At 45.7% G+C, this 223,469-nt stretch overlaps 4 protein-coding genes and 1 non-coding gene across 15 annotated transcripts; 1 reads left to right on the forward strand and 4 right to left on the reverse strand.

Annotated features, from left to right (window-relative positions):
* Positions 1-14,770: 14,770 nt before the first annotated feature.
* On the forward strand, positions 14,771-202,282 carry LOC102517729 (olfactory receptor 2A12). 11 transcript variants are annotated; one of them, XM_032494010.1, is made up of 12 exons: positions 53,480-53,585; positions 54,555-54,726; positions 56,737-56,853; positions 56,939-57,073; positions 57,876-60,174; positions 64,476-64,628; positions 76,770-76,852; positions 141,077-141,254; positions 141,424-141,596; positions 193,731-193,763; positions 196,179-196,302; positions 201,299-202,282. In XM_032494010.1, exons 11-12 carry the CDS (start codon positions 196,190-196,192, stop codon positions 202,251-202,253), a joined length of 1,068 nt encoding a protein of 355 aa, XP_032349901.1. In that variant the 5' UTR covers positions 53,480-53,585; positions 54,555-54,726; positions 56,737-56,853; positions 56,939-57,073; positions 57,876-60,174; positions 64,476-64,628; positions 76,770-76,852; positions 141,077-141,254; positions 141,424-141,596; positions 193,731-193,763; positions 196,179-196,189; the 3' UTR covers positions 202,254-202,282. The 11 variants fall into 11 exon arrangements, with proteins under 11 accessions (XP_032349907.1, XP_032349901.1, XP_032349902.1 ...); XM_032494011.1 differs by having other exon boundaries at positions 56,742-56,853; XM_032494014.1 differs by lacking the exon at positions 56,737-56,853.
* Positions 28,424-56,173, reverse strand: SLC2A1 (solute carrier family 2 member 1). The gene is made up of 10 exons (XM_032494005.1): positions 55,944-56,173; positions 44,555-44,650; positions 33,514-33,674; positions 33,141-33,381; positions 32,528-32,690; positions 32,253-32,440; positions 31,891-31,995; positions 31,263-31,364; positions 29,913-30,116; positions 28,424-29,514 (listed from the first exon to the last, which is right to left on the reverse strand). The coding sequence occupies exons 1-10, from the start codon at positions 55,959-55,961 to the stop codon at positions 29,314-29,316; spliced, it is 1,479 nt and encodes a 492-aa protein (XP_032349896.1). The 5' UTR covers positions 55,962-56,173; the 3' UTR covers positions 28,424-29,313.
* Positions 97,434-97,505, reverse strand: TRNAG-ACC. The gene has a single exon. It is a non-coding gene; the product is annotated as a tRNA-Gly (tRNA).
* Positions 180,162-186,734, reverse strand: LOC102517966 (L-amino-acid oxidase). The gene is made up of 7 exons (XM_006173082.3): positions 186,662-186,734; positions 184,781-184,995; positions 184,213-184,325; positions 182,561-182,762; positions 181,969-182,037; positions 181,620-181,753; positions 180,162-181,055 (listed from the first exon to the last, which is right to left on the reverse strand). Exons 1-7 carry the CDS (start codon positions 186,666-186,668, stop codon positions 180,230-180,232), a joined length of 1,566 nt encoding a protein of 521 aa, XP_006173144.1. The 5' UTR covers positions 186,669-186,734; the 3' UTR covers positions 180,162-180,229.
* Positions 202,283-210,334: 8,052 nt separating the features above from the next.
* On the reverse strand, positions 210,335-221,369 carry LOC102520892 (protein FAM183A). Its single transcript, XM_032494811.1, has 4 exons — positions 221,360-221,369; positions 217,773-217,832; positions 215,723-215,826; positions 210,335-211,202 (listed from the first exon to the last, which is right to left on the reverse strand). Exons 1-4 carry the CDS (start codon positions 221,367-221,369, stop codon positions 211,092-211,094), a joined length of 285 nt encoding a protein of 94 aa, XP_032350702.1. The 3' UTR covers positions 210,335-211,091.
* Between the last annotated feature and the right edge of the window lie 2,100 nt (positions 221,370-223,469).

Below are 223,469 nucleotides of genomic sequence, written 5' to 3' on the forward strand. Positions count from 1 at the left end.
TAGATGTGGACAAGGACAGAGAGATGAGCAGGAGCCCTGTGAGGCTCCTTCTTGTTCCTGCACCCTACCCCACCCCAAGGGTGTCTCCTGGGCAGTGCAATGTCCTGTGAAACCCCAGGACTCCAGGGACTTGCTATTCCTCCTCCTAGTTTGACTCTGGGAAGCCACAGGGCTTCCTCTTTCCCCTGCTCTGGGACACTGTCCAGGGCCTCAGCCTACTGGCCTGTGGCTCCCACGCTGGGTTTAATTTCCACCAACCCTAATGCTCCCAAGTCCTGGGCTGAGATGCCAGCCCAGGGTGCAGCCCACATAGCTCATTTACCTGCAGTGGGTGTCCAGGGACTGGTGGGAGGGGGAGGAGCCTCCAGGCCCCTGGCAGCCGCACCCCCTGTTGGGGAGGAAAAAGAACTTTCCCTTTACCCTTTAGAGTTCTTGGCTGAGACCTCTGTAACAAATGACAGATTAACAAGAGGAAAACAGAAATTTATTCACATGTATACCTCATGTATACCTGGGAGATACCCAGGAAAAATGAGTTAACCCTCTGTCGACTGAAATAAATGCTCAGCCTAAAAGTTGAGAGTTATGTTTTATTTGGTGGGAGGACTCGAGCCGGGATGACAGCCTCTCCGTTTGCTCTGAGGGACTGCCCCGAAGAGGTAGAGGAGGAGCTAGGATATACAGGACCTTTACAACAAAGACCAGGTAGTTGAAACAATGAAAGATAGCTTGTTATCCAAAGAAAACTAGGCATCTGAAGTTAAAGAATTTAGTGCTTTTCTGTGTATGGGAGGAAGCAAACATTTGGGCTCATTGAATTCATTCCTTTGACAAGCACCTAGCTGTCTAGGGCCAGTATCCTGTCCTTTATTATTCTGAGTCCCCTCAGGGTGCACCATTGTGAGTGGCTGCAGAGGCGGGCTGCAGGCTTGTCTTCCCTGGAGGGATGGCTGATGACTTGATGACTTCAGTATTCTTTGTTTACTGATATGGTTTGCAGTGTTTTTCCGTTCACACCTCCCAGGTGGCCTAAACCAGCAGTTTAAATATATCTTCGGCCAAAGACGAAATAATGAAAGGTGGGAGCAGAGGAGGAAGCCGGTCATGGGAGGTTACCAGTAAAGCATGGTAAACAAGGGTAAGGTGTGTTATGTGGGTTTATGCCTCTCCATTGGTGAGCTTCCCTTATGATTTAGAATCATCTTCCCCTGATGCAGTGGGTTACAAATGGAGTGTTCCTTTATAAGTATAAATTTTTCTTTCAAAAAAAAGTAATTTCTACCCTGCTTTTCCCAGTTTCTCCTCTTGAGTGTGGGGGATTGGCACATAAACCCAGAGTTCCAGTGCCGGATGCTAGGTGTCATTACAGTTGTACCCAGGGTGCTGTAGGAGCCCAAAGAGGCCCTTAACCTGCCTGCACTGGACATTGGGTCCCCAGTGAATAAGACACAGTCCTGAGATAGGAAGGAAGGGGGCAGGACACAGGCGTTAAAGGAATGACACAGCAATTAGCACCAAGATGGCAGAAAAGTCAACTCCCAATAGACCTGGAGGCCAAAGATGGCAGGGATTCAATGCCCAGTGGACACTGAGCTTCATTACACACACTGTAATGTACTAGCATGGTGAATGACACACCCTTAAGTGCTGTGGCATTTCCGAAGCTAACCATGAAAGGTCAAAGAGAGGGCAGTGGCCCAATTCCTAGGAATCCCCACCCCTTCCCCAAAGCAGTGGGAGTAATCCTCTCACTTGTTAGCATATAAAAACTAGCAACACTGCACCTTGAGATTGCACACTGTCTGTCTGTCTGTCTGTCTGTCTGTCTGTCTGTCTCTCTCTCTCTCTCTCTCTCTTGCCTTCTGAGGTGGTCTGCACTCTGTCTATGGAATGTACACCTCTCTGAGTAAATCTACCTTTACTCAACTATGGCTCGCTCTTGAATTCTTTCCTGTGCGAAGCCAAGGACCCTCGCTTGGTGGGGCACGTCCCAGGGACTCGTCTGGGACCTGGAATGTGGCCATCCTCTCACCGCCCCCGCCATGTTTTTTCCTGTATCACTTCCTGCAAGGAACTCAGAGGAAGAGAAACTCCCCTCTGAATGAAGTGTTGTTGGGGGAACACGGATGGGATGGCTAACTTCACAGAGGAGGAGAAGGCTGAGAGAATGATTGAATTTGCTCTTGAAGAGTGAGTACTCAGTAAAGAAGAGGAAGGTTCTTTCAGATAGAAGGGAAGCCTTAGTGTTTTAGGGAGCAGTGAAACATTTGATGGAGTTAACAGTGTCCTGTGTGAGGAGGAGATGAAGCTGGTAAGGTAGTTGGGAGCTGGATCATGAAGGATGTTGGATGTGAGGATAAAGAGTTTGAGGTTGTGGACAACAGAGAATTTTAAAGCTGAGGAATGGCATGATCACATTCATCCTTTAGGAAGAACATTCAGGCTAGTGTGGCATATGAACTAAAAGGGTCAGGTGAGTTGGGAACGTGCATGTATAAGCCAGGTGCCAGGTAGGGCCTCCCAACACACAGAGATGCACTCTATGGTTGCCTCAGAGGCTTGCCAGAGCCACAGCATTGAAGAGTCCAAACCCACCACACAGTTTCTGCAGATTTCCGGGACTTATGCTCTCATGGTCTTTTGCCCGAGGCTCCAGTGGTCTATGTAAGCCTTCTCATTGTTGGCAAAAAGTTAATCAGCCAATCTAAGAAGGAAATGGAAAATTTTATTTGAGCCAAACTGAGGATTAACCTTGGAACAGCCTCTGAGAAAGCTCCCAGAACTGCTCGGCCCTTTAGAAGTTGAAGCTCAGTTATATAAATTTTTGAGATGGAGGGCTGTACATTGAATGACATGTTATTGACAGTTTACACAATCCAGGTCTCTGTGTACAAAGCAAGGAGTAGGTCATGGGCCATCCTGGCCCCTTTCAAGATTAAGTAGGAAGATTATCTTCTAAGGAGGTCTGGTGAATGCAGATGCACAGCCCACACCAAGGGGGAGGGAGGATGCCCAAAGAAGCAAGAGAAAATTCTGTTTAAATTTTTCTTGATTCTTGCCATAAAATATGAATTTTATTTCATCATCTGTTTTGTCCCCATTTGCCCCATCACAGAACTAAGCACCTTCATGGGTTCCCTGAGAAGTTCTGTTCCACCAAGGATTTTGTACGTTTAAATTAGGAGTCTTGGGGAGGGGTCACATCATGGCATGTGACTAACATGCACTCCTTTCCTCCCATCACTGCCCTTATTTCTCTCTCAGATTGCTCTGGGAACTCGAGGTGGTTTTACTCTATTATGAAAAGCTGTTTAGCCTTCCTCAGTCTCTGATACTAATTTATATACACAAACACATCAAGCTCAGCAGAACAAAGGCCTCATTGCTTAACAGTGTATACCCACCCCCAAAAGCAGTGTTAAAATAAACAAACAAATAAATACCCTTGGAGGTTTGCAAAGCATGTGAACATATTAAAGATTCAAGACAGTAGTGTGAGCACAAGTGGTTGTTTCCCTTTCCTTTTGAGGCCCCTTTAAGATGACAGAAAAGGGATTTAAACACATAACAGCAAAGGGAACAGCAGGGAAGAGGGGTGGCAGGTGTAGCGACTTCAGCACATCTCTAGAAATAGATAACCTTCATTGGTGGCTCAGCAGATTGGAAGAAGCCATCACTCAGAACATAGGTAATGGAAGTAAGAGCCAATCTTCCTGGCAAAATCCCAGAGAGGCTCTGAGTTCATAATTGGCAAGTACTGAGGACAGACGTGAAAAGTGGACCTAAAAACTAGGGAGTTTATACATGTTTGTCTATGCAGAAGCTTGTACCAGTCCCCTCTACCCCTTTACCTTCAGAATAGGGGGTGGCTACTATAAATAATGCTGCTATGAACGTTGGGGTGTATGTATCCCCCTTTCAAATTAGTGTTTTCATTTTCTTCATATATATACCCAAGAATGAGATTGTTAGATTTTATGGTAGTTCTGTTTCTTGGCTTTTGAGGAACCTCCATATTGTTTTCCACAATTTATATTCTCACCAAAGGTGTATAAGGGTATGCTTCCCTTTTTCTCTACATCCTTGACAATAATTCTTCTTTGTAATCTTTTTGATGATAGCCATTCTGACAGCTGTGAGGTGATATCTTGTGATATTAATTTGCATTTCTCTGATAAGTAGCGATGTTAGGTTGTTTGTTTATTTGATGTTGAGGTATAGGAGCTGTTTGTATATTTTGGATATTAACCCCCTGTTGGTCATATCATTTGCAGAAATTTTTCTCCCATTCAGTAGGTTGTCTTTTTGTTTTGTCAGCAGTTTCCTTTGCTGCGTAAAAGATTTTACATTTAATTAGGTCCCATTTGTTTATTTTTGCTTTTGTTTCCTTTGCCTTAGGAGATAGATCCAAAAAATATTGCTACAATTTATATCAAAGAGTATTCTGCTTATATTTTCTTCTAGGAGTTTAATGGTTTCTGGTCTTACATTTAGATCTTTAATCCATTTTGAGTTTATTTTTTTGTACATGGTGTGAAAAAATGTTCCAATTTCATTCTTTTATATGTGACTGTCCAGTTTTCTGAGTACTGCTTATTGAAGAGACTGTCTTTTCCTCATTGTATATTCTTGCCTCCTTTGTCATAGATTAATTGACCATAAAGGCCTGGGTTTATTTCTAGGCTCTCTGGCACAGCAGAATCTTTAAAAATTCTAATGATATTCTTAGGAAACTCTGGGAAGATACTACCTGCTAGAATAAGAAAGGTTGCTAGTGGAAAGAGAGCAATTGGAAAATAAGAAACGGCTTTTGGATATTAAGCATAAGGTAGCTAAAATAACATATTCAAGAAACTACTTGGAAGATAACATCTAGAAAAGCCCCCAAAATGTAGAGCCAAAGTACAGAGATAGAAAAAGAAGAAATAAAGCATGTAGAAGACCACCTTCTTATGATGAAGACTGCTGGTTGTCCTTCAATATCTGTTCACCCATTCTACTGGGGGCACTTAACTAACATTTCCCAGTCCCCTTTGCAATTAGATATAATCATATAATTTAAGTTCTTGCCAATGGAAAATGAGCAGAAATGGTATATGACGTTCCTGGCCTAGACCCTCAGGAAAGCAGGCATGCCTTCACCTCATTTTCTTTCTCTTTTTCATCAGCTGTAACCTGTAGGAACCCAGCTTTGATGGTTGCAGACTATACAATATCCTAGTGTAGACTTGCCAGATAAAACACCGGATACCTAGTTAGATTTGAGTTTCAGGTAAACAATGAATCATTTTTACTATAAGTATGTCCCAGATATTGCATCTGAGTGGATGGCAGAGCAACAGGATAAAAGGAACTGGGTTCTTGAATTTAGCATGTAGCAACGCTGCCCCATTCACTTGGATGCACATATCACAACTGTTAGTGAGGGAGAAACACACTTTTTTGTACTCCAAACCACTGTATTGTTTGTCTCTCTTTTACAGCACCCTAACCTTTTACCCTAAAACTTAGAGATGAGTTTCTACCATAACAAGACTGTGGCTCATCTTCCTGTGTATAATGTCTTACTATTGCTACTGGTCTTTTCTCCTCCACATTTTAACATCTCCAGAATTGAAATATGTCCAATAATTGATGCTGTTTTAGAGAAAATTAAATATTATATTACAAGAAAGAGATAAGGCAGTGATCTCAGAAACATGGTGGGATAGGAAGTCCCAGCCTTCAGTCTGCAGCAGGGACATTGATTTAACAACAATGTATGGCCCAAAACGCCTTTTTGAGAATTCCAGGAACACACAAGCCAGCACAGCTTAAGTTGGGTTGTTCTATTAGGTGTGGGTGTTGTAGTGGGAAGGAGAGTGGAATGTACATTCAACATCCTGGCATTTTAGAGGGCTTCCTGATGGATGGGTTTATGTCTCACTTAATTTGGGGTACCGATGGGAACCCAAAATACTTCGGATGCCACTGAGCATAACATACTTTGGGATGTTGCTGAGTGAGATGGCTTGATGCTGCAGCACCAGAGAACTTGCAGTACCACAGAAAGACACCAGAGGGAGCAAGAGATTATGAAGAAGGAAACCAGCAAACCTCTCTCATTGCAAAATTTGCATGAGCTTAGAGAAATAACATGTTTTTAGAGGTCCCCAGAATCTCTAGTCAGGCTAATTATTGAAGGTCTTCCCCTCCCTGAAGCCATTCCATTAAAAAAATAGAAATCAGGAAAATGATGCATGAACAAAATGAGGATATCAACAAAGAGATAGAAACTCTGAAAAGAAGCAAAGAAGTTCTGGAACTACAGAATACAGTAACTGAATTTAAGTCATGAGAGGGGTTCAACAGCACACTTGATCAAACAGGAGAAAAAACCAAATGAACTCAAAGAAGGTCATTTGAAGTTACTGAGTCAGAGGAACAAAAACTAAACAACAACAACAACAACAACAAAAGAAGAAAGAAGAAAGGAGGAGGAGGAGGAGGGGGAGGAGGAGGAGGAGGAGAAGGAGGAGAAGGAGAATGAAGAAAGCCTAGGAGACTTATGGAATACCATAAAGGAGACCAATATATGCATTATGGGACTTCCAGAAAGAGAACAGAGGGGGAAAAGGACAGATAACTTATTTGAAGAAATAATAGCCAAAAACTCCCAAAACTCAGGAAGGAAATGGGCATTCAAATTCAAGATGCTCATTCCAAGTAGGATGAATCCAAAGGATTCATCAAGACTCATTATAATCAAAGCGTCAAAAGTCAAAGATCTTGAAAATGGCAAGAGAAAAGTAACTCATTACATACAAGGTAGCTCCCATAAGATTATCAATGTAGTCTCAGCAGAAACCATACAAACCAGAAGTGGGTGGAATGATACATCCAAGGTGCTGAAAGGAAAAAGAGCCTGCCAACCAATAATACTGTATCTGGAAAAACTGTCTTTCAAAATGAAAGAGAAATAAAAACTTTACTAGATAAACAAAAGCTGTGGAAATTCAGCACTAGGTCTACCTTAAAAGAAATGCTAAGAGGAGCTTTCAAGTTGAAACAAAAGGATGCTAGACAGAAACATAAAAGCATATAAAAATATACAGCTTGTTAGTAATGGTAAATATAGACAAATAGAAAATACTTTAATGCTGCAATGGTGTTGTGAAAAGCGCTTTTAATTCGGAATAGAATTTAAAAGACAAAAGCATAAAAATAACTATAAGACTATGTTATTGGATACAGTTTATATAAAGATGTAATTTGTGACATCAATATAAAGTAGGGGCGGAGAGGTGCAAAAGCCTTCAGTCCTTACACACAACTGAAGTTAAGTTGTTATCAGCTTAAAATAGATTATTACAACTATAAGATGTTCTGTGTAAGCTCTATGATAGCCACACACACACAAAATACCTAGAGAAGATAAACAAAAGAAAATGAGAAAGGAATCAAAGTATATCAATTCAAAAAATCAACAACATATAAGGAAGGAGGAGAGGAAAAGGACAAAATAGCCACAAGACAGGCAGAAAACAATGAATAAAATGGCAATAGTAAATCCTTCCTTTTTAGTAATTATTTTAAATATAAATGGATAGACTCTCCAATAAAAAGACATAGACTTGCTGAATGGATTAAAGAAAACCCTTAAATCCAGTATATACTGTCTGCAAGAAAGTCATCTTACATGTAAAGATAGACATAGGCTGAAAGTGAAAAGAAGAAAAAATATTTCATGCAAATGAAAACCCAAGGAGAGTAGAAGTATTATATAAGACAAAATAGATTTTAGTTAAAAACTGTCACAAGAAGCAAGGAAGGACATTAGGAAGGACACCAGGAAGATATAACAATTACAAATATACACGCAGTTAACATTAAAGCACTAAAATATATGAACTGAACATTGTCAGAACTGAAGAGAAAATCAGACAGTCACACAATAATAGTAGGATACTTCAGTGCCCCACTTTCAGTAATGGATGAACAATCAGACCAAAGGTCAATAAGGAAACAGAGGACCTGAAAAACACAATAAACCAAATAGACCTAACAAGTATAAACAAAACATTCCTCCAACATCAGCAGAATACACGTTCTTCTCAAGTACACAGGGAACATTCCCCAGGATAGACCACAAACTAGGCCACGAGACAAGTCTTAACAAATTAAAGAAGTCTGAAACCATACCAAGTATCTTTTCTGACTACAATAAAATAAAACTAGACATCAGTAACAGAGGGAAAAATTGGAAAATTCACAAAGATGTGGAAGTTAAACAAAATAGCTTTGAACAACCAGTGGGTCAAGGAAGAAATCACAAGGGAAATCAGAAAATACCTTGAGACAAATGAAAATGAAAACACAACCAAAATCTACAGGATGCAGAAAAGCAGCACTAAGAGGGAAGTTACAGTAGAACATGCCTATACTATAGAAGGAGAAAGATCTCAAATCAGCAACCTAACCTTATGCCCTAAGGAACTAAAAACAGAAGAATGAACTAAACTCAAACTTACCAGAAGGAAGGAGCTAATAAAGATTACAGCAGAAATAAATAAAATAGAGATTAGAAAAATAATAGAAAAATCAACAAAACTAGTAGTTGTTTTCTTTGGAAAAGATCAACAAAATTGACAAACCCTTATCTATACTAAGTAAAAAAAGGAAGAAAGAAAAGGACTCAAATAAAAATCATAAATGACAGAGGAGACATTGCAACTTATGCCACAGGGAAAAAAAGGATTATAAGAGACTACTATGAACAATTATATGCCAAAAAATTGGGTAACCTAAAAGAAATGGATAGATTATTGGAAACATACAACATACCAGGACTGAATCATGAAGAAACAGAAAATCTGATCAGACCAGTAACTACCAAGGAGATTGAATCTGTTATCAAAATGCTCCCAACAAAAAAATTCTAGGAACAGATAGCTTCACAGGAGAATTCTACCAAATATTTAAAGAAGAATTAATACCAATCCTTCTCAAATTCTTCAAAAACTTGAAAAGGATACATCCAAACTCATTTTATGAGGCCAGCATTACACTGTCACTGAAGCCAGACAGATGCTACAGGAAAAGAAAACTACAGACCAATATCCTTCATGAATTTGACCCAAAAATACTCAACAAAATACTAGCAAACCAAATTCAGCAACACATTAAAAGTATTATACATCATGACTAAGGGAACTTTATCCCCAGGATACAGAATGGTTCAATATATGAAAATCAATAAATGTAATATACCACTAACAGACAAAAGACAAGAATCACATGAGCATCTCAACTGACACAGAGAAAAAGCATTTGACAAAATTCTACATCCTATCATGATAAAAACACTCAACAAACCAGGTATAGAAGAAATGTACCTCAACATAATAAAGGCCATATATGAAAAGCCCACAAGGAACATCATACTCCATGGTGAAAAAAACCTGAAAGCTTTTCCTCTAAGATTAGGAACAAGGCAAGGATGCCCACTCTCAACACTTTTATTCAACGTATTACTTGAAGTCCTAGCCAGAGAAATTAGATAGATAGATAGATAGATAGATAGATAGATAGATAGATAGATAGATAAAAGGCATCTATTGGAGTGGAAGAAGTAAATTTATCTCTGTTTACAAGTGAACTAATCTTATACATAGAAAATCCTGAAGACAACACACACACACACACACACACACACACACACACACACACAAACTGTTAGAACTAATAAGCAAATCAGTACAGTTGCAGAATAGAAAATCAACATACAAAAATCAGTTGCATTTATATACACTAAAAACGACCTAACTAAAAAGAAAGTTAAGAAAACGATCTCATGTATAATAGCATCAAAAATAATGAAATGCAAATCAAAACCACAATGAGGTGTTACCTCACACCTGTTAGAATGGCCACTATCAAAAAGGAAAACAAGTGTTGGTGAGGATGTGGAGAACTTGGAACCGTTGTACAGTGTTGGAGGAAATACACGTTGGTGCAGCCACTATGGAAAATACTGTGGAGATTCCTATAAAAAATTAAAAATTGAACAGCTGTATGATCTGGCAATCCTATTTCTCGGCATATATCTAAAATAATTGAAGGAAGGATATCAAAGAGATATCTACACTCCCAGGTTCACTGAAGCATTATCCACAATAACCAAGATATGGAAATTTCCTAAATGTCCATTAATGTAAAATAGAGAAAGTGCAGTATATGATACAATGGAATATTAATCAGCCTTTCAAAAGAAGGAAATCCTGCCATGTACAATAATACGGATGAACCTTGAGGACATTATGCTAAGTGAAATAAACCAGTCACAGTAGGACAAATATTGAATGATTCCACTTAGCTAAAATAGTCAAGCTCAAGAAACAGAGAGGAGCACAGTGGTTGCCAGGAGCAAGGGAAGTAGGAAGTGTTGTTCAGAGGGTGTGAAGTTTGTCATGCAAGGTGAATATGTTCTGAAGACAACATAGTGCCTGTAGTAACGAAAGTACAACATAGTGCCTATGGCAGCAGTACTGCTTGTACACTTAAAATTTGTTAAGAGGGTTAAGCCTCATGTTAAATGTTCTTAACACAGTAAAAATAAATAAATAAGATGTATGGACAAAGAAAGATTGAAAGTAAAGGAATTTCAAAGGCTGTCCTAGGCAATTATTTACCAAAAGAAAGCCAGTGTGTAGCTACATTAATTAATAGGAGAAATCACAGACTATAAGGGAAAAAGTATTACTAGGGTTAAAAAGGGCCACATAATGATGAATTACAAGGCATCAGGAATATATAATGATCCTGAAGCTATAAGCGCCTAATAAAGACTCAGAAGTTAGGAGTGCCCTTGCTGCTGCTGGGTGGCAGCTCTAAGAATTAGCATGTGATGTGCTACAAACTCTCATTCCCCTCTACCATGGCAACCAAAACTGTCTGGATGGTGCCTTCTCCGTCAGCCTGGCTCCCAGAGTGAGGATAATGAAAATGCCATTAGCAACTCATGACGCACATGGAGCATGAGTAAGAAATAAATCTTTAATGGGTTGTTTTTGACAGCCTTATTGAGGGAAAATTGGCATACAATGAAGCACACATATTTAAAGTGTACAATTTGATAAGATTTGACACAGGTATGCACCTGTACAGCCAGCCCTCCAGTCAAGATGATGAGCACACCCAGCATCCCCCAAACTGCTTCATGTCCTTTGTGATCCTCCCTCGCGTCTTCACCCTCCACTTGGTTCCAGGTGGCCACTGAATCTGCTTTGGTCATTGGGAGATTTGTTTGCATTTTCTAGAATTTTATGCACATGGAATCATACAATATGTACTCTTGTTTTGTTTGTCTTTCAGCATAATTATTTTGAGATTCATGCATGCTGCAGGGTTCATAAAGAGTTCATCCATTTTTAATGTTGAGTTGTAGTCTATCACATGGCCATACATTCACCTATTTATCTATTCACCCATTTGTGGACAGTTTGATTTGTTGCCAGTCTTTGGCTATTACAAATAAAGCCACTGTGAACATTCCTGTAGAAGTCTTTGTGTGGACATATGCTTTCATTTCTCTTGAGTAAATACCTAGGAATGACTGGGTCAGATCGTAGGTGTATATTTACCTTTTATCTTTTTAAAAAATATATATATTTACTTTTTAAAGAAACTGCTGAACTGTTTTTACAAAGATGTACAGTTGTGATTTTAATTTTTATTTCCAAAATGACTAATAATATTGCAAATCTTTTTATGAGCTCATTTGTCACCCATGTCATTCATCTTTGGTGAAGTGTCTGTTAACAACCCATTTTTTATTGGATTGTTTATTTTCTTTTTAACTTAAAACTTCTGGTCTTTAGAAGACACTGTTGAGAGAAAAAAATACCAGTGGGGGTGAGAGGTGTGTGTGATTATAAACAGTAACACAAGGGAGAACGTTGTGGTGATAAAACAGTTTTGTATCTTCATGGTGGTGGTGGTTATCCAAGTATGCACATGTGGTAAATAACACATTCATAGTATCAATGTCATATTCCTGGTTTTGATAGTATATCATAAGATATAACTATGAGATAATAGCAGTGTGTATTACTCTCTGCCCCTGGTTCCTGGGCTCCTAAAACCCTTGTCATTTCCTAAGTGGTAGGAGCACTAGGAGCATCTTTTGTTCTAATGTTTGGTCTTTGACCCCATCCCCAATACAGGGTACTAAGTCCCTTGGAATTTTCTGGGTGATTGAAGTGTCTTTTGTTCTGTTGAGGTGACTCTGGGTGGGCTCCTGGGTGGCTCTTGGATGGAGGATGTTCACCAGAAAGACCAAGGCATGATTGAAAGTTTGGAATTTTCAGCTCCCTGCATCCTTCCCCCGTGAGGGATGAGGGGCTGAAAATGGAGTTAGTAATTGATCATGCCTACATGAGGAAGCCTCCATAAAAATCTCAACAGTATAGGGCTCGTGGGCTTCCCTGTTGGTGAACACATCCACATTCTGGGAGGGTGATAAAACCCAACTCCCTGAGGACAGAAGCACTGTGTATTTATCTGTTCATCTGGCTATTCATTTGTATCCTTTATCATTTCTTTTATAAACTGGTAAACATCATTAAGTGTTTCCCTGAGTTCTGCAAGCTGTTCTTGCAAGTAATTAAACCCAAGGTGGGAGGGGTTAGAGAACCTCCGATTTGTAACCAAATTGGACAGAAGTTGTGGTTAACTTGGGTTCCTACTACTTGGGATTGGCCTCTAAAGTGTGTGGGGGTGGGGAGGTGGGGGGAAGACTCATGAGACTGAGCCCTTAACCTGTGGGATCTGATGCTATCTCCAGGTAGACTGTGTCATAATGGAGTTAAACTGTAGGACACCCACCTGGTGTTACAGAGACTTGCTTGTGTGGACGCCCCCCGCCCTCCACCCCACCCTGTACACCTGGTGTCAGAAATGTTGTGAGTGCGGTAGTGGTGTGAGAGTAAAGGAGAGACCCAGGAGCAAGACTGAATGTTTCTAACTCAGTAATCATTGGAGAAAACTGGGTGAAGAGTCTACAGGGCCCCTCTGTACTATCTTTGCAACTACTTATGAATCTAAAGTTATTTCAGAATTAAAAATTGAAAAGAAGAAAAATAAACAACAGACTTTCTAAAATAATGGTGTTTGGACGATTATATATTAGGGAGAAAATAAAACTGGACCCCTATCTTACAATATATGTAAAAGTCAATTTCTAGAGTATTAAAGACCTTAATATGAATAGAAAATTATTAGCAAAGACAATATGGAAACTGTCTTTGTGACTGCAAGACAGCAAAATATTTTTAATCTGTTCAGAAAAGAACAAACCAAAAGGAAGAAAATTAATAAATTTGACTACATTTATATTTCAGCATTTCGATTCACATAAAGAGAATGAAAAGATAAGCTACAAACTGAGAGTAATTGCAACACATAAAACTGAGTAAGGTCTAATATCTAGACTATATAAATAATTTCTGTAAATCAATAAGAAATGACAATTCAATTAGCAAAATTGACAAAGAAGCAAGCAGTATTTTCACTCAGGAGAAAGCATACATAATCCATAAACATATGAAAAATTTTTCCAGTGCATTTGAAATCAGGGAAATATAAGTTGAAACCATAATAAAATCCAATTCACAACCACCAAATGAAAAACTTAGATAACACCTTATGTTTGCTAGAATATGGAGTAACATGAACTTCCATGTATTGTTGATGTTGGTGTAAATTGTAAGAGTTGCCGAGGAAGATAGTACGGCATCACCTTAATAAGGTGAACATGCATGTCCCCTACAAGCTAGAAATTCTACTACAAGGTCTGTTTCCTAAAAGAACTCTTGCATATGGGCACCATGAGACATGTAGAAGAATGTTTATAGCATTGCTCATAATAGCAAAACATACAAAAAACCAAAAATAATAAAAATGGTTTCATGGTTTCAAGATTTATCTATGTTACTGCATAAAACTGTATTCTTTGATTTTTACTGCTCTATTGTAGGAATACTATTTTATTGGGGAAATGCCCCAACTTATTTATCTATTCTCTTCATTAAGAGCACTAAAGCCAGACTGTTTTACTGGTGAATTTTTACTAAACTTTCAAAGGAACAGATAATGCTTATCTTAACACATGTTATTCCAAAGGGGAAAAATTATCCAACTCATTTTTAAGAGGTTAATATAACACTGATACCAAGACGTCATTTGTGAACATAGATGTGAAAGTTCTAAATAAAATATTAAAATTTAAATCCAATAGTAAATTTAAAAATAATGTATTATAACCAGAGTATAGCTTATTCTAGGAATTTAAGGATTTTAGAAAACTAGAAACTCCATCACTGCTTTTGGCTTCCTAACCTATTCCCATGACTTCTTCGTAGGCAAAAGCACAAAGAGAACAACCCAGGCAGTACGCCACCACAGTTACTCTGATGCAGGCCAAACTGTATGGAGGACCAGGGAATGAACATCTGGGGTTCGTTCATACACACAAGGCTAATGATTTCAACCTACAGATAGAACAGATGTGCAACTGCATGTTATCTTGACAATTAAATTGAAGTTGACAGGAGAAACAACTGTTTTATGGATCTAGAACCCAGAAGCTTTCTTGGGTGTAAAGGCTCAAGATAATCTTTTCTTTCATGACATCAGGTCTTTTGTCTTCTGCATAAGTCCCTTGTAAGTGCCTCTCCAGATCTTCTCCCAAGGTAGAGTTAACATCTCTAACTTTCACTTATTTCATTTGCAGGTGGTGTTATCGCCTTAGAAGATCCCTATTTTACAGCCATCATGTAATGCATAGATTCAGGTAAGGATCATCAATGGATGCTAACACCACTGGGTGAAAGATTGTTGTGGGAAAAGGATATTTATACAGTTTCAAAGTATCATTCTACAGGTTACTTGATTAACTACAAAGAGGAAAAGCTACCTTTAAAACGGAATTCTGATGTGGGGAGGGTATAGCTTAAGTGGTAGGGTGCATGCTTAGCATGCATGAGGTCCTGGGTTCAATCCCCAGTACCTCCTCGAAGAATAAATAAACCTAATTACCTCACCCCACCAAATAAATAAGTAAAATATATGAATTCATTCAAAATGGAATTCTGATGGACACCACTTGAAACAAATGGTCAAACTTAACCATCACCAATAGTAAGACAAACTGACATGTGCCTCCTGATGTGATGTAATGAGAAGTATACAACATCACACGTGTAGTACTTTTACCAAAAATGATTAACCTGAATCTAATTGTGGGGATGGGGGAGTGACCAAATCTAAATCATGGGACATTCTAAAAGACAACTTCCCTGGACTCTTCCAAACAGTAGAGCCATGGAAGACCATCCCTATGTGTGTGTGCCTGTGCACATGCATGTGTGTGCACTCTTCTAGAGTAAAGATAAAGATTAAAGGACACTATAGAGGTTTGACAACCAAATGCAACATGGGATCCTTAATTGGGTCCTAGATCAAATAAGAAAAAAGTTATAAAGGAAACTTTGGTGATACTTGATGAAATTTTCTATGTTATTGTATATTAGCTATATTAATGTTAAATTTCTTGGATGTGGTAATGGTATTGCAAGTATGTAGGAGAATGTTCATGCTGTTAGAGAGCTACATGCTGAAGTCCTCAGGCATCAAGTATTGTCATGTCTGGAACTTCCAAACGGTTCAGCAAAAAGAGAAAAAAGTATACAGATGGATACTTAGATAAATAAAATGTGGCCAAATGTTAACAACTGGTGAATCTAGGTGATGGATAAACTGTTAATTCGTTATACCAGAATTGCAACTTTTCTGGGGATTATTTTTCAAAATAAAAAGTTGAGGGGAGAAAAAGTAAAAAAGAATAAAAAAATAAAAAGCACCCACTGCAATTGGAAAAAGGCGGGGCACCAAGGGAGAAAGCCTATGCAGTGCAGCATTTCAAGAACCAACTATGTTCTTGGAACCCTCACTTCTGGGGTCGCAAAAATGTGAACATTCCATACTTTGTGCTTGTTTTTCTCCCCTCTCTTCATAAGGTCTGAGTCATCTGAATAGCTTCTCCTGAATTTACTGACTTAGTTAATTTATTTCTTCATAGTTAACCTTGGTGCCTTTTCCTCCTCCTACATAGTAAACTCCTCTTCTCAGTTTTCCCCCTTTAATCAATGTGGAATTCACCTTAATAATTTTCCCCCTTTCAACAAGTGGAATTCACCTTAATAAATTAAAGGAGTAAAACAATATGATCGTCTCCCTCAGTGCTAGGAAAGCATGCAATAAAATTCAGTCCCTCTTTAAAAATAAGAAAAGAACTTCCTTGATATGAAAAAGAGCTGCTATTGTAAAACCTCCATCATACTTCATATGTCAAAGTGCAAGTATGCTTATGAACCTTAGAAGCATTTCCTTTAACATGGATAAAGAAGAGGGCCAATAAGATGGGGGATACTTCTGTCACCACTAATGCTCAAGAGGTATTAAAGGTCCTGACCAATACAGGAAGAACAGAAAAGGAAAGAGGAAGTATAAGATTGGAAAGAAAGAGATTTATTATATGATCATTTGCATTAAAATAATGATAATAAGAATAGCTAACATTTATTGAGCACTTAATATGTGCAGGTGCTCTTCAATAAGCATTATATGTATAATGCCACTTAATCCTACTCTAATAAAACCCTACGAGAGAGGTATAATTATGTTCCCTGTCTTACAGATAGTGACACTAAGGCACAGAGAAGGTAAGAAATTCACTCAAGATCAACTTAAGCAGTCTAACTACTCTAGGGTTTTAAGTTTAACCACTATTCTATAAGTTTATTGTCATCAACACAGCTTGCAACAGACAAAGAGAGGTACTCAAGATCCAATGTAATAAAATTAATATGTCTTAAGAGTTAGAGAAGAAGGTATAACGGTTCCCAACATTGGCTACATATTAGAACCACTCAGAGAGCCTTGAAAAATCCCAATGCCTAGGCTGAACCCAGATAAATTACATCACAATCTTGGAAGAAGGGTGGAAAGGCCTCAGTAGTTTTTAAAGAACAATTGCATTAAAATATCTTCAGAGAATTCAAGAATTCCCTCAAATTGTGATAGAAGTTTCCTTTCTTGCAACCTGAGTGAGGCTGCAAATTCTGATCAGATAAATTACAGAAGGGTGGAATTTGAACCCAGGAGAAAGACAGGGAGTAGAAGTCCCCTGTTGAGGTGGAGACTATAAAAAGGGCTCACTCTATCCACATGTGGCTCAGGCGGAGTCATCCTGGAAGCCTGCAAAGCTCAGGTCCTCCTCCCCAGTGTCAAATCTCTGACTGATAATGACCTTATTGTGCTAATAAGTAGTCGAACAGTAACCTCAACTTACTTAAGATGTCAACCTCAGCCGTCTTAGGAAGGTAACTATATCACAATCATGAATTGTTGAGCCAGTCACCTCAGTGTGGCCCCTCTAGATGGTAACTCTGTCATCGTTGTGAATGGTTGACCTAGTAATCTGAACTCCCTGGAGAGGCTAGAACTTCTTTCTCGGTGAGTAAGTGGCTTTTCAAACCTGAAAAGGCTTAGAGTTAAATATAGAGATGATAAATAAATCAAACCTATCATATCAATACTTTTGTGTTTAAAATAATTGTGTGTGTGGTACTTAAAATGTAGTTTTGTAATAATATGGCATATTGAAGAATCCGAAAGATCAGCCTAATTTGATAGATTAGACCTATGAAATGTATGGAAATTTAATTAAGTTTATAAATACTATTGGAATACTAGCTCTACTAGATCTATATGCTCTTTATATATATATGTGTGTGTGTGTAGAAAAATTTAAAGTACTTCAAAAGAATTTGCTCATTAGGGATGAAACTTGATTGAGCAGGCATGTGATGGACGTGAAATGAAAAGAGAACATGTGAAATTTACAAATACAGTTTACAATGCTAAATGGAACTACATTTTATGAGTTTAAAAATGGGATTAATTGTTTAACAGAGTTTAGATTGTTCTGCCTGAGTTACCTGAACAATAAATAATAAAAGATCCCCTTAAAAAAAAATCCTCTTAAACCATCATTATTTTTATATAAATACAATCAACTTATAAATAGAATAACATATTTGTAAATTAAACTTTTTAAGTCTTAATAAAACCAAGGTTTTGAGTTTATAGATGAAAAAACTTAATATTAATTTAAAACCCAAGATGCTATAAATAGTCTTTTGTGCTCACAAAATCTGCCCTCAGACATGAAAAAAAAATCACATTGACACTATTACTATCTGCATTTAACTGATGAGGAAATGGAAGCTCAGAAAGTTTGAGAAACCAGGAATCAAATCCATGCATATCTGGCTTTAAAGCCTGTGTTCTTAACAAGTATGCATGCAGTTTCCCTGATGAACCAATCACCTGAAAAGTCAAGTGACTTCAAAACAACTAAATAAAATGTTTTGAAGTGACTTAATCAATGTCTCCTTATATGCATAATAGTCTGACTTTACAGCTAAGCAGTCAATTTCAGCTCAAGGAAAGAGAATTTACTGGCTCTTAAAACAGTCAGGGTTGCTACAGACTCAAACCCTGCTTCTCTCTGTCCATCTGTCTGTATCGACTCCATTCAGAGATAGGCTCTATTTTCCTTCATGTAAGATGATTTGAGCTATCTCCCTGGGCTCAAGAATAGCTGAAAAATGTGGCTACCTCTCTCCCAGTGCTCCCACGAAAGAACCATTGCATCTCATTGACTCTGATTAGCTGATGGGTCTATTCTGGAACTAATCACTGCGACTGAAGGAATGTGACGTTTTAACTGGCCACGCCTGGTGTTACAGGTTGACGCCTAGAACTGGAGGTGGAGTCAGATCCACCACAAATATATGGGCTGAGAGTAGGGAAGGGGCAGTTCTCTTTGAGAAGGGTGTTTGGATGATAGGCAGCCAAAACAGATGTCCACTACAGTGGGCAAACTTCTCTCTTACTTCAAGTTCTTGAGAGTACCTCACTATATCACTCACATTTACTGCTGACATATACTCTTTCTTTTGGCCAAGATTCGTGATGCAACACTCTAACTTAACTGTATATTCTTTATTCTTCCTATTACTGCATTTTGAGGGCAAGAATATCTGCCTTGCCTTTCTTCAGTGACCAGGCATAAAAGCTGTTCAGGGACTTGTCTAAGTGAAAGAAACCCAGATTACAGGAGCCTGTGTTACCTTAGAAAAGAAATAAGGAAGATGGGAAAGTGCTTTTATGGTATTGGCGGGGGGGCGTAATTATGCAGTGTAAGGAGGGTAAATCAAATTCACAAACGCTTATTGATAACTTCTTTGTGTTAGGCCGATCCCTTTTGGAGACAGTGTTCTAGTGGCCTTCAAAGAGCAGCCAGTCTAGAATAAGAGATAGACATTAGCTGTTGGTTACTGTGATTTGGTTTTGGCCCAGATCCAGGTTAGAGTGAGCCATCATAGAGCCCTTGATAATGGGTTGAGTCCTAGAGAGGGCTGGGGTTATTATGTGTAATTTTGGTTGGGTTTAAGGTTTTTAGTTTCCATTTATTGTTATTATTATATCAGGTTCCCGATCCTCAAGGCCTGGGGGATGGGGATAGGCAGGTCAGAAGTCTCCTACAGGCCCAGGTCCTGGTTCAGGGTTCAACCCACCACTTCAGTGGGTGAATAACCTAGCTGCAAATAGACCCAGATGTTCATAAAATGATGGACATGGGGGAAAATTGGGACAAAGCAGAGACCATGCTTCCATACATCTAAAGGAATGGAACATTGTCCCAGGAACTGCATGGCTACAGACATGGAAATGGTACTTCTCAGTTCCAGGGGGAGGGTATGTAAGGTATCTGAGCTTGAGACTCTGTGAAATAAAGTTGATTGCACTTTTCACTGGCTGTTCAGAGGAAGGACATTTAACACACTGCACCCATTCTGAAAACCTGACTGTGGTCATTCAGAAGCTTAGGAAGTGCAGAAACAGGAGCAGAGCTAGAGAAGGAGCCATTCAGGCTCTATGAGAAAATAGCTCATTCCTTTTCCCTCCTACCTTCCTGGAGGGAGAGGCTAGTGACAGAAGTCAGCCCACCATGGCACATCTTTCTCAGCATATGTGGGTCTGAGATAAAAATGGAGAACTTCTTGAGGGTGAAGAGGGTGCAGCCTACACTCCTGGTTAAATGCACACCCTGCTGCTGTTCTATGTGGGTCCAGGACATAAAAAGAAAACCTAAAAAGAAACCAAAAAGAAATTCTGGAGCCAGAAAGTACAATAACTGAAGTGAAAAATTCACTAGTGGGGTTCAAAGGCACATTTGAGCAGGTAGAAGAAAGAATCAGTGAACTTGAAGATAGGATAATAGAAATGATTGAGTCTGAGGAACACAAAGAAAAAAGAGTAAAGGAAAGTGAACAGAGCTTAAGTGACCTGTGGGACAACATCAAACACACCATCATATGCATTATGGGGGTCCCAGAATGAAAAGAGAGAGGCAGAGAGAATACTTGAAGAAACGATGGCTCAAAACTTCCTAAATTTGATGAAAAAATATGAATATAAGCATCTAAGAAGCTCAATGAATTCCAGGTAAGATGAACTCAAAGGGACTCAGACTGAGATACAAAAGTAGCAGGACAGAAACAGATCATCATACACTGGGGCCTCAGTAAGATTTTTGGTGGATTTCTCATGAGAAACTTTGGAAGCCAGAAAGCAATGGGTCAATATGTTTGAAGTGTTCAAGGAAAAAAATTGTGAACCAGAATCCTATATTCAGCAAAATAATTCTTCAAAAGTGAGGGAGAAATTAAGACATCCTCCAATAAACGAAAGCTGAAGGAATTTGTGATCTCTAGGCTTGAACTGTAAGAAATGCTCAAGGGGGTCCTGTGACGTGAAATGAAAGGACATGAGACAGTAACTTGAAGCTGTGTGGAGAAACAGAAATCTCAGTAGAAGTAAACAAATCAGTAAGTACAAAAGCTAGTATTGTAACTATGGTTTGTAACTGACATGATTTAAGAGACTAATATATTTAAAGAAAAAAATTACTAGTCTAAAAGCTAGTACTGTTGTACCTTTGGTTTGTAACTCCAAATTTTGTTTTTAATAATAATTTAAGAGACTAACAAATTTAAAAGAATTATTCGTTTATGTTTGGGGGCACATAATGTATAAAGATATAATTTTGTGGCATCAGCAACCAAAAGTGGTAGGGATGGAGATGTAAAGGAGCAAAACTTTTGTATCTTATTGAAGTTAAGCTATTATTAATTCAAATTAGAATGTTATGACTTTAGGGTGTTAAATGTAGTTCTCATGGTACCCAGAAAGAAAAGAGCTATGGAATAGAAACAAAAGGAGAGGAGAAAGGAATGTAAATGTTGTACTATAAAAGTCAACCAAACACAAAAGAAGACTGTAACGCAGGAACTGAGGGCCAAAAAAGCCGTGAGGCGTAAAGAAAACAAATAGCAAAATGACAGAATTAAGTCCTTCCTTATCAGGAATTACTTTAAATGTAAACAGATTAAGTTCTTTAATCAAAAAAGACAGACTGGCAGAATGGATAGAAAATACATAATCCAACTCTATGCTGTCTACAAAAGACTCACTTTAGATCCAAAGACACAAATAGATTGAAAGTGAAAGGATGGGGAAAAAAAATGCTCCATGGAAATAGTAACCAAAAGAGAGCACAGGTAGCTATCCTGGTATCCAATAAAACAGACCTTAAATCCAAGAACTTTACAGATCACTAGGGGTAGGTACTAGCAGGAGGGAATGGTGTAAGAAAAGGCAGGCCAGAGAGTACAGAGCCTTAGATGGCAGGCTGGGTGTTCTTTCCACAGTGCGCAGTCACCAAGGCCTTCCGGTGGGGAGGAGCCATAACCCCAAACCTGAGTGAGAACTGAAACGGGAAGAGTGTGGAGAAAGTGAACTTTGTTAAGGAGGTATTTCAGTTTACTCAGAGAACAATACATCTTTTTCCATAAATGTCCTGATACAAAATAACCCTAATAGGGTCTGCCTCTGAAGATATGCCTTAAAGGGTGAGACATGATTTTTGAAAGTATAAAATGAAAGGCTAGAGCTTGCCCAAGCTCCAGGACCTATTGCCCTCCCCCCCACCAAAAAAAAGAACAAACAAATATACAGATTTTGACACAGTTGCTTTTGATCTAATTGGTTTTTAAGAGAGCCAGCATAGGTTGGCTGTATAGTAATACAATAATAATTATAGTAGTCATTGAATGAGCACTTGCTCTGACCCGGGTCTTATAAGTCTTTCCTCATTCAGTATTCACAACAACCCTGAGATACAGACTCAGTTATTATCCTCATTTCATAGGTAAAGAAACTCAGTCTCAGAGAGGTCAGAGTCAATATGCAGCATTATTTAGATTAAAACTGTACTTCTCTATTTCAAATTTGTGGCCTTACCCTCTGCACTCCCTGGACCTAAGCAGTTGTGCTTGGCAGACAGCATATAGCTTGGCCCCTGGGGACGATGATCTGACAAGAAAAGAACTGCTTGATTTCTTTAGGTGTCAATTTGTTCAGCAGTAAGTGGAAATGGCAACTGCCTCTTTATCAGGCAGAGTAATGGAAGATGAGGCTGGTTTCCCCTCTTGGTTTCATTGCAAAGGAGGCAGCTAGGTCATGTCAGGCCATAGGTGTGGATGGAAGTAAGAGGCCATGTACAGAGTGTGGTTTATGCTGGTGGCCTAGGTGCAGTTGCCTCATCTACACAATGGGCATAATAAGAATAGTATCGACCTCCTAGAGAGTTTGGAGGATCCAATGTATTCATACATGTCATAGACTTAGGACAGTGCTTGACAAATAGCACTCACTATCTAAATACTAGCCATTCCTGGTGTTAAAGATAGAAACTTGGCTACCAGGGACCACTGTGGCCGTGAATATATGTAACCTCCAAGCAGAGAGACGGGGAGAAGCCCGCACTCACCCTGGCTTCCTCTTACTCGGCCTTTAGTTAGGAAGATTAGCTAGCTGTAATCTTGGCCAATGACGGGGATAGAGAAATAAGGTATCAGAAAATAATCATGCCTCCTAATTTTTACCATTTCTATGATCAAGCACTACATTAAGAGTATACTAACTTGGTCTTGCCCGATCCTCACAGTTCTGTGGGGTAGGTGTTATTAACTATGTCCCACGTCAGCCTCCACTCCCACTTCCGTAAAAAGACAAATAGAAGGTGACGGGGATTCCTGCCTGGGCAGGATGGTCCCACACTTCTGACTCTATCAGATTCTCAAGGGTATCACTGAGAACCAGATGTCAAGGTGGGGTGTCAACAGGCTGTGGTGGGGGTGGGGGAGGCTAAGACACCCTATAATTACATCACATTCTGCAGTAGGGTTTGTGGAAATAAACTATAAGCCCCAAAATATTTTGATTTGCCTCGTTTAACATTAGATTTAAACCCTAGTATCGATGGTATCAATGGCATTTCCTGAGAAACTCTGAGTGAAGTCTGTTGACACAAGTGTTTTGAAAGTACAAGATACCAAGAGATCAGGTACTCTCTGCATAGAAAGGAGGGAGGAGAGAGAATATCTACCTCCCAGCTTTTAAAAAGTTTAGGTTAAATTTATGCTTCTTATTTATACTTACTTCTATCTTGGAGAGCAACTGAAATTTCTGACTCCTTACTGGGAAAGGCAATGAAATTTCTATAAGAGTCAGAGGTTTTTTTTCGTAATTCTCTTCCATGGGTTGTTGTCACCTTCCAACTATATTTTCATTCTAGAAAACTACATGTGTTGCAATGTTGGAATTGCACTGGTCCCCTCCAAGTTGTAAAGTACGTCATAGGAGGCTGGATTTGCTCACTAATCCTATAATAACTAACCTGCTGAGCATCACTGTGTATTATAATTAACCCAAACAAAATATCAAAACTGTGAAATCTCTTCTTATATTAAAACAAAAACAAAAACAAAACCTGAAGATCTTATATGATGCATAAGGCCCTACGTGATCTAGCATCCTTCCACCTCTTCTGACCTTATCTCCCTGTCGCCCTGGTCCAGCCATCCTGGCCTCCTTGCTGGTCCTCCAACACACCAGATGTGGTCCTTCCTTTGTACCTTTGGACTCGCTATTCTCTTGGTTTAGAAAAGCCTTTCCCCCAGATTATGTGTATGATTTTGTCCCTCATTTTAGTCAAGTTTGTTCAAATATCACTCCCTGAGGAAGACCTTTAAAGTATCTCATCTAAAATTGACCCACCTGCCCCACCCTCACACCCGTCATCTTCTGTCCTTTGGTTTGTCTTTTTCCCCTGTAACACAAATCACCATCTGATGCTTTATTATACATTTGTTGGTTGTTGATTGCTGCTTCCCCCACCAGAATGTAAGCTCCATGAAGGCAAATCTTTGTTTTGTTAACTGTTGTATCCCTAGCTCTGGAACAATGCCTGGCGCCCAGTAGGTGAATGAAGTAAAAATGATGAAAAGATATGAGTTCTATAACAGGAAAGAGCTTGCACTGGGAACCTGTACCAGGTGGTTTAGGAGATGCCGACCATCAGAGCTAGAGATGAGTTTGAGAATGGAAGAGATCCCTGGGAATTCACAGAAACCTTGGGGGTGAGTACCAGACTTTATGAAAGGGGCTGGAAGGGGGAATATAGAGTAACTCTAAATGACACCTGCATTGCACACACATCTTATATCATCTTAATATCACAACAGATGAGGAAACTGAAGATGAGAAAGGTAAACTGACTTACCCATGGTTATTCAGCTAAGTCACGGAGCCAGAATCTGAAATCAGCTCTGACTCTAGAAACAATGCTCTTTCCAAGATACCACACAGCTTAGGAGAAGGTTTGGTAAAGAGTATTTACTCAGTAAGTGGCAGTGGAAGGAATCAATATATATGACTTATAGAGAAAGTGAAGTTAATTTGGTCTTTCTGATATCAAACAGCCTTTGGAAAGACCAGTTGCAGCCCCAGAGAAGGTAGAAGCTTGAACACAAAGTCTTAAGATTAGACAGTTAGGTGAGGAGCTGTCCAGGGGACACTGAGTACATCAGCTTAGCTGGATCTTAGGGTGTTGAAGGAGGTTTTTGGGAGATAAGGTCTCCAAGGAACAGAATGTGAAAGTTCTTGACTGCTTGGTGAAGGAATTTGGGCTTTACCATGAGACAGTGGGGAGCATTAAGCTGTAGAGAAATGTGGTCAGACACTGCTTTAGGAGGGTCATTCCGAGGTGCTGGAGACAGGGTCACCAAATGGATTTGTTGTAATAGTCCCAGTGAAAGGTTTTCTCCAAAGCAATCAATGCTCTCTGAATGCATGAGAGGTTGAGGTTAACAGCCGGGTCCTACGTGTTCACACAACAGCCACTAGTTGGCAGAAGTGTCCCAAGAAACTGGTGAGCCAGCCAGCAAGTACGCGCTTCCTCAGGCAACTCCTTGGGTTGTGATGGGATGTGATCACCTGGTGGAACACAAGAGTAGGTGGGAGGGCAGTCTGTGTGGAGGGAACCCCAAAGACCCATAGGGGAAGGGTTATGTGGAGGTCAAAGGACAGAAAGATCAATGCTTGGAGGATGGTTGAGGTGGTGAGGTTGGGGGTCAGTAATCAGAAACCAGGCTGCATCTGAGAGCTAGAAACTGATCATGAATGGCCTTACATTTACAGGCTAAGAAAGCTGAGACATTTTTCCTGAGGGAAATAGGGACCCAGGGAAGGTTTTAAGTAGAAGAGACATGACTAGATTTGCATTTTAGAAAGATCACCAAGATTGCGGTGTGAAGAATGAGGGGAAAGAGCCAAGAAGCAGAGAACAGTGAGGAGGCGCTGCAGTGATCTGGGGAGAGATGAGTGGTCTGAATAAGTGCCAGCAATTGCAATGGACAGAAGGGTTCAGATTTGTAGGAGACATAAGAAATAAAAATTATAGAATGAGAAAGGGGGCATTAACAGAAGAGAATGAATATTCTTACTCTGTTATTAAGAACACATTCTGAATTGTTAGATTTTCTCCCTAAGAAACTCACTGGAAGAACTCTCCCTTAAACTCTCCCTTAAACACTCACTGGAAGAACTCAGTCATGGACCTTCTTTGAGTCTAATTCTAATTCATTCATTCAACAATCCTGATCAGCCTGTGGTGGGAACTGGGGACAAAGGAATGACTTAGTTGTCCGTCCGTCCGTCCCCCCCCCCCCCCCCCCCCAGTCTGGTGGAAGGAGAGTCAACTCCTGTACAGTGTGGAGAGGGCTTGGGTGGAGGAAATAAAGGAAGCTGTGGGGTCCAGTGGGGGAACCTGATACAGGTTTCCAGGGAGAGGAGACTTTTGAGCCCAAGATACCAGATAAAGGATCTCACAAAACTCACAGTGAGCTAAGCACTGGTAAATAAGGGTGTCTGAGAGTAGCCCCGTTCTGTATTTACCCCTTTTCGTCAGCACCGTAGACGTCACTTTATGCGTGAGCTACATTCCCCAGGAGGCCGGCGCTAAACTGTCGCCTGCTGGCTCCTGGAGCAAACGCACCCCCAAGAAGACAGATGTCCACAGTGTCCCTGAGAGGCTCCTGGACCGCCGCCCAGAGCTGCCAGGCTGTGATTGGTGGGGGCCTGAGGCCCGCCCCTCACCAGCCAATACTGCAGTTCCGACTGGTGGAGATAATCACACAGCCCCGCCCCTCCCGCGAGGTGACAAAAAGCTAACCTAGTGTGCGCGCGACAGCGGGGGCCCTAGAGCACTGCTGTTAAGAGTCTGGGGAGGATGGACAGTCGACTCGGCCCCAAATCTTCTGCGGTTGGCTGCGCTCCCCAGAGAAAAGACATCAGGGGACCGGAAGAGGTGCCTCCCGGAGCATTGTGGGCATTGTGGGCTGAGGCTGGGGCGGGCGGGGACTCCCGGCGCCTGCGCGCACCTCGCAGTTCGGGAAAGGTTGACGCCCCGCACGTTGGTGCAAACCCTGCACGGGACGGGAACTCCGGGGTCAGTTCTTAGGCCTTTTCTGACCAGGGTCTAGAGCCCTGGGCCGGGGGGCTGCCGGGCTCTGCCCCTCTTCGGGGTCTCGGGCGCCATCTGCTTTGCATCCTTAAGCTCCGGCCTCTACCCTGCCCCTTCCGCCCAATCCCACCCTTTCCGTTTCCTTCCAGGTGGTTGGGAACAGCCGCCAGAGCGCCACACTGGACTTTAAGAGCCTGGAGTGCACACCTGGCAGCCTGGGCCGCTAACTACTCTTTGCACTGCCCCTCCGGGGGTGGTGCCCTGTAAAACTTAAAGAGCCAACTGCTTTCGACAGCAGCTTTCTGGGTTCACGTGATAAGGCCTCCTCCGTGGCACCTGGCCCCAGCCCTTCACCCATTCACCACCCTGCCCCTGGGCTCAGGCAAGTAACAACCTTCCCTGAACCTCACTCCTTATCTGTGAGATGGAGGTGACTACTCAAGTTCTTTATACCTAATGATAATACTCGTAGACACTTAAATTACCAAGTACTCGTTTTCCCTTCTCACTCTCCTTACAACCTCTCTTCATGCCAAGCAAATTTTACAGTTTTGCCTGTGTGCGGTAACAAAGGCTTCCACGGGAGGCAAATTCTCCCCAGGTGTTGTCAGCTGAGCCTCTAGGGACAGATATCCTTGGTGCTTTTATTTCATCAACTATTTTCCGAGTGCCTGCTCTGTGCCAAGCACTGTACTTAGTACTGAAGACCCAGACGAACCAAATTGGCTTTTTCCCATAAAACTGAGACTGGTGGGAGAAACAGGAACTTGTGATAAAGGTGGAAGGGAGTATAGTGTCACAGGAAAGGAACCAATGAAGTGCTCCTGGAATTTAGGGATGGGAGAAGAGCGTTAGAAATCTTTTGAGTGTGCAGTAACGTATCAACTGGATTAGAGGGGGCATTCCTAATGAAATAGATGGGAGGAGGCAGCTTGACAGCTCACTGGTTCATTTTGCTTTGGAGTAGGGGGGAGGAGTGAAGTGTGGAGTAAGGATTGTGTAGTAAAATTGTTGAAAGCAGGAGTTTCAGCATATTTGTTGTGAGACGCCAGGCACATAACTTCTGGAGCCTGTTAAACGCAGAGATAGTACCTACCTCATACTCAAGATAATGCGTATCAAGGCCTGAGCATCAAGGTCAGCACATGACTATCATGTTTTGAATACCAGCTACCATATATAAAGGAAAATGGGAATGCCTCGAATGCCAAGATTTTTAGATTTTCTCCAGGTAATGGAGATCAAGCAGATTTTTAAGCAATAGAAGGCGATGATCAAAGGTGCCTGGAAGTGACTGGATCTTGGAGCCAAAAAGTCTGAAGCCACTCTAGTAGTTGCTTCTCTCCCATTCCCAACCAAATCTCAACCTACAAGCATTTCAAAACCATGTTTCTAAAAACCAGCCATTTATATCTGCTTAGGTAAGTTACAGAGGGAGTATGGTGGTGTATTTACAAGTTGGTTTGTCCAGATATACTATAACTTAGTGTCTGTATTTAATATTGACAACCAAAAAATATATATAAATATCTTCCATCTATACACAGCAGGGCAGGAGTGTCCATGTCTTCGTGAATAGTGAGTTCTCAGCCTCCCACGGCTCTCTCATGGCGATCGTCTGTCCCTCAGTGTGAAGGAGACTAGAACCTGGCAGCCCAGTCTGGCCCTTCCCCTCTCCTCCCTGCACTCCAGTGCTCCCAACTGGTTTCAGGCAAGGGAAGATTAATTTGAGCAGTTGGGTAGGAAGAGATGGGAATGGCCGAATCCTAATGGAGCCCGGCGCCCTAGGTGGGGAGACCCAGGCCCACAGAAGGGAGTGGTCACAGCCACCTCTTGGGATAGAAGACTCATAGTTCGCAGTTCGATTAGTGTGTGTCCTTGGTCATAGGTCCAGCCCTACAGATTAGCTTGGCGAAGAAGGCAAGTGTCTAGGCAGGGCTTGGTCCCCCCCCTCAGGCACTGAGCCATTCAGGGTGAAGCCTGGGATGTGGGTAAAGGAGACTCTGGCTGATAAAAAAATAATAACAAAATCAGTAATAAAAAAAAATTATAAAACCTGTTGCTTGTCTGAATAGATCTGAGCAACAGTCTTGCTTTTGTTAAAATCCTGGAGCCATGAAAGTCCTGAATGTTCTTTTGGACTTCATTACTGGCTGAAGGAGGGAGCCTCAGGTCCAGCTCCGCTAAGATCTGTCACTTTGGAAGTCTCATCCAGCTGCCTATGCTCCGAGAGATCCTGGGGTTGCTGGGAGCAGGCTAGGCTGGTGGTGTGGGGCACCTCACACTTGGGAATCAGCCCCCAGGGGGTGAAACAGCTCCTCAGGTGTCTTGTCACTTTGGCTCGCTCCCCCCTGCCGGAAGCCAGAAGCAATCTCATCAAAGGTCCGGCCTTTTGTCTCAGGAACTTTGAAGTAGGTGAAGATGAAGAAGAGAACCAGGAGCACGGTGAAGATGATGAAGACATAGGGACCACACAGTTGCTGAAAGACACACGGAAACACTCGGTTGGAGACTGACCCTCATCCTGGCTGTAGGACCTTGGATAAATCACTTTACCTCAGGGCCATTGATCTGAAAAAGGGAACACCCACTTACAACCCAGCTGGGTGAGTACTGGGAAGGTTAAATGAGACTCTGCCTGCACGTGGCATGTAATAGGAGCAGGTTCCCACGGCAGAGCAGAACAGGCGACAATTCAAAGCTAGGAAAGAACCCTGGAGTTGAGGTCAGGGTGCTTAACTGTATGACCTGAGCTTCAGTTTCCTCCCCAGCATGATTCCAGTGACAACGGCAGGAAGTGAATTTTGCACAGCACTCTGGGCGAGGCCCTGCACACAGGAGAGAAACGCTGAGTACGGGGGACTCTGGGGATTCTTACCTCCACATACTGGAAGCACATGCCCACAATGAAATTTGAGGTCCAGTTGGAGAAGCCAGCGACGGCAATGGCAGCTGGGCGGGGGCCCTGGCTGAAGAGTTCAGCCACAATGAACCATGGGATGGGGCCAGGGCCTACTTCAAAAAAGGCCACAAAGCCAAAGATGGCCACGATGCTCAGGTAGGACATCCAGGGCAGCTGTTCCTGTGAGGACAAGAGAGAGAAGGAAAGTTAGACTGAGCTGTGACAGATCCTCTGAGGAAATGAACTGCAGAGGCAGCCCAGGGCAGGGCTAAGAGCTCTGGACTGGAAGGCAAGAGGCCTGGGGCTGATCCTGGATTTGCCATATGACTTAGGTACCCTGGGCTGGGTTTTGGTTGCATTATCTGAACAAAACATGGTGGCTGTGAGCTTGGGCCCACCCCCTGGGAACGGTCGTGTTGTATGCACGTGGGAGGTGCTAAGAAGAGGTCCCTGGGCTGGGGCAGGGAGTGGGGGGTGGTGGTTAGAAGACTTGTAAGGTGCCCAGCTCAGGGCCGGCACAGAGCAGGCTATAGGCATGTGGTTCTATATATAATCATTCTCGAGGAGGCTACAGTAGAAAAGTTATATGGGCTTTGTTCCAGATCCCAGATTGCTGCTTATCGCCTACAGCATGCCAGATCTCTCTGCCATCACGGCACTTTCTAAGCCTTGGTTCAGCTGCGAAATGAGTGTACTGGTGCATTCCTTGCCCAGACGTTGGACCAGTGAGTGTTTGTATGTGAAGTGCCTGGGACAGGGTTATCACAGAGGTTACATTCACAGGCTCGGGGCCAGGAGACCTGAGGTTGATTCCTGGCTTCGCCCTTTATCTGTGGCATTACTAACGTCGCTGGGACTAGGTCTTCTCACGTGAGATACGTGGGAGACTGACTGAGCCACACCTGCGAGTCCTGAGGACTTAGTGACATAAAGCGTGTTTCCGCCCCTCTGTGGGGAGGAGGGCATTATTTTCTAGGGCTGTTCTAAAGATGAATTAAGCCTGAGGGGAAGACTGAAAAATTTAGTATTGGGCAAAGCAACTCCTGGGGAGAGGGCCCTTGCATTCTGGGGCTGGAGGTGCTGTGGTGAGAAAACACCAAGCAGGTAGGAGCCAGCTCAAGACAGGAAATGAGTGGGATGGAAAGAGGCAGCTTAAGGAGACAGAAGGTCAGGCCCGGGGGTGGGGGGGTGGGCAGAACCAGGGAGAGAGCAGCCCCCACCTGGCCTCCAGGTGCTGCTGAGACAGGCACTGTGGGATCTGAGGCCCGAGGCCCATGTGAGCTTCCTCCCACCCTGCCACCTTGCCCCCAGGGCGCAGCAACTCACCAGCAGTGCCAGCGCGATGGTCATAAGCACCGCACAGCCGGCCATGCCAGCCAGGCCTATGAGGTGCAGGGTCCGCCGGCCAGCTCGTTCCACCACAAACAGCTGTGGGCAGAGAGAGTGTCAGTGCCACCCCCACCTGGTGCCCCTCGGAACACACTCCTTCTTCCAGGAGGGTGGCCCCAAGTGTGGGGAAGGCCACATGGCACTGAAGACACACAAGGGAAGACGAGACCGCCTCCTGCCTGGGGCTCGGCTTGGGGACTACATAGGAACAAGGGGGAACATGCTGACCCTAGGGCCTGACCGCAGTACAGGGGTGAGGGCTGCCTGGAGAGCCAGACAGCTAAACATTCTGGCTGTGGCCTTGGGCCAGCCATTGCACTTCTCTGAGCATAAATGTCATCAGCTGTTTGATATGAGTAATGAACTTGACAAGTTGCTGAAGATGAAACGAGATAGCACTTATGGAACACATGATGCACGCCTGGCTCGCAGTAAAGGCTGTTCTTCAGTCATTAGGCCATGTGGCCATGAGGTCCTGAAGCAACCCCCCCCCAACCCCGAGCTCCCCTAAGGCCGGGAGCTAGACCCAGGCTGTAACAGGCAGTGGGTAATGATGCAGACTCACCGACACGACAGTGAAGGCTGTGTTGACAATGCCAGAACCGATGGTGGCATACACAGGCTGCTGGACCCCCGCCTTCTCGAAGATGCTTGTGGAGTAATAGAAAACCTAGGGGACACAGAAGTCATGGGGGCTCAGCTGGGTGCTGTGGCCCTTCCCCGCCTCTGTCCTGGCAGGTGTAGGATGCACAGTGAATGGAAACGAAGGGGACACTGTACCGCCCCCTACCGGGTTTTGGTTCTAAACGGGAGCTGCTCCTCTGGCAGGGGCTCGTTCGTTGTTTAAGTGTGGGATCTGTTCACAGCACGCACTTGACTGCAGGGTTTGGCGGGGGGCACAGGAAAGGGTGGGTGAGGGGCACTCACAGCGTTGATGCCGGACAGCTGCTGGGACAGCTGCAGCACCACGGCAATGAGGATGGGCTGGCGGTAGGCGGGCGAGCGGAACAGCTCCAGGATGGTGACCTTCTTCTCCCGCATCATCTGCCGGCTCTCCTCCTTCATCTCCTGCAGGTCGCGGGTCACGTCCGCGGTCCCGCGCAGCTTCTTCAGCACTGAGGGGGCCGGAGGGAAGGTGGGGTAGTCTCAGAGCGGGAAGGCAGCAGGGGCCGGGGGGCGGGGAGGGGCGGAGCCCGCCGTACCGCTCTTGGCCCGGTTCTCCTCGTTGCGGTTGATGAGCAGGAAGCGGGGGCTCTCGGGGCAGAAGGGGAGCAGGACACACTGCAGCAGGGCTGGGATGAAGATGACGCTCAGCAGCAGGGGCCACAGCTCCTCATTGCCCATGATGGAGTCCAGGCCGAACACCTAGGGAGGCCAGGCGGAGCACCACCTGAGCCTGGGGCCCACTCCCAGCCCACTCTGCCCAGGGACTTTCGCCTGCTTTGTTTCAGCTGCTGCTTCAGAGAAAAGGCTCCTGTTCTGAGCCGGCCACTAATGTGAGGCTGAACTTCTCTAAACCTGTTTCCTCGTGTGACAAGGGGGAAGTAGGAACTGCCTCAGGGCATGAGGGCGAGGACAGACGGCTGGGCCACTGGCATGGGGGCTGCTACTCTGCCAAAGGACGATTTAGGGATGGGGCAGGGAAAGCCTTTGGAGAGAGGGGGATGCATATATCTGTACCTAGAGTATGTCCTAGGAGGCTGTCCTCTGCAGGGCTGGAAGGCCGGGTGAGAGGTAGAATCTGGATGCACACCCGAGATGCACTGAAGCTATGGTTGGGGGCTGTGCTGGGAGAGCAGGACCGTCCTGGCTTACCTGGGCAATGAGGATGCCGACGACGATGCCCAGCTGGTGCAGGGTGCCCAGGGCCCCTCGAAGGGCTGTGGGGGACACCTCCCCCACGTACATGGGCACAAAGCCGGTGGTCAGGCCACAGTACACACCGATGATAAAGCGACCCAGGATCAGCATCTCAAAGGACTTGCCCAGTTTTGAGAAGCCCATGAGCACCGCGGACACGAAGGCCAGCAGGTTCATCATCAGCATGGAATTCCGCCTGGGTAGGGGATGGGCATCACAGGTCAGACAGGTCAGACCCAGGGGCTGAGTCATGAGTACATACCCTAAAACAGCCAGGGAAGGACCCCACCACCACCTCCCACTCCTGCCCAGGACCCCTTCTGCTCACCGGCCAAATCGGTTCACAAAAAGGCCCACAGAGAAGGAGCCAATCATGCCCCCTACGGAGAAGATGGCCACAGAGAGGGACCAGAGCGTGGTCAGCGTGGAGGGCGAGATGCGCTCCCCATAGCGGTGGATCCACGTCTGGTTGTAGAACTCCTCAATCACCTGCAGGCGGAGAAGCAGCCTGGTGGGCGAGGCCAGGACCTGGCCGTCCTTTTCCCTTGCTCCCCGCTCAGAGAGGGCCATGGGATGCCAGAGGGAGCACGGTGCCAGGCCCGGCCCCAGACTTACTGGGTGTTCTTGAGCCAGGTCACTCCCCTTTTGTGGGCCTCAGTTTCCCCCAGTGAGAAACACGGGTCTGGGCACTACCTCCAAGGGAGAGCAGCACCAGCTTCCATACCTCCCCCAGGCCTGGTTTCCAGTGCCCTGTGGTTTCATGTGCTCAAGGCGACTTGGTGGGGATGGTGGCAAGTGACTGCTGGTGGAACGTCAGGCACAGCAGAGAAAGGCTCAGAGAGAAAATGCTCCTTCCTACGTGCCCCCTTTTTCCTGAGGTGCCTAAGGCCCCAGCTCCTGCCACGTGGGTGCTCTCCCCACCTCCATGCTGGGGAGGAAATCCAGCTGGACAGGAGGCCTGGGAGGAAGGGAAGGGCAGGCTCACTGACTTTGCACTTAGGGCCTGGTGTGAGCAACTTGCACACAAGATGGGCTCGCGAGACCCACGCCGCTGCTTTCCATCCGGCAGGCCAGCTCCTTGTGGCTGGCCTGATGGGACCCATGACCTCGTCCCCTCTCCCAGGTGCCCAGCTGGGAGGTACGAGGAAAGCTACAGACAAGGAAGCAGTTCCAGGAACTGGAGACACCTGTCCCAAAACAGGCCTGCCTGCTTGCCCTGCCCCCACCAAGGGGAGGGCCTGGCCAGCCCAGGAATGTGGCAGGCGGAGAGCACTGGTTCTGTCCGAACACGCTCACCCTCCTCTCAGGCAATGCAGATACACGCCCAGTGCCATGGGACCGGCCAGACCCAGCCAGCCACATGCATAGCTGGGAACTGGCCCAACATACCCAGAAACAGCTTCCTGTGTACACACACCATTAAACACACATACTCATGCTCACATAATCTGAATATTCCAGGCTTCAGCCAGTCAGAAACCTGCATGCCCCTCCTCCCCTCACCACCTGCAGCTCAAACTCAATTCCATGTGATCCCAACCCATCGGCACCCCTCCCCACTGTGAGTTCATGGGCACATGGCAGTATGCGGTCTCTCATACAGTGCAGTCTCCTTCGGTACTGCTCTCCACCTGCCACCCCTCCCAACCCCAGGCGCCTACCAGAAAAGGAGGCTGTGGGTAAAGGGTGAATGGAACCAAGGCCCACAGTCCCAGGAATGCCCACTGAGATGCTGGTCCATGGTTGCAGTGGGTCCTTGGCCTCTAACCATCCTCTTCCTGCCCTGCTGCCATGTGTCCTAGGTCTGGAGACACCTGATAGAGATGGAGCTCCAGGGAGTTGGGATAGATTGATATGGTAGGGTGGGGGGAGTTGGTGAGAGGCAGCCATAGTGATCTACTTGTCTGTCCCAGGGAAACCGGACAGTGCAGGGGTTGGGAACCTGGATGCAGCCCTGTTCAGATCCCAGCTCTACCACTTATCTCCAGTGAGACGGAGGACAAATGATTTCATCTCAAATGACTACGTTAGCAATGCCTACGTCACACTGCTGCAGGGAATTAATGAAACTTACTTGCAGTGCTTGCTTGGTCCCTGGCACCACCACTGGGCAGAGACCCACCATGTTCTGGAACTGACCAAAGCATCTAACAGAGCCTTCATCCCACAATCCAAAATTAAGGCTCCTGCCAGGTATCAGTTTCACCTCCTCCCCTCCCACCGTCCCTCCCATTGTCCTACCACCCTTTCCCCACCTGCCATGGTTACTCCTCCCTCCCGGAGGGCTCACCCTGCCTTACCACACTGAGACTTTTTAAGATGCAGCTCAAAGGGTCCCAGGAGTCTGCCCTTCCTAAGGTCGGGGATCCCAGTGGATTCACACCAGGGCCTGTCCCAGAGCTGGTGCAGGGACACCTAGTGAGTGGATGGAGCAGTCATTGGAGAAAGGGCCCTAGGCTCCTGGAAGCCCTCACTTCTGCTGGTGGCAGAGAAGGCAGATTTCAACAAAACAAATACAAAGTGCTTGTGTTCCTCAAGGGACAAAACCAACCCCAGAGGAGGATGGTTCGGAACAGTAATGCTCCGCTTATCAGGCTCTGCAGAGAGCAAGCTGTCCTGGATAAGGGAACTGCCCAGATAAATGACCCTCACCCCTCAGTGGGCCCATCATTTGGGTGGAAATCTTTCTCCCTCCTGGCCCTCTCACGTGCTACCCTGAGCAACCAGACCTACAGGCAGGGCTCCAGGACACTGATGTCCTTGGGGCTCTCTGCAGGAACAAGGAGAGGTGTTGACCCCAGACAGTGTTTAATTTTTGCATCCTGTAGTTCTCAGGGTCTCCCCCTGCCCCCTGTGGTTCAGATGCCTCTATGACATCGTTTTAAAATCTGCCAAGAAGTCAGCTAATGGAACTTGTTTGAATTGTGTGCGAAAAAAGAGTTAACAAGTGCATGCTTCTGACCTAAATGAGTTTAACGGTGTGAGGCTGAGATCTTTAACCCTCTCACTGGGGTCTGGCTGGAGATGTTGAGGACCATGTATAAGTGAGGTGTTACCGGAGCCTTTCCAGTGGAGTCTCCTGCATGTGGTAACGAGTCAGAGGGCCAAACCCTGTCCAGAGCTGGCTCTTCTACACCCCTTGCAGCACAGAGCACTTTATGGGGTTGCGGGAGGGTGAGCAAGAGCAGCTAGACTCCACCTTGGCCCCGGGCTCAACCTCTCCACCTCCAGCAGCACTTCCTGGCCAAGCTGAGGCTGCGCAGGAGTTTCCTGCCACTTGAGATTTCTGGGAAGAAGCTAAGTGTGGCTTTCCTTTCCTGCTGCTGGTGGGGGAGCTCTCTGTCCTCTCCCACTGGGGGTCCATGCCCCATGTGGGGGTGCAAAGTTGGCCCTTGGCCCAGTAAAAGCAGAGGATCTGGGAGAATCAGAAGAACCCTACATGGGGAGAAGTTCTGGGTCACCTCTTCCACCCAGTGGCTGCCTTTAACATCATCCCAGCAGTGGCTGGGTGCCCCTTAGTCCTCCCTTAACAGGATCCCGCAGACCGAGTCTCCATAGCGAGGTTCCTGGCAGCATCCTGAGCCCCTGCTCACGTGTGAGGCGAGGCATCTCGCATGCCTCTTCTGAATGCTTGCACCTCATGCTCTCGTCACAAACCTGGGAGATGCCCTTGATCCTGCCACCGCTCCCCATCCAGTCACTCTCCAGGGCCTGTCCACTCTCCCTCCAAATTTGTCCTCTCTGCTCATGCGTGCAGCGCCTGCCCCAGGTCTCACCTGGGTCCTGCTCCCGACTCCTCCCATCCCCTGAAGCCAGATTCCGCTTCCCACAATTACCCCTCAACTTGGCAGTCGAGCCCTGCACGTCAAGTGGACCAGGCTCAGCTGCCCGTTTGTCTCTGCTCCCTTTCCATTCCCAACCCCTCCACCTGCCGAGGCTCTGTGTGAGTGCTTGCCTGCTGGGGACAAAGGGAGGGCCCTGGTCAGCCTCGGGATCAGGCTGTCAGGAGTTGAACGGCTATAAGAGCTCTCTGTCCAATCAGCCCCTCATTGAACCAGGGGGCAGAGGCCCCCTCGGCGACACTGTAGGGGCCAGCAGGGAGAAGCAGGAGGACATCTCTGGGAAGCTGCGATCCCGTAGACTGAACAGTTTCCAGTAAAAAGCTATGCCTCATTCCAGCAGTTCTTGGGGTTGGGGGCAGGCGGGTTGTATCATGTCTGACACGCCCCTCCCATCCGTGCCCGGGCCACTGTGCATGAAGGACATGTCTGCCGGTCTAGAGTGGAAGTTCTGACTTCCTCTGGGTTGACACAGTGTCTGTAGTGAGGCTCTGGGCATAGCCCACTGCCTGGCACATGGAATAAGCTGTTCCTTGTGTCACTGTTGTTCTCTCAAGGAGAGAAGCTGCCTCCTTCAGAGGAGCATTAGGGTCAGAGTTTGCCATTTTTAAATTGCCGAAAAACAAAGTATTACCCTAAGAAATTCATAATACAATAAAGAACCTGCAGGAACGAGGGGCTTGCCTCGGGGGCAGAGCTCTATCTTCAGGTCTTGCTGGCTGCCCTGGACAGAGGGACCCAGGAGGTCTGCAGATCCCCAGGCACAGACCTCAGCTCAGGGGAAAGAAGAGCTTTCTAGGCTTCAGAAGATGAAATTATCCATGTTACAGATAGTGAGTCCCCCATCAGCAGGGAGCATTCAAGTCAAAGTCTGGAGCAGGGATTGGTATAAACATTTTATGTAAAAGGCCAGATACAAAATATTAAGGTCTGCTGACCACATCTGCCCTCTGTTGCTTATTTTTCTTTTTTCCCCCCACAACTTTTTAAAAATGTGAAAAACCATTCTTAGCTCATAAGCCATACAAAAACAGGCTGCTGGCTGGATTTGGTCCCCTTGCCAACCCATGATCTAGAATTCAAGACTACTGCCAAGAGAAAGGGTTTATGTTTTGGAACTTCTGGCTGGTCTCACCATCCTTCCCTGGAGACATTGCTCTACTCCAGAAGGCCTGGCCTTCTAGATCATCCTGAGAAGGACACAGAGCCCTCTCTCAACCCTCTCTTCTCTGTCCTAGATGTATTGTGGGGATGAAGGAGTTAAACAGCCACCCAAGCTTTGAGCACCAGTCAGGACGACAAAAGGGCCAGCTTGTCTCTCATACTGGCTTTGACCACTATCCCCTGTTCCCCACCTACCCCTCCCCGAGCTGGGGCTGGCTGTGCTCCTCAGCCCAGACCTTCTGCCTCCATGGCAATTCTTAGTCACACCCCAGCGTCAGCTGGGAGGAGTTCAGAGCCAGATGCTACAGGTGGGGCTGGACAGATAGCTCCTGGGCCCTGCAGGGCTCTCCTCGGGGCTTGGGGAAGAGGCCCAGGCAGCCAGATGGAGCTAAAGCTGGGGCCCAACCCCCCAGCAGAGGACTGGACCACCCAGGCTGCTTCTCTGGAAGAGCCCTGATACGGCTTCTCCCCAAACCCAGGCCAGACCTTCGCTCTGGCCCTTCACTGGTCTCCAGCCTCCTCAGTCTCCCCTGCTCAATACCTTTCTTGGCTCCCAACCGCCCTCATTGAAGTGGCTCCTCCCATCCACACACGGGGATGCCCCCCTGCTCCCTGGGCACCCCACGCCTCTGCACCTTCACTTTGCTGCGTCTTTGCCTTCTGCCAGGTGAGCTACTGGTCACCTTCCAGAGAATGCACAATCACTGCTCTGGAGAGCCTTCCTGATAGCCACCCTCCTTTACTGCAACAGTTCTCAAACAGGGGCAGTTTGGCCCCCAAGAGGGCATCTGGCTATTTCTGGAGACATTTTTCGTTGTCACACTGGTGGGACAGAGGCTACGGATGCTGCTAAACAATGCATGGGACAGCCCCCGTAATACCAAAGAGCTATCTGGCCCCAAACGTCCACCATGTTGACAAAAACCCCTGCTGTATGGGCCAGGTACCTTCTCCCTCCCTGTCTCTGTTCATCCATGTTTCCATCACAGCCTCTAGACTAAATTCCAACGTGGGGATGGTTTGATTGATCTGTGTCGCTGGGCCCCAGCACAGGGCTGGAGGCAGAAAGCGTTGTCATTGATTGATAAACAAGCTATGAATCTGAGGGGTTTAAGAGATGATGGAGCTGTGACAGGGTGTCATGGTGTAAGAGGTTGTGCAACTGTGTGTGGGAAACTGAGATGTCTGTGCGTGACTGAGCTTGACTCAGCTTGAAGTCACAGCAGGAGGGAGCAGCTGGGTAGAAGTTGTTGGCGTGTGAAAGGGTATTTCAGTGCCTGTAAGTGTAACTGCCCTTCCGTCTCCAGTGATCAAGGACACAGACTAGAGCCAGACTCCCTGGATTTATATCCCAGCTCTGCCACTTACTACCTGTGTGTCCTTGGTTTAATTGCTTAACATCTCTGTGCCCCAGTTTCTTATAAAATGGCGATAACAGTGCCTACCTAACAGGTTATTATAAGGAACAACTGAATGACTATTTCTAATGCATATGGAATGATGCCTGGCACGTAGTAGGTGAGAGTCTGTGTGAGCAGAGATGGGTGAAGGGTCCCAGAACTCTTTGGATCTAGGCAGAGGTAAGGAGGGGCTGCGTGGAGCCTGGGCTGGGAAACAGTCTTGCCTCCAGTACTTTCGCTCATCAAGCAGGTCATTCTGGGCAGAGCCCGCCTGGTCTCCAGACCAAGTTCCTCCCTTGGCAAACAAGGAACGTTGGGCCAACGGACCGTCAGGCCCCTTCCAGCCCAAACAGTCCGGTTTCTTAGGCGGCCTCGTTCTCAGACTTGCCTGACACTGTCCTTCGGCCAGGAACTCATGGCTCCTAAATGGCCTTTTAGTCATCTCTGTTGGCAGCTAAGCCATTTGGGGAGGGGAGAGGCGGCTCTCTCCACCCAGAATGGGGGTCAGGGTGCCCTTGCTCATCTATTTGCTCTCTCTGTGGCTGGGCTCCCCTCCTCCCCCGGAGAGACAGGAAGCCTGGCAGAGATGTCGTCATCCGGTGTGAGGCCTGGCATCCACCTGTGGCTCAGCCTTTCACTGTCCAGGTGGCCTCACCCAGCCTGGGTTCCTCTTTATGAGGGGGAAGATAACTTCCGCTCTACCCACCTTGCCGGGCTGCTGTAAGGAGATAATTTATGGGGCGGTGCTTTGTAAACATTTAAGATAATGTTATGATTAACTAACCACTTCCAGGAGGAAGCCCTTTCGGGCCTGTTTTATGGAGGAGACGTAGCTTCTGCTAATTAACAGCAGTACTGGCATCCTTACCACTAGTGGGGCAAGGTTTCCTCGGAGAGCGGGCCAACCCAGCCAGCCCAGTCCAGTTTCCCAAGAGAAGTGCTTTTAAACAGACAAGGGCTGTTGGCCTGGTTGGTGCGGCCATCAGTGGAACACTTCATGCCATCGCATCTCTGCACAAGCCGTTCCCATTGCCTGGGATACCTGCCCTCCTTCCCCCTGGGGCCGACTTGCCCTCCAAGGTCAAAGCACAGCTGCCAACTCCTTCTTGAAGCCCTTCCTGTCTCTCCCATCAGCCCCACCCCAGAAATAGTCATTCCTTTCTCTTTGCTCCCGTTGCACCTAGAAACCCTCCATTCATAACTCTCTGGCTTTTCCCAAGGGGTCTCCAGGGTCCTCTCCCACCACCGTCCACACACTGAGTCTTTGGAGGGCAGGGACAGGGTCCAGCTCCAACCCTGTGCCAGGCAGCTCCCTGAGCGCCCGGATGTGCCTGCTGTGTTCACAGCTCTATCCCCCCGCCTTCATCAAGGACAGTACCTGGCACAGTCCACGTTTTGTGAAGGAAAAATGCAGAACCGAATCACTGTGCCATCCCAGGACAATGGCTTTGGTGCCTCCTGAGGCCTGACAGGCGGCGCTGTGCCCGGCTTTCATCTCCTACTCTGGTGTCCTCCCACCGCCTCTCCACATGTTAAGTCTAACACCTTTGCCCCTGGTTGGAAAGCCTAGGGCCAGGCTGTGAGAAGTGTTTGTAAAGTGCAAGAGTCAACAGACAGAGAGTCTGAGTGCGCACCCCCGGAAACGCCACTCAGGCCTCCTGCTCTGGTCCTCAGGGGCCGTTTTCCCCAGTGACCTGTGGATAGGTGCCCACAAATGCTCCTACAGATGTTTACAGTTGGGCCCTCTGGGCTGCCCAATAGCCTTCCAGACACTTCTGGACACCATGGCCCGCCACCCCGCACATCTCCCACTGCAGGTCTCACCTTTCTCCTGTTTCTGATTAGATGGAGGCCCCAAGAATTGGAGGAGGTCACTCTGGGTTTGTCCATGTCTGCAACCTCAGAGTCTCTTAGTCTCTTTCGGCCAAATGCAAAACCTTTGTTTCTGCTCCACCACCACCTGCCTCCTGGAGGCCCACTCCCCTTCCTTGTCTTCACCCTCCCCTCCTCTGCTGATTCCTTACAACATGTTTAAAAGTGAAGCCTTTGCATTAAAAAAAAAAATTCTAGCCAGGCAACCCTCTGGCTACCACTGCTCTTTTCCCCCCTCTCCAAGTCCTTTGGAAGGGCTGACTCTACTCTCTCCCATCTCCCTTCTCCCTCCTCCATGCACTGCAGGGAGGTTTATACCCACACCCTCACGGCTCCACTTGTTCAGCCTTTGCAGGGTCCCCATCGGGTCTTTCGGATTTGGTGATACTGGGCTGACCTATCCGGGTCAGCTTCCAGGAACCTGGCAGCATCCCTTCACTCCTTCATATCCAAGTGCCTATTCCTATTCCACTCTAGGTGCCAAGGTCACGGCCATGAGCCCTCGCCTAGGGGCTCTTCCGTTCTTCCTCTGTCTTGTAAGGTTCTCGTCTCCTGGCTTAGAGGTGCCAGTTCTCCTCCTCCTTCCTAGGATCTTTCTCCATCAAGGCGGAAGCTTTCTCCATCAAAGGGGACTTGACCCTTACTTACTTCTCTTTTTATCCACAGTGTCTCTGGGAGATCTTCCTCTACTGCTATTTGGATACCGGGGACCAACCTGTCAGTTTCCTCCCACTGATCACCCTCCCAAGAAACAGACCCTGTGTCCAAGTGTTCCCTGTCTGTGTCCACTGTGTCACACCAAACCTCAGTTCCTGCGTATCCCACGGCACCCAAAGAACTAAACCAGCCCTAGCCAGTTTTAAACCCCACTCTCTCATCTTCACCCTGAACTGATGATCAGATCCTGTCCATTTTTCCTACTCACTGTTTGTTTTTCTACCCCTATTACAACAGCAGCCTTCTCACTATTTCCTTGTCTCTAGTCTTGCATTCTTAGACCCACCCCACCGCACCAGACGCCTGAATCATTTCCCTAAAATGCAAATCTGATCCTATCTGTCCTCTTCAATGGGGCTCTATTGTCCTCATTCTGAAGTCCATGCTCCCCAGCTCAGCCTACGTGTCGGTGACCACGTGCCCATTCTTGCTGTGCTACGCCCTGCCAGTGGCTGGATAGTCTGTAGATGAAGATATCCACCACAAGGGCCCTTCGTGGTCAGTGTCTGGCTTACCTTGTTGGCCTCCCATCCTTCTCTCCCCTCCCATTCACCCTAGTGACACACTAGGCTTTCTCTCCTCTGGTCATTTTATTCCCAACTTTGTGGGCCCCTGCTTATCACAACCCTGTTTTGTTTCTGGAAAGCACCTCTATCCTGTTCTCAGAGTCCTAGCTCTGTCACTAGGTGTAACTCACCACGTGATCACAGTCACGTGATTACAGTCACGTGATTACCCCTGACTAAGTGTGATCACTTAATCCATTATTTCTCATCGTTGACTGCAGCACATTACAATCAGTTGAGGAGCTTTAAAAATTTGATGCCCAGACAGCATCCCAGACCAATGAGGTCAGACTCTGTGAGTGTCAGGGGGCCCCAATGTGCAGTCAAGTGAGAACTTAACTTCCTTCTAAGACTGTGCAGACTTTGCATCTGTGAGGATTCCCAGAGGGAGCCAGCTCCAAGGCACACACCTCAGCAAGAGCAGCTCAGAGCACTTAGCAAAAGCAGGGCTTGGGGCTGTTCCAAGCATGGGCCCACAGTCACCATTTCTGATGCGCTCGGAAAAGCCCGGTCACCTCCGCTGCAGCTGAGCATGACTCAGCAGGCCCGGCCTTCCTGGTGACCTGCTCCCCAGCATCGGGCGTGGCACCCACAGCCACCCTCCGCCTATTTGGAGGAGGCCCAGCTATGACTCCCAGGACGCCGCCCAGCTCCCCTAGAGAGGCCCCTGATCCTTGGGAGCCAGCCACACTCACTTTTCTGGCCTTACCCGTCTGGACCACGAATGTGGCCTTGACAGGACTGTCCACTCTCATTTTGTCCTGCCCTGGGAAGGTATGGACTTTTGAACTGACAAGGTGGTTGGTCAGGGAGACAGCATGAGGTCGTGGAAACAACAGTTTGATTTCTGACTCCACCATCCACTGCTATGTGACCCTGTGCCCACAGGTCATTTCATCCACCCGGGGCCTCGGTTTTCAGGTCTATAAAAGGGAAATCACCACCTGACCTCATGAACATACACAACAGGCCTGGTATAGAGGAGGGACGCGTTACAGTTCCCTCCAACCCCGCCACCCGCGCCTCTTCTCTTTTCCCTTAAGCAGTGGGCTGGGCTGAAGGCGCTCGTTGGGGTCCCTCCCAGTCCTGACATTCAGGTGAACAAGTGAAGGCAGATCTGGGCTGCATTGTGGGGCAAAGGGAATAAGCACAGACCTGCACCCCCCGTGGCTCCCTAGGGCAAGACGCCATTTTTGCTTTGCCTGGCACAGGGCCTCCGGGAAGACAGGCAGTTTCAGCCTAGAACAGGCTCCTTATAGGGGAGTGTGGATGGGTGAGCATGGGCTCAGGGACCACCTGGTGACAAGGGCGCCAAGGCAGACTAGTGTTGCAGGCTGGCTCCATACCTGACCAGCTGGTGATGCTGGGCAGGTTCCTCCTTTCTGGCCACTGCCCCGCCTCCCCTGCAGGGTGGGAGCGGGGATGGCTGCTGCCTGCCTGCCTTAGAGCACGGCCCGAGCAGCAGGTGAGACCAGCACCACGGAAGCGCTCTGCATACCGCAGGGACGTGGCCCCCCTACACCAAGCATGGCTCCGACTTTTATCAAAGTCTGTGTTGGGTGGCAGGTTGGTCGAGATGACCTATGAAGACCCTGTGATTGTGGGGGCTCCTAGAATTCTGCAGCCCCAAGATTCCCAGGCCAGAGCCAAGAGTCTCTAACCCATTCAGGGCCAGAATATAGGCTGGTGAGGCAGACGGTGAGTTGAGGTAAATGACCCCAACACCCAAGGGCAGGGTGAGTGTGTAGGGGATGCGTGGTGTGCAGCAGAGCCAGCTGGTATCGTGAAGCTGAGGAAGGCACAGCACTCACCTTCTGGGGGGCATTGATGACGCCAGTGTTGTAGCCAAACTGCAGGGAACCAAGCACTGCCCCTCCCACGGCCAGCATGAGGCGGCCCGTCAGCTTCTGCAGAGAAAAAAAAAAGCACACTGTTTCAGGCATGTCAGGCCCAGGTTACTAGAGGGCAGGCAGGGGCTGGGCTGGCGGGTTCCCTTGTTCAGATATCTTGCCTGACTCCTGGCACCATACCAGCCCTTCTCCCAAGAAACTTGGCTACTTCCTGACCTCAGGTGCCCAAACCAGCCCTGCTAAAGTCTAGACATAGGGCTGGCCAGTCTCACTTGTGGGGAGAGGGGACTAAGGGTCTTCTCTCTCATTTTGTTGCCAGGTCTTGGCTCGAGAGAAACAGGCCTTGGCATTCTCTGGGGTCTCATTCCCCTGAAGCCATGCCTGGGGTTCAGGTGGCTCTGGACTCTGACTGGAAGGCCCAGGAGCCAATGCAAAGGGTCGGGGGCACATTACATAGGAGGAGCAGCATAGAGCAGGGCGTGTCCTGGATTTGGAGCCGAAGATGCTGGCTTCAAATTCTAGCCCCTCTTCCTCCTTGCTCTGTAAATTCCAGCAGGTAAATCACCCTTCCTCACTCCTCCCAGACCGCAGTTTGCTTGTCTGCAAAATGGGACTGGTCCAACTTATCAGCATCGAAGATATGGGCCTGCCCCCCACCCCTCTTCAATTCACAAGGTGGGAAACTGAGGCAGAGACAAATTCCAGCTCACTTGGGGGTCTGCAGAGAGCTGGGCTGAAGCTTGGGGCAGCCAGCCCCAGACCACGAGCTTCCCAGGGTTGTTTAGACACAGGTGACATACAGCCAGGAATGTGCTTTGGAAAAGTATGTGACACAAGGCGAGGAAGACTGCTGGGCCAAGGTGTTTCCAAGGGACAAAGGGCTGGGGGAGAAAAGGGCGGTGGGTTTCCGTCTCCTGGAAGCCAAGGGCAGGAAGGCAGCAGGCAGGGAGGAGGCCAGCAGGCAGCAGGGCCCAGGTGAGCAAGGTGCCTAGCTAGAGAAAGGGAGAGGACTCTTTTTTTCTTTTAAACTGACACTAGGCGTAAGTGTGATATTAGGCAGGTCCTTAACAGACTGAGGGAACGGAGCAGGGTAGGTGGGGGTTGTCAAAGAAATGACAGGCATGCACTACTGGGTGCCCCACCCAGGGCTGGGCACTGGAGGGGCAGGCTGGAGGCACAGACCCCGAGCCCAGCCACCTGTGGAGGGGAGAGTCTCAGCTTGGCCATGGCCTTGCAATGGGCCTCACTCAGGTTTCCCCCAGAAGAAGCAGCCTTGACGACAAGATCCTCACGGATAGAGCCAGGCTTAGCTGTTTATCAGACTCATTCTTTGTGTGGTCTTCTCATTCTAGAAGCCGTAAGGACAACGAATGCAAAAGCCAAGGTTCTCACGCCAGAGGCTGAGAAAGAGGAAGGAGGTTTTGGCCGGCATGAGTTCAGAGCCCATTTCTTGTCAGGGGAGTGCTGGGTCCTCCCTTCCCATGGCCCCTTCCTGGCCGGACTCAACATGCATCCTAGAGGCTGGGGCTTTCCTCCTGGTGGGCTGCACTCCCTTAAATCCTGTCCTTCACAGCCCACCTCCAAAAACGCCCCCTGCCCAGCGCACCCCAGCCCCCTCCAGGGCCTCCCTTCTCTCAACTCCCTGGGAGCCGTCAGATCCAGGTGCTGTCAGTTCTGAGTGGGTGCTGAGCACCTGACAGAGCTCCTCTGGTGGGCCCTGGCCAAGCCCAACTCCCAGGGTGACCAGTGGGATTAAGTAAGAGGATATCACAAGGACAGAAGGGCCCGATAGAGGCTGTGCCCCACACATCAGGGTTTTCTGCCTGGTGAGTCACATGTGTCAACTCTAGGTTGTCCACTGAGGTTGGCCATCGACTGATATTAACTGTATGCAAGATACGTATTTTCCTAGTACACGCTAGAATAAACATAAAACTAGCAAAGCAAACCTATGATTGATAAAATGTGGCATAGCTATATACTGGAATACTTGGGAAAAAAAAGCTCTTTAGTATTGATCTGGCACAGTCCCCAAGTCCCCAAGCTATATTAAGTAAAAAGCAAAGCTTCAGAACAGTGTATTTATAAGCTACCTTTTGTGTGGAAAAAACAAAAGGCTGGGGGTCAAGGGTGAGTGCAGTGGGAGAGGAAAAAATGTCTACTTAAAAGAAGGCACAGAAAAGGGTAGTAGTGTACTTTGGGGGATCTGAGTGGCAGAGACAGGGTAGAAGGGAGAATTTTCATTTTATACCCTTTTGTATTTTTTTGAATTTTGAACCATGTGAACACATCACTCATTCAAAAGAAAATTTTTCATAAGCCCCGTGGTTTTTTGTTACTTAGAACAAAGCAATCTGAATAAAAATATAAGTGAAAAATGATACAGATGATAGGACATCTGGTAAAAGGATCATGCCAGTAGCACAGGCATGAATGACACTGTTGCAGGGACTCGAGGTGGGAGGTGGTTAGTACTATTACTACGGTCCTGTCTGGCTCTGATATGCCAGGGGTCTCTGGGCCTCTGAAGTCACCCTTGGGGCCCCGCTGAATGGCCATGTCTCTGGGAGTAGGGGTTGCTGGGAGCCAAGGACAAAACCCTCTGCTGGACTTTGCCAAGTGGCAGGTCAAGGTCAAACTCAGCTTTAGAAACCCTACCCACCCACGTCCACCCAGGCAGGCTGCTGCATCAGGACCAACTAAAATGCTCAGTGACCTGTGCTGCAGGCCCTGGTCCTGGCATCAAGGAACAGGCATCAGGTCCATTGGGAAGCGGAGCCTAGTGTGGCCTGAGCTTCAACCAGGGCACTGTGAGAGCCCTGCAGGGACAGACTTGTAATTTTGCTTGAGGACAATCAAAGGTGGATTCCCAGGAGGTGACACTGGAGTTGGGCTGTGAGGGACATGCAGGGAGTCTGCCAAGTGGGGAAGCGGTGGCAAGACTGCATTCCAGGTAGACAGAACAGTCTGTGTTGCTTGATTAAACTGGGGGGTGATCAGTGTGCCTGGATGCTCGACGCGGGGGGAGGAGTGTGGCCCCTGCTCCCGGGCAGGCACGCAGCACTGAGTCCAGTCACATATCCACGCCTCTACCTCTGGCCCCCACCACACCCACCACATCCAGCACTCTCTCAGCTGGACTTGGGAGTCAGGAGGCCCAGGCTGGAAGGCAGTGAGCTGCTTCCCTTCACCTTGGAGTTGGGATATGTGGTGGCCCTGAATCTAGGTCTCAGTTTCTTCACATAGAGAATGGGAGTAAGAGTTCCTTCCCTAAAGGCTTGCTGTCAGGTTCCACATCAGTGTCCACCATGGAGCCGGCAGAGTTCACTTGACAAGCAGGGAGGGATGGGAAGCCACCACGTGCCCCCATTGCCCTGTGGCTGGAACTGAAACGGAGTGATGAAGTCCATTCATTCAATGTGCATTTATTTAGGTGCCAAGCTGATGGACTAGTTGGTGATGCCTTACAGAAGGGGTACAAACCCTGCAGCTCACGGCTTTCTGTTTTAGGGGTGGAGGAGCGATGTAGAGCCCAGAATCTGGGACCCCCAGCTGCCCATCACAACCCCCTGGGGATGGGGCTACTTTCTAGAACATCCCTTGCTCTTCTAGGCCTTTGCCTTTGCTGTGTCCTCTACCATCTCCAGCTTTTGCTCCAAGCAGTTGGGAATACCCATCTGCTGTTCACCCACCAGCCTGGGATATCCTTAAGAATGGGACCCAGAGTGCCCAGGGTAGGGTACAGCACTGAGCGTTTGTAAAACAAAACCCACCACCCCTGAAATGAGCTTTTTGGGTAAAACTGGCTCTGTGTGTATCTGTTCTGCCAGACTCGTGGTAGTCTTAACAGATTTTAACTTGGCCATGTATCAAACCCCTGATAAGTACTGAACATCAGCTCTGAGAGGTGGAAACAGCCTAACAGTAACTCTCCAACCCCGAACCCCAACCCACAGGGCTGTAGAGGAAAGACCTCTGACCCGAGCTCAAATCCTGACTCTCTGAGGGGTGCCCCAGGCCCCTCAGTGCTATGAATGCCAGGGCCCGGGGCCCCGCACAGAGAGGCTCTCACACCCCCATGACTACTCCAATTCTGGGGATCCTGCAGCCCACTGAGAGCTCTCCCTTTTCCAAGAAGCTACCGATGAGGTGTCGGCCTCAGGACCTCTCCTCCCAATCATGGGGATGCCAGGTGGCCTGGCCAGGTCACATAACTTGCCAGAGGACCATGCGTGGACTTTTGACCTGTGCCCACGGGCCTTTCCTTTTTTGCACACGCTCAGCCCTGGGCGCTCTGGGTCAGTATAGGCGGAGGGAGGGCAAGTGGCCACTGCTATTCAGAGGTAGGGAGCTCCCAATGGGGGGAGGGTCCCAGAGCTGTGAGGAGCCAGATGTGGCTCCCATCCCCCACCACCCCCCAACAGCTCTGCACGGCCCCCGAGGTGGAACACGGGATGCAGACCTTTGTAACTGCTTGGCCCCCAGTTCCAAGGAGGGTGAGGCAAGGGGTTTACAGGATCCATGATGGCTCCCTTTTTATTTATTTTGTATACATTTCTTTTCTAAGATTTTATCTGAACAAAATTCTGGGCATTAAAAAAGAAAGAAGCCCAAGAAATTGCAGACTTGCTGTAGCCCTCTCACACGACAGATGAGGACCCTGAAGTCAGAGGGTAGAGGCCCAGGATACTCAGCAAACAAAAGCCAGGGCCGGGACTTGAGTTCTTTGGATTCCTCGACAGGCCTGAGGCTTTACCCTTTGACCTCTTCCAGCGGCCAGGTCTTTTCAACTAGAAGCGTGATAACCCTCCAAAGCCTGACCTTCAGGTGACCTCAGGCTTTCACTCCTCTGGAAGCCGTTTCCTTCAAGCCCTCCAGTGATGTCAGGGCTCCTGTGTGGCAGAGCCTCCCCTGCACCCCACAGGGGTGGCCCCAGAGGCAGAAGGTGCTCATCAATCTTTAAAGCAGAGAGGGGAGGAGGGAGCAGCCACTTTTATCAGCACCAGCAGCACCGGCCAGACGCTAGGCTGTGTGCCAGGGGCTGCTTCCTCATCCTGATTTAACCACCACCACCAGGCTCTGGGGGAGAGATTGCTCCTACTCCATGGATGAGAAAACAGGAGCTCAGAGAGGAACAAGCGGATAACCAGGAGGCCCCAGCTTCTGTGAAGTTCAAGTTGGGGGGGGGTCTCTGAGGCCAAACCCTTCCTGCTCCTGTCCTCCCCCTGCTTCCAGGTACTAGTCCCCGAAGGAAACAAGGTATCTACCTGGTGCTTCCTTCCTATGTAGGTCAAATTCCATCCAGTCTGAGCCCGGACAGCCCAGGCCCGAGCTCAGAACCTCTCGATCACTTGGGGGGATTCTGCTGTAAGGAAAGGTTGGTTAACTATGGCCCGTGGCCAGATCCAGCCTGCCAGCTGATAATGGGCTTTACATTGTTAAGTGGCTGGGGAAAAAGAAAAAGAAGGCTAATATTTTGTGATACATGAAAATTATATTAAACTCAAATTTCAGCTACCATTAACAACATGTGATTAGAATACAGCCATGCTTGTTTGCAGATAACTATATTGTTTATAGCGGCTTTTGTGTTGCAATGGCAGACCATATGGCCACAGGGCCAACGATATTCACTTACTATTTGGCTCATTCTGGAAAAAGTTTGCCAGTCTCTGATTTAAGCCCCAGGATCCCAGAATTGCTATGTGAAAACCCAACACATGAACTGCACAGGATTTTTCAAAGTCTTCCAGGCCAAACCAAATCTTCCGAAAAGCTGTCTGTCCTAAAACGGGATGTTAAATGCAAACAACTGACAGCCTGAGTCAGGACCTGGACATTTGGAGAAGCTGACACCCTGGAGAGGTTCCCATTCACTGGTGAGGTGGGCACCAATTCAATTGAAGTTAATCTCAGCCGACAAGCTGCAGTCCCAGCTCCCATGTGTGTGACTTTGAAAAAGCCCCTTGCCCTAAGACCTCCTGTTCTCTGTAAGGCAGATTTCCTAAGAATAAGAAATTAGATTACTAAGGAAAGACAAAACCTAAAGGCATATTCCCAACACTATTCTAGTCAGTGGGGATTCAGCAATAAACGAAACCAAATCCCTGCTTCGGGGAACTTGATATTTTCAGCTGGGGGCCAGCAGAGGAGGGGGTTGGGTGGGAAGGCAGAAAATAAATACCAAAAATACATCAGGTGGCGAGTGGTATGAAAGAAAGTGATGGGGACAGTCACTTAATTCTTAATCATGGTGGGACTTCCTGTAATGGAATATCCTGCAGCTGTTGGAAAGACTGCAACACATCTGTATGTACTTGATGTGAAGAGTACCAGGGTCGTTTGTTAAAGAAGCAGGGTACTGAACAATGTATAGGATGTACATTTTGTATAAGGAGCGAGGAGATAACTTGCATAACGGCACTTGATTATATATATGTGCAGAGAGAAGCACTTCAAGCATTTACCTCTACAGGACTGTGGGTGAACAGGATGGGTGGTGCAGGGCTGCACAGAGCTGTGTAGAAACTGTGATCCAATTACATAAAATTTCATTTATAGGCACACATGTACACATGCACAAAAAGAAGTCTGTGAGGGTAAACACCAAACCACTGCAACCAGGAGAAGATGTTTACTCTTTTGCTTTGCCTGCTTCTCCGTGATTGGCTTCCTTACTTCTGTAATTTAAAAAATCCACAGCCTGACCTAGAGAGGTAGGCATTGTTTCTATTGCAGCTGAGGAAATAAGCTCCAACTAATTGTGTGTGGTGTGGCTGGCCTGAGGCCAAATGGTAGAACTGTTTCTGGTGCAGCCCTTTCCTCCCCACTTAGATGCCAACAGTGCAGGGGTGAGCGTCTGGCTAGGCAGTTTGGGCAAACATCCCGTCCGGCAGAGGCCTTAGTAGCCAAAGTCCCTATAAGCTGGGGTCCAAGAGCTCCCTCCCCTTCCAAGGCTGCCTAGGCCCCAAGGAGGCAAAAGCCTTTAAGGTGGTAGTGCTGAGGTCCTAGAGGGGGTGAACACCGTCCTCATTCAAGGTCTGGAAGACCTGCTCAGTTACTGCAAAACCCTAATGTTTGTGCATTAGCTACAGCCTCCCTGGCCTGGAGGCCGGATGGCAGAGCCTCAGGCTCCACTCCACCCCTCCTACAGAGGCGGGTAACAATTGGAGGTTTGTTTTGGTGGTCAGGCCTGGACCTGCTGGCCTGCACACAGCCTCTCTGAGCCCGTGAGTCCAACCAGGAGCCTTCTCGGCCTCCACCATCCTGGGGATGCAGGTTAACAAACTGAGGGGCTTTGTCACCTCTCTGCCAGGAGTGAGGTGGGGGAGGGGTGAGGTTGCAGGTCCCAAGCCAATGATGCACACTTCCCCTTTGTCCCAGGCCTCCCAGCTCTGCCAGCTGGAGGAGAGATGGGATGCCTGTACCCTTGGAGCTGGAGTAGAGCTCTGGGCCCTGACACCCCATGACCAGGAGGCACAGGTAAAGCTGAGCTCCTTGAAGTCACAAGCTGATTATGGGGGATTTGGGGTTGACCCAGCTCCAGGCCAAGTAGAGGCTGGTCTTGGAATGGCTCAGCATGGGACAAGGATCATTATGGACACATTTACATTGTCTGGACACTCAGACTAGCTGTGCAAAGGGTCTTTCCATTTAAAACAGCCACCACCCTGATTTAGGGCACTAGGCCAATCTCACCACATCCACCATGGGGAGTGAGTTTCTATTTCACAGGGAAGAAAACCAAGGCCCCGAGGAAAGCCACTTCTCCAAGGTCATAGTTTCGTGAGGACGTGTTTTGTTTCCATTCACAGAAGGCCTTCAGCTGTCAAATTATATCTAATCCAACTTCTAGACTGTACCCAGAAAGAGCTTGGGAAGTCTGGGAATTCCTGCTCATTTGGGGTGAGTGAAGGGTGGCACAAAGGACAGGGGTGTAGAGGAAAAAGCATGTTTTTAAAAAGATACTGAAGAACATCTCAACTTTTTTGTGACAGCGTTATCTTGGAGAAGTCGCTTTCCTTCTCTGGCCTCAGTTTCCCCATCTGTAAACGGAGGGCTGGGCTATGCACTGGAAGGTCCCTTCCTGCTCAGGACTTTCCTTTATTCTCTTACATCACCCTAGAAAGGCTGGCAGTGTGTTTTGTGGTGAGAGGCTAATATGTGACCTTGGAAGAGCCATTTTCCACTGGACCGAGATGTCATCGTGATTCATTCACCCTCAGGGAGGAGGCAGGGCAGCCCCGTTAGTTGACCCGTCTCTGGGCAGGGCACTCTCACCCGTGTGCTACTCTAGCAACCAGCTTCCTTACAAACCCCTGCAGGAGAATTGGCGAGCAAGAATTTTAATGACTTACCTGACCGAGTGATATGGTCCCCAACATAGTGGCGCCCCCTAAAGCTCACACTGCCAGAAGGCCAGACTTCTGGACAGAGGCTCCAACCCAGGGAACAGGTCACCAGGGGCCCAGGTAGGTACAACACATCAAGGGAGTCCAAAAAAGCAAGGGATATTTATGGAGTATTGATGGGGACAGACGGACACATTTATTTCGGAATTCTTACAAACACTCTAGTGATGAAAATGACATCATTCTGCAGATGAGGCAACCGAGCTAAACTGGAATTTGAAACCACAAATGCAGGACTTCAGAAGCTTCTGCTCTCTGTGCCACTGAGGGACTGAGGACCCCTGCAGATTTCTGATTTCTCCTTTGGAGGGCAGGGTCAGCAGAGGTCCTGGGGCACAACTGGGGCACCAGGAGGGACTAGTTAGGAGTTCTTCACAAAAGGCTGTGTCAGACATCCTGGGCCAGGGCTTACCCTTGTCTGCTGCCCTGGCTGGGATGGGAGGGTCTTCAACCTGTCCCCTCCCTGCTTCCTACTCAGTTAAACTCATCACAATGCTGCAAAAGTGCATGAAAGGACACAGGGAAGTCAGGTGAGTCCGAGGAGATGAAGAGGAACATGGCAAAAAGAACTTCGGAACCAGGTACACCCGGTTTTAAGACCTTGGGCAAATGATATAACCTCTCTAGGCCTCAGTCTAACCTCTTGCACAGAAGGGGTGGGCTTGCTGATCAAATCAGAAGTCTCCAAAGGGAAGGGCTTTATTGTAGAGTGTACACAGGATGATCTGTAGAGGGTTTAGCAAAAAAAATAAGACAAATGTTTTTACTATAATTGCTATCTGTATTTGTCTTTTGAAATTTCTGTTTTATGTAGGTGTATAATCTATTACTATAACAGTGCATGTACATGAATTTATAAATACAGATAAACCACTGGAAAGGAGGTACTTCAAAATTAATGATGGGGCAGGCAATCAAAAGTTTGGAGGTTATTTAATGAAAAATCCCCACGTGCTACAGCATTTGGAACCAGCTGGCACATGGGGAGCTCTTGAAATTAGGCAAACTCTCCTCTCAGCCCAAAATTCAAGAAAGGCTATGGTGCAAAGGGACAGTGGAGACTGAAATCCCTTTCTGATTGGCCTGGGTTCAAAGTCAGCACAGCCACTTACTAGCTGTGTGAGTTCAGGAAAATTACTTCCCTTCTCTGAGCTCTAGGCCCATGATCCATGTGGAGGATCAGTGACATTGAAAACATTTGAGCCAAGAGCCTAGTGAACTGTAAGTGGCTGTTGATTTTCTTCTCCACTGTTCTGTCTCCACTCAGAATATTCACTTATTTACTCAACAAATAAATACCCAAGTTCAATATCACCTGCTGAACAGACAGTTCTTACCCTTCAAGGGGTGAAAGTTATCCCTCTCTTACAGACAGTGAAACTGAGGGCGAGAGGTTAAATGATTTGCCGGAGTACTGCGCTAACACAGCCAAGTGTTTAAAATTTACAGTGAACCCCCTACCACTAGCTAAAATACCTTTTCGTTTTATTTTTATTTTGTTACACCCCAGCATAATGGCTCATTTATGACTGTCAGGGAATGTGTTCTAGGTCCAAGGTCTTCCTTCAGCCCCGAGGGCCAGGGCGGGGTGAAGCAAATTGTCTGAATTCAACAGGCATAAAGGAGACTTTTCTCTTTGAGGTATAGCCTGGCGTCACTATCACGCACGTCTCTGCCCAGCCAAGACACCGCTCAGTCCCACCAGACACCTCTACACCCCAGGTAAGGCTGTGCAGAGTTCAGTGCTACCTGCATTCCAGGTGTAAAAATGGGCATCCCCGTGCCTTCCCAGCCGAGGAGACGGGAAAATTCAAGAGGATAAGAGGCAGGGTTTCAAATAAAAGAGGGACTTGAAAATATTCTATAGAAGGGGGAAGATAGTAAAGAAACAACGCCCTACACACAAGGAGGGGACCAATAAGTATTTGTTGAAAAGGAACCGTTCTGGGGAAGTCAAAGAGACCCCCCCCCCCCCGCGTGACAAGCCCGTTTACAGATGAAAAAAGAGATCGTATCTAGGTAGTTGTTTTCTCCCAGAATAAGAGTCGTCATCTATTCAGAGTCCCCTGTCCCGCAGCCCCCGGGCGCGCGCTCCACCCACTTCACCCCAGCCCGGGAACCCTTCCCGGCCCCGGGCCCCCGGGATCGCGGCGGTGGCCTCCAGGGTGCTCTCTCCGCCTGGCCCTCACCAGCCCCGCCCGAGCAGGAAAACGTGCCACCTCGGAGCACATCTCCCTGGGGCTTGGCAAAAGCTCTGGGGCCTCCACTACTAGGAAAAAAGGGCCTCGGAGACGGACTTTTCGCTTCAACCCTGAAGCCAGGCACCCCGGGGTTGGAGGCCCAGCCTTAAGAAAGAGCCCTCCGCCTCGGAACCCCGGAGGGCTGGCGCCGGGACGGGAAACGCCACACACCAGGCCGCGCGCCCCGTGTGGCACCCGGGAAATGGGAGCCGGCCGAACGGGGGCGGGTCCCGCCTCCTCCGCGCGCCAGGGCCGGGGCCGGGCTGGGGGCTCGGCCGGCTCAGCCAATGGGCGCCGCGCTCGGGCCCCCTCCCCCGCACCGGGAGGTGCCGGCGCGGGGCCGCCGCCTGGGAGATCGTGAGCGACGTGCCGCGCCCGGGCCCTGAGTCCCCTGGCTCCGCCGGGCCGCGTGGACGGCTTGGGGCCCCAGGAAAGAAGCCAATGACTCAGTGCGGGCGCCAACTACACACGCGGCGCCCTCGCGCCCGCCAGATCCCGAACCTATCGGCTCCTGCGTCCCCCGCCCCCGCAGGGCGCTGCGCTCCAGGCTGGTGCCGAGAGAGGCTCGGAGAGGCGCGCTGCTCGTCCCAGGCGCACAGCGCGGCCGGGCCTCTGGGGAGGCCCAGGCCGGTAGAGCGGGGTCGGCGAGGGTCCGCGCCTTTGTTCCGGGAGGGGAACGCCCGCGGGCGCGCGACTCACCTTGCTGCTGGGCTCCATGGCCGCGCTGCGCCGGAGGCACTGGAGGCGCCGGGTGCGCGGGCGGCGAAGGGCGGGCGGGCTCCGCTCTCGGGCTCAGGCTCCTGCTCCGGTCCCGAGACTCCGACTGCAACTCAGACTCCGGTCGCTTGGCCTCCCGCTTTCTGGCGAACTAGCAACTGAGACCGGGGGCACACGATCTGAACGCTGGCTGGGTTACTCTGAGAGCACTGAGACATCCTATAGCGTTTATAGGACCCCAGCCATTGGCTGGCTGGGGGTGGGGTGGGCGGGGTCTGGGGCACGTCCGGGGCGGAGCTCTGCCGGGATGGGGCCAGGGGACGGGGAGCCGAATGGCGCCCTGCTGGGACCTGGACCTGGCACTGGCTGCGAGTCTCTCCGGCTTTCTGGGTCCCGGTAGCTTGCTCGCTGTGTGACCCTCCGCAAGTGTGCACACTTCTCTGAGCCTCAGCGGCCTCTGGCAAAATGGTAGAGAACATAAGAGCTGTAAGACAAACTAGGAGCGGCACAGAGTACCGCTTAAGAGCGAGGACTCGAGTCCTCACTCTGCCACCAGATAACATCGGTAATCTAGCGATAATGATAGTACCACCTCATAGGTTTGTTATGAAGATTAAGTGAGTTAATATTTGTAAAGTGTTTAGAACAGCGTCTGTTATGTGGTAAGTGGTATTTAAGTATTTGTTAGACAGACTACGGGAGGTCTTGCTCAGGGATTTTCTCCCGTCCCCTCTCCACCCCCACATTCCTGTTTCTAAGCCAGGCCTTGCTTTAGCACAGGCTGGGCCCTTTGCCTGCAAAACCATACCCATCTCTTCTCTGGACTTTAATATCAACTCCTCTGTGACGCCTTCCTCTACGCCTGACAGTACAAGTGAATCTATGATAACAGGTAAGTGTGAAAAATATGAATGGTAACACAGGAGACTTTGGGTTTGAACGAGCTCAATTGTATACCAGACCTCGTGTGATCCTAGGCAAGATGCTGGCCCAAGAGATTCTGTTTTCTTCTGGGTAAAACGGGATGAAAACCACCACCAACTTCATGTGTAATCATGAGAGTTACAACATGCAGATAAGCTCGTGAAGTTCTTGGCACATGCTGACTTGAGGTAAGTCGCCCTTTAGTGGTAGTATTATTTCACCTTATTTCATCTGATTTCACCTCGTTTTCTCTTCTAGACCTGTGTCTCACTTGAGACACAGTGAAGGGAAAGACCCCTAGTCCAAAGATCTGGACAAAATCCAGACTTTAGACTGAGGGCCCCTTTCCCTATGGAGAGTGCCTGGGAGAGGCTACTTTCTGTTGGGAGGGAGGAGCCTGAGCTGACCACATGACCCCTGGAGTCCTCCATCTGGGCTGTGGGTCCAGTGCTGGCCAAGAGGCCACCCTGGTTGGGCAAGGAGCCCTGGAAGGGGAGCCCTTCTGGGCACACCTCTGCCCATAAGCTCCTATTTCAATGGTCTCCCAGCTGCTCAGCCTAGAAAGCTTGGGGCCACCTCTCCTCGTCTGATGCCAAGGGCCCCTAGTCCTGTTGATTTCATCTTCTGTACCACCCTAGCCTCCTTCCCTTCCTGCTGTCTGTAGCGCCTCCAACACATCTGGTCTCACCTCCTCTAGTGCTGACCTCACTCTCCTGTTGGTATGTCCAAGAGGAAACAGGGTCCAGCCTGGCCAGCCAGGTCCCTGGGGCACCAGTTTACAGGCTCAGCCTCACCCCTCACACCAGCACTTTCTACATCTGTACCCTTGCTCAGATTGTTTTCTCTGCCTAACTCCCTCCACCCCCACCTCACCAAGCCAAAATGCTTCTGGTGACACAAAGCACCCCTGGAACAGGGCCCCCTCCAGCAAGTGTCCCTGAGTCCTCCAGGAGGGAACTCTTCTCTCCTTTACCTTTTGGTGCTTCTTAGTGTGCTGCTCTTCCCATCCGTCTCCTCGCAGACTGATCACCTTGAAGATGGCTTCTGTAGCTGAGACACACAGGTGAAGCAGTGAAGGAAGAAGGCAGGAATGAGTGAGCAGATGAGCTGCTAGTCTGCCAGTTTCCTGCCAACACCAGCGTCTCCTTAAGGCCCTGTTCAGTTTCGTCACTTCCCTGCTCAAAGTCTCTCCATAGCTCCCTGTCTCCTAGCACATCCAGTCTGCTGTGTATGTCTCTTCCCAGCTCTGGGTATGCCCCACTCAGCCCATGGGTCACACTCATCATCACCCTTTCCTTCTCTAAGCTGGCCCTGTGCTGGCTATTTCCCCCAGGGACATAGGCAGGCTCCTGGAGCTCTCAAACTGGAGAGGATGCAAGAGGGGTGATGCACAGCACCAATAGCAAGTTGGGTGGACGGGGATAAGAATGGGTATGAGAGCAGAACTCGTACCACAGAGAAAGGTGAGGAAGTAAAGGGAGCTTTAAGGAAGGGAGAGGGCGTGCTGAGCAGGGTATAGCAGGCTGAATATAGGTTCACCAGGTGGGTCAGAGGGAAGGCCGTTCTTGGCAGAGGGAAGAACATGTGCAAAGACAGTAGACAAGCAGAGTAATTGCTGAAGAGGAGAAAGAATCTCTAGAGTCTAGACACTCAGAGACAGATGGGGAGCCCTGAATTCAGACTCCTGAGTCCCAGCTCTGCTATTTACATGCCAAATATCACTGAGTAAATCCCTTCTTTCTGAGCCTCAAGACCCACATCAGTAAAATAGGTGTAACAACCCCTTCCTTGGTTGACCAGAGGAAAAACGGATGTGTATAAAAGTTTATCCAAATAAACGGTACTAATGCATGATGTCAGAAATTCAATCAAAGCCCCTTACTACGGTCAGGGTGGGACTTGAAGATGGAACAGAGTGGCCAGAAAAACAGCTTTACCTTCGCCCCACCGCACCATACTTGCCCAAATAGACTCCCATTATCTGCTTGAAATTTCCGATTCTAGATGTTCTGTCTCGGTGAAAGTTTTATGATCCCTAGAGGGTACTGTATCAAGGTAAATTCAACAGAAGCTATTGACACTGATGAAATATTAGATTCTCAGGTGGGATAGTTTGGTTTTTGGGTGGCTGAGTCCTGGGAAATAGGATTTAACTCCAGCCAGGGAGCGGTCACCAGAGAAAGCCAAGGAAGAGAGCCTGGAAGGTTGGAATGCCTGGGAAGACAGGAGCAAATGCCCCAGGGGAGTCCTGAAAGTGCAGTTTAAGCCAGAAAGCCAGGCTAAATAGCGCCTGGGGCTGGAGCAGAAGGGGTTGGAAGGGAGAGGAGAGGAAGATGAGGGAATTCAAATGAGAGAAGTTAAGGAGGTGGGGTCAAACGCCAGGTATAAGGCTTTATTCAGTGGGCAGTGGGGAGCCATGGAGGGTTTTTGAGCAGGAAAGGACCTGAGGAAAGCTCAGCCTCCCTTCAAGCCTACCCTATCCTGGGGCTTTAAAGTGGAGTGTAAGGATGCCCCCCTCCCCAAGCTGCGCTCACACTGGAAGCTTTGTTCCCTGGATGCTACCTTTAGCCCAGGAAGGAACTCGGACTTTTTGATTCCAAGCACTTCTAGCCCTAGCCAGTCAGGAAAAGAGCTCCCTGGAGCTGGCGGGGCGGTGCCAGGTGGCCAGGCGGATGCTGGCGGTCTGGTGCGTGCCTGCATGCACACTCCTGGTCTCCAGCGGCGCTGTGCGCTGTGCGGGGGCAGTCCCAGCAGCCCCGGAGTCTGCAGTGAGTAAGACTACCCGGGAAAGAGTTTTTTTTGTTTGTTTGTTTGGTTGATTGGTTTTTTTCGCCTTTAAAGGCAAGCGTTCCTGGCAGCCAGAAGAAAAAAAATGCTTTGTTGAGTCAGCTGTAGCTGATTCAAGTTGGTGCTGGCGGGGCTGGGGCTGGGACGGGAGAGCCCCGATCCATAGGAGGTTCTGCCCCACACAGTCTCCCAGGCTGTGGGTAAACACGGCGGTGGACTCCTGGAAGGCCTGACAGGCCAGGCGGGACAGTTCTGTGTGCTTAATATTTTCCTTCTGACTTGCTCACCTGTTCCAACCACCTGCTCTCAGAGAAGTTTTCAGCTTCCTTTCTTTATTGTTTCACCTACCCCTCTCCGGCCCTCTGCGCGCTGTCTCATTAGGGCCACCACCTGCTCACCGCTGCTGATGGGGAATATTGAAGGAACACTTCCCCCATTCTCTTCTGGGCGCCAGGCTTGTCTGTCCAGCTGCCTCCAGAACAGCCCTCTGAATGTTGCACAGGTACCTGGTCCTCACCATGTTTAAACTCCTCCTGCTCTCACACCCTTCCTGGTCCCCACTCCAGAGATGGCTCCTCTAGCCACCAAATTGCCCAAGCCAGAGATCTGACATCTTCTTTGACTCGCCTCCCTCCTTCATTCCCAATATTGAGTCAATCCTGTGGACTTTGTCCTTCCAAAACATCCCTGGACTCCATCCCCTCCTCTTCATCCCACTGGCCTTGCACTAGTTCTCCCCATTCACGCTCGCACCTGCCACCTCACTGGTCTCTCTCAAACACCCAGCCATCGCATCATTCCCTTTTTTAAATATCTTTACGTGGCTGGCAACAATGTGGCTACATCCCACAGAGATAATGTTGAGTGAAAGAAGCCACATGCAAAATGAGTGTGATTTCACGTATACAAAGTTCAAAAACAGGCAAACTTATCTATGGAATTAGAAGTCTGGATAATAGTTACCCTTGGAAGGAGGATAGTGATGGCGAGGAGGGCTGATAATCAGGGCTGGTACTAGGATGAGGCAGGCTCCACATTACTGAGATCTCCCTTTTGCCCTGAGCTTTAATATGGCTTAACATGGCCCTGTTACTAATCCTGTCTTTATGTCAAGTTTTGGTATTTTGTCATCATGGATTTTTTTGGCATTAATTTTGACTTTTAAAAAATATTGCATTAAAAGCATTAATTATCTTGATGCCTGAGCTGTGCGGCATCCCCTTGCATTTTACTCAGGAGGTGAGTTCCTCACTTGTCACATCCTAGTCCTGACCTGCTGGTGATGTTTTCTGATCAGGGTGCTGGTTACATGCGTGTGCTCAGTTGGTGAAAACTCATGAGCTGGACAATTTCAGTGTTTGCACTTTTCTGTATGCATATGATGCTTCAATTAAAAAAATTTTTTTTCACCTTAAAAAATTCTTCTGTAGTTTCAAGGAAAGGACTGTTGTCTGCTTCATGTAGCAGCCCCAGCACCAAAAAAACGGTACCTGGCACACATTGGGATGCAGTACATATTTGCTGAGTGAATGAATACAATCATATTCCAGTTAATTTAATCCCCACAGGGACTCAATGAGATAAATATTTTCCTCTCCATTTTCTAAATGAGAAAACTGAGATTCAGGGTTGTGAATTAGTTTGCCCAAGATCTCATGGATAGTAGGTGTGAGTTCTAATACTTCGATTAAAAAAATAAACAGAAACTGACCTGCAGGACTTGCTCAGGCACCTGACCCAGCACCAGCACAAGCAGTGCACTGGGGCCTGGCTCTTATCACTGAGATGAAGTTATTTGAGCCATATCTTTCCCCAGATAATGACCTCCGTGGGATAGGGGCTCAGGCATCCTTACCTTCTCTGTGTCCAGCCAGTTACTTTGCACAGGGAAGACACTCTACATGTTTAATAAATGAATGAAGCAAAGAGTGAATAAATGAGAAGGCTGGCAGTGCTATGTGGTGCGTAGAGGACAGGTTTGCTGTGTGTCTTTAGGCTTATTACTCAGCCTTCCTAAGTCTCAATTTCCCCAGCTGTAAAATGGGAATAATATCAGTACTCCCCTCAAAGATTTGGTGATAACAAGAAGTGAGAAGTTAACTGTCAGGTGACTGGCATATAACAAATATTTGAAAAACGGGAACTATTTTTTTTTGTCATTTCCAGTGTTTCACATTCTCGAACCCTGATTTACTCGGGGTGGTAGGGATCTATCTCTTTCGATTTCCATATGTTGCCTTCTAGGGGTCTCCGGAGTTGGAAGGAGGGGACCTGATGCTGCCCCCAGGAGCTTTCTTCCTCTGGCCCACAGAGAGGATGAGAGCTGGAACAGTCTGCAAGTCTGGCTTTCGGGCCCAGCTCCACCCTGCCGGTGGTGCCATCTTTGAGGATTTGCTTCTTCTTTGTGGGCCTCAGTATTCTCTCTGTAAAATGGGGCTCAGAATAACCTTGACCTCGCAGGTCTCTGTGGAGGTTCAGTGGCCTATCTCAAGGCCTAGCGCACGGTTGGCCTTCCATGAAGTTTGTGCCCCAGGGTGCGAGGGAAAAGCAAGGAGGCCAGAGGCTCTCAGAGACCCTGAGAAGTCCAAGGACTGATGGGAAAAGCAAATAAATAGCCTGGGTAGGCTCCATTTTGTTCATAGAACCTTATTTCTCCTGAGAAGTGACATAATAAGGCCATTTATGCTGATGCACCTGTTTGTACAAAACACCTTCCCACATGTCATTCCTTGGGTCCTTCCTACACTTTGTGCTGAGGGCAAGACCATATTTATTCACATACCCATTGCACAGATGAGGAGACTGAGGCACACAGAGGTTAAAGCCACTTGCTTGAGATCATGCCAAAGGAGGAATTAAGTAGCAAATCGAAGGTCTGAGAGCTGGACCTCTTAACCTCTAAGTACCACCATACAGCAACTTGGAGCCAAAAGAAAGCACAGAGCTCACCTCCTGAGTGAGCTGCTATGGCCCAGTGGGCATCCGGCTATGCCCGCTCCCCCCGCCCAGCCCACACCTGGATGCCACCTGGAGTCACATGAACATTTGTCACAGAGGAGCTGGTTGACTCACTCCCTTATACTGGCGCTGACTCACACTCTAGAAGGTGAGAGAGAGCACTGGTTGAAAGCCTGGAGAAGCCCTCCCTTCCTCACCGAGGCTGGATATGAATACCCCCAAATCCACGGCGGTTTAGCTCTTAAGAAAAGGAAAGCACTGTGGGCTGGCTGGAGGCAGACATCGCTGGGCAGTGGTTTGACTCCACTCTGGGCAGTTACAGATTTGCTGGGTGACTTCAGGCAAGTCATCATCCCTTTCTAAGCCTCAATCTCTTTGGTTTCATAATGAAGGGGTTGCAACAGATGATTTCCAAGGCCCTTTACAGCATCTCCAAGGCCCTTTCAGCTCCGGATTGAGAAGACTTTTTATGTGTGTCGACAGTTTGCTATGTGCAGGTGCAGGGCTCAGTGACCAGTGTGGAATTACCCCCTTAACTCTCATAACAAATCCTAGACATACTCTTGCTATCTCGCTTCATAAAGGAGGAAACTGAGGCACAGTTTCAGAGTAATCTGCACGCAAGCAAGAGGCAAATCTGAGAAATTAAACCTCTTCTGCCCCCAGGGCTCTCATAAACTGGTCTATTCTTACCCCCTTTATCCTCTCCGACCTCAGTTTCCTCACTAAAACAATTGTTGTAAGATATACACAACATGAAATGTACCATTTTAATCATTTTTAAGTGACATTTAGTATATTCACACTGTTGTGCAACCATCACCACTATCCATCCCTGGAACTTTAACTCCCCTCTCCCCCTTCTCCCCAGCCCCTGCCACCGTTCTACTTTCTGTCTCTACAAATCTGACTCTAAGTACCTCATATAAACGTCCCTCATCTTTAAAAACATGATAATGATGGTCAAGGGTTATTTGATCCTTCTCGCAGTGGGCCCGGTGGCTCGACTTGGATTTAAGTTTTTATTTAGCAGCTGTGTATCCTCAGGCAGGTTGCTTCACCTCTCTGCCTCTCCCATTTCCACACCCCTAAAATTGGCCTAACGAGTCCAGTCCTGTGGGACTGTTGGGAGGATCACAGGAGACAGCGGGGAGGAAGGTGTTTGGAAAGTCCACTGCCACTTCCAGACTTGTTACAAATACCTTCTTCCTGAGTGCTAGGACTGGGACCCTGGCTTAGATTTGTAGGTGTGAGACCTTAGAATTGTACTCTTCAAACATTAGCAGATGAGATGACTGAGGCCTAGAGAGGTAGATATGACTTGCTTCAAGTCACACATGGAACCTTTTACAGCCGTGAGCATCTATGCCCTGAGCACAGTGCCCTGAATATGGTGGGCACCCAACGGATGTTTGCGGCTGAGGCTGGAAGGTGGAGGTCATGGTGTCGAGGAGCGGGCCTTGACTGCTTGGCCACGGAGCCCTCCCCTCAAGCAGCTTGCATTCCAGCCTGTGCACCCAGAATCGTCAAGTGGCTCATGGATGGTGCAGGGCAATATTCTATCTTGGGTTTTCTTTTTATTGGTTCCCAGAGCCCTGGCCTTGTGGCTGAGAGTCCCATCTTTCATACTTCCTCAGGGTAATGATTGCTAGGATTTTTTGATGGCAAGTATCAATACACTTAAGCCAACTTCGGCCAATAAAGGAGACTTTTTTAAGGGATACAGAGGTCTCACAAGCAGTGGCAGGGGTGCAGTCGGATGCTGAGCTTTGGACTCAGCGAGTAGACTGCCGCCAGGATGGTCTGCATCCCTCATCCTTCCTTTATTTCTCTTTTTCTTCCCAGACAGGCATGTTCTGTGCCCCATGGCAGAATATGACCACCACACAATGCCAGAATTTACCTGGGACCATTTCAACAACCCTCAAGGCTGACTTGACTGTCTTCTGGTCTTGATTCTAAGTTTCTAGATGAGACAAGCAGATCGGCTAAGTTTGGGTGAGATGTCTGTCCTGGGTTCTATTGGCTGTGATCTGGTGATGGGTCATAGAAAATAAACAAGGCTGGCAGTCCTCACCTCTGTGTGAGCGTGGGGTGGAGGAAGGATGTTTGACTCCTGGTCACATAGGCAAACATGTGCATCTGTTAAAAAGGTTATTGAATGGAGAGTTACGTTCATTGACATGGAAGGTCCAGATATTTTTAAATAGAAACAAAAAGGGTTATAGAACAGTATGTTTATCACATTTAAAAAAGTAAATATACATATGGAATATAATTGACTTTCCATATATACATGCTAAATGTTCATTGAAATGATGGGTAGTATAATTAGGGGTACTTTTATTTTCTTCTTTTGTAATAGCTGCATTTTTCTGATTTTTCTGTAATGAATGAGTATTAATTGAGTAATAATAAAATAATCACTCTTACCACACAGGGCTGCAGTGTGTGTTAACTAAGACATTTATTCAGTTATTCAATATTTATTAAGCACGTCGTATGTGATGGTGCTTGTGGAAGCTGCATAGGGGCCAGTGGTAGAGGTTCAATAGTGGGGGTCACCCAAGGCTCCGCCTTCAAAGTGCACACAACGGGACTGGGTGCTCAGACACAGGTGCTTCTGCTTTAATGATCTCTGTGCACTCTGAAAATCTAGGAAATGAAAAACAGGGTGTCTAGTGCTATAGAATAACCCCTTCAAAACTTTGTGGCTTTAAACAGTAATGATCTACTGTTTCTCATGACTTTGTGGATTGGGCACATCTGCTCCGCACGATGCAGCTGAGGTTATTCATGTAGTTACATTCAGTGGGCTACTTGGCTGGGACCACTCGCATCCCCCTCTGTCTCCAGCAGGCCAACCTAGACTTCCCTCCAACATGATGGCTGGGGCCAAGAGGGAGCATTTCAAGAGAACAAGCCCCAGTGTGAAAAAAAACTGACCAAACCCGCTTATGTCAATCAATGCAAATCATTCTGGATCTGATTTGCTTTGTCTCTTGATCTATCATGAGCATTTTCTCTGTGAGTGAATATTCTTCCCAGCCTGATTTTTAATGGTTGACTGATAGCCAATCTTTGATTTAATCAGCCCATGTTGATGAATATTTATGTGGCTTTCATTTGTGGGCGGTTGTAAACAACTCTGTAAAGACCAACTTTGTACCAAAAACTAGGTACAAATCCTTGCAGGAGAGGGATTACAGGGTCAAAGAAGAGGGGAATTTTTAAAGCAATTGCCTTTCAAAAAATAGTACTCGTTGCACTTCTACCAGCTGTAAAGGGACCTGCCCTTTTCATGGCCCTCTGGCCAATACTGGGTATGGATTTTTAGCCCTTGTCAATTGGAGGGGTGAGAAATGGGATCTCATCTTCATCTTCAAAGTGTGAAAATTAAAAGCAGGTTGCCCAGAGCCAGATGCTTAAGAGGAATTCTTATCTTTTGCTGGAAAGCGAGACTGATAAGGCAGCACAAGGCTGTGTGGCTCTGCCCACTGACTCAGGCTGTGAGAAGGAACACAGGGCTGACAGCTGAGCTCCTGGCTGTGGAGATGAGGTCACTGTGCCCTCATAGTGCAGATCGATTGGGGCAAGCCCGCTGCTTTCCTGTCTTCTGTCTGTGGGTCTTCCGGTGGGCACAGGGCACATGACCTTGCCTGCCATGCCCGCCATCTTGACTCTGACCCTGTCCCCTCTGACCCACTCTGGAGAGCCTGGGGCTGAGGTCTGGAAGCTGGCCAGCTATGACTAATGAGAGTTGTAAGAAAGGTGTGTAAAGTGGGTCCCTGAGAGCCATCCTTGGCCTTGAGCAGGCAGAGCCCTACCTCCTGGCCTCAAAAAATTCATGAGCTAGGGGACACCTTCCCATGTGGAAGCAGGGATCCTGGACTCAGAGCCAGCCCTGCTTCTTACTGACTGTGGAACAAGCAACAGAGCTTTTCTGAGCCTTGGTTTCTTTGTCTAGAACATGGGATAGTAGAGCTTTAAGGATTATGTACCTCCTTTATGCCTGATCCTTGTAACTCTCATGGGACCCTCCAAGGTTGGGAGTATCCGGCTTACTTCGCAGATGAGGCAAAGTGAGACTCAGAAGAGAGAAATAACTTGCCTAAGGTCACGCGGTAGATAAGCAGCAGAGCTGGAAGTGAGCTCAGGCCGGCCTGGAACCAGAGCCCACGTGGGCTCCGTTTACAGGCTTTGTAAAGGGTCGGTTGAGAAAAGGGCACATGAGAGAGTTCTGCAGTGTGTGCCCAGAGTAGCTGCAGTTAAACGGGCCGTCCCCCCGCTGGACGGTTAGAGTCCTTCTCAGTGTGGGGGATGGCTGGGCTGGGGACCACCTGGAGAGCTCGGTTTCCCACTGGAGTTCTCGGAAGAGGTGCCTAATTGCTCGGCTGTGCTCGGGCTTTCGTCCGCTCTCTCCATGGGGGGAGGCAAAGCCCTTGACTTGATGACGGCCGCCATCCACTTACAGAGTTGTTACTCTGTGTGAGGTACCCTTTCCGAGCTTCGGTTCTGATCCTGTTCTTTGGCGGACGTGGGGGCACAGGGACATTAGGTGGGTAGGTAACCACCAGGGCGGCAGAGCTGGGTTCCAGTCTGACTGGGGATCCCACCCCTCTAATCAGGACTTGGGAGTGAGGCGCCCAGGGCTGGACCACCAGCGTTTACACAGCCTTTTGTCCCGTGATCATCGGAGCCTCCTCTCGGCCCTGCCCAACAGATGGAGAAACTGAGGCCTGGGGAGAGGAGGGGGCTGCTCTCCCCACTGCCTCAGCCTGCTCAGTCTGGAATGCAAATGGGGAAGTGACAGGCAAAGCTTGCTGGCCGGGCTGGGCTTGTGCCTGCCAGCTGAGCTGTGGCTGTCACAAGGGCTGGGTGTTCCTTCCAGGGAACTCGAGGTGGGGCAGGAGGGATAGAAGTGAGATCAGAGGGCAGGCCAGGCCAGGAGGAGGAGAGGGCAGGTCTCTGAGGAGTGTGGAAAGAGGAAAGGTGCCTGGAATGGGTCAGGAATGGGGCTTGGCCAGGGGATTGCTTAGCAGAAGGTTGAAACCGGGGCCACATGGGAGTGTGGAGCTCTGGGTCAGCGGCTCCTGGGTGCCAGTTATGACTGTGCTGCTTGTGAGAATGGGGAGTTTGGGCAAATGTTTCCCTGAGTCTCAGCGTCCTCATCCGTAAAGAGGCTGAAGGGCAGTGGGTTAGACTGTAGTAACGGGAACATCTCCTGGGTTAGATCCTGGCTTTACCAATTCTCAGAGTGACCTGAGGTGAGTGACTTCACCTCTCTGGGCCTCAGTTCCCTCGTCTGTAAGATGGGCCTGATAATAATGGTAACTATTTATTACCAGTTGTGAGGATTTAAGGGTCTAGCAGTATATGTCAAAGGCCTCCAAACTTTCCACCTCATCAGTCTTTGCTGTCATCATCATCATCTACTTCAAAAGATTCCTGGGAGGCTTAACAAGGCCCCTTAAGCAGTGCAAACTGTTTTACACAGGATTAGATACAGTTGTCCCTTTAGGTACAGATTAGATACAGAACCACAGTGAGCTGGTTCCAGGACCCCTGCAGATACCAAAGTTGGAGGATGCTCAAGTCTCTTATATAAAATGGCACAGTATTTGCATGTGACCTACACACACCTCCCTAGATGTTGTAAATCCCTCTAGATTATGTGTAATACCTAACAATGTAAATGCTCTGTACATAATTGCCAGCATGTGGCAAATTTAAGTTTTGCCTTTTGGAAATTTCTGGAATTTTAATTTTCCAATATTTTTGATCTGCTGTTGGCTGAGCCTGAGGCTGCCGTGGATGCGGAGCCCGCGGATTGGAGGGCTGACTAATTATGGGCCAGGTGCTCTGATATAGATGGTGGGAGGTGCTGTGAGACTCACAGGAAGAAGACAAAAGTTCTGCCTGTCTGGAAGATGGGTGTGGAAGGCTTCCTGGTGGAAGTGGCCTTTTCTGGGCCTTGAAGGAAGGAGGTGTAGAAGTTCTCCAGGTAGAGGAGGGGAAAGGTAGAGATGAACTTGAGCAAAAGCTTGGCAGTGAGAGCATCTGAGCATGTCTGGGAACATGGAGCTGGTTCATCAGGCTGTGTGTCTTGCAGGAGGGACAAGGCATGAGACTGCCCAGGGGCGCTGGGTCCAGAATACATTGCCTAGGGGTCAAACTCACTCCAGTAGGTGGGGAGCCCCTGTGCCAGTCTACATGGCAGAATCACCTGAGTCATTAAACAAAACCCATAGATACCTGGCCCCGCCTGGCAGTATTCTGAGTAGTAGATCTCAGGTGGGAGCCAGGAATCTATACTGTATAAAGCTCCCAGGAGATTCTGACGCCCACCGAGGTATGGGAACCTCTGCCATGGGGAGGAGTGTCTCTAAGCAGGGAAAGGCCCTATTGGAATAGCAGATTTGAGTATAGAGCTTGAGAAGGTGGGGAGGGGGTGTAGGAGACCCCTGACTCTGGCCCCCAGCCTCCCACCCCTCCCCAAGGAAGTCCACACCCAAATGGCCACATTTTCCCCAGGGATGGATCCTGGAGGTGCTACGGCCCTATAGCCCTGTGGCTCCAGGAAGGACAACCTTCCCTCCATCCATCCATCCATCCATCTATCCATCTATCCATTTGACATTGTCTTTGAGCTCCCCCGCCCCTCTCATGGGCCAGGCATGGTGTTGGGTCCTGGAGGTACAGGGTGAATAAAGCAGACACTCCGTACCTTACCCCCCATGAAACTGTCCTTTAGTCCTGACTCCCTCAGCTGGCTGAGCAGGGAGTGCTTTGTCACTGGGAATGTGGCCAAGTACATGAGAGCCGGGACAGGAAACCCACCTGGGGGCTCAGACGGCAGCAGCAGTAGGGTTCAGTGGGCCCTCCTCCCAACCCCATGGCTTCCTGGTTCCCCTGTCCCACCAGCCCAATCTCCTCTACCACATGGCTCAAGCCTTGCCTTCCCAACTCCCAGGCTGTCCCCAGGGTGCCCCCTGCCAGGAGGGTCCTGGTGCCCTGGAGGGGGGTGATCTGTGCAGCCCCCTCCTCACCCCCCAGCCCACAAAGAAGGCAATAGCCTTGGGTAAGGCTTGAGCAACTGGAGGAGTATTTCCTCACAGGGGCAGTAGAAATAACAAACACGAGGAAATGACAGGGATTCCCGGGATTTCAGAGCACGCAGCTCGCAGCTCCGGTTCAGGAAGGACCCATGCAGGACCCATGCAGAGAGATGGAGTTGTTGCAGCAACTTCCTTGCCTCCCTCTCGGAGCTGTCTCCTCGTGCCTTCATGCCTTGGTTCTGTTCTTTGGTTTCATCATGATCCCTGGCCCACTCGAACCCCGCCTGCACCATCACCAGAGTGCAGGCAATGGGTGTCACCATCACCCTCACTCACTCATTGCCATCTACTCATTTCTTCCCTTATTCACTCAACACATAGGTACCACGGGCCAGACACTGAAGATGAAGCTGTAGGCAAAATATAGCCTCAGGCAGAACTCCCAAGGGCTGGGGAAACAAACTCAGACAGCTTTAGTAGAGTGTGATTATGGCCCCGAGGAGTTGAGCGTAGGGTGTCATAAAGGGAGGAACCAAGGGAAGGCTGATTCTTGATAAATGAGTAGGAATTAAGGACAGCGTTCCATGCAGTGAGAACAGCAAGTGCAAAGGAGGAGTGAGAAGTTATTTGCAGTAGCTACAGCACAGGGAAGTTTCAAAGGCTAGAGAGGGTGGAGGCTGGAGAGCTCAGAGGGGCTGTCCATGAGGGGCCTTGAATGCTGGGCTAAGGCCCTAGAACTCTCTGCCGTAGGCAACGGGGAGCCATTAGAAGACTGTGAGCCCGGGAAGGACACGGTCAGATCTGCACCTCAGAACGTGCTATGGAGGCTGTTTGAGGGGAATGGCGGTGGCGGGGGGCGGGGGGAGGAGAGGCCAAGCAGAGTGGCCAGTGAAGAGCACCAGTCCCAGTCCAGGAGGAGCAGCCAAGACCTAACCGAGGGCAAGGGCTCAGCAGATGTGAGCACCTCTGGGTGGAAGAACCAAGGTGGGCACGGGGCAGATGGGCCACAGAGCTGGCCCCGCTCAGGGCAGCTGGGCATTTCTGGGGCGCGAGGTCAAACAGAGGCTGAGGCCAGTAGGAACTCCAGATGCTGCTGGGCTTTGGGCTTGAACAAGCTCAAGGTCAGCAGATGCAGCTGGGCTGTGTCTAGAGATTTCGGAGGTCCATGGCAGGGCCCCAGCCCACACGTAGGAATTGGGGCAAGGACTGGCGCTGGAGAGGAGTTCCCATGAGCCAGGCTGGGTATCAGATGGTGGTCCTGAAGGGAGAAGAAGCTACAAGGAGCAGGGGACAGCGGGCTCCAGCACCTTTATGTCCTGGACCACCTCCCTTCTACCTCTGAAGATGGATTGGGGGCTCCTGGGGCTATTTTCTTGACTCCAGTTACCATTGACTTCTGACTTGGGGACTTGAAGCTTCATGGGTCTGCCCTGACCCTGGTTCCAAGGTCCTGTGAGGGTGAATTCTGGCTTGGCTCCACCTGCTCAGGTGCCTTTGGGAGTGTGCCCACCTTGCCAGCCTCCATCAGGATACAGTCACCGGATAATGATCTATGAATACATAGGCAGAAGAGCGCACTGCCTAGAGCCCACTTAGCCAGTTAGTCACTCATACTACAGACATTTATTTAAGCACCCACAGTGTGCCAGTCCCTGGACTAAGAGTCCCTGGGCTGGATCAGATTCAGTCCTTGTCCTGGAGGGTTCGGAGTACAACAGAGACAAACACACGCAACACACACACAACCGATCACAACACGACAACACAACTCAACAGAACTCAGCTCAACACATCTCAGATCTCAGGTCTGTTTTCCAGATCTCTGGAGCCTGAGCTGGAAGAAAGTGCAGCTCATAGGCAAAACGGTTGTGAGGGCTTATTAAGGAGGAACAGGAGATGCTTGTAGGAATGCCAGCAGTAGAGGGTGGAGGTAAAGCAGCTCCACAGTCAGAATACCTGGCTCGAATCCTGTCAGGATTTCTGGCTAGTGATTTAACTCTCTATGCCTCAGTTTCCACATCTGCAAAATGGAGAGAATGATGTGAATCTCATCAGGCTTGGGGATTAATTGAGATAAAGTACCTGGCACAGTGCCTGGCTTGTGGTCACACAGCTGTATTGGCTGCGGTGGGAGTTTTTGTTGCTTCAGAATTATAAAACTGTATTATACGCTTAGATTCTTGGAGTCATAGAACCCTAGGATCTTAAAACCTTAAAAATAGAACCTAAAGAAAACATAGGGCCTGAATATTAGTTGGGCAGTTCTTGTTCCTTCAGTTGGAGGTGAAATTTCCTCTAATGCCTCAGGGCCAGGGCTGTCACGTTCAGTTGCTCAGGTCGTGCACTATATATCTCTAAAGACAGCTATTCACATAGACTTTGTTATGAATGGAGTCCCCCAGATGCTAAATGACCCCTTGATGGCTGCACCACCACACAGGGAGACCCATTTTCTCTAGAGAAGTCTGCTAAATCCCAGGCTTACCTCACCCCTACAATCTCTGCCCCCAGCAAAACATTCTGGCCTTGTCCTGAACCACACTGACTCGGCGAATGTGATGAAACTCAAGACGCTTATTTAGATTTCATATAAAAAATAAACTCACTCCTCCCAAGCATTCCTGAGAATAGACGGTACAGGGTTTTGGGAATGTTCCAGAGAAGGAGCACATCATATGGAGCTCAGCCTCCTGGCATCCAGAGAGAACAATGGGTCATGAGCTCTCCCTTTCCACCTGACGTCCTCCCCGCCCCTCTCTTCCTCCTCCTAGTTCTCTCCTCAGGTGCCCAGGCTGTGTGTGGGGTCTCCACTCAAAGCCCTTATCAAATGTTTCGCCCACAAAGATCATTCCTTCTCTTTCCAAGGGGAATTCTGGGCCACGTGTTTAGGTAGTAATTTTTGTATACCTCAGTGTCACATTTAGTACCACTTAGAAAACCTGAGACTTACAGAACATTCAAATCAAACCATCTTAGAACAAGAATCTTGGAATAATCTAGCCTAAGGATGGTAAATTCTAAGGATCGTGGAGAATTTTAGAATCCCCCATATCTTACGACTGGAAGGGCCCCAAAGGTCATGGAGTCCACACCTCATTCACTGCAGGCATCTCCTCTATAACAGGACGGCTGCAGCTGCTCTGACTGCACCTCTCTGCTAAAACACAGCTCACACTGTCTCACCAGGTGGCCCATTCCATTGTCAGGTGACGACATCAGCTGCCTGTAGAAATGCTTGAGATGAGGAGGCCCTTAACTAACTTTCCTCTGTGCCTGTGATAACACAGGTGGACTCCAGCCCAAGGTGTGCTGTGCTTTTAGAGCAATGGCAGTTGAAAAGACCAGGATGCAGTGAACTAGCTAGACCCACGAGCTGGGACCTGAGTGATCCAATGCGTGATGATCATGGTGAGCTCAGCGACGTTTGGGGCAGGGCTGCAGTCAGAGGATGAGGATAATGGTGATGGCTCCCCTGTATTGATAAATTGTATTTTCATCTACTTCAAAATAGTTTTACATTTCTCTTAAGATTTCTTCTTTGGCCCGTGTGTTATTTAGAAGTGTGTTGATGACTCACTGAAAGTAATTTGGGATTTCCCAGCTACCTTTTTCTTACTGATTTGTTACTGATTTCTAGTTTAATTCCATTGTGGTGTGAGAGCAGCTATTGTCTGACTTCTGTTCTTTTACATCTGTGAAGGGAGGTTTTATGGAGCAGAATGTGGTCTCTCTTGGTAAATGTTCCATGTGAGTTTGGGAAGGATGTGTGTTCTGCTGTTGTTGGACAAGGTAGTTGATAGAGGTCAATCGTATCCAGTTGATTGATGGTGCTCCTGAGTTCAACTGTGTCCTTGCCGATTCTCTGCCTGTTGGATCTGTTCATTTCTGATGGAGGGTGGTTAAGTCTCCACATGCAATAGTGGATTCATCTATTTCTCTCTGCAGTTCTATCAGTTTTTGCCTCATGTATTTTGATTCTCTGTTGTAAGGGGCATACCCATTAAAGATTATTATGTCTTCTTGAAGAACTGACTTCTTTATCTTGATGTAATGTCCGTCTTTATCCCTGATAACTCTCTTTGCTCTAAAGTCAGCTCTGGCTGAAATTAACATAGCTACTCGAACTTGATTCTGATTAGTGTGAGCATGGTGTATCTTTCTCTATCCGTCTACTTTTAATCTACATGTATCTTTATATTTAAAGTGGGTTTCTTGAAGACATCTAGTTGGGTCTTATTTTTTAGTCTACACTCACAATCTCTGTCTTTTAATTGGTATGTTTAGACTATTGATGTTAAAGTGATTATTGATATAATTGGATTCATATATATCATATTTGTTACTGTTTTTTATTTGTTGCCCTGTTCTTATTTCTGTCTTCCACTCTTTTCCTGACTTTTGTGGTTTCAGTGGACCATTTTATGTGATTCCATTTTCTCTATTTTCTTAGTGTATCAATTATAATTTTTTTTTTTTACTGTTCTTAGTGGTTGCCCTAGAGTTTACAATATACATTTACAACTAATCCATGTCCACTTTTAGATAACACTATTCTGCTTTACAGTAGGGCAAGTATCTAATGATAACAAATTTTATTCCTAATTCTTCCTTCCCTTGTGTCATTGCTGTCATTCATTTCACTTATACATCAGTTATAATCATCAAATGCATCATTGCTGTTATTATTTTGAAACTGTTAGCTGTTAAGATCAATGAAGAAAAATGTAAAAATTTATTTTACCATCACTTATTTCTTCTCTGCTGCTCTTCCTTTTTAAATGTAGATCCAAGTTTCTGACCCGTATCAATTTTCTTTTGTCTAAAGTTCTTTTCATATTTCTTGCAAGGCAAGTCTACTGGCAACAGATTCTCTTAGTTTGTGTTTGTCTGAGGAAAGTATTTTTCCTTCACTTTGAAGACAGTTTCACAGGATACAGATTGCAGTTTGAGGTTTTTTTTCCCCCTTTCTCAACACTGTTTCATCTCATTCTCTTCTCGCTTTTCTGATTTCTGAGAAGTTGGATGTAATTCTTATGTTTCCTGCCCTAAGATGTTTTTTCCTCTGGCTTCTTTCAAGATTTTTTCTTTATCTTTGATTTTCTGTAGTTTGAATATAATAAATGTAGTTATTTGGGGGGTGGGAGGGACAGTTATTCTGCTTGGTGTTGTCTGCGCTTCCTGGATCTGTGGTTTGGTGTCTGACACTAATTTGGGAAAATTCTCAGTTTTTATTGCTTCAAATATTGCTTCTGCTTCTCTTCTTCCTCTCCTTCAGGTATTCCCAGTATGTGTATGCTACACCTTTAGTAGTTGTCTAACAGTTGTTGGCTATTCTGTCCCATTTCCCCCCAGTCTCTTTTCTTTTTGCTTTTCAGTTTTGAAAGTTTCTACTGAAACATACTCAAGCTCAGAGATTCTTTCCTCAGCCATGTCCAGTCTACTAATGAGCCCATCAAAGGCATTCTTATTTTTGTTGTAGTGATTTTGATCTCTAGCATTGCTTTTTGGTTCTTGGGAATTCCAGCTTGCTGCTTACATTGCCCATCTGTTCTTGCAATGATGTCTACTTTTTTCATTAGCACTCTTAGTGTATTGATCATAGTTGTTTTAAGCTCCCAGTCTGATAATTCCAACATTCCTGCCGTGTCTAAGTGTGGTTTTGATGCTTACTCTATCTCTTCTTTTTTTGTTGTTGAAAGCCAGACATGATGTACTGGATAGAAGAAACCCCAGTAAATAGACCTTTAGTGATGTGTTGGTAAAAGTGTAGGGGGTGAGAAGCATTCTGTAGTCCTGCGGTTAGCACTCTGTCTTTTAGTGAACCTGTGCCCCTGGTCTGTGAACTTTATAAGGGCTTCTCAGTTTCCACCCCTCTCCTTAGGTGGGACACGATGGTTGGAAGGGGCTGGAGTTGGATATTTCCCTTCTCGGTAGGTTAGGCTCTGATAAAACTCCAGTAGGATAGGCTTGGGTAAAACAGTTTCTCCTGAGAGCAAGTCTTGTTAAGAAGAACAGAATGCTCTGGTGTATTCCAGCATGTTCCTTTTCCCTTGCCCCTGCTGGATGTGGAGGTCACTTCTTAGATATTCACTGTGAGGACCTGGTAGAGCTCCTGGAAGTAAAATTCACCAACATGTGGAATCCCCCTATGATTGGGCCCCCCCTAGGCTTTTAAACTTTTAGATTTGTCCCCATGGGACCTCTAGCAATTCCCTATCTTTTTGAAAATTTTTTTATTGAAGTGTAGTTGATTTACAATGTTAGTTTCAGGTGTACAACAAAGTGATTTAGTTATACATATATATGCAAATATATATGTTCTTTTCAGATTCTTTTCCATTATGTTTATTACAAGAAATTGAATACAGTTTCCTGTGCTATACAGTAGGTCTTTGTTGTTTATCTATTTTATATATAATAATGTGTCTGTTAATCCCCAACCCCTAATTTATCCCTCCCTGCCCTTTACCCTTTGGTAACCATAGTTTGTTTTCTGTCTGTGAGTCTTTTTTTGGTCTGTAAATAGACTTTGTATCTTTTTTTTTTAGATTCCACATATAAGTGATATCATATGATGTTTGTCTTTCTCTGTCTGACTTACTTCATTCAAAATGATCATCCCTAGGTCCATCCATGTTGCTGCAAATGGCATTATTTCATTCTTTTTTATGGCTGAGTAGTACTCCATTGTGTGTGTGTGTGTGTGTGTGTGTGTGTGTGTGTGTGTGTGTATATATATATATATATATATATATATATATATATATATATATATATATATACCACATCTTCTTTATCCAGTCATCTGTTGATGGACATTTAGGTTGTTTCTATGCTTTGGCTATTGTAAATAGTGCTCCAGCAATTCTTTAATTACAGCTTAGGTTTTCCCACCCAGTACTGGCGCCTGTGGAGGTGTCTACTCATAGATTTCTGTGTTGTAAAGTTATGATTCTCTGCACTCACTTGTCTGTCTCTCCAATTTTTGGTGCAATAGTTTGCCCTGTGACCTCACTTCTCTGACAGATCTAAGAAGAGTTGTGGATTTTTCAGTTTACTCAGCTTTTTAATTTGTTTTTAGTATGGAATGATGACTTCCAGGCTCCTTACATGCCAGACTGGAAACTGGGGGTCTTGCTACCACGTATGGATCCCTCACATGAAGTAAGTACTTTTTAGAGTACTTTTAATCCTCACCCCAGTCCTCTGAAGTGATGCTGTTTCCCCACTTTGTAGAAGCGATTCCTGTGGCTTAGCAAAAGTAAGTGACTCCCTTAAGTTCACACCATTAGAAAGTAGGATTTGAACCTGGGTCTGTCTGATTACAAAGCCTGTGTATATCCTGCACAGCCCCTGCCCAACCTCCCATGCTACCTCCCATGCCACCTCCCACAATTAAACAGATTCCAGATAGGACTTCAGTCCCAAAGGCAGACACAAGTCAGAACTAGAGACAGGAGCCCAGGCCAAAACAGAGGATGCGACCCAGAGGCTAAGAAAGTTCCCAGGGCTCCTTCCTGGCAGACAAGACCCCAGGTTTCTGGAGGTAAGTGCTAAATCCTGATTCTGCCCCTTCCAGCCATGTGACCTTAAGGGCGTCACCTTATCTCCTCCAGCATCAGGTTCTAAGGAAGTAGCCCAGAGTCTGGAAAATGGCAGCTGTTTCAGAAAAGGAAGTTGTTACTGTTGGTGCTAAATACTTGTTAATGTTGCCAGCTGGGAGGCTACAGGTGCCAATTCCCTCCAGCCCTGGCCTGGTGAGGCCAATAACTGGAGAAGAGGTCAGAGCTGTCAGAAGCTCCAGCTGGGGTGGTGGAGGAGGGGAGGGCATTGGAACCTCAGTGAAGAATCATTTTGTTGACAAAGTTATAATGAGCTATCCCAATGCGACCTCCCATAGGGCATACTGGTTACCTCCTCTTCCTGGCTGCTGTCCTGGTTGGCACCCAGTGCCTGCGAGCTAGAGAGCACAATAGGATCAGTCCTTCCCTGGGACCAGGTGTGCCACCTGGTGTAAGGGATGAAAAACCTCCTAGATCTAGCTCAGAGCCAACCGTGACCAACTCCAGTGCCAACTCTGATGACAGGAATTTTTGCTTCTGATTAAGATGGGGTAACAGAGACTAGATTTACCCTCTCATTTGAAATAACAACAAAAGACAAAAAAAAAAGTGGCATTCAAGACATTGCACATCAGGCAATGACAAATAGCGATCACTGAGGAAGGGAAGAATAAGATGACAATAAGGTGAGTCCTATTACTGAATCAACATATCACCTGGAGAAAGTTCCCAGGCCATGGCACGGATGTAGGGGAATTCAGACAGAACCTAGCAGTCTCTTGAATTAAGGAGGCATAGCGGGGAGTCTGGGGGAAGCCAAAGAGGCTAGAGTTTGTAGGAAAGAAAGCTGCAGGGTGTGAGCTCTGGAAATCTGCTGGGGGTACCTCTCCACAGTTCAGCTGAGTTTTAATCAACTAGAAATTACCGGAGGCTGGGGAGAGAACCACCCAAAAGGATAAGATGGAATAGTGCTTAGAGCTCATGCAAGCCTGGGAAATAAAGCCTATTTCTGATAGCCTGATAGCCAGAGTGGAAAGTCTCATAATTCAGGGGATGTCAATTACAGTACTAAGAAGGGTCTTGGCTGAGTCCTGGGAAAAAAGGAACCCTATGCTCAACACAGCTCTGGTCCCACCTAACAAAAAAAATCAAATTGTTCTAAGTAATATGATTACTTCCCAGAATGAAACTCAAGATTATTTGTGGAAAAAAAGTATATATACAGAACCCCCAAAAGATAAAATTCACAATGTCTGGCACCCAATCAATAATTAGTAGGCATGCAAAGAAGTGGGAGAACACCACCCATAATGAGCAGGTGGGGAATCAGTGGGCACTGAACCTGTAAGTGACATTGCTAGCAGAGTTATTAGACAATCACATTAAAACAGTTATTGCAGATGTATTTCATATGCTTAGCCAGAAAAAAGCTTACTATGTAGCAACGTGAAACAAACAAAAAAAGACAAAAAAGTGGCACTTTTAAATTAAATTTTTTTAATTTAACAAAAGATTCAGAAAAACTTCTAGAGATGGAAACTACGATGTCTGAGATGCAAAATACAGTGGATGGAAATAATGGCAGATTAGACATTGAAGAAGAGAAGATAGGTGAACTTGAAGACAGTTACAGAAACTATGCAACATGAAACACAGAGAGGAAAAAGACTTAAAAACCTAACATTTTAGTGAACTGTGGGACAGTGTCAAACAGCTATATAGCTAGTGCGATAAAATTAATAAAAAAGAGAAAAAGAAAAGGCAACTAAGACTGGAAAGGAAGAAGTGACACTATCTTTATTTACAGACAACATGGTTGCCTATGTAGAAAAGCCTATGAAATCTATAAAAAAAAGCCACTAGAACTAACGAGTGAGTTTGGCAAAAATGTAGGCTACGCGATCGGTGTACAAAACTCAATTATATTTCTACACACCAGCAATAAACAATGTGAAACTGAAATTTTAAAAAATTTCAGTTGCATCAAAAATATGAAGTATTTAGGGGTAAATCTGACAAAATATATGTAAGATCTATATACTGAAAATGATAAAATATTGTTGAGATAAATGAGCATCATCCATAAAAGAAACTGATAAATTTGACTTTATCAAAATTAAAATTTACCACTCCTAGAAAGACATTGTGAAGAAAATGAGAAGACAAACCACAGACTGGGGGAGAAAAGATTACATATCTGGCAAGGGACTTGTTTGCAGAATATATATAAAGAACTCTTATAAGTCAGCAGTAAGAAACAAAAGAACCCATTAAAATATGGGCAAAGATTTTAACAGACATTTCATCACAGAAAATATACGGATGTTAATAAAGACATGAAAAGAAACTCAATGTCATAGTCATTAGGAAAATGCAAATTAAAACCACAGCATGATACCACGACAGATCTTTTAAAATGGCTAGAATTAAAAAGACTAACCATACCTAGTATTTGTGAAAATGTGGAGCAACTGGAACTCTGAGATGTAGCTGGTGGGAGTGTAGAATGGTTTAACCACTTTGGAGGAACAGTTTGGCAGTTTCTTACAAAGTTAAACATGTACCTACCATATGATCTAGCCATTCTTCTTCTAATTATTTACCCAAAAGAAATGAAAGCACTACAAAAACTTATACATGAATATTCATAACAACCCTATTTTAATAGCCCCAGACTGGAAATAATCCATGTCCCAGGGCCAAGGAAAAGGAATAAGGGTTTGACCTAGGGATTACTTAGCAGAAGATTTAAGCCGGAGCCATGTGGGAGTATGGAGCTCTGGAATCAGAGGCTCCTGAGTGCAAACTATGACTGTGCTACTTAGGAAAATGGTGAGTTTGGGCAAATTATTTCCCTGAGCCTCAGCATCCTCATCTGTCAAAGAGCTGGAACATTTTTTTTCCCTGGGCTAATCCTGGCTCTATGCTTACCAGTGTGACCTTGGGCAAGTGAATTCACCTCTCTAAGCCTCAGCTTCCTCACTTGTAACATGGACCTGCTAATCATGGGACCTCTCTCACCTGGCCATTGTGAGGATGTAAGGGGTCTATTAGCACATGCGGAAGGACTGTAGCAGACTTTTCACCCATTCAGTCTTTGCTACTATCGTCATCATCATCACCATGACTCCCCTCAAAGGCTGCCGAACGCAAACTGCTTGGCACAGGCATTATTAGATACAGTTGTCCCTTGGTATCCGTGGGGTTTGGTTCCAAGACCCCTGTGGATACCCAAACTGGAGGATGGTCAAGCCCCTTATATAAAATGGCAACATATTTTTGCATATATTTGTATGTGACCTACATACATCTTCCCACGTGATGTAAATCCCTCTAGATTACGTGTAATACCTAACAATGTAAATGCTCTGTACATAATTGCCAGCATGTGGCAAATTTAAGTTTTGCCTTTTGGAAATTTCTGGAATTTTAATTTTCCACTATTTTTGATCTGCTGTTGGCTGAGCCTGAGGCTGCCATGGATGCAGAGCCTGTGGATTGGAAGGATGACTGTAATTATGAGGCAGGTGCTGTGATGTAGATGGTGGGAGGTGCTGTGAGACTCACAGGAAGAAGACAAAAGTTCTGCCTGTCTGGAAGATGGGTGTGGAAGGCTTCCTGGTGGAAGTGGCCTTTTCTGAGCCTCGAAGGAAGGAGGTGTAGAAGTTCTTAAGGTGGAGGAGGGGAAAGGTAGAGATGAACTTGAGCAAAAGCTTGGCAGTGAGAGCATCTGAGCATGTCTGGGAACATGGAGCTGGTTCATCAGGCTGTGTGTCTTGCAGGAGGGACAAGGCATGAGACTGCCCAGGGGCGCTGGGTCCAGAATGCATTGCCTAGGGGTCAAACTCACTCCAGTAGGTGGGGAGCCCCTGTGCCAGTCTACATGGCAGAATCACTTGAGACATTAAACAAAACATAGAATCCATGGACCTGAGACATTAAATAAAACATAGAATCCATGGCCCTGCCTGGCAGTATTCTGAGTAGTAGATCTCAGGTGGGAGCCAGGAATCTATACTGTATAAAGCTCCCAGGAGATTCTGACACCCACTGAGGTATGGGAACCCCTGCCATGGGGAGGAAGTGTCTCTAAGCAGGGAAGGACCCTATTGGAATAGCAGATTTGAGTATAGAGCTTGAGAAGGTGGGGAGGGGGTGTAGGAGACCCCTGACTCTGGCCCCCAGCCTCCCACCCATCTCCAGGGGAAGCCCACACTTGAAATGCCACATTTACTGCTGGAAAGTTTCTTATAAAGATATATACTGACATGACAACCCAGCAATCCAACTTGTAGGTACTTACCCAAGACATCTGAAAGAAAATATCCACCAAAAGACTAGTAAGTGAAAGCTCTATTTGTAATAACCAAAACTTGAAAACAATCCACAGGCTCACCAACAGATGACTGGGTAAACAGATTGTGATGTAGCTATACAATGGAGTACTACTCAGCAGTGAAAAAGAATGAGCTATTCACACATGCAGCAACATGGATGGATCTCAAAGCAAGATGAATGAAAGAAGGCAGACCAAAACAAAAGGAGAGTGCATAATGTGTATGATTCCATTTATATGAACTTCTCGGAAATGCAGACTAATCTACAGTGACGTGGGGTGGAGGGATGTAGAGGTATGAGAGGGAACTTCTGGGGTGATAGATATGTTCATTATCTTGGTGGTAGTGATGGTTTCAAGTGTGTATACATGTGTTAAAACTTATCAAATTATATAAGTTAAACATGTGTTGTTAATTGTATGTCAATTATACCTTAGTGAAACTGTTGAAAAAATATGAGGCCAGTTCTGAGCAGTTATAGCCAGTCTGGTCTTTACACAGCGTCCCTCCCGCCGTGTCCTCTTCCTGACTGCCAGTGACGTTGAATGGCTACTACGCACAAGGTACTGTGTGCTAAATACTATATGGAATTTTTAATCTAACTTTCACAATAGTCTTGTGAGGTGATGCTTTACATATGAGGAAACAAGCTCAGAGTGGTTAAGTTACTTCTCCAAGGAAATGTTAGCATTTACCCCTAACATAATTCAAACTCTGTTCTGATTTGTTCTTGTGATTATACAACCATTGTGATATTTGTGGAAAACAAGATTTTTAATTTTAAATTGCTTTCAGTCAACCCCAGTACATTTATTGACTATCCTAACACATCTAATGATTTTTATTTTTCCATGATTTTTAAATCCATATAGGGAAAGTATTATTACCATCATAATTCAATAATGTACATAAAAAATTATTTTCCTCTTCCCTGATCCCAACCTCAAATCTCTACATGTGGCCTTACACTCTTCTACATGAAAAACACCACTAAGAACAGCTTCTAGGTAGGGGATTTATTTGTTTTTAGGCAAAGTCTGAGGAGTAGGATGCAGGGTGCAAAGTGTTATATATATATATTTCCCACTTCTTATCTTGATAAAAAAAAAAAAACATAGTCTTTTAAATGCTTTAGTATAAGCCAGGGCCTTCCTGGAACCCCGGCCCAGACCCTGAAATTCCTTATGAGATCTGTCATTTTTGACCAGCAAACACCCATTCTCCCTGCATCTCTAGAAGTAGTTCACTCCCCAACACCAAGAATAGGTTCTGATTGGTTTTAGCCAATCCACAAATCCACAACCATTTTCTTGGGTGGCCCCAAACCAAGTCAGAGTCAATGAAAAACAAGGAGACTTTTGCTGGCATTCCTGAGAAAGTGGCCTCTCTGTCCCATGTGTGCTACCAGGGAGACTCCCTTTTCTAGAGCAGTACAGGGAGGGACAAGGAGGCGTTAGTAGAATGATGGTGGGAGGGCTTTGACTGACTGCAGAGTCAGAGCAGAGAGGTGGAGACCACATCCCCATTCTTGATAACATTATTTGAGCCACCTGAAGCCAATTAACAGATTGCTTTTGTTTAAAACAGTTTTAATTCACTTAAATGTACTGACACTGTGTTAGACACAGTTCTAGGAGCAATATCTGTTAGGCTTTCCATGAGCATAGTCCTAAATTTAGTCTTAACTTAATCCTTAGTCGTAAACCAGAACTCTGACCCTTTTCTAGTGAAAAGCTTTTAGTGTCAAGAACAAAGGACATGTTTGTCTAAGAGTATATGTGGTGCACTGAGAGAAATCCCATGACTATTACAAGGACCCTACAGCGTGGGCCCCGGGAGGTCTGCCTAGAGGTGGACCCCTAAATATGAGGAATGCAGCTCTCTCTAACCAGCAGAACTCCATGTCAGGTGCTAAATGTCAAAAATCTCAACGAACAAAGAGACTCAAATGATTTCTTTCCTGGACAAGCTCTGTGATTCCTGTATAGATCTTTAGCAGGTAATCTCCACTGGACAAATATTATAACCCATGTATATTTTACTGGGAAAAAACCCCAGTAAACTCTTTCAAATGTATGGTATATTAGAACTCCTGTCAAATTTAAATAATTTTGATAAAGTACTAAGTGTGCTTTCTTCTCGGCTAAACTTCTTAAGGGAAACTAAACTTCTTAGTGTTGTAGGGCCCCTCCTCCACTGCTGACCACAAGACCAGTCTTGGAGGTGGCCTTAGGTACAAAAAGAAGCCTATATATTTTTTTTAATGTGCTTTATTTAGGTACAACTTATACAAATAAAATTTCACCAGTTTTAAGTATGAGATATGATGAGTCTTGACAAAGGTGTGTCACTGTGTAACCCCCACCAAGATCGAGATAGAGAACATTTCTATCACCCCAAAAATCTGCACCCCTTTGAAGTCAATCCCCTGGCAACTACTAATCTGCTTTCTATCGCTGTAACTTTGAATTTCCTGGAATTTCTTATAAATGGAATCCTACCATATGCGTTCTTCTGTGTCTGGTTTCTCTCACCCAGCATAACGAATTTGAGATGCATCTGTATTCTTGTGTCTATCAGTAGTTTGTTTCTTTTCATTGCTGAGTAAATTCCAGTCTGTGGATATACCACAGAGTGTTAACCCACTTACCAGTTAATTGGCATTTGGGTTATTTTCAGTTTTTGGCTATTATGAAGTCACTCTGAACATTCATTTTTAAATCTTTAGGTAAATACCTCTCTTGGTAAGTATCTCTTGGGTAAATACCTAGGAACAGGATTACTGGGTTGTAATGTAAGCATATGTTTATCTTTACAAGCAACTGCCGAACTGTTTTCCAAAATTGTACCATTTTACATTCCCACCAGCAGTGTAGACTTGCAGTTGCTCTACATCCTTACCAACATTGGTATGATCAATTTTTTTCATTTTTAGTCATTCTAATGGATGTGTAATGGCATTTCATTGTGATCTAAGTTTGCATTTCTCTAATGACTAATGACGTTGAGTATCTTTTTGTGGGCTTCTTGGCCACTCATAAATTTTCTTTGGTGAAGTATCTATTCAAATCTTTTGCCCACTAAAAAAATTGGGTCATTTTCTTGCTTTGAGCTGTAAGAGTTCTTTATATAGTCTGGATCAAAGTCCTTTATCAGAAATATGTTTTGCAAATGCTTTCACCCATCTGTGGCTTGCTTTTTGCTTTTTTATGGTGTCTTTCAAAGAGCAGAAGATTTTTTTGGTAAAGTCTAATTTATCCATTTAAAAAATTCTGTGATTTCTGACTTTTGTGCTCTATCTAAGAAATCTCAGCTTAGCCGGGGGGTTCTCAATTTCAGTACTATTATTTTGGGCCAGAAAATTTTTGTTGTGGGAGGCTGTCTTGTGTATTGTAGAATGTTTAGCAGCATTCCTGGCCCCTGCTAACTAACTCAGTAGCATCACCCCTCCAGTTGTGACAATTAAAAATATCTCCAGACATTGCCAAATGTCCCTTGGGGGAATATTGCCCCAAGTTAAGAAGTCCTGGCCAAAACTAAAATGTAATGTGAAGTAATTTTCTAAAAGCTTTATAGTGTTAACTCTTACGATTTCTATGACATATTTTGAGTTAATTTTTGCATTTGATGTGATGGTTGAGATTCATTTTGTTGAATACAGATACCTAATTGTTTCAGCCCTGTTTGTTGGAAAGACTATCTTTTCCCCATTGAATTCCTTCAGCTGCTCTATCAAAAATTAATTGACTACATATGTGTGGGTTTATTTTTGGACTCGGTTCTATTCCACTGAGTAATATGTCTATCCTGACATCAGTACTGCACTGTCTCGATTGCTGTAACTTTATAGCAAGTCTTGAAATCAGGTAGTGTAATCCTCAAACTTGGTTCTTCCCTTACAAAATTGTTTTGGTTCTGCTGGGACCTTCACATTTTCATAAAAAATTCACAATTAACTTGTTAATTTCTATAAAAATATCCTGCTGGTGTTTTGATTGCAATTGTATTGAATCTACACATCAATCCGAGATGTCTTGATTGCAACTGTATTCAATCCTCACATCAGTCCAAGAAGTGACATCTTAACGATGTAGTCTTCCCATCTGTGAACATACTTTATCTTTCCATTTAAACATTTCTCTCTGCAATGTTTTATTGTTTCCAGTATACCGGTTATAGTGATTTTTAAAAATATGTTCACAGATTATTTGATATACCCCCTTTTCAGTGGTGGAGACAAATTCCCCACCCCAAAAGTGTGGGCTGGACTTAGTGATTTGACTTGCTCTAACAGATAGAATAAAGCAGAAGTGACCATGTGGGACTTCGATGGATAGGTCATAAAAAGCACTGTGGCTTTCTGATTGGATTGCCCTTTCTCTACTGGCTCATTTATTCTGGAGAAGCCAGCTGTCATGTTGTGAGCAGTCCTGCAGAGTGTTCCATATGATGAGAAACTGAAGCCTCCTGCTAAAAGCCATATCAAGCTTCAGATGACTGCAGCTCTGTCCAACATCTGGGTTGCAACCTCATGAGAGACCCTGACCCAGAACCATCCAGCAGCCAAGTTACTCCTAAATTCCTGATCCACAGAAACTGAGATAGGAATATCTGTTGTTTTAAACCACTAAGTTTGGGATAATTTGTTATGCAGCAAGAGATAACTAATATACCCATCTATTCTTGATAAATACATCACTCGGTATTAGAAATTTTTTAATGTGATTTAAAAAGATGTTGTTAAAATGTCAGCTTCCAGTTGCTTATTGCTAGTAGATAGAAATAGAATTGAATTTAGAATATAGACATTGTATCCTGTGACCTTGCTGAACTCAGTCCTAGTAGCTTAGAAATCTGTGTTAAGAAATTAGTGTTAGTCCTCAATTCCTAGTTGGTGAGCATATGCTTCCACCTTTCCTGCAGTAAACTTAAATTTTTTTTAAAAATCTTTATTTATTTTTTAATGCAGGTACTGGGGACTGAACTTACAACCTTGCGCATGCTAGGCACATATTCTACCCCTGAGCTACAACCTCCCCCCACACTGTAGTGCACTTCTATTAACCAGGTTCTTACTCACTCTAAGTCTGAGGCCTTTCCTCTTCAATCCCAGGAACCTTTAGGGCTGCCAGCAGCAGGAGTGCATGGACTTCTATTTCACCGCTCAACAGTTACACAACAACTTAACTCCCATCCCAGTTTGCTTCATCTCATTCTGCTGGCTACTAACTTACTACTTTTAATTTCTCTTTTCAGTCACTGGCTTGAACAGGCTCGGCTCTCTGGACTTCTCCACATTGTGACTTCTTTGTCTCCTTCTTGTTTCCCACATTTCCGAGTTCAAGTTCCCAAGTGTGACGATCTGGTGGCCCATCCGCCCTTTTCCCTCCAGGTCACTCATTGCCAGGCAGCCGTTTGGTCAGGTCTCCCCTTCTTCCCATAGGTTTTGTCCACAGGGGACAGGTTCCATGGACCAGATGTACCCACTTGGGCTGCAGGGGTTGGAGACAGAGCAGTCTCCCTCTCAGGGGTGTGACAGGGTGGGCCTGGGATGGACACCTCTCATGCAGTCCCCATTTCTCCCAAGCCTTGAATCAGTGTGTGACACTGTTCCTCTTCCAATCCTTGAGAGAAACCCAGACCCCACCTATAGAATTGAACCTGTTTGTGCTTGGCATTGGGTATCTTCCTCCTCCCTCCCAAGCCTTCCCACCCCTTTCTCTGCTCATTCACAGTCAACACTGAAAGTGCCAGAAAAATTATGCACTTCAATCCAGGCATCTGGCAGATGAGAAAACCATGGCCCGGAGAGCTCAAGTGACTTACTCAAGTTCACAGACAAAATTTAAATATATGCCTCCTGATCTTCCCAAGTTAGTGTTTTCCCCCACTGACCAGTACTGGGCCCTAGCAGGCACATGACGTCCCACTCCGAGTGGGGTCTGACGGAGCAGAGAAAGTGGACCTGTGGTCCAGCAGAGGTAGACGGCAGCTATGACTCAGCCTAGGCTGTGGGTAGCTGCTGTCCCATCCCTCTCAGGACTGGGCTTGAGGGCTTCGAGGCTGAGTGCCTCGGGGGTCGAGGTCCAGGTGTGGCTAGTAGATGAGAGGTACAGAGGCAGGGGACTGGCTGAGTTGGATCCAGAATGAATAAGCCTGTATAAGTTACCTGTGGCTGCTGGAACCAATGATCATACATTGGGTAGCTTAAAACAAGAGAGATGTACTCTCACACTTCTGGAGACCAGAAGTCTGAAAGCAAGTAGTGGGCAGGGCTCCACTGCCTCCCAGACCCCGGAAGGATCTGTTCCTCCTCTGGTGGCCACAGATGTTCCTTGACTTGTGGCCACATTGCTCCCGTCTCTACCACTGTGTTCATGCTTCCTTCTCCTCTGGGAGTGTATGTCTTCTCCTCTCTCTGTCCCTCTGCCTCTCTCTGATAAGGACACCTAGGATGACATTTAGGGGCCACCTGGACAATTCAGAATAACTGCCTCTTCTCAAGATCCTTAATTTAATCACATCTTTTGCCACATAAGGTGAAACTCCCACATTCCAGGGATTTGATGTAGATATCTTTTTTTGGGCCAGTTTCAGCCTACCACAGATCTCACCATCTCACACCACTACCTCCCGTCCAATGGCCTCTGAGCTGTGGCAGAAGGAGCAGCAGGCTAGAGTTCCTTCCTTATCCCCATCCCGAGAGGTGAGGGGAAACTGGAGATAGCCAAGGGGCAGATCAGTGATGGCCTCCTGCTTATTAAGTCATTGTATTAGCTTGGGCTGCCATCAAAGCACCATAGACTCAGTGGCTTAAACAATAGAAATTAATTTTCTCACAGTTCCAAAAGCTGCAACTCTGAGGTCAGCGTGCCAGTGTAGTTAGTTTCTGGTGAGAGTTCTCTCTCTGGCTTGTAGACAACTGTCTTGTTGCTATGTTGCCGCATAACCTTTCTTGTGTTTGCACATGGTGGTGGGGGCGGGGGGGGGGGGGCGGGGCAGAAGGAGAGAGAGACAGAGAGAGGGAGGGAGAAAGGGGCTCTCTAGTGTCTATCCTATCAGACCAGGGCCACTTTATGACCTCATTTAACCTTCATTACTCCCTTAGAGCCCATCTCTAAATACAGCCCCCTCCTAAGTAGGGGCTAGGCCTTCAACATAGGAATTTTAGGGACACAAACATTCAGTCCATCACGGACACTTTTGCTTCTTACTGAGTCATCTCAACTCTTTTGTCAGGTAGAGATGAGTATCTATGTATGACAGGTGGGGAATTTGAGGCTCATGAGTAACTTGCCAAATAACTCACCCAGTTGAGTGTCAGAATTGGGATTCAAAGCCAGGTTGGTCTGGCTCTGAAGTCCATGCTGATTCCACTGCCCGGAGCTCCACTGGGAACCCCAGAGCTGCAGCTCCAGCTCTGCCCTGCACCTGCTGCTTTCACTGCCACCGCCTTCCACTGAAATGCAAACTCAGAGTTCAGCACCCGGTCTTCAGCCCTCAAGAACCCCAGATACACTCATGGCTCTCAGGTGTCTTGAGGAAGGCAGTCACTGGAGGAAGGAAGACCGGGTCGATGTGCTGGGCTCCCCTGTGCCCGGACTGGCTGGAGCTGAGCGGGGGGAGGGGGCGTGGTCTGATGAGAATGACCCGGCGATGGGTCATGGAGGAATCCCTTCTCCTTGGGGAGTTAGGAGACTTCAACCGAGGTCCAAGCAGGCCATCCTCCATGAGTGATCTCTGGCAGTCTCTCCTGGGCCTCAGTTTCTTCATATGTCCAGTGGGGGATTCAGTTTATCTATAAGATATGTTCCAAGTCCTGATCCTTTAAGATTTAAATGACTATCATAAAGATGGAAGTCTTCATGCTTGCACAGCCCTGTCTGCGTAACAAGATGCTTTCCCTCATCACTTACATCAAGGAGCCTTTAATTCCACTCAGGGTCATGTGCTTTACCACGTGTTGGGCAATGCTGGGCAACAGAGGGCCCAGAGAGATGAGGGAGACCCAATTCCTGCCCTCAGGGAACCGCTAGTGCAGGTACAGTGCAGATGTAAAGGGAGGGGTGGGTAAGACGTGGAGGTGAACATAGAACCCTGGGTGCAGACGGGCGGGGCTGCGGGGTTTCGTGCTTCGTGTGACCTCACAATCTGTAAAGCAAAGCAAAGGCTTTTTTTTTCTTTTCCCCAAAGAAGGCATCTTGTCTCCATTTTACACATAAGGAAATTGAGGCTCACAGACAGAAATGACTCCCTAAGGCTACGCAGCCAGGAAGTGGCCAGGCCTGTCTTCATTCCATGACCTTGTCCTCGTCTTTCAGCAGGTTTGCCCTTCACTGTAGGGGACCCTGGGGTGGAGGATGGGAAGGAATTTGAACCAGATGCTGAAGATTTGTGAAGAGTTCTCAGTCTGGTGGGGAGGTAGACTCACCAACACCCATTCGTGATTTGCAGTGAGCACAGCTTGGCCACCTTGTGACTGTCAGGCCTTGGGTTAGGGCTCAAGCAGAGGGTTTCCTGGCCCCTGGGGAGCTGCAGCCCTGCTGGGGTGATGACACATACTAGAGCAGTGACAGTTCACAAGACGTCCCAGCCTGGGCATGCCAAGTGTTTTCGACCCAAACGAAGTCATAGCCTGGGACATTCATTCATTCATCCACTAAACTCATCCAGTCGTTTGTTCTTTCATCCAGTCACCAAATAGTTTTACTGGGAACACCTGCGTACCCAGTCCTGTGTCTGTGTTTTTTTTTGGGGGGGGGGGTCTTCCTTCCCTCTCTGAACACTGGTGGGAGCCCTCAGCACCTGGGCTGCAGCGCCGTGCCTGCATGTGTGTACGTGACTCTTACTCATGGTCTAGATGCCCGCAGGGCAGGGGCCTGGTCTCACTCGTTTCTAGCTGACAAAGGGGATACTGTACCAGGATATTTGGCGCCTTGCCTCAGAGTTTCTGTCTGCTGCTCCCAGGGTTCCCCCTCCAGGAATGGGGGCTGTAGGCCAGATTGAGGGTGGAGGAGTGGGTGTGTAAGCACAGGGGCCCCACTCCCCCAGCCTGCTGATCAGCTCCAAGCAGAAGGGCAGAACCAGAGGGGCCCAGATCACAGGGAACAGCTCTGCTCCCCACTGTACTGATTAGAAAATTGAGGCAGTCACTCCCTCCCCTCCTCACAACTGGCAGGGCCCCTAGTCTCTTAGCTCCCAGATCTTCTGTGGACAGTATACCTATCCTGGGTGGTCCTCTGGCCAGCTTTGATGGGAGATGGGAGGTCCCTCTGCGCTGGGCTGGTCATGGGTGTGATGGGGAGGGCAGCCGCTCCCCGTCCAGAGGACATTCCCTACCAAAGTGCTTTTGATCTCCAACTAGCCTGGCCCAATTCTCCTCCCCCATCTGACCCTGGATGGCCCTGCACTGAAGACAAAGTGCTGGGGGGCGTCAGAGGGGAGTGGGGGAGAGGTTGAATTGGAGGGTTAATCCAAAGGATCTTTCTAGGGTTCATTCTCCAGCCCTCTCTGACTGTCAGGATCTCTTGAGTGGCTCCTTGGGGTCCTGAACCGACGCGTGCGTGTGTGAAACTAGGGTCTGTGGGTCTACACACAAGTGTATGCTCATGCATGGGTACCCCTGTGTTTGCGGGAATGTGAGCACCCACGAGGGCATCCTCTGGGCATGGGTACCTTCAGAGGTGGGGCCACAGATGGCTTGAGAAAATTTGGGTCTCCTTCTATCAGCGCCTCTCCCTTTCTTTGATGTGGACAGGACAATCTTGCGTAAAAAGCAAAGAGCCTCTCGGAGACAGGTCCATCTAGGCTGACTCCTAGATAAGACATTCCGGGGCATAGACTTGAATACCTGAGTGTTCTTGCACATCGAATTCCGCTCAGAGGCCCGGGGCAGAGTCTCCGTCCTCACACTGAGGGCTGGGGGTGCTATCGGGGCACGGGGGGACCCCGGCCTCGCCTTTCTCATATAAAACACTGTACCCTGCCTTTCACGAACCCCCTTGCCGCCGACCCTGGCAGTGAGGCTCGTCCCTGCGGGACCCGGGGCAGCCCCTTTCTTTGTCTGGGCCTCGGACATCCCGTTGGCCACACAGGGTCCTCCACCACGTTCCTGGGCCGTGCGGGCCGCTGGGGAAACGGCGGGAGGAGGAGACCGCCTTGGCCTGGACAGTGTGCCCTAGGGCTCCTGGCCCAGCCCCCGCCGCCCTTTCGCTCCGCGGGGCAGCATCCACCCAGGCGACGATGGAGGTAGGGGCGGGAGCGGCGGCAGGTAGCGGGCAGGCCCCTCCCCGCCGCCCTCCTCCTTGCTACCTGCCGGAGCACGCGGACGACGAGCGCTACGTGCGGCAGCCCGCGCGGGCGGGGCTGGGGGCGCGCCAGAGCCCCCTCCACTGCCCCTCCCCTCCGCCGCCGCCGCCGCCGCGCCGGGCCCCGGGCCTCCTGAGGCGGCTCTGGGCATCCAGCTGCATCCCGCCCTCCGTCGCACGCCACCCTCATGACGCTCGCCGACCCTCGCTGGTTTAGGGCGACCTTTCTGCACACCGGCCCCGCCTTGGCCGCCCACCCCCACGACCCCCGCGCCTGACCAACTCGCACCCCGGGCCCGGCTCCCTGACTCTCGGTTTTAATCACTCTCCTCCGGGTGCCCTCTGGGCCCTGATCACTCGGTTGGAGCTCTTCTCCCCTCAAGATCCAGGGCGGGGCCCCGCTCGCTGCCCCGCACAGGCCCCAACGCCGTACGTACAAGTGTCTTCACGGGGCAGTGGAGTGAAGTTGGAGACGGGAGTGAAGGTGGAGACGGCGCGGGCCCGGTCCACGGCCGGAGCTGTCTGAGCTTCCCTGTCGGCCCCGACCACTGGCCCTGGGGCCTTCTCGGTGCCCTGGAGACCCTGCGTGTACCTGACCTACTCCGTCAAACCTCTGGCCTCCCTGCCTGTGCTCAAGCCATTCCTTCTGCCTGATAGGCTCCCTCTCCAGCCACAAGTGCAAACCAGACCCTTCCAAGGCCCATCTCTCATGGAGAAGCCCTGCCTGCTCCTTGGGGCTTCGTCATCTGTGCGGCTGACTTTTGTGTCTGGTGCTGTACACAGCAGGCTGCATTCTCACCCCCGTGGTAACCCTGCAGATAGTGGGGTGACAGTCTGCCTGTGGCCGACCTGGGGTTTGAGCTCTGTGTTAGAAAGACATCAAATACCTAGAAACGTCAAAAACATGCTCTTCCTCCCGTCCGCCTGCTGTTGTCTTGTCCTCCCAGGACTTCCCCCTAGGACATCTGTTTCTCTGAACTGTTCCCCATCTCCCTGAGTCTTCCCCCTTTCAGGCCAGAGCAGGGCAGGGCTGAGATTCTTGCACTAGGGCTAGGTGCATCTGGGTCCCCTGTGGCTTGGGGCCTCCTTGAGGAATTTCAGGGGTGAATGTGCAGGGTGCGGTGAGAAATGAGGTGGGAGCCGCAGGAATGTGGGGCTGGGGGATGGGTAAAGTCAGCAAAAAGAAGGTGGAGATGGCTTTCCCAGGGCCCTGGGAAAGCAAGGGCTAGTTTGAATGACAAAGGTTCCCTGGGGAGCGGAAGAAAGCTCTGAGGATGGGAATGTGGGAAGAGGAGGGTCAGAAGGGCGGGGAGGAAGCTGCTTATGGGGCCCCATCTGCAACCGCCCTTTCAAGTCCTGCTAAACCCGTAACAATGAAAGGAACTGACCTGGGACACCACCAGCAAAGGATGATTAACGTAATTTACTGAGAAATACAAAAACTTTCTTGAAAGTGTTAGAAATCGCGAAGTACAAATGAAAAGAAGATTCCGGCTCTTCTTGCGTATAGAATTGGTCAAGATAAAAATAATGAAAACATCAGATGTTGGTAGACTGTGGAAGTCAGTGCCTTTTTCTCTGTCGAGGAGGTAAATTGTGCAGCGTTTCTGACGACCATTGGTACATTTTTTTAATGTCCAAAAGCTTTGAAAAGAGTTATGCTTTGATTTAGCAATTCTCCTTCCAGGATATACCCTAAAATCAAAGATTATTTATCCTGGTCTTCTTCATAACTGGGGAAAATTGGAAATTCCCTAAACGTTCAACAGCAGGAATTGGGTAAATAGATGATGCCGTGTTCAGAGGTGGCAGGCTGGGCAGAAATTAAATCTCACGCTCTTGAAGGCTATTAAAGATATGAGGAAGCACTCAAGACATGCTGGTAAGTGAAAAGGGGAAGTTATAAAACAGCATGACTCCAATTTTATTCAATGTCTGTATAAATATGCACAATATCTACCGTTTATAGCACTGGACTGGGTGCTCTACCCTGTGCTTAGAACCACGCAGTCTCAGTCAAGCATCACAGCAGCCTTGCAAGTGAGATTCCAGTAACTGCAAGGGAAAAAAACAGAAACAGACGAGGGGGTTAACAGTGCAATAAAAGGGCATGTGGTTACCCCTGCCACCCCCCCACACCCAAGAATTCTCCAAAGAGGACATGTGTTTTTAATTTTTCTTCTTTATAGTGTCTAATCCTCTCGAAGTTTTCTCTAATAAAAATATGTAATAATAATAAAAACATGAGAATGTTTAAAAATCACAAAGATCATGAGTTCAAAAAACAAAAAAACCCATAAACTGAGTTGCTTAAAAAGAAAAAAAAACCCTAAAACTTGTTGTTTCACAGTTCTGGAGGCTAGAAGTCTGAAATTAAGGTGTTGGCAGGGTTGAGTCCTTCTCAGGGTTGTAGGAAGGCTCTGTTCCAGGCCTGTTTCTTAGCTCCTGGTAGCCTTTGGTGTTCCTTGTCTAGTTGCTCCTGATGTGTCTTCACATCATCTTCTCTCTGTGAGTGTCTGTCTCTGTGTCCAGATTTCCCCTTTTTATAGGGACACCAGTCATATTGAATTAAGGCCCACACCATTGACTTCATTAAACTTGATTACCTCTGTAAAGACCTTATCTCCAAATAAGGTCACATTCTAAGGTATGGAGGGAGGAACATATGAACATATGAATCTGGGGAGATACACAATTCAACCCATAACACTGTTGAACTGGTGTGTTCCCTTTGAGATGAGTGTGGCAGGAAGGTTGGGGTTGGGGGGAAGCCCTCCATCGAGGGGAAGAGTCTATGTTCCTGGACGTTCAGGGCCCCCCTGTGCTTGTTCCACTGTGTAACCTTGGAAAGGTCATCTAGACTCTTTGGGTTTCACTTTCCTCCTTTGTAGACTGAGCTGGTATTTCTTACCTTGCCGGGTTGTTGTGAATGGAGTGGTAGATGAACAGTGGCTTCTGTTGGGGCATGGCATCTAGTCTTCCCAGGAAATGTCTTTTTACTTCCTTCTCAGTGCGAGTAGCTGGTAGAGCACTGGCCCGGGGACAGTCACATAGGGCTTGGTTCAAGTTCCAGTACCACCCCTCACTAGCCGTGTAGTCCCTGTGAGCCTCGGTTTTCTCATTTGTGAGATGGAAAAAACATCTACTCCCCTTGAGCTGTTGTATTTACTGCCTCTGGGACTTGGGAGCCTCACGGCAGGAGATGGATGAAGACTGGTGGAGGTAAGACTGGGAAGCCCAGTGCAGGCCAGGATGTTATGGAAGCAAGGCAAGAGGGAACATCAGCTGGTTGTGTCCAAGTTAGGTGTCAGCTCCTTTAGGAAGTTCTCCTTGAACCCCGCAGCCTGGACTAGACCCCACCTCCACTCCACAGTCCCTACCCTCTGTCATGGCAAATATGAATGAAAACCACAAATCCCAGCGCTGGGGGTGGTGCAGGGATTCATGCACACACACAGCAGTGATGTGAAACAACACAGTCTTTCTAGAGAACCATCTGGCAATGCCTATTAAAAGCCACGCACTTAAGTATAAACTTGGGCCAAGTAACAGTAGTTTGTGGACTCTATTCCATGTAAATAATGGAAAGGGGGAAAAAAGCTTATTTGTCTAAAGATGTTTTGAGCTGACTCTGTGTCATGGAGAAGAGTGGCAATAACGGAGCAGCGAGGAAGTGAAGTACAAACTATGGTAGATTGGTGCGCACTGGACAACTCAGCACAGTCCCGCAGACAGGAACTGCATGCAGACTGTGTGTCCGTTCCTGAACTCCACCCTGGCAACCTGGGAATTTCTGTCCCCTCTGGTGGGTAGACAGGCAGGGAAACAGTCACTGTATAGCGTGAGAAGTGGGGAAAAGTGCGTGTGGAGGGTTTAACTCCACAGAGAGCTTCTTACAGGAGCAGATAACTGAGCTGGCTTTAGGCAGACGGTGGTGGGAAGGAGAAAGACCTTCCAGGCAGTAGGAATAACCTAGACAAACATGGGGAGCATTTGAGAAATGGCAAATCGTAGGTGTGGCTGGAGGGTGGGAATATGCTCAGGGTTAATGAGGCTGGAGAACCTGGCAGGGGCTCGATCATGAAGGGCTTTGAATGCTAGTCAGTGCTTGACCCAACTGAGAGTTGAAGCCAGCAGAGATCTTTAAACGTGTGGGCAAGAACATCATCTTTATGATTCAGGAAGATCAGGGTATAGCAGCTTGGAGGATGGGCTGGGGAGGCCAAGAGTCAGGGAGATCTGGTGGGAACCTGTTGCAGGGTTCAGGTAAGACAGGGCTCGCAGGCTGGGGGAAGGAGAGAGTGAGCAGGCTCATGAGGTATTTAGAGGGAAGAAGACACAACGCCTGGTGATTGGCAGGATGTTGGGGAGAGGCAGAGTTTGATTTGTGGCTGGTGGTGCCAGCCACCAAGGAGGACACACAAAAGGAGGAGACAGTTTTGCGGGGAGCAAGGTGAATCCAGTTTGGGATTTGTAAAGGGTTGGGGGAAGAAGAGGTACTCGGGAAAGGCTCTTGAGGAAAATTCAAAAGGTAGAAAACCAGAAAGAAGCAGCCCAAGGTGGAGAGTGCAAAAAGGGGAGCGTGAGCAACTGTATAAAAGAGTGCCCGCTTCTGGGCCTCAGCGAGGTCTCCTCCTGTGTTCAGACGGAGGATGCCCCAGCCCTTCCTGGGCTCCCTGGCCCCTCCCTGGGGGCTCTGTGTGTCCTTCGGTAGTCCCAACTACGTGTGTGTCCTTCAGTAACCCCCAGGCCTTCTGGGCCTCAGTTTCTTTCTCCACCCATGGGGCACCATAATTCCGCCTGCCCTCCAGCAGTAGTCAGAGCTTCAGATGGAAAACTGGAGAAAGTGCTTTGTCAACTGCCTAGCAGATGATCTGTGACTCAGCCCTTTTAAGTCTCCGGCTCTTCCAGAGGGCTCTTTGGTTATGTTTTCTCTTGTCTTTGGTGGCTCCTTGGCTTGGCCTTTTCTCTTCCAATGCTATGTCTGTTCCAACTTGTTCTGTGGTCACTGTCAGTCTGTGGCTGACCCATCCCCAGTTTTACTGGGTCATCCCCTTCGCCCTGAGTTTTTTGAAGGTGTCTGCTCTGGGGCCTGCACCTTGCTCCACTGCTCCTCTTCTCTCTTTCCTATATCTTCAAGGATATCTTTCAAGGTATCTTTCTCTATTATCCTTTCCCCCTCAAGAGAATCCATTTTCTACCATATTTAAAAATGTGCACAACACTTTCTCTCCTACTTAGTTCCCGTCCAGCTCTCTCTCTCTATTTGCATTTCTTCTTAACCAAATCTCTTGTCAGTAATTATCCACATTTCTTTATCTTCCCTTTGTCTTTTTTGAAATAATCTTTTTTCTCTTCTTTCCCTCCCCATCCCTTAATTCTTTGCAATCTGGCTTCCCCTCCCCTGAAACTCTTTGTTATGATCACTGTAGAATTCTGAGAGCTGGCCCCTGAGATGATGTGTCCAAGTCCTAAACTTTGGAGTCTGTGAATGTAAACATGAACACAATGACAGGTATCTTTTAAAATTTTTTTTTAATGGAGGCACTGGGGATTGAAACCGGGACCTCATGCATGGTAAGCATGCGCTCTACCACTGAGCTATACCCACCCCGCAAGGACAAGTATCTTTAAAAGAGAAAGTCAGAGAGAGATATGAGACTGAGACCCAGAAAGGAAGGCCATATGAATGCAGAGGCAGAGAGTGAAGTTATATATCCCCAAACCAAGAAACACCGAGGACTGCTGGCAGCCACCAGCAGCAAGGAGCGAGGCAGGAATGGATCCTCTGGCAGAGACTCAGAAACAGCCAACCCTGAAGGCACCTTACACTCAGACTTCTGCCCTCCAGTGCTATGAGACTATACATTGCTGCTGTCTGAAGCCACCCAGTTGTGGTGATTTATAATGGTAGTCCAAGAAACCAATTCAGTAATAATAATAGCAGCCAACATTATGGAGTGCCTGCCCTGTGCCCGACATGGTTCTAAGTGCCTTCCATGTGTTACATCATTTAATTCCCCAACCCGATGAAGCTGATGTGGGTGCTAAAAGCAATGCAAACATTTAACCAGTTAGTGAGGGTTTGCCGTGTCCCTGGCATTTTAAAATTGAACCTTTCACCTGAGTGGTATGTCTTATTATTTTTCTCTTTTATGGATGAGGAGCCTGCAGACCAAGAACTTACGTAATTTGCCCAAGGTTACACAATAAGCATGTAGTGGAGCCAAGATTCCAGTCCTGGTCATTCCTGTGGGTGCCCTTAAACACTTCGTACTTCTCAGGCCGCTGGTGGAGAGGGAGCCAAAAAAGGCTAATGAGTGAACTGACCCAGAGCTGGGTTTGGTACAATTCGAGGATTGGAAGGGGCCAAGGGACTGGCGGGTTTGGGGAAAGACCCAAGGGATTGGTAGGGTAGGTGTGGCTTGGAGGGGCCGAGAGACACAGAAGAGGAGATTGGAGATCTTGATAACCTCATAGAGCAGATGCCTCTGAAGCAAGAGAGTGAGAAGTGTCTGGTCACTCTGGGGACTCTGGAGTTTAAGATCCCAGAGCCTGGGCAGTTCTGGGTGATGATAAGGTCTAGTTGTGGCCGTGGGAGTAAGCCATTGAACAAAAGTGGGCGGTGGGGGGCCAGGGGGGAGGGGCTGGGAGATTGTCAGTAGACTCTACTAGGTCAAGAAACCTAGAGGACAAAGAGCATACCAAGGGGACTGAGGGACTGCTTGAGAGTTCAAAGGGTTGAGCAATCACTCTTTGTGCTTATCATGAGATCAGTGAAACCTGAGCTGGTTCTTGAAAAATAGATAGGAGATGACAGATGTGAAAGCAAGAAGGGCTTCTAGGTAACAGGGACAGAAAGAAGAGAAACACGGGAGGGCGAATGTTTGGGGCATCTAGTTTATAGTTTAAGTTGGCTAAAGTTAAGGGTGCATGAAAGGGTGTGGTGGGACTTGAGCTTTGAAAGCGTCCATATTTGGGTACCCTCCAAAGCTGATGCTGAATCAACAATTTAGGTGTAAGTACTTTGAGAGGATGTCCCCAGAAAGCCTAGGACATGAAGGATTGGGGAAAGAGAGACAGAGAGAAAAACCAGTAAAAGATGAACAAGTTACCCTTTAGGTAACTGGGGCTCAGTCCCACTGGGGACCCTTTGAGAGACTGTGTAGAACACACCTTGTCCAACCGAGGGACGAGGAATCTGGGGTATTTGTCCACCAAATCTGATCAGTCCCACACTCCTGTCCAGGTGGGTGAGCCCGCTCTTGCTGCCACAGAAGGCTTCTGGGCAAAGAAGTGTGGGTGTGCTTGAGGTAGGAACCACCAGTGTGGACAGGAACCCTTCACCAAATCTGTAGGTGACTTTGAGTTTGGGCTAAGGGGATACGGATGGGGTACCAATAGCACCTGTTGTAGAAAGGATAGCTGAGAAGAGTTTGTGGGGGACCCACAGTCCCTTCTAGAGACTCCTGCTTTTTATTTGTTAAGCAATGGGAAGTCATGGGGTTTTTCTGAACTTAGGGGGTGGCTCCTGAAAGCTCCTGCCAGTCCCCACAATGTGCTACAGGGGAGAGGTGGTGAATGAGACATAAGGGATACAGGGTGGAGGCTGTGCAGCAGGGCAGAGGGAAGGGGAAGATGGACAGGAGGAGATGACCTGGTTGCAGAGTTTGAATGGACAGGATTTAGTACCTGATTGGATCAGAGCAGAGCAGGGGAAAGAGAGGTTATCAAGAGGATGCTGTGTCTCAGGTAGGACTTAATAACATCTCTAGGACATGTCTTGTTCAGGAAGCATCAAAAGAGGAACACTACCCCGAACACACCAGAACCTTTCCTGAGCATTATTAGTCAGCTAGGTTTCACCTACATTTGGCGTCCTTAAAAAACTTTGGGCAGGGGGGAGGGTATAGCTCAAGTGGTAGAGTGCATGCTTAGCATGCACAAGGTCTTGGGTTCTATCCCCAGTACCTCCTCTAAAAATAAATAAACCTAATTGCTTCCCATTCAAAAAAATTTATAAAGTCCACTTTTAAAGCACCTTCTATGTGCCGTGTGCTTCGCCTACATTATCACTCTTCTCTCACAGTCAGACTGTGAGAGTAGGTACTGTTATTATCCCATTTTATAAATGGGGGAAACAAGGTCTTAGGCTGAACCACAGACATGCACAGTGTCACACAGCTAATAAGCAGAGATCAGATCTTTTTGACAAAGCCCTGTATCTACACTCTATCCACCTGCACATGGCACATGGCCTCCAGGAAATGAGTAAAACGCCAGCGGGAGTCCTGGGTAAATGCTCAGCACTTTAAGCTTCTAGATCACATTGGCTCACGAGTATGCCAAGTCCTTGAGAGAACTTTGAGAGTCTGAGACAGTCAGCCTCCCCATTTGACAGATGAGAGGACCAAGGTCCAGAGACATGAAGTGGCTTATCCGAAGTCACATAGCTGGCCCCTGCCTCTTGACCCAAATGCATTCTCTGACCTTTCCTGTCCTGTATGCATGTCAGCAGGGAGGTCAGAGAAGGGAAGGAAAGTCAATGAAGTCTGACCAAGGACAGTGACCAGGAGAAGGAGAGGAGGAGATGATGGAAACTCACCTGAATCCAGGCATTATGACACTATGGCTTCTCTCTAGCTTTTGCTCAGCTTTCTTCTGCATTGGCTTCATTTTTAGAAAGGCTTTCCCTGTGCTTAGCAACCAAGCATGAAAAGAGCATTTCTTCCCGAACACAGCCAGCAAGGGATCCAAGATAGATTTTCAGTGGCTCAGTTTGGGGATGTGCCCATCTCTGGACCAATCATGTGGTCAGGGCATTGAACCTGCTAACTAACTGGTCACACTTAAGTTATGCACCCAGCCCTGAAGCCAAGGTTATGTACTCAGCCCACCCAAACCTGAAGGGAAGTCAGATGCCAGACACTGGGCAGAAAGAAACAACAGATATTTTCTATACTAGGTACCCTCCTCCCCCACCATTTTCCAGATAAAGAAACCGAGCTTCAGCAAACAGAAATGTGTTGCCAAAGGTTATACTAGTATCTGGTATGGAAGAACGTGAACCCAGGTGTCCTTCTCTGTAGCCTGTGCGCCTCCAGGGCAGCAGACAGGGTCTTTCTCATTCTTAGGTCTCCCCTCTACCCTCCTCCAGATCTTAGCCTGTAACAGGTTCTCTGTTCCAGTGCTACTCAAAGTGTGGTCCATGGACTGTGCTGGTCTGCAAACTCTTTTTGTTACCAGTCCATTGTGAGTTAAGTACCAACGTTCTGAGTAAGCATTTAGAAACATTTTGCAGCAATTTGCTTTTGTGTGTGTGTGTTTTAAATTGAAGTATAGTTGATTTACAATGTTGTGTTAGTTTCTGGTGTACAGTATAGTGATTCAGTTATACATATATATTAATTCTTTTCCACTATAGGTTATTACAAACTATTGAATATAGTTTCCTGAGAGGGAGACCTTGTTTTCTGTCTTGACACTGCTTTGACCTCCAAGTGTGGTAATACAAAAAGATCTGAGATATGTTGTAAGTAATTTGAGAAGCATTGGTCTGTTTGGTTCCCTCTTGAATTAAGGCGTGAGCAAAGGAAACCATGGTGGCACTCGTGGGTCCTCCATGGACAGAGACCCCGGTGGGTGGAATGTTCATCCCACCACTCACATGATGGTTTTGTCACTCTGCGGGCAAGGGCAGACTTCCTAGGAGCCCCACCCTAAGCACAAGCTGCTGCAGCTGACTCCCGCCTACAAGAGGGCGGGCAGGGAGGCTCAGGCTCCAGCAGCTCCAGTGCCCGGGGGCTCTTGGTTGTCCTCCAGCTGGAAACTGGCTGATTCTGTCCACAGTCTGTGGGCACCTAGCACTGTCAGCGAGGGCTCCACCCACCTTGTGCTTCCACACAGTGCCCTGGAGGGAGGCTGATGACTGACACAGGCTGTCCTTGAAAAGCTACCTGAGACTGCAGTTAATTTTTCAGTGGAGGTGGGAGGTCAGTTCCAGGATTATACTGCCACCTCCCATCTTGATTGACACCGGCTTCCTTGAGTGGGCACTAGGGATATGGCTTGGCTCCTACCCTTGCTTCCTGCCTTGGTTGGAGACTCTTTGATGCTGGGGCCTTGGGTCAACAGAGCAGTTCTAGGCATGTGTATTTTTCAAAGCCCAGATGACTCAAGTCGGCAAGTGTGAACCAAAGAAGAGGCCCAGAAGCCAGCTGAGTCTTCAGTGGGCGGTTGAAGGATATCCCCTCTGGCTGTGCTTTCACTTATCTGTTCTGTCGTGTCTGGTGTGGCAAAAAGGGCCCTGATACCCTGGGTTACAAGCCCAGGTTTGCTATTTTGCTGAGTAACTGGGGCTCTGCACATAACCTTTCTGTACCTCAATTACTGCCTTTGGAAAAGGATAGAACACCCACTGCATGTACTGATTCTGAAGATAAGCTGAGATCGGGCTGCAGAGCACCTGGTATGCACAGGCGAGTGTGGGATGAGACATGAGAGTGTTTCCTCACCTCCCAGGCAGCTGGGGAAACTGACGAGAACTCTGGCTTAGAGTCAGACCAACCTGGTTCCTGCTCAGGCTCAGTCACTTCCCACTGTGGGACCACGGCTCAGTTTCTTAGCTTCTTTGAGCCTCGATGACCTCATCTATAAAGAGTAAAATACCCACTTGCAAGACTGTTGTGAGGCTTAAAGAAATGTACAGAAGAGTGTGGCATGCAGTAGATACTCACTCTACGCTCATTAATTTAACACCTATTTATGCTGAAGACTAGGTCCGCCAGGTCAAGCATTGAGGAAACCATGGTGAGCACAGACAGACCCACTCCCCTTGCCTAGGAACTTAGTAAGGGAAATCATATTGTAAGGGAAACAGATAGCCATACAGTTAATCAAGTACATGGCACATACTACACAGAGATGTACAGAGTGCTAAGTGAAGATGTGACAAGATCATTCAACCATTTTGGGGAAGTCAAGGAGGGCTTCTCTGAGCAAATGATGCTTGAGCCAAGGTCAGAAGCATGAGCAGGAAGAGCATTCTGGTCAAGAAACAACATGTGCAAAACCCTGTGATAGGGGAATCCCAGTAAATTAAAGGAACTAAAAAGAGGCCAGCGTGGTGAGAGCTCAGGGACTGAGTGAGTATGGGGTAAGGTGGGGCTGGAGACAAGAGGGAAGGCCAGACCTTGCAGGCCTTGTAGATCGTGTTGGTGGTTTTAGTCTTTGTCTATATCATCCTTGCTCTCCAAAAAGATACCTCAGGCTGCAGCTAGGAGGTGAAGTGTGTTCACCAACATAGATTCGGTTGGGAGACCCTGCAATGATGCAGGACTCATGAAGGGGTTTGGGGCTAAGGTGGTGATGATAAAGATGGAGAGGAGGGGACAGAGATAATTGAAGATATGAAATGGGTGGTACTTGGTGCATCATTGCTCATGTGTACCAAGAATACACCTAGACTCTTGGCTCCCACTAGCACTTGAATATTGCTACCAGAAGAGGAGCCAGTTTTGGAGGGGAGGGGAGAAGCCCATGAGTCCGGTTTTGGATGAGTTGTATTTGAGGTATTTCTGAGATGTCTAAGGAACAGTTACCATTTTTCATTGGATATGGTGAGATGCGGCTCACTAATACCTTTATCAAGAGCATTTTCAGGGAGTGATAGAGCAGGAAGGTTGTAAAGGACACAAAGAGACTAGGGGTGGTGGTGATGGTGATGGAGATGTTCATTATCTTCATTCTAGTAGTGGTTACATGGGTGTAGAAATATGGTGAAATTTATCAAATTGTATACTTTCTACATGTGCAGTTTATTGTACATCAGTTGTACCTCACTAAAGCTGTCAGAAAAGATGGGTGGAGCTGAGGTTGTGGAGACAGAGTGCAGATAGCTCCTTCGAGGAGATCAGCAGTGGAGGTAAGAAAGGCAGAGGGTGGTTGCCGGAGAAGAAGTGAGATTGAGGGAGCTGGCTTTTGTTTTTGTTTAACAAGGTGATTTGACTGTGTTTAAAGGCTAACAGGAAAGGTGTGATGGAGAAGTAGAGTTAGAAAATCCAGGAAAAAGAAAGCATAATAAAAAATACAAGGTTTCCAAGAAAGGTGGAAGGCAGGGCACCAAAATCCAGGTGGAGAACTGGCCTTTGATAAGAATATCAGCTCCTGTGTTGATATAGAAGGGGAAGGGAAGAGTGTGGGTGGAGGGTTGCATGTGTGTCTGTGTGTGTGTGTAGATAAGGGATAGTGTTTTCTATCTCTGTCAAGTAGAAGGGTGGAGTTACCACTGAGAATGAAGAAGCAGGTTTGAGGAGGATGGTGAAGGTGTGAAGTGGCCATTGGTGGGTGGCTTGTTATGGGCAGTGCCCAAGGTCCATTTGAGGTGAGTGTTCTGGAGTTATGGGGAAGCCCTCTGCCCTGTGGTGTGCAGTTCTCAGCAGTGTTTGGTGCTGGACATAGGAAACCATAGGAGGCAAATAGGGGAAGGTTTGCTCAACCAGTGAGATCTAAAGATAGAGAAGCAAGAGAATTCATGGCATTTGCAAGACTGTTATTGAAATGTTAGACCTCAACTCTGAGCTGTAATAAAGGACATGAATCACACCTGTTAGAATGTCCATCACCAAATAAATGAGATAACAAGTGCTGGCGAGGAAGTGGAGAAAAGGGACCTCTTGTTTACTGTTGATGGGAATGTAAGTTGGTGCAGCCACTATGAAAAATAATCTGGAGGTTCCTCAAAAAATTAAAAATAGAACTACCATATGATTCAGCAATCCCACTTCTGGGTATATATCTGAAGGAAATGGAAACAGCATCTCAAAGAGATATCTGCACTCCCATGTTCACTGCAGTACCCTTCACAATAACCAAGATATGGAAACAACTTAAGTGTCCATCAATGGATGAATGGAAAAAGAAGATGGAATAAATGGAATATTATTCAGCTGTGAAAAAGGGACCTCCTGCCATTTGTGACAACATGGATGGTCCTTGAGGGTATTATACTAAATGAAGTAAGTCAGAGAAAGACACATGCTGCAGATATCCCTTATATGTGGAATCTAAACATGGAATAAAACAAAACAAAATAGTCGAGCTCATAGAAACAGTAGAAAAGTGGTTGCCACTTGGGCAGGCAGTGGGGAGAAGAAAGACAAGAGGAAGAACAGGGGTGATGGGCTGGAAGAAAGTAGAGGACCAGTGGCTGGAGATGCCAGTGTGATGAAGAACAATTGGAGGGGACCTGTGCAGTACATGTGGTGCAAGAGTGCAGGCTGTGGTCAGATGGTGGGATGTTTGAGTTGTGACTTTGGAGCTGAAGCCATTATGACTGTGTTGTGGGAAATGGTGAATGACTGAGCAGGTTACTGAGTGAACGTATGTATATGGTCACCTGAGCCATTTTCTTTTTCCGGTTAACCCAACAGCCTGTGTTTTGTTGTTGTTGTTGTTGTTGTTGTTGTTGTTGTTGTTGTTGTTGTTGTTGTTTTTTATCCTTTGGTTCATAATAACCTGGCCCAAAACTCCTCAAGTTCTTCAGTCTTTCTTCCTGTTTCAGCTCAAAATATCCTTTCCACCAAGAAGCCTTCCCTGACTCCTACTCCAGGAGAGGACACCTCTGAGGTAGAGAGACTCCTATACTATAATCTCCCCATCTGTGTTCCTGTATGTTCCCCACCCTGGCTGAAACCCCATGGCAGGTGCTTGCTATAGTTATTATTAGTAATCATCAATGGCAGCTCACATCCACTGGGTGCTGATGTGTCAAGCTCTGTGCTGAGCATTAACACACATCTTCTTACTTCATCCCCATTTCCCAATAACTTTGTGAGTGTGTGGTGCCATCACACCCTCTTTTTCAGATGAAGAAGTTGAGACTACAAGAAGGCAAGTGCCTTGTCCAGGGTTGTCTTATCAAGTAGTGGTTTTGCTCATCTTTGCATCTCTACTCCTAGGGCAGAGAGGAGTGATGAGTGAACCACCCAGGTGTTCTGTCTGGTTCCCAACTCCTTGCCCTGCCCAAGTTCAGCTGCCTGAGTTACACCTGGCCCTCAGCACAGGGTCTGCATGGCCATCAACTTCCACAGAAGCACAGAACTAAGTATAGAAGGGCTTTCTGCAATGAGCTAGGGCAGCTGCCCTGTTCATGCTGAGACCCCTGTTATGGTCTGAAAGTTGGTGCCCCCCCCAAATTCATGTGTTGAAGCCCCAATCCCCAGTGTGATGGTGTTTGGAGATGGGGCCTTTGGGAGGTAATTAGGGTTAGATGAGGTCATGAGGATGGGTCCCTTGTGATGGGATTAGTGCCCTCATGAGAAGAAACACAAGAGCGAGTTTTCTCTTCCTCTCTCTCTCTCTCTCTCTCCATGTACATGCACTAAGGAAAGGCTGTCAGAGAATACAGTGAGAACAAGGCCATTCTCTCTTCCCTGGCACCTGTTCAGATATTTGCAGGCAGAGACCATGACCATCCCCTACCCATTTCATGTTTCTAAGGGAACAGAGGCCACGTCTTGTCCTGTTGGTTTCTGTGTCCTCAGCACCTTGTACAAAGCTTGCCCGAGAGGAGAAGCTGTACACATATTTGTTAGTTGAATGATCAAAACCACTTTCCTCCAGGTCAAGCATTTTCATCCTTCAATTCTACCTCCAGGAACTTGATTTCATGCTTTTTCTCCATTCTCTTTCCCTGCCAGGCTTCCGTGCTCATTTTTCAGAAACTGAATTATAGTTACTATAGAAGAACAAGGTGTTGATTCTGACAGCTTGACAAACTGTCAAATGTTCCTCCTACATCTTCCATTTTCCTGTACTCCTCTACTTTCTTTATCGTTCCACATTACACAGGCTCCCTGAGTGTTGTAAAAAGCAAGGGAAAAGAAAAGCTAACACTTGTTTGTGTTCACTAATGCCACCCCAAGGTGCTCCATGTTGTTCAGAGGAGTCTAACCTAGGATAGGATGAGGGGCTGTTGAGGACCACAGCTCTGGAACCCAGCAGGACAGACTGAATCTCATCTCCACCATTCCAGAGCTGTGTGACTAACCTGTCTGAGCCTGGGATTCCCCATTGGTTAATGCCACCTGCCTCCTGCCTCCACCTCAGGGGAAGAGTGAATGAGACCATGAATATCTTGAGACAGCGCCCTTAGCAGGGTGCCCAGCATGTGATGCTCCAGATCACTGATGATGGTGAAGGAGATGGCAGGACACAGTGGGTCCTTCAGTAGAAGGGTGATGGAGTCTCAGTTCGAAGGTGCTGGATTCAAATCCCAGCTCACTCCCTGACTAGCTGGGTCACCGGGAGAAGCAATTTGACTTCTCTGAGCCTCAGCGTCCTCATCTGCAAGGTAGTTGGGAGGATTCATTGACTGGGTGACATGGAGTTCCCTAGCATGGTGACAGATCCTCAACAGATGTTTGTTCTCGGTCATTTCACATGTGGTATGAGCTCTTGTATCTCCCTCTCAGTGAGTCATTCAGGAGGGAGGTTTGAGTCCCTTGAATACACATGTAGCTACATCACCATGGAGGGAAAAGCGCAGGCTTGCTGGGCTGTCAAAAGGAAGGCATGTGTCCTTTAAAGCATGAGGCTGGTCTCCATGTGTGTTCCGTGCCCCTTTTCCAAGTGCCTCCCACCATCCTCTCCTTCATAGCAAATTTGTTCTGGACTGACTTGCTACTGAACAGAACTTAGATTGGTGCTTAGTACCTGACACATAGTAAATACTTGAATATTTATTGAGTGAATAAATGAATGTTATAGCACAAAACTCAATCTTTTAAAAACTGGTAGACCTAAGTCACTATTCTTACATTTGTGAATATTTTTTGTTTTGTTTTGTTTGTTGGTTTTTTTTGTTTTTTGTTTTTGTTTTTGTTTTGTTTTGTTTTTTTGGTGGAGGGAGGTAGTTAGGTTTTTTTATTTTAATTTTTTTTAGAGGAGGTACTGGGGATTGAGCCCAGGACCTCATGCATGCTAAGCATGCTCTCTACTGCTTGAGCTATACCCTCCCCACTACATTTGTGAATATTTTTAAATTACCAAAGAAATACTTGTTGATGCTAGAAAAATAATTAGAAAATATGGTTGATCAAAAAGAAAAAAATAACAACTCCACGCCATCCTGCCGGCCAGCCATAAGCACTGGTGTTAATAACCTGCCATATAGATCATTCCAGGCATTCTTCTAAGCAATCGCATGTCAGTATCAGTCAAGGTACATTGTTTGGGAACTGGCTTTGTTTTTCTTGTCACATAGTATCATGGATGTCTCTCCATGTCATTGCAAATTCTTCTAAGACATCTTTAGATTTTACTATTTGTGTGGTATTGCATTGTATGAATATTCCACTTGCCAATCTTCTATAATGTAAAAAGCAAATGTTAAAAAATCCTTCGTGATACTTGTATCTCCAGCTCTGTCCCCCAGTACTTGATCTGGTTCTTAGCAAGGCTGGAAGAGCACTAGCGTTGGTAGATGCCATGTGTTACTTTGTACACAAGCCCCTCTTTGACCCCTCCTGTGGGTGCTGAGTGGTAGGCGGTGTGTGTGTGTGTGTGTGTGTGTGGCGGTGAAAAGCAGGGCTCTGATGTCGGGCTGAATGCCCAGCTGTGCCCATCCTTAGTTTCCCCATCTGTAGAATGGGGATCAGCATACCTCTTTATGGACTCGTTGCAAACATGACAAGTTAATACACGAAAATTACCTAGCACAGAGAATGTCTGGCACGTCGTATGTAATCAACAAATAGCAGCTGTTATTATTAATATTGTAAGGAAGTTATGTTTAGTTCCAGTTTATAGATGAGGAATCACCTAACAAATAGCTGAAATGACTTGCCCATTGACACAACTTCTAAAGAATCTAAACTCTGCTCATTCCAAAGGGGAGTTAGAATTTGTTTAGCATCCATCAGAAGCCACACACTACGGTGGGCATTTTGTATAATTTTGGGTAATGTCACCTTGCACCATTTAGGGTCCAGGAAATACGGCACCTAGAGTATCCTAAATCATACTTTGCTAAGATATTTTTATCCTTGCGCCATAGAAGAACACTTGAGCCCCACAGAGGTTGAGAGACTTGCCCAAGCTCATCACAGGATTAGCAAATGATAGGGCTGGGACTGGAGCTCTTAACTGCCATTCTTGCCAGTCTCTCAAGCAAGTCTCAGAAGTTAAGTGGCTGCTTGCTCAAGGTGTCACCACAGTTTCTACTCTGCCACACTGCTGCCCCAAACAGTCTGGTGGAATTTTCCAGGAATCTGGGGCTGGAAGTGACCTCTATGGTCGTTAGATACTTAATGAAGATGACCAGGACAGCAATATCCTGCCTGTCAAAAGATCATGCTCAGGGCTCAGAAGGCCAAGTAGGTGAAATGCGAGAATCCCAGGCTGGAGCTCAGAAGTCTCTGTAACACTCACCCCCCTCTTCCCTGCCTGGCCCTTCCCTTTCGCTTTAGCCTGGCAGGAAGAGGCTGTTGCTGTTTGCTTCAGGAAGAGCTCACACAAAGAGACAGTGCCACACCTTACCCTGGCCCCCTCTTTCCCCGCTGCTCCAAAGAGTGAAGGTAGGAGTAATAATAATTATCCTGATAACAGTTATTGAGTGTTTATTATTTATTGTTCACTAAGGACTTTTTATCCTTTGCCCCCAATTTAATCTTCACAATAGCCTCTCAGGTTGTGGGCTGCCATCAGTCCTATTTGACAGAGGAGGAAACTGACGTTCAGAGTGGGCCGCAAGTCTGTCTGATTGCAGAGCCCTTGATCTTGGTCAGTATCTTGGACCACACAATAAATGTTGGTGCTGGGGATGTTGTGGCAAAGGGACCTGGGATGCCACAGCTTTAAGAGTGCAGTTGGAGGAAAACAGAGTATGGAAATAGCCCCTGGGATGGGGTTCTGAGTTGTGGCTTGCTCCTAGTTTCCTGTATGACCTTGGGTAGATGACAACCTCTCTATGCCTTGAGAGACCTCAGTACAACAGGAGTAAGGCTAAGAGGCCCCAAGGCCACCTCTGGGCTGTGTGATGATGGCAGGAGAAGGAAAGCAGGGGCAGGAGAGTGACTCCAAGGGCTGAGTGAGTGACCAGGACACTTCTAGGCCCCACTGCTAGCTCTGTGGCCTCCACTCTCTGTTAAGATTTATCTAAAGTAAAGTTTACTTTTACCTGAAGTTAAGTTGCAATGAAAACAACATGGGGGGAATAAAAAGTGTATACGAAATATTTCTTTTAAAAGAGAACAGTGGGCTTTGGGTCAGAAGGCCCGTGATTTGGCCTGGACCTCTCATTACCAAGGGTGTGAAGTCCAGTCTTGCCCCAGCTCGAGCTGGGCTCCAGGTCCAGTTCCTTCTCCTCTCTGGCCTCGATCTCGCAATCTGTGAAACGAAGGCATCTTTCACACAGTCTCTGACACGCTCGCCTTGGCACACTCCTGGCACCTCAGTTCTTGTCCTGATGCCCCTTCGGCCCACGTTGTCATCTGGACAGGTGGAAGGGCCTGGGCCAACTGGTCCTGGCCTCAGTGAGGACACAAGGGACAGGGGCTCAGGTGGGCAGAGGGCGGGAGGGGGCATGGTGCCATGAGACAGACCACGCCTGGCTTGGCCCCTGCATCCCCCCTGAGTGGTGTGGGGGGCCTGGCCTGAGATCAGAGGTCCACCCGCGTCAGCCCCAGCCCTGCCCTCACGTCAGGAGGCGCCTTCTCAGCGCAGAACAATGCGAGCTCTTTGAAGGGTTGGGCAGCAGGGGATGGGTGTTTCTCCAAACACAGGGCCTCCTTTGCAAAACAGGCTTTGATTCCCAGGCCCGGAGGCCCCAGGTGCCTGTTGGGCGGCAGGCGGGGGCTGGGGGCTTTGTTTGGCAGGAAGAGGGGCCTTGGAGACTCAGGAACAAAGCCCGGGACAGAGCTGGCTGGGGCTGCTGGCCGCCTGGGCAGGCAGGTCAGGGCTGGGATGCCAGTGGGGGAAGGGGTCTGTGTGTCTCGGACCAGCCCCTTCTCAGCCTGGCCCACCCAGGGTATTTCTGGCCTCCTTCCAGGATGGGTCTTGGCTCTCTCACGTATCCGTCAGCTGCTGGTGGACTTCCAGGCTGTCATGGTGGTCCACTGGCTCCCCAAATCCCTGTTTAGGAACGAAGTGGGTAAAACTGGAGTCCAGGACACAGAATCCAAGAGGTGGGGAGGAGAGTGGTGGGGAGGCCCCGGAGTTCACTGGCCTGCACCCAAGGACCCACGTCACCTATCTTCTGCCAGACTCCATCCAGCCTGGGCACATGACATGTATATGTCTCTGATTTAACCCTGGTTTTCTCACTTGACAATGACCTACGAGGCCCACCAGGACCTCTCTGAACTCCCTCCCTGTCAGTCTCCCCCTCGCTCACTCCGCTCCTGCTGCACTGGCCTCCTCTCAGTTCCAGAACACACCAGGCACGATCCGGCCTTCACATCTCCACGCCGACCGGTCCCTCTGCCCAGAGCGCTCTGGCGTGGCTGGCCCCTCGTGCCTTCCCGCCGTGGCCCTCAGGGAGGCCTGCCTCCCCTGACCGCTCTGTGGGGCGTGCCTACCAGCCCCCGGGACGCGCATCCGCCTTCGCCTGCTTTTTTCCCTCTTCACATCAATGCAGTTATTTATGTATTGTGCTGGTGATTGCCCTTCTGTCTCTCAACTAGAATGTAAGCTCCCTGCGCCAGGCTCCTTGGTCAGTTTTATTCACTCACGTACCCCACGCACCTACAGCAGAGCCTCGTACCTAGCTGGCACTTGCAAAGTTAATTTTATCTCAGCCTGGCTAGGCCATGGTGTCTGGCTATTTGGTCAAACACTAGTCTAGATGTTGCTGTGAAGGGACGTGTAGCTATGATTCATATTTACAGTTGATTGACTCTAAGTAAAGTGGGTGACCCTCCATAATGTGTAGGTGGGCCTCATCCCATCAGGGAATGGCCTTAAGAGCAAAGACTGAGGTTTCCTGAAGAAAGAGTTCTCCTTAAGACTGTCACAGTGAAACCCTGCCTGACTTCCTTCCACCTGCTGTCCTGCAAAATTCAGACAAGTCTGCAGTGTCAGTTCTCACCTGAATTTCCAGTCTTCTGGCCTGCCCTACAGATTTCAGATTTGCCAGCCCCTTAAAATATGGGGAATTTACCAGTTCCTTAAAAGCACACACACGCCCTCTCTCTAATTCTCTCTTAAACCTGTTGGTTCTGCTTCTCTGTTTCTCTGTAGAACTCTGACTAATGTAGCACTCAAGAAATACTAGAGTTGAACCACATGAAATGGCTGTTTTGGGGAGTTAAAAAAAAAAGGTTAAAAATCAACAAGTTCATATGTTTCAACCTAATATTCGTTGGATGAATAAATGATGATTTGCAATGCATTATCGTACTGATAGGGAAACCAGGGCTCCCGGAGATAAAGCGGTTTGGACAGAAAGGCACAGTGAATAAGTGGCAGGGCTGGGATTTAAATCTCAGACTGATTTCGAGGCCAGTGCTTCTGACAAACACAGCGGCTTCTGCCATATCTCACCCACCAGCCAACCACGGGAGTTCCCAAGGGGGCGGATCGCCTCTGTGGGCCTTAGTCTGAGAGGTCGATGAAACAGTGTCCGGGAGTCTGGGTGAGTTTAGATGCCACCCTCCCCGCCGCTGCAAGCTTGGAAGCGGCTGTGAACGTGGATGTGCCAGCCGTGGGGCTGCTGGGGCCTTCCCTGGTCCTAGGGGCTTTCCACAGCTGCTGGTGGCCCACTTGGCCCCCCTCTCCCTCCCTAAGGGAGAGTCTGAACTGACAGACGGCATCATCCCTGGCTCACCAAAGATGGAGGCGCCCGGGGAGGCAGGCTGCATGGCGTGCTGGGGCGCCATGGTGGAGGTGGCCTTGGGGTCAGAGGACCTGGCTCTGAGACTTGGCAGCCAGGTGACTCTGGTCAACTTACTGAGTGTCTCTTAGTCTCGGGCTCCCCATCTGTCAAGTGGGACAATCATGCTTTACCCCTGGTGTCAGTTCAAAAACGAGCACATGTAAGGCACTTAGGAATCCTGAGTGCTAGGTAAGTAGTAGTTCCTGTGATTACTTTTAGCAAATACTGTCACTGTGAAGTTTTAGCTCTCTTTGGAGGCAAAGAAGGGAAGTCAGCAACATTTACTTTGGGGCCCTGATTACATCGCTTTGCCCCTCCAGGATTCCCTCCCTCTTGGAAGAGGATCTGATGGCGGTAATTTAGTGTGGCTTTGCCCTGGCGAGTTTATACTGTCCAGGTGTTACCCTCAGGGGGTAATTCCTTGTTTAGACCTGAACTTTCATTCCGGCTGAAAGGCTTTGTCTACTGTTAAAAAAACAAAAACAAAAAGCGCCAGCATTTCAGGCTCCTGGAAATGACACCTCACAGCAGATAATTATAGGACTTCGAATTTTTCACACAAGCTGGTGTTTATGTTAAGACTGTAAGGGAGGCATGACAGTGACAGGTCCTATAATCTTGATTTTGAACAGATGGAGGAACTCAGGTCAGAGAGGAGATGCAGCTTGTCTGAAGTCATCAGTGGTAGAGCCAGGCTCTAAGCGCCTTATGAGTTCTACTCTCTCCTGTGCTGTGAAGACTGACACACTCCGGGATGGGGTGGACTCGAAGTCAGGGTGCAAGACAATCTCTGGGCTGCAGGAAGAACTTCTCTTTATAGGCATTTTTTTTTATAACAAAAAAGTCATTAAGCTTTATTGCTATTTAATATAGAGATAAACAAATATAATATTTAGAAATAAAGTGCACACATATTTGAAACAGCATGCTTAGATTATTTTTAACCAATAATGGTATGAGATCAAAGAGCTTTGGAGACGACAGCTGTGGGGAACCATCCTGAACGTTGCCTTTCAGGATGACTTCCTTCCTGCTCTGGGGCTCGGCTCAGGCTGGGTCTCTGCAGGGGACAAATAGGGACCAACGGCATCATCTTTCAGACGCTGGTGGATCCTCAGCCTGGTCAGAGCTGCCTGCTCCCCGCCAGCTCCCAGCCTGTCTGGCTCATGCTGGCCCAGGAGGTTATCAGTACTGGAGCCTCCAACAGCCTTTCCTGTTATCAGAGCCCAAGTGTGTAAGAAAGAGCCTGAACCTCCTGCCCCTTCCCATCCTGCTGGGTTACAGTCTGTCCTTGGAGTGAGAGTAAACAGAGAGGTGACAGTGTCAATAAATGTCTCCCGTGTGGCCTTGGCGAGCACACATGCTTTTCCACTAAAGGACAGGTAGATTTGTACTCAGGGCTCTTCTTATGATCCACACAAGGATAAATATCAAGAAGACAGGAAATAGTAATAAAAATAAAGAGAAGAACAACAACAAGAAAGAGTGTCTCTGTATGAACTCTGGAAGAGATGTGAAATAGCTAGTTCAACACAAAGCCCAGCCTCGTGCAACTTCTCACGCTTTAGGTGATGAGTAGCAGATTTGCATTAAGAGCCAAAGTCACCCAGTAAGTATGAATTTCCCAGCCACTTACAAATATGTAGTGAACATGCGTCAGTTAACCCATTAATTCATGAGGGAACCAGGAAAATGGCACAACTGGTTCAAAGGAGAACTAAGAGAACCTCACATATACAGGTTATAAGAGTGCTGATGTATGTAAAAATATTTAGAAAATTGGTCTATCCACGGGGAAATCATCAGTTGCATTCCAACGGATGCAATTCATTTGCATTTCTGGGGAAAAAAGAATTTGCATTATTATCAATTTTCCACTACTTAGAGAGTTGTAGTCTATCTCAAGGATAGTAAAATGAGAGGGTAACCTGGAAGAAGACTCTAGACAAGACACCCAGTAATCTTTAATGCTGGTGTCAAAGTCTTTCTCACAATTTTTGCCGACACCAGAAAAATAAGTCTGGCATGTCCCTCTAAAGAACTGTATGAAAAACGTGATTCTCTTTCAGTCAGGTTGGGAGATGAATCATTGCAGAGTTCCATCCTTTTCTCCATGTGGATGATTTCAGAGAGGGCAGCATGCTGTCAAGCTAGCAAGCAGGAGATCTGGGTCAGGTCCAACCTTACCACTCTGAAACTGGGTGGCCTTGGGCCATTGCCTTCTCTCTAAGCCCATGACGTCTGATGTACAAAATGGAGCCAGTAACAATGTGACCTCAGAAGGCAAAGGACTCACACCAGGTCTGGCACAGGGTGGGAACTCAGGACACGGGTTTCCTCCTCCACTTCTTAAAACTATCCCCAAAGGCAGCTCAAGACTTTTCCAGTTTCAAAGGCTGCCCGTTTCACCCGTTTCAGTTACTTGGCACTTCTGGCCCCCTGAGGTCTCAAGTGGCTGGAGTTTCGTCTGTGGAGACCTCTAGGGGTACCAGGCCAGTCTTCTTTGGAGAAAGATGGAACCTGGCCCCACGGTGTCATCAGAGGGCAGATCTCTGGGGCTGTGGAGAGGGGAGGAAGTCAGTGAGCCCAGTGTAGAGCTGAGAAGAGATGCTGGTCGAGAGGAAGATTTGGAATAAACCAGGGGTTCCTACCTTTGGAGGGTTGGTCAGAGATATATTTGAAAACCTTATGAAAATCCTATACCCCATCCCCCCAAATATACATGTGTGTAGTCTGTCAGAGGCTGTAGCAAGCTCTTCCCTAGAGGTGCTGGGCCTGGAAGGGAGTGCCCTCTGCAGCCCCTGCCCCCCTCCATGAGTGTCTCTAGTTTCAGAAGGACTGGGGGCCAGCCTCACAGGAGAAGGAAGCTCCAAAGTGAGAAGTGGCAGATCAAGCTCCTTCCCTGTCACCTAAATGATGGGGCCACTAAATGATAAGGTCAGATGAGCTGCTGTGGCCTAGAAGGGGCTCAGGCCTCTTAGAGCCTTGCCTCTCTTTTCTGGGTGGGGGGCTGCCCCAAGTCTCCATCACCCCAGTCTTTGAGTGCACACAGCAGAGGACCAGTGTGGAGGGGAGGTGGTGGTGGGAGGCCTTCCAAAGGAAAGTGTGGGGTCTTGAGCCTCTCCAGGCTCTTCCCAGTTCATGGGCCCCCCAAGGAAGGTAAAGAATGTGAGCTCTGGAGCCAGTTTAAGATTTGTGCCAACCATAGAGGTGCACCACTCAGCTCCCTCTTCGAAAGATAACTTGCTATTCAGCTGTGTATGAGTTTCCTAAGGCTGTCATAACAAAGTAATTAATTTTTTCACAGTTCTGGAAGCTAGAAGTCTGAAATCAAGGAATTGGCAGGGCCATGCCCCTCTGAAGGTGCTAGGGAAGGCTCTGCTCCGTGCTTCTCTCCTAGCTTCCGGTAGCCTCAGGCATTCCTTGGCTTGTTGATGCCTGACTCTAACACTCTGTCTTTACAGAGGTATTCTCCCTGTGTGTCTCTGTGTTCACATGGCCTTCTTATAAGAACACTAATCATATTGGACTAGGGGACCGCCTTACTCCAACATGACCTCTTAACTAATTACATCCTCAACAATACTATTTACAGATAAGGTCATATTCAGGGAGTCCCAGGGGTTAGGACTTCAACATGTCTTTCTTTATTGGAGGGGGTGGTTTGGAGACATAGTTCAACCCATAACAAGCTGCCAGGAGTGCAGTTAGCGGACCCCCTCTTGCGGCAGCACTCTTGGGTAGCCACACTTTCCCCAGGCAGCTCTCAGCCAGTGGGACAGAGGCTTTGTCAGGTTTGCATCACAATCAGAAGGCCGAATCCTGTTCTTTTCCCTTCATCTTTCACAGACATTATCTCCCAGTATTTTGTACTCTTTACTCCATGGTGACTGCTTCCTGAAGGACCAAAACTGGCACAGGAGCTACGATGCATTTATTTACTGGATCACTTGCTGCCCAGCTGTCAACGAAGACCCCATCCCCGGGGTATGTGAGGCACGATAGTACCTGGTATAAGGTGGCAGCTCAGTTGCTAAAACTTTGATTGGTAATGACTCGGAAGGGTGTCCTAGTGGAGGGAACCCCCTGGCCATGCAGTGATTCAGGTATTTGAAAAGCACAGGGGACAATGCATACAAAGACAGTGGAATTAACTGGTTGTTTCAAGTTACATAAGTTATACTGACCCTTCAGAGAGATCATAACAAGTTGAGGGCACTTAAAAAACAAAAACTAAATGTGAAGGGGCTTTGGGTGTTTTACAAATAAGCCTTTATTTCCTGCAGAGGGAGAGCAGAAAAAGCTTATGATCAAGGTCAGGATTTAATAGTATGGAGATTCAAAGATGAATAATGCTCAGCTGAGGCAAGTCTGCTATGGTAAGGCCAGGGCCCTGGTTGGGAAAAAGCTGGGACCTGACACAGGATGGGGACACGTGGGATGGGAACATCTATATATTTTGGCTCCCCAGACTCTGCACCATCACAGCATGCAGAGGTGGCCCCCTACTCTCTAATAAGAGACAGTACTCCGTGCATGCAGGAAGACACTGCAGAGGCTTCTCCCCCACCCAGAAATAGGGGTCTTCCCCAGAGTCTACCCCCATCTCCTTTCCAGGCTGCCAAGCTGATAATCAAAGCTAAGGTGCATCATGACCCAGCCAGAGTCTTATAGAAGAAAAGGGACTATACCTCAGAAGAACTGTAAGAATTATGCAGTAAACTGTATTTTAAGGGTGCTGAGTCAAGGAGTCCAGAACAGATGACTGGATAAGGGGAGTTTATTTACTTGAGGGTATGAGAGTTAACCGTCTGACAAGGATCCAAGGGGACAGTGCACACTTGCTGCCCAGGAAGCTCCTAGAAACCTAAGAGAATGATGACGTATGCTGAGAAAAGTTGAAATGCCTGAGTTGCCATGGAAAGTGGTGGAGAAAGGGATTACAAGGCTCGGGGAAGCAGAGATGCTAGAATGAATACACCATGTGAGGTCAGAAGACCCAGCACAGGATGATAGTCTGCAGGAAGGCCCAGAGGAGATTTATCCACCAAGTGCATCGGGAGTGTGTTGGTTCAAGGGCATCAGTGTCCCTGAGCTCAATGGCGGCTCTCCCCTTTGCAAGACGAGGTGATGGTAGAAGATGACAGTGGAAGAGACTGTGACAGAGCTTGGGTCTTTTGGTAGCAGTGACGGTGATGGCTCCTACAAAAGCCAGGAGGTCACAGTGATTGTAAAACCAGTAAAGTTAGGGTGGCAGCCAGTGGAGCTTGACCTGCAGAGAGCTGTGGAGATGGTTAATAGAATAAGATATCCCTCCAGGCAAAGTAGATGGGTAACCAGTGAGGGTATCAGCAGAAGAAAGCTAGGATGTTTAAGCAGCAGGTTTAGGGTGGTTGCCCCAATGAAATGTCACAATCCCTTGCCCAATTCTTGGACCTAACCCAGGTGTTAGATCTTTGTGTTAGTGGAAGGGAGAACCTGTTGACTGAAAAGCTTATGCTATAAGGATCTTCCCAGTCCTTCCCTAAAGGTACTGACGGCCATTTACTCAGTCTCTTTACAGTGGAAATGGGGATACCCAGGTATTTCTAGGGCTGTTGGATGATGAATCTGAGTTGACATCGATACCCAGAAACCTGAATTGCCATTATGGACCTACATTTGAGGGCCAAGTAATAATGGGGTCCTGTCCAGAGTCCAGCTTACAATAGACCCATGGGGGATGTGAGACCACTAAGCACTCATTTCTCTGATCTCTGAATGTATAATTGGGGTTGACATACTTGGCAGATAGAGTCATCATTACATTTGGTCCCCTGACCTGTGAGGTAAGAGCTACCGAAGTGGAGAAGGCCAAGTGAAAGCTTCTGAATCTGTCCTCCTTTTTCTCCTTCCCTTTTCACTCCCTATTCTCCACACTCCCACTCCCCACCAAGATAGTAAATTAAAACCAGTATTGTACCCTACGGAAGATGGCAAATACTAATGCTATCATTAACAACGTCAAGATATAGGAGTGGTCGTCCCTATCATATCTATGTTAAACTTATCGGTCTGGTCCTTGCAGAAACCAGATGGATCCTAGAGGGTGACTGTAGACAACTCAAAATTCTGCCAAAGAGTAGCCCCAAATGCTGCTGCCGTGCAGATCTCGGGACTTTGCTAGGGCAGGTTAATAGGACTTCAGGTACATGGTATTCCACTATTGACTTGGTAAATGTGTTATTTTCTATCCCAGTCAGGAAAGAAGGTCAGAAACTGCTCACATTCACAAAGAATGGACAAGAATATACACTCATAGTTTTATCCCAGGGCCATGTTAATTCTCTTGCTCCTTGTCACAATATAGTCCAAAGAGTTGTGGACCACCTGGATGGACATCCTGCAGAACATCACACAGACCCATGACACTGACAACATCAAACTAACCAGGAGAGTGAGCAAGGGGTGGCTTTGACGAGACATGTGTGCTCTAGAAAGTGGTAAGCTTTACCAAGATTCATAAATGGCTGTATTTTGCTTTTGCCACCATAAAGAAGGAAACACAGTGCCACTCAGACCCTTTTGGGTTCTGGAGGGACTCATTGCATACCTAGGGATACAGCTCCAGTTCAATTATGGGGTGACATAAAAGGCTCCCAGCTTTGAGAGGGGCCCGGAGCAGGAAAAGGCTCCGCAGCAAGGCTAGGCTGCTGTGCGAGCAGTCCTGCTATGGGGGCATACAGTCCAGCAGATGCCCATGTTGCAGGTGCTAGTGTCAAAAAAGATGTGGTGTGAGGTTCATGGCAAGCCCCAGGAGAATCACAGCGTAGTCCCTGGGATGAGGACTGAGGGCTTGGGTCACATCATCTGAACTATCAAGGTGGTAGCTCAGGGGAGGGGAGGGGATTTTGAATGGACAGTGGAGGAAGGAGATGATGGGCACCAGTTGAAGCTCCAAGATCAGCAGGAGTGATGGGAGCTGAAGGTTGTCCCACTAACCTCCCTCTTCCAAGTCTCTCCCTCCAGGAAGAGAGGTCCCCTGGAAGCTTGGAGAAGTGCATCCATGCAGGGAATGGGTGGACGGTGGAAGCCAGGGAGATGTACTACTTGGACCTCCTTTCAGTGAAGAACTTGCCATTCAGTTGTGAGGGGTGCTGTAGGTGGTAGCCAGCTTGTGCTCACTGGGCAGCTCCCAGCCAACGAGAAGCATGTGGGTCCTAGAATCTGCCATTTCTGCCCAACGTGGTACTCTTCTAATGGGCAGTCTTTGCTCGGGAGCTCCCCAGGGTGTTGGCTAGACTCTGTCAGTTTTGCACCACAGTGTGACATCAGCCTGAGTGACTTTCGGGATCTGGGATGACACCAGGTCACCTGATGAATCTGGAAAGTGAGAAGGTCATTCTCAGGCCCCATTGGAAAGCCACGCCTTCCCCTTGGACAGCCTCTGGAAAGTAAAAGGGTGTAGGGTTTAGAGTCAGATACACCTGTGTTCCAATCCCAGCTTCTTCATTGATGGGTCATGGAGCTTTGGTCTCTGTGCTTCTTGGAGAGGCCTCATCTTTATCATTTCTCTGATTCCTCTCTTTCTCTTCCATACCACATGCCCTGTCTTTTCCATCCACACCACAGATGCAGCCAGAACCCCCCAGGGAAAGATGCTCTGTCAGGAACTGCCAGTGAGCTGTTGAGGAAGAGTCTCCGTTTCCAAAACCGCTCACTCTCCCCCCGTCCCCTCATGCCCTCCCCAGGATACCTGCCCCCTATAATTCTCAGAAGAAGGCCAGGCACTCAGACATCTGGGCTGAAATTTAAGCAAACTATCTTGAGTGCCTACTTTGTATCAGATCCTGAGCTGGGCACTTTCCCATAATAACTTTCACAACAATCCAGCGAGGCCGGATCTGTTATTCTGAGCAAACTGAGGCTCAGTAGATAGAGGGGTGGAGTTGGGATTAGACCCCAGCCCACTGTCCTCCAAGCCCAGCGCCCCTCCCCTAATGGCTGGGTGAGGTCACTGCCAAAATCTATAGGGATGAAGATCTGAGAGGCCTGACTCATAACTAGGTAACTGGGGAGCTGGGGGCCACAGTGAATCCAGCCTGATCTGGCTTGTGGTGTTTATGTGCTGGAAGAGGCAGCTGAAGGAGCTCCTGGACTCAGGGAAGTCACAGGTAGACCCTGAAGGCTCACAGGAGAGTTTGGGATTACCAGAGCTCTTGGGATAACAGCATAAGGAATGGTAACAGTATTAGGTGCGATTTGTTAAACCCTTACTATGTGACACAGAGCGTTAACAAACATGAGCTCATTTAATCCTCCCAGTAATTCTGAGAGAGAGGAACTGGTATCCAGTATAATCCATCCAGGCCCTAGTGGCTCCAAATCTTATGCACTTTCCTAGATGTGATCTGTATCTCCCCCTGGTAATGACTGATGGACCCTCGCCCCAGCAAACTATGCCTTGGCCAGATCCCTGCCTTGCCCACCCCTCCTCCCTTGCTCTGGCTCCTCAGAGCAAGCCCCAAGTTTTGGGCTTGGATCATGGAAAGGATAAGCACCTTCTAGGTGTAGCTGAGTCCCATCTCCTGGAACCACTGAGACTAAAAGAATATGGAAGAGACTTTCTGAACCCTGTTCAGAGCAAGAGAGAAAAAATAAGTCCCAGGCTTAATGTTTATAGAACAGAACAGAATGTTATAGAGCAGAATATAGTCCAAAGGACCCTGCCTTCTCTATCAAGGAGAAAGCTCTTCAAGCCAGAGAAGTAGAACAATCCTGGTTAACAGTAAGTTCAAAAACCTAGCTACCCCTCGCTTCCTTTGCTTTGTTTAAGGCCCCTCCAGGGAGAGATGGGTTGTTCCAGGGGCCCTTCTAGGGAGGTGAGAGTTTCCAGGAAGGAATTAAAAAAAAAAATGCTGCCTCAATTTAAGCATGGGCAAAACATGGTGCATTGAGCTTATGATAATCCTAGGCAAAATTCCAGAAGTTCCTTTTCTAAGCTGGGCTTATTGGGAGCCAAGATGAGTTCACTTAGGTCAAGGCATGCCTAACTTTCCAGATTTCCCCTGTAGGAAGGGTGAGCAGAGCATGTTGTGGGCAAAGGACTACAGATTCACAATTTTAAAATAAGACTTTACTGTTATGAGAACTGCATTGAGGAAGAAAGGAGAGAATTCATCGTCCAGGGTCTGAGATCTACCACACCACAGTTGCTTACATGTCAAAATTACAGGCTTCCTTTTATAGCAGAGTAGACTCAAGAGTGCTGCCAGAATTTGTCTCGTGGTCAGCAGTGGAGGAGGAGCCTTGGGAAACACAAGTGAGAAAGATGAGGCATGCTAAGGTGATGGAAGTTGGGATATACATCTGAGAGACAATGACAGTATTTGTCCAATAAAACACTTAGGGTCTAGAAAGTTTTAAGAGTTTGTCCGTAGGACTAAGACATCAAGAATCTCTTAGACTGTGTGACATGGATTAAGGAGGGGCTGATTTCCTTGTCACGCACCACTAGCACCAAGGTCAATTTTGCTGTTAATGAGGCTTTTGAAATGTCACTCACACATGTCTTTGAGGGTTAATGGAGAAATATGGACCAAATCTTAGGGTTGCTCAGCCTTTACATGGCTGATTGAACTTTTCTGCCCAGAGTGAAAGAAATACATTGATTCTGTTGGATGGGATTCTGCCTCTTTTATAACCCAGAGCATCAACAGTATGGTCCTTTCACTAAAGCTCACTAGTGTCTCTCTGGATGTGCCCTGAGTAAAGGAAGGGAATGTGAGTCTAATGTATAAGAGGAAAACCCTGCTGGGTGTCCCCTGGTCCCGCACTGTTTCTGCACTACCCTCCCCCTGCCTGCATGGCACGGCCATTTGTATCCCGGAGGCCATGGAATGGAGAGGATCTAAGTTCTTGGTCTGGAGTCAGACTCCCTCCCAGCCCCACTCTCCCATCTGGTTCCAGTCTCAGCTCTGTCATTTACTAGTTGGGTGACCTTAGGCAAGTTAATAATTTATCTATGTCTCTTTTTTTTTTCTTCATCTGAAAATGGAAATAATTGTGGTGCCTCATTCATAGAGTTAAAACATTGGCTTTCTTTCTTTCCTTTTTTTTTTTTTTGACTTGTGACCCACAGTAAGAAACACATTCTACATCAAGACCCAGTAAACACACACACACACACAAATGTGTATATGTATAAATATATATAAATACACACACACACACACACACACACACACACACACACACGTGAACGTATAAATGGAAAAGTTTTCTTCCAAACAATTCCTAACCTTAGTGCTGGTCGATGAACTTTAATGTTTTCTGTTCTTTTCTATTCTTCGCTTTCATGAAGCAAAATGATCGTTGAGAACCATTAAATTGACTTTTATTACTTACACAGGTCACCACCCATAGTTTGGAAAACACTGGGTTAAAGTCTCTCTGGAGTATCGTGTTCAACTCCAAAAGCTATATTTTTCTTACACGTCCCTTTTTAAGAGAACTTCTTTCCAGCCAGGGGATGTCCAGAAGGGAGTGGGGAGGGTACTCCATTCCCTTGTTCTTTTCCTTCCATCAGTTCCTGCCTTCAGTCTGCTCCCTCATTTGATGATTTCTTCATTTCTTCATTCTTTTACCCATTTATCCTCTGCTTAAGTGCCTGTTTCATCAGGATAAGAGACTCCAGGAGAGCCTGGCCTTGTAAATCAGGTGAACGAGGAACTAGACCTGTCCCTTGCAGCCCCTCAGGCAGATCTGGGACTTTCAGGTGAACGTGACGGGGAAGTGAATTCGGGTATCATGTGGGAAGTGTATTTCAGTCCTGGGTACCGCTGGGCACTGAGTCCGGCTGCCTGTGAGACTTCTCTCCGGAAGTGAGTGATTAGAGGTGGGAAAAGGGAGGCCAGGAAGAGACTCCCGTGTTGGGTGGAGCGTGAGCTGAGGCTGGTTTGTCACCCCACACTCCAGTGAGCCTCGCGCCTGTTGGCGCCACTGCAAGGGCTGCCATGGGGATGGAGAGGAAACCGTCTAGCTGGAGTTCTGTGCCCTTCACCTGATAGCCAAAGCAGCTCCAAGTCTGTTTCATACAGTGGGATTCTCCAAGTGTTTTATTTTGGAAGAAGGGCAAGAGGCACGTTCCACTGATGCAAAAAAAAAAAATTAATCTCTAAACTAGGAACTCATTAAATTCCTGTGAGTCTTAGAGGCAATCATTTCTAGGATTCTGGGACTCATTTTTTTTTCCTATAAAAACAAGTCCATTAAAATTACAGCATAAACCTTTGTTTTGCACTTTTAAATCCAGATATAATTGAGAGCAAGAGTTAAAGAATTACAAGTGTGGCAGGATAATGGATTGAGATGTTAATTTGTGTTGGTGGTTTTTCTTCTCCTCATCCCGCATCCTCCAACCCAGGCAGAGGCTCCTGCCTTTGTGCTCAACGCCTCTAGGGGTGTTGGTGAAGCTGGGCTACAGTCCGAAGTCCCCTGTAGACAACTGGTCTTTCAGGCTTTTGTTGATTGAAAGCCTGAGATTATCGAGGAGGTTGAGATGAAAGAAAGGGAAGGGGGAGGTGGGTGGGTAGGTCCTGGGAAGAATGAGGTCCGGGCAGAATTCTAGAGGGTAGTGTCTGCTGTGTGGCTCCCTTAGGGAGGCTGGACCCCTAGGCATCCATGCTTCTTTGATCCACCAAAACCACAGTGCTCTCAGCAACCCCTGGGAGGTATCTGTGGTTAGTTACCGCGTTTCTCAAACGTTAATGTGCACTGGAATCACCTGGGAATCTCGCTATAATGCGGGTTCTGATTCAGTGGGCCTGGAGTGGATCCTGGGTCTGTGTTTCTAACATGCTCCCCCTGGGACTTCTCAGCAGCAAGGAGCTCAAAGGGTGGTTCTCTGGTTTCCTGGACACCATCTAAGCCTTACGGACTCTTGTGCAGCCTTAGAACAGGGAAGACCTTCCCACTAATAATGGAACTGGAATTTTCCATCAGCACAGCGTTAGGAGATGCACCATCAGTTTTAATTTGATTTGAAAGAATCACAAGTACCCCTGAGACTGGGATTGCAAATGCCACTGCCCAGGTTAAATTGCATCTCTATGGGGAATTCAAGGGTTATTAAACCCACCCTTGCTCCAGGGCTGGAACCTAACTGCTCTCCCTTCCCAGGGTGAGAAATTCACTAGGCATTTGTTTGTTCTTTGGTTTTCTGAGAGGCCCTTGAGCTGGGAGAAGAGGCCTTTTCTCCTCCCATCTCCCCAACTCCCCACCTCCCCATCTCCCCACCGCAGTGGGTTTTAATCCCTTACTAGCTGCTTATCTTAATTTCTGTGGGTGGAATTTTATCTGTCCCCTATCTTGCCCTTGCCTGGAGGCACAAAATCCGTCTGTGGCGTCCCCGCCAGCCCGGGATAGGAGATGCTCAGGAGGGAATGGGATCCACAATGCAAGCTCCCTCCTCTCTTTCTTCATCTCCTCTCTGGGAACTGGTGTTAGTGTCAACTCTGTTCACCTGTTCGTCTTCACGTCCTTCGCTTGCTTAACATCCAGCCTGGGAGTATGCATTATTTTGCAAAGAATAGAAAAAAGCTAACCATTTCTAGCCTAGTCAACCTCAGGGAACAATTCTTAAAAGGGACTTCACCTTCATTCCTAAGAAGGCTTAAACACACGTTTGTAAAAGGAACACTGTAACTACCCCTTGCCTAGAAAGTAGCAGTATCTCGCATTTACACTTAGACTTTCAAAAGGATCTGGCGTTAATCAAGCATCTACTTGTGCTTGAGACAGAGTCTCATTTAATCTTCCCAACAACTCCTGCAAGGAGGTATTAATATTTAAGAATGAGACTTCCTGGTTCAAGTAAAAGCTATAGAGACAAAAGCAGAAATGTTAATTGCAAGAAAGAAAAAAAAAAAAAAAAGAAGTTTAAAGGAATAGAAAGCTGCAACCCTGCTTCTTTGGCCACTGGGGATGCCCCAGAGGGTGATTTCACCCCTCTCTTGCTAAAGGTGATAGGTGGAAAGTGCGGGGGTTATGGTAAGGAGGGAGCGTCTGAGCCCCTTAGCCTAGCAGAGCCACCACAAGAGGGATTTCTTCAGTAAGCCAGTTCTCAGGGAGGTAGGGGGAAAGCAGGTTGGGCAAATTCCAACTGTGGCAGGAGCCCGGGGCTTGTATCTGAAGAGCTGAGAGAATTAGCACCAGGCTGTGCCCAAGCTTGGAAAGTAGGTGATAGGTCCTGTCTGGCAGCTTTGGCATCAGGAGACCTGGAGTCTAGCTTAGCAATTCCACTGACCAACCACTGGCCTCCGGTGAGGACCTTCCAGGCTCTAAGCCTCAGTTTCCCCTCCAGCAAAGTGGAGTGTTTGGACAGGATGTTCTCCAAGATCTAAAAGACTGATTTTCCAGCTTGAGAAGGGAAATGGTTCCCTTGCCTGAGAGGCTGCTGTGTCCTGTTTTCTATATGGGGTTGGGGGTAGGGTGGAGGTGGGGATACACACACATCGGGGTTATCCTGTGCTGGGTGCTGGGGGTGCAGCAATGAGCAAGACAGACACAGCTCTTAGTGCTTGATCTCAGGGAGCAGAGTCAGGAAAGGCAGACACTGAACAAGTAATCAAACAGTTACATCTTCACTGAGGTTAGAACAGTGACCAAGGTGATGAGAATGGGCAAGCATGTGAAGGGCAGGGAGTTCCAGGCAAAGGGAACAGCATGTGCAAAGGCCACAGGTGGAAACAAGATCACTATGTTGATGCAGACAGACGAAAGCCTGAGGGCCATGGGGGTGATGGGAGATGGATGGGTAGTGACACCTCTTTCATAGAGTCTGGCTCCAGCTACAGGGTTCTGTTTGGAGGCGAGACTGGGCTAGGTGCCCTTCTGGTCCTTCTCCTCACCCCATTACACACGTGTGTGTGCCCTCGCTCCCCACCCACACACACACCAGCCTGGAGGAGCCTTGGATATCCCTGGGCATGGGCTTTGTGGTAGATCATTCCAGGCAGGAAAAACTCTGTTCTTCTCCCCCCACTCCTACCGGTGGGGGGACCTCGGGGTCTCGCCCAAGGAAAGGAAGCACTGCTTCCTGGTTTATGTTGAGATGGGAAAGACTTGCCCAAGAACAATGGCGTTTTCATAAAACACCACTTTGTTCTGGTGAGACCAGGAGGGGGTTTCCTTCGGGACCTAGTCTGGTCCCATTGCCCCAGCCTGCCAACCACAACAGCCACATGGCGTTCTCCGGGACCAGCCTTTCATCTGAGATACTTGCTCACGCACAGCCCTGACTGCTTAACCCTTCAAGACCCCACCCTGCCCAGACAGCAGCATCTCATGGCCCAAAGAGGTCTCCCTGGAGATCCCAGGACATGCTGTCCAGGGAAGTCTATTGAGGGAACCAATCGGTGACTTGACCATCTCTGTTTTCTCATTTGAAGGAACTTTCTGGAGAAGGGGCTCCAATCTGTCCTGGGAAGTATCTCAGCTCATGCAAACCTTTCAAGCACCAGAGTCTGAAGGTCATTCTTTTACAGGTCGCGAAACTGAGGCAGAGAAAAGAAAGTCAGTTTGGTAGGGCTACACAGAGTTAGTGGTGGAACCAAGCCTAGGATCTAGGGCTCTGATCCTCAAACCAACCAGCACTCTTCCTACATTCTGTTCTGCTCTAGAGGAGCAGAACAAAAATTTGGGAAGGGAAGGGATTAAGTCTACCTTGGAGAGACAGGCAAATCTTCAGGGCCCCAGAATGTCTGAGGGAGGTGCAGAGGGAAAAGGGTGTGTGATGTTGGGAGCTGGACTTCTTGATGTCACAGACAGTAGGGGGTGACTCCTGTAACCACTCCTGTGTTTTTCATGCATGCATGGCTGTTCCTCTGTGAATTGCTAAACGGACCAATTTAGCGAACAATTAGTCTGTTCAGAGAAGGACATTAATTGGGAGTGAGTGGGCACGTAATTATATAGTTAGAACAATAAGTTAGAAGAACTCTGCTATTGCTTTTCTCCAACTGTTGTTTTTACGTTCTGCCTGACATAGAAACAGACTCAAGACGTTTCTCGTCCAAATAAAGAGGTGTGGTGGTGGTGACAGTGTTGAGGGTGATGGGGTGTTCATGTTGGTGGAGGTATCGCTGACAATTATGTCGTGGTTACAATGATGGTGGTATAGATGTTGGTAGCACCATGTTTAGTGGTGTTGGTTGTAGTTATGGTGACACTGGTGTTATTTATCATTATGGTGGTAGTGATACTGATGGTGATGTTGGTGTTGGTGGTGTCCAGTTCAGTCGTGTTGACTACAGTCATGCTGATGATAGAAGCCATAATGGTGGTGGTGGGTAGTGTGACAGTGATGGTGGTATTGATCATGGAAGTGATAATAGTGATAATGGTGGTGGTGGACATAATTATGTTGGTACTGGTGGTAGTGGTAAAGGCAGTGGTCGTGCTGGTTGGTACTACAAATGATGGCTGCACTTTTGGTGGTAAAATGACAATTATCTTGGATGTTGGTGACAGCAAGAGTGGGGCTGGTAGAAGAATGGTGTGGCTGTTGTTGGTCAAGATGATTTAATGATGCCTTGTGTTGGCCGTGGTGGTGGTGGTATTGGTGTCAGTGCTAGTGGCAGTGCTGTTTTTGATGGTGTTGGTGACACCTGCCTGTCTTCATTGGTGGAGCTAACTGATGGAAGTGGTGGTGGTGTGGGTGCTGGCGTCAGTGGTGAACTTGATCGTAGCCTTGCTACCAGGCTGATGGTAGTGGTGGTAATGGTAGCTGTCACAGTGATAGTGGTAGTAAGACGGAGGGTGTTAGTGGAGAAAGGGACAATGACCAGGACGGTGGTGATTACACTGAGAGTGACCCCTAGATTACATGAGCTGCCCGAAGCTCTCCTCTCTGGAGCTGACGGTGTGCTGGAGGTGGGGAAAAGGCTCACTCCGTTAACCCCAAGCCCTCCTTCCCATTTGCTGCAGTCCTGGTGGGAATTAGTTATCTGTGCCAGAGGAGACGGCTGTCTTTTTGGGTTGGTGGGGACAGCGCTGAGAAAAGGGTCTATTGCTAGAAAAGTGGACGGGGAGGGAGGCTCAGGATTGCTGAGCTGGAGTGTGCTTGAGGGGGCAGGTCAGCAGGAAGCAGGCACATGAGGGCATGCCCATGGTGGGGCCCACGCTAGGCAGGAAGGCAGGCAGGCAGCTGTGGTGGCCGTGCAGGGGCTCACGTAGCTGGCAGAACAAGGGCTGTGCTTCCTGCTGACTCAGCAGAGCAGGCTGGGACTGATTCTCCTGGACTAATGTGTCTCCCCCCGGGATTAGCTCACTCAGCTCTGGCTGGGAAAGGGGGAGGGAGGCGGCCTCTCCCACCTCCCTGGGCTTAGGGGCCCTTGGGGGAGGCTGTGGACCAACTGTGGGGGCCCCCGCAGGGCCAGTGACTGACACCATGTGTCCTTAACTCGTTCCCAGTGGCCCCCATTTGGCTGGCAGGAAGCCAAGGTCCCCAGGAATCCAGCCACCTTACTCCTCCAAACCTGCTCCACGGGGCTGGTTTACCCTGCATTCAAATCCCTGCTCTGCTACACAGCACAGCCTGGGAGTGAGGAGGGTAAACTCTGGAACCAGACCGTCTAACCTCAATGTCTAGGCCTCCCCTGCGTTAACTGTGTGACTGTGGGGCAGTCACCTCCCCTCTCTGCATCTTGACTTGCTGTTTGTGCGATGGGGGCAATGACTGTGCAGCTCATAGGCTGAGAGCAGATGAGGTAAGGCATACAGAGTCCCTGAGGTGCTGGCACAGAGTGGGCCTTCAGAAAGTTCTTGCTCTTATTATGATACTGAAAGTTGAGTCACTTTAAGAGAATCTTAAGCTCTCTGAGTCTGTTTTCTTACCAGCAAAATGGGAATAATCCTTAACGTGCATACTTGATATGAGAATTCAAGGGGGGTGTACAGGTGAAGACATTAGTTGTTACTGTCCTTGTTGCTAGTGCAAGGGCCAGCCCGTGTCCCTCCTGGAGTAGCGGGCTCATGTCACGTGGGATTTTGGATCCCTGGAGCAATGGATGCTATCCTGCGGCTCCGGGATCTTGTGCTAGCACCTGCTGCCTCCTGACACCAGAAGCAACTCCTCCTCATGATGGGAAGATTTGAGGAGATCAGCCAATCCAGTTTCTAGCCCTTCGCCCTCCTCCTGCTGCCCCAGCCCCAGTTATGCCCAGCATAGGGATGGAGAAAGGGAGAGAATGTTCTGGGAGAGTCCTCCCGTGCTGAGGCTTCGAAGGAGTCTGTTTTTCATTCCTTCATCCCTACCTCCCTCTCTCTTTCTCTTCCTTCCCTTCCTCATTCACTCATTCATTCATTCATTCCTCTATCTGACGTGGGGTTGGAGGAGTCTTCCCTTGTCTCAGGGAGAATCTATTCCAGACTTCTATTAGGGCTTCAGGTAATGATTCTGAGAGCAAGACTGAGAGAGTGAGAGGGGGATTGACAGGGAAAGAGAGAAGAAAGGGAGAGAGAGAAATCATCAAATGAAAATTAAACTTGTCTTTGCATTAAGGAAAACTGCCAACAGCAATGCTGTTTAGAGACTATAAAGTCAACATCTAAACAAAAGATCAATGGGCCGGGGGTGGGGGGAGGGTGTAGCTCAAGTGGTAGAGCGCATGCTTAGCATATACAAGGTCCTGGGTTCAATTCCCAGTACTGCCTCTAAAAATAAAATTAATAAGTAGACCTAATTACCTTCCCCCACAAAAAAGAAAAAGTAAAAGATCAACTGTATGACTAGTTTACTTTCTCAACTATAAAAGATATATAAAAATGATACACTGCCATGGATTTGATGTTTTTCCCCGTTTGTCTAGACTTCTAGAGTTGAGGCCTCTCTGCCAGTTTAATTTTTCCCCGTTCCAGATTCCCCTTCCCATTTCTTACTCCCTTCTTCAATCCGGGAACCCTCTCCATGTATTTTAAAATACATACCTTTAAAATGTGTTTGTCTTTATAAAATATGCATGGGGGTTCATTTTTTTTTAAATGGGACTGTGCTGTAAATCTTTCTGGTCCCTACTTTTCTTACTCAACACGGTGATTGTGAGATCTGTCCAAGTTCGTGTGTGTAGATTGATCTGTTTCTTCTTGTTCCTGCAGCCTGTTCCATTATGAGCATCTGCATGCTTCCCTCATTCATTCCCCGAAGCAATAGACACGTCACCACCCCAGCCTCACAGCATTACTGAAGCACTAAGTAGAAAACCCTTAATGCTGAGCTTGCCCGAAGTTCCCGTTGGGTAGAGTCAGCTGTCATTACTGCTGTGTAATTATTGCTTCTATCCGTACTTTCAGCTACATAGTTTCCATAACATTTAATGATCAGTTGCACAAGTGCCTCTTGTTTACTCCTCATTTTATGCAGCACAGTTTTCCCCCTCACATACCACTGACGCTCCCGCTGATGCACATCCAGTGCTGGATATAGGACTGAAGAGACGAACTTCACGAGACCCCGTGTTCTTGAGGGGCTCACAGTCTAGGAAATGGACAGTTCAGGTCGGGGGTGGGATGCAAAGTAGCAAAGATCAGTTCTGCTGGTGGGGGTTGGGGGCAGAGCCCCCTGAGCAGGGTAGGAATTCCCCAGGTGGATGGAGGGAGGGAGAAATGGGGTGGAGATATTTCAGATAGGATGCCCAATGCAAAGGGTCAGAAGCATGTAGCAGCTTGGCATGTTTAGGAAACTTCACGATCTTACGGCTGAGGCGAAGGATATAGAAGGGAAGAGGCAAGAGATAACAGCCATGCGTGTTGAGTTCTTATTACGTGCCAGGCACTGTCTAAGCAGAGCCTCTTCTAAGTCATCCTTGGAAGGTACCATTATCATTTCCACTCAACAGGAAAGGAAATGGGGGCCCAGAGAGGTTAGTAACTCGCCCACAGTCACACAGCTTCTAAATAGGGTCTCCCAAACAGAAGCCCAGCCGTCTGGTTCATAATCGTGATGTGATGACCTCTGAAAGATGAGGATGGTGAGGAAGTAGGTGAGCTTGCAGACGGCCTTACACTCCAGCTGAGGGGCAAGGAAGACGTGGGAGCACCGTGTGAGCGTGTGAGACAATGAGAGTGCACGGGTGTGTGTGTGTGCAAATGTGTGCGTGTGAGCGTGGGCAAAAGGGTGTGCTGGAGCGTGCCTGAGTGCACCCATGTCTGTGCAACGAGGCAGTCCCATGTGGACTAGGCGCCTGTGGGTGTGTGTTTGTGAGAGTGTTGCATGTAAGTGTGGGAATCTCTGGCTGCCCACAGCCTGCGCTTGTGTCCTGTGGGCATGAGAGGGGCCTTGGTGTCCTGCCATCACGAGGCCTCAGGGGATCTGTCAGAGCCCATCAGCCTGGCCTGGTGTGAGGGGTCTGGCCTTGGCCTCAGAAGCTGAGTGGGCACACATCAAAGGCAGTCTGAGCCTGGGTCCAGTGGGGCAGAAGAATTTAATGAGGGTCCAGGAGGGAGGCTGTGGCTGGTGAGGGGAGGCGGGAGCGGGGTACCAGTATGTGCCCAGGGTGGCTCCCAGGCCCCACAGCCAAGCATCTGGGGTCTCCATGTGTGCTGGAGGAGGCTGTGCTTCCCTCCTTCCCTGGGCAGTGGGAGAGTTGCTTCTGAACTCCAGGTTCGGGCTCCCCACTTCTACCCGGATACCAATCTCGTCCCCAGTTTCCTCAAGGAACTTTGAGGAACCTGGACGTCAAGTCAGATATTTTCATCCTTCATGCCATCCTGACATTTCCATGCTGTGGGACATAGAGAATCATTCCTACATCAATTAGTCTAAGCCCCGTACCTGACAGAGGGGTGTGTGTGTGTGTGTGTGTGGTGTCCTTTTGTGAGGGCCTTGGGTGAGAGAGAGAACTGTGGGAGGACCCAGTGCAGTCAGTTTTTCTATGCAAGACGTGGGTAGAAAAAGGAGGATTTGGGGCAGGGGTAGGAAAAGTGGGTGAGGACGGAGATTCCTGTGAGGAGGGAGTGGCCCTTGCTGGGAAACAGCTGTGATGGGGAAAAGCAGAACGTTATCCTTGTCGTCAGGGTCTTGGGCCCCTTTAAGTCCAAAGACACAGTGTGAGACCTTCTCCTGGAGGCTCCTGGGACAAATGGCTTCTCATGGCAAGAAACTCCCATGGGTCTGAAGCCCACCTACAGGGTTAGGCTCAAAGTCCTTCACGCCACATGTAAGGCTTCCTTCAAATTCAGAGTCTACCATTTGAACCCATCCACAATCTGTTTTTGGCTGTCACAGGATTGACACATATTCTTGAACGTAAATGCTTCCGACAGGGCATGAACGCTCTTGTTAGACACAAGCCGCACCACTCCCTACTGCCGATACTCTCCCGTTTCACCCAGCTACACCACCTGCCTGGCACAAGAAAGCACTTGAATTTGGGACCCTTGAGCCTGAGGTCTTTGAGAGACAGGCTTGTATATTTTACTTGTCATAATTTAGCACATAGTAGGAGGGAGGGTATAGCTCAGTGGTAGGGTGCCTGCTTAGCAAGCACAAGGTCCTGGATTCAATCCCCAGTACCTCCATTCAAAATAAATAAATTAAATAAAAAGCTAGTTGCCTCCCCCAACCAAAAAAAAAAAAAAAAAAAGACTGATTAATCTTTTTTTTTTTAATTCTAGCACATAGTAGGTTTCAATGAATATTTGTTGACTAGCTGACACCAGTTGGCCTCATCTTCTGTACCTCCGATCCGCCCTCCACTCCTCTGCTTAAGCCCATGCTTATGCTGGTCTCTGTTCCCTGAAGTGCAATTTTCCATCTGGAAAGCTTCTTGGTGAACTCCTAGTCACCACTCAAGACCCAGATTCAAGTGGCCCCACGTCTGGTCCAAGGTGGCCGCTCCCCACCCCGAGCTCCCACCATGCTGTCTAGTCTGTCTCTGTGTTACCATCCCCAACAACTGCACTGTAATTATTTGTTTCTGTGTCTGGTCTGTCCAGCTTAGAGCATCTGTTAGAGAACTTTGACAGCTGTCCCTGTTCATGGACTAGGCTTTGGGATTAGTCCGTATTAGATATATACATTAGTTGGCTTACCAACTTTGGTAAATCCCATTAGCAGCTCTGGGTGCTTTGCCCCCAAATCCTGGCACCTTGATTCTCACCTTCAGCGGGTGTTGGAAGAAGAGGCCTCATGACTCAAGGTCTGGCCCTTTCGGGGAGGAGCGTCCCCAGTGTGGCTCCAGGCAGAAGACAACTATTAGCTTACAAGCTGGGACCAGCCCTGCCGCCCACCTGGCTCAGTCAGGCCACTCCTGGCCCATGACTCGACACTTTCTGGGGCTACCTGCTGGGTTTGGCCAAGGCGAGTTGCCTGGGCCTGTGAGGATCTGCTGGCAGGGCACACTTCGCAGGGCTGCCCGTGGCAATGCCGGGGTCACCCACTCATCCCCATGCTGGTTCCAGGGCACCTCTTCTTAAAGGCTCAGTGTGGCTCCCACCCTAGGGTCTAGCCTTAGCTGTGCAGGGTCCCCGAACAGGGTCAACTTGTTTCTTCTGCATCAGGAGGGTGGGTACATGTGAGTGTGGGAGTGGGAGGACGTGAGTGTGTGGGTATGTGCATTGAGTGAAAGGATCGTGTGGGAGCGAGTGTAGGTGAACGTGCGTTGTGTGTGACAGTGTATGATTGTGTGTGTGTGAGTGTGTGTGATGAGTGAACATGTGCAATGCGATGTGTGCAGGCATATAAACCAAGTGGGAATGACTGTCTGTGTCAATGCGTCCATTCATGGGTTTGTGTGTAGGAGTCTGGGCGTAAGTTGTGTGGTGTGTGGATGTGTGACTCTATGTGACAACAGAGATGTGAATTTGAGTCCTGGCTCTGCCATTTCCTAAATGTGTTGAAAACTGAAATAAATCCCTTCCCCTTTCTCTGTAAAATGGGATGGCGTAGACGAGATGATCTAAGTTCCCTTCGAGCTTTGATATTCAATGGCCAGGTTAGGAGCTGGGCACAAGTGTGTGAAAGTTGTGTGTGCCCTTGTGTATGTGTGTGTCTGTGTGTGAGCGTGTATCTGTGTGTGCAGCCAAGCGGTGCTGTGCAAAGGGCATCGCTTTGAATTCTGATTCCACGTTAACAGTTGCGGGATCCCCGCTTAGTCCCTTCCCATCTCTGAGCCTCAGTTTCCTCATCTGCAGATGGGCCTAATGACTCTTACAAGGCTTCTGTGAGGACTGAGAAATACTGTGATGGGTCTAGCTCAGAATCTGGCTCAGTTCCCTCTCTGGGAAATGTATGTGTGCATGCGTGTGCATGGGCATGTCTGCATGGGCATGCGTGCGTGCACCTGGAAAGTCAAGCTCATACGCTTGACTGTGTAGGCTGGTCCAGAGAACAGGGTAATTGATCTAGGTGACTCCTGCCCTCTGGGGTTTCTGGTTTCTGTCTGCTTGGTACGCAGCCACCCAGGAGAGGTAGGGCCGGGCAGTCAGTTTCCAGCTACCTGCCCAGGCCCATGTGATTCTGAGGGCTCCTGGTGCCCCAGACTGTCTGTCACATGGGTGCAGTGGCCTGGAAAGGAGGATTGGTGTGGGCAGGAGACAGGCCTCCCAAATCCGCTTAGAGTCCACCCCACCATTATTAGTATTAGTGTATTAGAGACTAAAGAACTTCTTCTCAGAGGGTCAACAGCCAGCCTGGGATGGCGGCTGCGCTGAGCGTGAGACCCTGAGCCCCACTCCCATCTAGAATGAGGCTTCAGAGTAGAGTAGCAGGTAGTGCTGTGCCCTCAGAGAGCGCCCAGCCACAGGAGAGGACCGGGGGTCAGGCTGGAAAGGGGGGCAGGGGTAAAGAAGGTTTTCTAGCAGGAAGGGAGCCTGAGGGACTAGTAAGGCTGGAGAGGGAAAGGGGGACAGTCTGGACAGGAGGACCAGTGTGAACAAACGTGGGGAGACAGGAGTGAGCACTGAAGAGTGAGTGTGTGTGTGTGCGTGTGTGCAAGTAGGGGAGGACAGTAGGAGGGTGGTGTAGAGGACTTTGGAGAATATCAAATCCAATTCTTCCATTTCCTTGGTGAAGAAACAAAAGTAGAGAAGGGAAGGGATGTGCCTTGGGGCAGAGTGAAGCCATGACTGCTTCTCAGCTGGGTCTACCTCCAATTCTCGGGTTCTGGAGAGGGGTGTCAGGCTGAGGTGCCTCAGGCCCTCCTGTAGCTGGTCCCATAGGGATCTTGGTGAACTTGGACAGAGGCTGAGCTGGGATGCCTGCCTTCAGGCCAATGGGAGGCTCTGGGGCTGGACATTATGTCCAAACAAACCTAGAGCAGCTGCTAACACCTGGACCTGACCTGCCTGGGGGCAGGTTCCAAACCCAGACCCTGGACACCCACAGAAGATTCCCAACCCTGGGCCACATGTACTGCATGGGCTTCCAACAGCCACACAAGAGAAAGCCCCAGCAGCCTGACTTAGAGAAGCATACCACATCGGGACCCTGAACCCTGAGAACGACTCCCGTTCCTGGACCACGTATATCTGAATCGGCTTCCACTGCAAACTTAGAACAGCCTGAGTGGACCCGTATAACTCGATCCAGAAACTCAGCAAAGACCCCAACATCCAGAGGATAACACCCAGAGAGGGTCCCAGCACTCCAACTCAGAACACTGGGAAGATCCCAACACGGGACCAGATAACATCTGATTGGCTTCCAACTCAGACCCAGCACACCTTGACTGTAACCGCACAGCTCGACCTAGGGCGCCAGGAGCCGACCCCCACCCCCACCCCGCCCCACCCACAGTCCATCTTCAGCTGAGTTCATCCCAAGTTTCCTAGGTTCCAAAGCTTTTTCCGGGGAAATCTGTGGTCATCCTTTGGGATGCCGGGGATACGGGAGAGGGCAGGAGGCCCGGCCTGCGCCGCCTGCAGGGAGGGGTGGGCTTCGTTTGCTCACTGCTGTTGGGTGGGTGGGAGTAGGCGGGAGACGAGTACGCAGTAGCCCCCTCCAGCCACCCCCCACCCCTGCCCCGAGCTGGGCGGAAACGATGCGCCCCGAGAGGCCCTGCGGATTCCGCGCCGCGCGCCCCCCAAACCGCCGGCGGGGCGCTGGGCGCGGGGCCAGGAAACCCGGCGCCGGCCCTTGAAGCGGCCCCAGGTCGGGAGGGGCGGGCGGCCGCTGGCACCGCGGCCGCCGAGCAACGTGACCGAGCGGCCGGGCTGCGGCCTGGGGTCCCCACCAGGACAAGGCGGCCTCTGTGCCGACGCAGCTGATCCCAAATCCCTTCCGGCTGACAGCCCGCGCCGGCTGGGGCCAGGCGGCGTGGGAACCGGATTGAGTGGGGCCGGGGGCAAGGTGTGCGCGGCGGGGAGCTGGGGCGGGGGCCAAGGGGCCTGGGAGGGGGTGTAGGGGGAGCGGAACCCTTCGGCGGCCACCCCCTCTAGAGGCCGCTGCTCCCGACGGTATTTCACCACGCCAGGGTAGCAAGAGTTACCATCGCGTTTCCCAGGCAGGGAGACTGAGGCTGAGAGGTTGCAAGTCTCACAGCCCATTTCTTGGTTAAAACCAGGCTTCTAAATTGGGCCCCATGATAAACTATATATACTGTTGAGAGCTGGGCGGCATCATGAGTCCCGTTTTATAAATGAGGGAACTGAGGTTCAGAGTTGAAGTCACCTGTCCAAGGTCCCCAGACAGGTGGGGTGAGGTTGGGACCCGAGCCACCTCTGCTGACTGCAGCATGGTGTGTGATGTGCATGCAGTCAGTCCTCCTGCTGGACCCACTGGCCACCAGATAGTCGTGGAGCATCCAACAGGAGGTTCTGGTGCACATATAGGCCACTGGGTCCATCTGGCCAGGGAGCTGTGTTTCTGGGTTCTTGAATGTGGAGGATGCCGTGAAGGTGTGGAGTTAGTCTCTTGGAGGACAGACTGGGGCTGAAGTGTGGAGACAGAGTGAGGGAGACAAGTGTCAGGGTGGAGGAGGAGTCAGGTAGGGAGGAGGGGGTGGTGGTGGAGAGGGATGGGAGGGAAATGAACTGGGGGGTTGGCTGCTGGATGCCCCTCTGCTCTGCTTTTAATAGCCAGGGACAAAGCTGGAATCTGAGAAGCTGGAGAAAGGGTCACGGAAGGGTGGTGCCCCAGAATCAGGCTCACCCTGGCCTCTGGAAACAGGGTGAGGATTGTCTGGTCAATTCTTCAGAACTGAAAAGTAGTGCCTTCCCAGTGCAGAGGGAGCCTGGCCGGCCCTGGGTTTCTCTAGCCCCGGCCCTATCTTCCAGGACTGGGGCAGCCCGGGAATTTTCTCCCTTTCCTTGACTGATGTTGATCAAACGGGCAGTGCGGGGGGGTGGGGGGCGGCTCTCAGGGGGAGGAGGGGGACTGCAGGGCCTGGGGGTCGGGGTGTCTGCTGAGTGTGCACATGAGCCTCCAGGTGTCAATGTGCCTGGGTGTGTCTGCGCCGGGACGCATGTCTCTGTGTGATGGTCTTATTTGTGGGCGCCTCTGAGAATGGGTCTACGTGTCTGGCGAGGTGGGTGTATTGTATCTGCGTGTTGTTTGTGTCTGGTTCCTTTGGCTTCATCTGGATCTGTGTTATCTCTCTGGGTCTGCATGTCTGTGGCTCCACTGGTATCTGTGAGTCTTTGTGTGTGGGCCTCCCTCGCCCTGCCCCATCAGGGCCCTGAATGCCACTTTGCTGCCTGAGAGTGCAGAGGAATTCAGGGGGCAAGGGGAGAGGGGAGCACATGTCCTGGGCTGCAGGCCTGCTGGTTATGGAAAACTACCGAGGCCTCCTGGGGATGGGCGGGCCGCGCCGGATGAGAGCCAGGCTCCTCCCACCCTTTCTCGGCAGGGCTGTGGACCTGCCGAGATGGGTCCTTCATTAAGCAGAGAGCATGGCCTCCCTCCCACCAGTCCCCAGATGGCCAGCCTGGCCTCTGCCCTTCCCTGGGCCTAAGCATTCCTTGGTGGGGGGTAATGTGAGGGGGTGGGATTATGTTTTCTCTGAAGTCCTTCCCAGCCCTGACATTCTCTCCATTCTGTGAATATTAAAGGGATTCAAGAGGGCAACTTCACCTCCATTTCAGGGGTCAGGAAAGCATCGGGTCCTAGACTGTTAGAGCAGGATGGGGACCTAAGGATGGTCTAGTCCTACCCAGTGCCTTCTGGAAGGGCAAGAACCAGCTTTCAGGTCTCCTGTCCCTCAGTCGCTGGCCCTCCCCCATTGTGACTGCTTTGTAGCTAGGCCTGCCTGGCATGGAGGGAGAAGCCTTTGGGATGGCCGTGAAGGGTGGGACGGCTTTGACACTTGGAGATGCAGTTGAGCCAGACAAGTCCCCAGTTGCAAGCAGACAGGGGTTGAGATGTGGAAGCGGGCAGGGGAGGAGTGCAGTCAGGATGGAGGGCTGGGAGGCAGCAGCTGGGCACAGTAGGTAACAGGACTGGAAAGCCATGTCTGAGTGATACAGGAGGGTCCCCAGAAGCCAGGCGGAAGAGCGTGGGCTTTAGCCTATAGGTGCTTCTGGCAGAGGAGGCAAGTTCGCAGTGTGACGGCATGGTTGAAGGCGGATACTCCATGATCAGATCAGACGGTGTGTATTCAAATTGCAGTTCTGAGCCTCTAGTAACTGCATAAGTACCTATTTAATCACAAGTGGGTTCCTTACACTCTGTATAGCTCACTTTCTCATCTTTGAAATGGAGATAATAATAGTACCTTTCTCATGTGGTCATTGTGAACAATAAATGAGTAAATGAGAATGCAGGTGAAGCCCTCCATGCCTGACACAGAGGAAGGGCTCAATGATGGTTATGATGATACTAACGAGGTAACCTCTGTTTCAGGCCAGGCTGGAGGGATGGGGAGTGGAGGCAAGGAGACCAGTGGGGAGTCCATGGAAGTCCTGCAAATGAGAGGTTTTGGGGTCCATGGTGATGTCCCCTGAATGAGTGAGGGACCCAGGCTGAATGCTAAGAAGGTCTGGGCTGTTGCACAAGAGTGGATAGAACTGTCACACTGAGGGCTGTGGAGTGTGAGTGAGACGTTGAGAATGGCTTTGCTAGTTGTGGGAGAGGCGTGGGGACCTCACTAGGGTTTGGAGAGGAGGGTAGCTTAGAGAGGTACTTGAGAGGTGAGTTGACCAAGACCTGGGGACAACTCCATGTGGCCAGGGAGGAGGAGAGGCAGAGGCCAGGCTCAGCACTTGTGGTCTTGGCCCTGGGAAGCTATCTTCAGAGGTGATGCTGGAGGAGGCTGAGTGAGAGGTGGAGGGGATGGAGGTGAGAAGGGCTCAGCTGTGCTGAGTGTGGGGTGGGCCCCTGGGTGGATTTATCAGGCCTGGAGCTCAGGAGCCAGGTGTGTGCTGGAGATGGGTGTGGGGACCATTTGATACGCTCCTGGTGTGGGCGAGGTCATCCCAGGGAGACTGAAGATACAGAAAGGGGCCCCTCTCTGAACCCAAGGAACCCCTGCTGAGAAAGAAGCCCGAGGGATGGCCGAGGGGAGCTGTGGTCAGAGGGGCAGAAGGAAGACTGTGCTCCAAGGAGGAGGGCAGTTCAAGAGAGCTCCGTGCTGGGGAACTGGGGGGGGGATATGGCGGGGGGGGTGGGGAGAAGGAGAGAGAGAAGGAGAGAGAGAGGGAGAGGGAGGGAGGCCCTTGGTTTTGGCAGTGAGGAGGCTGCCAGTGGTGACCTCTGTAGAATGCAGTCTGGAGGATAGGGGACAAAACTCAAGCTGCAAGGAGGCGAGGGATTAATTAATGGCGTGGGGGAAGTGGAGGCAGGAGCTGGAGTCATGACTGCCTGGAACTTGCCCAAGGAGAAGAGGGAGCCATCTGAGGCAGCCCTGCCTGGAAGAGTCTGAGCCTCTGGAGGGGGCCGGGGGTCCTCCCTACGTTTCAGGCAGAGAAACAGACTCACGAGCGTTAAGAGGCTTGTACGAAGTCACAATAAATTAATGTGGAAGACAGCCCAAGATCCCTGACTCTTAATGTAGCATTTAAAAAGAAAAAGGACAATTGAAATAGTATCACCGCCCCACCCCGACACACACTTGTTCTGATCACAGAAATAAAACATGCTTATTGGATAATCCTAGGAACACACAAAAGCACAAGGGGAAAATACAAAAATTATCTGTAATTCTACCGTCCAGGGATAAGCATTTTTCCTCCTGTGTATTATTAAGCCCTTCTACTTTTTTTTCCTTTGCTGATGTACAGAAATACGCACTGGGGTTTTGCACTTACTGTTTTGTAATCCCTGGTTTCATTTAGCAACATGCCATGGAAGCTTTTTTATAGTACTATATATTCCTCAAGACTTCTTTTTTCTCTTTTAGCTCACAGTCTGGTTAAGGAGACAAGACAAGGCTGGGACCCCTGACAGTCGATCAAGAGCAGAACAGCGAGGCTGTGTCTTGTCAGGGTGTCTGGGGCTGTGGCTGGAACACCACACGGAGCCCACTGGACTGGCTCGTTGAGTCCTGAATTGGCCCCTGGCTCACTGTGTAGCCTCAGGTAAGATAAAACTCGCCTTCTCTGGCCCTCAGAATTCCAGAATCCCAAAAAGAGTTCTAAGTGAGTCTTGTAAGGCCAGCTGCCAGCACTGAAATGGTAGAGAGAAAGGCGTAGGAAATAAAATGACTGTGACCATCATGATGCTAACAGCTCGTGTGACTCCTTTCAGCCTCAGTTTCTTCAACTGAAAAATGAGAATCGTGTTCACCCACTCTGCCTGTCAGGACTCTGGTGAGAATCCAGTTAGATGAACTGTTATGATGCCTAAGAACAACGACTATTTGGACAGTGTCTTGCTGTATACCCACATGATCTCACTTGTCCTTCCAGCAACCCCATGAGGTGCGTACTATCTTTGTGCCCTAGTTTTCCAGGCTTGGAGACGTGAGGTCACTTGTTCAAGGTCACAGGTAGAAAGTCTCCCAGTTACCAACGCCCCAGATCTCTACGCTGCACGGGTCTGATGTGTGGTGTGGGCCTGAGCAGGAGGGACCAGAGGGGACCCGGGAGACTGGCTCATTTCGCCCTTAGTTTAGCTGTGGCTTCTCCAGGTACCACCGTCTGTGGGGAGTGGCCGCCCTCTGGTGTTCTAAATGCAACTTGTCCTGGCCGAGAGGAGAGCTAGCAATCTGCCTGTCTCAGGAGTAGGGTGGGGTGAGCTCAGAATAACCCCAACTTGTCCTTTCAGAGTTCGGGGGTCCTGGGAAAATTAGCACACCTCCACATTTCCCTGGATGCGAGGCTGTGCCACAGATGGCACTGGGTAGAAGCTTCTTTGATTTCAACCCCCACCTGCCTCTCATCTGGGTGACGTTTTGCTGGGTAAGTGGCCACATTCTACTTCTGACTGGAGTGCTAGTTAGGAGGCTGTTGTGTTATTGTTATTCCCTGAACACCACATTCGTGTTTCAGATGCTCGTCTGCATCTATGTTACAATTCAATAGAAAAACATAGAATTGTTGCTAATCCTTATGGGGCAATTTTTACTCTGGGCTGACAAAAAGTCTGTCGTTGGACTGGGCATTGGATTGCAAAGTGGTACAGGCAACACCTGAGGATGTGTGCTTCCGAGGGCTTTCTCCCCTGTTAGCTCATTTTATAGTCGCCATAACCTTAGGAAGAAGTCATTTATGGCCACTTTACATATGAGAAAATAGGCTCAAGATCCATCCAAAATTGAGGCCAAAGAACTTCCCAAGACGCCCCGCTGCCCCGCTGTGACAGCCTTATGGGTAAAGAGGCCCTGGCGGCATGCCCAGTGAGATACACGGTGCCTTCCAAATCCAGAGGTGCTGTGTTTCCTTCTCTGTGATTTGAGGTGCCAGTTGCAGTAACTATCCTTCACCTTGGAGGTGATATTCCATGATGTTCTGTTATTACAGTTACTTGATTTTCCAAAGCCTTGCCTCCTATAGACCACTGACTCTTGCCAATTAAGTAACTGCATGTCGTGGACTAATAGTGTCACCTTTCCAATATTAATGAAGTCATTATGGGTAATTAAGTTTATTTATTCATTTATTAATTATTATTATTTTTAATGGAGGTACCAGGGATTGAACCCAGGACCTCGTGCATGCTAAGCACCGCACTCTACCACTGAGCTATGCCCCCCCCCCATTGCTACTTTTGCATCTAAACAGACTGGAAAACAAATTCCAGAACTCTGTGCAGTACTGAAGACTCTCAGAGTTTGGTTAGAAAGACAGAAGCAATTCTACATATTCTAGGAATAAAGGCTTTAATACAGAATTAGGGGCTTATGTAACTGTGGGAAGAGCCAAGCGGAGGGAGGGAAATCAAAGAAACCTTTGCTGAAGGTCAGAGAAGCCGACACACTGTATCTCTTCTTAAAGCAATAAAAGGCATGGTTTTCAAAAGCTTGCCAGGAAACTGCTGCAAGTCTCAGAAATCTCCGAGAGGCTCCAGTCATCTCAATCTGCAGTGGTAAAGGGGACAGTTCTCAAGAACTTGTGTGAAGCTTTTGTGACACTGTTGTCTCTTCATGGGTTTGGCTACAACCCCCACCAGAGAATAATGGTTTTGACTTTGCCTGTACCCTTTAAATCTTGCATGAATTCTCTTATTTGGTAAATTGTAACCTGGAACCATATAGGAAAGGGGATTCTGGGAAACGGAGTTTTCAGTTTTAAAAGGGAGTGGCTGCAGTTGAACACAGATGTGTACTCAGGGCAAAGGTATCGGTTCGCTTTCACTGTTTTGCCTCAGGGCCAAGTTAATTAGCTTCTGTTCTTTGTCTTAATACATAGTCTTACAGGATTTTGCAGAATATCCTGCTGTCCACTATGTTCGTGGCATTATATTCATGGACCCAGGAGTAAGACATGTCAAGAAGTCGGGATGCCCTTTAGATGGGAAATAAACTTCATGAAAGTTCGGGGGTCTGTCACATTGATGAAATTTTTAGGGAACCTCTTTTCCTACAGTAGGACTTGGCAAATTTTATCTTTACAGGGATGGTTAGTAAACAGTTGAGGCTTTGCAAGCCATAAGGTATCTCTTGTAACTGCCCAGTTTTGCCGTTGTAGTACGAAACCAGCCATAGACGATACATAAACGAATGGTTGTGGCTATGTTCCAGGAAGCCTTCATTTACCAAAATAGGAGGGGGACAATATTTGGCCTGTGGACAGTTGTTGGCCAACCTCTACCCTAGAGGAGACATTCCTTCTAAGTTAAGGAGAAGTTATTGCTCCTCACACCTCTTATCACTGAGAAAGGGGCACAACACTTGGTTGTGTTTTGGTGGTAGCATTTATCGCGCTTGGGAACATTATTTGACCCTTAATCGGGTGACTGAGAAGGCTTCCAGTTTTGACTCAGACCCTGAGAAAAGTGGGCCCTGCAGCTGATCCAGGCTGTGATGCCAGCTGTTCTGCTGCTGAAGCAGCGGATACGACCAGCAGATACGACGGTGCCCAAAGTGTCTATGGTGAGTGAGGATGCTCTGGTCAGCTCCAGTAGACAGTCTGCTGCAGATTTCTAGGTTTTGAAGCAGGGCCATGACTTCTGTGGTAGAGAAATACTCTCAATTTGAAAAATATTTCCTGGACTGCTGCTGGGCTTTGGTAGAGACTGAATGTTTAACCACGTGAAGCCAGGAGGCCATGTGACATTAACTGCCGATCATGAGCTGGTTTTACTGGAGGACCGAAGATGCACTAAGCCGTAAGGCTGAGCAGGCACAGCAGCAGTGAACTGTAGGGTAAAAGTGGTCACTCAGGAATCACGAATAAATTATCAGAACAGGTGTCCCAGACTCTCCTGTCACCTACCAGTGCAGCTCACTTACGGCATCAGAAAGGGGTCCCTATGACCAACTGATGGGGGATGAAAAGATGTGGGCTTGGTTCATTGATAGTTCAGTGTGATTTGCTGGTGCAAGGTAGGAAAGGACTACTCCTGATTACAGACCCTATCAGGGGTGGTCATGAAGGACAGGAGTGAAGGGAAACGTTCCTGATGGGTAGAGCTGAAAGCAGTACACCTGGTCATGGATTTCCTATAGAGGGAGATATGGTCCTCGTACCTACACACATTGACTCCTGGACCATGATGAATGACTTGGCTAATTGGACAATGGCCAAGAAAGAACAAGACTGGGAGGTTTGGGGAAGAGATATGTATACGTACTTATGGAGGTGAACACAAAGCATGCGGATCTCTGTGTCTTACATTAATGTCTATCAAAGAGTATCCACTTCAGAAGAGACTTAAAAACCACGACCACCGCCATAGCCTCTCTCTTCTCCTTGGTCATCCTAGAACTTGCTAAGTGAGCCCAAAGATAATGACCACGGTGGCATGGATGAAATTTCTGCATGGACTCAACTACATTGCCGCCCTCTCAACAAGGATGAGTTAATAATGCTTGGTCTTCTAGCATCAGAGAATGATGCAGAGCCCTGGATCTGGCACCATTCTCCAGGCAGACCTGCCAGCTACCCGATGGCCAGCTGACCACACTGGTTATCTTATACCTTGAAGGAGGCAGTGATTTCTTTTTTGCTGGAATTGATAATTTGATAGATTTGCACTCTTTCTGATGGCATCACCTTCACCAGCACTATTATCTGAAGCCATCATCCTTATAGTTCATCATCATGGCGTCTCCGACATAGTGCAGGTCAAGGGGCCCATTTTATGGCAAAGGAAATTAGACAATGGACTCATTACCACATGATTCATTGGTAAATATAACCCCTTACCTAGAAGTAGCCTGCCTAAGGGAACAGTGGGACAACTAAGTAAATGTTCAGCTGAGTCAAAGGTCAGCTGAGCTTAGAGACAGTACCTCATAGGGTGCTGTCCTTTACACGTGGATGTGCTGAACCATCCTTAATAAGTAGAATATGCAAGTCTATGAGGTAGAAGTAGGATTGGCTCTCTCATGATCAATCCTGGTGACCTGATGATGAAGTTTGCCTTTACCATTCCTGCAAATTTAGGCTCTACCTGTTTTCTGGGTATGGGGAAAAACACTTCCGCCAGGGCACACAGTGAAATTTTCCTTGTGTCTGAAGCTGTGGCTCCCACTTAGTAGCTTTAGGTTTCTCATGCCAGTGGACCAGCAGTAAAGAAAGAAGTTACTGAACAGGCAGTGCTAATTGGCCTGATCAGCATTAGGACTTGGGGTTGCTTCTATACTATAAGGGTAGAGAGCAATGTATCTGGAACTCAGGAGATTCATGGAACATCTCTTGGTGATTCAATGCCCAGTGATAACCGTTAATGGTCAACTGCAGCAACCATGGGCTGAAAAAGGCACAGCAACTAAGCATAACTAACTGCAGAGGATAAAGCTCTGGTTCTGCCCTGGAGGCAAGCAACCAAGGCCAGCCAAGCAGGTGCTCGCTGAAAGTGAAGGAAATCCAATGTGAGTAATGGAGGAGAATGATGCTGAATATCAGTTAGCCTCCAAATCAGCCGCAGCTTTTGCTGTGGGGACTGGATCTTTAAGTCATTGCAGGTTATCACACCTAGCTTTTATCTTTTTTTTTCATTGAAGTATAACTGATTTACAATGTTATTTTAATTTCAAGTGTATCACATAGTACACATAGATTCGAGATTTTTACACCTTATGAAATGATCACCACAAGTCTAGTTACCAACTGTCACCATACAGAGCTGTTACAATATTACTGACTATATTCCTATACTGTACATTACATCCCCATGACTTGTTTTATAACTGGAGGTTTTTACCTCTTAATCCTCTTCCCCTATTCCACTCATCCCCTCAGTCCCTCCCCTCTGGCAACCACCAGATTGTTCTCTGTACCTGTGGGTCTTTTTATGTTTTGTTATGCTTTTTTTTTCTTTTTCCTTTTTTAAAAAGATTCTACATATAAATGATATTATTTGTCTTTCTCTGACCTATTTCACTTAGCATAACACCCTCTGGGTCCACCCACGTTGTCGCATATGGCAAGATTTTATTCTCTTTTATGGCTGAGTAGTATTCCATTGTATGCATATACGACATCTTCTTTATCCATTCATCTGTTGATAGACACTTACCTCATCATTGTATTGAAGGATTGGACTCGCACTTCTTCTCATAGGTAAGAAGTCAGGGCTCTTGTTTTTCACATATCATAAGAGCGTGTGAACAGATATGAAAGATGCAAAGGAGCCCTGCACCAAATCCAGTTTATGTGCCTCCCTAGATATGCTCATGTGCTCTGCCCTGGGCCCTGGTTCCTTGTCGGTGGAGACTCCTGTCCCCTACTGCCACTCCTCATCTCCAGCACTGCCAACTCTCACAGGCTCTTTTAGGATGGGATCTGCTTTAGCACAGCTTCCTTTGTGCTTTCCACGTGGGGGCCACAGCAGCTCTGCTGCTCAGGTCCAGCCATACTGCACCCAGGAAGGCTTGGGGTCCTCCTATGGCTTCCGAATGTGGATGAAGCACCGTATTGCAGGATGTGGTATCTGGCTTTCCCAGAAGCTTTTTGGAGAGGCTGAGTTACAAAACCCCAAAAGTGGGGGAGCTAATATTTTATGGGACAAACCTGGAATAATGAGAGACAGCAGTTGGGAAGGAACAAAGAGAGACAGCAGGTCAGTTCCTTTCCCTCCCTTCCCGTGACATGCTGTTTCAGGGTGTGGTGTTCTCTGCAACCTGTTGGCAAGGTATTCTGCATGATCAAGTGGCTGCCTATACCTTCTGGGGAAACTGCGGCTGGTTTGGTAATATAGCACCTTGCATTTGTGTCTTTTCTCTCCTGCTTCACTTTCCTTTCCTTCTCGCTCTTTCTGTTTGGGATTGTACTTCCAAGGTAAGATTTATCAGGTGAACTTGGCCTCAGGCTCTGCTTTATAGGGGACCCAGGCTAAGATAAGTAGAACTTCAGAGTGGAATGACTGAGGGAGAATTAAATTTTTTTTTTCATAATGCTGTCATTGAAAGCAGCAGAAATGGCTTGAATAACTTAAGATAAAAGGGAGAGACTATTTTAAAGGAATGTTATTCAAAGAAATGAGGCAAAGACTGAACACGCCCACAGAATAGGTGGGAGCCAGGGAAGATCTGCTGATGCCTTACAGAGCTGATGGATGGTATTTGTGGTAGTTCTAAAATATGCCCACAAATTTTTTGATATTCCTTCCTTCAGGAGGAGCCTAATCCCCTCTTGTTGAATGTGGGCTGTACTTAGTGACTTACTTCTAATGAAGAAAACATGCCAGAAACGATGGCCTGTGACTTCTGGACCTGGGCTATAGAGCGCACTGGCTTTCCCCCTCCCCCCCCCGCCTCTTTGATCACTTGATCTGGGAGAAGCCTGTGGCTGTCATGTCATGAGGACAGTCAAGCAGCCCCATGGAGAGGCCTGGATGGTGATGACCTGAGTCCTCCTGCCAACAGCCATGTGAGTGCACCGTCTGGGAAGCAACCCTCCAGTCCCCAGTCAGGCTTTCATATGACTGCAGCTTTGGCTGACACCTTAACTGTATCGAGTGACCCTGAGCCAGAACCACCAGCTAAGAAGCTCCAGCATTCAGGACCCACAGAAACTGTGAGGTAACTAATGTTTGTCATGTTAAGCCAGTGAGTTTTGGTGTAATTTGTTTTGCAGCAGCAGATAACTCCTACAGTATCTTTAAGGTATCCCCAATGATTATTGTTCTTGGTGTCAGTATAATTAGCCCCATTTGCAAGATAGACATAGTAATTGCACTTCATTAATAGAGCTATTTACAAGGCTATAAGATGCTTGCAATAGTGCCTGGAACAGAGTGAGAATTCAAGGAGTGTGACTACTAGTAGCCATAGACATCACTGTTGTCTCAAGATTCAGATTCCAGGTCAAAAAATCCAATTGACTTAGCTTGGGTTCTGTGTTTTCCTCTTGATGTAAATACCATGAGGAAGAATTACCTATTCAAAAAGGAAGAGTGTAGAGGAGGATTGTCTCAAATTTTAAGGCTGAAAAAAGATTTCTGACATGTATTACAAGTATTTCCTCATGTATGTTGTTTATTCTCATTTTGTTTTTGAAGGTTTTTGCTCACAATGTTAAATTTTTAATAAGTGAAATTGATCAAGCTTTTCATTTGTTCTATTCTTGCCTCATGTGGTCTTTGGAGGGGCTGATCTTGCCAGCAATCTTGGAAGGTGGGCGGTGCCTAAAAGTTTAGTTGAGAGATGAATATGAGACTTCATTTATACCCAAAAAGGCCAGAAAGCAAAAGAGTGGTCATTATTTATCAGCCCATTTGTTACTGGCCCTCCATAACAAATAGCATAATTTTCATCTTCTGCTGGATTGCCATCGCATAGAAGACCCCAGCTCACACGTGAATTGGAGTCCATTTAAGGGGATAGTATCTTAGAGGAGAGAGAGACAAAGTTGGACAATCACAACAGGTGGGTCCTCTTGAGGTGAAGCCAAAGAGTGATTTAAAAAAAAATCAGAACTGAAATAGAAGTCCAAGAACTGCAAAGGCAATGCAACTAAAAGCCAAAAAAGACTTTCCAAAACTTCAAGACATGATTTCTGAATTTAAAAAAACTGGCAAACTAATTAAGAAGTTATGGTCAGAGCAGAGAACTGAGTTAACATTCCGATTAACATTTTTATTTAAAAACCCTTATAATTTAGAGTAAAAATATGAATAAATTAAAATCATGAAAGAAAAAAAATAGCTGAGTCAAATGATAGGTCAGGGAAGCTACACAAGCTAATAACAGGAATTACAGAGGGTGAAAAAGGGAAACAGATGGAGAAGTAGAAATTAAAGCACAGATAGAAAAACACAGCTTTGTCTAGTTGAATGTGGGCTTATTTGACCATTGAAAAACCCAGACAAATTCCAGTCCTTTGGTCTATATGTGAAAAACACACATGGGTATAAATAATTAAAAGGAAAAAGAGAGATTACAGATGAAAACCTCCTCGACCTAAAGAAAGGTGAACATCCATATTGAAAGAGCTCGGATAATCCCAGGCATGATTTTTTTTTTAAAAAGACCAAAAGACACTTAAACTTTAAGGAGAAAGAGAAAATCTCATGAACTTCTCTTATAAAAGAACAGGTTACCTACAAAAGGAAAGAAGAATCTGACTTACGTTGAATGTTTTCCATTTACAGCAATGAAAGAAACAAGATCGTTGAACCATGTCTACAGGCTATTGAGGGAAACAGGCTGTGAATCAATAATCCTAGATCCAGCACGGGCATCATTCATCTGGCAGCGTAAAAGGAAAACATTTTCAAACATATGAAGAGTCAGAAAAACTACCACACATGGACTCCACCCAACGAAAATATTTTATCAAATTGAGAATGGAATTGGAATAGAGAGCCTCAAGACAGAGAAGTGGGACAGTCCAGGAGACGGTGGTGAGCAGTGACTCTGACCACACACATAATTAAAACTAAAGGGATGCTAATAACATGCCTGGGATCTCTAGTACCAAGTGAGGAGGATTCTTGAAACAGATGAAACACACAATTAGGCAAAACCTAAAAATAGACTGTAGCCTTAGAAATTATCTTGCTCCTTGTGATTCTGTTTGTGATTAGGTAAGAATTGGTATAAAACATTTTGCCAGATGCAAGCATGAATGTGGGCTGGCAAGAGAGGAAATAAAAGCAAACAGTCTTTGTATTAAAGTCAAATACAGAACAACTAGAGAGTAGGTAAGTAACCAACTAGATCTAACAGACATACAGAGCACATTCTACCCAAAGGCAGCAGCGTGCATTCTTCTCAAGTGCATGCGGGATATTTTCCAGGACAGAGCATATGATAGAGCTACAAATGAAGTCCTAATAGATTTTAAATGATAGATACCATACAAAGTATCTTCTGTGACCACAGCAGGGTGAGTTAGAAATCAGCAACAGAAGTAAAACTGGAAAATTCTCAAATTTGTGGAAATTAAACAACACTCTTAAAAAACCAATGGATCAAAGAAGAAATCACAAGGGAAATTAGAAAATACTTAGAGATGAATGAAAAAAATGCAACGTAACAAAACTCATCAATTATACCTCGATTAAAAAAATTAAAATTTAAATAAAATACTTAGATGCAGTGAAAGCAGTGCTAACGGGGACATTTATAGCTATACATGTTTACATGAAAAAAACAAGAAAGACCTCAAATTAAAAGCCTAATTTTAGAGCTTAAGAAATTAGAAAAGGAACAAACTAAACCCAAAGCTCGTAGGAGGAAGGAAACGATAAAGATTAGAGTGAAGATAAATGAAATAGAGAATAGAAAAATAATAAAGGTCAATAAAACCAAAAGTTGGTTCTGTGACAAGATCAACAAAGCTGACAAACCTTTAGCTGCACGGAACAGGGAGCAAAAGAGAGAAGACTCAGAGCACTAAGATCGGAAATGAAAGTGAGGACATCACAACTGGTTTTACAGAAATAAAAGAAATTATGTGTGTGTGTGTGTGTGTGTGTGTGTGTGTGTGTGTGCGAGAGAGAGAGAGAGAGAGAGAGAGGAAATGAAGTATAATATTGATATCTAGAAATGTTTGTATGAGCAGTTCTGACCCCCAAAAGTTAACTGACCTTAGATTACCAGTGTCAGTATTTACTATAAAACGTTTACATATGTCATACTACTTTGGAATTCACCTTCCTCTAGTCATTGGAAATACACCTAAAATAAAGGTATCTGCAAATACCTTGATTCTGGGTATTTTGTTTCCTTCTTGCTACAACTGAAGCTAAAAACGTTTTTCTCTTAACTTTTAATTTTGATATAATTTCAGACTTACAGAAAAGTGGTAACAGAGTTGCAACACTAATACAAAGAGCCAACTGTTAACAGTTTGATATTTCTCTATGTGTACAGTTATTCTGAATTTTCAAGAGTAAGTTGTAGATGCCATGCCCCTTTCGTCGTAAATATTTCAATGTATGTATTCCCCAAACAAGAGCATTCTCCTAGTAACTTCAGTATAGTGATCAAAGCCAACCAGGAGGGTAACACTCACACAATAGTGTTTTCTAATCTACAGACCGTATTCAGAATTGCCAGTTGTTCCAACAGAGTTCTTTATAGCAAAAGAAAATTTTGGTCAGGCAATGATTCCAGTGGTCACATCCTTTTTAGTCTTTAATAAGTAAGAGTTTCTTATTCTTTTTTTTTTTCCTTCATGACATTGACATTTTTGAAGGTACAGGTATAACAGTTTTCTATTGCTGCTGTAATAAATTATCACAGACTTAGTGGCTTGAAATGACACAAATTTGTTATCTTACAGTTCTGGAGATGAGAAGTCCAAAGTGGGTCTCAGAAGCCTCCACCCAGGTGTGAGCAGGGCTGTATTCCATCTGAGGGCTCTAGAGGGTAATCCATTTGCTCGCCTTTTCTAGCTTCTAGAAGCTGCCTGCACTTCTCTGCCCGAGGCTCTGCTTCTCCGCGTTCAAAGCCAGCAACGTTGGCTGAGACCTTCTTATGCTGCCACCTCTCTGGTCCTCTCTCTTCTGCCTTCTTCTCCCACTCATAAGGACCCCTCGTGGTTTAATTAGGTCCACCTTGATAATCCAGGACACTCTCCCCCTCTCAAAGTCAGCTGCTTCGCAACCTTAATTCATCTGCAAACATAATCCTCTTCGTCAGATAACCTAACACATTCACAGGTTCTGGGGGTTAGGATGTGGGCTGTCTGTTGCCGACTACAATAGGCAGTTTGTGTCAAGAGTGTCCCTTAATTTTGGTTTGTCTGATGTTTCTCATGATTGGATTCACTTTTGGAAGAAGTGCCACAAATGTATTTTAGTCGGTCGACCTTCAATCTGGAAAGCTTAATGAACTCTTGTGTTGGTTTTAGTCTCTTGATTATTTTGGATTTTCTGTATATGTTCATATCATCTGTGAATGTTTGCTATAGGTTTTTCATGTATAGACTTTATCAGATTAACAAAAGTCCCTTTCATTTCTAACTTTCTGAAATATTTTTTTCATTAAAAGATGTTGAACTTCGCAGGGTTTATCCCCTACTCTCTGAAGCACGTGTGTCTTACTGAGGCATTCAGAGCTTCTGTCATCTTTTGCTCATTAGATATGATGTTTCATGGGATAGTGAAACAACTTAGGACCTTCTGTAGTCTATTATAACAAAGGGAAGGAGAATCAACATAGCCTTGGGGAAATGTGGATTTTGTGAATGTGAATATGAAACTGTAATTGCATAAGGAAATCTATCCCACGTGAAAGCAAACTGCTGTGCATCTTCCTATACGATGGGGATGGGAAAGAACACTTTCACTAAATCAATAGACACTTGCCATGTAGCTGAGGCTGTGATAATTTGCGTTAGTAAAGACAAAGTTTGCGCTATTCCTCTGTCATTTGCTGTGACCCATGTAGTTTTTTTCAGGGGTCAGGCTGATTAACTAAATGGGGATATGATGTAGGTTTATAGTAACTTCTAGTCTCAAAAGTAGCCCTAATCTCTGCCATTTCCCTCAGGATACAAATAGTTTTTGATTTATTCTGTTGATGGGGAAGGGAGCAGTCCCAGTGGCTTCTACTGGGTCTCTAACTACAAATAGCCCTCACCTTACATGTCACGTCAGTATGAGGGTTCTGCCAAATGCTAAAAACGCTGTTCCCAAGAACCAGGGAAATGACCACGAAGTGGGTCATTGTACTTACTGGGAGATGGACCTGGGCTAAGACTTTCAACCTGACCTCCAGACATGTTTATTTTAACAGGGGGAGCATGCTGGAGCTTTGGGTCCCTAGGGATCAACATCAACTCACCCCCGAATCCTAACAAGTTCTTGAAAGATCTGTGGGTTCCCTTTCCCTAGTATATAGTTACCTGAATAAGTAATCTCTTTGGGGTTGGGGTACTGTGAAAATCCCTAACTGTATTCACTTTGCACAGTGTTTCAGAGTTTTTTCTTATGGGGACCTGGCCTCTCCTTCACTTGATGGTTTTGGCCACGAGAACTGGCTCATGACTGGAAATTGGACAAGGAATTTTGGCTTTCCATGGAGCAGTGACTCAGGCCTTTTGCTCACATTTTCTTCATCTCTTTTGAGTGTATAAATTAAACAGTTCCCTTGTTGGCTGCCCATCTATCTTGCCTTTAGAACCATGTTCCATGAGCATCTCCGTAGATCCCTGAGGTTAGGTCCTCCCGGTTGCCATCCTGATCTTGTTGCCCACGTTATTATGCCTCCCCTTGCTTCTGACAGCAAGATTGCTGCCGCTGGAACTTTGCTATTCTGGGATCCAACCATCCATATTGCTGCTACGGAGCCTGGCTCAGGAACAGCTTCTCCTCTTGTCAGTCCAAGGCTACAGAGGACAGCCATTACTGAGTTTTTCAACGATGCTAGTGCTTTCTCCAGTCATATGCTGAGATTTGAACCTAGTTTGGGGTCTGGTGATGAGGAGGGGTGGTGAGAGCAGATCTTTAGGAGGGCAGGCTTTGTATTATAGGGCACCTGCCTCATTTGAGTCCTCTACATAGTCTTCAGATAAGGGAGTTCTCTATCTTCCGGTAAAGAGTACACTTCTTTAGGACTAGAGATTTCAGGGGAATCCAAGAATTTAAGGTTCTCAAATGCATCTACCCAGATAGCCGCATTCTAATTTTCAGGTCCCATCCCTCTCCTATCAGGGTGTAGGAGACTTGCTTAGGCTAAGAATTCAGCCTGCTCCAAAGTTCTGCTTCTTTTACAGTTAAAAAGGTAGTTTTGTCTGTTCTGTGTCTTCAGGAGATGATTTCTTTAAATGTTCCCAAGGAGGGTCTTTGACTCTTACACTTTGCTTTAAATCTTCAATTAATAGATTTAATCCTGTCATTTTCTCTGTAGAACAAATCGATTTAGCAATAGCCATCCAATTTCATGATCTTTAGACTTGCTCTTTCCCCCAAACCTCTCAAACACCAAAAATATTGGCACAGCTTGTGTATCCCCTTCAACCTACATGCCATCTAGTTCACTGCAAGTGAGCATATTGGCAGTCACCTACCTACAACATGCCTGGGACTATCAGAAGGAACCTGTGATCCCAATTAGAGCAGAAAATCTCGCAATTCACCTCATCTTGTTTCGGCCTCTCTCTCCAAACTTATCTTTCACTCCATTGTCACAGAATAGTCATTGACTATTTGTTGTTTTCTGAAGTTGTGATGGTGTCTTTACTCTGTGCCTGTGCACATACTGTTCCCTGTGTCTGGAATGCCTTTCCACTAGTTGTCTGCTGTTTTGCTCCACATTCAGTGCAAGCATTCTTTCTTTTTTTAAATTGAAGTATAACTGACGTGCAACGTTACATTTGTTTCAGGTGTACAACATTGCGATTCGACATTTACCTACATTACAAGATGATCACCGTGATAAATCTAGTTAACTTCTGTCACCATTTAAAGTTATTACCATATTGTTGACCATATTTCCTATTCTATATAGTATATCTTCATGACTTATAATAAGTGGAAGTTTGTGCTCCTTAATCCCTTTCACCTATTTTGCCCATCCCTCCACCCAGTGCAAGCTTTCTTGACTCTTGAAAGAATATAAACTATCTCCAAATGTGGCCCAAGGTGGATGTTCTTCTGTACTTATAAGGTACTCTGTGCTCACTCTTATTTCAGGAATTATTATATGCATTAAATTTAAGTGTGATGCAGATACTCAGATTCTGTGTAAATCAGAAATCTCCTAGCGTCATTTTACTTTTAAACTTATGTATGTGTGAGAAGAAGAAAATGCCAGTGATCCTCTACCAGCTTAACAAAACAAAGTCACAAGTACTTGTACCTTCCGTAAAACAGAGATGCCAACAATCATTAAGGAAGAGGTCTGAATGGTCAGCCCATTCAAGACGGCTGTTCTCTTGCGCTCTTCATTCCCTGCTTGACAAGTCCCTGCTTCACTCACATGACTATCCAATCCTCTTAATTATGGGGCTTAATCAGTAACTGCCTACTTGCTTGCCCCGCCCCCACCACTGGTTTCCCTGGTAACTAATGAGCCAACCTGCCTTCAATTCCCCCTAGTAAATGGGAGCCTCCCTTGCCCCCGGGTGGTGAGTGTTGCTGCCACGTCTTGCCTGCCCTCGGCGGTGCACGGAGGGGTGTCACTCCAGGACCCTTTGCTTCAGACGTGTAAGACCCCCTACCCAACAAAACTGTTGACGACTCTGTTGCTGTCCCGGGGCTCACTCTTCTGTCTCATGACTGGGCAACTACAAGGTTGGCAGGCCTCTGGGGTGCAGCCCCGTAACATCCAATCATTAAAGGCCCTTTTGAAATTAAAGGTTATTTTCATTGGATATACCAGCAATGGCAGAAGCCCTGATGTTTCAAAGAGCTACTTTGTTAGGAATAACATTTGCAAGAACAATTGTATGAAGCAGACTAGTTTCTGCTTATCTACAGCTGGGAAGAAGGAAGGACAGTTTCTTTTTGTCTAGCGAAGAGTTCTTCCACCAGCAGTGAGAAGAAACTACAGTTTGAAGGGTCACAAAAAGGGACACCTAGGCATGAGAAGATGGTGTGGGAGAAGTGGGACTTGAGCTAGTTCTTGCAAGGTGAGGAGAAGAGACAGAGAACTTCTTTGGGAGAGGGAATAGCAAGAGCAGAGATTTGTTTGCCATGTGGGGGGTTTGCTGAAACCGGCTTGAGGAAAGATCATCTTGGTAATTGGGAAGTGAGTCCTGTTGGGGAGATGGGCTGAGACAGATTAGGACAGACCTTGAAAGCCGAGCAAAGGGAGTTTGGATTTAATGTGATAGTAAATGAGGGGGTCATTTGAAATTTTGAGCAGAGGACTATTTTGACTAAAGCAAAGATTTAGTAAGATTGGTTTGATGACTATAGGACAAGTCAAGCCTCGACATCTCATCCCTTTGGCTTAAACCTCTAGACGGGATGTTTGGATTTCTGTTACCTGCAGCCAAGTTCATCTTGACTGATACAGCCAAGCAGTCAGACAGCTCTGGGTTCTTCATGCCTCCCACTTGGTGACCAACACAATAAAACTTATGACGTGGAAGAGTAGATGGGCCCCAGAAAGAAAAGAGGAGGGAACTGAATCAAGTAGCTCACTTTTGTTTGATGCCCATTCTATAAGTTAGAAGCCACACAGAAGAACAACCAGAAGGAAATGTCCATTCAGTGAAATATTAAACAGAAACTAAAATTTTATTTTAAAAGACTATGCAATGACATGGAAGATGGTTATGACACATTAAATAAAAACGCAAGATTAAAAATTATATTGAGCTGTGACTGCAATCCACTCACTTAAACAACAAACATATGGCCTAATCAATTCAAAACATAGTAGCCATTTCAATTTGCTAAGATCCATTAGCTCTTAAAATTGGAAAGTATCCTAGAACTATGGATGGATTTTAGGGAATCTGTGAAAAATTTGGAGTTGTGAATTTTTTGGAAAAGGGTCCTAAATTTTCATCATACTCTTAAAGGATTCCATGTCCCTGAAATACTTCAGAAGCTCTCATCTAAAAAATTAGGGACAGGTTTGGGAAAGAAGAGGTTTCCAAACTTACCAATTAAGCCACTTGAAGGAGAGAAGAATGAGGAAGCCGAGAGAGGTCAGGAGGGTTTCTCTTTAAAAGTTCCTCCACATAGAAACAATTAGGAATGGGGTTCCCCCTACCCCTCCCTGCCCTGCTGCCTGGATGTCAATGTCAGCTCCTTCATTTCCCTTCAGATGCTATATCTCATCAATCACCAAGCCTTGCTGATGCTTCCTCCTTAATATCTCTTACATTTAGCTACCTCTTTCTATCCCCATTGTTCCTATTATAATTCACATCAGTAGATAATAGTGTAGATAGTAGTAGATAATAGTCAAGACCATTGTCTTAAGACGGAATGTTTCATCAAAGACTAATTAGTGGTGATTTGAATCACTTGGCATGATCATTAGTCTCAGCTTGTCCCTGGCCCCTGAGTCTAGAACCAGAGCTCCTGGAAGACAAGCCACAACCCTTGTCTCTTCCCAGAGGCAAGAATCCCATTTTCAAAAGCTGCACTTCTCTCCAGGTTGGAACAGTGGAGAATGCGGGGTCTCAAGAGAGGTGATGCCCTTAAGGAAAATGTACCCAGGTGAGGGTTTGAAGAACAAACAGCCTGGAGAGTGAACAAACATTTCTGATTTTTTAGATGTAGTAAATTAGGGCCATTTTGCCTTTTATACAGATATTCAGGTTCCCTGAGGTTTTCTGATTGTGATCTGCACCATGTAGGTTGCCTTAGGAAAATAGTATATTTACTGATTGGATATTTTAGAATAAAGCTTTGATGAAATAGGAATAGAGCCTTGAAGCTGAGGGCTTCTTACAAGACTCTGGAGCCAGACTCCTGGCTTTGAATTCCAGCCCAAACGCTGATTAACTCTGTAATCCTGGGCAAGTTACGCAACTTCTCTGTGCTTTAGTTCATATATAAAAGTAATATAATAATGGTACCTATGTCATAGGGTTGTTGTGAGGATTAAATATGTTACCTATTTTACTGATTTTTTTTCAATGCCCATTTTTTCATGGTTTAGACGTCTTTGAAAATGAAATGTTTCTTGAAGTTGGTGAAAGCTTAAATCTTTGTTAGCCAGGTAGCTGTAATGAACTAGTCATTACCTGTGCATTTGCAAACATCAAAAACTTAATCAGACAAGAAAAAGAAATAAAAGGAACCCAAGTTGGAAGGGAAGAAGTAAACCGCTGCTCATTATTTGCAGATGACATGATACTTTATGTAGAAAACCCTAGTCTCCACTCAAAAACTATTAAAACTGATACATGAATTCAGCTAAGTTGTAGGATACAGATTGTTGTATAGAAATCTGTTACATTTCTATACACTAACAATGAATTATCAAAGTGAAAAAGCAATCTCATTTAAAACTGCATAAAAAAGAATAAAATACCGTGTATGAGTGTGTAACAAGCTTCTTATCCCTGTATAGCTGCAGTGTTTGTAGCCTTAGTGGAAAAACTTGGGTTAGTGGTTTCAGCCTCATGTGGCAAAAAGATCTTAAAGGACAAAGTGTATTGGTAGCTGTTAATAGAGCAGTGCTAGTTCTGTCCGTCTATATAAATAGAGAAATTAGCCATAGAAGTTAAAACTATCTGGTTATCTCATATTAACACAAACTGGGTCTCAGATATACAGTTGTATTTAATGTTTTATGATCTCTTAGCACTTTTGGACAAACTTTTGTCCTCATTTAAGGGGTTTTTGTTGTCGGGTTTTTGTGTTTGTTTTGTGGGTATTTGCTTCATTCCATCCCTGAGCTCTGCAGCTGGACAGATATGATTCAAAACTATGTTGTAAGGTGTTTGTTGTAATGGAGTAATCAGTCATGCTTTCCCATTATAGGGGAAGGGGTGGTAATCCAGGAGACAAGCTAAATTGTTAGAAGAATTCCCTGATTGGAAGTCTTAGCTTTGCGTTCCGTTGCTCTATTTCCTGAAAGTATCTTGGAGATGCTCCTGGTTGGTCCACCTACTCCTCTGATTCCTTGGATCCCGCCTACTCTTTCACTTTAAGGGAAAAAAAAATTATTGCAGAGGTCTCTGTATTTTGCAGCTGCCCTTTTGTCAAAAGCACTTTTCCCAAATAAAACAATTTTAACTCCTCCTCCCAAGAGGGTAAAATACCTAGGAGTAAACTTAACCGAGGAGGTCAAAGACTTATACACTGAGACCTATAAAACATCGATAAAGGCAATTGAAGATGATACAGTGAAAAGATATCCTGTGCTCTTTGATTGGAAGAATTAATATTGTTTAAATGGCCATACTACCCAAAGCAGTCTACAGATTTAATGCAATTCCTATCAAAATACCCATGACATTTTTCACAGAACTAGAATAAATAATTCTAAAATTCATATGGAACCACAAAAGACCCCCAATTGCCAAAGCAATCTTGAGAAAAAACTGCAAAGCTGGAAGTGTCACCCTCCCAGATTTCAGACTAGACTACAGATCTACAGTAATCAAAACAGCATGGTACTGGCACAAAAGCAGACACATAGATCAATGGAACAGGATAGAGGGCCAAGAAACAAATCCATGCACCTATGGTTAATTAATCGATGACAAAGGAAGTAAGAATATTCAACGGAGAAAAGACAGGCTTTTCAAAAAGCTGTGCTGGGTAAACTGGACAGCTACATGTATAACAAGGAGATTAGAATATTACCTCACACCTTATGCAAACATAGGCTCAAAATGGATTAAAGACCTACATGTAAGACCTGAAACCACAAACCTCCCAGAGGTTTTGTGTTCCTATACACAGAACACTGTTTGACATAATTCATAGCAATATTTTTTTGAATTTGTCTTTTAAGACAAAAGAAATAGAAGCAAAAATAAACAAATGGGACTTAATTAGACTTAAAAGCTTTTGCAGAGCAAGGTAAACATCAACTAAATGAAAAAACGACCTACAGAATGGGAGAAAATATTTGCAAATAATACGACTGACAAGGGGTTAATAAACATAATATATGAACAGCTCATACAACTCAATATCAAAAAGACAAACAAGCTGATAAAAATGGGCAGAAGACCTGAATAGACATTTTTTTCCCAAAGAAAACATACAGATGGCTAATAGGCACATGAAAAGATGCTCAATGTTGCTAATTATTAGAGAAATGCAAATGCAAACAGTGAATTATCACCTCATACCTGTCAGAATGGCTTTTGTCAAAAAGACCACAAATAACAAATGCTGGAGAGAATGTGGAGAAAAGGAAATACTTGCACACTGTTGATGGAAATGTAAATTGGTGCAGCCATTATGGAAAACAGTATGGAGGTTCCTCAAAAAACTAAAAATAGAACTACCATGTGATCCAGCAGTTCTGAATATCTGGGCATGTATCTGAAAAAAATGAAAACACTAATTCAAAACACCCCATTGTTCATAGCCGCACTATTTACAATAGCCAAGGTATGGAAACACTCATCAACACAAACGGATAAATGAGAGTATATTATATACAGTGGACTATTAGTCATAAAAAGGATGAAGGTCTGCTATTTGCAGCAACGTGGATGGACCTAGAGAATATTATGCTTAATGAAATGTCATGCAGAGAAAGATAAATACTGTATGATATCATTTATATATGGAATCTAAAAAATAATACAAATGCAAAACAGAAAGAGACTCACAGATATAGAAAACAAGCTAGTGGTTACCAAAGGGGAGAGGGAAGGAGGGAGAAGCAAATTAGGGGTATGGGGTTAAGTGACACAAATTACTATGTATAAAATAAGCAACAGGGATGTACTGTATAACACAGGGAATTCTAGCCATTATCTTATAATAACTTTTAATGGAGTATAGTCTGTAAAAATACTGAGTCACTATGCTGAACACATGAAACTAATATAATGTAAATAGACTAAAAAAAGGCTTTATCATCAAAACTTGCAGAATGGGTGTCAGTGGGTTGGAAGAAAATCTTGGAGATAATAGTGGAGCACTGTTCTAACTCCCCAAGAATGATATGGTTTTGGGGAGGGGTGGGAAAGGTAGTCATTAAAGTGTACATAGCAACATTCCTGAAAAGGGAGTCACAGTAAGCTAGTCATTTAGTTTCATAACAGAGCTGTGGCCAAGAGGAAGAATGTGGAGCAAATGGGTATCACGTTCAGTATGGGTCATATGCATTTACCCCTTAGTTCGCTGTATCCAGTACTTAAATTCAGATGTTGTTAGTTGGTGGTGCAACGCATTAACATTCTGGAAAAAATTATGTATGAACCAGTATAACATTTGCATAATAATGATATTATTTCCCCATATGCCGGTCACAGGAGAGCTAGTTTGTGTTACAGAAGCATGCTTTGGAGCAGAACACAGTGAACTTTTTCATTTTCCCCTAGTAACCTTGCCAGGTCAGTGCTCTTCACATTTCACAGATAAGAAATGAATTGAGAAACTTGCTTTGGGTCACGCGGTGGGTAAGTGATGATGATGGTGGAAATTAAGTCTCGGTCTTTGCTCCAGGGCCCGTGCTTTTTGCACTCATATCACAAAGCCCACATTAGTGAGAGTTCCCATATTCCTCACCTCACCTTCTCCATCCCAAAATAATCATACCTTTGGCTGGATGAACTCTTTGCCATGTTTCCTTCCGGCTTAGATTTTAGAATGTAGCAAGTGAGCAGTAACAAAAGACAGCTGGTTTTTCCTTTAAGTATTTTCTAAAGTTGCTGGGTGAGTTTGGCTCTCAAATTTCTGTCTTTAATTAGTAACAGAATCTCCTGACATCGTAAGGTCAGTTGATCTCTGGACAAAAAGTGCCTTGAGACGTACTATAATTCAGAGTGTTAGGTCTGCAGTTTGTATTGTGAAGAGCTTTCAAAACTTGACTGCACTTTTGAAAAGATAAAGTCACCAGATGGCAGCAAAATGCTTTCAGCATGTGATCTGTACTATGTAATGTCTGACTGTTTCTTGCTGTAAATATTCCATTCATTTAGAGAAACAAACTTAAACGAAAAAATAATATCCTCTGTTAACCAAATCTAAACATTATTGCATACTATATATTAATTAATTGTTATTACTATATTTCCAGAGCAAGCTTTCCAATAAATGACTGAATTCTCATAATGATCTATTTATTGAAGGCATACTGTATGACAAGGACTTTGCTAAATAGTCTATTTACATTTATTGTTTTATATTATAATTACAATATCATAGTCTCTGTTTTATTGAGGTGGATTCTGAGGCTCAGATTTTATATGTTGTTTTTGTATTGGGCCATCTCACTACACAGTTTCAACGCTTGCCCTAATTTTTTTTGTTAATTCTAATAATTTTCCCTGCCTCAGATCTTCTGACTATTCGGATTATCTGCAAATAGTCTGCGTGTAAGAGACAGTTTTACCCCTTATTTTCTAATATTTATACCTTTTGTTTCTTGTTCCTGACTTCTTGCATTGGCTAGGACATCCAGAAAATGTGGCCTAAAAACAATGATAATAGATACAAGCACACTTCATTTTACTGTGATTTGTTTTATTGTGCTTTGCAGATATTCCATTTTTTACAAATTGAAGGTTTGCAGCAACCCTGTGTTGGGCAAGTCTAGTGGTGCCATTTTCCCAATGGCATTATTTTTTAGATTAAGGTATGTACACTTTTTAAAGACAATGCTATGCACACTTAATGGAGTACAGTATAGTGTAAACATAAATTTCATATGCATTAGAATTCATATGCATAAAATTCATGTGGACTCACTTTATTGAAATAATCACTTTATTGTGCTCTGGAACCAAATCCTCAATATCTCTGAGGTATCCTTGTATCCTTCAAGAATGATATTTGCTATAGTTTTTTGGTACATGAGAGGCTTACATATATTTCTAGATGGCTTAGTATTTTTAAAAGAAATGGGTCTTGAGTTTTATGAAATGATTTTTTGACAGCAGTTAAGGTGATCATGATTTTTCTCTACCTGAAGTTCAACCATTCTTGCATTCCAGGGGTGGTAGTAGAGATGATGATGCTAATATGATAATTGATATTTATTAAGCATTTACTATACACCAGCCAGTGTTCTTAGTTCTTTATGTTCAACTCAATACTATAACCCTATAAGGTAGCTCCTACTGTATTATTATCATGTTTTACAGATAAGGAAAATGAGACACAAAAAGTTTAAAACTGCTCCCATTTCTTAGCCATTTCTTGGACGTGCTGTCATTCTTGGACATGGTGTTATTCTTTGAGTACTCTGTTGGGGGTTTTTTGCCCTTATTTTATTTGGGAATTTTATATCTATATTCACAAGTGGAAAGCGGTCTAAAGTTCTGTTTTTGCATGCTATCATCCAGTTTTAATACCAGGGTTGTGTTTTTCTTAAAGCATTCATTGGGAAGTGTTCTTTCTTTTTCTGTGCTCTGTTTTTCCTCATTTTCATTTTCCTAATTTAGCTGGTATTTTCAATAATAACAACCATTTACTGAGCACTTCCTTGGGTTAGGCACTACATAAAACCTTTTGTATACATTCGTTTATTTATTCCTCATAGTTAGGAAATACATATTATTACCATTTCTTTAAATTTTAGATTTTTTTTTTTAAAAGTGATTGTCCAAGATTATAGAGCTAATATATGCAGATACGGGTTTGAATCCAGACGATTTGACTTCAGAGCTTGTGTATACTCTTTCACTTTCTACTCTGGTTTCTTCCCTCCATTTCCCCCACACAATAAAGTTTGCCCAAGAAGGACTATACCTTTTCCTGATTTCTCCACTGCAAGGCTCCTATGCTTCAGTCTTTCTCCGTGCTCTGTCTACAAGTTACAGTTCTCCCAGTGTTAGTGAAGCCTTTGGTGGGGGTTAGAAACACTGTGTCATCAATATCCTTTGACCTGGAAATTTCATTTCATGGCTTAAACCTATAAAACCAAATTCCACAAATGGGAAAATTTTTCTACATGTATACAGAGGAATATATTGTGCCACAGTTTTTTAAAGGAAAAATTAGAAATAATCTATGTGTTCACTGATAATTATTTAAAATAAAATATAGTTATTCCAAAAATTGGATCTATCATCTATAAAGCTATTATTATGTCTTAGGTATTCTGAAAATTCTTTTTAGGCATTATTTCATTTTAATTCTCACATTTTTGGTAGATATTGCCATCTCCCTTTCACAGTTAAGGGAACTAAGGCTGAAAGAGATGAAATAATTTGCCCAAGATCCTACTACTAGTAGATGATAGAGTTGGCATTGGAATTCATGACTGTCTGATTCCAAAGGAGATGCTCATAAGCACTTCATTTTAATCCATAGAATAGAATACCAGTATGCAAATAAAAATAATGATGTAGGTCTATATTTTAGGCATGGAAAGATGCCCATTATATGTTGGGGGGAAATACAAATTATCAAGTAGCATATATAGAATGAATCTATTATTGGTACTATCTACACCTTTTACAGTAAGTGTATGTTATTCTTATCAGTAGGAAAAACCCCACTATTTTATTTCTACAAAGAGATGTCTAGGTCTTAAGGGTTCATGTGTGCAGAGACCTAAGGTGAGAAATCCTTTAAAAACCTCAAACTATTGAGGCCCCTTAATCCTAATCCTGATCTTCCTTAGGAAATGAAAATAAGATAACTGCATTTTCTCAGGTTTTGAGATCAGAAGTGAGAAAGAAGACAACACAGAAGAGAACATTTTAGAAGTGTCGCTTGATGGTGCTTTATTTGTTTATTTTTGATTGTCCAGTCAGTTACAATGTGTCAATCTCTGGTGTACAGCACGATGTCCTGATGATGCGTTTTCATCTTCTGTATGGTGTTACCAGAGAAGAGACTTTGAAACTGAATGTGAAATAACATCCCTGGAACATAATCAGGGAAGGTCTACTCCTGAAGAGGATGGTATAAGGTCATTTACAAGTCGCAAGGGGTCCGTGTAGAGGTGTGTATATATATGTTCTAAGTGTGGAAGGAATTTCACTCAGAGCTCAAACCTTATTAAGTATCAGCTGATCCACGCAGGAGAGAAATGCTATCATTGCCCAGACTATGGGAAATGTTTCAGTAACAGCTCAAAAAGAAGTTTTAATTAAAGTATAGTTGCTCTACAGTACTATATGAATTACAGGTGTACAGTATAGTGATTCACAATTTTTAAAGGTTATGCTCCATTTATTGTTATTATAAAATAGTGGCTATATGCCTCGTGTTGTCCAATATATCCTTGTAGCTTGTTTTATACCTAATGGTTTGTACTTCTTACTCCCATCCCTATATTTCACCCCCCTTCCCTCTCCCTACTGGTAACCACTAGTTTGTTCTCTATATGTGTGAGGCTACTTTTTTGTTATTGTTGTTATATTCACTAGTTTGTTGTATTTTTTAATTCCAGGTGTGAGGTGGTATCTCATTGTGTGTTTTGATTTGCATTTCCTTGATTGGCAATGTTGAGCATCTTTTCATGTGCCTGTTGGCCATTTGATGTCCTCTCGGAAAAAATGTCTGTTTAGGCTTTCTGCACATTTAAAAAATTGGGTTGTTTGCTTTTTTGGTGTTGAGTTGCATGAGCTGTTTATGTTGGATATTAATCCCTGATCGGTCATATCATTTGCAGTAACAACTCAAATTTTATTAGATGCCAGTGGACACACACTGGAGAGAAGCCGTAATGGTGCTCTGTGGGTGCCCCTTTGGCCAAGGCTCAGCCCTCATCACCCACCAGAGGGCACACACTGGTAAAAAGCCACCCCAGTGTGGAGAATGTGGCAAGAGCTTCAGCCGGAGCTCCAACCTCACCACCCCACTAGAGGACACACATGGGGGAGAAGCCTTACAACAGCTGTGAATTTGGGAAGACCTTCAGCCAGAGTTCTAGCCTGATTGACCACCAGGACCTTCACACTGGAGAGAAGTCCTATGAGTGTCAGGAGTGTGGGGACAGCTTCAGCTACAGCTCCAACTTGCGCCAGCACCAGAGGACACACACTGGTGAGAGGCCCCATGAGTACCCAGAGTGTGGTCAGAGGTTTAGTTACAGCTCCCAACTTACAGTGCACCACAGGACCCACACAGGTGAGAAAATGTATCATTGCTTTCAGTGTGGGAAGAGCTTCAGCTAAAGTTGATTTCTTTCTCTCTTTTTTTTTTTATTGAGGTATAGTCAGTTTACAATGTTGTGTCAATTTCTGGTGTACAGCAAAATTCTTCAGTCATAGATGAATATATGTATATTCATTTTCATATTCTTTTTCACCATAAGCTACTACAAGATATTGAATATAGTTTCCTGTGCTATACAGTATAAACTTGTTTATCTCAAACTCCCAGTTAATCCCTTCCCACCCACCTCCCTGGCAACCACAAGTCTGTATTCTATGTCTGTGAGTCTGTTTCTGATTTATATATAAATTCATTTGTCTTTTTTTTTTTTTTAGATTCCACATATGAGTGATATCATATGGTATTTTTCTTTCTCTTTCTGGCTTTTTTCACTTTGAATGACATTTTCCAGGGCCATCCATTTTGCTACAAATGGCATTATTTTATCATTTTTTATGGCTGAGTAGTATTCCATTGTATAATTATACAACAATGAAGTTGATTTCTTTTTATGCATCAAAGAGCCCACAAAGGAGAAAGACTATATAAGTGCTCAGTTTATGGGAAAAGCTTTAGTTGAAGCTCATTGCTCATCATTAATCAAAACCCATTCTGGGGAGAGACCTTACAAATATCCCACCTGTGAGAAGGGTTTCAGCAATAGTTCCAACCTGCTCACCCATCAGAGAATTCTCATTCTTGGTAAAAAGCTTTTAATGTGGCCTATAGGGAAAAAGGTCTGTAACCACTATTGCCTTCATGGACCAGGTCTAGGGCAGGAATCCTGATGGCTCTATAGAAAATGTGCCTCTCTCTGATGTGTCTTACTTATGTAAAAAGTCTGCCCTGAATTATAATATTCAATTATTTCTTAAATTTGAATTTGTTTCCTTATTGATTAGATCCAGGTAAGTCAGGAAACTTGGATTTTACCCTTGGTTTGGTTTAAACTGCCATGTTAAATTTCTCACTCTGGGCTACACTTTGGTTGGTCTTCTTGAATTTTTAGAGAATGATTTTTATGTACACCATGTTGTCCATGAAGTCTTTACCTCATTTTTCTTAATGTATTTGTATTGATGTAGGGAAGAGATCTTCAAAGAAAGGCTGATGAGAAACAAGGAAACCAGGATACCAGCCTTGAAGAAAAGGTAGACATACACACACTTTTGGGAGTTGGAGTCCATTGACAAAGTTAATGTGAGAGAAATGATATCTTCACAAAACTGTCTTTTGACCTATGAACATTTACAAACCTCTCCATTTTTTTTAGTCTTTAAAAATGTCTCTCAATATTGTTTTATTCTTTTCTGTGTATGGGTCTTGCAGAATCTTTGTCAGATTTATTCTCAGGTATTTGACATTTTTTATTCAACTGCAAAGTATATCTCTAAAAATTTTTTATCTTATAACTTTTTGCTGATATAGAAATATGATTAATATTTGCATATTGATCTATTTTTGGCAACTTTGCTAATTCTGATAAGTTTTCAGAATTTTATATAAACAGATTCTTATATAAATCTAAGAATATTGATCATTATATTTCTTCCTTGCCAATCTTTGTGTTTTTATTTCTGTTTATTGCTTTACTGCACTGGTGAGGCTTTACAGTACAACGTGTGTAGAAGCAGTGATAGTAGTGGGTAAAATGAATTGGGAAGTTTTATTCTTCTCTGGAAGAGGTGATCTAAGATTGATGTATTTTCCTTAAATATTGGGTAGAATTTTATTTACTGTTGAAAGCATTTGTACCTGGAATTTTCTTTGTGCACAGTTTTTTTGAACTAAAGATTGTTTTCTAAGTATAGACAATTCACATTGTAAAATTTATTTTTATGTTAGTTTTTGGATTTTGTTTTAGGATTTTGTCCATTTGATAAAAATTTTCAGATTTATGCATTTTTAGTATCTATGGTGTTGTCTCTCTTTTCCTAGAGGTCTTATTTTGTCTTGTTTTTTGCCTTCTCTGTTTTCTTTAGTCCTCCAAGGAGTGTGCCATTTCGTCTTTTGGCCTTGTGGATTTTTTCTGTTGTATGCCTGTTTTTTATTTTGTGAATTTCTGTTCTTTACTCTTTACTTTCCTTGAGTTTATATTTTATTCTTTTTCTTATTTCTTGAGATGGATGTTACTTTATGATTTTTCAATCACTATTTTAAAATAGCTGTATTTAAAACCATGAATTTTCTTCTAAGCACTTCTTTAGCTCTTTTTATGGATGAATGCTTGTGTCACCCCCAAAACCCACATGTTGAAACCCTAACCCTCAGTGTGATGATATTTGGAAATGGAGTTTTGGGGAGGTAATTAGGTTTAGATGAGGTTATGGGTGTGGAGCCCCCATGGCGTGATTAGTGCCCTTAAAACCCTTACAAGAAGAGACCAGAGAACTTGCTGTTCTCTCTCTCCCCTCCATGTGAGGATACAGTAAGAAGGCAACTGCAAACCAATAAGAGAGTCCTCACCAGACAGCAAATCTGCTGGCATCTTGATCTTGGACTTCCCAGCTTCCAGAACTATAAGAAATACACGTTTGTTGTGTAAGCCACCCAGTCTATGGTATTTGTTATAACAGCCTGAACTAAGGTACTTCTCCAGCCTTCAAATTTTGATCTATACAATTTTCGTTATCATAAAGTTCAGTGTACGTTCATTGTTGACTGTGATTTTTCTTCTTTGACCAATGGGGAATTTTGATATTTCTTTCTTTCCCCAACATGTATTTTTTGATCTTCAAACATGTGGGGATTTATTAATTATCATTTTAAACTAAGATTTTTTAAAAGAGCATTCTAAGGTTCATAGCAAAATTGATTGGGGGCGCAGCAATTTCCTATATATCCCCTGCCACACAGCCTCCCCCATTATTAACATCCCCACCAGAGTGGCACATTTGTTATGACTGATGAACCTACACTGATACACCATAATCACCCAAAGTTCATAGTTTATATTGTGATTCACTCTTGGTGGTGTACAGTATATGGGTTTGGATAGATGTATAATGACATATATCCATTATTACGGTATCATGCAAAGTATTTTCATGGCCCTAAAAATCCTCCATTCCACCTATTCATGTCCCCCAACCCTCCCCCCTGGCAATGACTGATCTTTGTACTGTCTCCATAGTTTTGCCTTTTCCAGAACGTCACATAGTTGGAATCATACAGAATGTAGCCTTTTCAGGTTGGCTTCTTTCACTTAGTAATATGTATTTAAGATTCCTCCACATCTTTTCATGGCTTGATAGCTCGTTTCTTTATAGTGCTGAATAATATTCTACTTTTTGAATATACCACAGTTTATCCATTCACCTGTGAAGGGCATCTTGGTTGCTTCCAAGTTTTGGCAATTGTGAATGAAGTTGCTATACACATCTGTGTGCAGGCTTTTGTGTGAACATAAGTTTTCAACTCCTTTGAATAAATACCGAGGAGTGTGATTGCCAGATTGCATAATTAAAGTGTATTTAGCTTTGTAAGAAACCTTCCAAACAGTCTTCCAAAGAGGCTGTACCATTTTGCTTTCCCACCAGCAATAAATGAGAATCCCTGTTTCTCCACATCCTTGCCAAAGTTTGATGGTGTCTGTGTTCTGGATTCTGGCCATTCTAATAGGTATGCAGTGGTATCTCATTGTTATTTAAATTTTTATTTCTCTGATGACATGATACAGAACATCTTTTCATATGCTTATTTATCATCTGTTTATCTTCTTTGGTGAGGTGTCTGTTGTTGGAGGACAGAGGGAAAGAAAAGTGCCACCTGGGGGAGGGTGTAGCTCAAGTGGTAGAGCACATGCTTAGTATACGCAAGGTCCTGGGTTCAATCCCCAGTACCTCCTCTAAAAATAAATAAATAAACCTAATTCCCCCCACCAAAAAAAAAAATAAATTTTTTAAAAAAAGAAAGAAAAGTGCCACCTGAATGGAGCTCCATATAATCAATGGATCCGTTTATTATAGGGTTACTTACTCATGGGGTGGGATGGGGACAATGATCTGGAAGCATTTGCTGCTGCACTTCGCACTCACTGAGTGGCCACTGGGACAATATTATAGCTAACTTAGGGTATGGGATATGTGCTTGGAAACAGGACATGCATTTCTAAGTCAAGATTTATGAATGGGTAACTAGTCTTGTGGCTGCTGGAATTACGTCAGTGGTTTTCGTCATTGTTTTGGAACTAACAGAGCTTAGAGGCCACCTGGTCTTAATGATTATTAAACAATATCTATTAACTTACAAAGCCCTTGATGACAGAAAAGTGGTTTACTGCACAGTTCAGTCATGGTAGAGTCTGCAGAAGGAAAGGAGAAACTGTAAGGGTCAGGATGGCGTCAGTTATGCTAATGGCCATACATCTGTTAAGGTCTTTGGCCCATTTTAAAATCAGTTTGTTTGTTTTCTTAATGTTGAGTTTTAAGATTTTTTTGTATATTTGGATAACAGTCCTTTATCAGATGTGTCTATTTTCTTCTAGTCTGAGACTTATCTTCTCATTCTCTTGACATTGTCTTTTGCAGAACAAAAGTTTTTGTTTTTAATGAAGTCCAGCTTATCAATTTTTTCTTTCATGGATTGTGCCTTGGGTGTCATATATCTAAAAAGTCCTTGCCATACCAAAGGTCATCTAGATTTTCGTCTGTTATTTTCTAGGAGTTTTACAGTTTTGTGTTTTATATTTACATAAATGTTTTTCACTTTCTGTTAATTTTGCAAAAAGTGTAAGGTCTGTGTCTAGATTCATTTATTTTGCCTGTGGATATTTAGTTGTTTCAGCATCATGTGTTGAAAGGACTTTCTTTGCTCCTTTGTATTGCCTTTGCTCATTTGTCAAAAGTCAATTGACTGTATTTATGTGGGTCTTAATCACCTTACATTTTAAATAATATTAATAGCTTAAATTTTTCTTTGATTCTTTTTAGTCTTTTTGCTCTTTCACAAAATTTGTTGGACTCTCATATAAATTTACACCATAATTTGTATTTTCTCTTGGATTTTGTAGACAAAGACTTAATATCAATGTAATGTTATCTGTTAATGCTAGCAGTTCTGTTTCCTCCTTAGCCATTCTCACACTTTATTTTTCTTGTCTTATTGCACTAACTGGGACAACCAGAACAGTGTGAGAAGTGGTCATTGTGGGCATCTTTGTCTTATCCCTGATTTGGGGGAATTGTATCTAATATTTTACCATGAAATTTGGTGTTTGCTATAGGTTTTTAGGAGATATCTTTTGATGGGTTAAGGACGTTTCCTTTAACCCTTATTTGCTAAGATATATAGACATATATATATATATCTTATCTTACACGGGATATGGTTTGATAATTTAGGAAAACACTTTACATCTCTGTTCATAAGGGAGATTGGTCCATACCTCTTCTTTCTTCAACCTTCTATTTCTGGCTTTGGTATCAAATTAGACTGGCCATCTAAAATGAATTTGAGGGAACTCCCCCCCTTTTTTCTATTATTGGAATACTTTGTATACAATAAAATGTCACTTGAATGTTAGGCTTTTATATTTCCAGGGCCTTTTTTTTTTTTGAGGGGGCATTAAGTTTTTATAAACTATTCTATGTATTTAAAAGTTGTAGATCAATGTTAAGTATTAAAAATTCTCTTCATTCAGTTTTGGTAAATTCTTAAATGAAATTGCCCATTTCATCCAAATTATATTTTTATATGAAATTATGTGAAGTTGTCCTTTTCACCAACTTGAAAATTACCCATTTTCAAATTTATTGGTATAAAGTTATTCATAGTATTCTCTAATGATTTTTTTTTTAAATCCTTAATTATACCTGTAGTTATCACCCTTTTCAAAGTCCTCTCATTGTTTATTTTTCCTCTTCCCTGTGGTACAGTTGACAAAGCTGGAATGATCTGTTTCTTAAAGGTTTGTAGAATTCTGTGACACCATGACTATTTGGTGCTTTGTTGGGGAGAGTTGGCTCTTTGACAACTTTATTCCTCATTATTGTAATCGGTCTGTTTAAACTTTCTTGTCTCTTCTAAAATCAGTTTTATTAATTTTCATTTTCTGAGAGGATAAGCTATCATATCCAGGTATAAAATTTATTTGCACATAACTGGGAAGATCAGTCTAGGTATGATTTTTTAAAGTTGCTCCATACTAGTTATTTTCCCATTCTCATTTTTTATGTTATACATTTGTGCTTTCTTCTGTTTTTTTTCCTTGAATAGGTTAGCTAATAACTTATGTATTTACGTTTGTTGTTTTGAAAAGCTCTTGCATTTATATATTCTACTGTTTTACTTTCTAAGTAATACATTTCTAATTCTTTATTAAATCATTACTTCTGTTTTTCTTATGTTTATTCTGTTGTTGTTCTTCTGATGTTTTGAGTGGAGGCTATCTTTTGGTCACAAAATGGTTGCTGGAGCTCTAGCCATCTCATGTGAGGTATACGTAGGAAGAAAGTAAAGAGTAAGGGACAAAAAGAGAGCCCTTTTAGCTGAGTCAGCTCCCTTTAAAAAAATATTTCTAGGTATTTTATTTAACAATTTTTTTTTTTTTTGTATTTCTCTGGTCATGCTTATCTCCAAAAGAGGCTGGGAAATGTGGGTTTTTATCTGGGCACATTGCTATTTAAACAGCAGAAGCATCTGTTTCTAACCAAGGGGATAATAGAATGGATAGGTAATTTGTTCCAGGTTTAAAAATCTTTGAAGTTCACTTTACTAAGCCCTTGTCTTGTCCTGTACTGTACTGTATTATTTCTTCTACTGCAATACAATATATTTTATCTCCAATCACCTTCTTCTTGACTTATGGATTATTCTTGTCCAGGATTTTGATTATATTTAAAAATTTTTAACACTAAAAACTGGTCACAGTTATTATTGTTTCACACATGTGTTGTTTGTTTAGACTTTACCACATGCTTACAGTAGGATTTGCTCCACATTCCTTTTTCCCATTCAGACTTTCCCTCTGGAATCATTTTTATTCTTCTTAACTTACTCCCTTCAGAAGATACTTTAGTGAGGTTCTGTATATGGAAAACCTATCAGTTTTTGTTACCTAGAAATTTCTTCATTCTTGTTACTGAAAGATAATTTTATTGGGTCTAGAACTCTAGGCTGACTATTATTTTCTCTAAGCAGTTTGCAGATATTATTCCAGTGTACTTTGGTCTGTGTGGCTATTGAGAAGCCAGCTATCAATTTAATTGACAGTCCTTATAGGTAATCTCTCTGTTCTGGCTGCTTTTAGCATCTTACGTTTGTCTTTTGTGTTCAGCAGTTTGATTATGATGTGTGCATTTCTTTTTATTTATCCCAGCTTGGGAATTTGTTGAACTTCCTTAATTTGTTGTTTTATGTGTTTCATTAATTCTGGAAAATCTTCGGTTATTATTTCTTCCATATTGCCTTTCTCCCACTCCATCTTTTCTTTCCTGTTACATCGGATTAAATTTATACTGGATGTTCTCCCTCTGGCCTACATGACTGTTCAGTTCTTTTTCATATTTTTCATCTCTTTGTTTCTAAGTTTCTTCAGCTCTTTCTGCCAGTTTAGTAATTATCTTTTCAATTGAGTTCTAACCTTCAATTAAATCTATCTCTGTGTTTCTAATTTTATTTATGTTTTTTCATTTCCAAAAGCTCTCTTTATTTGTCAAATTAGACTGGGAAGTTTTTGATACTCTATTTTCCTTGATTTTATTTTTAATTCCTCTGGGCTTTTCAGTTTCCCTATTTTAAAAATGGGGCCCAGCTTCATGATCTTTAAGCACATGTTCAGTCCATGCACACTCCCTGCCTCCCTCTTGGGGTGCAGTGTGGTGCAGGGGTGGTGACGGGCTGTTAGGTCAGTGCTCTTCTGTTGAATTGTCCTCTTCTTTCGAGTGGCTCAGGAACCCAGCATTGGTCTCAAAACCTACTTTAGTGCTGCCATATGGTGAGGAGCCAGCATTTCCACTGCACTGGATGAGCTTGGGGAGCTTCAATTCCAGCTACCTGCCAGGTGCACGACAGCCTGGGGCATAGTGGCTGATTCTCATTCTCCACCCCCATGCTCAAGATGGGACCATTTCAAGAAAAAGCTGTTTCCCAATCTTCCCAGGTGCACAGTTGAAAGTGCTTCCTGAAGTTTAATTTGCATTTCCTTGGAGTCTCACCAGAAAGTTTATTTCCTTCTTTTCTAGCCTAGGAGAGACAGACAGGGGCCGCACCCCTGGTAGTGAATGGAAGCCCTTCAGACAATCAGAGGCTCCAGGAAGAAGCAGCATTCTGATTATTTTAAGTGGTTTTAAAATAATACTGGGCCTGGCCCTGGTTTGGACTAACTCACTTTTTATTACAGGGGATCTGGGAGATCTTTTATAAAATTTTTATTACATTTTTTGTTAAAGTATAGTTGATTTACAATGTTGTGTTAGTTTTGGTGTACAGCAAAGTGATTCAGTTATCTGTCTATCTCATATTCTTTTCTATTATGATTTATTACAAGATATTTTTCCCTGTGCCATACTGTAATATCTTGTTGTTTATCTATTTTGTATATAATAGTTTGTATCTGCTGTAATCCCAAATTCCAAATTATCCCTCCCCCACCCCCTTTCCCCTTTGGTAACCATAAGTTTGTTTTCTATGTCTGTGAGTCTCTTTCTGTTTTGTAAATAAGTTCATTTGTATCATATTTTAGATTGCTCATGTAAGTGATATCATATGGTATTTGTCTTTATCTGACTTGCTTCACTTCGTATGATAATCTCTAGGTCCATTTATGTTTCTGCAAATGGCATTGTTTCATTCTTTTTGATGGCTGAGTGGTATTCCACTCTGTGTGTGTGTGTGTGTGTGTGTGTGTGTGTGTGTGTGTGTGTGTGTATGTGTGTATCCCACAGTTTCTTTATTCATTCATCTGTTGATAGACATTTAGGTTGCTTCCATATCTTGGCTATTGGCTATTGTAAATACTGCTGTTATGAACATTAGGGTTCTCAGATTTTGATGTATCTTTTCAAATTAAGAGTTTTCATTTTCTCCAGATATATATCGAGGAGTGAGATTGCTGGATCATATGGCAACCTTAATTTTAGTTTTTTAAAGGAAACTCCATACTGTTCTCCATAGTGGCTGCACCAAATTACATTCCCACCAACAGTATAGGAGGGTTCCCTTTTCTGGGAGATCTTTTGGTTTAATTTACATGTTAAATTTAAATGTGCATAGACATGCAGGGCACCAGTTAGAGAATCCTGTTTGTGCAAGCTAAAACAAAATAAGCTTTCTGGTTCTCAATTTCTTCATTTGCAAAATAGAGGTGATAATTGTGTCTATTTCACAGAAGTTTTTTTTATTGATGGGGATTCAGTTAGGAAATGAATGTACGGTTCTAGCGTAACACCTGCAGTAAGACTCAGTGATGACGGCTATTATTATTACCATGTAGTGTGGCTCTCACGCATGCTGGGTTGACCTTCCTCTCAGAGCCTCAATTCCTTGTCTGTGAAGCAGGAAGATTAACAATTAATGATGAATACAAAATGCTTGGAAAAGGAAGGGGAAGAGGGTCTGAGTTTTTGTTCCTGGCAGGGTCCCCTTCCTCTTCCTTCTCCACCCCTCCTGCCTTGTCCATTTTCCTGGGGCCTGTGAGTGGGTTCTTAGCATTCAAAGGGGCCCAACTCCAAGTTCTAGCCTTGCTCCATAACCTGGAGCTCTGGCCTTTGGCCCCTGGTCCTTGATGTACTCCGTGATCTTCTCTTCCTGCCCCTTGATGGATTCCAAGAAGACCCCTGGGGGCAGGAAAAGATGTCACACCCAGGCACTCCAAGTGAAGTTTGCTCAAGACTCTCCATGCCCCTAGAGTAAGCTTCAGCCTGGGATTCCTGGAGTGAGACCTCCAGGTGGCTTTGTGTGGGTGGTACATTTTGGGAAGGAATGGGCATGCTTTTACCTCTCGGCAGTTATTGGAGTCATTCTCAACTGCTTTTGCTTTTGTTAAGGCATATGTTCCATATGACTGTTCTATGCACTCACCCTTCTATGGCCATTCCCAGATTTTGAGAAAGATAAAAAAGGCTCCTCACTGAAATTCATAGTAGAGATCTGTAGAGAGGCTGTTGGTTTCAGGATCCATAACTTTCCTTTTTCCTTTACCCTCTTAAGAAAGCATGTAGAACGGAAACGAGGGAGCGAGGCTTTGTAGGGATAATGTGTTACCGAGATACGTGGTCAGCTCTGGCCCATGCTCGTCCTGGTCTTCATGAAGCTCCTGCAACCTCGCCTGCTTCAGTGTCTGCTTGGTCTGAGTTTTACCCCATCTCTTTCAGGCCAGTCATTCCTCTCTCTAACTAGACTAGCAGCATTGTGCTGTGGGAAGAGCTGGACTTCTGACTCAGGCAGCCCTGGCTGTGAATTCTCTCCCTGGATGTCAAAGCTTCAGCAAGTCACCCGATCCCACTGAACCTTGGTGTCCTCATCCCTAATTCTTCTCTCAGAGCACGGGAGGGCAAAGAATTTCTGCGTGCTTTATGCATGCACAATCTCTACATGCCTTTTGTACATAATCTCAAATCCCTTTGGCCATGATATGGTGGGGTATTATCCTAATTGTCCAGCTGAGGACCTGAGGCTTAGAGATGCAGTGGCTCTTGTAGCAGAGGTGATCTGTACCCTGTCTTTCCCTTTGGGAGTTACCTTGACTTCTGCCTTATGGCCACCAACATCAATACCTACTTCCTATGCCTGGTGAATCCAGCACAGTAAGGTCTGAGGGAAGGCAGCACCTCCCCTCCCACCTCAAAAACTAGAGTATTGTTGGTTACTTGCTTTCCCTGACCCTGCAGCCAGGAGTGGGCACTGACCTAGACTCAGCCAACTGGATGCTCCCATCTGGGATTTGGCATATGGGAGACATGAAAAAACAGTAGACATTTGAGAATTAGTTCTGGCAGCAGTAGGAGCATCTTGTGGTCAGTGGTGGTGGTCCCAATGGCGACACCAGTGCTCAGTGGCCACGCTGCCACCTATCAGGCTGCTCCTGTGGTAGGAGCTTGGCTGCGGCTCAGGTCACAGGTCTCCTCTGGCATCTGCCCACTTGCATTCCTGTCAATTTTGTGAGCTTCTTGACATTCTTCCTCAAATTCCTCTTCAAATTAAGTCACTCAGATTTGGTTTCTGGTTTTTTGTAATTAAGAACCCTGTGTGGCAGCTCTCTGTCTCCAACAAAAGGCATCTCTGAACCTTTTCATTTTCTGCCTAATACTTCCATCCAAATGCTGAATCATGTACCTCCAAACCACAGGTTGAGTCTGGCTGTCACCCTCCATCCCCTCACCCAGCTCCATCCTCTCTGCTCAGCTGACTCCAAGCCCCTGGGGCCTCATTGCTACATCCAATGGACAGAGGCGGCAAAGAGCCATTATTTCCAGTGGATCTGATGCCCTGTTCTTGCCTGTGCTCCTCCTTGACTTGCTTCTTCAGAGTCTTCCTCTAAGCCAAGGGGGTTCATGTGAGCTCTTCCTCAGGGACCTTGCTTTCCCCTGGTTCTGCCGTCTGCTTCTGTTTCTGCCTGGGCTTCTGTGGGTCAGGATTACTTCTCTCTTCTGGGAGCCTCGAGAAAGCATGGCCTTTTGTCATGGCACTAATGAGGTTACCAAAGATAAACAATCCAGGAGGCAGTTTGGAAAACAACTCCTCTCTTAATGGAGCCAGGTTCCAGGAGGCTCACCATGTGTATCACGACTGTTGGTGGTGAACCATCTTGCAGTGGAAGCCCCCCGGGGAGCTGGTTTAGCCTAGCCCTGGAATGGCTTAGCTGTATTCCATAGCCCAACTCGGAGACGCTGCACTTTGTAGTGTCCATCTGTTGTCTTTATCTGCTTAGCATACTCATCTTAAGAGACTGTCCCATTCTCTCCTTCCACTGGCAGCTGGGCTGGGCTGCCAGTCACAAGATCTACTTTCTAGGCTGAGAGGTGAACCCCTGACCAAGCAGGTGGGTGGGCAGCATAAAAATATAAATGTGAATACCCTGGGAGAAGGAAGCCCCTTCTTTTCTCTTGGATGGCAACCTATAAAGATGTAATTTTGGAGTTGCTTCTAACCATATTCTTTGCCAAAAGAAAGAAGGAAGCTGCTTCCTATGGCTGCCGTAACAAATTACTATGAAATTAGATGGCTTAAAAGAGCAGACATTTATTTTCTCGTAGTACTAGAGGCTAGACGTTCAAAAGCAAATTGTTATCAGGGCTGGTTCATTCTGGGAGCTCTGAGGGAGAGTCTGTTCCATGCCTCCTCCTAGCTTTTGGAGGTTTCTGGCAGTCCTTGGCATTCCTTGGTTTGTAGGTACATCACTCCGATCTACCTCCATCTTCACATGGCTTTCTTCCCTCCGTGTTAGGTCTGTGTTCAGCTTTCCCTCTTATCAGGACACCAGTGGTTGGATTAGGGTCCACCCACATCCAGTGTACCTTCATCTTAACCTGATTACATCTGCAAAGACCCTGTTTTCAAATAAGGTCACCTTCACAGGTTTTGGGTGGATATGAACTTTTGGGGACATTGTTCAACTCAAAATAGAAGCTAATTTAGGGAAACAGAGTCAAGAGGTGGAAAGAGAGAGGACCTTAATGATGATTTATCTATTCCTGAACTCAGTCAGTCTGAGTGAAGTGAGCTTCACCCTGGACTTTTCAGATATGTGAGCCAAACCATGTCCTTTTCCCTTAAGGTAGTTTGGGTTTGATTTCTAGCTCTTGAAATAGAAAAAGTCCTGACTATTATAGGGGTGCATGGGAAACCAGAATCAAGTAGGGTAGGGTTTTAACAATAGACCAAATGCAGTAAGAAGTGTGGTTTCTTCCTGTATCCCTTCCTCCTATAAACGTGCCAGTCTCAGGACACTGCACCCCATGTTTCAGCATGCAAGTCTTCAGAGGCCTTCTGCTGGGAATATTCTCCAGGGAGAGGGTTTACCACTTTATTCACTTATTCCTTTTGCCCACTTGGACCCAAATACCCAGGAGTGGCCCTCGTGTAGTAACTATATAGCAGCATAAGAAGATCCACAGTCCAAATGTTTCGACACTAGGTAGGAAGGGATGTGGCTCAAAGGAGAATGATGCCTGGCATTTGAGTGTGGCCATTAAGGAAGGATTTGGGGCGAGTGAACAATTTCACTTGGGCCTGGAAGGGACAGGGCAGGTGTTAGGAACAGAGTGGGGAGGGAGCATGTGGAATGAGCCTGGTGTCCTCCCAGGGGGATGGATGGACTGGCCAGGCAGAGGCAGGGAGGTGCGTTTTGGCTGGCGATGAGGAGATGAAGGTGGAGAGAAAAGTCCATGGGCCAGCAGATCTCTAGAAAGCCAAGAGCCTACACTTGCAGGCTCAAAAAAGCAGAAAAGAATTCATCTCCCCCACCTACCTAGACTCCAGTGGAGCCAAGGTGTAAGGCCCCTGGCTCAGGCACGCAGTGATGGGGAGTTGCTGCACTGAGGGTTCGTGTGGTCAATCTCTGGTTTAACATCGCTGTGGTTTGGGTTTGTCTGTTTCTTTAGGGGCTTCTGGTTGTAGATGACAGAATTCAGGTGTTGTCCAACATTTCTCTTCCCCTTTTTACTACTGTGCATGCTAAGGGCTGATTGATTCTGGCACACTCCATCCTTTATTTTTTCCCCTTATCCCTCCAAATACCCTGACTCTGCCGATCCTTTTCCAGGGCTGGCAGGGGAGGGAAGCAGGGAAGAGGGTGATGTTTCCTGTGGACTTACCACCTGGGTTCTTTGGTATTTTGGGTTCCTGCTTGTGGGCCAGGGGAACATGCAGCCTGCTTTCTGCCAGATTCCCTAAGGGATTTCTCTCAGGGTTAGTAATGATTCTGAGTGTTGGTAAAGGTCATCTGTCTCCCTGTGGCCTCCTGGTCCACAGCAGCCTGGATGTTCCTGGCTGCTCGGAGGCCAGACTTGATGGCAGTGTCCATCCAGGCATGGGGCAGGCAAGTGTGCTCGCCAGCAAAGTGGATGCGGCCCTCTGGCTGGAAGAGCTTCTGCGAATAGTCCACGAATTGATAGGGTGTGAACTCTGTGAAAGCGCCCATGATGAGGGGGTCCAGAGACCAGTGCTTGACCACAGAGGAGGGGCACATGCGCCTCAGCTCCTCCTTGGGGATCTGATGCACAGCCGCCAGGTCCTCCAGGATGATGTCCACCACCTGGTCCTGCTTCATGGATATGAAGAAGAGGGAATCATCGTCCACGGTGTAGGAGGCCAGCAGGACACCCTTGCCACTGGGAAGGCTGTGGCTGGGGTAGTAAATGTAGCGTGAGGGTCGGTCTGTGATGGAGACCCCGCCCCGGATGCCATCCCGCTCCCAGAAGGACTCGTTGCAGACCAGAACCACCTTGGTGGCGCTGGTGTAATGCACCGAGCGGAGCGCGTCCATCTTGTCCCAGGAGAGCGGCGGCTCAAAGGTGATGAGGCGCGTGGCCTTGGCCGAGGTGGAGATGATGACAAAGTCTGCGGTGAGGGTGTGCAGCGTCGAGTTGGGCTTGCCCACCCGGTAGGAAATCTGGACCTCGGGCCCATCCCTCACTACCATCTCCACCTTGGAGCCCAGATGGATGGTTCCAGGCTTCAAGCTGGTGCTGAGGGCTTTGGGGAGCTGGTCAAAGCCACCGGTGATCTCAGAGAAGCTGCAGGGGTGAAGAGCGGGGGAGGGTGAGTGTGGGAGGTGCAAGGTCAGCTTGCTGAGTTGCTAGCAGCGATCCCAGTCTGAGAAGGGAGAAACCTAGCCTCCTGCAGCCTGTGCTGGATACTTCATATACATCACCTTAACTAATCTCTGTGAGAGAGGGGTTATTGTTTGATTTTATAGTTTGGAAAATGAAAACATCCAGAGAAAAGGGACTTTCCCATGATGACATACACAGTGTAGCTCCAAAGCCCATGGGTTCAGCCACCATGCAATTTTGTATCCCAGGAGGAGTCCTACAGACCTGGGTTGAGATCGTGGCTCCAGCCCTTGCCCGAGCTGAGTGAACCTGGGTAAGTTACATGACTTCTCTGAACCTCATCATTCTCACTGGTAAAATGGCTCTGAATTACAGTAGCTACTTTCCAGGTGATTATAGCATTAAATGTGACAGTCCTTGGAAAGTGTCTGGCACATAGTAACTACTTAATAATAAAGTTTTCTTTCTGTGCTCTAAGTGTCAGAGGAGGGGGCAGATTCGAGTCCTGGTTCAGGTCATCCTTACTCGTTGCTTTTGAAGATCATGTCAGTCCGCAGGGACTCCAGGAGGGACTTGTAGTATCCAGCATCCTCATTCATCACATCCCCAATCATCTTTATTGCTCCTTGGCTCAGCATCCCTTCCTTCAACAGGTAAGCCTTTGGGGAGGTGGAAGCACCAGACAAAGGGCCCAGTATGTAGGAAGGAGCCTCAACAGGAGCCTGGGGCAGGCAAGGGGGTGGGACTGGATTCCAGGGAGGTGAAGCCTTGGGCATTGGGAGGAGAGGGTCCTGGTAGGCAGGGGACAACCTCAAGGGGCTAGACTGAGCATAGACCCCCTTCCACCCCTATCCTGGGACTTTGCCTCACTCACCTTGGTGGAGTAAGAATCATAAAAGGACATCAGGTGGCTGCAGTTGAAAAATTTCGGACTTCTTTTGAGCTGCAGAGGGGAGGGAGGGGGAGCATCTTTAGATTAAAGCCATAGAGCCAGAGGCAGGACTCCTAGGTTCTCTGGATGCTCCTTTGAAGAGGATGGGGGCAAATAGGAAGCAGATAGAAGGACGAGGGGAATGGTCCTTCCAGGACCTCCTAAATGTTCTCTTTCCCCCTAAATCTCTCCTTCACTTAAAGACCTTTGGAGACCAAAATTTAAGGTGAAGACATTCTCAGTAGTCTAGGAGGATTGACTCATTACCAAGGATTGGATTACCTAGTGATTTCCTTTCTTTCCACTGCCTAATCAAGCGATGGACCACTGGACAACACAGGGGTGGGAGAAGAGATGGAGATGGGCACTAGGGGTGGGGTGGCCACATTCTTAGGGGGTGTTAGAAAGAAGGTAGACCAATCACAAGAGTACCAGGTAGGAGTCAGGTGGCCCAGGCCCATTCACTAACTTGCCAGGTGGCCTTTGGCCAGACCCTGTTCTCGCCCAACCCTGGGAGGGATGAGGCAGGAATCACCTTGGCAATGGACTGGTAGAAGAGAGTCATAGCGTTCTTGCCCTTTTCTCTTGGGCTTGTGGAGTAGCCTAGGAGCTCTGGGTTGGCCTTGACCTCTCTGGCACGGTAGCGTTTTCTGTTGATGAGGTACCAGGTGTTGCCATCATACTGGATGAACTTGTTCAGCTTCAGGCCCAGCTTCCTGACATAGGTGTGGACCAGCCTGGAGCAGATAGAGGCATCATATGGCACCCATCCCAAGGGCACCTCGTTCCCACTGGCCTCACTATAGAAACCATTTCCAGGAAAACCAGTTTCTTTAAGTGCCTGGGGAGCTCAGACTAACTGCTTCCTCATCTCCAACTTTGCCTTCTCGTGCTGTGGCATTACCGCTTTTCCTCCTGTTTTTGCCCCGAGGGAGAGAGGGAGTAGGGAGTTCACCCATCACTGAATGAGGCCCAGTGTATAGAACTCAAATATAGAGACAGACGTTTTGTTTCAGACAGTATTTGACATTCCATTTTCCACTTCTAAGGAAGTTTGAGGCCATATCTAAAGACTCCTACTTTGGTATGGTACTATTAATTTTTGTTTTAGTTTTTGGTTGTGTTTGGAGGGAAATCTTGGGGTTCAGTTTCCACTTAAGGCAAAAAAGAAGTCATATTTTTGGAAGTGTGTGGGACACCGGGTGAGGGACCATTTTTGTCTTGGAAGCGCCAGAACCAGGGGCCGGGTTCTCTTCCAGGAGTCAGTTATGCTTTAGAGATTGACCATATGCTTTTGTGCCAGGTGCCCGCTTGATTCTGAAGAGGAGCTTTGTCACTTTCTCCTAGGAGAATCTTGGATGAGTCACTTAATATCTCTGAGCCCAGTTTCTTGATTTGTAAATAAGAAAAATAAGAGTATTAAATTATAGGGTTGTGAAGATCAAATGAAATAATGCACATAGAGTGTGTAGCACAGGGCTGGGCACATAGTAAGTGTTCAACAAATGGCAGCTATTATTATTATTATTTGAGAGCATAATGTAATATAATTGACCTGTAACAGCACACACTTAAAGTACACAATTTGATGAGCTAATGGTAACTATTCTATCATAATGATAATTTTGATAATAGTTACCATTACTATTATTATATCATATTACATAATTTAATATATATTAATTATATATTATAATATAATTATATATATAATTATATATAATAGTTACCATTACTATTATCATTATATCATATATAATGTAGTTATATATATTATATATAATTATAATTATTTAATATATAATAATGATAATTATGATAATATTTACCATTAACTCATCAAACTGTGTACTTTAAATATGGGCTGTTACTTTTACAGGTCAATTATCCTACATTATGCCATCAAATAATAATAATAATAGTAGTTGTAGTAGTAATCATAACCATAATCATAATCATAATAATCATAATCATAATAGCTGGTAGTTTGAGATCTACCACTTTCTGCATGACCCTGGGCTCTGCGCCTTGATCACCTCTGTCGAGTGGGGCACCAGTGTTAGTCCTGACCCGCAGGACCGAATCGCATGAGACAGTGAATCTGAAAGGACTCCGACACAGTGGCAGCAGGGCCCCCCTCCTGATCTCCCTTCTTGCCTTTTGCTCCATCCCTTTCCTGAGACTTACCTGTGGGACTTTGGGATTCGCATGGGCCCCAGTTCATGGTACCAGCCCTCCTTCTCATTCCTGAATGTCACCACTCGACCTCCGACATGGTCGCTGGCTTCCAGGATGGTGACCTGGTGCCCAGAGAGGCTGCTGTCATTCCCAGGGTCATGCTCTCCCTTCTCCCATCATGTACTCCGCCCCCACCAGCCACAGGCTCTAGTCTGGAATTCCCAGCAGTAGGTCTCTGAATGTGCAGGATAACCAAGCTGGGGAAGGGGTGGGCTCCTCCCAGAGGGCCCTGAGTAATGTGAGTGAGGCAGAAGAGCCCCACAGCTGCAGGGCTCAGAGCACCTCTCGGCCTTTCTGCTTAGCAGAGCCCTTCTCCACTTTTATTTCCAAAAGAACCCAAGTTGCAGTTTGGTCTCAGGGGTACCCAGATTTTTAAGGGACAGTGACAAAGGGCTAAGAGCCCTGATGGGTTCTGTGCAGTTGTCTAAATATTGGTTGTAACCCCATTCCTTTTCTTTTTCCACCTAATGAAGCAAACTGGAGGCAAATGACTGAGGCCCCTCCAAGGCCGGCTCACCTGGTGGCCCGCATCCTGCAGGGCCTTGGCCGCTGTCAGCCCTGACATGCCAGCTCCCACCACCACCACGCGCTTCGGCAGCGGGGAGGTGTGGAGGCCCTCCTGGGCTGTGACACAGATAGACTCATATTCGGGGTCCTGGAAGCACCTGATCAAGTCTTCAGGGTAGCCAAGGCAGCTGGGAGTAGCCAACAGGAGCCCCAAGATCAGGATCCCTGGGGCAGAGAAAGGGATGGGGGCTGCAGAAAGCTGGGGCTCTGTACCCTGCCCTATCTGGTGTGAGTTTGGCTGTGTGAATGAGTGGGAGTGATAAGGTCAGGCACTGTCTGTTGAATGTATGGTTGTTAATGAATACGTGTGTTTGTGATTGTGTCTGTGCAGGGGTGACTGCGTTGTGTGGGGTCTGAATGTAGATGTGAACTATGCTCGTGTTAGTTGTGTGATTGCAAATGTGGACTACAAGTTCACACGTGTGCACGCGATTGGAAACTCATGAATGTGTGTGACTTCGTACTGGAGTGTAAACATGCCTGCCTCTGATGGTGAGTGTGTGTGAGCTTGTCTGTGATACAGTGGCTGTGATTGTGAGTTTGTGATGGTTGCCCTGTAGAACCGTGCATTATCTGTGATTTTATGTGAAGGACAGTGTGGGTACCTGAGGAGATGGGTGGATGGATGTGTATGGGAAAGCGAGAGGGGCTGTAGAAATGGGTGTGTGCTGGCCTGGGTTTGGAGGAGTGAGGATGATACGTATGCATTTGCTTGAGTTTGAAAGAGTTTGGTTGCTGTTCCTCTTGTGTTTGCTTCTGTGTGTGTATTTGAGCACGAGGTTGGGTGGGGGAGCCTGAGGGTGTCTGTGTTCCTCGGGAATGGGTGCATTTGTGAGAGGATGTGTGTGTGTGCATTTGTATAGCACAGTTCTCTGCAGGGGAAGGGAGGGGGGGAATCACGCCCAGTTTCCCCATGACTGCTGGTGCCCTGCGGGAACCTGGCAGTCCTATTGTTCTTCTCCCGTCTCGCATTAGATTTTCAAAACCCTCCAGGTTTTCTAGTGTGCAGTCAAGATCGGAAACCATAGTTAATATATAACGTGCAATAAGCCCGGAGTGACTTGGTTTTCTTCTCTACATTTAACTGCTCTGATGTACAGAGAAGTTCATCTAAGCATCTGAAACAAGAGACTGTGTTTCCTCAGTGCCACCTGCTGTAAAGGGGAAGAGCCTGGAGCTGTGACACACTGAGCCCCCTTGCGCTAGCCCTGGGTTTTGGGGCAGGTGAGAACCTCCTCAGTCCAGTCTTTGCACAGGCAGGACAACTGAAGCTCTCTGAGGAAAAGAGATCTTCCACCCACTGAGGAGGGGCAGGGACCCAGCTGGTTCGCAGGGCAGGCCCTTCCCAGTGCCAGAGGGGCCTTCTGCAGGGGTCACTCCTCAGAAAAGGGGAGGGGGGTAACTATGCCTCATGGGAGAGAGGCCCAAGCCTCCCTGCAGCCCCCACCAGGCCCACCTCAACCTCCCGAACCCATTCTCCACCCCGACAAGTGTTCCCGCCTCCCTGAGCTACCACCTTTCTCGTCTCAGTCCCCACGTCCTTCGCCTTGCATGGCCCAAGCCGCAGACTCATTCCCCAGACCTGTATCCATTCTCCTGACTCACTTTCAACACCTTGACCTGTTTATGGCCCCTGACCTAACTCCCGTCCCGTCTCAGTCCCCGCCATCCCTCCCCTGGCATGACCCTCTGCCCAGACTCTCCCTTGGGCCCATCTCAACACCCCCGGCCCATCCCCACTCCCCAGTCTAGCTCCTCTCCCTGCTTCAGGGTCCAACACCTCCTTCCTCAGGTGCCTCTCTCTCAGACCCAGAGGAGGAACCCCACTTACCTCTCATCTTGACCACGGCCTTACGGTTATGCTGAGCCGGGGACAACTCTCCCTCTCTTTATGAGGAGCCAACTCCACCCAGTAGTAACTGGCCTCACCCCACCAAGCTGGCCCAGGGTCCTATTGGCTGGGCCAAGCAGAGAAGCCCTGCCCTCAAGGGCTGGGCAGGCAGGTGAGACAGTATTGCCGTGGCGACTCAGTCCCATCCCCAGCCTCATCTTCTACATCTCCACCTTCCTCCTGGCCCAGCTCCCTTCCTAGGGAAAGCCCCTTCTCCCAGCTCAGACCCTAGCCAACGGGGAGGAGGGGTTACGAGAACCAGGGGATCATCCCAAACCTGCTGGGACCATCTTCCAGGAAGGGGTGAGGTTTGGGAAGGAGAGCCTGGACTGGTTTGGAAGTCCAGTGTCTGGGCTCCTAGCACAAGCCAAAACTCCTGACTGTCCCACTCAAGAATGTCCCTGTTTTATTGCTACGCTACTGTGGAGCCTTCTGCTCCACGATGGGGATTCTAGCCATGAGTTCCCATGGGAAAACGGATCCCTCCCCACCCCTCTTAGGGGCTCCCTCCACAGGCACGGCAGAGGCTCTCTGGTCTGGCTCTTTTGCAATGGTGAGTGGGTTTTTTTCCCCTTTCCTCTGGGGCCCCCAGGGCTTCCTTAGGCTCAGGCAGGCTTCTCTGGCAGCAGAATTTCTTCCCCCAGAGAATCAGGCCAACTGGCTGCAATGCTAAGGCTAGCTCTTTGTTCCCTTTGTACAGGCGGAGACAGGCTGGCTGGAGAGAGAAGTGGGCAGGAAGCAAGCACTGAGCAGCAGTGTGGGGCTGGGGCGGGGGCCAGAGTGCCAGCAGACACTCGGCAGCTGGGACACAGAACTCGGGTCCTGGGCACCAGGGGTGGCACAGAGGGAAGGGCTGCAGCAGTGGAATTGGGTTCAAATCCTGCTTTGTCACGTTGTAGCTGTGTGTCTTAGGACATAGGGCTTACAATTCTCTGAGCTTGAGTTTCCTTGTGTATAAAGTGGGGCATTAATACTTTCTTTACAGGGTATTTCAAGGATTAAAGGAGATGATGTGAAGAGCCTGGCAAAGGTAGGGACCTAAGCTGGTTTCCTCCTTTCCTTTTGGAAATAGGGTTTGTCACACACAACTGTAATATCTTTAAAAAGGGGGTAGTCCCCTCACCACAGGGTTGCTGGGACCACCGGGCAGGGCAGTGCTTGGAGAGTTACTGTGTGAACTTCTGGGCCTTAGACGCAGGTAGGGGACTCTCTCTTACTCTCAATCTATTGTTGCTTCTTTTAATTTTTTAATAGACTCTTTGAGATATAATTTACATACCATACAATTCACCCATTTGAAGTGAACAATTCAGTGTTTTTTAGTGTATTCACAGAGTTGTGCTACCATCACCACAGTCACTTTTAAAACATTCTCATCATTCCAAAAAGAAATACTTCACCCTTTAGCCATCACTCCCCATTCTCCTCATCCCCCCAACCCTAGACAACCACTGCTCTGCCTTCTGTCTCTGTGGGTTTGCCTGTTCTGGACATTTCATATAAATGTTGTCATACAATATGTGGTCTTTTGTAACTGGCTCCTTTTATTTGACACAATACATTCAAGGTTCATCCATATTGCAGCATGTATCAGTACTTCATTTCTTTTTATGGCTGAATAATATTCCATTTATACCATGTTTTGTTTATCCATTCATCATTTGGGTTTGCCCATTTAGGTTTCCCCCTGCTTTTTGGCTATTATAAACAGTGTTGATATAAACATTTTTTAATAAGATTTTATGTGGAAATAGATTTTCATTTCTCTTAGGTATATACTTTGGAATAGAATTGCTGGGTTATGTGTTAACTCTGTGTTTATAAACTTTTGAGGAACTGCCAGATTGGTTTCCAAAGTAGCTGCACCATTTTGCTTTCCCACCAGCAGTGAATGAAGGTTCCATTGTCTCCTCATCCTTGACAACATGTTATTATCTGTGCTTTTGGTTATAGCCATTCTAGTGGGTGTGGAGTGGTATCTCATTGTGTTTTTGATTTGCATTTTCCTGATGACCACTAATGCTGAGTATCTTTTCCTGTGCTTAATGGACATTTGTATATTTTGGAGAAATGTGTATTTGGATCCTTTACCCACTTTTTCATTTGGTTAGTTGTCTCTTTGTTAATGAGTTGTAAAGAGTTCTTTATATATTGTAGACAAATGTCCCTTATCACATTTATCATTTGCAAATACTTCTGGCAGCCCCATTCTGTATGTTGCATTTTTACTTTTTTGGTGGTGTCCTTTGAAGCACAAATGTTTTTAATTTTGAAGAATCACAGTCTTCCTGCAGAGAAGGATTTTAATAATTAAGTGGATAGGATGATCCATCTGTGGATGGTATCCATCTGTGGATACCAGTTGGCCTCTTTCGCCAGCCACCACTAGCATTGTCCAGTGGACTCAGGAAAACATGGCTTTGGTGGCTGGGATGGATGCTATGCATGGGCTCAGCAACTTGGACTTTGACTCACCAAGGCCAGCCTGGCTGCAAATCAGGCTTGATTTATTCTTTTTCCCCTTCTTTCTTTCTAGAGAGTTGGTTGTTAAACTTCTAACATCACACGACTTTTAAATTTTAGACTGCCAATTAGTGGCTGTTGGACGTTTGTCATGTTACTAAATCTCTGTGCTCAGTTTCTTCATCTGCAAAATGATGAAGGTAGCACTATTTCATAGGGATTTTTAAAACTGAAGTATAGTTGATTTAGACTTGTGTTAATTTTAGGTGTACAGCATTGTAATTTGATATTTTTATAGACCATTGCAATAGAAGTTATTACAAGATAATGGCTATAATTTACTGGGTTATACAATATATCCTTTTTGCTTATCTATTTTATGCACAATAGTTTGTATCTCTTAATTCCATATTTCTAATTCGCCCCTCCCCTCTCCGCACTGGTAACTGCTACTTTGATCTTTGTATCTGTGAGTCTATTTATGTTTTGCATATACATTAATTTGTATTATTTTTTAGATTCTACATGTAAGTGATATCATGTAATAGTCCTCTTTCTCTGACTTATTTCACTAAGTATAATATTCTATAGGTCCAACCACATTGCTGCAAATGTAGAATTTAATTCTTTTTAATGGCTGAGTAGTATTCCATTGTGTATATGTGTGTGTATTCCATTGTGTGCAAATATATATATATATAAAATCACACCTTCTTTATCCATTCGTCTGTTGATGAACACTTGGGTTGCTTCCATGTCTTGGCTATTGTAAATAATGCTGCTATGAATGGTAGGGAGTGTTTTTGAATTAGTGTTTTCCTTTTTTCTGGATATATACCCAGGAGTGAAATTGCTGGATCATTTGGTAGTTCTATTTTTAGTTTTTGGAGGAACCTCCATGCTGTCTTCCACAGTGGCTGCACCAACTTACATTCCTACCAACAGTGTATAAGGGTTCCCTTTCCTCCACATCTTCCCCAACATTCATTATTTGTAGATTTTTTGTTGCTAGTCATTCTGACAGGTGTGAGGCGATATCTCATTGATATTTTGATCAGTGTTTTTCTAATAATGATGCTGAGCATCTTTTCATGTGCCTGTCAGTCATCTGTATGTCCTCTTTGGAAAAATGTCTATTCAGGTCTTCTGCCCACTTTTTGATTTGGTTGTTTTTTTTTTTTTTGATATTGAGTTGTATGAGCTGTTATATATTTTGGATATTAACTCATAGGGGTATTTTGAATATTAAATGGGTTATTATAAGTAAAACACATGAGAAGCAACACCCATAACTATTTTGCTATTATTACTTTCATTACTATTATTGTTGTTTTATTGTTGTTGTCATTATTATTACTGCCCTATTAGCTTGTCTGACCTATGTGCACTTTCATTGCCTCAGACAAGATTTACAGCCTCGGGGGTTACAAACACCCAGAAATCAAGATTCTGAGAGCAGGCGTGATAAAATATCTGCAATTATCTAATCATTACTGAGTGAGTGGGCAGCACTTTTTCCAAATTCCTGGAGAACAAAGCAGAGGAGGGAGCCTGAGGTCAATGAAATGGGTCCATGGCTGGGAGGTAGGACTTCTAGGTTCTAACCACTTACACTAACTCATGAAGGCCAATGACCTTCCTTATCTGAGCTTTAATTTTCATGGCTGTGAAAGAGAGTAGGGAACTAGACACGTTGACCTTGAAGGCCCCTTCTGACGTAGAGAGCAGTGAAAGGACCAAAACCAGCAATCAATAGCTCCTTCAGGCCTAGACCCATGACAATTGCGCAGTAAGTATCTGTCATCATCATTGCCACCATCTGTAAAATGGACAATAGCACCTCCCTCCCAGGAGCGCTGGGAGGACCTGGTGAGAAAACACACATGAAGGTGCTTTGTATGTGAGCATGTCCTGAAGGACCATGAAGATGATCTTGATCGTTAGTACCATCCCCACCTCCTGCCGTTCCCCTCAGCTTCCTCCCCAGACACAAACCCAGAAAACTTCCTGGGGCACCTGTCTTAGCAAATGAGAGCTAATTCCCACAGAGTGCCTCCCAGAGGCATTCTTGGTCTGGGGCCAATTACAGAGTCCCAGGTTGTTAGGGCTGCAACAGCCCTAATTTTCCCCTTCTTGCCAGCCCATCCTCTTCTCCTTGAGGCCTGCGGGCCCACCTGGCTCAGAATTAAGCATTCAAAGTCCAGTCTTCTCCCTCATGCCAAGCTCCAGCCGGCCCTAACCCCACTGGTGATCACAGCCCGCTCTCGGGACAGCAGGAAGGATCTCAGTTAGAGTTCAGGTATAGCCATTAGGTTAGACTTCAGCACGGAAGCGCATGAGGTTGTGGACACAGTCCCAGCCCAAGAAGCAGGCGCCAGGGTGCTGGTGTCAGCTCTACCATTTTCTAGCTGCATGGTCTTGGCCAAATCCCTCATCTCTGCCTGGTCACATTTCATTTATCTGGGAGATAGACGGTAGGACCATGCTAGGCAGTCTTTAAGTAATACTGCCATCTAAAAAATCAATGTGGCCTGAGTTTCATCCTATGATTGTAGATTACCTCTGACCTTGAACAAGTCACCGCACAGGGATGAGATTAACCATTATTAGACAGTTATTCTGTGCTAAGCATTGGGCCCAACCACCCACATGTGCCTTCTCTAGATCTGTATCATACCCTGTGAAAGGAATGGGTCTTCCCCACTTTAGAGGAGTGGGAACTGACTCTTGACTCAGAAGACACGGCCATGTTGGGTAGCAGTGGCCTCCGTTTACTTCTGGGGTCCTCCCTTAGCAGCCGTATGACCTTGGATGAGTCCTTTATCCTTTCTAACACTGTTTTCTCACCTGTCAAATCCCTTCTGCCCAAAGCCTGTGCAAAGTAGGCTGTGAGCGCCCTTGGACTTTGTCCCTAAAAGTGAGAGCCGGTGTTTCCCTGAGCAGCAAAATGGCAGAGCTGGTCTGCTGCATGTCCTGCATCAGGAGGCCTCAACCACAGCTGGGCCTGCGGAGGTCTGTGAGGACGCTGGTGAAGGTCCAGAGGAAAGTGTGAGGGGTTGCTGTCTGGGAGCCTCTGTTGGGGCCAGGCAAGGAGGACCAGGCTGAGAGTGACTGAGCTGTTGGGCTGGGCTTCTCCTGGATGAAGGCTGCTCATTGAGGGTCCCCTAGCCCCTGACGTTGGCAGAGTGGGGTGTCTCCAGCACTAGGCTGTCCTGAGATGTCTATAGACTCTTAGGACTCAGGGCTAGAATCAGAGGTGCCCTGATAAATGCTTACCAATCAGTCCTGGAAGGGCAGGGAGGAGTTCTGATTTGTATTGTTTGCCAATTACTGTGTTGGGTAAATACACCCCTCATGGCCACATTTCAAGCTAATGTAATGTCTTTGAGCTCAGAGGTGGGGAGAGAGGCACGGAGCATACCCTTATAGAGTGCTTCCACTAAACAGATCCAGTAGGTGCAAACAACTTCTATAACACAGAGAACAGATACCTGCACTTCAGTGGTAGAGTAACTGGGAGAAGAGTTTGGAGCTTTTGTTTTTGACCTTTGTTTTTTTCTCACTTTGTAAACTGATTTTTCTTTTCCTACTCCAAATTATTGAGATTTCATTGATATATAACATTGCGTAAGTTTGAGGTGTACAATGTGATAAAACACATGCATACAGTGTTGAAACAGTTAATAAGGTTAGTTTACACATCCTTCACCTCACATAATTACCATTTTGTTGTTGCCATTATGGTAAGAATATTAAAACTTTACTTTCACAACAGCTTTCAAGTAGACAATGTTGTTAACTGTAGTCACCATATTGTATGTTAGGTCCCCAGAACTTACTATCTTGTAACTGAGAGTTTGTACCCTTTGACCGACCCCTCTCCATTTTCCCACCTCCAGCCCCTGGCAGCCATGCTCTACTTGCTGTTTCTAGGAGTTCGATGTTTTTAGATTCCATGTATAACTGAGATCATACAGTATTAGTCTTTCTGTCGGCTTTACTTCACTTACCAGAATACTTGCAAGGTCCACTGACTTTGTTTATAACATAATTGATTCAAGTTGTATGGTTATAGATTATACAGTTTAACTATGATGATGACCTTGTTTAACGCCACCTCACAACATTTCTGAAAAGTCAGTGGTTGGCTCTGGTGACCTGTGGCTGACCTGAGGGACCTCCGAGCCCAACCTTCTCTCCCCGAGTGGAGGGGGAACCAAGATCCAGACAGAAGGCAGACGTGAGAGGTCACAGTCACGGAAGGCGTGGCCGGGACTCGTGCCCAGGCTTTCAACACGCTGCCTCCTTGAATTCTCCCAGCAGTCCCAGAAAGTCGGGATTATGAAGAGATTATTGCTATTTTACGGAGGGACAAACTGAGGCAGAATCACAGCAAGTTGAAGAGAAAGGGCACTGGAACTTGGTAGACCCTCACCCACACTCTGGTTCTGCCCTTAGAAGACGAGAGCCCTGGGGCAAGGTCCTCTGTCCGCTGGGCTTCGACTTCCTTGTGTGTAACACGCAGCTGCTACTGCTTACCTTTCAGATGCTGTTTGTCAGGACCTGGGTCAAGAGTAAGGTAGGTGCTCCGTGGTCAACTTTTAATGATTGTCAGAGAGGCTGAGTAACCCGTCTAAGGGATCGTGCTGGGGGGGAGTGGAGGAGTTGTGTTTGCTCAGGGTAGTTCATTAAAGAACAGGGATGGGACTCAGACCTGTTCTGACTGACAGTGGGGCCCAGGGGTTTGGGAGGTGAGAAGGGCTCAGCATGAAGCCTTCAGTTCTTGACCTTTCTACAAGGTGACCAGGTAACAACCACCGCTCCCCTGGGCTGGTCATACCCCCCCCCCCCGAAGACTAGAAAAGGAAGTAGACAGGTCCCTCCCCATCTCCAACCTGGGTGTGGTTTCCTCCTGCTCTGTCCCCAGGGGCCTGTTCCTTGTGGGGTTCTTATTGACAGCATTCAGGGAATTCCATCTTGGCATCCCCACCAGGGACAGGGATGGAGGTGGCAGGTGGCAGGGGGTGGCCCTACCCATCCATGCTCTCCCAGAAAAACCTGGTGAGGAGGCAGGACTATAAAGCCTCAGCAACTTGGCCCATTGGGAGGAGCTTGGAATGGCTGAGGCTCCCAACATCTGTACCCGAGGTCCTGACAGGCAAGGCCTTCATGAGCCACGGCTGGCCTGGCCGGGTGCAGAGAGCTGCACAATGGAGAGAGGGCAGGGGGTCCAGCCTCCGAACTCTCAGAAACACAGGGCTTTTCTGGAGACTGGGTTGCCTGGAATCCTGGCTCACTGGACTAGCCCTGGGCGCTTCCTGTTCAGTCTCTTTCCCTTAAGAACAAGTGACAGTCTCTCCAGGACTTGCCTCTGTGGATACCTGAGGGGTGAGATGGTCACTGGGCTTGAGGCTATGGGCAGAAGCCAGGCACCTGTGAGGGCCAGAGGTCAGAGATAGCAAGTCATCCAGTCCCTGGTCCTCTCTGTGCTTGCACCCCAATATCCCTTTTGTGCCCTTCCCTCGTTCCTCACTCATCTTCCTTCACCACCTCATACCTCAATCCCCACCCATTCTTTCTTCCTAGACCTTCTTCCCTCTTTCATGTATTCATTTAGTAAATATTTACTGATAGGTCCTTGTGTCAAGGCATATTCTAGGAGCCAGAAACAGAAAATGAATAATACAATTTCCTGAGCTTGAGATCTCCGAGTCTTGCTAAGAGACATCCATGAAAGGACAATGAGGGTTATGCTGGGAGAAGCCTTCAACAGTGACATCAGTTACTGCAATGATCTGGACCCACCCCCACCCCCTGCCGCCCAGTTGTCTAGGCTGTTGTAAATTAAGACTAAGACTGCCGGACTGACAGAATCTTAGGAGACTTTTTCCCCCAACTAAATGATATCTCCATTCCCATGTCTAGTCTGGTAGCTGCACCTCATAGGCCATGATTCTGTAGTATCTCATGCCAAACTTCACAAGGCTCAGATTGCGGTAAGACAGGGGAAGTTTGCATTCTTTACCTTTCTCACTTAGAGCCTGTTCACCTGAAGCAGGAGAGGATAATTAAGTGTTGGCTCTGAAGCCAAACTGCCTTGGTTGTCCTTCACACAAACCATAAAATTTGAAACAAATCATTTATTTTCTCTGTGCCTTAGTCTTTTTCATCTGTAAAATGGAGGTAATAGTACTTACCTCAATAAGTTGTTGTGAGGATGAGATAAAGTTAGTGTAGCAATGCCTGGCACAAAGAAATTGTTCACTAAACATTAGCTATTATTATTACTGAAAGGGAGGTTATCAACTTACCCCTGTGTCCGTACTTTATTATGGATGTTCCAACTCAATTAGTGGGAATTAACATGAGAGGGAGAACATTTTCCCAAGATATTAGTTATTGAACTTTCTATCAGAACTCTCTGGGATTACTTAGGTTATAATCTGCCAATGATCGCTGGGGCCTGTGAGAGATAAGGGAAGCATCTAATCAAGGTTTGGAGGTGGGAGATGGGGAATAGGTCTGGGAAGGCTTCCTGATGGGATGACACCTGAGCTGAGTCCTACTGTGGGAATAAAGGTTGGATGTGCAATAGAGTGTGTGGGCAGCAGGGAAGCAGGTGGCATGGCTCTTCCATGAAGACCTAGGCAAAGGTCTGAAGGTGTGACAGAAGTGGAGACATACATGGAACTGGTTTACTCCTATGGAGATTATGCTTGTATGGAAAAGATGGGAGAGGGGAGAGGGTTGGGTGCTGAGGCTGAAAAAGTCTGCAGGGGGCAGATCATTTAGGAAGGGCTCTGTGCATTTGTCTAAAGTGATCAGGTATCGGGGAACGCTTAAAGGGTTTTAAGCAGGAGACAGGACCAGTGTTGTGTTGTGAACAATCATTTGCAGTAGTCTATTTAGGGAATGCATTTAAGGAAAAGAGTCCAGAGGCAGGAGGGGCTTGTGCAGAATTGTGGGTGAGAAATTATGGGCTCTTGGTCCACAGCAAAGGAAGAGATGGCTTTGAGGGATATGTATGTGGTCCGTTGGTTAGGTGACGAGGTCGGGGCAGGGACAGTGAAGACTAAGGATGGCCTGACGTCTCCTTCAAGTTTCTACCCTCACCAAAGGTAACTTCTCTATGAACATACCACAATTTGTAAGAGTTCTTTATTTATTTTGGGTACAAATCTTAAGTTATTTGTTTTAATATGATCTTGTTTATCATTTTTTCTCTAGGTTAGTGATTTTTTGTGTCCTGTTTAAGAAATCTCTGCCTATTGCAAGGTGACATAGATATTTTTCTGTGTTTGATTCCAAAATTTTTGTTGTTCAATCTTTACCATGTAAATCTATAATACATCTGGAGTTGATTTTTGTGTACTGTATGACGTAGGATTCAAAATTTTTTTTTTCCTGTGTGAATATCCACATGATCAAGCAGAATTGATTGAAAAGACCATGCTCTCCTCCGTTGCACTGTAGGATCAACTTTGTCATAAATCAGGTGACTATACATTCATGGGTCTATTCTGGACTTTATTCTGTTCCATTATCTATTTGTTTATTCTTGTGCCAGCTTCATACTTGCTTATTTATTGCAGCTTTATAGTAAGTCTGAATATCTGGTAAGTCCTCCAGCTTTGTTTTTTTTTCTTCAAGATTCTTCAGTTTCCACATAAATATTATAACCAGCTTGTCCATTTCTATAGAAAAACCTGTTGGGGTTTTGCCTGGGATTGATTTGAATCCATAAGTCAATTTTACGTCTTTATAAAATTGAATTGTCCAACTCATTCTTGAACAGGGAATATTCCTCCATTTACTTGGGTCTACCTTAATTTTTCTAAATAATGTTTTTCTATACGTATTTTATTAGAGTTATTATTGCATGTTTGGTTTTAAAAATGCTCTTGTAAATTATTTTCTAGTTGCTGGTGTAGAGAAATATGTTGGATTTTTGTAAACTTACTTATTAATTCTAGTTTGTCTTTCATTCCTTTAGATTTTCTACCTACACAATCAAGTGTTCTTCAAATAATGACAGTTTTGTTTCTTTCTTTCCAATCCTTTAGTCTTTTATTTCTTTCTCTTATTTCACTGGCTAGGACCACTGGTACAATGGTTAATAGAAATGGTAATAGTAAGCATTGTTTCACTTTCAATGTCAGTGAATAAGTTATCAGTGTTTCACCACGCAGTATGAAATTTGCTGTAGGTTGCTTCTTCTTTTATTGGCAATAATATTTATCCCATTAAGAAAGTTCCCTTCTATTTCTACTTTGCTGAGAGGTTTATTTCTAAACTTAATTGGTTGTTGACTTTTACCAGATGCTTTTTCTGTGCCTGTTAAGTTAATCATATAATTTTCTCCTTAATTTCCATTAATCAGATAAATTATGTTGTTGGTTTATGAAATGCTAAACCAACCTTGAATTCTTGTAATAAACCCAATTTGATTGTGATGTGTTATCCTTTTAAATTTATTGCTACATTATATTTGCGAATATATAGTTAAGGAGTTTTACAACAATGCCCATGAGAGAGATTCATTTATGAGTTTTCCTTCCTGTAATGTTATTTTTTGGTATTGAGTTTATTCTGGTCTTATAAAATGAGTTGGGAAATTTTTACTCTTTTTCTATGCTTTGAAAGAGTTTGTTATGATTGGTATTATTCCTCTCTTAAATGTTAGAAGAATTCACCAGTAAAGCTGTCTGGGCCTGGAGTTTTCCACCTAGGAAAGTTTTAAATTATAGATTCAATTTTTTTTTGAAAGACAGTGAATTCTTCTGACTTCTAGTTCTTCTTTGTCAGTTTGGGTAATTTGTGTTTTCTAAGGCATTTGTCTATTTTGTTTAATTGTCAATTTATACATAAATTGTATAAAGTCATTTGTAATTTTTAAAATTAACTTTTAAATGACTTTTGGATCTATTGTAATATTCATCTTTTCATTCCTGATGTTGGTAATTGGTGTTTTATTGATTTTTCTTCATTTGTCTTGCTAAGGACTTGTATATTATTTTCAAGAATGAATTTTTGGCTCTGTTGATTTTTCTCTATTGTAAGTTTGTTTACCATTTCATTGTTTTCTGCTCTTCTCTTTATTATTTCCTTTCTCCAACTTCTTTTTGGGTTTGATTTGTAGTTCTTTTCTAGCTTCTTGAGTTTGAAGTTTAGTTGATTAATTTTTAGGCTTTTAAAAATATTCTAATATATGCATTTAAGGCTATAAAGTTTCCCCTAAGTGCTGATAATATTTTGTTTTCATCATTATTTATTTTATTTTATACTAATTTCCATTTTGATTTTTCCTTGTCCCATAAATTATTTAGAAGTCTTTGCTAATTTCAAAGGAGTTGAGTACTTCCCCATTATATTTATTTCAAAGCTGCTTTCTAACCAGTTTCACGGTGTAGAGAGTATACTCTAAATGATTTCCATCCTTTGGATTTTTGGGGGGCTTACATTTATGATGCAGGATATGGTCACTTTTGACAAATGTCTCATGAAGTTACACTGTTTCTTTTGCTTAATATTTGCAAGGTATATTCCTAGTGTGTTTGTGACCTTATATTAAGGTGTATTTCTTCCTCCCCCCAGCTTTATTGAGATATAATTGACATAACATTGTGTAGGTTTAAGGTGAAGAGCGTGTTGATTTGAAATATGTATGTATTGCAGAATGAACAAGGTGTGTTTCTTGTGAATAATGTGTAGGGTTTTAAGAAAAACCCTCAGTTTGAGAATATGCCTTTTAAAAGTATTTAGTCCTTTTGCATTTAAAGTAATTACCGACATATTTAAGTTCATACCATCTTTCCACTTATTTTCTGTTGAACTGCCTGCTTTATGTTTCATTTTTCCTTTCTCAAAAGTGCATTATTTTGGATTAATGAACATTTTTATTAGTCCATTTTCTCCTATTTTAGGTTGTTGGCTATATATTATTTATTCTTTTACTGATTTTCCTAGATATTGCAACATAAATCCTTGACTTATCACAGTCTAGTGCAAATGATTAGTTTTATCACTGTCCCAATTATGCTAAATATTTAGGATACTAACTCTAGTTACCCCTCCATTTCTTGTGCTACTGTTGCCATCATCTTTAGTCTTTCATTTGTTTTAAATTCCACAAGACTTTATTATTGGTTTACATTCATTAGTAATTTATATTTACCCTTTCCTTGGGGGACTCTTCATTCCTTTTTGCGCTTTTGTATTTCTGTCACTTACTTTCTGCCGGAAGAACTCCTTTTAAATAATCTCACTTTTGTTTGTTGGAAAAAGTTTTTACTTCACATTAAAATTTTATTTCAAAAACTTTTTCTGGGAATAAGTTTAAAACCCTCAGAAAAGCTCAAAGAATACTACAAAGAAATCCTATATGCCCCATGCCTAGATTTACTAATTTTAAAACATTGTTTAACAAAAACAAAAAAAAACCCATTGTTTTTATTATAATTTCAGAACTATTTGAGAATAATGTGCAAGTATTATGTTCCTTTTCCCTTTAATACTGCAGTGAATAGTTCCTAAGATGTAAGAGAATAAGAATATTCTCTTATATAGTAGTTATCAAATTCTGGAAATATAACAGTGATGCATTTATCTAAACTAATCTAATTCATATTCCATTTTATCAATTGTCAAATTAATGTTATAGCATCCCCGTTTCCAGGATTACATCCTGCATTAGTTGTTGTATCTTTTTCAGTCTCCTTGCGTCTTTTATATATTCTCAGCCTTTGTCTTCGTGATATAGACTTTTTTTTTTGAAGATTAAAAATTAGTTATTACATAGAATATTCTTCAGTTTAGGTTTCTTTGATGTTTCCTCATGATTAGATTCAGGTTTTGCTTTTTTTGGCTGAAATAATATATAGGTGAAATATTATTAGGATTTTACATATGGAGACACATTGTGTCTATCTGTTCCTTATTGGTGATGTAATCACTCAGTTAAAATGCTGTTTAGTTTCTCCAGTGATAGCTACTACCTTTTAGTGTTGTAATTAATAATTACTTTATGGATTGATAGCTTATAACTATGTGACATTCTGTTCCCTATCAAACTCACTCCCCATAGATTTAGCATCTGTATCAGTCAGGATCCCCGCAGGAGACAAGAGCACACCAGTCATGTGAGCAGGGAAAATGTAATACAAAGAATTATTAACTAGCAAAAGGTGGATAACTACTAAAAGGGATACAAGAGAACTCTAAGATATCCAAAAGTAGCAAGTCGGGGGGAAAAAGCAGCTACTGCCTCATGGCTGAAGAAGAGCACACACTGAAGGGACTTAGGATTTAGGAGATACTTCCCTCCCTCCTCCTGCTCCTGACATGCCCCTTCCCCACCCCCTTGCCCCAAAAGACTGAGCTAAGACTTTTTAAAGAGGGTGTGACTACCACAGGAATACATAGTCTGCTACCATGGGGCAAGGCCAGAGCTCCATGGGAGTGGCCACTGGATGGGGAGGCTGTGTATAGCCTGAGTGTGTGACTGTGGTTGGTCCACTGAGGTCCGTTGAGATGAGTGCTACTGGCCCTTCCATAACCAGCCCACTGGCTCTCAAGCTGAGTAACTGAGGACAGAGGATGAAGCCCCCGCAAAAGTGCCTTCCTGCTGCTATCTTTACAGTGCCCCTCTAATGTCTCACGTTGCCAGCTGCCACAAGAGAAATGTTTACAGGGTAAGGAGAGGTTGTAGCACACCCAGAGAAATGATCCTTCGGACAGAGGGGAAGGCCACCTCTACAAGTTTGGGGGCTAGATCTGATATAGTGTAAATTGACTGTTGCTAGACATGCGAGTGACCATTTTGTTCAGTGAGGGGTGGGGAATAAGACTGGGGAGATTGCGTAAGAGCATTTTATTGTTATTTAGTGTTTTAAGGCATTGTGTAAGATGCTTCATACATATTGCCCCTACTCCTCATTAAAACCCTGAGAGATGAGTGTTACTAGCCACATTTTACAGATGAGGAGACTGAGGTTCAGAGAGGTTAAGTAACTGGTTCAAGTGAGCCCAGAATTAAAATCCTAGCCTGTCTGCCTCCAGTTCTTACTAGACTACCATACTTTAGATGACATTTAAACGAATGTGATTATCTTATAGGCCCACCATGTGGATGCTTCCAGGGCAGAACCAAAGCTGGGTTTCTGAATTTATCCTGCTTGGCTTCTCCAGTGACCCCACATCCAACAGGCTCCTCTTCATTGCCTTCCTTCTCCTCTACCTGAGCTCAGTCCTTGGCAATGGGCTCATTGTCATCCTGATATGCCTGGACGTGCACCTCCACACTCCCATGTACTTCTTCCTGTGTATCCTCTCCTTGCTGGATGTGGGCAACGTCTCCACCACCGTGCCCCAGATGCTGGTGCATCTTCTCACTCAACCTCAGACCATCTCCTTTGCTGGCTGTTGGCTGCAAATGTATATGTTTGGTGCCCTGGGCCTGACTGAATGCATTTTCTTTGTAGTCATGGCTTATGACCGATATGTGGCCATCTGCTACCCTCTACGTTATACTGTCATCCTCAGCTGGGACCTGTGCACATGGCTGGCAGCTGGGACCTGGGCCTGTGGTTTCTTCTTCTCTCTGATCCATACATTTTTCACCATGAGCCTGCCATACTGTGGGCCCAACTTGGTCAACCACTACTTCTGTGAAGGTCCCTCAGTACGAAGCTTGGCTTGCATGGATACTTACCTCATTGAGATGGTGGACCTGGTCATCAGTGTCTTCATGGTTGCTGCCCCACTCTCACTCATTCTGGCCTCCTACATACGTATTGCCCAGGCCATTCTCAAGATCAAGTCCATACAGGCCCGCTACAAGGCTCTCTCCACCTGTGCTTCGCACCTGACTGTGGTCACATTCTTCTATGCTCCAGGCACCTACATCTATATGAGGCCCAATTCCAGCTATTCCCCTGAGCAAGACAAACAGATATCACTCTTTTATAATGTCTTCACTGCCCTGCTCAATCCTGTGGTTTATAGTCTGAGGAACAAGGACATTAAGGAGGCTTTTCTCAAAGTGATGGGGAGAGGTAGAGTGGCCTGGTGAGCCTAGAGATAGGAGGGACCTGGGGTAGAATGTCCAATGCTGAGGAAAGGAACATGTCTATGATGTGTAAAACCAACATTATACATTTAAACCAATATAGTGCTTGGTGAGTGGAACAAATGTGGTACATGAAACCAACATGGCTGTCTTGATCAATTTGCTAGATTGTGGTGCAGTGAGAAACACTTTGATAACCTCAGTGGCTTACAACAGCAGAAGTTCGTTTGTTACTCATGTTGCATGTCAGTTGTAGGTAGACTGTGGCCTTCTGCCATTGGATTCTTGGATCCAACCTGAAGGAGTAGACCCTCTCTGGAACATGCCAGTCTTACAACAGACAGAAAGGAACAATGCCTCTGAAAGCCTCTGCTCGGAAGTGACACACATTTCTTTGCTTACACCGTTTTGGCCAAAGCAAGTCACATGATCAAGCCTGATGGCAAAAGGGCAGAAAGTATTTTCTTCCCACAGGAAAGTAATGAAAGTTACATGGCAATGGGTATGGATGTATATTCCCTCTACAGTGGGAGCAGCAAATAATGGGGGGTGATAATATAATCTACTGCAGTGGCACTGAAACCAGTAGAATACATGTAACCAAAATGAATGTGGTAACTGCAAGTCACATGGCACATGGACACAGTAGAGGGTCACTGTGATGTAGGCAAAGTGGTACACATAAAAAATGCCTGTAGCCAAAATTGAAAATTAAGCCAATGGTATATGGAACCAGTGTAACCCACAGACCTGATGTGGTGCATGGAACCAATGTGGTTCACGGGGCCAACATGGTGTACTCTGCATTGTCTTGTGGAAGGACAAAAAACCTGACATTAAGTGACCCGGGTTCTAGTCCCAACCTTGCTAACTTGTCTTGCGACTTTGGACAATTTACTTCCTTTCTCTGGATCTTATTTTACTCGTCTATAGAATGATCACCTTAAACTGAATGGTCTCCAGGACCTCATGTCTCTAAAATTCTATGCCACAGTAGGTGGAATGCGTGAAACTCAAATGCAATAAACTTGTGAATCTTCTGTGAACCCTAGGAGAACTAAGGAATCCATAGAAGAATAAGAGTTGTTGCATGTTCCCAAATGGGCAGCACACATAGCAGTGCCTCTTAATCTTTCAAGGGACCTAAATGACACATGAGGCTCTCTAAGATGGCACCTAGCCTCAGATTTAGCATGGGCATCCAGCTTTCTTTTAGGCCTCATTGATGGCCCAGAACTCTTAGGGATAAGTCAATTCAACTTCAGTATTTCTTGAGCATCCATTAAGACCCAGCCAGTATCAGTCCCCGTGGAGCCCAAGACAGATCTGTGGAGAGATCTGCAGTCATGAAATCATAATGCCACATCCCAAGAAGATGCCACAGTGACCTCACGTGGAGTGATGTGGGTATCAGACACAGAGGATCAGGCTCCACCTCACCTCACTCCCATCCAGCTCTGTGTACCTCAGCACTTTGTAAGCTCTCTAGAGCTTGGAATCCGGGAGCAGGGGAGGGAAACTCCAAGAAGACTGATATTATTCTTCCACCAGTGGAATGATAGGTTGAAATAGAAATTAAACTTAGTTACTGAAAAATGAAGTTTCAGAACTCTCAGGAAATAAACAGAGTTCTGTGATATAGAAAAATGGAGGAGGTAAACCTGCTTATCAAGAGCTAACAGGTAGGGCCTTGGGAAGGAATTAAGATTTAGCTGATACCTGAGGATAAGAAAGAGTCACTTGTGCAAAGAACCAGGAGAAGGGAATTTCTGGCAAGAGGACACCAGGTACAAAGGCCCCAAGTCAGGAAAGGACTTTGCATTGTCTGCAGAGCTGGAAGAAGGTTCAGGAGGTCACAATAAAGTGAGCAAGAGAGGTAGAGATAACACCGAGAAGTAGGCATAGGACAATCCTGAAGAGCCACATAAGAAGTGTTTGCTTTATGCTGGGTACAGTGGGAATGCTTGGATTCTTACCGGGGAGCTGGTCCAGTCTTACTGGTGATAAGCTCTGCTGTGGGTGTGACTTGAGATGCCTGGAAAGGAGGTGGGAGAAAAGGTCACTGGGGATGGGAATGTTAGGGAACTCACAGGCCAAGAGTGAGAATAAAGAGTTCCCTTTTAGAGAGCTGCAGGAGATGTGGTGTCCCAGGGAGAATTCCAGGTTGAGGGTGTTGAGAAGGGTGATTGCCGATTATGGGACTGAAGTTGAGATGACAAAGAGAGGGAGAACTGGGGAAAGGGAGAAGTAGGGATTTGGGCAGTTAGGGGATGAGCAGGATTCATGAGAAATAGGAGTCTGGGAATAATGGATGACTAGAGAGTTCTGGACTTCTGGTGGGATCAAGATTTTGTCTCTAGCACTTAGGTGCAAATTTGGGTGGTGATACGATTCTAAAGGATTTGCTCAGAGACGTAACAGGGCTGGGCTAGGTGGCGGATTTGAGTGGGTGAGTACAGTTGCTCAGCGATTCCAGTACCTGATACAACAGAGTTCCAGGTGGCAGTTCCGAAAGGTTTCAGGCAGAAAGTGAAGGGTCCCCTGGGCTGTTGGGGTGTTCCCTTCCCCATCTCAGGAGAGAGAAGGAAGCTATGTAGCTGGTGGAGGGAACTTGCCAACTTTTGAGAGCTTCCTGCTTCTGGCTTTGCAGGGAAGGGGGCTGCCTGGATAATGGGGACAAGGTCTTCCTGGCTGTTGGAGTTCCCTTCAGAAGGTGGGGGGTCTGCTTGCTCACTCTTCTACAACTATAGGTCAGGGACCAGAACAGTGGAGAGGAGAGTCTTGTGGCTAATGTGTGATGAGGTTTTATATGCCTCTCTCCTAGAACAGACTGTAACAGATTTTGTAGTTCAGGATAGTAGATTTTATCTTAAAGGTGATGAGCTACCTATAATTTTAAGAACCAAGGATAAGGAATGGGGTGGAGGAGAGAGTGACACAGTATCTTCAGAAGAATGGGTTGGGATAACTGATGAGGGGGTTGGATTGAAGCGGAACACTTAGTGGGAAGACCTAGGCATAATTTATGAAGGGGCTAGACTTGGATGGTGGCAGTGAGTGGGGAGGTGCTGAAAGATGGGAGAAGAAAGAAGCAAGAGTATGTGATGGCTTGGGTATGTTGGTGGGAAAAGGAGAAATCGGGGAAACTATGGATGTTTTAAGCCAGCCTGACCACTGACTCTGCTTCCCTGCAGTTCACTGATGGGGAGCGCTGATTGTCAACTGTCATTTACTGATCTCTGGCACTGCTGAAAGGAAGTCACAGGCCCTGTCCTAATGGAATTTGCAGTCCACAAACCAGCACGGTTCTTAGGAAGCAGATAAATACTCAGGGGTGGGGTTTAAAATGTTGTTAAATTAATTCTCTGTTAATTTGGGTCTCTATGAGGGTTTTTGTTTGTTTGTTTGTTTTAAACAAAATGGGGATAGAGTGGGTCATAGCTGTCTACTTGATGGCACACAGGTCAGCCATTTGGGGAGGTAGTTTGGTGCTAAACTGACACGTCTGTCTCTCCAAATTCTTTGCCCTTTTGTCCATTTCTCCAATAATGACCTCAAAGTTTCCTCATGGGCAGATTAATAAGCTACCACTTAATGGTTCTTTGTTCTTGTGCAAGAAACTTGTTTCCCAACTCTGCTTTTTCTTTTAAGAGTGAATGTTATTGTAAACCACTGAAACATGAGAAAGACTTAAAAATCACAAGAGATTTTTGCTGAGCCCTATGCAAATAAAATTGGAAACTTAGATGAAATGGATAATTTCTTAGGGAAATATAGATTACCGAAATTAAACTTTTTTTTTGATCTTTTCCTCTCCTAGGCTTTAGTTTCCTCATTTAAAAAAAATTGGAGTATAGTTGGTTTACAATGTTGTGGTTTTAATTTTTATTATTTTTTAAAAATGCTCTTTTTTGAGGGGGAGGTAATTATATATAATTATAAAATTTAAATAATTATATATAATTATAATTAATACATAAAATTATATATTATATAATTTTAAAACTTTTTTATTGATTTGTAATCATTTTACAATGCTGTGTCAAATTCCAGTGTAGAGCACAATTTTTCAGTTATACATGAACATATATGTATTGTCACATTTTTTTCACTGTGAGCTACCATAAGATCTTGTATATATTTCCCTGTGCTATACAGTATAATCTTGTTTAGCTATTCTACATTTTGAAATCCCAGTCTATCCCTTCCCACCCCCTACCCCCTTGGCAACCACAAGTTTGTATTCTATGTCTATGAGTCTGTTTCTGTTTTGTATTTATGTTTTGTTTGTTTGTTTTTAGATTCCACATATGAGCGATCTCATATGGTATTTTTCTTTCTCTTTCTGGCTTACTTCACTTAGAATGACATTCTCCAGGAGCATCCATGTTGCTGCAAATGGTGTTATGTTGTTGGTTTTTATGGCTGAATAGTATTCCATTGTGTAAATATACCACTTCTTCTTAACCAGTCATCTGTTGATGGACATTTAGGCTGTTTCCATGTCTCGGCTATTGTAAATAATGCTGCTATGAACATTGGGGTGCAGGTGTCATTTTGAAGTAGGAACCCAGGACTTTATGTGCACAATTTGTATGCTAAGCATACACTCTACCACTGAGCTATACCCTACCCCCTACAATGTTGTTGTTGTTGGGTTTTGTTTTTCTTTTTGAAGTTTTACACCCTGTAGGTTTTTTTTTTTTAATAGACTTTCTTCTTTTAGAGCAGTTTCAGGTTCACAACAGAACTGAGCAGAAAATACAGAGTTCCCACATAGCCCTCCCACACATATATACTCCTCTACCCTCAACATCCCTCATCAGTGTGGCATATTTGGTACAATCAATGAACCAACATGGGCACATTATTATCAGCCAAAGTCCATAGTTTACATTATGGTTCACTCTTGATGTTGTACATTCTATGAGCTTTGACAAATGCATAATGACATGTAGCCACCACTATAGTAACATACAGAATAATTTCAATGCCCTAAAATTCCCTTGTGCTCTATCTATTCATTCCTATTAATTTCTGGTGTACAGCATAGTGATTCAGTTATACATATTTTATATATATATATATATTCCTTTTCATATTCTTTTTCATTATAGGCTATTACAAGATATTGAATACAGTTCCCTGTGCTATACAGTAGGACCTTGTTATTCATCTGTTTTATATATAGCAGTTAGTATCTGCAAATTCCAAACTCCCAATTTATCCCTTCCCACCCCCTTTCCCCTCTAGTAACCATAAGTTTGTTTTCTATGTCTTTGAGTCTGTTTCTGTTTTGTAAATAAATTCATTTGTGTCATATTTTTAGATTTCACATATAAGTGATATCATATGGTATTTTTCTTTCTCTTCTCTGGCTTATGTAGCATGACAATCTCCAGGTCCATCCATGTTGCTGCAAATGGCATTAATTTCTTCTTTTTTAAGGCTGAGTAGTATTCTACCATACACCCTCCTCCCCCACAACTTCTTTATCCAGTCATCTGTCAATGGACATTTAACCTGTTTCCATGGATTGGCTATTGTATATAGTGCTGCTATGAGCATTGAGGTGCATGTGTCTTTTCAAATTAGAGTTTCCCCTGAATATACACCTAGGACTGGGATTGCCGGACCATAGGGTAAGTCTATTTTCAGTTTTTTAATTATTCTATTTTAGTGGAGGTGGGGGGAGGTAAATAGATTTATTTATTTTTAGAGGAGGTACTGAGGATGAACCCAGGACCTGGGGCATGCTAAGCATGCACTCTACCACTTGAGCTATCCCCACCCCCGTATTTTCAGTTTTTTTAAGGAATCTCCATACTGTTTTCCATAATGGCTACACCAAACTATATTCCCACCAAGAGTGTAGGAGGGTTCCCTTTCCTCCATATTCTCTCTAGCATTTATCATCTATGGAGATTTTAATGATGGCCATTCCATCTGGTGTGAGGAGATACCTCACTGTAGTTTTGATTTGCATTTCTCTGATAATTAGCAACACTGAGCATTTTTTCACATGCCCATTGGCCGTTTGTATGTTTTCGTTGGAGAAATATTTGTTTAGGTCTTCTGCCCATTTTTGGATTGTGTTCTTGATTTTTTTGTTATTGAGTTGTATGAGCTGTTTGTACATTCTGGAAATTAAGCCCTTGTCAATTGCATCATTTGCAAATATTTACCCCCTTGGAGATCTTAGTCCCCCCATGGGGAGTGTTTCTACCAGTGGACAAAACAATGGTCCCACTGAATTGCAAGATGAGTCGTCAGTTTGGCTAGTTTGGCTCCTTACACCACTGAACCAACAGGCACAGTAAGGAGCCAGTCTACTGGCTGCAGTGGTAGATTCTAATTACTAAAGGAAATTGGGGGATGCTTCTGCACAACTGAAGCAAGGAGAACTCTGCTTAAAACTCACAGGATTCTCCTGGTGGCAATTCTTAGTAATTCCATGCCTGATAATAAAGGTTAATGCAAAACTATAGGCACTGAGAAACAGGCAGGATGACTGATGACTGGGACCCTTCAGTAATGAAAGTTTGGGTTACTTAAGTAGGTAAATCATCCAGAAAAACCAAAGTTCTGACTGAGGACAAGGAATGGAAGATTGAAGAAGAAAGCCATAGATATTAAATATCACATCATGGCCAATTACAGAAACAAGGACTATAGTCATCTGCATATTTTCTCTCTGCGTATAATATACATATGTTAATGTGTACCTAATAATCATTCTCTTCTTATTAACATTTAAAATCATTTTATGCACATATTGTCAGAAGTTAACTTTATAATGTTTTTAGGTAACAGAAATTTCAATGAGATTATGGTTGAGTTTGAGAGTAATTACTATAACCCATCAGCTTCCCTGTAAGCAGAGATGTATCTTTATGCATTTAACAGTAAGAGTTTTTTAAATATATTGACAAAAGTTTAAAATTTACTGATCATGAGTGTGATATTTTGAGGAGAGCATCAAAAGTACGTTAGTTCATATGCAGAGATGTGAATTTAATTTTATGATCTAGTGTAAATTATCTTATAGATTAGGTCTCTGATTCTTTTTCATCACAAAGTTGTTTGCTCTGAAACTGGTCATGTGCTCCTGCAGGTCTGTTCCTTTAAACACAGCAACTACATTTCCTCTGCTTTCACCTCCTTCCCAACATCCCCCTAAAAGAGAAACTGGTTACTTTGTAATTCAGTTCATCTAAAGTACATAAGGTAGTTGTCACTTTGCACAGTGGTTCAGGACCATAAAAATGACCCGCTTGCTGCAATCATGCAAAGCCGTCTTATGTGTAAGGGCTGGATGTAGCTTCTGTGCCTTCTTCGGTCTGCCACGCTCCCAGCACCTTAATGTGTTCACCCACCTGGAAGCTCTCTAAACCTTGCATTCTAGGGGTTTTATGGAGATTTCACTGTGTAGGCACAATTGATCAAATCATTGGCCATGGGTGACTAACTCAGCCTCACGCCCTTCCTCCCTGGAGGTTAGGGGGTAGGGCTGAAAGCTGCAAGTTTCTAATCGAGGCTTGGTCTTCCTGGGGAGCAGCCCCCATCCTGAAGCTATCTGGGGGCTGCTAAGAGTCGCCTGGTTAGAACCAAAGACCCTCCTACAACCCCTATCACTTAGGAAATTACAGAGGATTTAGGAGCTCTGTGGCAGGAACCAGGACAAAGACCAAATCTCTTTCCATGACATCACAGGTCACCCCTTGGTCACTGACCATGGATACCTTTTAGCAAAAGAACTGTAACAGTTATGAGATACCAGCACACGTCTAGATTCCCATGTAGTCATTCATAATTCATCTAGTTCATCATTGCATTGTATGAAAATGTCTCCCAGGTTTGCAGGCTTCCATTCAATATCGTCAAGTTCCAAGAGCAGGAGTGACCTCAGCAACACATGGCTTCACCCACTGAGGCATAACTCAGGATCAGCCAGATGGAAGAGACACAGAGAGCAAGGTATGGGGGAGTCCCTGCCCTCCCCGGGCTGCAATTCTCTGGGCACCTCTGTGTGCTCACCAGCCTGGAGGTTCCCTGCCTCTTTCTTTCCAGGATCTTCACCGGGTACCATGTGGGGGTCTTTTCTTTCAACCTGATTCATTTTTCCAGAAAGGAACCCTCCAGCTTCAAACCCAGGGTTAAAATGCAGCATGTGTGGGCTAGGGGTTCAGCCTTCCTTTCACAGATTTTCACTGTTTTCAGCCTCACACCTCACCCCTACCGTGTCTCTTAGTGTCCCCGAGCCCTGAGCTTTGCCCACTTCTCTAAGAGTAAACTTCCAGTGTGGGAGACGTTATAGGCCTGGCTGCCGGGGTGTGTGGATGGGGCTCCCCGCAGACTCCCTCCCGGTGTCCACTTCAGATCCCTGCATCACACCCCACTCTGTCTCAGAGTCCTGACCTCCCCCAGAGTTCTGGGAGGCGGGCTCTGTGCTCAGAGGGGTCCACTCAGCTCGCACGTTGTGGTTTCCTCCACCCTCTTCCACCAGCTTTCCATCTTCTAAACATGGCTTCAGTTTTCTTGGTCGCTAATGTTTCTCTGCCATTTTCTCTGTTATGGGTTCAGACCTTTTAAAAATCCCTTGATTATCCTGTATTGGGGTCTGGAAGGCAGAGGAGAGATCGTAGGCCTTAGTTTGCCATCTTTAAGCAGAAGTGTCCCACTAGTTTATAAGATTAAGGATGTGAACCAGTGGCCTTGGGCAGAAGGGAGAAACGGGAGACTCAGGAGAGGAAAAGCCAGACCGAGGCTTTCGTGTCATCTTTATTAACCGGCAGCAAACACTTTGGCCATGAGAGGCGGGCTGACAGCACTGCTGGAATACTACTGGTGGCGGCCCTCTTCTCCCAAGCTCCACAGTTTGGCCTTGCACAGAGTGATGTCGTTGTAGACCCTGAAGAGGTTCAGCCTGCGGTCATCGCGTTCCGGGCTGACCTAGAGGGGAGGATGCGGGCGTCAGAATGAAGCTGTGGGAAGGCGGAGGGACCTGGATTTGACTCGGGCCCCGGTCTCCTGATGTGCGGCCCCTGGTGCCTTTCCTTGCTAAAGCCTGTTTGTGAAATGAAAGTGACATTTGCATCAAAAAACTTGCCTGGATTGTGTGAGAATAACCTTTGCAGAGTCGCTGCACTGCCTTTCCCATGGCCCGCAGTGGAGGCTTGTGGACTGTTTCTCGGACTGGCAGGGAAGCTCCATAAGGGTAAGTGCTGTGTCTGTGTCCCCAGCACCTGGAGCAGTGTCCAGCACACAACTGGGACTCAGTATGTATTTGCTGAATAAAGGATGGATGTTGTTGAAGTGCTTACACAGGGAACTGAGTACAAGTGAACCCCCTCACATGTAAATCTCACCGTGCAATTAGCTTAAAGGATACACTTCAGCAAACGTCACCAGGAGACCAGAGGCTGAGGGGTATTCATTGAGTGTGGCTTCCCAAGATTCCCAGTATTGGGGTTGGAGTTCTCTGCCTGTGTGGGGCAAGATCCTGCTAGGGGGCAGGGAACCCTAAATTAAGTTGGGGCTAAGCAAGACTCTTCTGCCTCCAATTACATCACCCTGAAACTCCAGCTTAATTACCTTTTATGGTCGCACAGTCCCTGGGACCAACATTTTCTGTGTGTGCTTTGTTTTTTTTTGCCACTAGTGCCGTTTGATGGCACTGTCCCCAGGTTTATAATGATGAACAGGTTTGGTATATTTCCAGATCCTCTGCAACTCCACAGTGATGAGTGATCTGGGGTCCCAGGTAGTCAGTTATCTGCAATGCCTAGGACAGTCTGAGCAGGGCAGGGCCGTCCAAGCCAGTCTCCCTTCTCCTTCCTGTCACAGCTGGTGGGTTGCCATGAGATGTGCTGGTCACAGATACAGCATTTCCACGTGCACACTTTGTACCCGTGGGAGCCAGGCCTTTTCTCTTTAAGAAAATAGAGAGTAGTGTGTTACTTATTTGTGCTTTATAACATTCTTCTAAATTGCTGAATTATCTAAATTGGATGATTTATTTCTTCTAGTTTTTTTGATATAATTGACACACAAGCCTGTATAAATGTAATGTGTACAGCATAATGATTTGACTAAGATCATGAAATTATTATAATAATTTTAGTGAACATTAATCATCTCATATCGATACAAAGTTAAATAGAAAAAAATTTCCCTTGTGATGAGAACTCTAAGGATTTACTCTCAACAACTTTCATATGTAACATATAGCAGTGTTAATTACATATATATCATATTGTATAATACAACCCTGATATTATTTTTTAAACTGAAGTATAGTTTCTTTTAAATTGAAGTATAGTTGGTTTACAATGTTGTGTTAGTTTCTAGTGTACAGCAGGGTGATTCAAATATATATATATGTACGTGTGTGTGTGTGTGTGTGTATATATGTGTGTGTATATATATATATTTTTCTTCAGAGAACAAAGTTCCCTTACTCTACAGTAGGACCTTGTTTTTTTATAAAAAATCTATTTTATATATATTAGCATCTAACTGTTAATTGCAAGCCCCTAATTTATCTGTCTCCCCACTTTCCTCTTTGGTAACCATAAGTTTGTTTCTATGTCTCTGAGGCTGTTTCTTTTTTGTAAATAAGTTCATTTGTATCATTTTTAGCTCTCACATATAAGTAATATCATATTTGTCTTTATCTGACTTACTTTACTTGGATGATAATCTCTAGGTCCATCCATCTCGCTGCAAATGGCATTATTTTATTTTTTGTAGCTGAGTAATATTCCATGTGTGTATAAACCACATCTTTATTCATCTATTGACTGGCATTTAGGTTGCTTCCATATCTTGGCTATTATAAAAAGTGCTGCTATGAACATTGGGGTGCATGTATCTTTTCAAATTAGAGTCTCCTCCAGATATATGCCCAGGAGTGGGATTGCTGGATCATGTAGTAACTCTATAGGCCTCACTTGCTTCAGCAATCATCACCTCCCTTGGAGTAGGGCACACAGTCAAGGGCAATGGAGCCTAACTGATCCCAACCTTCAGGGCTTCAGCTGGGAGCAGACCCCGCCCCCGACAGGGTGGTGACAGCTATGGAGCAGAGAGGAAGCCCCGCCTTGCATCCTGCACAGGCTCTAGATGTTACACCAGCCACACCCCTTATCAAGAGGATAATGGCCAGTACACCCCGGGGAAAGATGTGGTTGGCATCCATACCAAAACCAGCTCCCCACACCAAAAACACTGGATCCACTCAGTCTACACAGGGATCCTCCCACATAAAAACACTGCCCCCAGACCACAGTACTGGTCTCCTAGATTCACAGACTGAAAAGTAAAGTGAAAGGGCAGAGAAACTACTCCCAATTAAAGAACAAGCTGAATCCCTGAAAGAACAAATAATGAAACAGAGCTCTCCGGTCTACCAAACCCTGAGCCCAAACAGGAGGTAATAAGCCCAGGAAATGACTTCACCCACCACTGCATGGGCAACAACCCCAGAGTCTTCTGGACCATGACTCCCCCTACCAGCAAGCTACCTCTAATGGTGGGGCCCCCTGGGGTTCTGGAGTCAGCCATTGTGACCTGGTGCCAACAAACAGCAGCCAGCAGCCTCCACACAAGGCAGGGCCTAGCAACCAATTGGACCAGGGGCCAACCAAGCCTACCAGAGGACTCACATAGCCTTACACAGCATGCAGCCCTTAGAGGGTGGACCCCTAGAGTACATAACTTGGGTGATGAGAGGGGAGTGTGCTGCTAAGATGCATAGGACATCAGAGGGCCACTTCTCCAAGGTAGGGAAACATAACTAATCTACCAGATACATAATAATACAAATAGCAATACAACAGGCAAGAGAGGAACGTATTCCAGATGAAGGAACAAGCTAAAACCTGAGAAGAACTAAGGGAAGTAAAAATAAACAGTGGGACCTAATCACACTTAAAAGCTTCTGCACAGCAAAGGAAACCATAAACAAAAAGAAAAAATAACCTATGGGGGGAAATAATTGCAAATAATGATGCAACTGGCAAAGGCTTAATCTCCAAAATATACAAACAGCTCATACAACTCAATAGCAACAACAACAAAACCCCCAAACAATCCAATCAAAAAGTGGGCAGAAGACCAAAATAGACATTTATCCAAAGCATACATACAGATGGTCAACAGGCACATGAAAAGATGTTCAACATTGCTAATTATCAGAGAAATGCAAATCAAAACTACAATGAGGTATCACCTCACACCAGTCAGAATGGCTAACATCAAATGGTCTACAAATAATAAATGCTGGAGAGGGTATGAGAAAAGGGAACCCTCTTCCACTGCTGGTGGGGATGTAAATTGGTGCAGCCATTATGGAAAACCGTGTGGAGGTTTCTTTAAAAACTAAAAACAGAGCTACCACATGATCCAGCAATCCCTCTCCTGGGTATGCATCCAAAAGAACAAAAACTTTAATTCGAAAAGATACATGAACCCCAATGTTCATAGCAGCACTATTTGCAATAGCCAAGATGTAGAAACAACCCAAGTGCCCATCAACAGACGCCTGGCTAAAGAAGATGTGGTACATGTATATGATGAAACATTGCAAAGGAATGAAAGATGCCATTTGCAACAAGATAGGTGTCACTAGAGAGCAGTATTCTTAGTGAAGTAAGTCAGAGAAAGACAAATACTACAGAAATCACTTATATGTGGAATCCAAAAAGTAATACAAATGATCTATATATGAAATAGAAACAGACTCACAGACATAGAAGCCAAATTTATGGATACCAAAGGGGAAAGGGAGGCAGGAAGGGATAAATTAGGAGTTTGGGATTCACAGACACAAACTACTATACACAAAATAGATAAGTAGCGAGGATTTTCTGTATAGCACAGGATTATATTCAATATCTTATAATAACCCCTAATGAATATGATTGGAAAAAATAACTGAAGCTCTATGCTGTACACCTGAAACTAACTGGAACTAACACAATATTGTAAATCAACTATTCTTCAATTTATTAAAAAGTCAACACACAAAAAAAGCCTGCATTTCCCAGGCGTCTTGCACTTAGTGGTTCCCTTCTGATCAACATGGGAGGCACTGCACTATCATAACCATTTTCCAGAGGAGGGGACAGAACTTAGAGATATGGCTCAGACCACCCTACTGACACCTGGAAGAGCAAACTCTGTCATCAACAAGCTTTGCTTAATCCACTCCTAACCCAGCATTCATGATGTGCCAGACACTGCTCTAAGCACCTTACAAAACATCTTATTTAATCCTCAGAAAAATCTTATAAGTGCTGTAATATCTCCATTGTACTAGGAGAAAACTTAGTCACAAAAGAGCTCAGTCACTTACCAGGGTCACACACCTGGTACGTCGTGGCCAGAGTTCAAGACCAGGCTCCAAACTCTGCTCTCTTAGCCACCACATGGATTTCCTCTGAGCTCCTAGGTAAAGGAGCCACATTTACCAAGGGCTCAGAGTCCCATCCAATTTCTTGGCTTTCAGCCTGTGTCTCTGGGTATTTCTTCCTTGGTCCCTGGGTGGCATGGTGAATAAGATTTAGGAACCTGGCTGGGAGATGAGACATGAGTTATGAAGGAGTCAGGCTTTGGGACCAACGGGAGATCCTGTGCCCCTGACTCTGCCACATCCTCCCTTCGAGGGAGAGCACCCGGCCTCAGAGCCCGCAGCACAGGTGTCTGGTTCCTCCACTCATCTCTCCACAAACATTTGTTGTGCACAAACTCTGTGCCAGGCACTGTTTGAGCCCTGGAGGTAGAGCAGAGTGAGACAGACATGGTCCCTGCTCTCCTGGAGGTGTGGTCCAGGTGAGGGGACAGGGGACACAATATACAAGTAGAAAAACAAACCCGATGGTGACAGTGATGCAAACTCTGAAGAGGGCAGGTGGAGGCAGGGCTGGATTCTCAGGATGGTGAGGGGAGGACTCTCTGGAGGCCATGCAGGAGCCAATCCTGAGAGAGGCAGACAAAAAGCCCCCACAGGCAGCAAGAGCAAATGCCCTGGGGCATGAGCGAGTTTGGGCAATGGAGCTGCACAGAGAGGGTGAGGAGCTGGGCTGTAAGAAGTGAGCTCAAGTCCTTCTGGGTTGAAATAAGTATGGCTGCCAACACCAGGTATATTTGTAACTCCTTGGCTTAAGGGCTTAATTCCATTTTCAATCCACCCTATCAAGTCTCGATTTGAGAGAGGCAGTCTGACAAGGGGAAGAAGCTGGCTTGTAGTCAGCCATTCCTGGCCCTTCCACTACTAGCTTGACAGGTGGTTTAACTTCTCTGGGCCTCACTTTGCTCGTCTGTAAAATGGAAGGAAAATACCTACCCCAGCAAGATGCCTGAGAATGGAATGAAGGAATGTGAACGAAGGACCTGGCATTGGGCTGAGCTTGTCCTGACTGTAAGGCGGCTGGTAATGAACTCCTGCCTGGTGATCAAGACCCTCATCCCCCGTAATTTTCCTTATTGCTGTGAGTCCCCAGCTCCTACCCTTCACTCTAGCCGGGCTGGTGTCTTTACTCAGGTAACAACCCGACTTCCTTGGATTGAGCTCTGTTAGTCTGTTCACTTGTCTGTACGATGCTAGGAGGTCCTCACTCGTCCTGCCCACCCCCACTTCCTACCCTGTCCTCTTACATAAATCCTACCTCCTTCTCTGTCACGCTCCACTCTAAGAAGGTAGAGGGGAAGGAGGAGAGCTTGCCAGAAGGATCAGGCTTCCCATCTATCTCTCCTCCCTCACTCCCAAACGTGGCCCCCATCCGCCCGTGCATCACAGCCATGCCAAACGACTCCCAGTGCTTGGGCCATGCTGGTGCCTCTCATTTCTGTGCTTTCCCATATAACTCGGAATGTCCTTCCCCATTCTTCTACACCTGCCATACTCCACCTCACCCTGACATCGCCTCCTCCAAGAAGACTTCCCATCAGGCATCTGTCTTCCACGTTGCTGCCATCCCAAACCTGCTTTCTGTTTACTTGTGTATTTACTTGTCTGTCTCCTTGACTATAGTGTGAGCTCCCCAGCCCCACCCTAGTGACGATCAGCATGGTAACAATGAAAATAACACATGTCCTCGTCACCAGGCACCAGATATTGTTCTAAGCACTTGCCGTGTTTTGTTTAATCCTCACAATGTCCCTAAGAGATAGGCTCAGAGAGGTTGAAAAACTTGCCCAAAGTCACACAGTTCACGAGTGGCAGAACCAGATTTGAACTCAGTCAGTAGGATCCCAGAACCTGTGCTTGTAACAGCTAAGCGTTGGATGGATGAATGAACACAATGTGAGGGCCATTAGGAACATGTTTTTTGCCTGGACAGTTAATAAACTGGCAGTTCGTTTGACTGCGTCAGACTCTTGTGAGCTTCATTCCTACGAGTCCAGTTTTCAGACGATCAGAGGACTGAGCTTTCCCCAAGGAGACACGACCCTGAGAGGTCTCCCAGCCAGCTGTCCCTCTGTGCTCTATCTCAATGGCATTCTCAGTCCTGGACTTACCATCTGCAGGTTCCTCCAGGTTATCGTGCCAGGACACGGGCTTTCTGGTGATTGTGTGAACTAGAGGAAAACAGCATCACAGGCTCACATTGAAAAACTCTCTTCCTGTCCTCTCTAAGACCCACCCGAGGCCAGACACCCATTTCCTGAGTGTCTGTCACATGTCAGGCATTGTGCTGGGCACTAAGGAATAGGACCTTCAAGGACCTCACAATCGGAGAGGCACTGTCCTGTCCCGTGGCACCAGCCATCTGAGAAGACATTTTATTCCATATCCCCCATGTGATAGTAACCCTTTCCTGACCCTAAAAGTGCCTTGGGAACTTTATTTATTAAATTACTTTGAATTGTGGTGAAGTATATATGACGGAATTTACCATCTGAATCGTTTTTAAGTATACGGTTCAGTAGTGTGCATCAAATTCACGTCGAATGAAAGCAGTTGCCAGGATGTTTTTATACCTAAAATCAACAACTCCCCGTTGCCACTTCCCCCCTAGTCCTTGGCAGCCACCGTTTTACTTTCTCTGTGAAGTTGACTACCCTACATACTTCATATAATTTAATTTAACATTAAAAGAGAAAAAAGTAGGCCTGGCATAAAGGAAGAGGGCCACCACAGCGTTAGGAAGCCCCTAAACACTGACTCCAGAGGCTGTGCTCTTCCCTGCGGTGTACTCCCTCCCTTCCTCCCTCACCCCACCCACCATCATCCACCCACCCATCCATCCATCCATGCAGGATAGTGTGTTCGTGTGTGTTTAGGTCTGGGGACACAGTGTAGAACGTGTCAGTTGGGCAGTCACGTCTGCAGTTTCCTGAGCCCAGCAAGTGACTTCATGACTTCTTGCTTTTAGCTCCTGCTGTTCCTCCTCCTTAGCCCGGAAGGCTCCTTCCCCTGTAGCCTGTCTGGGGAACACCTACCCAATGTTTTTAATGAAATCACATGTAATCTTTCAAAAACCTTTCTGGACTCTACAGCCTCTAGTCTAATTTTCCTTTGTGCCATGTTCTACCCCAAATCTGTAGTCCTAGAATACTTTACTAAGCTTATTTGAATATAAATCAGTTCCTTGAGAACAAGAAATCTAAGTAGTCCGTCTCTGAATTGTCCTGTCAGCCACAATGTGTATACATACGTAGGCTTTTGGTGAATGTTTGCTGGCTGAATGGCCTTCCCGCTAGATGGCACTGTGATTTCCTTCTGCTTACATTATTACATAAACCCTTACATCATGCAGAAATACAGATTTCATCACACCTGGCTGAGCTAGAGTAGTACCTTTGTTACTTGCCTGGGTCACTTTGCCTAGAAAGAATCAAACAGCCTCCTGAAGTCTTTAGTACCTTCCTAAGGATGAGAAGAAAAGGAACTATTAATTAGCTGAGGAGCCGCACGGTTAGCTTTGGGAAAACTAGCAAGACAGAATTTGTCCTCTGCCACACTGAGCTTTCTTTAGCTTGGGCCAGTGGTGCTGCAGCCCCAACTCTACCCAGGGCTAGAGGTAGGGCTAGGTGGAGGCTCAGGAGAAAGAGGGATGGAATTTCTTTAACTTCCCTCCACTCCAGCTCCACATTCTTCTGTCTTCCAGTTGCCTTGGACCTGGGCTCTGAACATACTACAGCCCAGCTCAGTCAGGCCAGCCCAGTGGCTCCCTAGAGCTAGTTCCTACTTACCTTGGGTTTTTCCAGGCCATCAGTGTACTTCTAAACTCCACAACTATGTACTGGGAAATACTGGAGAGTAAAAAACATAGTGGCCCTGGCCCTGTAGCTTCTCATCCAGTATCCGACGTTGTAGATTCTTCTTGAAATCTCTGGGTTCTCTCTCAGTTAGGATCAGATGCAGAGACCCAGCTAACAGGGAACTCAACTAGAAAATAGAGTAAAAAATAAAATATCATTCACATTGGCATGAAATTGAATTATTGAGGAATTAAATAAACAATGAATGCATGAAGCTTTTCTAAAAGAAAAGCTGAAACAATTTCATAACTAAAAATGTATATATTGTATGTTCAAGAGACAACTATTCAGCAGTTAGAACCACAAACTGGATGTACTGCAGCAATATCAACAAACCTTTAAAAATAATGTCGATTGAAAAACTAGAAAAGGCTAGGGTTAGTAACGTAATACTATTAAAACTGCCAGCACACAAACTTTATATGATCCAATGCCAACTCTATACCATGTAGATAGAGAGTAAATGTTTATTTGGATAAAGAGATTGGTGAGGCAAAATATAGGGTAAAAAACAAAATAACAAGATTTATGGCATGACAAAGTAAGGGGGACTAGACTTGTACTCCTGGTGCAAAATATTAGACAAAAATACATGAAACAGCTGTTTTTAGACATCAGATAATAAGAAGCACTATTATTCCTTAACATAAGGAAAATAAGTGAGATGGCCCTAACATTTCCAGAAATTTTTATCTGGAGACACTCTCTAAAATACGCAGGGAACAGGAACCCAAGCTGGGCATGTGTAATATTGCTTCATTGAGGAGACATAGATTGAGGTTCAGGGCGAGTGAGGCATTTGAAATTTTGTGGAGCAATAAACTGGAGAGGGTGTCGAAGTGGGGGGTAGAAGGAAGGAAGGAGAGAGAGAGAAAGACAGAGAGCATGAGTGAATGAGAAACCAGAAATGTGAATGGAATTGTCTTGAGTGTGTTGCCTGATACTAAGGAGGGATGAAACCCCATGAAAGAATGAATGGGAAGCTGTAAGCTGAAAAATTCCCAGAACTTATACATGACTGAAAGAAAAATGAGTTCTGACCAGGCAGAGTATAGAGTCCTTGTTGAAGGCATTTAGTAAAGACCCCCCTAGAGTTTACACCTTAGTAATAGGACTAAGCTAGCCTTATAGAAATGGTTACTCTATTACTCTATCACTCTATCAAATCTTAAATACAAGCTTTGATCCATAAGTAGCCAAACTACTTACCAGAGAAATTTTCAACACCCTTTAAAGCATAACAACAAAATCCAACATCCACAATGTAACATTCACAATGGACAGCCTCAATTAAAAACTATAGGAAAAGCAGACAGCTGAAGTAGAAAGATGTAACCCATAACCAGAAGAAAAATCAACAAATATGAAGAGATGCAAAAATGATTAAGATCAGGGAATTGAAACTTCAAGGCCTTCAAAATAGCTTAAAAAAGCAAATTTAATCAGAGGAGTGAGAAAATGTAGAAACAAGGGAAAACAGTCAAGCAATCAAAAAAAAAAAAATAGTTTAGCCCTTAAACAGTTAAGGAATATTTGTTCCTCCTCATGGGCTATAGATAATACCCTGAGCCATATTCCTGAATTATTTTGCAGATACTAAAGCCCCCACCAGGTGGAAGAAGTTAACTGTGTGCTAACCACAAGCATGTAGACCCCAGAGGGTTGGAACCAGAAGGCTGATAATGTTGACTGTCAAAATACCACCAGGTTCTCTCACTAACCAACCAGAAGAATGTCCACAAGCTGATAAAGCACTCTGTGATTCTCTCCCTCATCTTGCCTTTAAAAACTCCTCCCCGAAATCCATCGAGGAGTTTGGGTCTTTTGAATATTCTCCTTGCTTGGCGCCATGTTGGGTGCCCTGCCGTAACCACTGTACTTTCCTTCACCACAACCAGGCATCATTAGATTGGCTTTGCTGTAAGACCCAAGTTAGGTTCAGTAACAAACTTGTAGTAGGGAAGAACAAATCTGACACCACATTGGATCTGTTTCTTTTACTTTAACCTTTGTATTCTACTGCTTTTGCTGTAAGTTAAGAACGTTGCCTATTGGCTGAAATATATAGACAGCCAATTGTCAAGGCTCTGACCTTTAAAAGTATAACACTTTTCCATTCATAGATTAAAAGTTGCAGAACAGAGAATTTACATCAACACTTTGAACTGATCTACATGGACAGCTACAAGAACAAAGGATTCTGACACCAAGAAGTTTGTTAGAACCAACCCCATCCCTCCTCTTTTAGGTATTAAAGAAGCCTGAATTCTAATTTGCATAAGACGGTTCTTTGGGACACTAATCCACCATCTTCTAGGTCTGCTGACTTTCTGAGTGAAGTCATATTCCTTGCCCCAACAACTTGTCTCTTGGTTTATTGGCCTGTCACGCAGTGAGCACTACAAGCTTGGACTCAGTAACAAATTGACAAATACGATGAATAATAGTAGGATACTACTGCAAGTCCTGTGTACACTGAATAGATGATAAGGAAATATCATCAAGAACTTTGTCAATAAGTTTGACAATATGGATGAATAGGATGTATATCTTCTGTGAAGATATACATTCCCAGACATGAAAAGAAGAAAAATGATGGCTTTATATGTATTTAAAAGTGGAATTTGTAACATCCCACAATATGCATTCCAGGCCCAGATGGTTTTTCTGGTTAATTTTTCAAACATGTAATGAAGAAAATACCAATACTACATTGTTTCAGAAAACAGAAGTGGAGGGAACATTTTCCAACTCATTTAATAAGATCGGCCTTATATTGATACTAAAACCAGACAAATTATTACAAAAAGGAACATTTCCCAGTTCATTTTATGAGGTCAGCATTACCTTGACACTGAAACAAGTCAGATTATTAAAAAAGGAAATCTAAAGGTAAATATCCTTCATGAATATAGATGCAAAAATTCTTAACTCAGTATTAGAAAATAATATCCAGTAATATATTAAAAGAATAATACACCATGACCAAATGAAGTTTGTCAGATGCAAGGGTGAATTAAGGTTTGGAAATACTATTTCACCATATTAATGAGTAAAAGAGAAAAGCCATATGACCCCCTGTGTACATTTGGCAGATGGGGAGGAACGTAAAAGGGAAGAGCGGCTGCGTTCTTTATGGGAGATTCTTGCACCTCCCTCCTGGCACCATAACTTGTCAGAACCCATAGTTCCAAATTAGAGATTCTTGATAAGCATTTGTATTTAAAAAACAAAACAAAACAAAAACTTTTTATGGTGAAACATCACACATATGCAGAAAAGTGCTCTTCTCCAAAATGTATAGCTCACACTGATTTATCACAGAGTACACATTTGTCACCATCACAAAAGCCAAGAAGTAGAATATTGATAACGCGCCAGAAGCCTCTCTCATGTCCATTCCCAAACACTATTTTCTCCTTTCTCTCAACGGTAACAGCTGTCCTGACTCCTAACACTAAAGACTCCTTAGCTGATTTTTCACATTCTATAAATGGAATCCTATGGTATGCATGCTTTCTTTTCGCTTCTTTTGCTCAAATTTTGTTTGTGAAATTCATCTATGCTGTTGCATATAGACATGGTTTTATTACTTTTTATTACTGTGTGGTGTTCCCTTTTGTGATTATACCACATTTTAATCACTAACTTTACTACTAATGAACATTGGATTGTTTCAATAGACTATTAAAACAATGCATTATGAACATTGTTGTAGATGTCTCTTGGTGCACACGTGCAAACATTTTGTTGATATATACTTAGTGGAACTGATAGATTATAGGGAATGCCTATGGTTCAGTTTTTGTAGATGATATCAAAATGTTTTCCAAAATAGTGGAACTGATTTACTCTACCACTAGGGTTCTTACTGCTCCACTACTTTGCCTAACTCTTGGCATTGTTTGTCTTTATAATTACAGCCATTCTGTAATTTAGTATTTAGTGGCA

This window comes from Camelus ferus, chromosome 13 (assembly GCF_009834535.1).
Source record: "Camelus ferus isolate YT-003-E chromosome 13, BCGSAC_Cfer_1.0, whole genome shotgun sequence".
In the NCBI taxonomy this organism is placed as follows: Eukaryota; Metazoa; Chordata; class Mammalia; order Artiodactyla; family Camelidae; genus Camelus; species Camelus ferus.

Coding starts and splice junctions, on each gene's coding strand:
- SLC2A1 (XM_032494005.1), bottom strand. Junction 31,996..32,252: donor AGCTGTCCGGCATCAACGCT/GTGAGTGCCCCT, acceptor TGTGTCCCCTAG/GTTTTCTATTACTCCACAAG. Junction 30,117..31,262: donor CCATCGCGCTGGCACTGCTG/GTGAGTTGCTGC, acceptor TTGTCCTCACAG/GAACAGCTGCCCTGGATGTC.
- LOC102517966 (XM_006173082.3), bottom strand. Junction 184,326..184,780: donor TGCAGGATGCGGGCCACCAG/GTGAGCCGGCCT, acceptor TCTGGGCACCAG/GTCACCATCCTGGAAGCCAG. Junction 182,763..184,212: donor CGAATCCCAAAGTCCCACAG/GTAAGTCTCAGG, acceptor TATCTGCTCCAG/GCTGGTCCACACCTATGTCA.
- LOC102517729 (XM_006173081.2), top strand. CDS start 196,160: ATGGGCTCTTGGTCCACAGCAAAGGAAGAGATGGCTTTGAGGGATATG. Junction 196,303..201,298: donor AGTTTCTACCCTCACCAAAG/GTAACTTCTCTA, acceptor ATTATCTTATAG/GCCCACCATGTGGATGCTTC.
- LOC102520892 (XM_032494811.1), bottom strand. Junction 215,827..217,772: donor CCTGGAGGAACCTGCAGATG/GTAAGTCCAGGA, acceptor CTCATCTCCCAG/CCAGGTTCCTAAATCTTATT. Junction 211,203..215,722: donor GATGGGACTCTGAGCCCTTG/GTAAATGTGGCT, acceptor CCTCCCCTCTAG/GTCAGCCCGGAACGCGATGA.